Source organism: Trichosurus vulpecula, chromosome 1, assembly GCF_011100635.1.
Source record: "Trichosurus vulpecula isolate mTriVul1 chromosome 1, mTriVul1.pri, whole genome shotgun sequence".
In the NCBI taxonomy this organism is placed as follows: Eukaryota; Metazoa; Chordata; class Mammalia; order Diprotodontia; family Phalangeridae; genus Trichosurus; species Trichosurus vulpecula.
Window position 1 is genome coordinate 506,297,417 of NC_050573.1, and position 288,358 is coordinate 506,585,774.

Genomic DNA, 288,358 nt, shown 5'->3' on the forward strand with positions numbered 1-288,358 from the left:
ATAATGTATGCTTGTAATTTCTGTTTGTATTTGCTCTGAAGTTCAGAATGCTGGCTTTTCCCCTTGAACTAAGTGAATTATATTTGTATGTTTAATTAAAGTGAGATTGTTAACCCCTTAAAAATCGCTTTCCTTAGAAAAGCATATCAAAGGAGTTTTGCTAGCAGCCCTTCTGTGTGCTGATATTGATCTTTCACCCCCACGACAGCTGCTAGCAACATTGTTATTATAGGTATAAATGGACTTTTCATTAAATTCATAAGAAGCATTTATCTAAAACCTTCAGTAAGCATTATTTGTAATGGGAATAAGCCAGAAGCCTTCCCAGTAAGATGTGAAACAAGGATGCCTATTGTCACCAACATTATTCAAAATTGTATTGGAACCCTAGCAATAGCAATAAAGAAAAATAAATAGAAATCAGAATAGAGAATCAGGTAATAAAACTCTTTTTGCAGTTGATATGATGATATACTTGGAAAATCCTAAAGACTCAACTAAAAAATTAATTGAAATAATAATTTCAGCAAAGTAGCAGAATATAAAGTAAATCCACATAAACCATCAGCATTCCTCTATATCACCAACAGGATTCTACAGGAAGAGAGAGATAGTTAGAGATACCCCATTTAAATAACTCTAGACAGTATAAAACACCTAGGAGTACACTTACCAAAACAAATCCAGGAAGTATATGGAAAAAATAATTGAAACAAACAAACAACTTTGTATGCAATTAAGTCAGATTTTAATAAATTGAGAAATATTAATTGCTCATGGTAAGGCAGGGCCAGTATAATAAAAATGACACTTTTACCAAAAATTAATTTATATATTCAATGCTATCCCAATTAAATTACCAAAAAAATTTTACTGAGCTAGAAAAAATAATAACAAAATTCATTTGAAAGCATAAAAAGTCAAGAATATCAAAGGAGTTGATGGGGAAAAAATATAAAGGAAGAAGGTTTAGCAGTACCAAATCTTAAACTACATTATAAAGCAGTAACTATCAAAACTATCTGGTACTGGCTAAGAAATAGAAAGGTACATCAGTAGAATGGAGTAGACATACAATTTACATCAGCAAATGAATATAGTAACCTAGTGTTTGACAAGTGTAAAGACTTAAGTTTTAGGGACAGGAATTCATTATTTGGTAAAAATTGCTGGGAAAGCTGGAAGGCAGTGTGGCAAAAATTGGGCATAGGCCAATATCTTATAGCATTTACCAAGATAAGGTCAAAATGCATACATGACCTAGGTATAAAGGGATCTATTACCAAAAAATTTGAAAAACATGGAACATATTACCTATCTTATGGATAGGTGAACAATTTATGAACAAATAAGAGATAAAAAGCATTGTGAGATGTAAAATGGATAATTTTGGTACTAGACCGTTGCCACTGTATACACTGAAGAAAATCTCCCCTGCTGTTTTTCATTGTGATCTAAATGGTCCTTCATTTAGATGGTCATATATTCTAGAATAAATTGGGGGTCCTTATGGGAAGACTCCTATTTAAGTCCTTTAGTTAACAAAATGGATGGAGAGTTGGCCTCAGAATTATGAACCCCCAAGTTAAAGTCTTACCTCTTGTAAATATTCATTGTATAATCACGGACAAATCAATTAACCTCTCAATGTCCCAGATAATTCATTCTCTAAGACTGTGAGATGCTGCCCTGCATCAGTGGAGGGAAATTTCCAGAGAATTATCTACACTAATGAAATCTTAGGTCTCAATTTTTTAAAAAAGGTTGTAATGTCCAGTTGTTCAGCAACTGACTTTCTTTTTCATTCTGGAACTTTAGAAATTATTTGTCTTCTGCTTCTATTAAAAGAAAGTAATTTTTAAGCCAACAGTACTACCTCCTTGTTTCCTCACTAACACAATGAGCAATATACATCAATAAGAAATATTTGATTTCAGAAATGCCTCTGTAGATCAAATATTGCAAGGGTGCAAATGACAGGAAGCAATCAAACCTCGTTTTCAAGCCTGCTGGAAACTTTGCAAATATGGAAATGATAACTTATATGAGAAGAGAGGAATTTTCCTTTAGAAAGTTTCACTGCAGGGTCATTAGAATAACCAAACTGCAGCCACTCTCTCTGTTCCTATGTCCCTTTGACCTGAACAGAACAACTAAAAGTTGTTGAGCTGGTCAAGATGGTTGGAAGAAGAGGGTTAATTTGTTTCCAGATCATATGGAAAAGCATTGACACTTTTATCCTAGTACTTTCTAGCCTGGCCTCAGAAATAGCAACTCTTATGCATCACATTTCTGTGCTTTACACTCCCTCTAATGGCAATGATGTGGCACTTTCACAGCACCCAAAATACAACAACTATTTATGCTTTCGCTTAAAGCAGAAATCCTATAATCACAAAAATCATGAGGTTTTAGAGTTCCTTTGCAATCACCTTGGAAGACTGAGGAAAGTATTCAGAGATATTAAAATGTGTGTTTCAGATTGATGTGTCACTAAAGTTTTAAGACATTATTGGGTATCTATCTATCTATGTCCAGATATATATATGCATATTTAGGTAGAAAGATGATATATTTCAGATAATATAAAAGTGCTTTGTATGTGGTAAAATGTTACATAAGTTCAAGGTATTATTAACAACAGTAAATAAACACATCATAGTAATGAGGTGGGTGGAGACACTTGGAGTCAGATAAGGCCTTATGAAACTCAACTGAAATAATTTATTTAAATCCCACTTAAAACCTAAAAGGGACAGAGACTAGATTTGACTGGTAAAGGAAGCTGCCTCTGCTAATGCATCTTCTCTTCAGCTGATTATCTTGGAGAGTTGTCTTGGACATTAAGAAGTTAAGTGACTAATGTAAGGTCATACTGGATCAGAGGCAGGATTTGAATTTAAATCTTCCTGTTTTCAAGGCCGGCTTTTTACCCACCAAACCATTCTCCCTCTCGAAAACCTTAAACATAAGTGATACTTGTTACTAGAAAGAGCAGCAATAGGAAGAATATATTGCTCTACTGTAAACTGCAAAAATTCAAGAGCCTAATGTATTTTTGCTGAGCAAACCATCTTTCTATAATAATTAGTTACCCTAGCTATTATATAGGAACAAACTGGATATCTAGCATTTAGAAAAGGGTCAGGCATCTAGGACTTTCCCTCCCTCCCCATCCTAACATACACACAAAATGACCAGCTTTGAAATCACATGTAGCTAATTTAAACCCTGGTCTTACTTCATCCCATAAGTATTTGAGCATCTGTTATGTGTATAGCTTTAAGATAGAAGTTTGAAGGGGACATGAACAGACGTCTTAGGCAGGGGTATTCTAGATTTCAATGATTTGTGCTAGATAGACAGGTATCCCTGGAAATGTCTTAGGGACAGGCCCGAGTTGTCTAGGGAGAAAGCTGTGCATAAACTGTGACATGCCATAGGCATGTCGCATCTAACCATAGCAGTCAGATGGCTTCAAGGCCCCCAACTTTACCTCTCATTCATTTCTCTTGCAATCTCTCCTATTCACTTGGCCCACCAAACCAAAAGAAAACCCAGATTCTCCGTTTTGAAATGGAATTTAAACCTCCATATAATTCCTAACTTCTTATTGGACCTCACTGGATTTTCTCTCTCCCTTTTCTTTAGGATGAGAGAGGAATGGACTGTCTTTTCCTGGGTTCGTGGTAGCCTTACTGTTTCCAGAGGCTTTTACAGAGAGGTGTTTAAGACCTTCTGACAACAGAAACTGATCTCCACATACCCCACTCACTACATTCACTTTCAGCACCATCTTCTTACATGCTCCATCAGGAGATATGTTGGATGGGAGGAGCCCCAAGGACTTAGGAAAGGATCATGTTTTGTAATTTAGAGAATACTGTCCACCCTAAAGCTGGCACCTTGGCCTTCTAACTCAGAGGAATCTTGGAGTAAGAAAATGAATGATACTATATTTGTAATGGGAGCCTGGCACATGCACAGACCACCTCAAATGGTACCACTATTTGGAGCAGATAGCATTTTTCCATATGAAGGATGCTAGGAAACTGCTTCTGGAAGAATTATGCCTTGAAGAGATTGGAATATGCATGGACATTTGGTAAGTGACTCCAATCAACTAACTACACAATGAAAGGTAGTCTCTCTGATTGGCTTTGGAGGCATTTTGTCAGCTTCCTCTACTTCTTTTCTGTTCTTCATCTCATTGTGTTTAGCTGTTCTCCACTGATATGATGGCCTTCCTCTGAGGCCTTCCTCCTCAGAGACCCTATAATCCCTGGAGAAATGGGGTCTCCCTGGACTTCTTGTTCATCATCTGTCCTGGGTGAGCTCAGCCCTACATTATCCCATCCTGTCTTTGTTCTGTCCCTTCTCTTCTATTGTCATGTATTTCCCTGGATTTGACTACTAACTAACTGACAAGTACTGCCTCGGTCCTATCATTTCCAGCCTTTGCCATAGCTCCATACCAGCCACAATACACAGTCTGCCAACGAGTTCCACCTTAATCCATATCTTCCAAATCAGGCAGTTCAGTTCACATTTTGCAAAGCATTGTTTGCCATGTTGGATGCAAGGTAATCTGATCAACTCATCCACACTAAGGTATAAATGATAAATAACAGTGTTAATGCATTCCTTTTTTCCAATGTTCTTTCCATGGTTACAAAGTACAATCCCACAATGAAAATAATGAAACTGATGGCATAAGATATCAGTTAAAGGTCTGTCATTGTGATTTTGGTTAGGTGTGGTACTTTACCAACATCCCTCAAAATGCACTGCAATGGCAACTCTTAATCAGTCCTCTATTTCTTGCTCTGGCCTTTGTTCTGCTTTGTCTATTATTTGTTTTCAGTTTTCCTCATATATAGAATGTCACTGTGTAACAACAATTAGGCTAGCAGCTGCTACAGGGGTGTAAGACCCAACAAGACCAGCAACAAAAGCTGCCAGCACAGAGTCTTTGATCTGCTTTACTAAGGAAAGTAACTGTAAGGGGTTAACAATCTCACTTTAATCACACATATAAATATCATTCACTTAGTTCGGAAGGAAAAGCCAGCAACCTGAATTTCAGGGCAAATACAAGCAAATTACAAACATCCATTATAAACAAACCAACATCTGGGTTAGCAAAGCCAGGGCGGGTGGGGGGGCGGTGCAGTTGTCACAACTTGCCCAGAGTCACATGCCACTCTTCCAGTGAGTGAGAGACTCAAACAAAATGCTAACCTCTGAGTTTTTATACCCTATTCAGGCCCTGAAGGATTTACACCTAATTGGCAAAAAGGGTGTGAACCTGGGGCTTAGTGCCTAGTAAGACTTAATGAAAGGCACTTGATTACTTTAGCATTCTAAAAGAGAAAACAAAAAAAAAAAGTCCCACCTTAATTACCAATACACACTGATAAATTTGCCTGAAACTAAAGAATCTTGAAGTTTCTTGCTCTGATTAAAAAGAAAGTGATCAGAAATAGAGCTGATCCTAGGAGCCACCTTGGATACTTTTCTGTCATTTCCTTTCTCTTGCTAATGGACACATGGTATCCATAGGAGGTCTGTTGACTTCAAGATACAAAGTAGTGAGAGTTCTTTTTTTTTTTTTTTTTTTAAGGCAAGAGCATTTACGGGAGTATAAATTCTGAGGGAAGGGAAGATCTAAATGAAGCATGGACACTATAGTGCCTTAAAGTTAAGCATCACAAAACTGACCATTTTATACACAATAATCTCCTCAAAAAACGAGATGTTTATCTTGTTAAATGTTACTAATTTAATTAAGACTTTTTACAGTTGCTACATCATTCGGTAAGGGTTACAAATAAAGGTTATTTTAATTAGGACTGCATTTCAGAGAAATTGAGTCATTATTCTTTTTAAATTGTTAGGACCCCTTGCTGTTACAAGCTGTAGCAGATGGGTAATTATTAATGATGAAGTGTTGCTGAATGAAATTCCAGAGACTTTGTTTCTATTTAAAGCCTATTTATGGGATCACATATGTTGTCGTTATTATAGTTATGTTGTTCTAATGAAACGAGTTAAATAAAAAGAACCAATGATGATTATATTCAAGCATTTTCAGACTCTACATGGCACTTTTTTACTTCCCTATAATCTGGAGTTCATTGGAGCCAGCTCAGACTAAGTCCATTGTTAAGTCAGTGTGAGCATTTATACCTTAGAAATCAGTAAATGTTACAAACCAGAGCTGGATGTATTGTTTTGTGGATTGTCTAGACTTAAGAAAGCCATTGGGGGGAGGTGGGAGGGGGGTACATTAGTAATGCAGATTAAATTTAAAAGTGTGTTGTGCAGGCAGTTGTTAATCATTTACCACCATACCCCTGTCACATTCATCATGCATACTAGTTATGTACCATATCACATTGTAAAATCCATGTGGGGAGGGAGGAAGACATCTTAACTTTTTTCTGTTTTCAGTGACCAGCATGGCACTCTGCCTAGTAACTTAAAAAAAAATAGCAGACTCATTTATCCAAGCTAATAGCAAAGAGGAATCAGAGAAATTATACAGATTAGAATATATCAAACAATAAACATAGTTAATGGGTTCTTCCATGGGGAGTGAGCAATATCTCAGCTCAACCAAAAGATAGTCCCTGATCCCACTCAAGAGTCTAAAGTCTCTAGTGTGGCAATCTAGTGTGGTAACAGGGAAACAATTGAGGCTCATTTACATGTTGATTTCTTCCTGAAGTCTCTTTCTCACTCCAGGGACCTGAAGAGAGATTAGAGCCAAGACTACCATCTCTTTCAAAGCTGGGAGCCAGAAGACCTAGAATTTTTCCTCTCTCAACATCACTATTCTTATAGGCCAGGAGCATTGAGGAATCATTCTCCAACCTAGTAAATGTCTTTTTTTTAAAAATTTATTTATTTTTAGTATATGGTTTTCTGTTCCTTAAGTTTTTGAGTTTCAAATTTTCTCCCTTTCCCTCTCCTCCCCCATCCCCCCCAAGACAGCATGCAATCCGATATAGGTTCTATATATACATTCACGCCAAACATATTTTTATAATAGTCAAGTTGTAAAGAAGAATTATAACCAATGGAATGAACCATGAGAAAAAAGAAACAAAACAGAAACAAAAACAAAAGAGAGAGAGAGAGAGAGAGAGCAAACAAGTTTGCTTCAATTTGCATTCAGACTCCATAATTCTTTCTCTGGATGTGAATCACTTTTTCCATCATGAGTCTTTTGGAGTTGTCTTAGAACCTTGTATTACTGAGAAGAGTCAAGTCTATCAATGTTAGTCATCACAGATACAATGTGTCTGTAATTGTGTATAATATTCTCCTGGTTCTGCTCTCCTCACTCAGCATCAGTTCATATAAGTCTTTCCAGGTTATTATGAAGTTGTCTGCTCCTCGTTTCTTATAACACAATAGTATTCCATTACATTCATATATCACAACTTGTTCAGCCATTCCTCAATTGATGGCCATCCCCTTGATTTCTGATTCTTTGCCACCACAAAAAGAGCTGCTATAAATATTTTTGTACATGTGGGTCCTTTTCCCACCTGTATGATCTCTTTGGGATACAGCCCTAGAAGTGAATCACTGGGTCAAAGGGTATGCACATTTTTATAGCCCTTTGGGCATAGTTCCAAATTGCTCTCCAGAATGGTTGGTTCAGTTTACAACTGCACCAACAATGCATTAGTGTTCCAATTTTCCCACATATTCTCCAGCATTTATAATTTTCCTGTTTTGTCACATTAGTCAATCTGACAGGTGAGATGTGGTACCTAAGAATTGCTTTGATTTGCATTTCTCTAATTAATAGTGATTTAGAGCATTTTTTTCATTTGGCTATAGATATCTTTAAATTTTTCCTCTGAAAACTGTCTGTTCATATCCTTTGACCATTTATCAATTGGGGAATGACTTGTATTCTTATAAATTTGATTCAGTTCTCTGCATATTTTAGAAATGAGGCCTTTATCAGAGACACTGGTTGAAAAAATTGTTTCCCAATTTTCTGCTTCCTTCCTAATCTTGGTTGGCTTTTTTTGTACAAAAACTTTTCAATTTAATATAATCAAAATTATCCATTTTGCATTTTGTAACATTCTATCTCTTGTTCAGTCATAAATTCTTCCCTTCTCCATAAATCTGACAGGTAAACTATTCCTTGCTCTCCCAGATTGCTTATAGTATCAGCCTTTATTTCTAAATAGTGAACCCCTTTTGACTTCATTTTGGTATATGGGGTAAGATACTGGTCTATGCCCAGTTTCTGCCATACTATTTTCCAGTTTTCCCAGCACTTTTTGTCCAATAGTGAGTTCTTATCCCAGAAGCTGGAGTCTTTGGGTTTATCAAACAGTAGATTACTACAGTCATGGACTACTGTGTCTTGTGTACCTAATCTATTTCACTGATCCACCACCATTCTATTTCTTAGCCAGTACCAAGTAGTTTTGATGACTACCATTTTATAATACAGTTTAAGATCTAGTATGGTTAGGCTACCTTCCCTAGCATTTCTTTTCATTAATTCCCTTGATATTCTGGACTTTTTGTTCTTCCAGATGAATTTTTAAATTATTTTTTTCTAGCTCTATAAAATAATTTTTGGTAGTTTGGTTGGTATGGCACTAAATAAGTAAATTAATTTAGGTAAAATTGTCATTTGGATTATATTAGCTCAGCCTAACCACAAAGAACTGATGATTTTCCAATTATTTAGATCTGACTTTATTTGTGTGAAAAATGTTTTGTAATTGTGTTCATATAATTCCTGGGTTTGTTTTGGCAGGTAGACTCCCAAATATTTTATAATGTCTGCAGTAACTTTAAATGGAATTTCTCTTTCTGTCTCTTGCTGCTGGGTTTTGTTAATAATATATAGGAATGGTGAGGATTTTTGTGGGTTTATTTTATATCCTGCAACTTTGCTAAAGTTACTTATTATTTCAAGTAGTTTTTTACTTAATTCTCTAGGATTCTCTAAGTATATCATCAAGTCATCTGCAAAGAGTGATAACTTAGTTTCTTCTTTGCCTGTTCTAATTCCTTCAATTTCTTTTTCTTTTATTGCTAAAGCTAACATTTCTAGCACCCAATTGAATAATAGGGGTGATAATGGACATCCTTGTTTCACCCCCAATCTTATTGGAAATGCATCTAGCTTATCCCCATTATGTATAATGCTTGCTGATGGTTTAAGAAGGTGCTACGCATCATTTTAAGGAAGGTTCCATTTATTCCTATGCTCTCTAGTGTTTTTAATAGGAATGGGTGTTGTATTTTGTCAAGAGCTTAATAGCTAAAGGCAGCTAGATGGTGCAGTAGATAGAATACCAGACCTGTAGTCAAGAAGACCTGAGTTCAAACTGGACCTCAAACACTTCCTAGCTGTGTGACTCTGGGCAAGTCACTTAACTCTCTTTGCCTCAGTTTCCTCATCTGTAAAATGAACTGGAGGGGGAAGTGGCAAACCACTCCAGTATTTTTGCCAAGAAAACCAAATGAGGTCACAAAGAGTCAGATATGACTAAAACAACTAACTGACAAAATATAGCTCTCTAAAGGCTTGCAAAAATATTTTATAAATATTAGCTCATTTGCTCCTCAGAGCAACTGTGAGAGGTAGATGTTATTATTCTCTCAATTTAACAGTTAAGGAAATTGAGGTGGGGGAGGTTAAATGACTTGCCCAGGTTTCATACATCTTCCATCTGAGGCTTAATTTGAACTAAGGTCTTCCTTTTCAGATCTACTGCTCTATTCATTGCACCACCTAGATCCAGGATCATGACTCTCTATAAGCCTCTAGTATTACTCTATGTCTGAATCCATTCTTTTACTCCCTTCTCAGGTACTTAGCACACTCTAGGGAGTAGAAATAGTGCAGTTGATGCATGAGAAATAGATGAAAACATTTTAAAAGTCTCAAAGTCAGTCCACCTGCTTCTCCAAACATATGTTGCTAATTTAGTTCCATCACTGAGCTAACCAAATTCTCAGAAAAAGCTGGAAACATCATGATCTTCTAGGTTCCTGCTATTTTAGCAGGGGAGGTGACTTTAACAATAGTAACACTTTAGAAGGCAAGATGACATATATTTGTGTTAAATTTATTTACCAATATAGAGAAAGAGAACTTGATAAGTCAAGAAAGGTACAAGGATGAAGTCAAGCATTCTAATGTCAATGAAAGATGAAACTGAAGTGAGGAAATGAATAAGATAATTATGAACTATGAGAAAGAGTGACTTTTGCTCCTATAAAGTAGCAGTAAGCCAAAATCAACTAAGGACAAATTTTGAATGGTATAGTGATTTCAGAAGAATTATGCAGTGTGTACAATGTGTAAGGTACAAAAAGTTCTGAAATCTGGACACCATTGTAGTTAGAATATCTCAAGGCAAAAACTATGGCTATGCTGAAGATTGTGTCACAAAAGTTCCAAGGTGTACTTCATGGTCAGTGTGCTACAATGGATTGAAGATAAATGACAGTATTTCCTGTAACATTTTTCACTTCATAAGTTGGAGTTGGTAAGTTTTTGAAATGTTGCTAATTTAATTAAGACTGATCCCTCTATGGATAGAAGTGATCCTTCCCCTTCCCTAATTTTCTTATATATTTCTATTTCATCTGTCCTACATATTTATTCAATTTTAACTTGTATTATGGTTATTTGGCTCTATTTTTATCCATTCATTACAAATCCTCAAGGCCAGAAGCAGTGTTATTTTTCATCTTTGTACCTCTAGTGCCTAGCTTAGACAGCTGTGCTTTGGTATTTCTATATATCTATAATCCCATAGATATAGGTACTCCTTTCAATGGCAGGGCAGATCATTACTCTTTTACACCTTATCCTGTGCGATTGGTCCATGTCCTTCCATAAAACTTCCACAAATTATCTTGTCACAAAATTAAGGGAAAGTCCACCAGGGCATATATTAGGAATGATTACACAAAAGACTCATGTATGTTTTTTTTCTTTTTTACTTCTTTTGATCATAGCCTGAAAATCAGGGGAAAAAATACTATTTGATACTTCCCCTTTAAAATGATCCTCAGTGCTCTTTGAAAGCACCCAGTTCACAATACTGAAGAAGGGGGTGGGGGTTACTGTAACAATGACGGGGGGAAATCCAGAACATTTGGAAAACCAAGACATTTTCCAAAGAAAATTCCTCTTAAAAAGACCTACATAAAAATCTAATAACTCCCAGGCCTGGATGTAGATTCCTCTCTCACAAAGTTCATTTTTCTCAGCTGTTCTCTGCTGCCTGACTATTGATTGCCCTCTGCTGGTGAAAGGTTTCAATTCCTTAAGGACTTTTCTAATAAGTTGTAGATCCTTAATTTTGTGACAAGATAATTTGAAAAGGGAGCTGATGGAGATCAATGCCCTTGTACTTGTGTAAGGGATAGAGCAGAGCTATCGAGAGCAGAGGAGAGAAGCATACCAGACTCTTCTAGTTTCTTTCGGCTCTATAGTCACCTTGGGTACTTTTGGCTTCCAGATTTGAGAGAAAAGATGGAAGATACTCACCCCACTTCAGGTAGCTAAAGAAAGAGACTGGGAAGAAGATGGCATAAGAGGAGCTGGCAGTATCCATTATGTCCTTATCCCCAGCTTGCTACATTTAGACTTAGGGAAATTTTCCCCTGGGTGAGATCTAGGACTCTCCCTATCCTGTGCTGAGTTACCTCACTATTCTCTTACGTACACTTTCTCCTATTAATGTGTTGCTATCAACTTTGATAAATGGATTTCTTTGCTACTTCAAACAAACAAACAAAACCACCAAACCAACCATCCAAAAAAAAAACCCCAAACAAAACAAAAAAGAACCTCATAAAACAAACAAAAAATAGAAAAAGAAAAGGGAGCTGATATCGGCATAATGGGTGGCATATTAGGTAGCAGTTTTCCTGGATTCTTTGGGTGGCACCTACAAGCCTGAGTAGTGAGAAGCTGCTAAAATAAACTTGTGCTTTCATATTATAAAAGCTTCTGACAAAGTTTGCAGAATGTTTGAGTTGAAAAGGGACCATCTCATCTAATTACTTTTGTCTTACATTATGGATATAGAATGAACCTGTGACTTCATTTGCCTAGGAACTCACAGGTAAGCGAATGCCCTCTATCAAGATAGATTGTCACCTTCCCTGCAATTCAGAGTCTTTGAGAGGGGCGGGAAATGCATACATAACATGGTTCCTTATTCCCATATCCAAATGAACAGACTCCTGGGAAGCCATATTGTCATTAATAAGTGGACAATAACAGGGAAACATCTCAGCGCTATAGATGATGAATATAATGGTTTCCCTAAATAAACATTTCAACTGTGGAGTACACTATGGCTATTTTTAAGAAAAATCCACCTAAGAACTAGAAACTAAGGACTAATAAATTGGACTGAGGAAATTATAGTACACGAAAAGTAATAGAGTAATTGTTGTTCAGTTGTTCAGTCACATACAACTCTTGTTGAAGACTGTAGGGTCTTCTTAGCAAAGATACTGGAGTGGCTTGCCATTTTATGGATTAAGGGAAACAGAGATTAAATGACTTGGCCAGAGTTATACAGCTAGTAAGTATTTGAGGCTGGATTTGAGGTCAGGACTATAGCTAGGTGGTGCAGTGGTTATAGAATGTTGGGCCTGGAGTCAGGAAGACCTGAGCTCAAGTCCAGCCTCAGATGCTTACTAGGAACCTGGGCAAGTCATTTAACCCTGTTTGCCTCAGTTTCCTCATCTGTAAAATGAGCTGACAAAGGAAATGGCAAACCACTCCAGCATCCTTGCCAAGAGAACCCCAAATGGGGTCACAAAGAGTCAGATACAACTGAAATGATTGAACAACATCTTCCTGACTCCAGGCCTAGCACTCTATCCACTGATCTACCTAGCTGCCCCTAGCTGGAATACTATTGTACTGTGTAAAAAAAAAAAAGGTGAAAGGAAATATTTCAGAGAAATCTCAGGAAATTTGTATGAACTGATGCAGAGTAAAGTAAGCAGAATCCAGCAAACAATTCATACTAAACACCAATGTTATAAAAATGATCAGTGATCAAGCATAATTCCAAAGGATTGATGATGAAGAGTACTACCTACCTTGTAACAGAAGTAAAGGACTAGATGTTTGGATGGAAATATATATTGTGACATGGTCAATGAGGAAATTTATTTTGCTTGACTATGAATATTTGTTATGAGGGTTTCATTTTTCTTTTGTTTTTCTTCCTAGTGGTATTGGGGGAGGCTTGAGAGAGGAAGACCAACCAGAAGGCTACTGCAATGTCCAGGTATGAGGTAATAAGGACCTGTATCAGAGTGGTGGCTATGTAAATGAAGAGAAGTCTACAAAGGATGTTGAGAAGGTAGAAATGATAAAACTTAGCCATGAATTGGTTATGTGGGGTTAGTGTGAGCGAAGAGTCAAAGATGGTGCTGAGGTTGTGAGCCTGTGTCACTAGTAGGGATAGTGGTACCCTTGAGAGTAATAAGGAAGTTTGGAAGTTTTGGGGAAAAGATAATGAGTTCTGTTTTAGACATGTTGAGTTTAAGATGTATTTGGGATATCCATTTTGAGGTGTCCAGTAGGATGGTGATGTGAGGCTTGAAGTCAGGGGAGAGTTCAGGGCTTATATAAACAGTTCTGACAATTATATGCAAAGAAGTAGTCAGTCAAAAGTTAACAAGAATTTATTAAGTGCTTACTATGTGATAAGAACTATGGTAAACATTAGGGATACAAACAGAAACAAAAACACAGTGTCTGCCCTCTAGTAGCTTACATTCTAATAGGTGAAGATAATATATGAAAGGGAGCTAAAAAGCAGAGGGAGGAAGATGGAAGGAAATGGGAGTGTAATAGAGGGGCTGGGGCTATGTACCCATACTGGGGCATGGTGGTAAAGTCCTGAGAGTAGGAATCAGAACTGGGAGAGAATTAAAGGATAGCTAGCTCCTCCCTAAAATGGAGGCTATGGAAGGAACTCACCATTAGGAGAAGGGGGCTGCAGGAGTAGTGAAATGTCCAGGGTGCTATGAGAAGTTCCAGGGTAATAAGGCAGCTGGGGCATGGAGGCCGAGTCCAAACAATCATAAGCAGAGTCAGGACAGGAATGAAGAGATGATAATTGAATTCATGGAAGCTGATGAGATCACTAAGTAAGATAGTATAGATGAAATGTTCTTAAATTGAGGTACATAGGGCCCCCAATAGGGCCAAGGATAGATTTCAGGAGGTCCATGGACTTGGATGGGAAAAGCTACACTTTCGTTTTCATTAACCTCTACCAGAACTTTAGCATTTCCTTTAATTACGAATTTTTAAAAATTATTGTTTAAACGTGTCCATAGATTTCACTAGACTGCCAAAGAGTTCCAAGAATGCCTGGTATAGAGAGAGAGAAGAGAAAGAGAGTCAAAGTCAGAACCTTAGGGGGACATTCACAGTTATTGTGTGTGACCTAGATCAAGATCCAACAAAGGAGAATGAGAAGGGGCAGTCAGACAGGTAGGAGGAGAACCAGGAGAGAGCAGTATTGTTATTGTTATTGTCACCATCACCATCCTCCTCCTCCTCCTCATCATCACCCCCATTATAATCACTAGCATTTATATGTACTTTAAAGTTTGCAAAATGCTTTAGAAATATTATCTCATTTTATTCTCACAACAATCCTAGGAGATAGGTACAATCATTGTCTCCGTTTTATAGGTGAGGAAACGAAGGTTGACAGAGGTTAAGTGATTTGTCCAGGGTCACACATCTAGTAAGTATCTAAGGGCAGATACAAACTCAGATTTCCCTGACTCCAGGTGCAATAATCCATCCACTGGGTCACTTAGCTGACCCAAAGGGGGAAAAAAAAAGCTAGAGAAAAGAAGGTATCCAGGAGTAGGAGACTGACAGTGTCAAAGGCTGCAGAGAGGTCAAGAGGATCAAGAAAAGACCATTAGATATGGCTATTAGAGATCATTTGTGACTCTGGAGAGAGTAATTTCAGTTGAATGATGAGGTTGGAAGCCAGACTACAGGAGTTCAAAAGAGGGTGAGGAAAAAAAAAGAAGTGGATGCACAAGTTGTAGACATCTTTCTGTAGATGCTCAGCTATAAATAGTAGTTAGCAGGGATCGTTGATCAAGTGAGGGTTTTTTAAGGATGGGGATGACACAGGCATGTTTGTAGACAGCAGAAAGCAGCTACTACATAGGGAGTGACTGAAGACTAATGAGAGAGTGAGGATGATAGCAAGGACAATCTGCTGGAAAAGATGAGGTGGTAAGATCACTTCTGCATATTGAGGAGTTTAGCTTGACAGGGAGAAGAGATACTTCTTCATGTAAGACGAAGGAGGAGAGAGTGGCAGAGGGCGTGAGTGATGTGAGATGAGAAGGAGGACAGAAAAGGGAGTTCTTGGTGAACTGAATCAATTTGTTCAGCTGAGAAAGTAGAGAGAGGTGCTGCCATGGGAGGCTTGAGGAGGAATGAAACATTTTCTGATAGCCACTATAATAATGTGGGATAGTAACTCAATTAGGGAGGTGTAAAAGGATTGTCTTGCTGAGCTAAAGGTACAGTTGAGATTGTGAAACATAAGTGTGAAGTGGACCTCTTTGGCATGATTTTCTCCGGCTCTATTTGGCAGCGTGTGAATAGGAGAAAAGGCAGAAGATAGTGGGAGTTAGAAAAAAGGGGTAAGGGATTTGAGTGTAGAGGAGATCATGGAATTGAATTGGTTTACCAAAGGATTGTAATGATGTAGGGTAAAGAATTTAGCCAAGGCAGGGGTAATGACCTGGGAAAGAACTGATGGGTGAAGGGATTAGAGATGCAGTGAGGATGAAGAATAGAAGTAGGGGTCATAAGGCAGGGGGAACATAGAACGATAAAAGGTTATTATTGGATTAAAGAATTTCATAGTTAATGAATGTGGAAGCAGAACAATTGTAGATGATAGCAAGATGTGTGTAGCTGAAGTGGAATGGAAGTGGAGGTCATGGGAAATAAGTAAATTGAGGGTTGGAAGGCATATCAATAGGCATGTTAAAGTTCCCTGGTATGAGGACAGGACTTGGGGTAGAAGAAAAAGTCTGTTAGGCACTGAACTTATTTAGTGTCCTGGAAATCTTGATTGGGTGATAAATTTGGATTGAATGAACCTTAAGGGAGGAGAGGTTATTTGTTGATAGTGATAGAGGTAGAGTTTGGAAGTGGCAAATGAGAAGCAAAGAGCATTCTTGAAACCAGTGCAGGGAGTCGGGCATTGAGTGAAAGTGCTGCTATTGTTGTTGGTCCTTTGTTTTCTAAGAGGACCAGTGACATTACAGCATGATCTCTTCACTTGCATGTGAACTGGGTTTAAATGAGGCAGATTTGCACAAAGTTATCAGCCTCACTCTCAAATAAGTTTGGGAACCTCTGGAGAATGTGGTTTTCAGATTCAGGCTAATTTTTTTTAATGTTGTTTGTTTGTTTTTAGTTTTCAACATTCACTTCTATAACATTGGGAGTTCTATGTTTTCTCTCCTTCCCTACACTCTCCCCCACAAGACAGTGTGCAATCTGATATAGGCTATACATGTACAAACATATTAAACATATTTCCACATTAGTCATGTTGTAAAGAAGAATTAGAACCAAAGGGAAAAAAACATGAGAAAGAAGAAACAAACAAAAAAAGAGAAAGAAAATAGTATGCTTTGATCTGCACTCAGACTCCATGGTTCTTTTTTCTGGATATAGATAGCATTTTCCATCATGAGTCTTTTGGAATTGTCTTAGATCCTTCTATTTCTGAGAAAAGTTAAGTCTATCAAAGTTGGTTATTGCACAATTTTGCTGTTACTGTGCACAGTGTTCTCCTGGTTCTGCTCACTTCACTCAACATCAGTTAATGTAAGTCTTTCCAGGTTTTTCTGAAGTCCACCTGCTCATCATTTCTTATGGAACAATAGTATTCCATTATGTTCATATACCACAACTTGTTCAGCCATTCTCCAATTGATGGGCATCCCTTCAACTTCCAACTCTTGGCCACCACAAAAAAAGAGATGCTATAAATATTTTTGTACATGTGGGTCCTTTTCCCATTTTTATGATCTCTTTGGGATACAAAGGGTATGGACAGTTTTATAGCCCTTTGGGCAAAATTCCAAATTGCTCTTCAGAATGGTTGGATCAGTTCACAAGTCCACCAACAGTGAATTAGTGTTCCAATTTTCCCACATCTTCTCCAGCATTTATCATTTTCCTATTTTGTCATGTCAGCTAGTCTGATAGGTGTGATATGGTACCTCAGAATTGTTTTAATTTACATTTCTCTAATCAGTACTGATTTAGAGCATTTTTCTCATGACTATAAATAGCTTTAATTTCTTCATCTGAAAACTGCCTGTTCATATCCTTTGACCATTTATCAATTGGGGAATGACTTATATTCTTATAAATTTGACTCAGTTCTCTATATATTTTAGAAATGAGGTCTTCATAAGAGATACTGGCTGTAAAAATTGTCTCCCAGCTTTCTGCTTCCCTTCTAATCTTGGTTGCATTTGGCTTTGTGCAGACACTTCTTAATTTAATGTAATCAAAATTACCCATTTTGCACTTCATAATGTTCTCTGTCTCTTTTTTGGTCACACATTCTTCTGTTCTCCATAAATTTGACAGCTAAACTATTCATTGCTCTCCTAATTTGTCACCCTTTATGTCTAAATTATGTACCCATTTTTTACCTTATCTTGGTATACAGTGCAAAATAATCATTTTTCACAACACTTAGGAAGTAGTAAAGAAACTCATTTATTCAAATCATGGCAAAATAAAAGTCAGAAAAAGTATACATAGGAGAATATATACCAGACAATATAGAGTGAGAGAGCTCTCCCATTGGGATTGGTAACTCTGCCCAGCTGAGAGAGACCTAGATCTCACCCAAGAGGAAGTTCCCTCAAGTCTCTAATATAGCAAGCCGGGGATAGGGACATAATGGTTGGCTTCTTTCCAGTCTTATTTTACCTTCAGTAAAGTGAAGTGGGGTTGGCATCATGCATTTCTTGAAGCTGGAAGCCTGAAGCACCCAAAATCCAAAGAGACTGAAGGTCCAGAAGAAACTGAAGAGCTTTTAAGAAAAAGAGACTGGAGCTATCCTCTCTTCCACCCTCACCAATTCTACCCTGTCCCTTATGCAGGGAGTTATTGATTTCTACCAATGAGTAGAAAGTCCCATACCAAGGGGCATTGGGACATGGGTAACATTTAATCTTTTGTAAGTTAGGATTTTTTTATATACAACCAGGTATGGTGGCACACACCTCTTGTTCCTGTTATTGGGAAGGCTAAACCTGGTGGATCACTTGAGCTCAGGAGTTCTGGGCTATAGTAGGCCTAAAGCAACAATGTGGTATCCCTCCAAGCCTCCCCTTCCCCCCCCCTGCCAAAAAAGCCACGAGGCTGCCTAAAGAGGGGTCAGCTGGCTCAGGTCAGAAATGGAGAGGTTCAAAGCTTTTGTAGAAATTAGCTATGGAATTGGGATTGTGAATGGCCTCTGCAGAGATAGAGTAGGAGAGATAGGAAGACTCAGTCCAAAAAAAAAAGGTTTAAGTAAGACTCCCCTACTCCCTATCAAATAGTTTTTGAACCTAAGCTTTCTGAAAATGTTGGAAATTTAAGTGTAACTGGAAAAAAAAGCCCCAAGCAATAAGCAATGATAAAATAGCCAGTTACAGGTGATGCAAATTTAGTGGCAGAAAGGAATACTATCATTGACTAGGAATGGCAATAAGAAGCTAAGTCCACCTGGACTAAAAAAAAAAAAAAATCAAAGCCTAGAACATAAAAGATAAAAAGGACTTTTCTTCTGTAGTGAAAGGAATATACTACATCTAAAGGAAGGTGAAAGATTGGTGTAGTCACCGTATCCTGAAGGAGTTTTATCTTTACAATGCATTTCTTCTGAAAATAGAGATCAGATGAGAAGCAATGGAGATAGAAAAGAAACAAATTGGGACCACAGGTGTTGACAGAATTTTTAGAAAGTGCTCTTAGAACATCGCTCAAGATTAATCCTAATAAATTTTCTTTTTGCACTGAAGTTCAAGCCTTGATTGACTCACATTTCAATTTTTTTCTACATTTTTATAAGATTCTGAGTTCCAAATCTTTCTCCCTCCCTCCCATCCCCCCACTGCAACATGGCAAGAAATCTGATATAGGTTATACCTGTGCAATCATGTAAACATATTTCCACATTAGTCATGTTGTAAAGAAGAAACAGAACAAAAGGGGAAAATGTGCAATCACATTAAACATATTTCCACACCTAATAAACTTTTTATAGCAATAGCTACCTATCTATAGATCTACAGGTCTAACCATTTGGCAAAGGATAGAAAGAGAGTAGATTCAACTTTCCTTTCTTCTAACAGATGCTAAAATGGTTTGTTTGAATAACAGTGTGAGAAGGTTCTTACCTGAACACCTTCCTTCTTCTCAAATTTTCTTTTGTGGTCTAGCTTACTGTAATTGTCACCATCGCATAATCATCGCACCCTGTTTTCTTCAGTCCAAAAATTGGTTTATAACTTTTCATTGCATAATTGTTGCATGGTATAATTCTGTTTGTCATGTCACTTAAAAGGTAAACAGAGCAGTAATGTATTCACCAGTGGCATATACATATGCATTTATCTCTTCTGCATTGCTAGCCCCAGTGTAGAATTCTCAGTACATGTGCATTGTCAGTATTCACAAGTACTCTATGCATCCTAATCTTGCACCAAAGACATTTTAGTAATGAATGATTTTTAAGTAATATCAGCACAATTTTTTTAAAAGCCTGACATAATAGTCATACCTTGCTTTTTTGCAAAAAAAAAAAAAAAAGCCATAAAATCTGTGACGATTATGTGGTGAAATACTTCTCTCCATGTGTACTTTTTCCCAGTCCTCAGTGCTTACTCTGTCTTCTGAATTCTTATAGCATTTTCTATACATAACTCACATTTTGGATCATAGGATCTTTGTTTTGGCAGCAGGAAGATACATAAGAAATCTAGTCAACAGATTTCCAGTTAAGATAGCCATACTGTGAGAAACTTGCTCATTCTAGAAAGAACAGTACTTGTTGTAAAGCCAGGAAAGTTCTCATTTTATTTTACATTCCTAGTGAATGGGTACCTCCCAAATGGAGGACACTTGCTCAGACAAATGCAAGGCTTTTTACTCTGTTCCCAATTCAAACTCCCCACCCCTTGCTCTCCATTGGCTAGATGCAATCTCCTGAATTGCCCACTTCATGTTCTCTTGCTTGATACGTTCCCCTTCAAACAGCTTGTTAAGCATTTGTACAAGTTGCTGACCTTTTACCTGATCAGAAGCCTGATTCTGCAAGGTCACAGCTCTCATTAGAACCAGCCACCTCTGACTTATATTCTGTTATCACTCAAAACTGAGGGTAGTTTTAATCCTGTGGAAACGGAATTCCTTCTTTTGTTTCTCACAATGGTAAAGGTCACAAAGGAGACTATCCTCCAGCAAAGTTTTAAAAAGGGCATCAGATTGGTTAATATAAAAAAAAAATCTTAAGAGCAAAGAATTCAGCCCAAAACTGCCCAAAAAGAAAGCAAGAAGCCTATAGGCACTGAGAAGGAGGCCTACCCAGGAAGCCAGTGCCAGCTTTGGGTGTGGCCAGGTAAATAAGCCTGAAGTCTTCTAGTACTCTAATCAGAGACTCTTTGGGGGAACCTGAAGCCCCCAGCAATATGACTTGGGGTAATTCGTGAAGACTGAAACCTGCAGTGCTGACCAAGACACTCTAGGGTTAATGAATCCCACAGCCCTTTAAATGGGTGTGCTCTGCAGAGCTAGAAACCCACAGGCCTTGTGCTAGCTTAGAAGGAAAGTCTTGAGAGGTCAGGGTACAGGGGCTCAAGCCCAGATGGGCTTTGAACTTGGAACTTGGTGGAATAGTGCCATATAGGAACTTAGTTAAGCAGTGAACCTTATCCCTCTCCTTTCCCAGAGACAGAAGTGGTATGTGTTTGGGGGTATTATGCCCCTATGTGTTGGAGGGGGAGGAGACATTTGTATATTTGTTCTTGTTATACCTTTGAAATAAATATTCCTTTTTAAAATCTAATCTGTTTATTAAATATTTAAACGGAACTGAGATTCAGGGCATCCTTAAAATTGAAGGAACACTATCAATGGTGTCTTGAGCAAATAGAGAAACTACAAAATACCAATCTCCCTTAAGTATATCAGAGAACTCTGGGAAAGGAGTAAAATGTAACATATCTGGCCTTCCGGTAGTATGGGGAATGGGGCAGAATAATCACTGTTATATACAGATTATTAAGTGTTGATGACATTCCCTTCTCTTTCTCTACCTTCTGTTTGGTAAAAGAAGAGGTTGGGTGGGGGAGTGGTAAGGACAAAGAGAGGAAAAAAGTATATGAGCATATAATGGAGGGAAATGAACAATTAGGAATCATAACCATGAACATGAAAGGGATGAACTCACACATGAGGAGGAAGACAGTAGTGTTTGGTACAGATTTACGAATCCAAAAATTAAAAACAGGCATCTCAAGGTGAAAGTAGAAAGGAAAATTTATTACGATCCCGTGGGAAAGGGCAACTCGGACACCAAAAGGACTGGGGGTCCTCTCAGTGTCAGAGCGCACTGGACACAGAGAATTGGGGTGTTTATATAGGTCCCTAACTGCAATTTCCCCTCCCAACCTCCTTCCTCTCAGCTTGCAGAGGTAAGCTTTGAGTGTACAATCTGGATGCGATAAATCTATCCCAGGGACAATGGCAAGGAACAAACAGTATGGCTATTTTTGACAAGCAGGTGATGGACATAACCTTCCCACCATTCTTATCCCATTCTCCAATCAATCTGAAGTGATAAATATATCTTAATGACAATGACAATGACAATGAACAAATGGTTTGGTTATCTGTGACAGGCAGGAGCCAGTTGTTGGTTACCTCATCTTCACATCTGTGGCAAACTAGCCTTTCCCATCACCCTTACATCTGTGACGGATATCCCCAACACCCTTACACCTTGTCTCCCATCATTCATACCTAACTGGTCTTGCACATCTACATTGCACCTGGCTTTCCAGTTTTTCATCCATTTTTCTGCTGAGCTGAGGGTCCCTTATCCTGGAGTCAATACACAGAGGGTGAGCATCCTGTGTCCTATCCTTACTTTCAGAGGATTTTATGGTTGCTGACTTATTCACCTCAACCCTTCTTTCTTTCAGGCCTCTTGCCATTAGGTAAATATACAGGATGTGAGCATCCTGTGTCCTATTCTTAACCTCAGGGGCCTTACGGTCAGTAGCCTGGCTTATGGAAGGGAAAACATCTAAGTAGAGAAATGGCTTTACAGAAAGGAAAATATCTAAGTAGAGAAATGGGACTCACTATCCTATTTATTTCTATTTATTTAATTTGTCCTCTTTTATGAGAGGTCTTCACTCGTTCCACACAGTAGCAGAATGGATTAGAAGGTACAATCCAACGATATGTTGTTTTTGAGACACATGGATTATAAAGATCCACACAGCCTTAAAATGAGCAGCTGGAACAAAATATATTATGCTTTAGATGAACTAAAAAAAGCAGAGGCAGGAACCATGATCTCAGACAAGGCAATAGTAAAGAGAGACATAGTTAAATGAGATAAGCAAGGAAACTATATTTTGCTTAAAGGCACCATAGATAATGATAGAATATCAATATTTAATATATTTGCATCAAATGGAATAGCATCTAACCACTTAAAGGAAAACTGAACTGAATCACAGGGAGAAAACTGTCAGCAATACTATAATAGTTGAGATTTTAATATACTGTCAGACCTAGGTGAATCTAACAAAAAGATAAACATGAAAAAGTTAAGAACCAGAACACAATTTTGGAAAAGTTACATATGATGGATGTCTGAGGATTACTGAATAGGAATAGAAAGGAATTTATACATTTCTCAGATGTGACTAGAACTTTACAAAAATTGAACATGTATTTGGGCATAAAAACCCCATAAAGAAATAAAGACAGAGATATTAAAATGTCATTTACTGACCTAAATAAAATAAACTTTGTAAGCAAAAAAATAGAATCTTCAAAAAGGATTAAAACTTAAATGAATAATTTCATTGAATAAATTAATTATAAAGGATTGATAAGTCAAAGAACAAATCATTGAAACAATAGGCAATTTCATTAAAGAAAAAGAAGCATAACAACTCTTAATAATATGATAAGTAATGATTAATAGTATATAAAGCATTTTCTTTAAAAAAAATCTTGCATGGCTGGTAGTACAAATATAAGCTGAGGACATTGTCTCTCACTTTAGTGAAAAGATTGAGACAATCAGTGGGAACTCTCTTCCTTTTTTCTCTTCATCTCTAAACTCTCTGGTATCATGCCCTACTCTCTTTTCCCTCTCCCAGTTTTTAATGAGGTATGCTTCATTCCATCCTCCTCTCATTGTCTTTAGTATATTGCAACCTCAAAACCCTCTCCTTTCTCTTTTAATTTTTGACCTATGTTATCTACTCATTCCTTCACTACTGTCTCCCAACATGCCCAAGTTGTCCCTCCCTATACTTAAAAAAAAACCCCTCCCTAGGCCCTACCATCCCTTTAAGCTATCTTACCATATTATGCCTCTCTTTCAAAGCCTAACTCCTTGCAAAAGCTATCTATACTTAATGTCCATGCTTCTTCTTCTCTCATTCACGTCTCAACCATTTGAAATCCTATCACTTAACTGAAACTGCTCTCTGCAAAATTACCAAGTCTCCTAGTTGCTAAATGTTTTCTTGGTCCTTGTCTTCCTCAAACTATCTATTTGCTGCATTTGACTTTGCTGACCACATTCTTTTCCTGGATACCAACTCCTCTCTAAGTTTTTGTGACACTATTTTCTCCTGGTTCTTCTTATATATCTGATTGCTCCTTCTCCATTTCCTTTAAAGGCTTATCATACATGCCACACCTTCCAATTATGGGTATACTCTAAGGTTCTATCCTATGCTATCCTTGGGGTAGATTTCTTTTTTAAGGACCATACCTTAAACTGAAATTTCTCTGGTTCTCATTGATTGGCCAACTATAGGTCCTTAATCATTGAAAGGGCATTGCCTCAGACAAACTGAGACCTGGGAAAAACCTTAGCCTAAAAAGGCCAAGGTCTCCCACTTGCATCCAGGGCCATATCCAGTCATCCTAATTTGTATTTTGTTACTGGCCTGGAGATGGCTCTGGAGGAGTGAAGCTGGTGACCTTGCACATCCCTGCCTCACTTAAATCCAATTCACTTGCAGTCATGATCCAATGTCATGATCCTCTTTGAGAACAACCAACCAACCACCAACAACAACATCCTAGGCCCAATTACTAGGTCCCTTTTTCACTTTCTTTCTCAGTAGCCTCATCAGCTCCCATGGATTGAATCATCATCATTACGGCTCACAGATCTATATATCCATCCCCAGCCTCTCTCCTGAGCTTCAGTTCCACATCACCAAATTGAATGTTTTAGAGGCATCTCCACCTCAATATGTCCAAACAGAATTTATTATCTCCCTCCTTCCTTCCTCCCCATCCTTCCTTTCCAACTTCATTGTATCTGTTGAAGTCAAAACCATCCTTCTGGTTTCCCAGGTTTGTAATCTCAGCATTATATTTGACTTCTCATTCTCCCTCACCCAATATAGCCTATCAGTTATTAAATTTTGCCATTTCTACCTCCACAATATCTCCACATCTGACCTCTTCTTTCAACTGACATACCTACCACCTTAATTCAAACCATTACCATTTCTTGCTTAGATTATTTCAACAGACTTCTAATTGGTTTCTCTACCTCAAATTTCTTATCACTGCAGTCCATCCTACCTGCTGTCAGTGATTTTCCTTAAAAGCAGATGTGATCATATTTCCCCCCTTTCAATCAAGCCCAATGGCTCCCAATTGCCTTCAGGATAAAATGTAAATTCTTCCATTCTTAAAAGAATCAAATCTAGTCCCAACTTTTCTTTCCAGCTTTGATGAACATTATTTCCTGTCCTGTATTCTGTAATCATAACCTAATTGACACTTTTCTTGTTCTTTACATAATCCATTCCCTCTGTCTCTCTGCCTTTTTACTAGCCATTCCCCATGCATGAAATGCACTCCATCCTCACTTCTGCCCCATAGAATCACTCTTTTTTCAAGATACAACTCAAGCACAACCTTTTACATGAGGCCTTTCCAGATCTATGCAAGAGCTACTGTTTTCTCTCACAATCTATCTTGTTTGAGAGAACATTGGGCCAGGAAGAGCGAACCTTTCCTTGGATTCTTCTAGCAGTGCCCCTGGAGGGCAGGTAGACACATATGACTTGGTAAGGAGTGGTCCCCTTCCACATTATGACTCTTGCCTGGACCGTGGCTGTGGGAGCTGGGACTTCAGAAATCACGCTGTAAAGCACTTGAATATCATCTCTTATTACATCGAGGGATTGGCTTGTTTACTGGCTTGCTCAAGCACACACAGGTAATAAGTCGCACAAGCGTAATTCAAGACCAGGTGCTCTGGCTCCAAACCAGGCTCTCTCCTGTGAGGCAGGTCCAGCTCTCTGGGGCTCTCACTCTAACACAACTGGAATTAAGGTTATTTGCTGAGGCTTGTCTTATGGCTGTCTCTTCAAATCTCCTTCCTCTTGGGATAAACCTATGCCTGAAAGCTGCTAACTGAGCCATCTTGTCTCCAAGGCTGCACCACTATCAGTCTCCCCGGCAGCCAAGAACAGACAACTCAGCCTCAGTCAAGGCTGCTCGGGTTAGGTCTGAGAAGATTCCGGACTACATTTCCCAAGAGGCCTTGGGGCTGGGCAGGAGCACTTCCTCTCTTTCATTTGCTCACGCGATCCCGCTCCATTTCCTCTAAGAGTAACAGGACTCGTCTCAGACTCCTTCCGCCTTCTCTAGGTCCACGCTCCGTCCCCGCCTCCCCCTTCGCCACGCCTCCCCGGCAGCGCAAAGCTTTATACGCCTCTGTGTGGGCTTTTGTAGGTGTTTGTGGCTGTGAGCAGGACATATGGACGGGCAACTGAGATTCGACGGGCGGGTGGTGCTGGTCACCGGTGCGGGGGGAGGTGAGCAAGCGGCGGCGGCGACTGCGGCGGCGACAACTTGGCGAGGGTTCGCTCGCACGGGTGCTCCTCCTCACCCCCCCCCCACGCCCCTTCGCGAGGGGATGCGCGCGCACGCTCTCCGGCTCGGGCCCCTCTACTCGCTGCTGCAGCGGCGCTCTCACGGGACTGGGGAGGCGGGGAGGGAGAGGGGAAGTGGGTGGTCTGGGCGGTGCAGTTTAGGGTGGGGATGGGGAAGAGCCCTGGCCAGCCAGGTTCTGGAGCCGCTGAGGTTGGTGGTGGAGGTGCGGAGTGGAAAAGGCGTTGAGTGTGCAAAATGCAAAACCTTAACCCTCCTCCCATCCCCTTCACCCCCTATCCTTGGGTCATTTCCCCTCTTCCCCTTCACGTTTTTCAGGCTTTAAAATATATTCTTTCTGCTCAAGAAGCGTGTCCTTCATGCTTCTGGCTCTTAAAACAGAAAAGTGCATTGGCATTTTTGGTTTGTGGCCTTACAGAATTAGGTGAAAGTTTATCTCGTCTTCCCGCAGGCTGGTTTGAAAGGGACTTTGATCCTACCTATTTAGCGGCCTTTGCAACCCGAGGTTTAAAGGTGCAGAGAGGTCATCACCATCACCACCTTTGAGCTGGAGATATAGCATATGTTAACTTTTCAGAGGATCCAAGCTTCAGAAGCCTCAAGGATGTTGATTAGTCAATGATTCAGTTCATTTCAACAAAGATTTATGAATTGCCTACTATTTGCAGGGCCTTGTATTTGAGAATGGGGATACTGAGGCGAGTCCCCTGTCTCCTGGACCTCTTGATGTGGGCTGTATTGGAATAAGTATTATACTGAAATGCATTCTGCCTAAGCCTGGCAAGTCATCTGAAACGCCTGTTTGTGGAGGTTACCTGAGCTACACACTGAACACAATATTCTCTAAAAATGCTAAAATGATTAGATGCTATTTCTGGAGTACGAGTTCATTTTAAAAAAATAAAACTTCGCTTTTGGTTGAATTAATAAGTGGTAATTCTGAGAAGTGTTAAATTGTTTACAAGCAGGGACCAGGGGTATAAATATAGTTGAGAGCCTTAGGAGCCAAATTAATGGTATGTCCAAGATTCACTTTTTTTTTTTTTTAAGAAAGGTGGAGCAGAGAACAAGCATTCATTAAGTGCCTACTCTATTCCAGGCACTGTACTTTACAAATATCATATTTGATCCCTGTAACAACCCTGTGAAGTTTTTGTTGTTTAGGCATTTTTAAGTACTGTCTTTCTGTGACCCCATTTGAGGTTTTCTCAGCAAAGATAGTGGAGTGATTTGCCATTTCCTTCTCCACCTCATTTTACAGATGAGGAACTGAGGCAAACAGGGTTAAGTGACTTGCCCAAGGTCACACAGCTAGTAAATGTCAGGCCAGATTTGACCACAGAAAGACAAGTCTTCCTGACTTCAGGCTCGTCCTTCTTTGGTGCTTTTATTTATCCTCATTTTTATATGAGATTGTAGATTTATATCTGGAAGGGACTTAGTGGAGGTTTCAAGGTTCAGAGTTGAGGATTTCAATTTAGAGAGAGTTGCAGCTAGAAGTTTCAGAAACAGGAGGAACAAAATCTGGAAACTTGGCACAGAGGATCGAACTTTCCCCTCTTTGGCTCAGCAGTAGTAGAGAAGGCATTCAGTCAGAAGCAGAAAGATGGACTTGGATTTGGAGAGATAATCATTCTCTCCAGCTGCAGCTTCAGAGAATGTATATGTTCCTCACAGTGGATTTGTAAACCCTATCAGGGGTGGGAAACCTGTGGCCTTGAGGTTACATGTGGCCTTCTAGGTCTTTGGGTGCAGCCTTTCAACTGAGTCCACATTTTACAGAACAAATCCTTTTATTAAGGGAATTTGTTCTGGGAAGTTTGGATTCAGTCAAAGGGCTGCGCTTGACCTAGAGGGTAACATGTGGCCTTGAGGCCACAGGTTCCCCACCCCGCCCTAGTTTCAAGAAAGAAACAGACTCTGGGAACCAGCAGAGCTGCTTTGGAAGGGAGCTGGGTGAGGGCTGTACATTGAGAGGAAAGACTTGAGGAATTGAGATGTCCTTTGCCACACTTGCATCCCACATATGTACCTCAGGACCCTTGTGTTCTCAGAGCCCACTCTTCCCATCAGTTCAGTCCCCTTGTTTTACAAATGTGGATAATTAGGCCCAGACATAGTCACATATACCTCCTTGTAACTTTTATCTTCTCCCCTTTCCCCATACCTTCCTATGTCTCTGGGGAAAACTTTAAAGGATATGGAAGGAATGATAAGTACTATTTTATCTGTCTCATTCTTTCCATCTGTTTCTTGCCTGGTGCCTTCTGCCTCTGTTTTACAGCTGTCCACAGTCCTTTGGCTCTGATGATTTTTTGTGGATTTTTTTTTCTCTTAGGAGTGTTTCTACAACCCTTGTCACCTCTGGGCTCCAAGCATTCACTAAGTTCTCCCTCATTATCCAGACTAGTGCATGGAAGAAAATCCCTTCTGATTCTAGTTCAGCCTGAGCAAGCAGAAACTTTTGCGAGGAAAGTATAGGGAAACTCATATGTAGAAGTCCTGCATTTTATTTTGAAAGTGGACATGGATTCCAATCCTGGCTAGGTCTAGCAAGAAGAAGAAATTTATAGTTTTGCAAACTTGAGGTAACCAGAGCTTTGACAACGGGATTTGTGCTGGGACAAAAGGAGATATGATATGAGAGACTGTGGAGAAAGAAGTATTAGGATTTAGCAACTGGCTCAGTTGGCAGAGCGGTATATAAAAGAGAATGGTGTTAATGATTAAGGTTCATATTGATCCTGAATCTGGGTATCAGAGAAGGCTATTTGTTCATTTCGAATTTGGTTTAGGAGATGGTTATTGGCATAGTCCACACATTCAGGAATAAAATGGGAGGTGTTTAAGAGGGAGAGGATAAATTAAAAACTCTTATAATTATCTATAAGGCAGTCATTGAGTGAGTGCCTTTCAATCTGGCAAGGCAATTTTGATTGAGTACTTGCATAATACTGTACCAGCAAGGCACAGTGGGACAGGTAAAACACTGTATAAAAGATATTAAAAGATCAGTTTTCAAAAAAAAAGAGATCAATGCCCTTAGGGGAGCTTATAGTCTAATTCAGGAGTGAGGAACCTATGGCCTCGAGGCGACATGTGGTCCTCTAAGTCCTCAGATCCGACCCTTTGACTGAATCCAAATGAAAAAGTTTGGATTCAGTGAAAGGGTCCCCACACTTGAGGACCTAGAGAGCCACATGTAGCCTCGAGGCTGCAGGTTACCCACGCTTGGTCTAATTGGTAGAAACTAGAGTAAAAGGCCTATATAATTAAGGGTCACTTACAAGAGTAATTGGAATGAGGGTTCCTCGAGTTTGAGAAATTTGAAAATGAGACAATCAATTTCTTCTGCCCATTTTAATTATTTCACTTGGCAGAAAATGCCTCTACAAATGAGCAATCATATGGTAACTCTATTTTCAAACTAGGGAGGGGGAAAGGAAACCTGTGCATAAGACTTAAGTATTCAAATTTATTTTTATTAAGTTTATTAAATATTTTTAAAATAGTTATTTATTAAAAAATATCTTTTTTAGTCAGCTAGAGACAGAGTGCGAAACTGTAGCCCTCCAAATTTGAATCCAGATTGGGGGTCATGTTGTATCAGCTCCCCAGATTATGATGGTATCATTACCAATGATGGCTTCCTAGATCTCCTTTTTTGTATAGGAAAAGTTCCATATCTGACATGTGCTAGAGATGCTCTCTCCTTTTTGGGGGGATTCAGATATGGTGACTGGTGTAGCAAAGTGTCTTTGAGAACAGTAATTAGTTGAGGGGGATGAGAGCAGGGGAGTAGTGTGTTCTTTGGGTCACCCAAAATTAGCCAACAATGTGGATTTTCTAATCTATTATGCCAGGTGCTATGGGGTTATCTGGGCCCCAATGTACACTTTATATATGCACTTATTATTGGGCAAAGAGGGAGTAGGCCTTCATACCTGGTTCTAGAAGTAAAAACAGAAAGCAAGAGCCAATGAACACTTATGACATACATGTCAGTTAGGTACTAAGTGCCAGGAGAATGACCCTGGGTTATTCTCTCAAATGAGAATTGGGCCCTATAGAGGTGCTTATGTTTGTTTTTCTTGGGTTCTACATGTGAAATTCATACTCATGTTTAATTGGGGGCAGGGACATAACTTTCCCATTCACCAAGGTCCTAATTAGAGAGAAAGGATGTTTTTATGCTTGATCATAGTCCTCTGGCTCCTGTTAAACTACAGCTCTTCCATTTTTACTAGGGGAAGTGTAAGTACTTGAGTTTCCTAACATGCTCAGATAAATTTCTTAGCTTCTACTTTATTGAGTATGATGAGGATTGGGGAAGAGGAGGTGCTTAGGTTCTTACTTTTGCTGATTTCTTAAACTTTCAAGGTGGCTCAAACCTAAAATAACTCATTTGAATGGCAATTTTTATTGTTGAATAGCTTATTTTTCAACATTGTTATTCAGGTATAAGAATAATCTAAATATTATCTTTTTTCAGTATTTTCTGTATTTTGGTATGGTAATTAGGCTCCTACTAATTATTGTAAAATTTGACTTGAGTATAGTGGGAAAGGAAAATAATACTGATCATTCAATTTTTTTTTTTGTTTTTATTTTAAACTAGGATTGGGACGAGCATATGCCCTGGCTTTTGCAGAAAGAGGCGCATCAGTAGTTGGTAAGATTATGTATTTTTTTGATAATTTTGGTAGCTGTTTTTTTCCTTAACATTACAAACTCAAACCACAAAGTATTTTTCTTTATTAGTCACCTTTATATTTTTGTAGATTACTGTGTGTACTCTCACAGATTTTGTTTTATTTTTATTTTATTTTTTAATTATTTTTTTATTTTTAGTTTATAGCACTTGGTTCTACATAATTTTGAGTTCCAGATTTTCTTCCTTCCCTACCCCAATCCCTCCCCAAGACAGCTTGAAATCCCATATAACTTCCACGTATAACTTCGCATTGAATTAATTTACACACTAGTCAGTTTGTGGAGAAGAATTATGACCAATGGAGTGAATCATGAGAAAGAAGAAACAGAACCAAAAAAAAGACAAACCCAAAAACAAAAACAAAGGAGACAAAAAAAAAGGGGGGGGGGGAAAGGCAAGCATGAAGTGTGTCTCAATCTGCATTCATACTTCATAGTTTTTTCTTTGGATGTAGATAGTATTCTCCATCGTGAGTCCTTTGGAGTTGTCTTTGCACCTTGTGTTGCTGAGAAGAGCAAAGTCTATCAGGGTTAGTCATCACAGAATCCATATATCTGTGGTTGTGTATAATATTATCCTGGCTCTGCTTCGCTCACTCAGCATTATTTCGTGTAGGTTTTTCCAGGTTGTAATGAAGTCCGTATCATCCCCATTTCTTATAGCACAATAGTATTCCATTACCTTCATATACCACAGCTTGTTCAGCCATTCCCCAATTGATGGGCATCCCTTTGATTTCCAATTCTTAGCTACCACAAAAAGAGCCGCTATAAATATTTTTGTACATATGGGTCCTTTTCCCACTTGTGCGATCTCTTTGGGATACAACCCTAGAAGTGGTATTGCTGGGTCAAAGGGTATGAACATTTTTATAGCCCTTTGGGCATAGTTCCAAATTGCTCTCCAGAATGGCTGAATCATCTCAGTCAGATTTTAACACTAATCATTACTTCTGCCAGGATTGTGTTTGTTTCCTAAGGTCATAGTGCTCTTTATTTTAAGGAAACTAATTTTGCAATGTTTCTAACTACAGAATTGTTAAATCAGGGCACTAATCAGTTTTATATAATACAAAACCCTGAACATAAAGCATTTGTAGTACTTCTTTTTGTTGCCTGTAGACATAATTACCTAGACTATTAAGAGGAGGGGAATGAAGTTTAGAGAGCTTTGGGTTTGGAAAAACTGGAATCAGGCAGGTGCTACAGTATTATGAAAGTATAAAAGAACTCCTAGTATTCTAACACCATATAATCAGTACCATGAGTTTCTTTCCTTTTTCCTATTTCTTTTTTTTTTCCCCTTTGGATGAGACCTATGATTTTATTGATAAAGGGCTGGTGAGGAACTTCCTCTACTATCACCTTTTCCGCAGCTTACAATTTTTGAGAGTTTTTTTGGGGTGGGGGGCCATATGGGGTGGGGGGTGGGAACTGAGAAGTTCAGTAACTGGCCTAAGGTTAAACTGCCAGTATATATGTTAGAGGACTTAAGTTACCCAGGTATTGATTATTGCAAGGCCAACTCTACTATGAACTTTCCACTGTATTACCAATAAATTTTATTCATATTTTCTGTTTTTATATCAGTCATTTCTGAATGTACTACTCATCCTCAATAGGACATCCCTTGTAACAAAGAAAAAGTTACATAAAACCAGACAGACACAATGACTGTGTCTGATACTGTAGGTGCTATCTTATACCAAATGAGGGTAATGTACTTCATTATTTATTCTCCAGGACAAGGTTGGACATTACTGTTACTCAGAGTTCAGCCTACCTTTATTTTACATTGTACATAACTATATATAATAATTTACATTATTGTAGTCGTGTATATTGTTCTCCTGATTCTGTTCTCTTTGCTCTGCCAGTTCATACAGATCTTCCCATGTTTTTCTGAATCCTTTATATTCTGTCATTTCATATGGCACAGTAATATTCCATTACAGTCATATGAAACAGTTTGTTTAGCAATTCCTCAATTGGTGGGTACCCACTTTGTTTTTGCTTCCATGAAACGTACTTATGTAAATATTTTGTCCTTTTCTTCTGTTTTCTCTTTGGGGCCTATGTCCAGTAGTAGGATTACTGGGTGAAAGAGCATGAACAGTTTAGTTACTTTTCTCACATAATTCCAAATTGTTTTTGACTTGAACAATTCACAGCTTTACCAGTAGTGTATTACTGTGCCCTTCTTATAGCCCACAGCCCCTTCAACATTGATTATTTCTGTTTTTTATCAGGTTTGCCACCATTTCCTTATTCATTTGTTTTTTTTAACTCAGTTTATTGATGATTTTTTTTTTGCAGGATGCATTTCCTATTTTATATTCAAAGTCAATAGAAAATATATTTTACTTTGATACTTTTGAGAGTCTTCATTGACTTTTCAATGTTGAAAAGTGTACAATGATATTAATAATCAGAATTTAATTTTTTTTTTCCCAGTATTTTCTGAATTTTGGTGCTATAATTAGACACCTAATTATTATTAAACATAGCTTGAATATAGCAGATAGGAAAATTTATTTTTTTTGTAGGCTCCAACTGATTTTTGCTTTTGCTCATTTCTCATCCATTCAAGGTGTAAAGAACTCATTTGGGCATTATTTGGATGACTGAATTGCAAGGTGAGGGAAGTATTGGGCAATGCAGGGATATGTCTGCTTTGCTGAAGGAAGAGGAAGCAGTAGCCAAGGCTTGACACTCCATAAGGACCATCATCTTGTAGTTATATTTCACTTGACATCACACCTCTGCTTTTATAACAGATTGTACTTTTCTTAACAAAAGTGAAGAGCTCTGGGGCTGCCCTGGCTTCAGCATGATTCACCATCATCTTCCTGTCTTGCTACTGTGTACTCTTCCTCCCCCTCCACTTCTTGTTCTGGGCACAGTGATCAAATTACTACCATTACTTCTCAAAAGGACATCTGAATCAGTTACCCTGTGGTTCAGTTCATTCTCCCTATGACTTTTCAGACCAAAAACTCCTTTCTTTATGCGCATTGTTTTCCTCTATAGAATGTAAGATCCTCGAGGGCAGAGACTATTTTTTCTTTCACATTTGTATCCCTACCATTTAGCACAGTGCCGAACATGTAATAAACACTTAAGAAATGCTATTCATTCATTGGTTCACTCACTCATTTGTTCATTCTGTGAATGGTGCACATAGCTCTTTGAAGGCTGGGACTATTTTTGCATTTGTATCCTCAGTGCTTAGTATTGTGCTAGAACATAGTTGTTTGTTGACATAGAAACCTAGTCATTTCTTACAATGTGAGATTCTTGTCCCTTCTGTCTCATATGTTTCTACCTTTTATGCCTAAGTTGTAAGCTCTTTTCATGCAACATTATATCATATTCCTGTTTAACATTGTTAACTGAGTCTGGGAAAAATTCTTTAGGTGAAACATTTGTTGCAGCAGGTTAGTTAGTCCCATGGAACAATGTTACAAATGTAGATCTGTTCTGGGACTGCCAAAATTTCATCTATGAAAACTTAAAACTGGTCTTCAGAGATCTGGGGCAATGTCACATTTATAAGGGTACTTTGATAATTTGAAAGATGGGTGATCTCACTGTTGTGGGCATTCCTGCCAGTATTATAGATTGCCTTTTTATTTGTGGCAGTTCTTTATATCTTTCCATAAATCCTTTCCAAAAAATCTATGTAATAGGCTAGAGGTCTTTCTCTGAGTCTTTGGATATTTTTTGGATAGTAGTGAAATACTTGGATTGTTTATCTTTCACGTTTGCTATATGACTCGCCCAGGCATAATTAATAATATGCTATAGCCTACTTACAGGCATCATCTGTCTTTGGGCAATTTACAGTTACCCTTCAGGTAATTTACAGTTTAGATTCTCTTAAGATTGTGGTATTCTATGGTATTGTAATCTTGTAGCCTTACACAGAGATTGTGAATATGTAAAAATTTCACTGGATCATTGTACTTTTTGTAATGGTATGTATTGTAACCCATATACTTTTCTACCCTCTTGCTACTCTTGTTTGTGTCTCTCTGAAATCATCCCTAAGTGTCTACCCAGTGGGCTGAAAGCCCTCCTTTAGGCCTATAAACTTAACATTGACATCAATGTAGCATGTTTCTCTTATTCTTTACTCTTGATTCACTTCCTTTTCTAAGCATATATTTCATGGATAGATTTTTTGCTACTTCTGGTTGTGACAGTCATTATTGTTAATATGCAGCAGGCTATTTGTGACTTAATCTCCCCATTGCTCTTTAGGTGGCTTCCAATTCTTTTTAAAATTTATTTTTAGTTTTCAACATTCATTTCCACAAGATTTTGAGTTACAAATTTTCTCCTCATCTCTACCCTTCCCCCCACCCCAAGATGTCATGTATTCTGATTGCCTCTTTCCCCAGTCTGCCCTTCCTGTTATCACCCACTCCACCCCACCATCCTTTTTCCCCTTACTTTCTTGTAGGGCAATATAGATTTGTATACCCCATTTCCTGTATATCTTATTTCCCAGTTGCATGTAAAAACATTTTTTTTTAACATTTGTTTTTAGAACTTTGACTTCCAAATTCTCTCCCTTCTTCTCTCCCCACCCACCCTCCTTGAGAAGGCAAGCAATTCAATATAGGTTATACATGTATTGTTACACAAAACACTTCTATAATAGTCATGTTGTGAAAGACTAACTGTATTTTCCTCCATCCTATCCTGTCCCTTTTTATTCAATTTTCTCCTTTGACCCTGTCCCTTTTCAAAAGTGTTTGCTTTTGACTACCTCCTCCCCAAATCTGCCCTCCCTTCTATCATCCCCGCCTCTTATCACCTTCCCCTGTGCTTTCCTGTAGGGCAAGATACCCAATTGAGTGTGTATGTTATTCCCTCCTTAAGCCAAACCTGATGAGAGCAAGATTCACTTATTCCCTTTCCCCTAGTCCCTCTTCCCTTCCATTATAACAGCTTTTTCTTGCCACTTTTATGTGAGATAATTTACCTCATTCTATCTCTCCCTTTCTCCTTCTCCCAATATATTCTTCTGCCACCCTTTAATTTTATTTTTTTGGATATCGTCCCTTCATATTCAACTCACCCTGTGCCCTCTGTCTCTGTCTCTCTCTCTATCTCTCTATGTGTGTGTGTGTGTGTGTGTGTGTATATGTATATGTATATTCCTGTCAACTACCCTAATACTGAGAATTGTCTTATGAGTTACAAATATCATCTTTCCATGTAGGAATGTAAACAAAACTGTTCAACTTTAGTAAGTCCCTTATGGTTTCTCTTTCCTGTTTACCTTTTTATGCTTCTCTTGATTCTTGTATTTGAAAGTCAAATTTTCTATTCAACTCTGGTTTTTTCATTAAGAATGCTTGAAAGTCTTCTATTTCATTGAAAATTCCTATTTTTCCCTGAAGTATTATACTCAGTTTTGCTGGGTAGGTGATTCTTGGTTTTAATCCTAGCTCCATTGACCTCCAGAATATCATATTCCAAGCCCTTCAATCCCTTAATGTAGAAGCTGCTAGATCTTGTGTTTCCTTGATAATTTCTTGAAAGATGAAGTCTAGGCTCTTTTTTTGATCATGGCTTTCAGGTAGTCTAATAATTTTTAAATTATCTCTCTTGGATCTGTTATCCAGGTCAGAGGTTTTTCCAATGAGATATTTCACATTATCTTCCATTTTTTCATTCCTTTGGTACTGTTTGATAATTTCTTGATTTCTCATAAAGTCACTAGCTCCCACTTGCTCCATTCTAATTTTTGAGGCAATACTTTCTTCAGTGTTCTTTTGGACCTCCTTTTCCATTTGGCTAATTCTGCCTTTGAAGGCATTCTTCTCCTCGTTGGGTTTTTGGAGCTCATTTGCCATTTGGGTTAGTCTATTTTTTAAGGTGTTATTTTCTTCAGTATTTTTTTGGGTCTCCTTTATCGAGCTGTTGACTTGTTTTTCATGATTTTCTTGCATCACTCTCATTTCTCTTCCCAATTTTTCCTCTACTTCTCTTACTTGATTTTCCAAATCCTTTTTGAGCTCTTCCATGGCTTGAGACTAATTCATATTTTTCTTGGAAGCTTTTAATGTAGGCTGTTTGACTTTGTTGACTTTTTCTGGCTATACGTTTTGATCTTCTTTGTCAACCGAAGAAAGATTCTATAGTCTGAGTCCTTTTATGCTGCCTGCTCATTTTCCCAGCCAATTACTTGACTTTTGAGCTTTTTGTCAGGGTATGACTACTTCCAGAGTGGAGAGTGCTCTGTTCCAAGCTTCAGGGTTTTTGTGCTGCTGTTTTTAGAGCTACTTCTATTCAGAAGTGGTATGATACTCCTCTCCTGGCCTGTGCTTGGTCTGTGAGTGCAAGTACTCCTTTCTGCCATGTAACTACCAGGAGGACTCCCTCTCCACAGTCACAGCAAGCTCTGCCACACCAGCGTTCCTCCTCCCCAAAGGACCGCCAACTAGGACTGCGACCCAGGTCCAAGCAGGGCAAAGTGAGAGAACCCTGCCTTAGTGCTAGCAAAGAGATCCCTGCACTCCCGCTCCAATTAGCTGCCTGATTCCCCCCACTGTCTGTGGGCCTGGAGTTCTAGAAGGACCCGCTGTAGGCGCAGCCACCTCTGCTGCCTCTGGCCTGGGGCTGGACCGAGTACTTCCCTCACCCAGCTCCAGCAGTTTTCCCACTGCCCTGCTCCGTTGTCTTTGGTGTTTGTGGGTGGAGAAGTCTGGAAACTGCCACAGCACAGGGATTCATGGACCTGAGGCCTGCTGTGCTTGGTTTACTGCGGCCTCATCTCTTCAGGTGAGGCCCAAGCTGGACAGTGCTCCTTTCCCAGTACTGTGGGATAGACCCTTCTCAGTCACCATCCAGGCCCTCTTGGGCTGGAGACTTATTTCACTCTGTTATTTCGTGGCTTCTGTAGCTCTAGAATTTGTTTAGAGTCATTTTTTACAGGTGTTTGGAGGGATTTGGAGGAGAACTCAAGGGAATCCCAGTTTTCAAGGCTCCATCTTGGCTCTGCCCCCCAGGTGTCCTCCAATTTAATTTATTTATTTAAGTGTCCATTATATTGTAGGCACTAGCGATACAAATATATATATATATATATATATATATATATGTATATTTGCAGTGGGGAAGGCAGGGCAATTGGGATTAAATGACTTGCCCAAGGTCACACAAGCTAGTAAATGTGTCAAGTGTCTGAGGCCGGATTTGAACTCAGATCCTCCTGACTTCAGGGTCGGTGCTCTACTCACTGTGCCACCTAGCTGCCCCACGATACGAATATTAAAGCTGAAAAAGTACTTGCCCTCAACAAGTTTATGTTCCACGGGTTTTTTGGCAGTAGTGTTCCATGATTCACAGCCAGATTGCATCACTGAAAGAACAAAGACATTAAAAAGATGGATTTTTGTTTCAGAGAGCAAGTGGGCACCTTCTCAAAAGAAATCCAGCCCATTATCTTTCTACTTCTAAGTTCTTGGCTGAGCATGAGCAGGCACACTATCAGCAGTCTCTCCAATATCAGTGTTCAAGTCCAGTTCGACAGGCTAGCCATTAAATTAATATTATGGTTTGGACAACAGGCATTTTTGTAGGATTTTAAGGCTGAACTTTTTTGAGTGTTTGTTTTAAGATACACAGTTGCCAATTTAAAAAACACCCCTTCTTCCCCCCTCAATAGTAAACTATCAAAACAAATGAGTATTTCATAGACATGGGGGGAAAGTTTTCAGCGCAGTACAAAAATTAAATCCATTTCTTTCCACAAACCAATATATCTGGATTAACTTACCTTCCAAATAGGCAATATATATCTCCCTATTGTATGTTTCATTTGATATTGACAATCAGAGGAAGTGGTTAAATTGCTTAAGGAGCCTTATATGAAGCTAACATATACATGGTTTCCTTTTAAAGCTTGTTTTATTTTACCAAGTCAGAGAATGACTTTTTAAAAAATCTACTACTACCTACTACAAATCTAGTAGGATCTCTTTGTTTTCTGAACCTATCTGTTAAAAATGTGATCTGCTATTGACTGTCCTCTTTTTTTCATAAAGAAAATTCTAACCATAGTCTGGGCTTGATATAGATCCCCGTTCTTGTTCTCTGGGTTGACTTGTTCACCCTGTTCTGGACACATATTGGCAGGTGTGGGGTTCCCTGAGAGGGCTACTTACCATAATGAGACCACTATTTACAAATCTCTCTGTACTTTTCAGGGTCTTAGGAATAACATTGATATGGAGAGGAATATGCTCATTATACTTGCCAGTCTTACTTCTGATCTGCTACTAATGTTGAGGTGAATTGGACTGACTCAAGCCAGTCCTCTCAGAGTTTAGATCCAGTATTGGAAATGAGATGCTTGTAGGGTATTCAACAATTAACAAAGCTTTATTTAGCCATAATTTAGAAAGGGTACTCCACTTAGAAATATCAGAATGGATCTGGTCAGCAGCTTTGGGATATTCTTCAAGTCTCAAGGGCCCTGACTCCATTGTGGACAGGCCTTTTATGATTTTAGGTGAGCTAGAAACTTGAATCATTATGGCCTGAGGCCACCAGGAGGCTGTTTGGTTACTCCTAGGTGGCCTGAACCCCTTGGGCCATAAAAGTCTTAGGGAAAAAAATCCTTAACTTTTTATGAAAAGAACAAACCTTATCTATAGGGGTTTGGGGATAGACCCTGGACTATTGCAAAATGAGCTCATTTACACAAAATTAGTTGCCATGACACTATTAAATCTTGCATAAATCACCTTTACTTAGCAATAAGGCAAAAACAAGAATACTCATAGGCATAGAAAAAAGCAAGAATAGTTAAACATCACAGTTACTCAAGACAAAGGTAGGAATGATAACTAGCATTTATATAGTACTTTCAGGTTTGTAAAGGGCTTTATTTGTGTTCTCTTAATTGATTAAAACCTCATATTTCATCTGTGAACTTGGGTCAGGTTCTCCCATCAATCCACACAGTGTTTCTGGGAGAGACTGAGCACATCCTTATAGAAGCCTATCAAGGAAGCCTAAGTAAGGCAATCTATATGCTTGATATTACTCACAATTATGGACTGCAGGCCTTGATGTCCCCTTAGGAATAATTTGAATGATAAAAATCTGCTTCTTCACTGGCTGTTCTCCTTCAGGTTCAGATGACTCTCCTCGGCAAAGCCACTCCTCTTCTACTCTTGAGCCAATGAAGTAATGGCAAGGTTTTTTTTTTTCCCTTCCCAGCCATCCTCATCTGGGGTATGAGAAAAAAAAAAGCTTTAAACTATTTCAATGACATGCAGTTCCCTTAATCTGGATAGCTGACAGCCTTATCTGATAAGTGAACTGCAGAGTATCCTCTTTTGTCTAGTCTGTTCCAAGGCTTCTCTCATAGAAAAGTACAACCCTGTGGCAAAACAGATTTGGAGCCTGTCTTTGCTCCCTTGTTCCTCCTTTTTAAAGCAGAGAAAACAATTTATTTAGCTATTCTCTAATTGATTGCTGATGCCTTCTTTTTTTCTAGTTCTTTTCAACAAGGAAATATTTTGCTATGAGTATTTTGAGATGCATCTTCTTGAGTTATGCAGGGGTGTGCTCATGGATTTGTATCTAGTTCCGTGGGGAGGAAAATGTATGTTGGACACACTTTTAAGTTTAATCTGCATTATTAACATTTTCTCTCTCACTTTCTTAAGTCTAGACAATCAACAAAACAATAAATTAAGCAATTAGAAGTACTGAGCTGGAACAGACCAGATCCAGCACACCACAGAAGATGTCTTGCAGTGGTGTCTTCAAGTCAAAGGATGTGAACAGTAGAATTGTTGAGGTTTGGGGTTGAGGGGTACTCAAGACCCCAAAATACTGACATGCCAGGTCCTGCTCGAATGAATTAGACTCAAGCCTTCTCAGCCAAAGAAAAACGAAGTTTATTAAAGATTCACCATATTGGGTAGACTCTTAGGGAGCCTGAGCATTTGAGACACTAATGCCAGCAGGCCAGATTAATTTGAGCTGAGCTAGATTGAATCTGAGAATCTTCATGGAGACAAGATGGATCTTATATATAGAAGGGTCGTGGGAGGGGTCTAGGGTCATTGAGTAGTCTGGGGTGATGGGAGGAGGGGTTTTGGACTGGGGTGACTGGGGTGAGGTCAGACTCCAGGGTGGGAAATAGCTGAAGGCTACCTGGGGATGACAGACAGTAGAGGACTAGGGTAACAGACTTGGGTATAGGTATTTTGATAGGACCAAGGGTGGGAACTGGCCAGAAGGCAGTCTGGAGGTAACCAGACAATGAAAGGCTAGGCATGGCTATTTGGGCATGAAAAGCTAGATCAGGTGGGAAGATTCAGGGTGGGGTTCAAGGGGGCTCCCACAGTCTAAATCCCATCAGAATCACTTTTTTGGGTGTAACTTCAGATTGTAGCAATTTGCAACTCCACCAAGAGGTTATAAGTGCGTCAGTGTTTCTGCAGCCCTTCTGACATTGACTGTTTCTGATATGGTTTGGGGTGCTGGGAACTCTGAAATGCAAGGGGTACAGGGAGGTTCTTTCTCAAGAAAATGCCTTCTTTCCGTCAGAGTAGTAAGTTTTTATTATAACACTAGTCAGGCGGTTGAGATTCCTAATGAATGTGCCCAATTTAATGGGGATACTGTTGGTACTTTTATACAAAAAAAGACCATGAGAAAATCTGGATTCAAGGAGTGGCAAGTAGCTTGGGGTGGGCCAGGTACAGACAAGGAAAGGAGTTAAGTGGCTGGAGGGCCACTGTGAAAGCCCAGTTAAAAGGATTATTCAGTATCTAGATAGGCCAGATGCTTCGAGTGAAATGCCAGGGACTAGGAAAGTTCAGGGCAAAGACATGGTCTTTTCCTTTTAGGGGTACAGGTCTCATAACCCCATCATTTCCATCTTTTATCATCTTTTATCAACTTTGAAACCTTATGTTAGAAATAATTGTCTTACCAAGAATTTCACCTGGCCATGAGTGAATTTAGAAAAAAAAGATTTTTATTTCACTACATTTCTGACAGGTGACTTGGCCTTTAACCCCTTGTGAAAAAGGGTCACTTTGTAGGTGTAGGCACACCTTAAGACAATTACAAAATCTTTTATAACCATCCTGATTCAGATTTCCCCCCTTGCTCTCCGTTGGCTAGATGCAGCCTCCTGAACCACCCACTTCATATTGTCTTACTTGATATGTTCCCCTTCAAACAGCTCTTTAAGCATGTGTACATGCTTCTGACCTTTTTTTTTTTAAATTTAAATTTATTTATTTGACATATTTAGTTTTCAGCATTGATTTTCACAATAGTTTGAATTACAAATTTTCTCCCCATTTCTACCCTCCCCCCCCACTCCAAGATGGCGTATATTCTGGTTGCCCTCTTCCCCAGTCAGCCCTCCCCTCTATCACCCCCCTCCCCTCTCATCCCCTTTTCCCTTCCTTTCTTGTAGGGCAAGATAAATTTCTACGCCCCATTGCCTGTGTATCTTATTTTTTGATTGCATGCAAAAACTTTTTTTTTTGTTTTTGAACATCTAATTTTAAACCTTTGAGTTCCAAATTCTCTCCCCTCTTCCCTTCCCACCCACCCTCCCTAAGAAGTCGAGCAATTCAACCTAGGCCACATGTGTATCATTATGTATAACCCTTCCACAATACTCATGTTGTGAAAGACTAACTACCTTTTGCTCCTTCCCAACCCATCCCGCTTTATTGAATTTTCTCCCTTGACCCTGTCTCCTTTCCAAAGTGTTTGTTTTTGATTACCTTCACCCCCTTCTGCCCTCCCCTCCATCATCCCCCCCCTTTTATTTTTTTTTATCTTCCTCCCTCTTCTTTCCTGTGGGGTAAGATACACAACTGAGTATGTATGGTATTCCCTCCTCAGGCCAAATCTGATGAGCGCAAGGTTCACTCATTCCCCCCTCACCTGCCCTCTCCCCTCCTCCCACAAAACTGCTTCCTCTTGCCACCTTTATGTGAGATAATCCACCCCATTCTATCTCTCCCTATCTCCCTCTCTCAGTATGATGCTCTCTCATCCCTTAATTTCATTTTATTTCTTTTAGATATCTTCCCTTCATCTTCAACTCACCCTGTGTCACACATATATATACACATAGATATATACATACATACACATTCACTTATATATATACATAAACATATATATATATATATATGTATATATGCATATTCCCTTCAGCTACCCTAATACTGAGGTCTCATGAATCATCCATGACCTCTTTCCATGTAGGAATGTAAACAAAACAGTTCAACTTTAGTAAGCCCCTTGCAATTTCTGTTTCTTGATTACCTTTTCATGCTTCTCTTGATTCTTATGTTTGAAAGTCAAATTTTCTATTCAGTTCTGGTCTTTTCACTGAGAAAGCTTGAAAGTCCTCTATTTTATTGAAAATCCATATTTTGCCTTGGAGCATGATACTCAGTTTTGCTGGGTAGGTGATTCGAGGTTTTAATCCTAGCTCCATTGACCTCCGGAATATCGCATTCCAGGCCCTTCGATCTCTTAATGTAGAAGCTGCCAGATCCTGGGTTATTCTGATTGGGTTTCCACAATACTCAAATTGTTTCTTTCTGGCTGCTTGCGGGATTTTCTCCTTGATCTGGGAGCTCTGGAATTTGGCGACAATATTCCTAGGAGATTTCTTTTTGGGATCTATTTGAGGAGGCGATCGATGGATTCTTTCAATTTCTATTTTGCCCCGTGGCTCTAGAATATCAGGGCAGTTCTCCTTGATAATTTCTTGAAAGATGATATCTAGGCTCTTTTTTTTACCATGGCTTTCAGGTAGTCCAATTATTTTTAAATTATCTCTCCTAGATCTATTTTCCAGGTCAGTGGTTTTTCCAAGGAGATATTTCACATTGTCTTCCATTTTTTCATTCCTTTGGTTCTGTTTTATAATATCCTGATTTCTCATAAAGTCACTAGCTTCCACTTGCTCCAATCTAATTTTTAAAGTAGTATTTTCTTCAGTGGTCTTTTGGACCTCCTTTTCCATTTGGCTAATTCTGCCTTTCAAGGCATTCTTCTCCTCATTGGCTTTTTGGAGCTCTTTTGCCATTTGAGTTAATCTATTTTTTAAGGTGTTGTTTTCTTCAGTGTATTTTTCAGTATTTTTTTGGGTCTCCTTTAGCAAGTCATTGACTTGTTTTTCATGGTTTTCTCGCATCCTTCTCATTTCTCTTCCCAATTTTTCCTCTACTTCTCAAACTTGCTTTTCCAAATCCTTTTTGAGCTCTTCCATGGCCTGGGACCAGTTCATGTTTTTCTTGGAGGTTTCTGTTGTAGGCTCTTTGACTTTATTAATTTCTTCTGTCTGTATGTTTTGGTCTTCTTTGTCAGCAAAGAAAGAATGCAGAGTCTGAGACTGAATCTCGGTGCGTTTTTGCTGCCTGGCCATAATCCCAGCCAACTAACTTGACCTTTGAGTTTTTCAGTGGGGTATGACTGCTTGTAGACTACAGAGTTCTATGTTCCACGTTTGGGGGGGAGGTGCCAGCTCTGCCGCACCAGCACTGCTCCTTCCCCAAGGACCCCCAACCCGAACTGGGCTTAGATCTTCGGCAGGCTGTGCACCCTTGCTCTGATCCGCCACTTAATTCCTCCCACCAGGTGGGCCTGGAGCCGGAAGCAGCAGCAGCCGTAGCTGCCCCACCTCCGCTGCCCCCGGGGCTGGAAGCGGAACTGCGAACTCCTGCGAACTCCTTCCACTCCCGCAGCTTTTCCCACTAACCTTCTCCGCAGTCTTTGGTGTTTGTGGGTTGAGAAGTCTCGTAACTGCCGCAGCTCACTGAATCAGGGCGCTAGGGCATGCTCTGCCCGGTTGCTGGACTTGTTGGTCCACGCCGCTCAGGCTGGGCTCTGCTCCACTCCGTTCCCAGCTCCCAGCTCCGTGCGGGATAGACCTCACCCAGAGACCATCCAGGCTGTCCTGGGCTGTAGCCCTGCTTCCCTCTGCTGTTCTGTGGGTTCTGCCGTTCTAGAATTGGTTCAGAGCCATTTTTTATAGGTTTTTGGAGGGGCTCGGCAGGGAGCTCAGGCTGGTCCCTGCTTTCCAGCCGCCATCTTGGCTCCGCCCCCTGCTTCTGACCTTTTACCTGATCAGAAGCCTGGTTCTGCTAGGTCACAGCTCTGATGAGAACCAGTCATCTCTGACTTAGATTCTCTTATCACTCAAAGCTGGGGGTAGTTTTAATCCTGTGGAAACAAAATTCCTTCTTGATGATAGCAAGCGATATCCTCAACTAGTCTTTGAACTTTTACAAATATTGAAGTATCTGGATCCATTTTTTTCAATACAAGAAAAAAATTCATTCAAATGATGAAATGTTTCTGCCAGCTGTTTCATTGTGAACCTTTTTGATTCAGTCTTGAGTTCTGAAGCTTTCCTTTCTTCTGTAATTTTTGTAGCTAGCAGCTCAGTATGATCCTTATTTGACAGTTCTTCTCCTTGAGACTCAGTCAGCCCTTCCACATAATCCTCACCACTTAGAGCTCCAATTCTTGTACTAATTTTACAGTCTTCTTACTTCTTTGTCAGATCCATGAATCATATTGTTAATTGTTTGCTGTTCTTTTTTTTGAGAAGTTTCTGTCAATATTCTTTAACTTTTTTCTTGCAACAGAGTTGAGCTTAGAATTACTCATTTATTTTTTCAATATGACATTATTAGATTTTGTGGGAAATGTGCTCATTCTAGAAAGAACAATGCTCGTTGTAAAGCCAGGAAAGTTCTCATTTTATTTTACATTTATTTTACATTCTTTGTGAATGGGTACCTTCTGAATGGAGTGCACTTGCTCAGACAAATGCCAGGCTTTTTATTGCTGTTACCAATTCGGATTCCCCCCCCCCCCCCCCTTGCTCTCCATTGACTAGATGCAAACTCCTGAACTGCTCACTTCATGTTCTCTTAACTTGATACGTTCCCCCATAAAGAGCTTGTTAAGCATTGGTACAAGCTTCTGACCTTTTACCTGATCAGAAGCCTGGTTCTGCTAGGTCACAGCTCTGATTAGAACCAGTCACCTCTGACTTACATTCTATTATCACTCAAAACTGAGGGTAGTTCTAATCCTGTGGAAACAGAATTCTTTTATTTCTCACATTTTATTCAAGAAATTATAGTCAGAGGTGTAAAGCACGTAAAAATAAGCCTTGTAGCAAAACTAAACTTTTTAAAGTTCTGAGGAGTTTTAGCTTCTGACTACTTATCCTTGATCTGTAAAATGTTTTAAAGAGGGAGAATGGAAACCTTAGCAAATTTTGGCCATTGTTATATAGGAGGCTTCTGTGTTTTATCTCTGCTTTTACCTGGGGGGAAGGAGTTCCCTCCCGTAATTGGGAATAATTGAAATAATTGAAAAATATTTGAATATTGAATAATTGAAATAGTAAGGCACAGAATGGTATTCGCTGAAATTCCTGTATGTAAGTGAGAGAGCCTAAGTCCCTCATGTTCTCTGGCCCAGGTTTACAATCAAGGTTTTAAATTTTTCTTGAATGTCCATCAAATTAGGTTCATCTTAACTCGGCTCATTATATCATATTAATAAGTTTGACAACTTTTTCTGGAGTAATGCTGTACTTTTCTATCTCTAGTGGGTTACCCAGGATAGTACTTTCATACAGATAGGTACTCACTCTTTGTTAATGAACTGATTCTTTGGTTATTGGTTCTTTTTCTTCTGAGATTTCAGGATACATTAGTAATATAAATTTCTGGTTGTGTGATATTATTTTGGGCAATCTTTCTGCAGCTTATCTTTGTATGGCTCCTTTCACTTTTTACTAAGGGGCAACCTCGAATCTGAAACTTAAGATTAGGAGTTAGAGTCAAAGTGAACGAAAAGTAAAATTAGGAAACTATCTTTGTTTATTTCATCACAGCCTCAATGAGATTTAATCGATGATTGTAGTAGGGCAGATACAAGGAAAGATATAAATTCTGAAAGAATCTACTAGAATGAGATAACTGGTGATAGGGATAATTCTATCTACCTATTTTACCACATTCCCTCCAGCATTTGTCATTTTCCTTTTCTCTTATTTTAGCCAATCTGTTGGGTATGAGGTGGTAATTTCAGAGTTGTTCTGATTTACATTTCTCTAATTATTAGTGATTTAGAACATTTTTTCATATAATTTTTGGTAGCTTTGATTTCTTCCTCTGAAAACTACCTCTTCATATTCCTTGACCATTTATTTAGCAGTTGGGGAATGACTCTTATTCTTGTAAATTTGACTCAGTTTCCTATATATTTGAGACATGAGACCTTTATTAGAGAATATATACACCATCAGAGAAACTTGATGCAAAAATATCCTTCCAGTTTCCTGCTTTTCTTCTCATGTTAATTGTATTGGTTTTGTTTTTGCAAAAACTGTTTTAATTTTATGTAATCAAAATTATATATTTTACCTCCCGCAAACCTCTCAATTTCTTGCTTGGTCATAAACTCTTCCTTTATCCATAGATCTGACAGGCAGTTTCTTGCATGTTACCCTGATTGTGCTATGTAACCCTTTGAGTCTAAATCATGTGCTCATTTTGAGTTTATTTTGGTGTATGGTGTTTGAGGTTGCTGTCTGCCCACTTTCTTCCAGACTACTTTCCAGTCTCCTCAGTTTTTGTCAAATAGTGAGTTTTTGCCCCAGTAGCTGAGATCTTTGGGTTTATCAAATATTAGTTTACTGTGCTCATTTGCTTCCATATATTATGTACCTAATTTAGTCTGTTGATCAACCATTCTATTTCTTATCCAGTAAGCAACTTTTTTTTTGTAATGATTACATTTTCATAGTAAAGTTTGAAATCCAGGACTGCTAGTCCCTCTTCCTTTACATTTTTCGTTGATTCTCTTGATATTCTTTGTTTTTTGTTCCTCCAGATGAATTTTTAATTGAGTATGTATATATATGTGTGTGTGTGTATATATATATATATGTATATATATATATATGTATATGTATATATATATGTATGTATATTAGCTCTGTAAAGTAATTCTTTGGTAATTCAATTGGTGTGGTACTGAATAAGTAAATTAATTTAGGTAGTATTATAATTTTTTTTATATTGACTTGTCCTACCCATGGATAATTAATCTTTATTTTGTCTTTATTTGGGTAAAGAATATTTTGTAATTGTGTTCATATTTCCTTTGTACATCTTGGCATGTAAATTCCCAAGTATTTTATACTCTCTTCAGTTATTTTAAATGGAATTTCTCATTTTAGCTCTTCTTGCTGGGTTTTGTTGGTAATATATAGGAATGCTGATGATTTGTATGGCTTCTTTCTAGAATTTCTGAGCCAGGCCCACTAGCCTGAAAGAGAAGGTGTACCATGTACATGTAGATGTTAAGTCTTAGGAGCCTAGAATAACTCCTACTACTTACACACTGTTGTTCAACTGGCCACTTCCAGTTGAGCTATGCAGTTCTTCCCTCCCTCCCTCCCTTCCTTCCTTCCTTCCTTCCTTCCTTCCTTCCTTCTCTGGTGACTTTGCACATTCCTGCCTGACTTAAATCCAATTCGCTTGCAAGTTGTCATGGCATCACCTTCCTGATATCATGATCCTTTTTGAGAATGAAGGACAAACAACAACAATAGGAGACTGGGAGAATGCTTGAATGATCACAATCAGCAAATCTTTTGCAAAGATACTAAGGAAACTTTGAAGCTCTGGCCCTATTGTCAGCCTAAAAGCTACAACCCTCTCCGCATTCCCCATCCCATGCTTTCAGTGAAAATTTGGTCTCTCACCTTTCCTTATGCATTTGCTAGTTTGATATCCCTGATAGCCACTTGCTGAGCTAAGCCTAGCTTGCTGTCTGGTAAATAGATGTGTTTATATAATAAGGTGGAAGATGACTACAAGCTATTTGATTCCATTACATGTAATAGTGTCAGTGTCATCTGTAACTCAGGCCCTTAAATTCAGCCTGATCCAATTCCCTCCCTAAATCTCAAAGGATAGTTGTAGATTCTCATCCCTCCTGAACTGCCAGCTGTGCCGAAAAGAGGGGATGGGAAGTGACTAGTTCTTATATTGTGCTCTCTGGACTATGTGTTTCATAGGTAATAAACTTGCTTGTGTCATGGAAATATCAATGGATTCATCAATTGGTATTGCTGCCAGTCAATCCTATCAACAGGTAGAGAGTTAGGAGGCAAAACCCAGGTTTATTATAAAAGCTTTGCCTAGAATTCTCAAATAATTTTGGGACAGGAACAGAGATTTCTTAAAGCTTTCTAAATACATTGGAGAGATGAAGGAAAAGAAGACAATTTTTGAATTATACCTACCAGAAGGAGAAAGAAATTTACAAAGGAATTTTTAACACCCAACAGGAGAAATAAAGGTTTACTTTACAGAGATAACTGAATTAAAAAAAAATATCAGATCTAGTTTATCAATAATCATTTAAGAAGAGAAAGATTTAGGATTTATAACTACCAGGTGGTTATTAATAAATTCTTCCTTCCCCTCCTCCCCCATTTCTTATTTCCATCAAAGTAATTGGGAATCTTAGGACAATCTCAGCTGGCTATGTGACTTTCCTCACATTTACGTGGTCAAATAATAATGGATAAAAATGAATTTAAAAACTCTTGTGACCTCCTAAATTTTTTTCTTTTCTATTCCTGTCTTTTGTCTCTCACGGAGATCTGGCTCCCTCCTGTTGTCATAGCCTCCCAGGTCCGTCCCCCCCCCCCCCCCCCCCCGCCCTTTATTGATTTTTTTTTTTTAGCACTGGCCACACTTTTTCAGTGTATAACTTCTGACCTGCTCCCCCTCCTCCACTCACAGTTCCTGCAGGTTGAGAGGGGCTCTGGATATGGCTTGCTTTCTGTTAGTGAAGTTAATGGGTTGCTGGAGCAGTAGCTACAGCTCACTCAGGGGATTGCTTGATATTAGCCAGTTGGGGGCACCTAGGGTTATGGGGTGCTAGTAGAGGTGTCATTTGGTATTGCCCTTTTCTCTGACAGTCTCTATCTTGGATCCTTAGCTATGTGGGAGTTGTCTCCTACAACCTCCCCCTTTCCCCAATATCTGCATGTAGGCAATATAGATTTTGGATTGTGGATGGGGTTTGCAGTTACTTAGCAATTCAAGGCCATCTGAGGGAATTATTTTCTGAAAAGCCTGAGAAAGGGCAGAAGGGGTGCCCCGTAGGTTGGATGGGCTCCTTTCATCAGGAGTTGGTGGGTAACAGCAAGTAAAAATTTTGGCTCAGAGCCTGTCAGCTGTTTAATTTCCATGCATTAATTATGGATTCTGCTGCCCCTTCCTCCCCACCCCCCATAAAGGCAGACTAGCTAGTCAGCTCCCTTTTTATTGATATTTGGTTGGTGATGCATGAGCTATTGAATTTCTAGGTGAGTGAATTCCTTACTTTTGAATCTTTGGCTCCTTTCCTGTTCCCATAAATTTTTTCAGGGAGGGGCTTGGGCAGTCCCACTTTTTTGTCAGCAGTAGCTGTTTGGTGTTGGTGGCTGGCTGGCTGGCATTGAGGAGTTTAACTTATTGTCTGTGTTACAGCAGCTTGACAATACCCCAGCTTGCTCAAAGTTAACAGGGGGTGAAAGAGAAAAGCACAGTAGCTGCAGAAGTACATTTGAAGACGTTCTTAATTGCCTGCTTGATTCCCTCCTGTTCCTTCTTATTGGAGAGGTCATCTAGGGGTCTGGGCCAGGCAGCATTTTAAAGTCCAAGGGGACTCACTATGAGGGCTAGCAACTTTCATTCCTCAAGTGTGAGGAATCTTACACTGAAGAAAGCCACCCACAAGGCAATTCAGTGTTGACTTGGGGTATAATATAATACTTACATCGTATTTTAATTTCAAGGGATCCAGCCCCAGGATTTCCTGAATGTCAGCTGGCCTAAAAACCAATTTGGGACACCTCCTAACCTCACTTTAGGCAGGCAGCTGCAGCAGAGAGTGTACATAATAGGCATCCCTGGGCATGAGGCAACTTCAGAGTGTTTTCTTCCTGACCATCCTCATCACCACTTTTGATATAGGTTGAGCAAAGTTCAGGATCCCAAGGTACAACACAAGGAAGGTCAGAACAACCTTTGAAATATTTGGTTATCCTATATTTGTTATATCTATCATTTTCTTATCCACTTTATGGATGAATAATTATTCTGATAGCTAACCATAATTTCTTATCTCAGCCCAGAAACAAAAATATTTTCAGCATGACAATGCAAGGGTATACCTGCGACCTTTGAAAAGCAAGGGAGTAGGTTTCTAAGACTGGGGTTGTGCACAACCTTTGGGTAGTAAAATATGCCAGTAAAAAGTGGGGGCTACCGTTATCCCACAGTTCCCCATTTTGAATTCTTCTATTTTTGTCAGGCGTAACTCATTCTTGCCTCCCTTTCCCTGTCGCCACTAGTGAGTATGTCCATACCATTATACTATATTCATCTCATTCTCTGTTCCTTAGCTTCTGCTCTGTCAGCTCCCTTGAATACCTGCATCTCTCTTCTCTGCACACCCACCTCCTGATCTTTTTATAATTCAGATGTCTCTTTCCTCTGTGACGAATTTCTTGCTATTTCCTTCTCATACTTTTCTGATTCCCTTTGTACTTGTATATACCACATAATTAGCCCTTAATATTTACTGTCATCAGGTAATGTTGTATCACAGTTAGCAAGCCAGCTCTGAGTTCAGAAGGAATTCAAGTTCCGCCTCTGTGACTGTGACCCAGACCATAAATTCCTGATGTTGCCAGTCTGCGTTGGTGAAGGGAGATTCACAGTGAGAGATGAAACACTGATGAAATCACAGGTCTGGACCACTAGAAAAGAAAAAAAAGTCATTCTTTGCATGTGCTGTGTAATTTCATACTACATATTCTGTGACTGCCCTCTAGGAAACAAATCAGGCGATTATTTGACAAAATGTGTGCATGTGCCTGTGTGTGCGTGCGCATGTGTCTATCTCTGTGTCTGTGGAGAAAGAGCGAGAGCATATATTTGGCTTTTTGCATCTGATAGTACTGAAAATAAAGTAGATATTCATTAAGTGCTTGATGATTATCAAGTGTAAGTTGTGCAGCATTTACAAAACCGTAGAATTTTTTGGAATTGGCAGAGGGACCATAAAAGGCATCTGCTACGTCTCTCGCATCTTTAAAGAGGAGGAAACTGAATGCCAGAAAAGTGAAATATGACCTTCCCAAGACATCTAAGTGGCAGAATTAGTGGAAAGACTATTAGCGAATCACTTAACCTTTCCAAATCTCAATTTCCTCATATGTAAAATGGACAGAGTAATACTTAACCTTACTTGGGTTGGTTGTGAGAAAAGTGCTTTGTAAAACTTAAAGTGCAGTACACATATCAGCTCTTAATAGTGAAGCAAGAGAATGTGGTATGGTGGAAAATAAACTGGATTTTGAGTCAGATGACTTGGGTTTCAAATCCCTTCTCTGTTACTACTTCTGTGACCCCTAGGCAAGTCTCACTTTGGGCCTCAATTCCCTTCTATTTGAAATGAGAGGTTGGATTAGGTGATCTCTTAAGATTTCCAAAATCAGCAGAAACAAAGCAGAAGATCCAGAGCCTCTGACTCCTATACCTTCCTCTTTTCTTCAGTTACAAAATCTTTGTGGAGATTCTTTTTAAGAAAAAAATGAATTGCTGTACACTGAACTTTTTTAAAAAAGACAGCTGATATATACTCAATTGGGTATCTTACCCCACAGGAAAGAAGAGGGAAGAAGATTAAAAAAAGGAGGGGGATGATGGAGGGGGAGGGCAGATGGGGGTGGAGGTAATCAAAAACAAACACTTTCGAAAGGGGACAGGGTCAAGGGAGAAAATTCAATAAAGGGGAATGGGTTGGGAAGGAGCAAAATATAGTTAGTCTTTCACAACATGAGTATTGTGGAAGGGTTATACATAATGATACACATGTGGCCTATGTTGAATTGCTTGACTTCTTAGGGAGGGTGGGTGGGAAGGGAAGAGGGGAGAGAATTTGGAACTCAAAGTTTTAAAAACAGATGTTCAAAAACAAAAAAAAAAAGTTTTTGCATACACAGGCAATGGGGCATAGAAATTTATCTTGCCCTACAAGAAAGAAAGGGAAAAGGAGATGGGAGGGGAGTGGGGTGACAGAAGGGAGGGCTGACTGGGGAACAGGGCAACCAGAATATATGCCATCTTGCAGTGGGGGGGAGGGTAGAAATGGGGAGAAAATTTGTAATTCAAACTCTTGTGAAAATCAGTGCTGAAAACTAAATATGTTAAATAATTAAAAAAAAAAAGACAGCTAAGCACATATACAACCATTTAAAGATTCATTTGTATTCGGTATGTTTGTAGTAGCTGATTAGTTACTTCCTTTCTGTCCTCTTCTCTGTTCAGTTATTGCTATATTTGCATGCACATTTGTCTTCATATGCTCACAGTGTATTTGTTTATATTGATCTTCAGTTTCATAGGATCATAGAGAGCTGGAAGGGACCTCAGAGGCCATCTAGTCCTAACTAGTCATTTTATGGGGCAGCTAGGTGGTGCAGTGGATAGAGTGCTAGACTTGAGAGTTCCAACCTAGCCTCAGACACTTAGTAGCTTTGTGACCCTGGGCAAGTCGCTTAATGCTATTTGCCTCAGTTTCCTTATCTTTGCCAAGCAAACCCCAAATGGGGTCACAAAGAGTTGGACAGGACTGAAACAACCAAACGATAACTTATTTTACAGATAATTATCCACCCAGGGTCACATAGGTAGCAAGTATCTGAGGTGGGATATGCACCCAGGTCCTTTGTTGGGAGTGCCAGTGCTTATTCTACTGTCCTGTGTTGTTTTCCTTACTTTGAATTACTTTACATAGCCTTCCTGATTCCCTTTATGTTTCTCATTTTTATCATTTTTGATGGCATTTTAGGTATACTGTCATTTGTTTATTCAACATTGCAGATATAGTTTATTTGGCCATTCAACACATGTTGGATTTTTAGGTTGTTTTCAGTTCTTTGCTATTATAAGTAAGCCACTTCTATGTATGTATATTTGTGTATGTGTTTAGATGTATATAAAATATATATTTCTTTTTTATGGTGACTCTTAGGATATGTTCTTTCCTCAAAATGTGATTATTGGGTCAAGGGGTATGATTATTTTTGTGCCTCTCATATGATGGCAGATTTCCCTTGTGTGGAGAATATTAAACATGATTTTGATTGCTGTTTTCACAGTTTTAACTTGAAAATAACTCATTCTTTACTGGTTCTTAAGTTGTTGTTTTTTTTTAAAAGTCTATTTATGTGTTTAACTCTACCTATGTGCATGGCTGTTTACTTTTCCTCTCCCCCAATATTTAAATTTTCTGCTACATGTGAATGTATTTTCCTTAGGGCACCAAGACTAGAATGCAGAGTTTGGAAAAAAAGATTCTCCAATAGCACGTTTATAGTATTTCTTTATGATTTCTCAGCCATTCCTAGCTGTAATACAATAACATGGACGTAGCTGGTAAGTTGCCTTTTACGAGGCTTATCATCAGGCAAATAGGCAGTTTCATTTAGGAGTATGGTGAAGGGGAGCTACAGCTACAAGAAACCTGTTCATATTATTCAAAATAATGTGATTATACTACCCGAGTGTTTATAACAGATGTTTCTGTAACTAAGTTTCTAAGCAGCATGACTTCATTGTATTAATAATGGAGTGACTGAGTAGTAGTGTTAATTTTGTGCCCCATAATGTTGGAACTCGTTATGGACTATTCTCTTAGGATATCTTTTTAATACATACCATCAATCCCAATAAATTACTTAACTAGACATCAAAGCTTAACCAAGTCAGGTTGCATTTTATGCTATTGCCACTTGGGGGTAGTCTTACATCATGCAAAAATTGTGTAAGTCTCACTTATAAGTAACTATAGTGTTGGCTCTCAGCTGTTTGAATTTTTTCCATTCTACTGAAAAAGATCATTAAAAGAAAACAGGACCACTGTATATTTTTGAGTTTGAGATTTTCTTTTAGTTCTTTCCTGTTATTTGAGTATTTTCTATGAAACTGATCACTTAATATAGCAAATGCAAATTTAATTTTTTGATAATCTTATTGCACATGGAGCCTTCCATCCTTTATAGGGTATTCGCAGAATTTCTTGCAATGAGGTCAATAATAGGAATACATTATTATGGAGAGAAAAATCCCAGTCTGGGTTTTAAAGCTCATTTCTTTCAAGAAAAAAAGGAGACAAAAGAAGTAGTTGGCTTGATTATGCTGATTTGAAATGCCAGTAGAGAACAGTTCTGCCATCCTTGTACATAGGTGTATTAGGACAGCTAACCCTTTTGCTAGAAACTCTTAATATGGAAAATCCTAGGTACACTTTGTGGGATTTTTCCTGTTTGTCTTGACCATAACTCCCACCCAGGGAAACTGGGAAATACAGTCATGGTACAGTTGGTATACAAAGGCTGATTTTGCAAGCACACAATTTACAGTATTATAGGAGAAAGTTTTATTTTAAAAAAGGAGACCCTTGAATAAAGCGAGCATTAATTCCAAAGATGTATATAAATCCTTAAATATTAAGGCACCTTTGGTGAAGGCCCACCCTGCAAGACACATCTTTATTTAAAAAAAAGTTTTCATGTTTTTGTTTTTTATGTTACCCCCCACTCTCCTTCCTTCCCCTCCCAGAGAGCCATCCCATATACAAACATACATTACACATACATAAAAAAAGGGGGAAAATCAGCATAACTGATCAATACATCGAAAAAATCTGAAAATAAATGCAATGTACAGTTTCAAAATAAAAAAGTATTATACCTTTCTCCAGAATATTTATTTTTAAATTGTGATTTTAAGTGTTTGTTGACATATTTTTCAAAAATCACAATCATTTCTTTGGGTCAAAGGGATAGTAATTATAATAGTACCTGACTATACTATGCTCTAAGATTTGCAAAACACTTTACAAATCTTATTTAATCCTCATTGGGTAGTAGTATTTTAGGGTAGTGCTGTTATCCCCATTTTACTGATGTGGAAACTGAGGCAGACAAAAATTATGTATCTGGCCTGGAATGAGACAGGTAGTAAGTATCTGAAGCCAGATTTGAACTCATATTTTCATGACTCCAGGTTCAACGCTCTGTTGGATCACCTAGCTGCTTCTGTATGTACAATTTAATACATTTTCTCAAATAATTACAATTTTTTCCTAGAATAATTTGACTAGTTCATAGCTGTATCCGAAGTGTATATACCTGACTTTCTTTAACTCCCAAAACACTACTAAGTTTTGATTTTAGAGATAACTTGGCATTGACCTAATTGCTTAGTCATGCTTGTGAAATGTTTATTTCAGAATTTACTAGAGCAAAATTATTATTCAGATGTAATTTTGACCACTCCTTACCATTCAGTCATGTTGGCCTGTCGTACTTTATACTATTTATATTAATTCAGTTTTGTGCATTTAAGGAGATGACACTTGTATACTTAGCATACTATAAGCCTCTTGAGGGCAGAAACTTTTTCATACATCCTTGTGTTCCTTACAGTGGCTACCATAGTACTTTGCACACAGTAGACATTTAGACATATTTAATAGTTACTGATCAACAAGGCAGAACTTTTTTGAACTGAGAATTTTCATGGTGACAGGAGATTGTTTGTAAATCTAAAAATCAAGTGTAGGGATATTCTGAGAGATGAAGTAGTTGATAATTAGGCATAAAGTTGAGTTGTGAAAAAAGGGACAAGACAGCACATGTTAGGATGACTTGTAATAATAGTCCAGTTTTATTACTTTATTTTTATTCCACTCTAGTTCCCAACATAATATATAAAAATGGAAAGTATGTTCTTTTTCTAACTATTTAAGGTCAGACAAAATCAATATAACATTTTAGTAACCGGATTCCTTGCTTGGAAAAGAGAATATGTTCTGTTGAACTGTGAAGTGGTTTTCTTTTAATTTTCTTTTTTGTCAACAGAAATTCAGTTCAGTTGAACAAATTCCATTCAGTCAACATTTATCAAGCCCTGATAATGTGCAGTTGTGTCCATCTCTACCTGTGTGATCTTGAGTATTGGGGATACAAAGATAAAAAAATCGTTCTCCTTGTCCTTAAGTTAAGAGCTAATATTTATATAGCACTTACTATGTGCTGGCCGCTGTGCTAAGCACTTTACAATTATTATTTTATTTGATCCTCACAACCACCCTGGAAGGTACGTGCTATTACTATCCTTATTTCACGGTTGAAAGACTTGCCCAGGGTCAAGTTAGTAACTGTTTGAGGCTGGATTTGAACTTAGGTCTTCCTGAGTCCAGGCCTGGCACTCTATCTGTTGTGCCACCCAGCTGCTTAAAGTTTCTTAAGGAATCTGCATTCTACTGGGGGTGGGGTGGGAGAAGTACAACACATAGAGATAAGCATAATAGAAAATAGATTGTCATGGGACAAAGGAGCAATCCAGAATTTGTAGGAAAATTAGAAGGATAGAATAATTTGAGGGGTCAGAATCAGGGAAAGTGTATGGAAGTTGTGTCAGGTGAGCCTTGAAGGCAGATAAAGATGGCATAAGGTAGAGATTAGGAGAGAGGGCCTTATAGGGATGAGCCTGTGCACGTGTACAGAAGCAAGGACTTTGACTTTGGTGGGGCATGTCATAGCCCAGTTTGGTCGAAACTGAGTATTTGAAGGGGGGTGGTTTTCCTTAACTCCAGTAGAATGGAGGCAGATTGTCAAGGGCCTTACTAAGTAGTTTATATTTTATTCAAGAGGACCAGGGAATCTGCTTTATTTTGGCAGCTTTATGAAGACTAGGTTGGAGAGAAGATGAGGTTGGAGGTAGGTAGGAAGAAAAATTTGGAGGCTACTGTGATAGTCTTAGTGGGATGTAATGAAGGCTTTACCTAGGGTGGTGGTAGTATGAATGGAGAGAAGCAGAGATATGTGAGAGATGTTGTAGAGATGGCATTTAACAGGACTTAGAATGGGGGAGGGGTTAAGGGAGAAGGAAGTCTCCAAAGTTGCTTTGAGGTTTGAAGATTAGGTGACTAGATGGCTGGTGGTATGCACAGCCGAAATAAGAATTTTGAGAGGAGGGTCAGAATTAAGAGGGAAGATATTAAGTTCAGCTTTAGACTTACTGAGTTTGAAGTGCTGATAGCTGGGTAGAGATGTCTGGTAGGTATTTGGAGACTCAAGACTGAAGTTAAAGGGTCACATTCAGGCTGTGTACATATATGTAGGAGTCATCTGCATAGTGGTGATAAGTGAACTCTTGGGAGCAGATGACAGTGAAGAAAAATAGAGGAGGCCCTAGGATAGAGTCTTGAAAGAGTATTCACATTTAGGGGAGTAGAGGAGAAGTGAACAAATAAAGGGGACTTAGCAGAGACTTAAGACACCTAGGAAGGAAAACCAGGAAAGAACAGTATCATTTTAATTCAGGGAGGAGTGAATATCCAGTAGAAGGGATGGTTTTCAGCATTTTCAAATGCTGCAGAAACATCAAGAAGATTGAGAATTGAAAAAAACATTTTCAAAAACTTGGCAATTACACAGAAGTCAATTGAAAGGTTACATGGTGGGTACAAACAAACTACAATAATTCTGAGGAAAGGATGTCAGCAAGAAATTGTATGACAGTTGGGCTGGTCATGTGGAAGATGGATGGATGACAGGTGGATGGCCAAAGTGCTCCATTGGTACCCTAAAATGAGAAAAGCCTCTGGCATGTTGAGTGTACCCTTTGTAGTGAATTTTCAGAAGGACATAGATGAGAGTCACACAAATTGGGCAGGCACTTATCTGATCATGTCACTCCTTTACTGAATAAATTACTAAGGTTCACTATTGCTTGAGTACAGGAGAGAGTGAGAGGTTCCAGTGCAGAGCCTTAGGGTATACTCAGAGTTAGGAGGCCTGAAATGGATGATAAGCCAGCAAAGGAGACTGAGAAAGAATGGTTATACAGGTAGGGTGAAAACTAAGAGAGAATTATCATGAAAACCTAGAGAAGACAGAGTATATAGGAGGAGAGGGTGGTCAGCAGTATCAGATGCTGCAAAGAGGTCAGAAGGGATTAGGACTGAGAAAAGGCCGTCGGATTTGGTTAGAAGGTCGTTGGAAACTTGAGAGAGAGCAATTCCAATTGAGTAATGAGGTCAGAAGGTAGATTGCAAAGGGAAGGAGAGAAGAATTGGAAGCAGCGGGTATAGATGACTTTTTCTCGAAGTTGTCTGAGTAGGAGGGGAAAACAGGATGATAGCTTTAAGAGATGAAATAGTTTAGTGACAGATTTTTAAGGAGGCATTGGACATGATGATGAGCACCAGGGATACCATTAGAGGACATTTGGGTACGTTTGTAGGCCACGGGGAAGAAATCACTAGATGAAGAGAGATTGAAGATTGTTGTTGTTGAGTTGTGTCAATCATGTCTGACTTTCTGTGACCTTATTTGGGTTTTTCTTGGCAAAGATACTGGACTGGTTTGCCATTTCCTTCTCCAGCTCATTTTACAGATGAAGAAACTGAGGCAAACAGTTAGGTGACTTGCCCAAGATCACACAGCTAGTAAATGTCTGAGTCAAGGTTTAAATTCAGGACTTCCTGATTCTAGGGCTGGAGCTCTATCCACTATGCTACCTAGCTGCCCTCTATTGAAGATTAAAGTGGGGATAATTGATGGAATAATCTGCAGAAGAGGGGAGGGACGCAGGATTAAGGGGCATCATCCCTGTCCTGCTTCCTAACTCTGGCTGTACTCTTAAACTCTACTTTGGGCCTCCTTTTCTCTTTGTACATCTTTCTCCTGGTGATCTCATGAAATCCCATGGATTTAATTATCACCTCTTACCACTCTATATCTCAGATTTTAACATACAGCTCTAGTCTCCCTCCATCATCTTGTACCACCTTTTGGACATTTTGAATTATATCCTCTGTAGATATCTCACACTCAACATGCTTATCAAACTCAATAATCTTTCCCTCTAATTCACCTCACTTCTTAACTTTCCCATTTTTGTGTGGGCCTGGGCACTGCTATTCTAGTCACCCAGGTTCATAACCTCACAATCAGTCCTGACTTGTCTCTTTTCCTGCATAATCAATCATTGGATCTTAGATCTAGAGTTTGACCTCAGAGGTAATCTGATCTACTTTCATTTTACATATGAGGAAACTAAGGCCAAGGAAGGCTAAATGGCTTCACCCAAAGTGAAACAGGTAGTAAATGTCAGAGGAGATTTGAAGTCACCAACAGGGTAAGATTGGGATGAGAGGAGAGATTAGCCACCTCAGGGAAGATGGCCTCAGAAAGGACTTGAGGGGTGGAGGGATTGGATAAAAGATTACAAACAGATAAAAGGAGTGGATTTTTGAACATTTGTGGGTAATGGTGAGATCAAGGGCAGGACTATCTCTGCGTGTAGCTGAGGTAAAGTGGAGGTATCGGACACAGAAGTTGAGTCAGTAGGAAATTTGGGTATTTGAGGGAATAATAACATGTATGTTGTTTCCTGGGATGAACATAGAAGTTGGAGTGGAGAGGAAGACATGAGATGGATACTAAACTCACTGAGGAAGGAGGGGGAATGTTCTGAGGGTTGGTAGGTAATGGCCATCATTATCTGAATTGTGTAGTATATTTGGATAGCCTTAGTCTTAGAAGAGATCTTGTTGATTAATTCATTGATGTCTGGAGAATCTGGAAATGGCAATGTGCAGGAAGGAGTACAACTCCTCCAACCATGACTAGTGAGTTTGGAGTATGGAAGAAAGAGCAGCCTGTTTTGGGCAGGATGGCCAGGGGTCCAGTGTCTACAGTAGGGGGCCTGGTCTCAGTGAGTGTCAGAAGGTTGAGGCATCAAGGAGAAGGAAGAGGTTTAAAATGAGGGAAAGCTATTAATTGTGGAGTAGATATTCCCAAGGGTATGGTGGAAAGGCCACACAGATCTGCAGTGGGACTTTGGAGAGTGTGGGTAGGGTTGAAGGGAATGGGAATGAAGGATCAGATAAGTGGGTTGTGGAGTGTTTTTGTCAGGAATTCAGTGTCACCGAGAAGGGAAGAGTAAGAGGTTATGGGAGGATGCTAACAATTAGGGAATGAGCCCAGGCAGAGTGTCAGTGTATTGGAAGACCTGCCCTTGAGGAAAGCAGATTGGAAGATGTAAGGTTATTCCACAAATTAGGAAGAAATTTAAGAGGACTCAGAGATTTTAATTAGGCTGTTTGTATAAATCAGACATTCCCAGATTTACTTGGCCTACTGCCCCCTTTAAAAAAAAGTTACTCAGCACCTTGTTTCAACAATCCAGCTAGCAGCTTCTGTGGGGGTGTAAGATCCACTAACAACCAGCACCCAGAAAGCTGCCAACACAGGTCCTTTTGATCTGCTTTACTTAAGGAAAGCAACGTTAAGGGGTTAACAATCTTACTTTAATCCAGCATACAAATATCATTTGCTTAGTTCACAGGAAAAAACCAGCACCCTGAATTACAGACCAAATAGAATTCAACATCTGGGTGTACAGCGGGGGAGCTCATTATAATGGCTGGCCCAGAGTCACATGCCACTCCTGCTGTGGCTCAGAGCTTCAAGGGAGGATGCTACCCTCTGCACTTGTCTGTCCTGTTCAGGGCCCCCAAAGGGCCTCGACCTCACCCAGGCTGGGCATGGAAAAGTTCCCCACCCTCAATATCACATCAGATTCAAATCGGTGGCTCCCAATTGTCTCAGTGCTGAGAAATACAAAAACAACCCACTTTATCTGCCCCACTCAAACAAAGGCCAGAAACATTAAAGCTCAACAGTAAAAAGTCCCACCTTAATTACTATTACACACCTCCTTGGAAATCTACTTTCCTTAACCCTTTAATGGAGTTTTTTTTAATGAAATTTGTATCATTTAAAAAAAATAGATAATTTTTTTAAAAAATGGCTCATCTTAAATTTAATAATATATTGTAAATTTGTGATTTTTTTCCTGCATTGGAATTTTGATGATCCAAAATTGTGTCATGTAACCACATATTATCATATTGTAAACAAGTCTTTATATGCACGTATTCCTGCCAATGCGTGCTACTCTTCCTGATAATGTCCAACAGGCTCACCTGCTAACACTTAAGACCTGTTGGCAGACTTGACCACTTATTGGTTATAGCTTGCATTTTGTGTGTTTATTTGGAGAATAATGTAATCATTACAACATTAACTCTGTTATGCAATAGATGAAACATGCACAAATGGTTTTTCAAAAATTTCTCATCTCTTCTTCTTTCCTTATGCTTCCATCAGCCTCTTATTTTTATTCAGCACCGCCCCCCCCCCCAATTGCACCTGAGGCTACTACCACCCCCTGGCTTGTTCCAACAGCCCCCTTCGTGCCCTCTGGACCCGGCTCCCCCCCCCCCCCCCATGTGGTATTGCCCACTTTGGGGACCTATGGAATGAATCTCAGCACTGTTGTCATACAGGTTTAACTCCCTGGGTTTTCAGGGGGTTAAGAGAAAAGTAGAGAGGCCTATGACTGGATGGCTTCTGAAAGATGTTGAATTAGGTTTTTGTTATTTTGTGCCTTTCAGGTGGAGCCTCCTCAGTTGGCATAGTAGGAGAAGGGAGGGCCTAGATATGTGGTACTTGGAAATGATCCTAAAGGTGAAAGAAGTCCTTTGCTAATAGTATCTCACATCAAATAGAACCCTCTCTTAACAGTAAGGAAATATACTTGACCGTTAATAGGTTTACAACCAAACTCAGTTTTCCTAAGGATTTCTGATGTGGAAAATAATTTTTAAAAAAGTCTCATTTTTTATTGATAGCTTTTCTTTTATATCACCATCATTTCTGAATATATCCCTTCCTCTCTAATACCCTGAGCTATGCTTTATGACAAAAATTGAAAAAGAAAGGGGAAAGCAGTTTATAAAAGCCAATTCAAATCAGCTGTGTCTCATAGTATATATACACTGTGAGACACCTCAGTCCTTCTTTATAAAAGAGTGAAGGGTAGTGGTACATTTTTTTCTCCAGAGCTATTATTTGTAAATAGCATTGCACTGTGCCTGGCACATAGTAGGTGCTTCACAAATGCTTTTTTCCAATATTGAGGGGAATCATGATTTTCCTAAAAAAAAAAACAAATTTGAAAACACAAAGATCAGACTTCACTGAGACTTCATTTTTAAATTCACAAGTGTACTTTTTCCTAATCATTAGATAGATTTGGAATGTTTTTGTGAGACACAATTGAACAAATGTTTCTTTTTACCTTGCAGTGAATGATTTAGGAGGAGACTTCAGGGGAATGGGAAAAAGCTCCTCAGCTGCTGATAATGTTGTTGAAGAAATAAGGAAGAAAGGGGGAAAAGCTGTGGCTAACTATGGTATGTTGTTTGAAAATAATTTCTTGCATTTTTGTTTACTTTATTTGAGCTAACAGAGACATTTAAATTAAAAAGTAACTTATATTGGGCAAAACTCAAAACATCCCTTTACAGAAGAGAAATACTCTGAGTGATAAATACTTTCTAACTGGGCCCATCTAATTTGACTGTATATCTGATAGGTGGGAAAGAATTTTTCAACTACTGAAGCCTACCATATTTCCAGATCACAATTTATGGCTCTTTCAGATGTGGTCCTCAAATTTTGAGCTTATGGGAGAATAGAATAACTTCTGCTTTTGCCTTCATACAATCTGTTTCATTTGTATTAAGAAAAATTTGTGTATATATTATACTATAAGTGTGTATTGGGAAAAAATAACCACTTCACTACTGGCATAACTATTGAAATCTTTCTTTCGTCTTAGACAGAAAATTAAATTATGAGCCAAATAAAGTAGAAACTTTCTTTTTTCTTTTGCATATCATAGCAGCGACTTGTAAGAAACTCTTAAGTATCAAATTTATTTTCTAAAAGCACTTCTGACGATCTCTTCTAAAAACCAATGCTATTCACATTGACTGAGCATAAAAATCAAATTGCCTTTAAAGTTTTAGGGGACAGGAAAGAGTTCTAGAACATATTTTTTTCACTGCTTCTTGGTTAACTGTAACTGGTGTTATTCTTAATAAGTATATGTTCAAAAATACTAAATAGAAATTGTTCTGTGCTGGGAATATGGAGCATTATTTTTCAAATCATTCTTTTTCTTATATATTTTTTTCTTCTTTAGAGTTAGTCCATTTGTATTCCCATTTACTATTTGCGTTAAAAATGTACTTTCCTTGGGCATGATTTGGATTTGTCAGTCATGTAATTTGCTACACTTACATCGTATAAGATAGATAAACACTGACACACAGGAGGACTGCTAGCACAGATTCACTCTTGATCTGGTCAGACAGGAAAGACACTAAGATAGCTTCAAAGGGTTTAATAATCTTACTTTATTCTAGTCTAATCTTCTCAAAAGGGTTGCTGATAATGGGAGCACCAACTTTTACAACATTCCTTAATCTCTCTTCTTGAAAGGGCTGGTGAGAAGAGGGGACAACTACCTCTGCTTCTTGATGGGGTCAATCGAGACAAACACAGCTTGTGCATTCCCCTAAATCACCTCAAGCCTCAATGGGGGCCAGTTGAGGCAAACACAGATTCCCTACAAGCCTTGATGGAGGCCAGTCAAGCCACACACAGCATCCTAGCTTGTACGTTTAACCCTGAGGGTTCCTCATTCCCTGACCAGTGCCCACCTGCTTTATAGGGCAACAGACAAAGAAGGTATATTACCAGCAATAGCCTCACAAGCTTATATTACCTCACCATTACATCCAGTACACAGTCGTGGTGGATATTTATAATTTAAGCACAGATATTTGTATTATTTATCATTATATAATACTACGCAAATGTAGTGGAGATGTTTTGAACCGTAATTGTGAGAACTCGTATCTGATACCTGGGAACAAGAGATTCATGGCTATGGATCCTGGGAAACTGAACTCTAAGAAATAATAACAAAAATCTACTTTACACACACTAAAATCTACCTTACTTACGCATTGGAAAATATTTGTGAAGTACGCTGAAATTTGTACCTATTTTCCTTCAGATTCTGTGGAAGCTGGAGAGAAGGTTGTGAAGACAGCACTTGAAGCTTTTGGAAAAATAGGTGATGTTTCTTTTAGTTTCTAATTAAAACAGTACCTGCCATCTTTCTGATAAATTACTCTGTTTTTCCTCTGTGTTTATTTTATTTTGCACTTTGAACTTCATCCTGAAGAATTGGACTTTTTAGATATGTAAAATTATATAAAATGTTCAATTTCTGCGAATGCTTGTTAGTCTAAAATGTTATCAGCTTCACATTCTTTCATTATCCTATTAGTATTAATAAGGACAGCTTGAACTTGTTTTTACAACATTGTGGCAGTTTATTTTTACCTAAAATGAACACATAAAATATTGAAAAAGATGATGGTCTGAAAGCAGATGTAACAGTAACAAAAAGTTTTCTTTTAAATGAATGGATATAATGACAGATTCATATTAAACAAAATCTTTTCAGTAGGAGAATATGGAACTGTGTGTATTGAGATTAGGTTAGCCATATCTAGTATAGTATTATTCATAATAAATACTTAATAAAAATTGTTGAATTGAATTAGTGAAAGGATTGTTGCTGAAAATTCCAAATAGCAAATACAATCTGAAAGCTATTTGAATTTTAAAAGATTATTTTAAAAAACTTTGGAAGCACATGTTTTAAATACAAATTCCAATAGATTAATATTTTGGGCTGAAATTCCTGTTTATAATATTACTTGACAGTAGAGAAGAGATGGGTCAGAAGTTTTCTAGGTTGAAATACGGAATCAGCTTGAGATAAAAATTTTATCATGATGCAAATTTTGCCATCCTTTTCTTGCAGCATCAAGATTTGATTATGTGTCCAGGAACATAGTTACAGTCTGTTTATAATTTTAATATATTTAGAAAATTGTCAGGCTACTTATTTGGGAGCATAACATTGTTCTCTTTGGTTTAGTTTTCTAGGTGGACAGATTGAATGAGAGGCTGACAATTGTCACTCACATGTAGAATGACAAAGATAAGTGTTTAGAGTGCTGATTCAGTGGCAGTTGTTGAGAGGAAACCAATGGAATTGTAATAGGAGGTAGGGAAAAGATAGAGTCAGTAGTCATGAGAGTTTAGAATTAAGGATGAAATAACTGGCTGATAAATGTAGATATTATTTCAGCCACAGAAATCTCATTTCATTGGTCTTTTTGCCTTTTAACTTTGCTAAAAAAATTTCGAAAATAATGTGAGTTTTGAAATTGTGAGCAGATACAAATTAGTACACTTACATCTAACATTTGTGACTTTTTTTTTGACAGATATTGTTATAAACAATGCTGGGTAAGTAATTTCTTTTTTCTTCATTAAGATATAATGTAGGTTCAAGGTATTTTTCAGTTGTATGATAACTTTTCCCTTCTTCCTTTCTTGTTTCCTCAGGATCCTGCGGGATCGTTCCTTTGTTAGGATAAGTGATGAAGACTGGGGTAAGTTATTTTAGTAGATTCTGGGATATTCTTATCTACTTTACCCTTTAAAAATTATGAAATTTGATTTAAAGAAAAGCCAGTGACCTTCTTAGTTTTCCATATTCCTGTTGTACATGATAAATAAACAGGCATTTATTAGGTACTTACTATGTACAAGGTTCTGTGCTAGAAATACAAAGAAAAAAATGAAACAATCCAGTGATGAGCTTTTTTTACAAGTAATGGTGATGAAAAGCTTGAGATAGTTTTGTTTTTTTTTTAATCAGAAAGAGTTAAAGCTGTTAAATCTTGGGCCAGAAGTTAACCTAAATGGGGTTGTACCTTTCAATTTTTTTTTCTCATTCATCTTCTTTTTTTTTTTTTTCATTCATCTTCTTAATAGCAAGATTTTTTAGGTGTATGTGTACTGTACCTCTAGCTCACTTAATACTGGTTATTTTTTGTTTAGACTTGGCAGGTTTCGAAAGCTGTAGGGGTTCCAAAAATATGAGAAATGAGGGAAAGATGGAACAGTCAGAATGTGATTCTTAAGCCTAATAAGACTATTTGGAAAGCTTTCCTAAGTGATGCTACTTAATAAAGTTGAAATTCAGATATACTGATAGCTATGCAGATAGCCACCACCCTAGTTCGGGCCTTCATCACCTCTTATTGTATAGTGTATACTGTGAATACTGTAATAGCCTCCTAATTAGTTTCTCTGTTTCAGATATTTCCCTTCTCTAGCAAGCCTTCCACACAGTTGCCAAATACAAGCTACTAAAGTGATTTTCATAATTCACAAGTTATTCACTCTCCTGAAAAAATTCTTTTGGCTCCTTATCACCTCTAACATCAAATATAAATTCCTGTGTTCAGCATTTAAAGCTCCTCACAAAACTGGTTCCAGTCTTCTTTACATCCTTATTTTACACATCATTCTCCTTCCTATACTCTACAGGTCAGCCAAATTGGACTTCTTGCTATTCTTCTTACATCATGCCTTAATACTTGTAAAGCACTCCCCACTTGCCTTCACATTTTGTAATTTCTATTTTCTCTCAAGACTTAGCTTGACTTCAAGGTCATTGCGTAATTTAAAATATCAAATATTACTGTGGAAAAGTTACCGTTTTGATACTTGCACTGCCTATATGACAGTTTTGTGAGCTCCTTGAGGGTTAGAAACTAATTTTCTTTTTCTTAATATTCTCAGTACTTAGCACAGTGCCTGGTATGTGGTAAGCACTTTTAAAATACTTTTTGATTGACTGACCTACAGAAGTCCTTTCCTGAGTCTTCCAGATGCTGGTGTCTCCCTAAATTACCTTGTTTTATATACTTATGTAACCTCTGTTTTGAATGTCTCACAGAGACATTACAGTTATTGTTACTATAGTTTTAAGATCCAGATAAGAGCTCAGATGGGATGTTAAGAAAAAAACCAGGTTGTGCTGGCCATTAAAAAAAGTTGGGAAATGTCTTACCAAAGAGTCATTTGTGAAAATGGCTTAATATGAAGTATTTCTTCTAATGGAGTCAGGGCATAGGTATATGCTGTATCCATGAGGATCTGTGAACAATTTCGAGTAGAAGGAGCTAAGGAGAAACTTCTTCCTTTTGGAGCTATTTTAGCTGTGGTGTTATATAAAGAAACTTTGTAAAGAGAATTTTATGATGACTCTGTGAAGAAGAAGAAATACAGTGTAATTTAGAAAGACTTTTCCTGAGGAGCAGACAAAGGGAAAAAAGGACTGATCTTGAGAAGAAATGTTAAGATTAGTAAGAGACTTTAATTAGTGTCTGGAATGAATTGAATGCAGCAAAACTTTCCAAACAAGAGAAGAATACTCAGCTACTGTGATATTGATGTTTTGAGGGGAATCAGTCTGTGACTTTGGTAATAATTAACATTCTAAGTAGTTACATATGTTTATTATTACTTTTATTTTTTTAATAAATTGCATATATTTGGCAATTTAAATATTTAATTATTGAGAAATAAAGTAATTACTAAGTAATGAATTGGAGTGAGAGCTTGAGCAAATAAATGAAAAATATGGCAAATTTATTAATGATAAATTATAATAACACAGTTCTATGTTGCTTTGAAGCTCAGGAGGATAAAATTAAATATATAGCAATGAATCAAGTGGCTACTTGAGATTGGGTGACCCCCCAAGGGGGTGTGGACAGACCATAATCCCATTTAATCTCACTACATGAAGAGTTGTGTGCATCCCTCCTGTGTTACCACCGTGCTACACAAATATGTGTGCATGTCTCACCTCATTAAAGGCTCTGTAAAGGCAAGGACTGCTTTGTTTTTGTTTTTGTATCTCCCAGTTCCTAACAGTGCCTAACATATAATAGGCACTTAATGAATGCTTGTTTGTTATGGATTATTTGATATCCTTAGCAAAACCTTCAACTTGGCATCTTAAGTTTACTCTTCTTTTAAGTATGAGGAAGGACATGTTAAGCTGTAGCTACAACTGGGATAAAATGACCACAGTATTCCACATAATTTTTGCTCCAAGAAGTTCTGCAGAGGCAGAGGGAAAGGCGTATAGCCATAGTACCAGTACTTGGGCATGGGAGTGCTTTAACTTTCTTTCCTTATCTATCTGAAATACCATGTAGTACAAGAAAAAACCTGAGTACTACCTTAGGTCTTAATTTAAGATATATTTTCCTCTCTCTGGCTTCTCCCCTCCTTGTCCACTATTTACTGTTTTTTCTCCTCTTCCCTGTTTGACCCGTTTTCTCCTAATTTCTTCTCCTTATACTTTCCTCCTTTCCCCAATATAATAATGAAAATGTGTACTGTGGATTGAAAACAACAATTGGATAAAATGACAGAACACAAATCCTATCAAAGAGTTCTATAGTATATTTTCAATTTAATTAAATTGGACAGAAAAGGTATCATCTGCTTTGCAGTTTTTTGCTCTACAATACTATGGATATTCAGTAATTATTGCTGATGAACTTTATGGGTTAATGCTATTTGCTTTCTAAATGGAATTATTAGACATATATAAAAATTTTATATCTTAGTAAAAAGTTGCATACAGACAAGTTAAGGGCAATGCATTATTTAGGATGAATATGACAGTATGCATACATTTTAGATAAATCATCAAGAAGAGAGTGATTAAATAAATTTTTATGGTATCGCATGTAGTTTTTTAGGTTACAAGCAGAGTGCATAAAGCAATTTTGGTTTTTAGGTGCAATGAACATTCCTAAAAATAACTGTTGCTTGGGTCTTGCTTATCAAATGCCTGTCAGATTTTGACAGTTAAATACTTAATAACAATAATTACTTATTCCTGTAGATCTAGTCCATAAAGTTCATTTGCGGGGATCATTCCAAGTGACCCGAGCAGCATGGGATCACATGAAGAAACAAAAGTTTGGAAGGTATGGCTTTATTTGGTTTTCCTGCAAGCTTAATATCTTTGTGTTTGTATGCCTTCTCCTTGCTAAGTCTTGTTAAAGAATTTATTGTGCTCAGGAAGACATTTCTCACATGTATACTTTCACATATAGGGCTTAGCATACATCCTGTCCACTGAGTAAAATCGGTGTCATTGATTCATATTATATCTAGAAAGCTTTATATTTAGTTTCATCCTCTATTTTTCATTTTAATGATTTCCCCAGTGTTTTCTGATATTTCCCTTAACTCTTTTACTCTTAAAAATAATACAAATGCATAGAATTAAAGTTTCTTATACTGTACTTTATTCCATGACCAAACTGTTATCTTGTGCCTTTAGTGACCAGTTGGGCAGCAGATGAGTAGAAGTCTTTTTTCAGGTCTCAGTGGTAGTTCATCATTTGCTCTCTGTAGAATGCTTGGGAAGATTATTAATTGTCCTGATTGCATAAATGTGTGATTCTGGGCTGCTATTGGTGCTGGTAAATCATGTACTCTCTGCAAGTCATTCAAGCTAATTTAAAGTTATCCACAGATAATGCAGAAAAGTAACTCATTCAAAGGACTTTATTTATTGGGTATACTTCATTTGACTCTCAGTTTCAAAGAGTTAAAACGTTATTTGTTTTACTTGCTTTGAGTGGAATCTATATGAGGTGAAATAGATGTGAATATAGCATTGTTTTGATATCAGACATTCTGCTAGTTGAAAAGCAGGAGGCTAAATTGACTTTGATCAAAAGAGTAAACCTGATTAATTGAATCTTCTTAGACTAAAGCTTTGACCACATATGTTGTGAATATAAGTGTAACACTAGCTTCAATAACCTCTTCCACAGACCTTAGATGGAATTTTTGTGTTACTACTACTTGAAAAAATTGAGGCTGACATATGTTATTATAGTATTGTGATATGTATTGTGAAGGCTGTAAAAATAGAAAAATAGTATATTCTTTTTGGGAGGGCAATTGGGGTTAAGTGACTTGCCCAAGGTCACACAGCTAGTACATGTGTCAAGTGTCTGAGTTCGGATTTGAACTCAGGTCCTCTTGACTCCAGGGCCAGTGCTCTACTCACTGCGCCACCTAGCTGCCCCAAAATAGTATATTCTGAGTGTAAGAACAAGTATATTATAAGATTGTTAAAAATAATTGAAGAAATGCAAAGTGAAAATGAGGAGAATAAAATCAGGAGAAACTACTCATTTAGCTTTGTGAATTATCAGACCTGACTGATCATTCAAAAATTCTTAATACAATGACAGTTGGAAATAGTATCTAATTGATTTTTAATTGGTTTCTAACCCTCTGAGGAGGAGAATTTAGCTAAAAAAATTGAAAGATTTCATGCAAGAGAAGATTTGATAGTAGAAAAAGTAAAAGGACTGGTTAATTCAGAAAAGATGCTTCAAATGTAGGTAATATGTAAATTTCCCACAGCACAAAAATTTTATTGGCCCACATTAGATCCACTTTAAGACTCTTTGTAGGACAGGTTCCCTAGGGATAGGATGTCTTCTTGAGGAAGACTCTGTACACGTTTGGACTAGATATGTGACAGAATGACTAAAAGGCTGGCAGCCATCAGAGTGAGACCAAATGTATAATTTTGAACAAAGTATTGGAGGGCCTTGCATTTGAATTTGTAAGGTCTCTGAGGGCAGAAAAACTTGAAATTATTTGTCAAGAGGGCTTGCAAAAACTTCAATGACACTATGGCTTGAGCACTGAAGTGGAATTTGCTAGGTTCAGCAGTACAGAGAAGAACATCAATACAAATTTATGATGGATGGATATATTACCATTAAAATTGGTTGAAAAAGGAGTGATGTAATCTGATGGGGAAAAAAGGAACAGAACGACCCAAGTAAGTTGGGAACTGCAGGTATGGTCTGGGCTGAAGGCACAACTAACAAATGATTATCAGAGAATTAAATTTTGACTTGTGAACATAAAAATATTTAAGCAGTGTGCTGATAGTATACCAAGTAGCCCAATTTTGGAAAAAATCAATTTTAAGTAGGTCCAAATTATTTTTTATGTGTGGGCTAAAGAAGCACAGGAAGAAAGTCATCACAGTGATATTATAGATTCAAAGGAAAAGTTTGTGGAAAGATGCAACTGCAGGACAAATCTTATTTGTGAGGCCAAAAGACAAGAGAATAGAGGTAACAACTGTCTGATGCAAAATTACTACCAGCCCAATACAAGCAGAGAAGCCTAATTATTTTCTCTAACAGCTATGACCCAGATGGATATATGAGTGGTGAAGGTATCTGAAAAAATGAACACCAAATCAGTGTGCAAAAGACTGAATCAGCATTGGGAAACAAGGATGGGGCCAGGGACAGTAAAAACAATAACTATGATATCATTAGTCAGATTGCAGCAATTTGATGTAAGGATCAATGTAGAATCAGAGAGGGTCATTTTCTGTTATAAATGTGAACTATATGTATATAAGTATGTCAGATGAAATTCAGAAGAGAATTATCACTTCATTCAGAGGAAACTGGTAGCCAAAAAACCGGAACAGAGAAAGAAATAATGGTTTAAGACCTAACTTTCTTATCAAGATTTGAATCAAGAAGACAGAGTTTTGCTGAAAAATTTTAATATTCAAAGAATATTGGAGAGATTGGAATACTAGAAAATTGATAGCCAGATAGGAAAACTTCAATGTGGGATCTCATATGAAGAAAACATTGCAAAGTAAGTTGAAACAAAGGTATACTTTTATATAAATAATTTTATTATATATAAAGGGATATCTAGAGACTGAAACAAACTTAATTTTGACTTAAAAAAAGAACTGTTAAGAGCCTCAAAAAGAAACTGGTGCATTGAAATAATGGTTTAAGAATGTCAAAGCCCAGCTCGCTTCCCATTCATCCCTGAGAGCTCCTGAAAAAGGTTTTACTTTTGGTAAAGCAAGATGCTGTGCATAGAAACCTGATCATTTTGACAAGTACGAGGACCCCTTTTCAAACAATAGGGAGGGCTAAAGCTAGAAGCTTTTCTGTGTAAAACTATTCTTTTGTAGAGTTCCCTACACAAGACAAGTTAGAGAAATCAGAATTATTGATAGCCTGTATTGTCAACAAGTTCAGACGTAAAGGCAGAAAGTTTTCTATGTTGCAGAAGTAGAATCATTTGACCTTTGACTAAATTAACTTAATCATGTTGCCTGATAAACAAGAGAAGTAGTTACTCTTACAGCCAGATGTAATTCATTGTTTTGTTTTGTTGTATTTTGTATTGGAGACTAGGAGCTTTGACCTGCTTGGTTCCTGACCTAAGCTGATTTGCCTTGCTTTAGTCAACCTAGTGCCTCTCTTCCCCCTCCCCTAACCCTGAGCTCACCTTATTGATGCTAGACTTAGTGTGGACGCCTGGTCAGCTTAACTCTACTGCACCTCAGAATTTCTGAGATCAAAAGATCGCAGGGTTGTTGTGTTGTTGTGGTTGTGTGTATGTGTGTGGTTTGTCCTTCGTTCTCAGAGGACCATGGCATCAGGAAGATGTTACCATGACTTGCAAGCGAATTGTATTTGAGTGAGGGAGAGCTGAGAAGCAGGGATTACAGATATGTGTCACTATGGCCAGATCATTGTTAATTTATATATAATGTTGCTATCTGTATGTGAAGCAGTTACTTCTGAAACCTGTAACAAATATGTGTTTATGTGTCTACATTTGTATGGGTGTATTTTATTTTGTAGTAGATGGTAAATAACTACGCACATACCTACTTCCATTTTATTCACTTTCAGTGTTAAATGAAATAATATATGTGAAATGCTTTGCAAATCCTTTTAAAAAATAATATTGAAAACTTTTAATGTTTTATTTCCCCCATTACATGTAAAAACAATTTTTATCTTTCTTTTTAAAAATATTTTGAGTTCCAAATTCTATCTTTCCTTCTTTCCTCTCCACTCTCCTTGAGATGGGAAACAATCTGATACAGGTTATGCATGAGCAATCATGTAATAAAACATTTCCATTTTAGTCATTTTTGTGGAAGAAAACTTGAAACAGAAAAAAAGAAAGAAAAAATAGTATGCTTCAGTCTATATGCAGAGGCCATCAGTTCTTTCTCTGGAGGCAGATAGTATTTTTCATCATGAGTTCTTTGGGATTGTCCTGGATCATTGCATTCCTGAAAATAGCCAAGTCATTTATAGTTCATTGTATAATACTGCTCTTACTGTGTACAATGTTTTTCGAGTTCTGCTCACTTCACTCTATATCAGTTCGTATAAGTCTTTCCAGGTTTTTCTGAAATAATCCTGCTCATCCTTTGCAAATCTTAGAGTGTTATGATAATTGTTGTTACCATTATTTCAGAATTCTTAAAAAGCTTGTTACTGCTATTTTAGGTCTTTGTGTCATGATTGAAAAAGCTGGTGGCAGCATTCAAGTCAGATTTGATAGTTGAAAGAGAATAGACCTAAAGGTTTGTGATTCTAATTTTTAGAAAGACAAAATACTGTGCTGAGTGACTCTTTTTTTTTTTTTTAAGGATCATTATGACTGCATCAGCTTCTGGAATTTATGGCAATTTTGGTCAAGCAAATTATAGTGCAGCTAAACTTGGTCTTTTGGGTCTTTCAAAAACACTTGCAATTGAAGGCCGGAAATTCAACATCCACTGTAATACTATTGCACCTACTGCTGGATCCCGGATGACTGAAACTGTTATGCCACCGGGTAGGTAGCTTTTGCTGCAGAGTTCTCTAAAGTTGTGCTTTGCCTAAATGTTTCATTTTTGAACACTTCCTCTTCACCACAAGCCAAGTGATGTCTTAGATTTTATATTGCCTTTTGGCACTCAGACATTGGTTAAATAATTATATTCCTTGTTTTACACTTTTTGTAATAAAACCTCTGGAATCATGGGAATCCTTGGATGTTCTAGGAAAAAGTCATTTCATAATACTTAGCCTATTGAAATTGAAGAATCATCTAATCAGACCCACAGAAGAAAAAAAAATCTAGATTTTGAATGTATGTTTTTATTTTCAAATTTCTAAAGGATCACATGACATAGTTACTCATAACACATGTCAAAAATTGGTCTTTTAGTTCAAATTTGCATGTATATTTTTAGAAATATTAAAATCTGAAACATTCTTTATTGCCTGTGCACATATTACTGCCTTCCTTTCTCCACCATAATAACAACCTTGAACCATTCTCTGTGTCAGCAGCCAAGAGAACACAACCTACACAACACTCAAATATACCTTCATTTTCCCAAGAAAGCCTTAATAGAATAATACAGGGTGTTCCTGAAGTCTGGACACATAGGCAAAAATGCATATTTTCAAGAAGTGAAATGAATGAAATTTTCAACAACATTTTAGATTTAACTGGAATATTAACAAATAACATCTTTAATATGATTTCCATCATTTGTGATGCAAAGGTTGATGTGCTTTGCAAGATTCATGTGAACTTGATGTAATAACTCCACATTGCTGTCAATTTTAGCACATTCACTCTTTATGTGTTCAGTCAAGTGTGCTGCATGTGTGATTTTCATTGAGTACCCCTTCTCCTTTAGCATACCCCAGACAAAGAAGTCGACGGGGCTAAGGTCTGGTGAACAAGGAGACCACTCCACATGACCATGTCTTCCAGTCCAGTTAAGGAAATTGTCCTTCAGCCAATCTCTTACCACCATGGTAAAATGAGCAGGGGCACCATCCTGTTGGAACCACTCAGGAAGTCCTTCACCTAGCCTTAACTAGTCTCTCAACATGGCAAGATAAGTCTCACCAGTTATATGATCATCGAAACAAAATGGCCCCGACACATGAGCTTTCCACAGACCACACCATACCATGATTTTTTGTGCTCCTTGATGTTTGGAATGGTCCACCCAATGTGGACTACGTATCGAACATTCTGTCTGTTAACCTCACCATTCACATAAAACAAAGCTTCATTGCTGAACAACACAGAGACTTCAGTGAAATGGTAAATGAGATGTTAATGAGATTTCCTATGTGTCCAGATTTTAGGGATACCCTGTAGAAATGTAAGTCTCATTACATAATGTCCTATAGACATGGCCTTCTGTTTTTCAGTTTGTGGACTGTTAGGCACATAATTATTTATAGTGCTGTCCTACTTTTTTAAAAATGGCATATCCCTACAGTGAGCAAATTGCTTTAGAGAAGTAAATTTTTTTATTTATATCCAGTGGAGGGATTCTCATCTTTTAACATAGAAGGTAAAGAAATGGCTGGATTTTGTTTATTGTTGTATCAAGAGCATTAATAATAATTTGCCTTTAAAGAACTCAAAGGTCTTAGTAAACTTGGCCTTATAAATCTTTTAAACCAGGGACCATTAACCGTTTTTGGGTCATGGAAATTTTTGGAAATCTAGTGATACCTACAAACCCCTTCTCAGAATAATGTTTTTATATTCATAACATAAAATGCACAGGAGTATAAAGAAAATCAATCATATTGAAATATAGTCATCTGTCTATCTGTCTATCTATCTAGCCAAATTCACAGACCTTAGGTTAAGAACTCTTCTAAATATACATCTGAGGTAGATAGTGATAGTCCATTTTTTTGGATTGGGAAGTGAGATTGTGGTTTGCCAAGTAGTGTGCAGGAACCAAGTTGAAGACCCAATTCTAGAGGGAGATATGTCACCATCCTAACTATAAGTACATAGCTTCTCAATACTAACATTTTATTGGTATTGTTATATGTCAGTGAGACTTGAAATAGGACTGCTTCTGGAGAACAACAGTATTACACAAGGGGCAGTGGAGAGGCACTTTATGTTTGTGAACAGGATGTTACCAGCTAGCAAGAAGAATAGATATAAAGGACTTCATCAAGGAATTATGTAATAGGAAAAGAAGATAGTCTGATCACGTAATAAGAGTGAGATATGACAAGTGGATAGCCGCAGCGCTCCATTGCTACTCTCCTAATATTGGGAGAAAGCAAGGAAGGTTTCCAACATATTGAGTGAACTTCCTTTGATGGTCTTTTGGTTTCAAGAAAATGGATAAGAGTTGCACAGGATGGGCAGATGTGGATGAGTTATAATCTGTATTACCAATTCAGTAAGATCACAGATCTGTTTGAGTGTAGGAATTTTGATATAAAACTATTTTCTGTCAAATAATTTTCTAGTTTGTCCATAAAGTAATAGCCTTACTTATCACCTGGAATACTTGCAGTAGTCCAGTAAACTATTAGGTCTTCCTGTTTCCACTTTTTCTCCTATTAAATCTCTCTTCCACACAGCTACTAACTAGATATTGTGAAAGCACAGGTCTGCCTATGTTACTTTCCTGCTCAGGAAGCCTCAGTGGGTTTCTGTACAAGCTCCACAATTTGGCATCTAAAGTTCTTCAGAATTCTGGCTGTAGTCAGTCTTTGTAGACATGGCTCACATCACACTGGCTCAAAGTCTATTTTCTATTCACACCAGTCTCCTTGTTGTTCCGGTACTTAACATTCCATTTCTCACCTCCTACCTTTGCACAGGTCCATCTTCATCACTCAAATGCTCTTTCTCCTCATCTGTACCTTTGAGGGGCTCTTGCTCATCTCAAGGGTTAGATCTACACAGGGTCTTTCCTGTTCCCCACAGTTGTTAGAATTGCCCCAAAATACTTTATATTTACTCCGTGTGTACTTTGTACTTATATATTTCTATACATGTTTTATCCTCCCAGGAAAATGTAAAGCTCTGGAGGGGCTTTATTATTATTTTTATTATGTACTTTATACAGTTTATACCCAGTTCTCAACATAAAGCCTCACAGTCATTTAATAAATGCTTGGTGAATTGAATTGAAAAAAAATGTAGAGGAAATAATTTCCAATTTAGCATTTTATGGGTACAAGTCAAATGTGGATCTTGGAGGTTTATATATTTGTCACAGTTAAAAGCTGGAAACTTAGAAAACAAAGAAAAATAGAGAGGTACAAAGACAGATACGGAGAGAGAGAGAGATTGAGAGAGAGGGAGAGACATAAGAAAGATCTGGCAACTGATTGGATTATGGGGATTAGTGAGTGTGCTGAGCTCTTTTGGAGTACTGAAATAATGAGGCAGATCATAAATTTTGCTTTATAATGCTAAGGTTTCTTTAAACTAGGATATATAAAGAAATGATATTCAACTTAGGAAGAAGTTCTCACTGAGAAGCATCTTTGCAGGTCTCTGTCCTATAGAAATGCATGCATCCATGATGAAGTGGTTTGGAGTAATCTGGGAAACTGCTGGCAGCTTCTCATATGTTTACATTAATTGTCCCAACTCAAGCCTGACTAGAATTATAGTCTTATTAGGGCAAGTTGCATAGTTTCATAATGTGGGTCATTCTGGTGAGCTTCCTGGAGCTCTTAATTAGAACAAATTTATTGCCAAGAGGACGGTTAGATCTAGCAGATGCTTGTTAAAGTAACTTTGTACCTGCTTTCTCTGCAGAAAGGAAAGAGTTGAGGATAACTTTAATATTGTGATTAGAGTGGGTGATTAGAGGACTGGTGATACTCTTGACAGAAATAAATCAGTTTGGAAGTAGAGAGATATTAGGCAGGAAGATCATGAATTTTGTTTTGGATATGCTGAGTTTGAGTTTACTATGGGATATCCCATTGTAGATGGCCAGTTGGTAGTTAGCAATGTGGGATTGGAGCTCAGGAGAGAGAGAGAGAGAGAGAAAGAGAGAGAGAGGCTATTTAAATGTGGGAGTCATTTTGTGAAATGTTATTCTGTAAATATAGAAATTCATTTTTAGGTGTACTATATGCCCTAGAGCAGTTCACTAAAAACACTAAAATCTTGGTCCATTTTTGGATTGAGAAAATGTAGAATAAAACTGTCATGAACATTTTATAAAAATTATAGTTACAAGAATTATATATTATAAGAATTCAACTAATTCTTTAAGACAAATATTCTTATTATGAATTAATGATGAATGAAAGAAAATACTGATATACCTAGTTTATGTACTTAACAAAATGCCTGAGTAGTACAACTGTGAATTGCTTTTGATAATTTATAATATGTTAAAAGCAGCACCTTCTAACAAGACACAGTGTTTAATGAGTTTAGACAGCTATTTTGGTACTTTTGGAGCTGTGGGTAATCCCTTAACAAAAAGCCATCCCATTTCCACACTTTTAAATTCTTATACTTTAAGTAGAAGAGGTTCTGTGCTGTCCAGTGCACTAAAGACCTTCTTTTAATCCAGTATACTGGGCACAAATGTATCACTTGGATCAAAGGATACAAAATTTAGACCTAGAAGGCACCTTAAAGGTATGGCAGATGAAAGATGAAATGACTGAGGAAACAAAGGTACGAGCTTCCTAGCCTATGCATTTATTATTTATTTATTTTTAAGATTTTTTTTTATTAGATTTTTTATTTTTAGTTTACAACACTTAGTTTTACATGTTCTTGAGTTTCAAATTTTCTTCCCTTTCCTCCCCTCCCCCCCAAGACAGCAGGCAGTCCGATACAGATTCTACATAAACCTTCACATTAAACTTATTTACACAATAATCAAGTTGCAAAGAAGAGTTATGACCAATGGAATGAATCATAAGAGAGAAGAAACAAAACAAAACAAAAAAAAAGAGGAACAAAAAAAGAGAGCAAACAATTTGCTTCAATCTGCCTTCAGACTCCACAGTTCTTTCTGTGGATGTAGCTAACTTTTTCCATCATGAGTCCTTTGGGGCTGTCTTTGAGCCTTGTGTTGCTGAGGAGAGCCAGGTCTATCAAAGCTATGGTTGTATATAATGTTTTCCTGGTTCTGCTCCTCTCACTTAGCATCAGATCATGTAGGTCTTTCCAGGTTATGAAGTCAGTATCTTCCCCATTTCTTATAGCACAATAGTATTCCATTACATTTATATACCACAACTTGTTCAGCCATTCCCCAGTTGATGGGCATCCCCTTGATTTCTAATTCTTATGCCACCACAAAAAGAACAGCTATAAATATTTTTGTACATACAGGTCCCTTTCCCATTTGTGTGATCTCTTTGGAATATGGTCCTAGGAGTGGTATTGCTTGGTCCAAGGGTATGCACATTTTTATAGCCCTTTGGGCATAGTTCCAAATTGTTCTCCAAAATGGCTGGATCTGTTCACAACTCCACCAACAATGTATTAATGTTCCAATTTTCCCACATCCTCTCCAGCATTTATCATTTTCCTGTTTTGTTATGTTAGCCAGTCTGACAGGAGATACTAAGCATATGAATTTATTAAGCAATACATGCCAGTTACCCAACAAATTAGGACTAGCTCTCCTCAGGTTTGCACTGGACCCCAAATATAGGAAGAGACAGACTTTTATACATTAAAAACATTAGAGAGCAATTAACTAAAATAAAACAAAATTAACCAGGATAGAAAATGGGGTAATCTGGTTTCTAATTGGAGGAAAGATTAGGGACTTTCCAAGTTGGGAGGGGGAGAGTGAACAGCTGCAATTCCCTGAAATCAGAAAAAGAGGTTTCCTACCCCAACCAAGTATCTGTATTCAATCAGAGGAACATGGAAACAACACCTGATTGGCCAGTAAGGGGTCAGTTTTCAGATAAGAGATATGGGTTGTTTGAGATGTATGATTGTGAGAAAACTTTCTGTATCAATCTTCAGATTTAACTGGGTTTCTGGTCAGTGTAACCTAGCTCCATCCTTAAGGGTCTCTGAGCAGTAGGTACATGTGGTCTAGTTTCCCAGACACTTTCAGCAAGGTTCAAACAATGGAATAAAGTTTTCTCACAATTTCCACAATTGAATAAAGTTTCCTCACAAGACAGAAATTGGACTAGACCCATAATTCAATAGAAAGGTAATTGAACTAGCTCCATAATTGAGTCACAAGATGGAGTCAGTGTGGTTTACTCAGATCTCACCACTACTTGCTGTTCTAAGCTCTTCCATTCCCTCAAAAGCTGTCAAATCTCAATCTCCTCATTTTGTAGAAAACCAAGACTGAGAGATGCAACATTAATTCATTTTGAGTCCTAAACATCTGAATTAAAAAGGAACTTTTGGAACACAGGCTGTTGTTAAGTTAGGGACTAAGCCTTATTTTAGGAAGAACTTTACTTTGAAAATTAATGCTTGATCATTTCATTATGCTATTTTAACTAGGTCAATTTCACTCAGTCTGAAAAAGTGATGTGGAAGTAGATCTTACCTTCCCACAGATTATTAAGAATTGAGTCCATCGCACAGTTATAGTGGCATGCTGACACATCAGAATGTATAAGCCCCTGATTCCTGTCAATTTTACTCTTACCTCTAAAACATGGGAAGGATAAAACAGATGAGTTAATGGCTGTGGCTGTGAGAGGTAGTTTGACAGAGTTGAAAGGGCACTGCAGTTTCAATCAGTGGACTTGAGTTCAAGTTTCAGCTTTGCTACTTGTCAGAGTGTGACCTTGGGAAAGTCACTGAACTTCTCTCACCTGCAGTTTCCTCTCTTGAAAAATGGAGTTAATATCTGCCCTGCTTCCATCTGCAGAGCAGTTATGAAGAAATAAGATAATATATGTAAAAATCACTTTATAAACTGTAAGGTACTATACAAATATATGGTGTTAGTATTGGGGGAATAAAATGTTATACAATAAAATCTTATACATGGTTGTTTTATTTTTTTAATAAACTCTGTATTTTACATATTCAGAGCTGGTGGATGCTTTGAAGCCTGATTATGTGGCTCCCCTTGTCCTCTGGCTATGTCATGAGAGCTGTGAAGAGAATGGAAGCTTATTTGAGGTACTGTGCCTCTCTTTTTGTTCCCGTTTGGCCATTGACATCCAAGGGCAATGATAACTTGCAGTTCATTCATTTAAAAAACAATTTATTAAGCATATATGACAGATACTTTACTAGGTTCTAAGAGTACAAAGACAGAAAGCAAAAACAGTCTCTTCCCTCACAGACTTTATATACTTAATGTTCTTTTGGTTCTCACACATAAAATTTGCAGTAGTTATTTTCTACTTAGTTACTGATTATCTCATTTACCTGATAAGGGCAAGGGGCAGAGCTGGCAGAAAATAAGAGTAGAGATAATCTTTGTTCAAGCATTTGCTTCTTCTCTCTTCTTTTTCTCCTCCCATATGAATATGCCATCAGGAACAGGGGACAAAAAGATGCAAGAACTAAGATTCTTGGTGTCATTGGTAGTAAGGGGCTGTTCTTAATTTAAGATTAAAAACCTCCTATTTGGGCAAGAGGAGAGCTTGAAAGCGTGCTTCTGTCATAATTTTAGAATACAGGAGCGAAGGTAAGGTTTTCTTAAACTCTCAACCAGCCTCTTCCATCATCAGCCTCAGGGAAAGCTTTTGTCTGTTAAGCTTTTATGTTGCTTAACCTTTTGCAGAAGTTTAAAAAAAATCATCATTATTGCTGATGACCATTTTGCTGTTTGTTAAAGAAAAAGTCTTCTTGTTTCATGGCTAATACTTGCAGCAGTGTCTATTACTACTATACTTAATGTCTGCAAAAAACCAAAATTTTAATGTTGCGTGATCCCATGGAATGTGGATTTTCTGCATATATTTTATAAGCCAAAGACCAACTATTGGCTAATATCCTGTAGTAACAATCTTGCTAGCAGCTGCTGTGGGGATGTGAGATCCACCAACGACCAGCACCCAGAAAGCTTCCAACAGGTTCTTTTGATCTGCTTTACTAAGGAAAGTAGCATTAAGGGGTTAACAATCTTATTTCAAACCAACACACAAATATCATTCACTTAGTTTAGGGGAAAAAGCCAGCAGACAGACCTTGTCTGATTCAAATCACAAAACCTAGTTACCAGAGAAGAACCAACATCTGAGTTGTAAAGCTGGGGTGGGGGTGGGGGGCAGTTGCAGCTTACCCAGAGTCTCAACACTCCTTCCATGATTGTGCCCCCAAAAGTCAAAGGCCAAGCTGTCCTCACTTATATCCTGTTTAGATCCCTGAGGGCTGTGACCTCACCTTGGCTGGGTGTGGGATAGTTCCCCATCCCTAGTATCACATCATATACAAATGACTCCCAGTTGTTTCTGTGCTGAGAAATAACCAAGACAAAAAGATCCCACTTTATCTGCCCTATTCAAATAAAGGCCAGAATCATTAAAGGCACTTAAGAGAAGAACAGCAAAAAGTCCCACCTTAATTACTATTACATATCCTAAGTGAGGAAAAATAGCATTGATCAAATTATTGAGATAATGTTTGTTAACCTTGTATTCCCAAAGTGAATTCATACTTGATTATAGCCCTTGCTAAGCAAAACACTTTTACAAGTATGTTTGAATTTTCGAAATATTTCATATCAAAAGAGGCTGGACTATTATATTAGTCACAAAGTAGATTGTGCCCCTAAAAAGAGAGCTCTTTGAATGGGAAAACAAACAAACCGTGTTTGCAATGAAAAATAATTACACAAAATTATCATATAAAGTCAATAAATTAATCTGTATGGAACTAACCTTTTTTTTCCTTTTCCTAAAAATTAAATGAGTAAAATTCTGCTATTCACAAATATAGAGGATAATAAATTGAAAAAAAATTGATGCCTTTTAATTTTTTTTACATTACCAAAGTTTCCCCCAGTTTTTATCCCTTTCTCTTTTCCAGAGAACCATCTCATATAACAAATAATATTTTTTTAAGGAAAAAGAAGAGAAAAAATGAGTAAAATTGCTCAGCCCATTGAAAAAGTCTGAAAATGTATACCACATCTGTGGACCTCTCACTTCTGCAAAGGAGTGGATTGGCAGTATCTTCTCATATCTCTTTTTAGGAGCTGTACTTTTTATTATAATTTATTTGTTTATTATTTTATTATAATTTTGCAAACATTTGCTTTTAATTGTTTTGTAATAGTTGTTGTTTCCATTTCCATTGTAGTCATTGTGTATGTATACTGTTTTCTTGGATCTGCATCAGTTCACTGATACTATTTTTGCTTCTCTGTATTTGTTATTTATTATATTTGTCATTTCTTACAGCACAGTAATGTGCTGCTACATTCATTATAATTCATAGTTTGTTTAGTCATTCACCAGGGTAATAGAAAATTAAAGGGAGCCTCAGAAATGGGAAAATTTTGAGTGGAAAATATACTCGGAAATTGTAATTTTGTGGCTTAAGAAGAGAACATAGCTAGGGTTTCTTTCACTTGTTTTCTTTTTCTTACTATACCCCTAGTGCAGCGTTTTTCTCACTTGCAAAGTTTAGAACCTCTACTTCTTCCTGAGAACCTCTTTCCTTGGCCTTTTTTTTTTTTTTTGACATTAACGTCTATGAAGTTGCCTTTAGCTGAGAGTTATAATGCCTGGATCATCTCTCTGTAGGTAAGAGGTGGAGACTTAAGATATGGAACTGCGTGGGATGGAAAATCAAATAATGGGAGAGGCATCTTTAGGCAAAGCAAAGTGAATTTATTTTACAAACCTTGCATGATTTGGGCATTGCCTCCACTAGGACGAACTAGTGAAGGGTGGCAAGGTACAAAAGAAGTACATCAATAGATATACCCTTAACGCAAAGATTCCCATCCATCTCTATCCCTTCTCCCCATTGGCTGGGAGGTGGGCTTACAATCTAGGTGCAAAAATACAGAGCCAATCCATACATATTTTCCTTATTTGGCTACTAATGTGGTGATGATATGGCTAGGGTAAAGAAAAGGAATGAGGAAGGAGAGGGGGACCTTCCTGGAGCAGGGAACAAACAGCTTACAGGTAGTCCATTATCTCCCTATTTGGTAAAATTCTTGTGCTAGCACAGAGAGAGGGGGAAGGGAGGGGCACCTACAGCTTCAGGCCCTGACTTTCCAGAAGTTAGGTAAGTCACTACAAGGTTAAATTCCAAGCCTCTCCTACTCCCTCAGACATCCCCCATTCCAGAAATATGAGAAGAGAGTAGCCCCTATATTCTTACCCTGTGAAGTCTTCACAAATTATATCATTTTCACTCAGAACAAAGCTTTTTTCTTTGGGAGAAATTCCTGGGAATTTCCTCCAGTCAGTCATCCTTTCCAGTCTTAGTGTTTTGCAAGGGTGAGAGGCAGAGCTGGTTGGCTTTGCATTGATATCCTTGTGTCTCGGTGACTTGGGAAGGGGTATAGTCAGCTGTGAGTTGGAGGGATCAGGAGGAATGTCCAGCATAGGTTCTTTCAGCCATGTATGGAGAAGCTGTTGCTTGCTAATCCATCTGCTGCAGGGAGACTAGCAAGGTTGGTTATAAAATTTCAAAGTTGGAAGCAATTGAAGAGGCCATCTATTTCATTCTGTACCTGATCAAAAATTACAACATGGTCATCTAATTGACCTTTGAAGATCTCTCATGAAGGGGGCAGGGGAACCCATTACCTTGTGAGACAGCTCATTCATTCTTGCTCTGATTGTTAGGAATTCTTTCCCTACATGAAGCCTAAATCTCTCCCTTTGCAACTTCTGTCTATTGCTTCTAATTCTCCCATTGGTCTCCCATGCCTAATTCACATGACAGTCCTTCAGATATAACTATTATGTCTCCTCTAAGTCTTCCTCCAGGCTAAACATTCTCAGTACCCTATAACACATGGTACCTAGTCCTCTCATCATCCTGGACACTCTCCTTTGAATGCCTTCCAGGTCAGGACATAGCAGGATTATCACTTCCCTCACTTGGAGTGCTATGCCTTTCAGTGAAGTCTAGAATAGCATTTGATTTTTTGAATGCTTTGCTTCACAGTTGATTCGTAATGAGATTGCAGTTCAATAAAACTTTCAGATCTTTCCCCACAATAATTGTCTATCCAGACTTGCCCCTTATTTTACTTGCGGAGTTAATCTTTTTTTCCCAGGTATGAAACTGTATTAATCTCTATACATTTTGTTTTGTTCGATTTGACTTACAGTTCAACACCTATTGACATCTTTACAAATTATGACTGTCATCAGATATTTTAGCTGCCTGTCCCACTTTTGTGCCATTCTCACATTTGAGAAGCAAATTTTCTGCCTTTATCTTTGAAGAAAGGACTCAGCTATTGAACCAGGAAGATAGAGAAGTAAAAGAACAGACTTCAGAGCTGTGTCAAAGAGGAGGAGGGGTTGAATCTCTTTTTCCATCACTCTTCTCCCTTTCTCTTTGTTCCTCTCATCCTCCACTGTCACTTATCAGGCAGATTTGGTTGTCCAAAGAGAGTTTTCTCTATTGTTGCCTTCTGCTGAGGAGCCGAAAAGATGCTCCATACTTTGCTTTCTCCTGCCATCTGTTGTTGATACTTTGAATAGGAGAGAAGAGAAGAGGAGACAGAGGTAACTATCTGCACTACCACCAGTTACTGTTTTTTTGTATGGTGGAAAAGAATCCTTTCCAAGGAGCTAAGTTTGAGAGGATTTTGAAAAACTTGGGATAAGGGTTAGTTTCTTTTCCTAAGAGAAAGTGGCATTATGTCAACTGTAGGCATCTCCCAAACATGAAGTTAGAAGTGATGGATACTGCAATTGTTATCTAGGAGAAAGCCTAGATGAGCAGAGGAATGGTTTGGAAATGTACTATCAGAGAAATAGCCCAGCAGATCCCCTCATCTAGCTGACAGCCCTTCAGATTTATGAAGACAACTATCATATTCCCTATAAGTCTTCTCCACTGAGGTGTCAGCCCAGCACAACATGGATCAGCTCAGCTTAACAGTCAAAACATACATTCACAGAGAAAATAATCTTGCTCATCAAGGAACTTTTTTATGGACAGTTCCTGAGAAAGAAAGGATATCAGAGTCTACAATTCTAGAGTTGTGAGTTGCTCTGACCACATATATTCCTTCCATAATTACCACTCTGGTGCTTTAAGAGTGTGCCTGTTGTCTCTGTGGACACTATATATATTAATGGGAAATTGTGATTCAAGTTTTTGAAGTACCTCAAAGCTAAGTCTTGAGGTACTTAATAAATGCTTGCTTTGTTGATTTATTTTCTCTCTGCTTTTTAACTTGGTAACTTCATTAGCTTCCACAGATTCAATTATTAGCTCTATGCAATTGACTCTCAGGTCTATATATCCAACTCTAGTCTCTCTTGAGCTATAGATACATTTTGCCAGCTGCCTGTCAGACATTTTGAAATGTAGCCTTCTCAATATTAACATGTCCAAAACAACTCATTATTTTTCCCTTCTGAAACTTTCATATTTCTCTTAAGGGACCCACCATCTTTTTGGGAACCCAAGTTTACAACTGTTAGGGTCTTGACCACCAAGTTGCCCTATCTCAGTCTGCGATGATGAGGTGGGAGCCAAGATGGATATAACTCCGATTTATTGGAAGCCATTATCCATATTTATAGGTTTTTGCACTACATAAGCAGAAGCAGGTGTTCAAGGGGATGAAAGCATGGAAAAAAAGGGATGCACTTCAGGATTGTATTGTTGCACTTAGATTAGATGTAAGTAGCGATATCTGGTGGGAAGAATCTGGATTATTGTAAACTATGTTGCCTACAAGCATATGGGAAAAACTAGGGCTGTGGTAAGGTAGTTTCCATAGGAGTATGGGAACAGAAGGGGAGTGCTGTTCTACAGTAACAGGGAAGGCTGGGAACAGGAGGGGAGTGCTGTTTTCTACAGTATCTGAAGAGGCATGGGAAGGCTCGGGCAGGATATAAACTGGTATCAATACTGTATGAGCTATGTGAGGCACGGGGCAGGATGCCCTTGTAAAGTATCCAAGAAATTCCCATTAATTAAAGCATGTTTGTGTTAGGCACTAGTTCAAGAGCATTAGGTAGTGGCCAGCTGTGTTCCTCCTTCTGGGCTTGTGAGTCCTTGATGAATGGACTCTGCCTGCATGAGAAAGGATGGCTATCAGAGCAGGAGGGGGGTGCTGCTAGGTGGGCTGCTAGGAATGGAAGTCTTTCCTCCGGGCACCTACCGTTCCAACTCCTACTAAGCCTATCTGGTATTACCCAGGAAACAGGCCAAGAGCTAGGGTCCGAGCAGCCCCGGGGTCGGCACTAACTCCCTACATACTACCTTGGTGTTATACTCCTTACTTTTATCCCACATATTTATTCAGTTGCCAAATCTTATTATTTCTACTTAATGTCTCTTCTGTGGATTCCCTTCATTCTACTCTGACAACCACCACCCTAATTCAGGTCCATATCACCTCTTTCCATGACTATTGAAATAGCCTTCTAAATGGATTCTATGACTCTTAAGCTCTTCCTAGTCCATTCTGTCCTCCACAGTGCTGCTAAAATGATTTTCCTAAGTTGTAGGTCTAACTGACCTTGTTATTTCTTAATAAACCTTAGTGCCTTGTTGTTATCTCCAGGATCAAATTTAAACTCTTCTGTTTGGCTTTTAAAGCTCTTTACAACTTGGCCGCATCCTCCTTTTTGAGCCTTCTTACACATCACTCTTCCCTTTGCACTCTGAAGCCCATCAAAACCAATAACATTCCATCTTCTGTTTTCTGTACTTTTGCACCAGCTGTCTTCCATGCCTGGAACGTACTTCCTTCTCAGCTGTGCCACTAGAATTCCTTGTTCCCTTCAACATTCAGCTTTAGTACTATCTCCAGCATGAAGCCTTTCCTCATCCTCTCCCCCCATCCCCACCTCTAGGTCCTTGTGCATCCCATCCAAGGTTGCCTTATATCTCCTTAGTATCTGTTTCATGCACACCTATATATGCGCATATTGTTTATTGTTTTGTTAGGATAGGATTGGGATAGGGACTATTTAATTTTTGTCTCTTATTTTCTCAGCTACTAGCACAGCTATAAGGCCTGGCACCTAGTAAACATTTAGTAAATGCTTATGTTTTTTTTAAAAAATAGTGCTATATTGAGGCTATGTGCCATTAAGAGAAGTTTGAAGTCCAAAATTATGGTGTTGACTGTTGACATTCCTTTTGTATTCTGCCTTGTAGTGCTGTATTCAGTTTTGGGTGGCGTATTTTAGGGAAAACTTTGATAAGGGAGAGAATATCTAAAAGAGGACCACTGGAATGGTGAAGGGCATTTAGCCTAGAGAAGACTTATGGAGGAAATATGGTAGCTACCTTTAGGTATTTGAAAAGTTGTTTTATAGAATAGGTATTAGACTTTTTTCTGTCTCTAGTTTACAACTAGGAGCACTTTGTAAATGCTTGCAGAAGCTGAGTTGGAAGGGACTTTGGAGGCTGTCTAATCCATTCAACACCTGAACAAGAACCCCCTCTATATCACCCTTAACTGGCCATCTGACCATAGCTCGAAGACCTCTTAAAAGCAGGAACCCGTTCCCTGCAGTCACTTTTGTATAGTTGTTAAGAAGTTTTCATTACATAAAGCCTAAATTAGCCTTTTTTGCATCTTCCAGACTTGATGTAAAAAGAATTTCCCTAATCGGTCGTTCAACCAGCAAGTGTTTATTAAGTGCCTACTGTGTTCAAGGCACTTTGGGAGATACAAAGATAAAATTGAAGTAGTCCCTGACTTCAGGGAGCTTATATTCTAACCAAGGAAAAAACCACACACACAAGTATATACAGTACCTTGAAGAGGAGAGCACTAGAAGATTTTGGAAAATGCTAATAATTAGAGCTTTCCAAAAGGAATGGTCTTGAGGGTACTGGTAGTGTTGGTTAGATCACTGCTTCTTGGGAATGTCATCGAAGCCTTTCCTGATGCTTCCTTTCCTTTCACTCTCACCTTCCCTCTCTCCCTTGCAAATGTTTGTATCTGCCTTCCGAGGACACTGGGAAAAACCTTGTATTGATTTTCTATATGAATTTTCTTTTTTTCTTTTGGTGTGGGGAAGTAGTTGAGGTTGAGTGGCTTGCCCAGAGTCATGCAGCTAGTGAGTGTCTGAGGCCTGATTTGAACCCAAGTCCTCCCGACTCCAGGGCTGGTGCTCTATCCATTGCATCACCTAGTTGCCACTGTATATGAATTTGTGTACTTATCTTTGCATTTGTCTCCTTTAGTAGAATGTAGGCTCATTGAGGAGAAGAAGTGCTTCATTTTTATTTTTGTATCCCCAGCACTGTGCCTGGCACATAGTAGGCACTCACTAAATATGTTGGTAGCTCGGTGATGTAGTAGTTTTCGTTAGTTCCATACTTGGAGCCAAGAAGACCTTAGTTTGACTCCTGCTTCTGATGCTTATTAAGTGTGTGACCTGGGCAAGTCACTTAACCTCTTTGTGCTCATTTTCTTCATCTGTGAAGATATTAGTAGCATTTACCACATTGGATTGTTGTGAGGTTCAAATATGAAAATATTTGGCATTTGTCAAACTTTAAAATGCTATATAAATGTTAATTATTATTATTTTTGATTGATCAGTTATGTTTGTATTGGAGTGGATTATGAAATTGGTGATTTTTATGGCCCTTGGGGTGAATTTTACTCAGATTTCTTTCTTTTTTTAAAGAGTCCGAAGCAAGATATTTTGCCTACTTTCATTCAGATCGTATCTTGTGAGGGTATAAGAAATCTCAGTTCTGGTTATTAGAACCATTGCAATTTGCATCTGTTTGGTTTTCATCATTATTGATGAAGCATCAGATGCACATATTAAAGCAAAGATCAGTGTGCTTCAAAACCAGGCAAAGAACAGCTCACAGTGTAATGAACAATGGACTCTGCTGCTTCCTGACTGTTATTGTACTTTCTTTTAGAAAGCATTTCCACATATAGTAGCGTCATCTGTTTACCCCCAGATGACTTTTCCCTCTCTAAAATATCATCTTTGCTTAGATAGAAAATATTGATAGATTTTCAGCACAGAAAGAAGTGGCTTCAGACTAATTTAAGATCAGGATTTTCTATGTAAGTATTCTCTGGGGTTCTTTCTGTCCTCAGTTACTAAATTCAGTTCTCCATCTTTTTTTTTCCAGATATTTTACGTTGTGATAATAAATAGTAACAATATATAACAATACATAATTAATCCTGTAATAAATTCTGGGCTTTATATGGTGTTCTCCATTTGTTTGGTGTATATGCTCACAATATAGAATTGTCATAAAATTGTGAGACTGGATTTTACTGCACTAAGTCATTCATCCCTGTCTCTAGGCAGAAGCCAATTCTAGGAAGATAATTGTTTAGACTTCATTTTAAAATTTCCAGGGAAGATTTTAAGTCAGCTAATGATGATTTTTTTCTTTCTCTCTTTCCAGGTTGGAGCAGGCTGGATTGGGAAATGTAAGTGCCTCTTAGTTGTTGGTTTGTGTGATTGTTTGCAGCATTTTAAACCTAAATGTGACCCCACTTATGGCATGATGGAAAGTTTGTTAGGAGCTTTTGAGGGCTAGCTCTAATTTATACCTTCCTTCCTTATGCAGCTTTAACCATTTCTATGCCTATGTGAACATAGCTTTTTAGAACACTTAAATGTCACTTATTGTTCCCCAGTTCCATGACATATTTAGAGTTTCTCTCTTTCTTCATCTTCCTCTTAGTCCATATGGAGATCTCTCTGTCCTTTGTACCCTGATTAGATCATCATTCTTTTGAACCGTGATCAGCTTAATGGTCTCTATCTCTATCTCTTCTGGGTAAACTTTCCTCCCTTGATACTTAGGAACAGGATTGGAAGGATGTGGTAGCTAGTTTGGCTGTGGCAAAGAGCAGCATTACTTTGGACTGGAATCTTGAGTGAGGTAAGGGAATACACTGTTAGTCTACCTTTTCCCTAGAGTTTCATATGATCTTGAAGCATGAAAAAACGTCGAAAGGATAGGACATGGACTGTGAAGCATTGGTTGATAACCTTCAAAGATTGAGTTAAGCTGTTTGGTACAAGCTTAAATCTGTTTTGCCTTGAGTTTCCCAATTCCAGGACAGATTTAACAAATTACTCTGCTCTAGAAAAGTTCCATTTCTGTCTCACTTTTGATTTGTGTTATTGGCATTAAAATTAATTTTCTAATTTGATATACTTCAGAGGTAAAAAGCACAAATGGATATTTGTTTCCTTCAAGGGTCAGTTATTTTCAACACAGGGGACTCATATCCCAACTCTTGAAATTATTTCATGTGTCTCTAACACCTGAATCCTAAGTGACTACAGTACTTGTGGCCATTTCTGAAAACATTGATTTTAGTAGGGAGAGCCAAGCATGACACTAAGAAGTTTGGCATTTTTAGCAATTAGGAATCCTTAGAAATGGGTATTTCTGTTAGTCTCACACTATAGAGATCTTCAGCCTAGTGACCCTCAAGGTTGAACTACGAGTAATAGTCAGCATTCTTCATGGTTATTTTTTCTTCTGGATATTTTTCAGCAGAAGAAGCAAGTTGCATTCTTGTTTCACAGAATTTTTTATTAACATTGGTGACCTTGTGAATTAGCATCTTTTTGATAACTAAGCCTTGTTGGAAAAAGAAAGGGAAGGATAAGAAGGAGCCCATGTAGACCAATATAATAGAAATGTTCTTATTTAAATGAATAAAAAAAAAGATGTCCTCTTGGGTTTCCTCGACAGGTGAGATGATAAAGATTTTTTTGTATTTTTTGCATTTTACAAATAAAGAAATTAAGCTTTTAAGAAAGGCATGTACTTTAATTCTTTTTCAATATTAGGAAAAATCTTTTATATTTGTCCTTTTAAGATGAAGAACTCTTAAGAAGGTAAGTTGCTTTTTTTTGGGTGCCTGTTTTAAACTTTGTGATTTGATGTCTTTCCTTTTATTCACTAGTACGTTGGGAGCGAACTCTTGGTGCCATTGTCAGGCAGAAAAATCAGCCAATGACACCGGAGGCTGTGAAGGCTAATTGGGAGAAGATCTGTGACTTTGACAATGCTAGCAGGCCTCAGACTGTCCAAGGTAAAGTGAATCACTATTTCATCCATAAAACTGAGGCCGGGGAACTGAAGAAGAGACAAGAGTTGTCCTTAGTTGAGATATAAGCCTCTATTTTAATTTTAATGATTTATGAATTCTATAAGAGCCTGTTTTCTACTTCAATAAATGTTAAAACCATTGAACTTTCCTCTCCAGGTCCTTAACATGAATCTCTTTTAGTCGATAGTAAAAGATTTTTGTAAAGTATATTGTCCAGCTATGAATGTCAGAGTCTAGGACAGATTTGCTATGTGATTTTCCTTAGGCTCCTCTACTAAAGCATTTTGGCTGTGATTTAAGGATTATTAGTTCAGACATGGTTTTTAGATGTAGCAGTTACTTTGTAAGCTCTTACAACTCTACAGGCATGCTATTAATTTAAACTTTTATTGCCGTGATCTCTACTACACAAGAAGAACTGACTCAAGAAAGGATAGTTTATGTTACTTATATCGCTCCTGTTTTTAGTTTTCCAGTTTTGTTCATAAATTCCTCCTTTGGGTGATTGAAAGTATTGAGCTTTAACACTTCATTTGCATTTAATTGTTAGATTTTTAGAATTAAATAGTAGCATATAATAATAACTAAATATTAATATATAGCTCTTCACTTTCCTGAGTGTTATGTTATTTGAGCCCTACAGCAACCTTGTGAGGTAGATCCTGCAGGTATTATTATACATATGAATATTACTGATGAGCAAACTGAAGCTCAGAGAGATGTTAAATGATTTTCCCACGGTTAGAGAGCAAGTGTCAGAGATGAGATACTAACTTGTGTGTTTCCTACCCCAAGTCCATCACTCTTTCCACTACAGCATTCTTTTTGAGGGTATTTGCCAGCTTTTCCTCTTAAGTGATTTAAGGGCAGGAACTGTGTCTTGTTCCCCTTCATATATCTCTCAGTGCTTATCATAGTGCTTTGCATGCTCTAGGAATTTGATGGATGTTTGTGGAGTGATAGAACTGCAGTGGCACCATCAAATTCCCAGTCACTCAGGTTCAAAATCTTACAGTCATCTTGGAATCTTCCTTCCCCTTCTCCTGTATCTGCATAATTGCTACAGTCTCCTTGTTTATGCTTTCAAAACTTCTCTCTCATCCATCCCTTCATTTCATTTCCTCTTCTACTAATCTAGGTCAAGCCGTTGTCATTTAACAGAGTGATTAATTATCCTTTAACTGATCTCCTTGCTGCTAGTTTCTCTGTACTACAGTCCACCCTGTACCTTGACATCAGATTTGTCTTCAGGATAAAATCTGGATTCTTCAGGATGTTTTCCAAAGTTCTGAACAACATGGCTTATTCCGTCTGAGTGCAAACCCACTACTCCAGCTTGACCAGTATCTATCTTACACTATTTTTATTCTTATCTTTGTTGTCATGTTCATGCTGTTTTGCTCTTTCCTATGGAGCCCTCCCCTCATTTTTTTACCTTTCCAAATGTTTTTTTTTTTGAGGTTCAGATCAGTTTCACCTTTTCTCGATGGAAGTCTTACCTGCATATTCTAGATATCATCAGCCTCTCTCTTCTCAGAATCTTAGGACCTCTGCTGTCTGGGACCAAGCATAAAGAATTGCTTTTTCCACTGGATAGCCCTCCAAATACTTAATTATAGGTTCCATAACTTCCTTTCGGTCTTTTTTTCTTTAGGCCAAGTTACATCCTCTCCTCTTTCAGGTGATCTTCATTAGGCTTTTAACTCATTTAACATGCATTAATTACGTACTATATGCAAAGCATTGTGCTAGGCATTGGGGATATAAAAATAAGAATCAAACAGTCCTTTTCCTCAAGAAGATACTTATATTCTGGTCAACGGAATCAAAGCCTTTCTCTCTCCCCTGGTTGTCTTCTCCTGGATGTTTTCCAGCTCATAATAGCTAATAATAATAATTTACATTAATATAGTGCTTTAAGATTTGCAAAATATTTCACTTTATATCATTTGAACATCACAGTAACCCTGTGAAGTGTTATTATTCCCTTCATTTTACAGGTGAGGAAAATTGTGATTATTTATCTTAACTTTTATTTCTAGGTGTTAAGTCCTTTTTTTGTATATTTCTTAATAAGTCAATATTCATTTATTAAGCACTTAACCGTGTGCCAGGCACTGTGCTAAGCACTGAGGATAAAAAGAAAGGTCAGGAAATCTGTCCTTGCCCCCAGGGCATTCACATTTTTTTTTTTTGGAGGGGGGAAGGCAGGGCAATTGGGATTAAATGACCTGCCCAAGGTCACACAGCTAGTAAGTGTGTCAAGTGTCTGAGGCTGTATTTGAACTCAGGTCCTTCTGACTCCAGGGCCGGTACTCTACTTACTGTGCCATTCATTCCTTCCGCTAAATTACTTCAATATCAGATAGTTAATATAGAAACTCCATGTTTTCCCCTCCATTTGTTCATTTTTATCTATTTTTCCATTGCCTGCAAAGAACTTCATAGATCTCAGATGAATACTTTACATGTCTTTCCAGCTCCCTTTTCATTTGAAAAAAGAAACAAAAAAACCTTAGTAACTGAGTGGAGATTTGATAATACAGCTAGGTCGTGATTAATGAGAGCTTCCATAACGTGAAATTAGATTTAGTACGAAGTATAGAATGATGCCAGGTTGCGTTTAATGTGAGCCAAAATTCAAATAATGTGACGTGTAAGCTAGTCAAGAGTTGTAACATGCTGCTTTGTTGTCTTTCTGCACTTACCTATCACTGAGTGTGGACATTGATGTGCTGCTGCATATGCTGTTACCAACAGTTGTTGTTTGTTTTGTTTTTAAAGAGCCCCTAACAAAATGGATAAAAGTAAGAATATTTCAGATGGAAATACTGCAGGCACAGAATATAAGAGGCTTGTTCTTACATTAGGACAAAAATTTGATGTAATTGAATGGTATGAATATGATTATAGTAACTCTAAAATAAGGTGAACTGTTGGATTGGCTAGATCTGTGCAACAAAACATACAACATTCTGGCAAAATAAAAGTTTGTGGTTTGTAAACAGAATAAGGAATAGAAGTGTTACAGTGATAGAAATGGACCATCTTTTAGCTATATGGATTGAAAGCTGCAGTCAAAGACACATTCCTCTTAGTAGAGCAGTGGTTCAGGCTGAAGCTTCGAATTCATTTAAGGCAGTCAGAGAAAATAAAACCGAAGTGAATAGTGAAGAAAATTGTACTGTAAGCATCAGTTCGATTGCTTCAAAAAATCAAGTTTAGTTGCATAATGTTAAAATTACCAGAGAGGGAGCCAGTGCAGATGTGAGGTCATGGCCGCTAAATAGCCTAATATTTTGAAGAAAGTAATAGAAAAAGATGGATATGCTGATTAAGAAATTTTTAATGTGGATGAAATAGGGTTGTTATGGACAAAGACACCTTCTGGAATTTATATTTCTAAGAAAGAATATACTCAACCTAAATTTAAAGTGTCAAAGGATCACCTAATACTTTTTTTTGGAGGTAATCCAGAAGGAGATTTTAAATTAAAACCAATGCTTATCTATTGGTCTCAAATTCCTTATGCTCTGAGAGGCTACAACCATTGATTACTTCCAGTTCTTTGGCAGTCAGATAAGACAGCATAGGTGCCTGAAGCTGTTTCTTGAAGACTGGTTTGTTTTTTTCAATTTTTTTTTGCCCAACTGTTGAAAAATATTGCAAGGACAATAATATTGTGTTTAAAGCATTACTGATTTTAGATAATGCCCCAGGTCATCCAACTATACTTGGTTCATTGTATAAGAATATGAGCATGAAGATTCACCAATGTGTAGATAAAGCTCTCTACACTTACTAGCATATATATGAAGATTTTAAGAAGAGAAGACAGTTCAGTCAGTGCTGCTAAAATATTTTAAATGACTTTAAAAATATTTTTTTCTCCTATCAGTTGTAGGCTTTGATATTTTATTAGGTATGATATTTGGTCATTTAAAAATTTTGTCTTCCATAACTATTTTATCAATTTGTAATAAACTTGAATCAAATATTGTATGATCAGAACATGTGGTTTTAAGTTCTGACTCTAACATTTCTCTCTCATCTCTCTGACCCTCAATTTCCTCTTCTGTAAAATGTGGGTAATAACTCAACTTTGTAAACCCGAAAGTGATATGATTATCTGTTGTCTAGGTGGCACAATGAATAGAGTGCTGGACCTGGAATCAGGAAATCTTGATTTCAAATCTGGCCTGAGACATTTGCTAGCTATGTGACCCTAGGCACATCACTTAACCTGTCTGCCTCAGTTTTCTCATCTGTAAAATGGAGATAATAGAGCCTACCTCTCAGTGTTGTTGTGAAGATGAAATGAGATGATACTTGTAAAAGCACTTTGTAAAACCTTAAAATTCGATGTAAATGCTCATAGCTGTTTTATAAGAATATTTCCTCTCAACCCTTAGCTTTCTGATGATAGCAGCCATGTGTTTTAGTTGCTTTTTTTCATCTGGCATCTAACATACTGCTATATACAGGGACTCAAATACTTTTTGAACTATTTTTGGACATTTTTGCAGAACATAAATACAATTGGTGGCCCTCTTTTTAGCATAATCCATACTTTGATAATCCAGATTTTCAATAGTATATGAGAGATGGACTTTTCGAGGGAAAAGCTTTAATCAGTCATTTTTCTGCAGAATTTTCTCTATTTCACCCTTCTTTCATTAATAACTGCATGTTTGTTAGAAGAACATAAATGTCTGAAAAGTTTTTCTCCTATTTCTAAACATAATTTCTCAATCTTATTGAATTTTCCTTGAAAACTACTTTTTTGCCTTTTCTTATTGAAATGTTAAAATGATTATGACACATTACATATGTGGCATTACAGATTCATTCTGTATTTTGATATAGGAGATGAAGATAGCCTATAATTAGTAGTAATCTATCAGAGTTAAGAAATGGTATGAGGGAAAGCATAAAGAAATGCATTAGTGGGTTTCTTTTGATGTGAAAATTCTCCTTTAGTCCCGTAAAGCATTGAATTGTTATACAAAGGAAATTACTGCATGTACATTTCAAATGAAAAGCTACCTTCTATATCAGCAGTTCATACTCTCCCAGAAGATTTCATTAAAAATTATTAGCAACATTAATTTAAGTAATTTATGCTGTGATAAGCAATTATATGCTAAACTATTATGTATAATTATTGAAAATACCAATTAGTTGAGGCATTTGCCATTTTAAATAATGTAAATGATTAGAGTTGAGAAATGATTAATAGTTATATATTAATTTGAGGATTTTTTAATGACCAGACTGTTCTTAGGATTTAAATTTTTTTTGCCAAACATTATTTGAGATATTGCCCAAGATGTTTTGTGGTTTTTAAAATTTGATATCCCAAGTAAACTGTTACTTCTGTATGGTTAATTTGACAGTGAATATACCTTTATTGGAGCAACTTGTTCCACTTCTTACTAAAAAAAGAAGTAGAAGTCATTAGTCTTTGGTATTTTATTTTTCTCAAATATATCCATTCTCATGCTTCATGAGAACAGGGACTGTTTTATGTTTCCCAGCATTTAGCATGGTACACTCCACATATTTGGCACTTAATATTTGTTGAGTGGAATCAAACGAAGTAATTCTTTTTTTTAAAATTATTGATATAGTTTCCTTTTACATTGCTAGAATTTCTCTCCATATCTCCGCCTTCTCCCAGAGAGCCATCTTATATAACAAATAAGTTTTCAAATTAAAAAAGAACAGGAAGAGAAGAAAAAAATCTAATCAATGTATTGAAAACAGTTGTGAAAACATGGACTATTTCACAACCATACACTTCCTGCCTCTGCAAAGAGTGGGGAAGGGCGTCTTCTCATCTGCCTTGTTTGGGCTGTGCTTTGAACTTATATGATAAGTATACTTGGTCTGAGTGAACTGACCTATTCTGCTTTATTCTTTGGAATAGGTAACTCAGCAAGGCAGCGACATGTGTGGTAATGTCTGTTAGTTAGGTTGAGCATTGTAGAAGCACAATACACAAAATCAGGACAGGCCAATGCACCTAATCCCCACAATTTGATTTTATGACTTTATTAGAAAGATGCTAGAATGCTCAGATAGGACAGAATGCCAAATTCTAATATCCCTTTTCATTTTTCATTTACTTCTGTTAATCACTGTACTTCGTAAGGGATGTTTCAAGGACTCATAAAGCTCTTTTGAGCTTACACAATCATGTTCACTTGTGGATAAGGCATATTGTCAAAAACAAAAAATATGGAATCAGAATCTCCAAAATTAAAAGGATTCAAATAAGGATGAAAAATAAATATTAGTTCTTCTGGTTCATTTTGAAAAAGGAAAGTACAATCCATTACAAAACAATTATATAATAAAAATAATTCTATTTAACAAATATTTATTAAACATCTACTATGGGCAAGTATTGGGCTCGTGTGTGTGTGTGCTGTATACACACATACAAAATATAAACAATTTCTCCCCTCAAAGAATTTAAGTTCTATTGGTTTGAGGTGGGGACTATGATGGGATCAATGCAGAGATTCAGACAAAATTACCTTGGCATATTTAAGGAGGGAGAACTTTCAGTTGGGGAGGGGAGTGATATGAGGTTCAGGGAAGGCTACATGAATGAGGTATCAGCTGAGCTTTACTTTAAAGGAGATAAGAATTCTGAAAGGCAGAGGTGAGGAAATAGTATATTCTAGACAAGTTTTTCAGTTGTGTCTGACTCTTCATTACCCCAGTTGGGGTTATCTTGGTTTTTTGGCAAAGACACTAGAGTGGTTTGCCATTTCCTTCTCCTGTTTATTTTGCAGATGAGGACACTGAGGCAAGACTCATCTTCCTGACTTCAGACTCGGTGGTCTGTCCACTAGATATGCATCACCTAGTTGCCCATTCTAGAAATTGGGGTTGGCCTTTGTGAATTAAGGTGTTCCCAATTAGTAAACAAGCGAATAACCAGTTTGGTGGCAATGTGTACAAAAAGATTGTACAAGGAAACATATTTTTACTCTAATTTCTAATATCTTCCACAGATATAATTATGTCCTAGGGGGCACCTTTCTAATATCTAAAAATTTATAATAAAGATAAGAACTTGTCATCCAAGTGAAGACCCATATCATTAGGTATAATGTGGCAAAAGTTTGTACCTCAGATTTTGCTAAATGGTTAGAGGACTGGATTATTAGAAATGGATGCAACAGCAAGTACCAGAAGGATTTTATGCCAGCGGATGGCTATGGTGAACACAATTTTCTGTTGTAGTACATCATTGTGAGACAGATAAGGAATATATGTAGAGAGACCTATTTGAATGTGAGAAAAAGGATTTGGAAGCTCTATGCCACTTAATATCATTTGGTTGGCACCAAAATAAGCCAGTTTATGTGACAAGGACTGTATTTACATTTAAAGACTGTATCTGGGGGGTGGGTGGAGCCAAGATGGTGGCTGGAAAGCTCTCCCCCACAACCCTTCAAACACCTATAAAAATGGCTCTGAACAAATTCTAGAACTGCAGAACCCACAGAATAGCAGAGGGAAGCAGGACCCCAGCCCAGGACAGCCTGGATGGTTGCTGGGCAAGGTCTATGGCACGGGCTGGGAGTGGAGTGGAGCAGAGCCCAGTGTGGGCCATGCCCGGACCAACTAGACCGGGAGCTGGGCGGAACAAGCCGTAGTGCCCTGAATCAGTGAGCTGTGGCAGTTACCAGACTTTTCAACCCACAAACACCAAAGACAACAGAGAAGGTTAGTGGGAAAAACTGTGGGGACAGAGTGAAAGGAGTTCGTGGTGGGCCACCGCCCCGACGGGCAGCGGAGGTGATGCAGCTCTGAGGCTGCTTACAGAGCTACAGCTGCAGTTGCTTCTGGCCCCAGGCTCACTTGGTGGGAGGAATTAAGTGGCAGATCAGAGCAAGAGTGCAGAGCTGTTTAGGTCTGAGTCAGGGTCCGGGTTGACAGTTCTTGGGGGAGGAGGAGCGCTGGTGTGGCAGAGCTTGCTGTGTAGAAATAGCTCTGAAAACAACAGCACAGCCCCTCAAGCTTGGGACAAAGTACTAACTACTCTACAAGCAGTCATATCCCAACAAAAAGCTCAAGGGTCAAGAAGTTGGCTGGGAACATGAACAGGCAATGAAAATGGACTCAGATTCAGACTCAGACTTTGGAATCTTTTTTTGGTGACAAATAAGACCAAAACATACAGCCAGAAGAAGTCAACAAAGTCAAAGAGCCTACATCAAAAGCCTCCAAGAAAAACATGAACTGGTCTCAGGCCATGGAAGAGCTCAAAAAGGATTTGGAAAAGCAAGAAAGAGAAGTAGAAGAAAAATTGGGAAGAGAAATGAGCGATGAAAGAAAACCATGAAAAACAAGTCAATGACTTGCTAAAGAGGACCCCCCCAAAATACTGAAGAAAGTAACACCTTAAAAAATAGACTTAACTTGAATGGCAAAAGAACTCCAAAAAGCCAATGAGGAGAAGAATGCCCTGAAAGGCAGAATTAGCCAAATGGAAAAGGAGGTCCAAAAGATCACTGAAGAAAATACTACCTTAAAAATTAGATTGGAGCAAGTGGAAGCCAGTGACTTGATGAGAAATCAAGATATTATAAAACAGAACCAAAGGAATAAAAAAATGGAAGACAATGTAAAATATCTCATTGGAAAAACCACTGACCTGGAAAATAGATCCAGGAGAGATAATTTAAAAATTATTCGACTACCTGAAAGCCATGATCAAAAGAAGAACCTAGATATCATCTTTCAAGAAATTATCAAGGAGAACTGCCCTGATATTCTAGAGCTGGAGGGTAAAATAGAAATTGAAAGAATCCACCAATCGCCTCCTGAAAAAGATCCCTAAAAGAAAACTCCTAGAAATATTGTCACCAAATTCCAGAGCTCCCAAATCAAGGAGAAAATACTGCAAGCAACCAGAAAGAAATAATTTGAGGATTGTGGAAATACAATCAGGATAACACAAGATCTAGCAGCTTCTACATTAAGTGATTGAAAGGCTTGGAATAGGATATTCCGGAGATCAATGGAGCTAGGATTAAAAACCAAGAATCACCTACCCAGAAAAACTGAGTATCATGCTCCAAGGAAAAATATGGATTTTCAATAAAATAGAGGATTTTCAAGCTTTCTCAGTGAAAAGACCAGAGCTGAATAGAAAATTTGACTTTCAAACACGAGAATCAAGAGAAACATGAAAAGGCAAACAAGAAAGAGAAATCATAAGGGACTTACTAAAGTTGAACTGTTTTGTTTACATTCCTACATGGAAAGATGATGTGTGTAATTCAGGAGACCTCAGTATTAGGGTAGCTGAAGGAAATATACATACATACATACATATATATATATATATACATACACATATATATATATATATATGTATGTATGTATGTATATAGACAGAGGGCACAGGGTGAGTTGAATATAAAGGGATAATATCTTAAAAAATGAGATCAAATTAAGCGATTAGAGAGGAATATATTGAGAGAGGGAGAAAGGGAGAGAGATTGGGGTAAATTATCTCACATAAAAGTGGCAAGAAAAAGCAGTTCTGTAGGAAGGGAAGAGGGGGCAGGGGAGGGGGAATGAGTGAATCTTGTTCTCGTCGGATTTGACCTGAAGAGGGAATAATATACACACTCAATTGGGTATCTTACCCCACAGGAAAGAAGGAGGAAGGAGATGAAAAAGGGGGGACAATAGAAGGGAGGGCAGTTAGGGGGAGGAGGTAATCAAAAGCAAACACTTTTGAAAAGGGACAGGGTCAAGGGAGAAAATTGAATAAAGGAGGATAGGTTAGGAAGGAGCAAAATATAGTTAGTCTCTCGCAACGTCAGTATTATGGAAGGTTTTTGCATAATGATTCACATGTGGCCTATGTTGAATTGCTTGCCTTCTTAGAGGGGGGTGGGTGGGGAGGGAAGAGGGGAGAGAATTTGGAACTCAAAGTTTAAAAGCAGATGTTCAAAAAAAAAGTTTTTGCATGCAACTAGGAAATAAGATATACAGCCAATGGGGCATAGAAATCTATCTTGCTGTACAAGAAAGCAAGGGAAAAGGGGATGGGGAGGAGTGGAGTGACAGAAGGAAGGGCTGATTGGGGAACGGGGCAGTCCGAATATATGCCATCTTGGAGTGGGGGGGAGGGTAGAAATGGGGAGAAAATTTGTAATTCAAACTCTTGTGGAAATCAATGCTGAAAACTAAAAGTATTAAATAAATAAATAATAATTAAAAAAAAAAGACTGTATCTGAGCAATGTTTTCTATTCAGGGTAACGATGGCTTTACCTCAAATATTGATGTGTCTGTGGGAGTACGATGAAGTTGCCCCTAAGTCCATTTAAAAAAAAATCTTAACCTTGAAATTTACATAGTGTAGGCTCTAGGGCTCCTTCAACCAAACTCCTGCTTACACTGGCAGTCCGATTCCAGAGGCGAGCTTCTACTTTTCTCCTCAGTTTTTAGGAGACCCTTAGGGCTTAGGGAGTAGTTTTTCTAGCTCATGAACCCCCGTGAGTGTGTTTCTCCCCCCAGTGATTATTAGTCATATTTAACTAGCTAGCCAGGCATTTACTAAGGTCATAGAAAAATGGTTGGTATAGACGATTTCCCCTCAGATTCTAAGACACATAGAAAGTCCTTATTTGATTTAAAGTCCAAAATCAAGGTATTACACTAATGATAGAGTGATTAATAAGAGTGGTGGACCTTGAGCATTTGGTTCATGGGGTTAGGTTACTAACCTCAACAGACATGGTAAATTCTCCTACCATTTCCTCAGTGACATAGTTAGACATAGAATTAGGCACACCCTAACAGTCAAAAGACTTTGCCGAATACTTGAATGGCTCTATATAATTGGGAGTTAGGGAATGAGGGTGCAGTTTTATCCAGTGTGTATGGTTGTGACTTTCTGTTGGCTGGCCACTTAAATAAAGATTAACTGGAAGGCAACCAACAGAATTTTAGTCACTGTTTAATGACTCCTTAAGGGACTGAAGTCTTCTAAAGCAGATTCTCACATCAGTTTTACAACCATAATGGGACAAGGCATATTCTTAAATTTTTTTTTATTCTCCCCTGGTTACACATAAAGAAAGTTTTCAACATTAAAATTTTTTTTTGAGTTTCAAATTTTTTCTCTTTCTCACTTCCCTTCTCTTTAAGACAGTTAGCATTTTGATATAGATTATACATGTTCAATCATGTAAAACATATTACTATATTAGTCATGTTGTGAAAGAAGACACAGACCCAAATGAAAAAGAAGCATGAAAAAATATGGAAAGTGAAAAATAGTATGTTTTGATCTGCATCTAGACTACCTCAGTTCTTTCTCTGGAAGTGGATAGCATTTTTTTTCATCATTTGTCCTTTGCAGTTGTCTTGGATCATATTGCCATTACTGTGTACAGTGTTCTCCTCATTCTGTTCACCTCACTTTGCATCAGTTCATGGATGTCTTTCCAGCTTTTTTCTGCAATCCACTTGTTCATTATTTCTTATAGCACAGTAATAATCCATTGCCATTGCAATCACTTACCAATTGATGGGCATCTCCTCAATTTCCAGTTCTTTACCCTCATAAAAAGAGCTGATATAAATATTTTTGTATAAATAGTTTTCCTCCCCCCATTTTGTAATCTCTTTGTGATACAGACCTAGTAGTGGTATTGCAGGATCAAAGAGTATGCACAATTCTATAGCCCTTTGGGCAGAGTTCCAAATTGCTCTCTCGAATGGTTGGATCAGTTTGCAACTCCATCAATAGTGCATTAGTATCCAAATTTTTCTATATCCCCTCCAACATTTATCATTTCCAGACAAGGCATATTCAGTTATCTCCATTGCTTTGGCCTCAAACCTAAAAAAAATTTTAGATACAAATCAGAATCCTCTCTCCTGTTTGCTGACTAGCATTTTATGCACAGAGCAAGTTTGGACTATATGTACCTTTAAATGGTGCAAAGAGATCTGGCTCAGGAAACAAGCACAGCTATTGGTGTAGGGCAAAAATTGAAATGTTTCCTTACGTCTTATGCCATGATAACCTGAGTGGTACTGTGACCTAAAGGCCTGATGCTATTTTAATTCAGCTGTTAAAAGCAGAGTGCCGGAGACCAATAAAATTCTGATGAACTTAATATTAATAGTTCTAGGTCTTTGGAGACACTTTGGCCAGACCTTGTGATTTTAGATTGCAAGAATATGGTAGCTGCCAGTGTGACTGAATCTTTCAAGGATCTGCATTCAGCATCACGTCCAGAGCTGACAAAAGATCAAAGTACCAAATAGTGTCCCAGCATCAGGCATGAGAGGAGTACAATGTACGATGGTGCTCACTGATTGTGGTGGCTTTTGGAGGCAGGATCCTGGCAACGAACCTGTGTTGTCTTTTTAAAATTTAATCCAAAATACTGCCATCTTATGAGAAAACTCATGGTGTTATCAGAAGAAGCAGTCATGTAGAGCAGAGGTATCAAACGTGTGTCCCTATAATACTCCCACCTGTGGCCCAAACCAGATTGACTGTAATTGTGAAATGTATTTAACAAAATAAATAAAAATACTATAAAACATAGGTAATATTAATATGTGATTCTTCAAGTCAATATGTGGCCCCCAGGAATCCTTATGTATGGTTTAGTGCAGTGATGTCAAACTCAAATAGAAAGGGGGAAGGTGCCACTAAACCATACATAAAGATCTCTGCAGGTATGTGTTAATTTAGAAAACCTTACATTAACATTATCTACATTTTATTATATTTTTATTTATTTTGTTAAATGTTTCTCAATTACATTTTAATCTGGTTTGGGCCTTATTGCAGCCTATGTGCCACATGTTTGACACCTTTGGTTTAGTGGCCTGGTTTTTATTTGAATTTGACACCGTTGATATAGAATATATCCAGTGGGTGAGAAAATATAAGGAGTGTGTGTGTGTGTGTGTGTGTGTGAATTTTTTAAAACTATTAATTGTAGGGTGCTTATTTTTAATCAAGAATTAACAGAGAACTGATCGCCTTTCCTAGAAAGATTTTGGTACTTTTTATTGCTCTTATTTTCTGTATTTAGTTATTTTTATGTATTTATTGTAGATGCATTCTTTAAATAGATGCTTACATTTTGCACTTAAAGGTAACCAATTTCTTGGCATTTGCCCTGTACTATTTGCCATGAGCTTAAGTATGTATCCAGATTTGTTGTGACATTCGAAATATTTTGTGTCAGACCAAACATTAATTGGATAAAGTAAAATTATGTATTGATGACTTTAAATTACAGACTTTGTATCTGTATGTGAACTACAAAGTTTGTATTTTTATCCTGGAGGCAATAGATGAGCCCCTGAAGGTTTTTGAGCAGAGGCCCTGATTATTTTGGGAGCTGCATGAAGGATGGATTAGAAAAGGGGGAAAGTAGAAACAAGGGCTAGTTCCTTTGCTTCACTCCCAAGAGTGGGAGGTGATGTTCACCCAACAGATGAAAGGTGTTGTGGTATAATTTGTAGAATGCTCAGCTTTTAGATTTAGGAACACTTGGATTTAAATTCTCCCTCAGACACTTATATACAAATATGAACTATTTTTATTTTTATCATTAAGATACCATGGCCAAGAAATGTGAACTTAGCTTCTGGTTGGGCTTGGTCTTGAGGGTGAGAAGCCTGGTGTCTGAGTGTTCTTGTTTTTCTTGGTGAAGCAATGCAGAGTAGGCAGAGTACAGCCTCTAGGTTCTGTTGAGGAGGCCTCCAAGTACAGTTTCTCTGAGAAATTGGGATTTTACTGAGGCATTCTATATTTTGAAGGAGAATAGTGCAGTGGGTGCTGGTGTAGGGACTTAGATATCAGCCAGGACTCCTTCCTACCTGGATGCTTAATGATTAAGGGCTAAAGCATTACTGAGACAGTGATGATAGGTATAGGGTAGGGTAGGTTTCTCTCCTATATGTGGCAGCCTTTGACCACCTTTCTGCTACCTACCTTGCTGAAAGGATTGAAACAGTGGTATTTTCCTCACATGGCTCTGTTAGGGCAGAATATTTTTTTTGTACTTGGCAATAGATTCCAGAACAAGGGGCCCTTCAAATCTAGTCCCTGAGAATGGCCCAGGTCTAGAATTCCTCCCAATCTAGCAATAGACTGTGGTCAGTAGTGTAAGAAACAGCCGAGAGGTCAAGGGATGATGAGTACTATGAAATGAACATTAAGATAATTATAAGGATATAGTGGTAGTAATGAGATTGAGCTCATATGATCTGTGAGACTGAGATACTTCCCATGGAGCTTCATGTACTCTGGCCTCTTCTGGCAGGAGATATGCTCTGACTCGTTGGTAAAGGATATTATAATTATATATGATTATAAACTTTTGGTTGTTTCTGTTTTACTGTGAATTGTATTGAAGGTGAGTAGAGACTAGACAGGAAAAACCATTCACTAGAAGAGCTATACTAAAGCTCTTCTAGGTTCTGCCTGGGAATTTTCTCTCCCTTTCCTTCCTAGAAAATACAATCAATTAATTCACTGACAACAGTTTACTACTATACATTCTACATGTTAAGCCCTAGGTCAGGCCTGCACAACCTGTTTGCAAAGATTATTTCCAACTCTAGTCGGAGCCCTCTCAGCTGGTTAGAGTGTATGTGGTAGGAGAGGAGCTTTACCAATAAAGAGAAGTCATGTGGTAAGAGAAGACTTTTACTGAGCAGGGGAAACCACTTCTTGCTTCTATTCACAAAATACTTCCATCAATATTATTTGTAAAGAGAGAAATGTAGGCAATTTGTCATTGATTTATGTGACTGTATAATAGGTATGTAAAATGACACCAAATTATTTGTGGTTGTAATTGACTAAATTTAAGCCTCTTCAAATTTGAGCTGCAAGCTCTGTGAACCATTTTCTTAGTGTCAGGCATTTATTATAGGTTTTTCTTTGACTCAAGAAATATTTTTAGAGATGTTAAATGTTGTCCTTAATTTCTGTTTATTTTAGAGTCAACTGCAGGTATGATTGAAGTCCTGAATAAAATAGACTCTCAGGAAGACATTTCCATGAGTCATACAAGTCATGCTGTATCAGAGACCACTTCAAGATTTGTAAGTAGAGGGAATAATGCTAAAGCAACTGTCTTCTCTGGTGCCTTTTTTTTTTTTGGTAGATATTGTCAACTTTCATTTATCTGTAATAGTTGAAAGAAGCTAGGTGCCTGAATAGTTTAAACAAGAGTCATTTACCTTTGACTTTGATATGTTAGAATGTGGAAACAGGTGACATTGACCAAATTCACAATGAGCTCTTATACATAAGAGGCTGTCTAACTTAATTCTTCTTTATCTTTTTTCCTTTTATCTTCTCCTTGCTTCTCTCTCTAAGATGCAAATGAATGATGTATCTTTGGCTGTTGTGCCTCAAATAATATTTTCTTCTCCCTTCTTTATTGCTTATCTCATCTCCTCTAATATGGGGCTCAGTGGTTAACTGGTAGTTTTCAGGGCCTTAGGCTCTACCCCAGTCCTGGCTGATGAAAGTAATTCCTTGGGGATGATCCAGTGCAGAGCTATTCCTACAGTATAGTGAATAAGGTCCATTGTGTGGGCCCTGATACTTCTTCCAAAGAGGCAAAGGCACAGTGTGTGTGATTTGCTCTGGAGTCTGTAACCCACCTGCTTACCTTCCCTCCTTCCCCCACCTCTGCCCCCACAAGGTAATTTGGCCATATGTGTTGAAATGTTTAGATTTGGCCAAGTTCAGTTTTTAATGCACACAATTTCAAACATTTCCTTATCAGGAAATGAATTATTTTTAAAATTGACTGTGAACTAGTATAAGAAAAAAATGACTATATCTTAATGAGAGAAATACTCAATGTTAGTCAAATTCTAAGTAAGATAATCAGAAACAAAGGATGACACTTTTACTTTTTGCCTTTGGCACAATTAAATAAATGTTTGCACAGTACCTATTAAGAATCCTGTATAATCATTGTATTAGATGTTAACTTCTCAACTTGGAATATTAGAAATGTTTTACTTTCTTTTAAAAACTATTCATTTGTCCTATTTCTATTTTTAGAAGGCATCTTCATATATTATTTTGGAAAACTTTCAGTGTTATATATTCTGAAGATTTATAGCATGACCACTAACTTCTCACTCTGTCACCATTTCCAAAGAAATGCAGCTATCAGCTGGTGTATATTCTATACTTTTCTCTTGTCATTTTTATATTTTGCTCTTGTTTTTATGGCCTCATTACCAAAAAGTCAGACATTCAGGGATTTTTAGGATACTGTGATATTTTGTAATCAGGGACAAACATGTTAAATTAAAAACATTATTATTTAAGCCACATAAGATGGGAAGTTTTCAAAATTTATTTTATATTAGATTGTACATGATTGAAAAGCAAAAAAAATCAACCCAAGGTTGACCGCTAATAGAAAATGAGTCAGAAGTAACATCTGTGTGACATTCATATACTAAAAGTTAAGCTTAGAATTATCAACACTAAAGATGATTGCAGTCTAGTCAATCATGTTACATAGACATTATTCAGACATATAACTAAACTTAATCTTGCTTTAATAAACATTGTTATGTTAATTCTAAATAAAGCTAGTTCCATAGCTGGTCTTAGCACTGTATTTCTGGACTGCTGTGATAGAGGCTAGAGAGAGCAATAATCATCAAAGCTAGGGGGAAAAAGAGGTGAAAATCAGATGAATCTTGAGCTTGATCTTTTTATGACCAGGAACAAAGAAGCCCTCCTCTTTCCTCCACCAAAAAAAGGCATCTGTCCATATAAACAGCACTTTCTTCCCTTCCTTTCCATCTTTCTCTCGCAAACATATATACACACACACTCACACAGGCATGTGCATGCGCATGTACATGTACCCCATAGCAAAAGAACCCATTGTAAATAACAAGTCAAATGTGATAAAGCTATGATAACACCCCTTCAAATGAATTAAGATGGGATTCCATCTTGTGATTTTTTTTTCCAAAGGAAAATTTGAGTTCTTATAAGGTAAAATAATGACTATTAAGTAAAATAATAAAAAACCCAAATTTTATTCACAGAATAGAGTAATTGGCTATAAGCTGCCGCAGCAGACCTTTTCTTATACCGAACTTGAAGCTATTATGTATGCCCTTGGAGTGGGTGCATCAATTAAGAATCCAGAAAACTTAAAATTTCTTTATGAGGGAAGCTCAGATTTCTCCTGCTTACCTACCTTTGGCGTCATCGCAGCTCAGAAATCTATGATGGGAGGAGGACTCTCAGACGTTCCAGGACTTAATGTAAACTTTGCAAAGGTATGTATTTTGAGAAACATTTATTGGCTTTTTTCCTTTGTGGGTGAGAACAATACCTTTTTTATTTCCATGTACATTTTGTTTTTGCAAAGTACCTTGTAGTATTTCAGACATAAAGACTTGGCAAGTCTTTTTATTTTAATTCAGAATAGGGATAGTTATTGGACCTGTGATTTCTTTAGGATGTTCCCAGTGAGGATATTCTTTACCAGTGCAGGTCAGTAACTTCTTTGAAGTTTTAGAGTGGCCAAGAACACTAAGAGGCTAAGGGTTATTGAGCCAGGAAGTGTCAGAGTTGGGAACTGAACCAGAGTGACCCTGTTCTAGGCCAGCTCCAGCCATCCTACCAGGCTGCCTCTACACTGCTTTAATGGTATTTTCCAGAGTAAGATATATAAGTGATCATTTAGAAAATGAATACTGTTTTAATAAGAAAAATATATGAGGATATCTTGAACAGCTTTTAAAAAATGAGGCTCAGACAGGTTGAATGACTAGGAAATGAGACAACCAGTTTTCAAACCCAGGTTCGATTCCCAGTCCAGAAATCTCCCAGTACACCATGGGACCTTTGGGAAGCATTTTTAATGTCACTTTTAAAGTAGCTGGTGTCATAAATGCATCAGCATTTTTTTCATGTGTATCTCTTTTATTGTTATTATTCAGGACCCAGCTTAACTTGGTAAGAGTCAGATTTGTAGAAATGAAGTATTTTAATTTATCGTTCATAAAGTTATAGTGTTAATAGATTTAGATCTGGAAGGGACTTTAGAGACCATCTAGTCTGATCCTCTCTTTTTAAAGATGAGGCCCTAAGACCCATAGAGGTTAAATGACTTGTCCAGTGTCATACAAGTACTAAGTGGCAGAGCCAGGATGAGAACCTATGTTTTCTCACTCTAAATCTGGTGTTCTTTCCACTGGGTCAAATTGTTTTGTTTCATATGTTTAAATGCTTTTAACTTGGGACAAAGTAATCTCAGAGCCCAATTTTCTAACTCAAAGGAAATCGCAACTCTTTTGTGGCTCTCATGTGGCAACAACTCATGTGGCTAGTAATTTAAGATTGACATAATGAAGCTTTAATTTATCCCAAACTAAAGCTTAAATTTAGAAACTGCCTCCAGGAAGAACAGACTGACAGCAAATGACTGGAAACAACAAGCTGTTTATACAATCTTAGAAAACCTCATTGGTGACTAGACCTTAAACCAGATGTTCTCAACATGTGGTCTCTAAACTTTAAAAAAAAATGATCATTGTATTTCAATGTGTATTGATTTCCTTTATAATCCTATGGATTTTATTTTATGCATATAAAAACAATGTGAAAAGGGCTCCATGGGCTTCACCAGACTACTAGAGGGTAGTGAATGACACAAAAAAAGTTAAGAACTTCTGCCCTAAACCACTGAGTCTATCTTTAACCACTTTCAATCCATCCATTAATCAATCGATATTTATTAAGCACCTACTATGTGCTTATGCTACGTGCTAAGCATTATGCTAAGTGCTAGGGATACAAAAAGAGGCAAAAGATAGTTCCTGCCCTTAAGGATCATACAGTCTACCAGGGGGAGACAGCATGCAGACACATGCGTATGAAGCAAGCTATATACCCGAAGAATAAGAAATAATTAACAAAGGAAAAGCACTAGATTTAAGAGGGTTTGAGGAAGGCATCCTGTAGGAGTAAATTCATCAGCAGTTAACCATCCTTGTCATTTTTCATTTTTATCAATTTGTTTGGAAACTTTGGAGTTGTTTTTGCATTTCCTTGGAGTGTGTGTGAAATAAAAACTTGTTAAGAAAGTTGTCTTTATCCCAACACAGTTGCTTCATGGTGAGCAGTACTTGGAGTTGTATAAACCACTTCCTAGAACAGGTGAGTTCTTGATGCTTTATGTTTCATAATCAAAATTTAAATACTCATTGACTCTATGATTAGTGTTTTATGCCTTATTGGCTATCATGATAAATAGATGAATTTTATGTTTTATATAATGTGGGGTGTGTGTGTGTGTGTGTGTGTGTGTGTGTGTGTGTGTGTGTGTGGAGTTAAAACTAAATGATTGTATGCCTTGAGGAGTAATTCCTTTGGTTGTAAATAGTAATTCTGTTCCAGTAACTAAGTCACATGATTACACTCTTAGAGGTCATCTAAATTTCTTTTCCCCTACCTCCTTCCTACCCATACCTCCTTATAGATGAAGGTCAGATACGTGAAATGACTGGCTTATGGTTGCACTGACAATAAAGGATAGAGACAGGCTTCACACTCTGGGCCTTTGACACCAAATTCATGGTATTCTAAAAGCAAAAAAGGGCAAAATTTCTTTTAATGCATTTTCCTTTTTCCTATTAGAAAATACCATTTTTTTCACTTCAGTGACAGTTTACTAGTTCAATAAAATCACACTTCAGACTAAAGAAGGGTTAGGGAGGGGATGGAAGAACAAGGTCTTAGGGCTTTCCTTAAGCTACCAGATGCATCATCAGGCTTTGTGTTTTTAAACCCCAGCTAGTTCTTGCCTAGGCCTAGGTCACTTCAGCCCTTAGTCATCATAACCCCCTTGGCTACCATATTGTGTATGCTGTAGCATCAGCATACATAAATATACTACCTTCTTATTTTGTCTGCAGGTCTTTTCCCCTCTTCTCATTTTTTTTGTCTTCAGTAGGCTGTGAGCTATGGTGGAAACTGGATTTAACTCCCACTGCCAGTGCTTCCTACATAAGACACATTGGGAACGTCACTTAATTTTTCTCAGCTTAAGTTTTTGTCTGTAAAATGAGAGGTTGGACTAGGTGCTCTGTAGCCCTTTCAGTTCTCAATCAATTATTCCCTCTCTTCCCAATTCCTTCCTTCATAAAACATTTATTATAAGACAGTATACTAGGCTCTGTCGGGAGATAGAGAAATGTTGAAAGACATATCAAATGAAGAACAATATTAATTACCAAGTGTGGTAGATCTGTGCTCTAATTCTACTGAGTGATGACAAATAAATGATTAGTTCAGCAAACATTTTTTAAAGTTGTTGATTTTTTAAGAACTTCTGCATGAGTGTGGGGAAAAGCGAATGGGTAGGAAGGGAAGGGAATAAGCATTTATATAGTGCTTGCTATGTGCCAGCACTGTGCTAAGTGCTTTACAGATAATTATCTTGGCAACCTTGTGAGGTAGGTGCTAATATTTTTACAGTTGAGGAAACTGAGGCAAGCAGGTCAAGTGGCTTTGTCAGGGTCATACAACTAATAAGTGTGTGAGGCTGAATTTGGACACCAGTTTTTCTGACTTTTGTCTAGTGTTCTATCCACAGTGCTACCAGCTGCCCCTGAATCTATATTTCCCAATATAGATTCCCACGGAAAGAAGCCACTCCTTAAAACAAGGAAAAAAATAGGCAAGCAAAACTACCTAATGCATAATTAAGGCCAACATCATATGCAGTGTTCTATACCCATATTACCCCACCTATGCAAAAGATGATGGAAGCACATCAGTTTATATGTATCTGAATCCATCCGTTTCATTTTCTCATAGCGCAGTAATATTCCATTACATTCCTATGCCATAGGAACGGAAATGGATTCAAAAGGCACGGATTAGAATTAGAAGACAGATTCAGAGGATACCCACTTGGGGAAAAAAATTTAAAATATTATAAATGCAGGAGAGAAAAAAAGAGCCTACAGAAAGAACCTATATAAAAAAAGCAAAAATACTGTGTAGCAAACACAGGGGAAAAGGGTAGGGTGTGTGGGGTGGGGTCTGAAATGTCTGTGATGCTGTTCTATTTCATTCGGCAGTGGGTTTAAGTGTTTGGCCAATGACTTGTGCTATTTTATAAAGAAAAAATATCCAAGCGACCCCTTTACTAGTGAGACTTTGAGTATAGCATGCCTGTGTGAGATTCTGTTTGAATAAATCCTTGTGGATATATTTTAAAAAAAATGTTTAGCCATTTCTTAGTTGATAAATATCCACTTTGTTTCCAGTTTCTTGCTAAAACAAAGAGTGCTACGTATGAATATTTTTATACATATGCATCCTTTCCTTCTTTCTTTGACTTCTTTACAGTATAAACTTGGTGGTATCACTGGATAGTGGAGCATACACAGAGTATACACGTTTTAGTGACTTTTGGGGCATAGTTCTAGACTGTTTTCCAGAATGGTTGGGCCACTTTACAGCTTCATGAGAAGTTTTTTATCATGTATGTTATTCTATAGCCCTTCCAATGATTGTCGTTTTTTGGTCATCTTTAATAATTTGATGGATGTGAGGTAGAACTTCAGAGCTGTTTTAATTTGTACTTCTCATGTGATTAGTGATTTGGTGCATTTTTTTTTCATATGTTTGTTGCATATGACTTAGATTTTGACTTAGATTTTTTTTCTTTTGAGATCTCTCTGTTCATGTCTTCTGATCTGTTGAGCAGTAGTTTTTGTTCTTATATGTTTCCTTCAGTTTCTTTCAGTCTTAGATATCAGATCTTTATTAATTTGCTACAGAGATTTTCTTTCCAGTTAACTATTGATTTTATTTGTGCAGATACTTTGCAGTTTTGTGTAATCAAAATTGTATACGTATTTCCTGTGATCTTCTCTGTTTGTTTATTCAAGAAATCTTCCTCTATTGAGAGTTGTAAAAGGTATCTTCTCTGACCCCCTAATTTGTTTATGATATGCCTTTTTGACCTTTTATTGCTAAGGCACATATATTTGGAGTTTATTGTTGTAAATGGTGTAAGATGTTAATCTAAATCTAATTTTTTTCCAGACTGTTTTCCAGCAGTTTTTGTTTAATAGTGAGTCTTGTAGTAGTTGAATGCCCTTAGACTTATTGAATGCTATGCTACATTTGCTTCTGATCTTGTATATATCTGTCTAATCTGATCCACTAAAGCAATATCAAATAGAATTGATGATTACTGGTGTGTAATATAGTTTGAGATCTGGTACTGGTATGTCTCCTTCTGTCCTACTTTTTTTTAATTATTTCCTTTGAGATTTTTAACTCTCTTCTGATGAATTTGCTTTTCTGGCTCTCTAAAGTAACCCTTTGTAGTTTGACCAGTATGGCACTGAATCTGTAAATTCGTTCTGCTCTTAAATGATGCCCAAGACATGGAGAGGAAAGATTAAATTTAAAACACATTTTTCAAGATCTTGGAAAGATGGTAGAGTAAATGTATCTTAAAGGCAACTCTCTTTCTACCATATCAAAATTACGCAGATAAAGAGCCCCCAAATTCAGGAAATGAATGACAGGAATGAATGACAAGAAGAAGACAATATGTATGTATATAATTATATGTAAAATAAATACAAAATAAATATGAATTAGTTTGGAAAGACCATCTTCTTGCCATGTTTTCTGTATTCTATCTCTTTCCTGGAGTTCTGTGCTACTGCTTGTTGAGGGTTCATCATATTTAGGAGCCCTCAGACTTACCATGATGTATTCTAGCCATCCTCCTGCCATGACTTAGATTACTCACTCCAATCTCCTCCCTCTCACTATCTTCCCCTTATTCTGGAAGTAGAAATCAAATCATATTGTTGTTGCAGGAGAGGATGTACCTCTCAATTGTCCTGTCACTCCATTCACCATCACCGTGACTTATTAAAATACTCTGGCCATCACTGCCTTATTTGTGTTGACTTCTTTTGTTGGAATATAAGTTCCTTGAGGGCTAGGGCTATCTCACTTTATGTATTTGTACAACCAGAGTGTAGCATAGTGACTAATACGTGCTTAGTGCATAATAAATGTTTTTTTCATTCACTCAGGGAGGGGAAGTGAACTAGCAGTTGGGGAGATCAGGGAAGGCTTTCCTCAAGGGTTATTGTAGAAAAACATAACAATACTAATTCATCAGCCATTGCTTCTAAGAGCCCCTTTCCAATACCTTGTGCTCTGATTTAGGCAGCTCTGTAATCCTCATAGGTGTTGTAATTTTAGACAACAGCTTTGAGAGTTCACCTGTTTTTTTAGAATCTCTGGGGAGAACAGGTCTTCTCTGTTTAACTTTTAAAGCCCTATGCAACCTATTCCTAATGTACCTTCCCAGTCTCATTGGACGTGACTCCTTCTCAAACTCTAATTCTGCCAACCCAACCTTCTCTTTGTTCTTTACTCATGAAACTCCATCTTCCATCTCCTTGCTTTTACACTGGCTACCCCCATGCTTATATCTCATAGTCTCTCTCTCTTCCTTTTAGATGTAACTCAGGTACGATTTCCTGAATGGCTTTCCTGATCCCTGCAACTGCTAGTCGTCTCCCTCCCAAACTACTTTGTATTTAGTTACTTTGTGTGTGCATGTTTGTTATCATTACATTTATGCTGTATTTATTTTAATGTGCACTTATCTTCTCTATTCGAATGTAAGCACATTAGAAGTAGGGATTGTTTCATTCTTTTTACCTGCGTTTCTAGTGCTTGGGATAGTGATTGGTACATATTAGGTGTTTAATAAATAGTTGTTGATTTAGCATATGTAAAGCCCTTTGCAAAGCACTACGTAAATGCTAAAAGTATAGCTATATACTTTGCAACAAAAAAAAAATGGAGTGATAGTCTGCTGAGAAAAATGAAGTTATTATAGTAAATTTTTTAAGATCTCCTAAAATGACATTGGAACAACTCTAAGAAATATAAGAATAGTTTGGAACATAAAGAATTATGTGAATGTTTCAAAGTAATAAGTAAATAAATTAGAACACTTAAGGAAGAAATTACATGTCACTCAATTCTCTTTTATCTTTTGTAAGTGGCTATATTCTTTGTTTGGTTAAAAGTTACCTCCCTAGCCATAGTTGTTTAAAGCTACCTGAGCTGATTTTCTTCTAAGTTTTTTAGGCTGTGATCTTTAGTATTCAGGTCATATATCCATTTTCAGTTTATTGTGGTATGTGAAGTAAGACATTGTTCCATATTTAACTCTGCTGGACTCTTTTCCACTTTTCTCAGCAGTTCTTGTCAAAGAGAGTGTTCTCTTCTAGAAACCAGTATGGCTTTGATGCCCAAACCTGAGAGAGAGAAAGCACAGAAAGAATTTTAGAACAATTTGACTACTGAATATGATACAAAAATTTTAATTAAGGTCCTTGTAAAGTGAGTACAACACTATATCCAGAAAGTAATCTACTGTATCCGGTTATGAATTCATATCAGAGATACAAATATGGTTCAGCATTAGGCTATAATTAATCATTAACAACAAAGATAAATATTTGTTGATTATTTTAACAGATACATAAAATGTCTTTCACAAAGTTTATCACTCATTTATGTAAAAAACCCTAAAAAGCATCAGCATAAAAATGAATATATAAGGTGCCCCCAAATCTTAGTGCAGTTTTAAGCAATTAGACCTTAAGCAAGGGTGCCCCTTCTCCCTGTCCTTTTGTTACCATTATTTGACATCCTTCTAGTAACATAACTTGAAATAAGACAAGAGAAAAAAATTTAAGGTATTAAAAACTGGCAAAGAGTAGGCCAAAATTACTCTTATTTGTAGATATTACTTGAAAAACTTGAGACAGTCATGGTAGATGCTGAGATGATTGATAGCTTCAGCAAGAGAACAAAATACGAGATAAATCCACAGAAATCATCAATTTTTCTGTATAGTACTATAGGATAACCAGGAGAAACTACAATAAGAAAAATTTCAGTTAACTACAAAGTGTTTAGGAAATTATCTACCATGTAAAATTTATAAAAATATATAAAACACTGTCTTTAGAGAGAATAATTGGAAAGAAGGTCATTGCTTGTGAGTAGGCCATGCCAGTATAATAACAATGGCAGTGGTACTTAAATTTACAAATTTAGGCTATACCGATCAAATCAAAGGAAGATATGAATGAACTAGATAAAACAAAAGCATTCAATTTCAAAGGGAAATAATGTGAAAAGGAATGAATGTAGTATTACAAAATTACAAACGATGTTACAAGGCAATAGGCAAGAAAAATATTTGATACTCTTTGAAAAACAGAAAAATTAAACATTGGAACTGACTAGATAAACAAGAAATAGAAGCAATTAAAAAAATACCAAACTGATATCTGATAAACGTAAATTATCGGGTGAAAGATTCTTTTTGACCAGAACTACTGGCAAAAGAGGAAAGCAGTTTGGCAGATATTGGTTTTAGACCAACACCTCACACCACAATAAGTTCAAACCGAATATGCAACCTAAATATCAAAGATTGCTAACAAGATAAAATCCCTTTCACAACTATGGCTAGGGAACCATTTGTAACTAAAAGAATGATTGAAGAGATCTTCAAGCTTCAGTGCTAGCAATAACAAGTAGCTACAGAAACTACAATTTTAAAATATGTGTCTCCTACTGATCAAGAAGTTGTGTCAGTGTTGGGTCTTCTTTGTCATTTCTGATTCACTAAATAACACAAAGTGAAAGGAAGTAAAATGATCTCTTTTAAGTGAAACATTAGAATATAGCACACAGTCCATGGAACCTATTTATCCTGAAGTCGTACCAGCAGTACCAGATTTAAGTGGGATTTTGAAAGAGAGAGAGAGAGAGAGAGAGAGGTGAGTGAAAATAGAGTCAACAAGTGCCTGAAAGGGGAAGAGAGAGATATACAGAGTGTTAGCTAGTTGATGTGAGAGAGACATGAGAGTATTTGTAGGCAGCACAGAAGGAACTACTAAATGGGAAGAGAGTGAAGATTTAGAGTAGGGGCAATCTGCTGGAGACGACAAGAAAGGATGGGAATAAGGTTACTTGAAAATGGGATGGTTTGGCAGTTGTAAAGGACTGTCATCAACTGTTAAAAAGCATGGCCCCCCCCCCCCCAAATCAGTCAGAGGCATATGTTAAGTCATGTAATCTGAATTGACCACTTGCCATGAAGTTGAGGTGTTAGACTCTGCAAGTTGGAAGACTTAGCAGGACCATGCAAATCAGGGTCCTCCTTGCCTGAAATCCATTCGTCTCTGAGTTAATATGTCTCTATCAAAACACCTAAAGTCTGTATCTGGGGAGCAGTGACTTTTTTCTGTTTTTTTCTGTTAAATCAGTAACCCTTGGTAGGGGTTGTCCTTTACTTTTCTATATTTGTATTCTTAATCAGTTCTTTCTTTGTTTCTTTGGTGAAATTTGCCACCATAGATTCATTTTTTTCTATTTTGCTGCTTATTTCTGTTGTGCAGGTCATAAAATCTGCTTTTACACTTCTTATTTCTCCTTTAAACCAGCTAGGAATATTCTCATGTGGTTTCATGCTCTTTTGGAAATCTACAGGGTCGTCTGCCTCACCATGTATTGATTTATTTTCATTTATCTTGTAACATTTATTCGTAGATGTCTGTACTCATTCAGTTGACTTAGAGGCCATATTCCCTTCAGTTAATATCTTCCCTGTAGATTTATTTGCTTATGCTTAAGATCTTTACCTGAGTTTTTTTCCTTCTGAGAGTTTTGGTAATTTCAGTCTTTCCCCCATATTTTATGAATCACTGGCTTTCTGACTTAACCCTTTTTGATGATAGTTAGTTAGCCTGTGGGCTAGATTTTAAATCCATTTTAGCTTCCATCTGTGTTGGGCAATTTACCTTTTGTGGATAGAGAATTGGTACTAGCTGACATTCTGTCCTGTTTCCTTCTGTCCCTCAGTTCTCTTGATGAGCTCCATTGCAGGGCAAAAAACTGCCTCACTGCAGTCCTAGGTTCTGCTTTTTGGTTTTCTGTGGTCTGGGGAGGGAGGTGAGGTGAGGTGAGGTGAAAAAGTCAGGGTTGAGTTCTGATGCAAGCCATGGGTCAACTTATGCTTCCCTCCCAGAGGGCTGGTGAGGAAAGAGAGCTGAGTGAGCACATTAGAGGTTAGGGATTGGTCTTTGCTGTTGGTTCATCAGGTTTTTATCTTGTTAGGGTTCTTGCTGTCTTAGACCATGGAGACAGCTGAAATTGTTGTATCTATTGCACATAATTCCAATTTTGGAGAGGTTTGAGAGATTCGAAGATTGGAAAAAATGTCTAGTCATCCACCTTGTTGGTTATATGTGACCCAATATAACTGTAGCAACAATTTTGCTAGCAGCTATTGTGGTTGTGTAAAACCAACAACAGCCAGCACACAGAAGGCTACTAACACAGGTTCTTTTGATCAGCTTTGCTAAGGAAAGTAACCTTAAGGGGTTAACAATCTCACTTTAATCACATATACATATATAGCTCAGTTCAGGAGGAAAAGCCAGCAACCTAAACTTCAGAGCAAATAAAAACAAATTACAAACATACACAATATAAACAGATCAAATCACAATTCATAGTTACCAAAGAACCAATGGGTCTGGGTTAACAAAGCCAGGGGGCAGTTAACAGTGGCTTGCTCCAGAGTCCCATGCCACTCTTCCAGTGACTGAGAGCCCCCAACCAAACATCTGGGTTTCTTCAAAGCCAGAGGGCTCCTTAACAATGGCTGCCCAGTCTCCACATCAACACTCCTCCATGTGAGAGCCCCAGACAAAATGCCAACCTCTTAGTTTTTATACACTGTTCAGGCTGGAAGAATTCATACCTAATCAGCAAAAGGGTGTGAGCCTGGGACTTTATACCTAATTAGCAAAAGGGTGTGTGCCTGACCTTTGTACCTAGGAAGACTTAATCAAAGACAATTAATTTAGCATTCTAAAACAGTAAAAAAGTCCCACCTTAATTACCAATACAATAACTCAGGGTAGAGAGTGTATTTCTCTGTTTCTTAATTTGAGTAGGAAGGGGGAATATTAAATATATTAGTTTAACACATTTAATACTCAATTGGCCAGATAAGGATAGGGAATTACCTCTGATAAAAATTGTCTCTGAATTAGATTAATTCAACTCTTGTTAAGTCCACAAGTGCCAACTGTGTGCCACGCTCTGTGCTAAGCACTAAGAATACAAAGATAGACAAAAGACAAACTTCACTCTCGAGAAGCTAAGAATCTGATTGAGAAAACAGCATGCAAACAAGTATGTACAAACAAAGGAAATATGTATCTTGTGTTTATATGTACATATCCCCTCTGATTATCTCCAATTTATCTTACATATACATATGCATGTGTGTATACACATATTTTCATATATGTATGTATATGTATATGTATATGTACATAAAACAAATTGGAGCTAATAGAAGGCACCAGCATTGAGGAGGATTGGGAAAGGCTTCTTGTAGCTGGTGAGATTTTATCTGAAACTTGAAGGAAGGTATAGATGGGGGGGGGGGGGGAAGAGAGAGAGAGACAGAGAGAGAGAGATAGTTTCAGACATGGGAAAAATGAAAAGACAGAATGTCTTGTGTGAGGAACAGCAAAGAGGCCAGTATCACTTGATCAAAGAGTGTTTGCAGGGAAGTAATATATGAGAAGACTGGAAAGGTAGAAAGGGGCCAATTTATAAAGGGTTTTAAAAGACAAACAGAAGTTTTTTATATTTGATTCAAAAGGTAATAGAGTGCCCCTGGAGTTCAGTGAATTATGAGCATTATGTGAATCTGTGCTTTAGGAAAATCAATTTGATTGCTGAAGGAAGGATGGATTGGAAGGGAGGGAGACTTGAGGCAAGGAGACCAATCAGAAAGCTATCACAATTGTCCAGGCATGAGGTGATGGGGACCTGGATCAGAGTAGTGACAGTGAAAAGACCCTGGAAGGTACATTTATGAGAGGTGTTGGGGAAGTAGAATGAACAGAATTTGGCAGCTGATTGGTATATGGGAGGTTAGAGAGAGGGAGGAGTCACGAGAAAAAAGGAAGAAACCATTAATTTTGAGAAGTAAGTAATCTTAGCTGAAAAATTGAAAAGGGTAACCATTGAGATTTGGATTTAGCCAGAAGATCATTAGAAAAATAGCAATTTCCTTATTTATAAGAACACATGGCTCTTTTAATTTAGTAATGCAGGTAGTAGCATTAATGCTAAAATTTTAATGAGTCTAAAGTGAAAGTTATTAGTCAGTTGTCTTAATCAAGTTTATGTAATTAACAGTGGAAGTCATTAATTTTATCATACTGTACAGTAACTTAAGACATTTGAATAGCTGCATAATCATTTGTGTTACTTTTCATTACAGGACAGTTAACCAGTGAATCTGTTATTGTTGATATTTTGGATAAAGGATCAGGATTAGTGATACTTCTGGATGGTAAGTCATTTTACAGTCTTAAAAGCAAATGCTATTATAGTGGACAGATTTACTTCACTTTTTTTTCTTTTGATACTAAAAATACTATCACTCCTATATATACTGTAAGAGTTGTGCTGCAGGTATCTATATCTAGAACCAGGTTTTGTGGATGATAAGCAATTTTAACTATTTCACAGTCTGTGAAAAAGTCAACTCCAGGTTGTTGAGATGAACAAGAATTTCTCCTTGAAAAAATGTGTGAGTTATAAAAGAAGGACTGTACCTTTTTGCCAGGTTAGAGGGCAGGTAGATGGTGCTGTGGATAGAACACTAGGTCTGGAATCAGGAAGACTTATGTTTGTGAGTTTGAATCTGGCCTCAGATACCAGCTGTGTGACTCTGGGCAAGTCATTTAACCCTCTTTGTAGTTCCTCAACTGCAAAATGAGCTGGAGAAGGAAATGACAAATAGTCCAGCACTTTTGCCAAGAAAGCCCCAAATGTGGTGATGACTGAACACAACTGAAATGACTGAATAACAACAGGTTAGATAAAACTTGATGTGATGTAATTAGAGAATACTTAACGGTGTCTATATAATTAAATGTATCAGATGCCTAATATGGGTAGAGGCAAAAGCAGTGAATGTTTTAAGATTATTATAAAGATTTCCGGTGCCAAGATCAGAGTGAGGAAGGAACCCTCTGAAACCCTCCCAAATTTCCCTCTGGACAACTAGAAAACTACCTCAGAATTGATCCAGGAGCAGAGAAACAGCTAATCAGCTTGGCAGGAAAGGTCAGTCTCACTGGGGTGGGAGGAGAGGCAGGTTCAAGAGCAGCTGCAGCAGCCAGCCTCACAGTAGGGGACCTGCAGCAAGGCGCCAAGCCTGGAGCAATCCACCAGCGAGGCTCTACCTTCCTGCAAACCAGCAGCCCCCTAGGCAAGTGAGTAGCCTGAGCAGTGCAGCAAGGCCTCACTTCAGCGACTACACCCCACAGTACAAGCCACCAGTGAGACCCCATTGCTGACCAGTAGCGATTCCCCACCCCCAGGTTAACTGAGAGATTGTCACTTACCTAGTGTTACCCAGACATTATGTTTCAAGACTTGGGTCTTCCGGATCTAAGGCTAGTCTGTTACACTCTCCATGCTTCCTTGAGAAAGGATAAATAACATAATTCAATTTGTACTTTTCAACTTTTTCGGTCTTTTTGACTAGATGCAGGCCTTTGAAATGTGAGGAATTACAGGTGCAGCTGATTAGAACACAAAATCGGAGAGATTATGTAGAGTCAATTATTTTTGTGCTGTGGTGTGCAAGTCTTTTTACTTCATTAATAGCACTTTATTTTCCCCGCAGTAAGATGGGGGTAGGAATACAGACTTACTACATAGAGGGACAGCAGCCAGGAATTGGAGAAAGCTTTTCTCTTTATGTTATTAATTCATCATTACCAGATCGTTAAAACTTGTTACTAGAACTTGGAAATCTCTTATGACAGAGCTCTTTAAAGATGAATTTTACTTGTTGAAAATTTTTTACAGCATCAGAGGATAATGGGATTTAGACCTGGAGTGAACTTTAGAGATCATCTAGTCCTCATTTTCCAAATGAGGAAGCCAAGGCTTAGATTGCTGAAGTGACTTGACCATGAATAAATATGTAGAAAGTAGCAGAGTCAGGAGATGTTGCTGATATCTTAGTTAGGTAGTACATCCTTGACTAGTAGCTTATTTTGCTTTTACTTTTTTTTTATAGTTTATTCCTACAGTGGGAAAGAGCTTATATGCTTTAATCAGTTCTCTGTCTTCATTGTTGGCTCTGGAGGGTTTGGTGGAAAGAAGACATCAAATAAAGCCAAGGTAAGCTTTAAGTTTTTTTGGTGAAAACCATGTATAACCCAGGTAAATGTTCATGTTAAAATCATCAGCTTGAGAAATTATTTTTCCAACCACCATCTTTTCTCTTTTCCCTTCACTTTACTAAAGCCTCGTTAAATTGAGACTCCATCGATCTGGAATTTGTTTAGTGAGGGCTGGGCTGATGTTTATTTTTCAGATTACCTGTTTAAAAAAGTTGTTGAGTAAGTTATAGTGTAGTCATTATTGCCATGGAAAAGTTTAAAGTATGTAAGAGAGAATTGTCTGTTTTCAAGCACTTCAGTAGCATCCATCACAAAGATAAAACCACAGAATCTCAGTGTTGGAAGGAACCAAAGAGGCCATCTCATCCAGCTAATACCTGAAAATGAATCTTCCTGGACACCATTACCACTAGAAGTGGTCATCCAACCTGTGCTGGAAGCCCTCCTGGGAGGAACACACTGTCTCCTGAGTTGTCCATATGTCTAAGAGTTAGGAAGTTTTGCGTTATGTCAAACCTGAGTCTAACCTTTTCGTTAACTTTGACTCGTTCCTAGTTTTGCCCTCTGGGGCTAGGCAGAACAAAGGCTTTCACATAACAGCGCTTCAGATATTCAGAGCCAAGTATCTTGATCTCCTTAAGCCCCCTCCAGGTTAGCCATCCTAGTTCTTTCTTTGTATGGCATACTCCTCCAGTCTTTCTTAATCCTGTTTGACCTTTTCTGGATGTTAGGGCCTTTCTAAAATGTGCCATTAACATAGTATTCCAAACATAGTCCCATCAAGGCATACTATCAGTCAATCAGCAGGTATGTATCAAGCATCTACTATATGCCAGACACTATGCTAGTTGCTGGGGATACAAATATAGTGAGTAACAGCCCCTCCTTGAAAAGAACCTGCATTCCAACAAGGAGACAACAGGTACACTTATGCTTAGTAAAGCTAAAGAGAGTAAACACAAATCTATACAAAGTAGGTTGAGAGGGAGGGCACTAGTAGTTGGATGTGTCTGGAGAGGCTTTACATAGAACTGTATTGTAAAGGAAAAGAGGAATTCTGTGAGGCAGAAGTGAGGAGAATACTTCCAGGCTATGGGATAACCAGTACAGAGATGGGAATTGCAGTGTTATGTGTGAGGAACAGAGAGAAGTCCATCTTGGCTAATATAGTGGAACGATCACTTTCTTTGTTTAGGAAACTATTCATTCCTCTCTTAATATAGCTTTAGGGTTTTTTGAATATGTAATATATATTGTGATATATATGATATGATATATAATATAATATAAGCATTAGGTTTTTTGACTATTATGTCATACTGTTGACTTATATTGAGCTTATAATCCATTTAGAGTTCCATCAATATAGAAACCTGAGATATAATTGACAGATTATTTTAAATCTGCACAATTCATTATCCCTATTAGATTATAATTGTCATGATTCCAGGATTTGTGTTTTATTCTTATCTGTATTCTCTATTGTGCCTGACTTAGAAGAACTCACATGGTAGATGTTTCACGTTAAAAAATAATTCCGCCAAGATGCATCCGTTAAGACCCTTAACTGAGTTCTAGTTTACAGAAGCAAGCTAACTTCTTTGTCTTTCAAAATATTCTATAATTAGGTCCAGATCAGTGTGAATAATGAATTTAGTGAAGTGGTTGCATATATTCAGATTCACACTATTAAAAGAATTATGCAAAATATGGTAATAGTTCCAGCTCTATGGGAATATGTAGTATGAATCTGAATAATGCGGTCACTTCGTGGAATTAATTATTCCTACTAATCAGGACTTTGCTGCAGTGTGGTACAGAGCCCTCATTATTTGTTGAGTTAATATTCTGTAATTCAGAGTAGTATGCATCATTTTTGGACTGAATCAATGACATTTTATAGGAATAAAGTTTTTATTGTAATGAAGAAAACATTGCTTGAAGTAGTGTTTGTCAAAGAAATATTTGGGGGCACAGTTTTTGTTTCAGTGAAGTGATAATTCATAGTCCTCTTTGTAATTTCATCTCATAAAAATCACCTTGTTGGATTGACTGTCACTGTGCTAAGAACTGTTGTGTCACAAACAGGAAGTATTACTGCATATTGTTTATTTGTTTCTAATTAGCTACAAAGATTCTTTCCTTTTAGGTGGGCCACTTCTGACTGAGTAAGGGATCTTGTTTTGACCCTACACTTTGATATAATTCAATAGATGCTTCTCACCGATGACTTTCTTTTCTTTTCTTTCTTTTTTTTTTTTTAAACTGTGATTGTACCAATGTCAAGGGGCTTTATTGGTTAAAAGTTACAGTAAGCAAAGAGGCTTGCCCCCCTGGGTCATTTCCTATTCCATTGTTATCTGGGCCCAAACATTGGTTTCTCTTCCAGGCTGTGTGCTTCCCGTCTGTGCTAAAGCCTGAGTTCTTCTCTAGGTGTGATGACTTTCTTTGTACTCAGATGAAATGGGTGATGGCATTTCAAAATTGTGGTTAAACCCTTGTTAAGGGTTGCATCAAGTGGTGGTGTGCTAATTAGTGAAATCACTATATAAAAGAGCTACTGCCCTGCCTTGGATGGTCCCTAGCTCAACTACCTTTGGGGCTTTCTGGCCAGAGTTTCTTTTTTAGAAAACAAGAGTCCTAGGAAAATATAACAAAAAAGGATTTAACAACTTACTTGAAAAAAGGCATGGCTTTTCTGCAGTTAATGTAAGCATAAATCTGTGGAAGTATCAGATCATGGTCACAGAATATAGTTTTATTTGAGAAATAGATTGGTTTTTTGTTATTAAAAATGAGATTGAGACAAACATTTGTTTCTTTTGAAGTTTTATGTTAGAGAAGGTCCTTCCTTGCTTATTCTTCTTAGCCTTTCCTTAGGTACATTCTGTTTAACCTGATGGCTGTGTGCTTTGTACTCAGGTAACTTAGAATTAATTTCTGTAACAACAATGCTACTTGCTGCTATTGTGGCTGTGTAAGGTCAATAACATCAGCACACAAGAGGGCTACTAGCACAGGTTCTTTGATCTGCTTTTCTAAGGAAAGCAACTTAAAGGGGTTAACAGTCTTACTTTAATTAAATATAGATATACCATTCACCTAGTTCAAGGGGAAATGCTAGCACCCTGAGTTTCAGAGAGAGAGTACAAGCAGAAATTATATAAACAGAGCAAATAACACAAACCAGTCTATCCATAGCAATACATACATAGTTACCAGAGAGAGAGAAGGAACAACATCTGGATTTTTCAAAGGGGGGGGGGTGGGCTCTTAATGGCTACCCAGAGTGTCATCTGGCCAAACCACTAGACCACTCTTCCAATCAGTGAAAACCACCAAAACAAAACGCCAACCTCAGATCATATATAAGCTTCTCAGGGCCCTGGGGCTTAGTAACTACTTAGCAAAAGGGTGTGGGGCCTGGGGATTTTTTATTTCTTAAGCAGGTCATCAAAGACTCTTTGATTCAATCAAAGACTCAAAGGAACTTGATTACCTCAGTCCTGAGGAGCATTCTAGAACAAAAGACAACAAAAAGTCCCACTTTACTTGCCATTACATTTGAAAGGCAAGACTCATCAAAGGTACTTGACTGCCTTAGTGCTGCGAAGAACTCCTAAAGAAAAAACAAAGACAGAAAGTCCCATTCTGCTTGCCATCACACTCTACCCCTTCCAGGATCCTGGGCCTTATAATCTAAATGGCCATGGATCCTGGAACAAGTAGAGGTACTATACTTTGCAATCCCATCACATAATATCTTATTAGTAAGGTGGCCATATAGTCTTAAGTAGAACATATCATTCAGTATATCTTATAGCATTTCTCAGAATACTGATACAGCATATATCATTGTTCAATAAACCTAAACCATAGCATTCTTAGCAACATCCTTAAGCTAAACATATCATTCAGTAGCATTTCCTAAAATACTTGTTTACAATAAAAACACCATCTACCCCTAGATCACAGCAAGTTACAATCTCCTCAGTCAATACAGAGTGTCCAAGTAAAGTCCTTCTTGGCACTGTCAGGTACAGGCATGCTTTAATGAGCAAAGTCCCAAAATAAACAAAAACATCCAAATAAAGCTGTCTTGGGGATGTGTTCTTCTAGTCCACACTGTTCCAGCCCCCACTTTCAAGTCCTGAGGGGCAGCTGGGCAACAAAGCCAACAGGGTGGGGTCCTTGGGGGTCCATGGTACTTCCCCCCACCCATCATAGACAACTCCACCCATCCCCAGGGTCCCAAACCATCCCGGGGGAAGGCAGCAAAAAAGTACACTCATCACCTTGTTGCAAAGCTTTTATCTTGTCCGGGGCTGAATTCTGACCTCTGGGGTTCCTAGTCCTCCAGCAGGAGGCGGGCTGCTCCTGACTTCTGCCTGAATCACAATGCAGTAACCTTCTACTTTTGCTCTCACTTCACCAATGGCTCGGGCTCCGTGGCTCCATGTACAATATGATCTCAGGACATTCACCTCTCCGGCACAGTCAGGAGCAGGCTAATCCACTCAAGCCCTGGCTCTGGCCATCCACACCTCCCCCAAGCCTCTGCTTGTTTTCTTCCCACAGCCACTGCTCTGGCCTGTTTCCTCTGGAGTGCTAGTGGGGTAGGGAGAGGGAAAGAGAGGTTATGTCCCAGGGGCCCTGCTCTGGGCACCTAGGAAACCACTCCCGTCACTGTTACTTGCCTGTTTTCCCTCAGGCTGCTGCTGCTCCTGGGGCTCCATAGAACCATAGCCACCAAAACTTGGAAACAACGAACAAGTATCCCAGGCCCCATGCTTTCCTTTTAATCTGCAGATCCTACCGACTGCGATTTTGTAATAACAGTTTTGCTAGCAGCTGCTGTGGAAGTGAAAGACCAACAACAAGAGCACACAGGAGGGCTGCTAGCACAGGTTCTTTGATCTGCTTTTCTAAGGAAAGCAATTTTAAGGGGTTAACAATGTTACTTTAATTAAACGTACATATACCATTCACTTAGTTCAGGGGAAAAATCAGCACCCTGAACTTCAGAGAAAACACAAACAGAAATTACAAACAGAGACAATATAAACAGATCAAGGGGCAGCTAAGTGAGGCAGGGCACAGTGGGTAGAGCACCAGCCTTGGAGTCAGGAGGACACTTGACACACTTAATAGCTGTGTGACCTTGGGCAAATCACTTAATCCCAATTGCCCTGCCTTCCCCCCTCCAAAAAAAAAATAGGAAAAAAATATAAACAGATCAACAGACAGGTTTCTGTCTGATCATAGCATACATAGTTACCAGAGAGAGAAGCACCAACATTTGGGTTTTTCAGAGCGGGGGTGGGGAGGGGGTGGGGGGGGGGGTGGGGAGGGGCGAGGGGAGCTCCTTGATGGCTACTCAGAGTCTCCACACCAACACTCTTCCAATGAGTGTGCCCCAAAACAAAACATCAACCTCAGATCATATATACACTTCTCAGGGCCCTGGGGCCTGAGGCTTTCTTGTTTCTTAAGCTGGTCATCAAAGACTCTTGATTCAATCAAAGACTCAAACAAAGGCAAGACTCATCAAAGGCACTTGATTACCTCAGTGCTGACAAGCATTCCAGTACAAAAGACAACACAAAGCCCTACTTTGCTTGCCATTACATTTGAAAGGCAAGACTCAAAGGTACTTGACTGCCTTAGTGCTGAGAAGCACTCCAGAACAAAAGACAACAAAAAAGTCCCACCCTGCTTGTCATTACAGTTTCTCATGCTGGCTTCTCTATCTCTGTTGGAAATAGTAATAGTATAGAAGTAGGTTATAGTTTATTATTCAAGCATAATCTGTCTTTTTGATAAATAAGCTCAAAAGGAACAAAATTATGGTAAAACCCTCATATTTCTATAGCACTTTTAAGTTTACAAAGTACTTTTCTCACAACCAGGTGAGGTGGATAATGTAAGTAATATTCCCACTTTTCAGATGAAAAAAACTGAAGAACAAAGAAATTAAATGACTTTCCAAAAGTAGTAACCTAGTAAGTGGTCTTTCACCTTCCATCTGAGGATTCTCTGTTATGTTAATGAGCCTGTTTAACTGGGAACACCTCCTTTTACTATTCTGCTGTACCCTGTAAATCTGTTAGGGTTCCAAGACTCATTCAATGTTTGGCCTTGGTTTTAGCATCAAAGCTTAATCCAGAAAATAACTATATTGATTTACTCTGGAGAAAGAAGTGGAGATAATAAGAATACAGATTCCAGGAGAACTCTTAGCTCAATAATGTAAATGCCACTGTGGTATAAGGTGAACAACCATCCATGTGGGCTGTGAGTCATTAGGGTGAGAGAAATTAATTTTAATGCTGTACCATTGGATTATTAATATAATTTGTAATATTCTTGTCTCTGTTCAAAAGAGACACCTCTCCCTGGTTAAAGAATATCATATAAGCATTCCAGCTTTCCTCAAGGCATCTGAGTTGGATGCCATCCAATTAGGAACTTGATTTCTGTTTGCAGGATAGGATCCAGTTTGAGCTTGGTTCTTCCCCGAGGGAAAGAGCTCCTGTCTTTGCTCCCCTTCATTAGAGTTCAGGGTGACTTAGCTCATGAAGAAGAAGCCAAAGTAGAGAGGACTTGATTGGGGTGGCCAGATTGCTGAAGGGTGCTCATACCTCATGACCAGCCCACATTCTTAGCTAACCTCCCTCCCTTTACAATGAAGTGGTTGAGATGGCTGTAAGCTTCTAGCCTACCTCCTCAGTAAGTGTCCACCAATCAGGCTTGAGTTTCAGTTGTCAGGAGAGTTCTCTGTGAGAAGGAACACATGTGATTTAAGGTGTTTCAGAGTCTCCTTTGGCAAGGGAGAATCAAGAGAAATCATTGAGGGCCACAAGAACAGTCATTGACCATTGAATTTATTGATTATTGTCTGGCCTAGTTAATAAATTGATTTTTATTACCCATATTACCCATACCCATGTCTCTTGGAATTTTTACTCACCACAAGGGGAATTTTTAAATTAGATACAAATCTATCAGCAATGAGTTCTAGATAATAAAAACATGACCTTTAATAATAACCATCCTAAACATAAGTCATGGAAGTATTTCTGTAAAGATGGTATTGGATTACTTCTGCAAGGTCTGCTTATATTTAAGATAGCACACGAAGGAGAGGAAGATGGATGAAGAGAGCTAGAGGAAAAAGCCAGGTCTCTGATACTTGGCTTAGCTCCAGTAAGAGTAGAAATAGGTCAGCAAGCAAGGGTGGGAGAGAGGACCCCAGAGTTCCTGAGCCACCAGAGGGAAAGGGAAGAAAAATAGAAACAGCTCTTAGGATCCCTTTCTAGCTGCAAGGCAAGAGAGCAATGGTGGGAAAAGAACCACTAGACTCTTTTTCTCTTGACAGCACCCAGGCAAGAGAGAGTGGAAATGAGAGTGGCGCCAGTCTGCTGCTCCCTTCACAGGGAGGGATAAGCCAAGAGAGAGTGACAGTAAGAAATTCTGATCTTGGGCCCAAAGTCTAGAAGCTCTGCCTAAATTTCTGGTTATACTAGGTCCCATCCTCAGTCATGTCCCCTCTCAGCTCTGTCTTTCTCAGAGTGAATACAAAACAGTGTCCATCCAGGTTGAAAGCTGTGCAGGCAGCTTGGAAGGGAATCAGTCAGTCAGTCATCAAGTATGTCTCAGGAACTGTGCTGGTACCTGAGATATAAAGGTAGCAAATGAAGGGGCTGATATTGTAATGAAGGAGCCAGAAAGGACACATATGTAAGTACCTACAAAATAAATATATATATATATAAAACAAATACAAATAAACGTGAAGTAGTTATGTATAAAGTATTTTGAGAAGAAAGGCATTAATAATTTGGGAATCTGGAAGGCTTCATGTGGAAGGTGGTGCTTGAGCTGCCTTGAAGGGAGACAGGGAGTCTATGAGATTGGGTTAAGTAGGGTGGTTGATTTAAAGCTGTAGAGATGTGAAATGGGAGTGTTGGGTGTGGGGAACAGAAAATGACAATTCGACTAGATTAGAGAGTGTCAGAAGTGGAGTAATGTCCAATGAGGCTGAAAAGATATGGGTGAGGCCAGGTTGTGAAAAGCTTCTAGACTGAGGAATTTTTAGCTTCAAAAGCTAAACAGAGGCAATAGGAGTTTATTGAGTTAAGGGAGTGATGTGGTTAAACTATACTTAAGGAAAATCACTTTTGTGGCAGTATGTAGGATAGACTAGAGTAGGGAGAGACTTTAGACAGGAAGATCAATTAAGAAGTCACTGCAGTAATCTAGGCAAGAGGTGATGAGGGCCTGACTAAGGGGGTAGCTCTGCAAGAGGATTAGCTGAGAGATGTGAAGGTAGAATGGAAAGATTTGGCAATTGTGGGGTGAGGAAGAGAGAGAATTCAAGAATAATACCGAGGTTATCAAACCTGGGAGACTGGAAGAATGGTGGTGCCTTTGACAGAAGTAGGAAAGTTTGGAAGAGGTGAGAGTTTTTGGGACAAGATCGTTAGTTCTGCTTTAGACAGGCTGAGTTCAAGATGTTTCTAGGACATCTAGTTTGAAATAATTCCTTTTAGGTAGAGATTGGTCTCTCCTGTCAGGTCCTTATTGTTAAGAGAGTTCTACCCTTTGTCAATGGTAGGAAACTGCCCCCTCATACTCTGGCCCATCAGGGGATGTTAATGAATATCCTGTTCTGGAAGAAGCTGAGTGGGGACAGGGAAGGGAGTCCATTCTACTGCCCTTATATCCATTTAAACAGCCAGAAGGCATCACCTGTTTTATGTTATTGCAAAGGATTGTGGAGCTGGAGATCCTGCCTAATGATTGTTGGGAAATCTGCTCCCTCCTCAGGGAATTAGTTCCATTTTTTGACAATTTTAACAATCTCTAATTATTGGGAAGTTCTTTATACCCAATTAGAATGCTAATGTTGGGTAACAGCTTCAGGACAAATAAAAATATAGATAGGCTAGAATGGATGTCAGACTAGTCAGGTCTGTTTGTTAAACTGGTCAGTCTTAGCAGTAAATATATCATGGATGTAGTAAAATATATCATGGAATCTAATTCTCAGTTATTTTGATTATATTTGCTGTTTTAGAAAGGTTTTTTCCCACCTGCTTTGCCTCTGATGGAAATTCCTTGTGTTTGTTGAGTTACTAGACTTCTTCCTTTGCCCAGTGCACTTCTTAGTTTGACCTCTTTTCTTTCATCAGTAGGATGAAGTAAAGTAGGGCATACATTGACTTTGACTTTTCTTACTTAACTCCTACTCAGAAGCAAAAGATGTTATTGTGTGTCCAGAGGCATCTGTGTGGACCCAGCTCTTCTGTAAGCAGCAGGTTAGGGGCAAGTGTTGGATTTGGGGTCAGAGTGCCTGGGTTCAAATCTTAACTGTGCCACTTCCTATCTGCGTGACTTTGACAAAGATACTTAACTTCCCTGGGCCTCAGTTTCCCCATTTGTAAAATGAGGAGAATATATTTGGTGACCTCTAAGCTTCCTTATAATTTTAAACCTATGATCCTTTGGTTTCAAGACCTCTGTTTTCCCCCTCCATATTGCCATGGTATATTTTGAACTTGTAAAGGGCCACAGGGGGGCAAATGAGCAGAAATGTATCATTTGCCGGATTAACAAATACTGAGCCCTGGAAAAAGGCAGAGACAAAGAGGTTTGTCTGTACACTGGGAGACCGAAATGAGCAAAATTAACAGTTTGAGGCCAGGTGAAGATCAGGAAAAGCTAGATACTGAATAGAAGAAGGAAAAGGTTCTGAGTCTGAGGGGAAATTTCTTACACTTTTTCATGCTCAGTGAGCTAACTTCCCTTAGATTTTTAGGGCTGGCTCTCTACTTTGTCTCCCCCTCCCAACTCTCCTGGGGAGCTAGACATGTGGACAATTCCTACTTACCTCCACTCCTCTTGAATTGAAAGCTGTGTGCCAAATAGTGGAAAACACTTTAGCTAATGAAGCACAATACTTCTAGCTAGTGTCTACCTCAGACAATATTAAGCCATTATATATGCATAAATGCATATCTCTTGTGACTTGCGGTTTCTTTGATATAGAGAGCTCTTAGTGAAGAAACTTCCTCTTCCCCTTCCAGTCAGAACCTGCTCTGCAATTTATAGTCTCAGAGTGGTGCCTGAAGGCACTGGGGTTAAATAACTTGCTCAGTCACACAGCTACTAAGCATCTGAGGTGGGATTAAAACTCAGACCTCCTGATTTCCAGCCCAGTACGCTATGCTGTTCTGCTGTCTTATATTGTTGTGAGGAATATGTCTTTACGTTGTTAAGTGATAGCAGATGTGAGTTATTATTGTTTAAAATTTTTTGTGCCTATTTTGTCTTTTTTATGGTTTCATCAGTGAAGGGAGTTTATGATGTTAAAATTCTTATCATAGAAATAGATTTTTGTTCTGCAGTTTACAGTGGTAGAGAATTGTCAGAGGCACTGTGAGAGGTTAAGTGATTTATCTAAACTAGGATCCATCAGAATTGGGATTTGAACCCAGGTTTTCCTGACTCCAAAGCCAGTTCTTTATCCATTATACTATGTCGCCTCTATATTTTTTGACATACTAAGTATTTAAGAATTTATAATATTTTTTTTTTCAGGAAACTGTGCCACCACCAAAGAGACCACCTGATGCTGTGCTCGCAGATACCACCTCACTCAATCAGGTGAGATTTCATTTTGAGGATATGAAAATTTATATGGTTTGTCTTAATAGAAGCTTCTTGCTGAGTTTTTCACTTTTTTCCTTTCTCTAACATCTCTCATGCTGTACTCTTTAGTGGACCTTTTCCACATTTCTTCAATTATAATTTCAAATGAGAAAGCCAGTAGCCATTAGCCTGGCTGCCTGCTCTAGCCAACATACTAATTTTTCTCTTTGCCTTTTTCCTGTCACACCTTTTGATAGACCTGCTCCTTCCATTTCTTCACTACTCTGTTAGTCCTTGACACTCTGCAGTTTTATTTTTGCCCCCATTGCTTTATCAAAACTGCTTTTTGAAAGATCACCAGTGATGTCCTTTTTCTTTGATCCAGTGTCCTTTGCTCTGTCCTTATTTTCCTAGATGAGGACTTCTTCAGCCTTTAGTGTCTTGGACCCCTTTGGCAGTCTAGGGCAGTCTTGGGGAGCCTAGGGACCCCTTTGCAAAATAATATTTTTAAATGCATAAAATAAAATACATAGGATTACAAAGGAAACACATTATATTGAAATACATTTATGACTTTTAAGTTTACAGATCCCTGGCTAAGAACCCTTTTTTTAAAGTTATGTACTGAAAGTAATACTGTTGTTGATCACCCTCTTCTTGCATTTCTCTCCCTTGCTGGCTCACTTACTTCTTCCTGCCACCTAATTGTGGGAGTTCCCCAAGACTCCCTTGATGCTTACTCTTTTTATGAATTTTTTTATCCTGAGGGATTAATTATTTTAGTGGGGCTTCAGCCATCAGTTCTCTGGTGATAATGCTTACTTTGTGTTTCCAGTCTTATTCTCTCACCTGAGCTCTAGGCCCTTGTTCCCAACTTTCTATTAATTATTTTCATGCAACATGCCTAAATCTAAGCTTATCATCTTTTTTTTTCCTAACAGGAAGTTGCCCCATTTAGTTTTTGGGTCTCTGTTAATGGTATTATCACCATTTTTCCACTCTCTTAGCTTAATTTATCTTTGTTTCTTTTCTCTGTTTCTAGGTAGTGACGTAGTCCTCTTGATTTTTCTCTCAAAACATCTCTTTTTAAAAATTGCACATAAGCTCACCATTTATATGATAATCCTCTTTTGTTTTTCTTTGTATATTGAAATGTTCATGTTTGTGTTCGTAATAAAAAAGGAAATTAAAAAAAATTAATTTACTTTATCACTAATGGGAAAAACAACAGGATATCCTTTCATTCTGTCCCTTCCTCGTTAGTCCAAGTGACATGTTATCCTCACAGTATCATGACTTTTCTCTGTGATCTTCTATTCTGCATCCTCCTTTTTCTACCTCTTAAAGCCAACAAATCAAGCAAGGATTCATTAAGCCAGCATCATTTTTAGACATTCTTAGGTACTGTATCACTCTTCTCTTCCAAAAACCTTCACTCATTCCTTATTTGCATTGTCTGAACTTCTCTGTCTGGTTTTTCCCTTAATTGCCATTATTTTTTCAGCGTGAACAATTTGTGGCAATTAGGACAGTTGCTTCACTATTCTTTGAACATGTTATGTTTATTCCTTACTCTATACCTTTCTCTTTCCCCAAGTTTGCATAAGCTGGAATGCCTATTCTTTGCCTCCTTCCCTATTCAAATTCTGCCCATCTGCCAAGTCCTGGCTCAAGCCCCATCTCCTTGTGAAGCCTGCATCCATTTATCTCATTTGTTCCTTGCAACAACTTGCAACATAGGTGCTGTTATTACCACAGTGGCCTTTTGAGGTGGTGAAAGCGTTATAATCCCTATTTTACAGATGAGGAAACTGAAGCTTAGAGAGAATAAGCAACCTGTCCACCGACACAAAACTAATCATTGTCAGCATTAGGAAGGAAACAAGCATTTATGTAAGGTCTGCTATGTGCCAGACACTGTGTTAAATGCTTTACAAATATTACCTCATTTGATCCTTTCTAGGAAGTAGGTGCTACTATCATCCCCATTTTACAGATGATGACAATTAGGCAGATAGCTTAAATGACTTTCCCAGGGTCACACAGCTAGTCAGTGTCTGAGGCCAAATTTAAACCTAGTTCTTCCTAACTTTAGTCCCAACACTGTACCATTTAGCTGCCTCAGATATTAATGAATACTTATTAATTAATGTGAAAGAAATAAAGATAATAAAAATATCCACATAGTTGTATGTAAAACTATAAACTTATAAAATTATAAGTTATGACTTATAAGTGACCTGAAAATATGAATGATAAATTTTGTTGGTGGAATATATCAGCTTATAGGTTGTCTATAGCACAGTAATTAGAATGCTGGATTTGGAGTTAGGAAGACTTGAATTTCATTCCTGCTTTTGATATTTGCTAGCTGTGTGACCACTCAACTTCTCTCAGTCTCCATTTCCTCATCTAAAGAGCAATAATAAATCTAAAGAGCATTTAAAAAGAGAGACAATAGCATCTATCTCACAGAGTTGTTGTGAAAATTGTAAAACTGTTGGTGAACATGAAAACACTATATAAATGTTAGTTATTAATATTGTTGTTATTATGATTTATTATTAAATTAAAATCCATCCAATTGTCAAGAAACCAAGGAATTTAAAAATTAGGATACTAAAAAGTAGGATACCTTGCATCTTTTCTGCAAACATTTTTCAGGATGTGGTTCCCACCGTAGCAGTGTATGTAGTTATCTTCTGGATGGAATGTAAGCTCATTGAGAATAGGGATTATAATTTAATAGTTTGTGCTTCCCAGTGCCTAGCTCAGTGCCTGCTGCAAAGGAGACCCATAATGATAAATAATTATCAACTGATTAATTAAACTGTCTTACTGAGTAAACAGTGTTGTCTCCACAAACACATAATTGTCCCTTCAAGATGAGGCTTTTGACAGAATTTTTAAAGTTCTGAAAACATCAAAAGTTTTATTTGAATAAACAATGAATCACTGTTTCACAAATATCAGAAATTTTTATTGTTGTAGATCTCTCTCTCTCTTTTTTCTACTAGAGCCATGATTTTATTGGTATAGGAAACTCCTCATCAGTAAGCAGCCTCTAGAGGCAGATTGGTACTTGCTTGAGACTTACAGTGTCAGAGAGTTGCCAGGGCAGGCCCTGAGATGTTAAATAACTTACCTTGTATGTGTATGAGGTGGGAATAGAACTGAGATCTTCCTCAGCTCTCTTTCTACTCTGTCAGGGCCGCCTCTCAGAGGTCTCTACATCTGCTAGATAGTCTTTTCCTTCCAGGTGTCAGTTGTTTCAGAACAATAAATTTAAATAAATTTGGCCGAAGTTTTCAATATGGAGTCATTATTTACCGCCTGTGAGCTTGTTCTCATACTGTTGTTCATAGTACTCTCCATGATCTCAGGTTCTTCTTAGAGACCATTTAGTCTAGCCTTGTCATTTTATAGATCAGGAAGCTGAGGCCCTGGAAAGTTAAGTAAGACTTGTCAGGTGTCACAAAGCAAATAGTAGATAATAGTAAATAGTAAATAACAGAGTTGGGGTTCAAACCCAGTTTTTCTGATTCAAAATCTAATCCTCTTTGTTATATATCATATACCATTCCCTTGTCACTTTTCAGATGAGTAAGAGTTACCAGACCCTCCAGGAAATTAACCTTAGACCCCAAAATGGTCCCTAGTAAAATTGTGAAATCAACCAAGTTCAGTGTTCTCTTTGCTCTTTTGATACTAGTCTTATATCTTTTTTCTTAAATTCCCCTCCAACCCCCCTTATATTTAGGCACCTAGTGCTTCATGTTGCCTAGAACTTTCCACTGCAGAGATCTTGCATTCCATCTCCATCTCCATGTCTGTCGTCTGTTCCACTCTGTTAAGACCTTGTCCTGCTCTGCTCTTTGTGAATCCAGTAAACTAATATTCTACAAACCATTAATGACTGACAAATGCTTAATGTAATACCCTTCCCAAGTCAGATATTTGCATTTTAATAGGGACCTTGTAGGAGCAATATAGTAACTCAAAGAAATGGCTCCAGTCTTAATTTCAGGCATGATGGCAGAATTGTAGAGGAAATATTTTCAGATAGAAGGTTCTTTCCCCATCCTTTAAAACACATCACAAGGTTTGGGACTTTGGGCTCTAGTTACTCATTTTCCTGTAATGTTTTTTCCTGTACATTGATGAAATTACAGCTATGAACAACAAGTTAGCAATAGGTAGATCTGTCCTTCTTGAAATAAACTTTTTATTCCTGTGTATTTTTTGGTTTGATTCTACACGTGACTGTGCTTTGGGGTGTTTAAAGGTGGTATAGTAATTGCATCCCCAAATAAAGATAAATATAAGTTTCTAGAGTTGAAATACATTTGTCCTAAATGTTAACTTCTGAATTTTATTTTTGTAAAGTGTAAAGCTTACATAAGCTTTATATAAGTATGCAAGCATGACCTTTATGTAAAGAGGCAAAGAGTGAGCAATTAGGCAACACTGATAATCTGTTTAATTGTTTGAACCAGAGCTCTTGCTTAATTACTAAGAATCTTAAAGCAGTAAAAATCATATGTAGGAGAAAAAAGAGGTAAAATGCAGATGTTGCTTGTCTCTATCTTGAGGGATAAAAAAAATAGATATTTCACCTGCCTGGAAACACGTAAATTTATTCCTACTTCAAAGTAACAAGATACTCCATTTCTTGACTCTGGTCATTCTCTCTGGCTGCCCCCCATGCCTGGGACTCAAGGTAGGAGGAGACTTCTTTTGCTCTGACAACTGACCTCCTTGACTTCCTTTAAGTCCCAATTAAAATCCCGCCTTCTACAGGAAGCCGGCTCCTCAACCCCTCTTAATCCCAGTATCTTTCCTCTGTTATTATTTCCTATTTATCCTATATGTCTCTTGCTTTGTATAGATTTACTTGCCATGATGTCTCTCCCATTAAATTGTAGGCTTCTGGAGGGCAGGGGGACTATCTTTTGTCTCTTTTTGTATTCTTAGCGCTTAGTACACAAGAGGTACTTAATAAATATTTATTGATTTTTTGAGAAGACAGGAACAGTCTTGGAAGCTACATATAATTTGACAGTGCTATGAATGATTGTTTCTAAATTGAGGCAATGCAATGCTGCTATTAGCAAATTTGTAAATGCTAAAAATCTACCAAAGCCACAAAGGAAGATTTTGCAAGGAAAGAAGTAGATACATTTTGAGAGTCTTGAAGATTCTTCTTTAATGCATCCAGATGATTTATCATGCAGAGAACACAACTCTTAACTGCTTCTGAGATTATGTAGTGAGTGAGTACCTAATAATAGCAAATGACTGTGGAAGTTCATTACATTTTGTGGTGCCACTTCTGAGATGTGTAAATTTTCCATTTTCAGGATTTAGCCCTGTTGATAGTTAAAAATACAATTTTCTGAGCCAAGAGGAATAAGGATGATAACAGATCTCATAATTTTTTCCTCCTGCACTGTATAATAAAACAGGAGAAGAAGAAAGACAACTCTACATTATTCCACTAACCATTTCTTAAGCTTTCTGATCCAATTCCTCTTGTCATCCCTCATTATGACTTAGGAGTTTCTTTAGGTACATGCATTTATTCTTTTTGTTCAAAAGCCCCATGGATCTGTTTTTAACGATTAATTTTATTAGAGTGCTAAATAGAAGAAATATTTTCCAACCAATTTTAATTTACCTTTACATTTAGAAAGTATTTGGGAAACCTCAATAGAAATGTATCCTTTATAATGAAATAGATATATACGCTATTATGTAGGTAGAAATGGACTGAATGGTTTCCAGGTTTATAATTTCACACATTCTATGCAAAGTGAATTTTTCTCAAAAAACTACTTCCTTTCTCAATTGGATAGAATATATTTGTTAGAATTTGTTTGGCATGTTTCCTCTCATAGGCATCTGAGTGACAGAACTTAAAAGGGACTTCAGGTTCCAAATCCTATGTACCAGCATTTGATGATGGAACCTCACAAGTATTATTTACAGTGTGTCCAGCATTGTGTTAGCATGGGGAAGGGGGAAACATAAAAGAAGTAGAAAAGATAGTTACTGTCCTGGAAGAGTTAACAATTTTATGGGGAGATTGATTCTCTTTTTGGTAAGAAGGAACTGGTTTGCTTTTTATCTTTTAAGTTTTCTGTTTTATTGTCATGAACTTGACAAGACATCAACAAACAACCTTTCAGTATACAAAGAACAGAAAAAAGGACAGTGTATGAAATCGAATCTCTACTTTTGTACATCTTGGTTTAAAACAATAGATTTCAAGTTTAACATTGTTGTTTCAGCATTGTCTTACTTGTCTGTATCCCTTTCTGAATAGCTTTATGCTGTCTTCTGTGTATTTTCATTGTTCATTGATGCTTCCTTTTCTTGCTTTTTTAAATCACTGTCCTACCGTCCAACTCCCCCTTCAAAAAAATAAAAATGAAAACAATCTTTTTATTGTAATAGATAAGTATGATCAAGCAAAACAAATATACAAATTGATAATATCAGAAAATATGTCATTCTCTACTTTTAGTCTATCAACTCTCTTCCAAGAGGTGGGGAACATTTCTTCATAATCAGTCATGATTGTTATTGCAATGATCAAAGTTTTTCAGGCTTTCAATATTATTTTCCTTTGTAGTCATCATATAAATTATTCTCCTGGTTCAGCTTACTTCACTGTATGTTAATATAAGCCTTGCTAGGTTTCTCTGAATCTGTCCCTTTAGTCACATCTTATGGTGCAATAATATTCTATTACATATATAGCACAATCTGAGTAGCCTTTCCCCAGTTAATGGACACCCACTTGTTTTCAGTTCTTTGATTCACTGAAGTGTGCTGCTACAAATATTTGTGTGTGTGTGTGTGTGTGTGTACACACACACATATATATATATATCCTTTCCATCTTTCTTTGGTTTCTTTGGGGTGTATATTTGGTTTCTTCTAGGGTATACACAGTTGAGTGACTTCTGGAATTTGGTTCCAAATTTCTATCCACAGAGGTTACATCAATTTATAGCTCCACTAATGGTTCATTAGTGTGCCTGATCACTCAGAGCCTCCTCAGCAATTGTAATTTTCCTTTTTTTTGTTATTTTTGCCAATCTCATGCAAGTGAGGTGGAAATTCAGAGTTCTTTTAATTTACATTTCTCTTATTAATGATTTGGTATATTTTTTTCATGTAGTTGTTGATAGCCTGCATTTCTTTGTTGTGGAATAACTCTTGTTCTTACATATTTATAAGATTTTTCATTTTGTTCCTCCCTTTTCTCCTCTCAGAGAGCCATCCATTTTAACCAATAATTTAAAAAATAGACAAAAAAAAGAAGAGGAAAACAAAATCAGAAAAACTGATTAACCAAAAAAAATGACATATGTAATATTCCACACCCGTGTACTCCCCAGTTCTGCAGAAGAGTAAGGAGTGGAATCTTCTTATATCTCTTCTTTGGGTCCAAACTTGTTCTTTATAATTTTGCAACATTCGTTTTTTATTATCTTTTGGTTACTGTTCTTTCCATTTACATTGTTTTCATTGTGTACTTTTTTTCCTTGGCTCTGCTTACTTTACTTTACATCAGATCATGTAAATCTTTGCACGTTCTTCTGGAACATCCTACATTGTTTCTTATAGCATACTACTATGCTATGTACTACAATTTGGTTAGCCATTTCCCAGTAGATGGACATCTATTTTCTTTCTAGTTCTTTGGTACCACAGAAAGTACTACTACAGATATTTTGATGTATATGAAGCCTTTCTTTTTCTCAATGACCTCCTTGGAGTGTATGTATAGGAGTGGAATCTCTGGGTCAAAGAGTATAGAAATTTTAGCCACTTTATTTGAATAATTCCATAATTTTTTAGAATGAGTGTACAATTCATAGCTAAACCAACAGTGCATTAGTATTCCTGTCTTTCCACAATCTCTCTAACATGGGCTATTCCCATCTTTTGCCACCTTTGTCAGTTTGTTAGGTATGAGGTAAAACCTTAAGATTGTTTTAATTTGCATTTCTTTTATTAGTGGTTTAGAGTCTCTTTTTATATGATTGTTAATAGTTTGCAGTTCTATTTCATGCTTGGTTAAGAATAGCTCTCCTATCTGTCGATGTGAAAGGTGTATGATCTGCTTCTTTTCTCAGTTTTTTATGTTGTGACCTTTAGTATTCATACCATATATCCATTTTGAATTTATTATAGAAGTTCAATTATTTCATTTCTTCTGTTTTCTTCTGTGTTTTAACTTTATTCTAATATTCCTTATGCTCTTATGAAGTGATTGAGTTGTTTCTTCTGTCCTTCTTTTAAGGAGTTCACCACTTGGCTAAGGTTTTTTAACTTCTGTTTTAATCTACTATCATTTGAATTTTTTTCCTCTTGAACTCTAATTTTTCATATAATTCTTTTTTTAAATGTCTTTATTTCTACCAGCTACTCTTGTAATCCTTGTGGCCAATCCATTTTTTTCTCTGAAGCACTGCCTGTAGTTGTTTTGGGGTACTCTTTCTGGTTTGCCTGTTAGGCTTTTCTTACCCCAAACTATTTCTTCATTGTCTTTGTTTTTTTTTTTCTTTTTACTTATATTTTCATCTGCAGTTCTTTATGGGGATTTTGTGCTTGGGTCTGATCCTTGTGGTACTCTTGGAGAGGTTGGATAAGTATTGCTTTGTTTTCTCGCATTTTTAGTCTGAATACTTATGGTATCTAGATGGGATAGCTGCTATTAGGCCCCACCTTCTTCTTCAATCCCTGACTTCTATTTCAACCTCCTGATGGTTCACTGCTTGTTCGGTATCTCCTTCAACTATCATGATCCTCAATTAGCAGTTTGTTACATGGTCCTGACAGACTCCAATGTAATCTGTTAGATTATACTCCTGTTCTCAAACCTCTAGTACAGCACCACATCTCTATCCCTCAGAGTGGGTTGTGTTGGCCCTTCCCCTGTTCTCAGGGGAATGCACAGCCATGTCTTCTCCCTGTACAGTGACCAATGAACATATGATTCTTTCTTGGTCTTCTATTCTAACAGACTTGACCCAAGATCTGTTTCCACTTCTCTCATTATTGGAGCATCTGCTGGCTTACCACTGCCCTATACAGAACATGGTTGGCACCTCTGCTGAGTACTTCTGGCTGTCATTTTGTGTAGTTCTGCATTTGATAATTGCTGAAGTTTACATGAGAGAATTGGGCTTACCTATAGCCCAGAACTTCATTATGTTAGCCTAAAGTTAGAGTTTCTTTTTTAGACATTTTCCCCTCAAGCTGGTTCCTCTTTGTTCTGCCTAAATATCGGAGACAGATTAGACTAATAACTTTACCTTGGACTATTTTCACACCCATTGACCTTCTCTTCTTGTCCTTGGGACTTTCTCTGCTACTTTTTTTCTATCTACTCTTTTCCAAATTAACTTACTTCCTTCTTTACTTATTCTCTCCTTCAAAACTTCCAGAGTGCTAAAAATAATACTTTCAGTAGTATTATAGGATTTAGAGAAGGAAGTAACCAAATATACCTAACTTCTTAAAGGAGCTATGCCCTTTTCCTTATATGAAATTTTAAACATAGTTGAACAAAACAAACCAATATAATTATTTAAAGAAAGGCACACAGTGATTTCCTCACATATAAAATGTCATATTGAAGTGCATTTTTTCTCTGTCTGTGTTGGAAATATGAGTGAGGAAGTATTTGGCCTTTTCCCCATTGAACTTTCTGAATGCAGAAGTGGAAAAAAAAGGAGCAGAAAATATGATTTGTACTTTCTGAAATCTAGAAGAATCACTGAGTTGATGAAGGTGAAATATTCATTGTCGTTATTCATTGGAGGGGGAAAAAATGTGATGGTTGATTTCAGTCTAATACAACCAATCTAATGAATTGTTTTCTCAATTTTTTAAAAAAAATCTCTGATAACTTAAAGAAACTGTCATTGTATAGAAGTAGTTATAAAAATGATGCTAATGTGGTAATTTAAGAAAATATATTTACTTTTATGTGTATAAAGCTTGTACAATGAAATAATAATAATACCAGTGCAAACACTGTGGCAGTTAATTTTCTCAGACATGAAATCGAAATGTGATTGTGGCAAGAGCAGTGGTTTCGACATTAGAGAAATTAGGCTTAAATCCAAGCTTTGTTACTAATTGTGTGATCTTAAACAAAGTCCCTTCATTTTTCTGAGTAGACACATTTTTCCTCATCTATAAGATGAAGGAATTTGACTAGATATTTAAAGTCACTTTCTTGTCCAAGTCCAAGAAATTTATCCTTATTTTATACCTTTCAAATTATAAAAATAAAATAAAATGCTTTTCAAAATAGGGCCATTGAGATGCAATGGGATAGACAGGAATAGTGAAGGAAATTATTTTTAAAATTCCATTTTGGATTTTTTCAGAAAATTAATTACTACTTTATAAATTACTTAATATTAAAATTTGGCAGGTAATATTTTTATATTGTTCTTTAAGAAAGTAGGTAATACATGTGAGGCATTCAGTACTTTCAAAGTATTAAAAATTGTTGGCCTCTACCCTCCTTCCTGTCAGTACCCCCTGCCCTCTGTTGTTTATTCACTAAAAGAACACAGGCATCTGGTTCTGGAATACATACTGGATTCTCCCTTAAAACTTAGATTTCCACACATTTCAAATGAAATAATTCAAAAGGGAAGTATAGAAAAATTTTAGAGGGTCACTCTGATTTTATTAGTAATTTTCTTGGGGGTTTATTCTACATCCTTAGTGAGTAAGATAACACTTCTTTTCATGACAGAGGAAGCAATTTTAGACTATCCTAAACTCATTTTATAGTATGCAGTAGTTAGCATTATGTATTGGTTCTCAAATCCATAATTCTCCTATAGGTCTTTGTGATCCTACAAACTCCATGTTAAACCATTGCTCGAAAGAAAAAGTTGGAAGAATCTCCATTCTATTAAGAAAAAGGGAACAAGAAAACCTTTATTTTGTTCTGTCCTGAAGCACCAAAATTCTAATAGTGGTAGATGAGGGTACAAGAACTCAGAAATGTAGAACTCTGGATATGGAGTAGAAAGAGGGGAAAGTGGGCTAGACTAAGAAGGCATCTAATACACTTTTTAGAATTCCACAGTTCTGGTCTTCACATGCCTCTAGAAAACATCTTAGTTTTGGATTTTGGTTATATCTATAGAATTCTGGATAAATAGTTTATTTTCTGTCACATAATATGAATTGAGTAGAATCAGCTTTGATTCTCCTCTTCATCACTTCCCCTTTCCCATCCAATCTCCAGCCTTTCCCAGTTCCTGGTTACTGTTCTGTCTTTTTTTGCCCCTTATCATCTAATGCATGTACTGTTGCTGTATCAGACAGCTAGGTGACACAGTAGATGAAGTGCCAGGCCTGGAGTCAGGAAGACTTATCTTCCTGAGTTCCAGTCTGGCTTCATACACTTACTAGCTGTGTGACCTTGATGAAGTCACTTAACACCGTTTGCCTCAGTTTCCTCATCTATAAAATGAGCTGGAGAAGGAAATGGCAAACCACGCTAGAATCTTTGCTAAGAAAACCCCAAATGGGGTCATGAAGAATCAGACATGACTGAAAGATGACAGAACAACAGCAACTGCAGTAACCTTCTAGCTTCTTTCTTTACTGAGGGTCTCTCCCTACTCCATTCAGTCACCTCATTCCCAAATAATCTTCTTAAAATAGTGCTTTGCATATCACCTTGCACAGAGTAGATGGTTAAGAATTTTTAAAAATGAATTGATCATTCCACTTCCTTGATTAAACATCTTGAATGGTATTAAAAAGAATAGTCCAGACTCCTACATTAAGGCCTCTGCAATTGATCTCAACTCTTTATTTTAAACAAATCCTTTACTCTGGCCTAATTATCTTTCCTACTACTCCCCTGCCCCCCCCCCAAAAAGAAGCTTATGTTTTTCCTGTCTTTATTCTTTCAGACATGATGGCCCACCACCTGAATTCCTTCCCTATTATCTAAATCTTCCTCAGTTTTCTTGACCCAGCTCAAGCCCTGATTCCTAAGTAGAGCCCTCCTTGACTATTCCAGCTTGAAGTGATCTTTTAATATCTGATTTTTCCCACAGCCCATTGGCCTTTTATCATTATTCCTTGGGAAGAGGACTAGGACCAATCTTATACTTCCTTTATATCTCCTATAACACCCAAATCAGTGCTTTATATGTAGTATATATGTTCATTATATTTGAAAGGCCTGAAAAGGAAAAAAAAATTATCGTGAGTAGTAATGGTACTAACTTATAGAAATCACCCTAGTCAAATAGCCTGTTAAAATGAGAAAAAACCCTAAAGAACCAAAAGATGTTTTGTTTTAAGTCTTAGAGAAGTTCAATTACTGTACCTCCACTTAACAGGAAAGAGAAGTCAATAATAGATGTGACCATGAGAGCTAGAAATGCTGAATTAGCTATTTTATTTCAATGCTTCACCTCCTCTCCTGCCCCCCAAAAAACTGGTAGCTATGGAAAGTCCATAATTAATGAGGAGGAAGGTAAATTTTGAGACAGAACTAAGAAATAACAAATTAATGTGCAGGTAAAGTGCTTAAATTACCTGTTTCCCATGAATTTCAGTTTTTAAAACTAAAATTCTTGTACTCTTAGTTATGACCAGTTTTTGACTAACTAAAGAGCAATTTTAAATCAAAAGAATGTACTCACCTTGCTTTTCCCTCATAAAAACCCTAGCTTTCTTCAAAGATCCAGCCAAAGGCCATTTCTTACAATAAGGAGGCCTCTTCTGATTCTCTTCCTTCACCTTCCAATCCGAGCTGCTAGTGCACTTCTCCAGGGAATTACTCTGCATATATATTGTATTTATTTTTCTAAGTGCATGTTGTTTCCCCAATATAAAGTGAGATCCCTAGGGGCAGGGACTGCCCCTTGTTTTTGCCCTGGTATCTCAGCACCTAGCAGATGATAGACATTACCGCTCATTGAAAAGTGTTTGTAGTCAGGAAGATCTGAGTTCAAATCTTACCTCCTGCATATACTAGTTGTATGACCCTGGGCAAGTCTCTAACCTCTCAGCCTCAGTTTCCTCTTTTGTAAAATGAGGGATTTGGACTCGATGGCCTCTAAGGGCCTCTATGAGTAATAGACTTGTCTCATCATATTGTCCAGCTGATGTTCTTTTCCAGCCCTAATCTATTTATTCTTCTTGACCCTAACATGCTGGAGTAAGTACTTTTTGGAATGTGAAAAGAGAACTAAATGCAGCTTACATTTATATAAAGGCATATGCTTTACATATATTATCTCATTTATTTCTTATGACAACCCTATGAGGTAGTTAATACAAGTGTTATTCCTTTTTACAGCTAAGGAAACTGAGGTTCAGAGAGGGCATCTAATTTACCCAGGGTCATATGATTACTAGGTGGCAGAGATAGGATTTCAGTTCAAGGGCTGTAAGTCCAATTTTTTTTCATTGTAGGTAAACAGAAAGCAGTCTTAATAACAACAAATAATTAGAAAGGATTGTAAATAAGGGATGGTAAACTCTTAGGTTTTCAGTTTCCTTATTTTGCAGGACCAATTAGCACATAATGTCTCCTAGAATAAGAAAATCAGTGTTTATAAAGAGCATCTTACTATTTATCTCTGCAAATTTTTATTGAAGGATTAATTTACAGTATTGAATTAAACAAGTTAGTATGTCTTTTTCAAATCACCACAAACATTTAAAAAGGGGCAAATTGATGAATATGTTGAAAGCGAAGTCATGTACCTAGACCAGATGTAGTTTTTGCTGCTTTTCCCTGGCTTTTAAAAACCTATTTCTTTGGTTCAGTCAAACTCAGTGGTGCTATAATAAACATTTAATTTATATTTAATTTGCATATTGCAAATTTTAGCCTAGAAACTTTAATTTTAGGATTATAATATATTTCTTAAAATATTTACCTGTATTTTCTGCTCTTTTTTGGTCTTATTTGCCTGAAGTGCCTATTTCTTTTAAGAAAATATAAACTACTAGCTCATTTTTATATTTCTTTTTCCACAGGCTGTCTTATATCGGCTCAGTGGAGATTCGAATCCTTTACACATTGATCCTAGCTTTGCTAGTCTTGGAGGTAAGTTTCTGTTTAATTTTAATTATTAAAAAAAAAACTAATTCAGAAAAAAATGGCATATAAAATTTTAAAAGTTACTTATGATTGAAAGTTTGAGTCATGTTTTGAAGATAAGCCTCTTTGCTCTATATTTATACAAAGGATATGGAAAACATTTTTTGTTAAGTGAAAAATGATAGTAGAGGTTTTTCAAGTGAAGGCCTTGCAGAAGAAATAGATAACATGTCATTTGGGACATATATTTTACTCCATTATTCACAGGCAATGCCCTTACATATAGAAAATGCTAATAAATATTTGTTCAGTTTGATTTTACAAGGCTTTGATATACAAGGCTTTATGAGAAATTCTAGAGATAGAAATGTAGTATCTAGGCAGTCTGGTCTGGATCCCTACTCAAAACCTTTCCATCTTAATAGGGCTTTCCATGGCTTACAATCTGGTGGCCTATACAGTCTTTGAATACTTGGGATCGCCTCTATGCGATCTGTGCTAATGTATCACAGTTGTATTTCAGCAGAGGACCAAGACCCTAATCCTCTATTTTTCATTTGCTCTGTATCTAATCACCTGCAGAAATAGACAAGCCTTCAAGAAAATAGGCGTAATAATCATTTCTGAATATTTCTGCTTGAGTCTGATTTGTGTGTTTATCTGCTACATGCTACAGGGTTGAAGCAATTTGTTTAATCATGCATTTTAGTAACAATTTTTCACCTGACTAGTTATGGGAAGGCTCTCTGTAAAACAAGCATTCTTAATGAGAACTGTTTCCTGTTTCAGTTCCATTTCACCTTTAGCCTCAAGTTGAATGCTCTGTTGACTAGTATTTTTATTCCACTGATATCCTTATGCTGTCAAGAGAAACCTAGGAATACCCTTAGCATATGGAGTGGACCCCCAAAGACAAGAATAGCACAGATTCAACAGGCATGCATGTATTGCAGTCAGCATCATTGGAGAGGATATTCACATCAGCAAGATCATGGATCCATTGGAGTTTTGGACTGCTCTGGAAATACTCCTCACATCCTTTTTCTATGGAAATTTTACCCCTTTCTTGAAAAGTCTAGCTCACAAAGATAAGTTTAGGTTTTAAAAGATTTTTTTAAACAACAAAGAAAGCAAAACAGAAACAAAATTTAGGGAACAGTATGTCTGAAACATAGATTGTGTGCTTATGCTTAAAACTGATGAGTGTCTATTTTAAAATGAGCTTTCTTTTTTTCACAGGCTTTGACAAACCCATACTACATGGCCTTTGTTCGTTTGGATTTTCAGCGAGGCACGTTTTACAGCAATTTGGAAACAACGATGCGTCTAGATTCAGAGCAATTAAGGTACCTCTTTGGCAGTCCCCTTTAAGTTCCTTGTTTTATGTAATTATTTGAATGTTATTTCATTTGATCATCATTTTTAGAGTAGAAAAGGAGTTAGTTACTTCACTCCAAAAAACGCAGTCATTGTACTATAGCTTACACATTTCTGATTTTAGACTTGACAATCATTATTGACAATTATTTTCATACTTGATAAAGTTCTGTATGTAAGGTATCAGTTGACAATGATTTTGTCTACAAAGTTAAGAATTCAGTAATAATTTCTCAAATAAGTTGACTTGATTTTGTGGAAGTAATGAAATGACATTAAAGAAGAGGCATTACCATCTGCTTTGCTATACCCTAAGTGCCATGAGACCTTTCTATCTGATTCATAGCTGAAACTTTCTGTATGTGTTGTATCCCACTTTAGAATGTGAGCTCCTTGAGAGCAGGTATTGTTTTACTTTTCTCTTTGTGTCCCCAGTGCTTAACACAGTGCTCTGTGCGTGGAAAGGACTTAATAAATGCTTTATTCGTCGATTCTTTATTAGGAGTAATGAAAATTTATATTTTAAAGAGACACTTGAAAGAGGTGTTTTTTTTTTCCAGGCCCGTTTTGCAAAACCAGTATATCCAGGACAAACTCTATTAACAGAAATGTGGAAGGAAGGAAATAGAATTCACTTTCAGACCAAGGTAAGCACAAGGGTATTGCAGTAATTCCTTCTACAGTGGAGGTTAGTGGTATGGTACTACCATGATCTGGAAAATCCACGTAAAATTTTTTGGTCCTCCTTTTGTATGAGAGAAGAAGTCTGAATTTGTAAATTGTAAAATTTGGGTTGATATTAGTATAATACTAATGCGTGTATTTTACGCCTTTGTGAGTTTCTAAACCTTTTCTATGTTATCTGCTGCCCTTCACGTGTCATCTGTGACTTCTGCAAAACTCCCCCCAAATTCCTATTTAATTTCTTATGCTCACCCACAATATATCAAAAGCCTGATGGGGAAAGTCATACTGTAGAAGGGATAACCGTATATTAGTAGATTTAATAAAAACTGAACATAATAATTTTTCAAAAATTTTAATTTCAGCAGTTTGACCTGATAGTCATTACATTTAGTGTTGTTATTCTGTTGTAAGAGTCATTTAGCTAATACAATGGTTTTTTTTTGAGTGCCAAAATTAAGTAGTACATATAGTATTAATCATTTGAAGATGATTATTTCGCATAAATAAAATTTTTGTTATTAAGTTTTTAAGGTGATAAAGAATATATGATTATGTTCCACAACCTTAATTATCTAGTCTTTGACTTAATTTAGTCATCTTGGGCCAGCACACATAATATCTGAATAATTCTGTGAGCTATTTTAACCTTTACTTTTGGCTTAACCAGTCAACAAAGCCTTGTTATTACTTGCTATCTCCTAATATTTAACTATATATATGGCTTTGATGAAACAACAACAACAAAAAGTCATCACGATTTTTTTTGGTTATACTTTGTTGCCTTTATGCAAAATACTTTTCCTTCTCCCTGGAATGCCTTATCTTCTTCCCAAATTCATACACTTCCTGTCTTTGGAGTTCAGCTCCTACCAACCTCTCTCATGGTGGAAGAGGTCAAAGTTCTGTGATACTCAGCAGTGGGATAGAGCCCATGAGTGACTGATGCACTTACAGACTGAACAAGATAAGGATACCTATTATTAAAAAAATAAAACACACACACTCTCTCTCTCACTCTCTCTCTCCCCCCCTCCCCCCTCTCTCCCTCCCCACTCCTCCTCTCTCTTTCTCTCTCTCTCTCTCTCCATACATATATGTATGTTTGTTGTCATATATGAATATACATAAGTCTGTTCATGTGCATATATAAGGTTTCTCATAAACAAAAATATGCATAGTAATATTCAAAACTCATATGTATGTGTATTATACACACAAATATAAGTACATACACATATATATCACTCTGTGTGTGTGTGTGTGTGTGTGTGTATGTGACTGTGTGATTTCTCTAAGTAGACAAGAATTGTCCTGGTTAGTTATTATATTGGCAGCATGCCATGCTTTAGCCTAACATCTTTATACTTTTTTTGCTCTATCCTAGACTTTTTTATTTCACATATGTATCGCCTCTCAGAGAAAAAGGAATTTTCCCCATGGGATTTTCCCTGTTTATACTTTGAGTATCAGCCTTGGGGATGCTAGAATTCAACTTCACCTTGGGGGAGAAGAGAGCAGTAATCCCTATATGATCCTGAGAATGGAATGTGGAATGGAAAATACATTCTCTCATCCTAAAATTCCTCGTCATCTTTGGAAAACACATGCTCTTACTAGCCACCCACCTAAACAAACAGACAGACAAAAACAACAACAAAAAGAATGTGTCCTTTCTTGTTGTCTTATGGAAAATGCTTAATTTTCCTAGGTTGAACTGAGAGTCCAGGGCTAAACCAAAGAAGAATTATATTACTAAATACTCCAGGGAAGAAAATAAGCCAAATTATTAAAAAGCTTCTACTGTTCCAGTAGAGCTTAAGACCATCCCTTTCCTTTCAAATGGAGAAATTTAAAAATACCAGGTGGGAATAGAAGGGAGTTGGCATATACTGCCCTCTGTAGCTCAGAAATAGGGACACCTGGCATAGGAGCTGCCACAAACTTTGGCCGTGAAAAAAAAAATATGCTTCCTGCTATGAAGGCTTCCTAGGAGAAATTTCTTTGGAAAAATAGTGTATTACTAATAGGAAAATGAAAAAGATTTTCCTATCCTATTGAAGGTAGGCTTCATTCTACTTGCTATGCAACAGACCCAGGGGTGCAGAATCTGTGGCCTCAAGGCCGCAGGTTCCCCATCCCTGTACCACACTGTCTTTACATTGACTCTTGGGAAACATTTGGAGTGAGTGTCAGTATTCAGATACAAGTTGTTTGTTCTGATGTCAGAAAAGTAATTTACTAAGTGTTTTTTTTTTCATATTTTGTTCACATGTTTGTTACTATAGAATGTGAAGTAAAACTGGCAAAATATTAAATATTTAACGAATCCATTTTTTTCAACTGCTGAAAAAAGAGCATTTTTTGATTCTAACATTGGCTCTTTATATATACTTTGATGTTTAGGAACTTAGCCAGGAAGCTGGTTGTATTCCTATAATTTACAAATATGTTATAACCAACAGCTAAAATGAGTTTGCTGATTTCTTGTCAGAATTAACAGCATGGATAGTTTCTGGTAAAGTGAATGTTATTTTACAAAAGAATATTCATTCTATAAATATATAGTAATTTAACACAAGACATTTGTATACATTTAGGGATTTAATTTGCATAATGTATATACCATATTTGAAGCAGGAAATAGAGTAGATTTTTAAAAAATAATATTAAGGTCTTTATACCCAAATTATTATTATTTACAACCTCTTCCCTGCATTTTTGAAACATTTCAATTGTGATAAGGGCCTTATGTTGCAAATTTTAATGTCCATTAGATCCTTTAGCTTTCATGATTATTTACTGTTTTAGAACAGTTTACAGAAATTTCTTTTTTCCTTTTTCACTCTGATTTTTTTTCCTATTTAAGATGAAAAGAGAGATTTGCTTTATATGATTTGGTGGTGGCATATAAAAAATTGCATGTGATCAGAGTGAGTTTGTATCTCCTCCTTTTGTCCCATATCAGGTCCAAGAAACTGGAGACATTGTCCTTTCAAATGCATATGTGGATCTTGTACCAACATCTGATGATCTCTCAGCTAAGGTATCTTCTAAGGTATGATAACAGAAATATTAAAATCATTACCTGACTCTTTAATTGGTGAATTTCAAATGAATTACAAACATTGAGAAGACTGATTAAGTTAATAAGTATGGGAAGATATATTGAGTGCATTAGTACTTGTTATTGCCATTATATTATCATCTACTAGAATTTTAAAAATTTGGATTTGACCTAAATTAAAAATCAAGAAAAATCAGTGATGAAATAATGGCAGCCAATATAAGTTGACTGAGATTGGGAAAGAAACTGATTAATGGTTTAAGGGTTTAATTCCATTATATATTAGTTATTTTGGAGAAGTTGGAAAATGACTAGATGTATAAGAGAAAATTGTGATTTTTCTGTTATTAGAACAGTAAATGCAACTACTTGAATCTCTTGCTCTATGGAGAGACTTTCAGGTTAAGTATTTTATAGAAAAGTACAGTTGGAGGATAGAAACTTTTTAAACAGTGCATGGTGTGATGAAATTCTCTTGTTTTTAAGGTAAACTGGTCATAGAAAAGGTCAGAATATTTTCCCTCTATGTACCTAGCACACTGAATGCTAATTTTTGATTCTTTATTCTTCTTGCTGTTCTCCTTGTGAAGTCCTACCCGCTCCTATATACCTGTCCAAATACTACTCATTTGTTAAAGCCAGTCTTTTTCACAAAGCCTTCTCACATTACTCTCATGTTGAGCTAGCCTTTCTCTGAACTCTTATCACATTTGTTGTGTGGGCCACTCAGTTTGGTGCTTAATTGTATGCTATCTTATACTCACTAATTGCTTTATGTGTGCATATCTTGACTGATTTAGAATGTAACGTTTTTGAGGGAATGTATATTGTCTTATGCTTCTTTTGTATACCGTCAGATCAGACCTGGTTATAGTATGGATGGTAGCGTAGTCTTGGGCATATGTCATATAGACCATAAATGATTACTGATTTATTGATAATTTCGGAAAGTATGCTTGGTGTATATGGCTGTAATGTAGCACTTTTTTAGATATTTTTTACAGCGTACCGTGCATTCTACAGTCATTTTCCTTTTGAATCCTTTTCATAGAACTTTTCATGCTAAATTCCCTGTATCATTTGCTAGGATGGAGCACTTCAGAGCACCCTTGTTTTTGAGGAAATAGGTCGTCGCATCAAAGATGTTGGAAAGGAACTGGTGAAGAAGGTGAATGCTGTATTTGAATGGAACATCACTAAACATGGAAAAACTGCAGCACAATGGAGTAAGTCAGTGATTTTTTAATGTCCTAATGCAATTTTGCATAGTGGAGATGTGTCATATTTAAATTATACTTCTTTGAAAATGAGTTGTTTCACATGAACTCCGACATTAGATCTGTATTAATGCACACAAATTCATAGAATGGATGAGAAAGATATCTGACTTCAGTGTAAATATGTAGTTATAGAAGTAGCTGTCCAGATTTCAACTGTAACACAAAGTCAGCTTTTTGGTTGTGTATATATGTGTTATGTGAATCCCTGAAGTTAGTACTCTCAGAATATGTTCTCTCATATGCCATTTTTAAAGCCAAGTTTCTTGTTATCTTAAAGACAATCATGTCAGATCAAATGAATTAAATGAATAATATTATCTTATAAATTATAATGTCTTACACATTATACAATAATAGTTAATATAATATGTTGTAATATAACATACAATTATATCACACAAAATATTACATATTATATATTAATAACATCAATATAATATCATATGTTGAAAATTACATAGGATAATATGTAATTAAATGTAACAATGAAGCCTCTTATGTAATATTAACTTGAAATTCATGTATCATTTTCATGCCAAAGTATTAGTTATTTGAAAAAGAGGGCCTTAGATATAGATTATCTTACTTTTGAGTGTAAAGTTACAGCAATTTTACTCCCTTTATGCAAAGTATCTGTTTGTATATTTTTGAAGCTCATGTTAACATGAAAAATAAGGAAGATACTTGATGCTTGGAATATGCAAAAGCATATGCAAATTATATAAGCCAGAAAACTGTATTTGATAGAAGACAATGCTAACAAGTTGACTGGACTTTTAAGATAAACTAAATTACTACTACATGAGGGTGACCTCATTACTTGTAACATGGAACTGATGCCTCATATGAGGGAACATGTTTGGTGATACAACCAAAATCCCTAAGGCTCACTGCAATTTTTCTTTTGTTGGTCATAGCTCTGTTGAAACATAGTATTTTTTATTCAGTTATTTGTAACCTAAGTTTATTTTAGCATTTAATTTTTATGTAATTCTTAAGACAAAGAAAGATTGCTAGACTAAAAGTCGGGAGAGACCTGGGTTTGAAAACTGCTTCTGATGCTCACAGTATGACCATGATCAAGATTGCACAACTTTTTGGTTTTTTGCATTAGTTTAAAGGAATAGGTATTGGCAAAGAGGAGGCAAAATTATCCCAATTTGCAGATGACATAATGGCTTTCTTAGTAAACCAGAAACTAACTAATCAAACAGCAAACATTGATTAAGCACCTACTCTATGTGAGTCACTGAGGAAATAAATACAAAGAATGAAACAGTCCCTACTACCAGGGAGCTTATGTTCTAATGGGGGAGATAGAATACCTTAAAAATAAAATAGTAGAACACACATAAAATATCTAGAAAAAACAAATTACCATTTCTGTATAGCAGTAACAAAACTCAGGGAAAAAATAATAGGAAATCTCATATAAAATGTCCACAAAATACACAAATATCTGGGAGTAAAATCTACAAATATGCTTTCAATACATATATACAATTATAAAATAATTCTTAATGAAATAAAGGATGCATTAAATAATTGGAGGCTATTGGTCATGCCTTGGATATGGCAATGTAATAAAACTGACAATACTACCTGAAATAATTCAAAGTACCAAGAGGTATGAATGGAGGATATGTTATTGAGCTAGACAAAATAATAGCAGAATTCGATATAAGAGGTCTGAAATCTCAAAGGAAATTATGAAAAAAAAGAGTGAAAGGGGAATACCATTTCTAGAGCTCAGAGTTGCAAAGAGATGCTAGACTTAAATAAAAAGATAACATGACTAAAAAGTAAAATTGGAGGAAATAGTATGAATGTATAATATGAATGGATATGAGGCAGCTATAGGTGGTCTAGTGGATAGAGTACAGGGCCTGGAGTCAGGAAGATCTGAGTTCAAATCTGTCCTCAGACACTTACTAGCAGTTTGACCAGGTCACTTAACTGCTGTTGGCTTCAGTTTCCTCATCTATAAAATGGAGATAATAATAAAACCAACAATATGCCCAGTGACAACAACAATGTAAATGGAAAACGCAGTAAAATGAAACTGTACAGTGGAGAAGAGTGGAGATATTTGCATGAGTTGACCAACTTTTTTTATGGGTCATAAATCTCTTTAATAATTTCATTTGTGGCTTCTTTTTGTGTTCCTTTCATCTAATGTACTATAGCCTATTTATGTCCTGCTTCATATCACCATTGCTTCGTAGGCAACCACTATTTTTCTTATTCAGAGATTGTGGCACTTTATTTGTAGCTGTATAGCATCTCTGAAAGAATCTTGGTTAAAATGATGGGTTTAGTTTTATTTTAGGGTCATTGAAAGAGAGGTACAATTTCCCAAAGGCAATCCAGCTTGTCCAGTTCATTGTCCATCTGCTTTACTAAAGCTATTTTGTAGAGGCCCAGCAAGAGATGCTCATTATTTAATCTTATCTCATAATCTAGACAGGCATTTTTTATTCATTTGGGTTTTTTCTTATGTATGGTTAAGCTGAACTCTGCGTGATTATGAATCTCATTTAGTAGGCCTTGCACTGTTATTGGTCATGATGTAATCAGCACAATATTTCAACTGTTCTTTGATCTTCCTAGTGTCTCCAACAGAGCTTTAAAAGACCCCTTTTTCCTTGGCATTATTTATCATCTACGGCATTCTGAGCTTTAATGCTTTTGAAATTTGTTCTTGTATTCAAACTCAAGTTACCTGCCCTTGCTTCCATGTTCTCCATATTTCTTTTAAGAAAAAGTCAGTGCCTTTTGGTTTTGCATAATGAGTTTCCAAATATATCCCTCCGCCCTCCTCCCTACCTACTCTTCTTTAATAACAGAAATCTATCAAAACTAACTCACACCTCACCATCCTCTGGCAATGTATGCAGTATTGCATACCCATGGTCTCTAAAGAAGGGTAGGAGATGAATTTTTTTGTTTTCTTCATTATCATTTCTACTTCCTTATTCAACACATTGGAACTATGGCTTATTGCTGTCCTGGATATTAATTTCCTCACTGGAGAAAAAGATTACATAATGTGTGATAACGAATCTTATTTTCTATTCAGTATAAATCTTGCTATTAAGATTTAGTTGGGGGGTAGCTAGGTAGTGCAGTGAGTAGAGCACTGGCCCTGGAGTCAGGAGGACCTGAGTTCAAATCCGGCCTCAGACACTTGACACATCTACTAGCCGTGTGACCTTGGGCAAGTCACTTAACCCCAATTGCCTGCTAAAAAGCAAAAAAAAAAAAGATTTAGTTGGGTGCCAATAAATTTAAAACACAACACATATTTAATAAGTACTCAATGTGGGCAAGACATTGTTTTAGACTTAGGGAAGATAAAAAATTTTGGGTGAGTATGGTCTTTGCCCTCACAGAATTTACAGCAAACTACTGCCTGCAAGCCAAATCCTTGCTGCCCTACACTTTTAAATATTTATTATTTTTTAAAATGTAAGGACTTAGTTTATTGTGATACTTAGCTCATGACCCTTACAAAAAACAAGTGGTGGGCTAGGCTGTCCGCAGGTCTAAGCTATACGTATAGTTAGTATATTTTGTAATATTTCTTCCTCCCAATTTCTATACGTGACTTGCAATTGCTCTATTTAATTTCACAGGGTACATTCTGTATGTTCCTGTCTTAGAGATGTGCAGATAGCCTGTATGGTTTCATTTGCATTCTTTACTACGGCTCAATGATTCTTTTATCTGAAAACTCCCAGGGAGGAGGAACTCTCCTGGAGTTCCTCTCCTAGGTAGCCCACTGAAGAGGCTTTAGTTCAGTTGGTTGTTTAACAGGTCATGTCACTGAACATAAGTTTTGAATCTTTGAATCTTTTTTTTTTTTGAGGGGAGAAGGCAGGGCAATTGGGGTTAAGTGACTTGCCCAAGGTCATACAGCTAGTACATGTGTCAAGTGTCTGAGGCCGGATTTGAACTCAGGTTCTCCTGACTCCAGGGCTGGTGCTCTACTCACTGCACCACCTAGCTGCCCCTGAATATAAGTTTTAAGTGGAGTGAAACATACTTTTTTATTTAGCTTGTTTTACCTGATGAGTACGCTGCAAGTCATCACAGCTCTGTGTGTATGTGGTTTTTCCCCCTTACTTCAATAAGTAAATTTCCCAGTGATATGTTTTCTGATGTATCATCTAAACATCATCTAAGACAACATTAGAATGTGAGACCAGAAGAAATCTTCATCCAAAAACCATATTAAATTAGATTGTAACTCTTTAGATATGTAGAGTAGGTTTTTAAATTACATTTAAAAAACCAGGGCAACATCCTATTTTGATTGAATTATTCTTCCTTCTTTTCTTTCAGAGGTGTTAGAGAAGCTTAATTTTGTTCAATCTTTTGGTTACTACCCTGTGTAGAAGAAAGGGAGCAAAGGAAAATATTTGACAGCTTTTTGTGTGCCTCAGTTTACCTTTATTTCTCATGGAACATGACCAAGATGAGCACTCTAAGCTTTGTTAAACAAGATAAGCTTTTACAGAATCCAAGCTTGAGGCAACTGAAGTGTTCTCAACTACTATGGACCATGCTACAAGTATCTTGTCTTCACAGTGTTCTGAGACTAGATGCATCCACAGAGAGCAAGACTCTACATGTTCTTGGAGCATGTTTCTCTAACCACAGATATCTTGTCCTAAGAGTGTTATATAATTGTACTGACTTTTTTTTTTCTCTCTCATTCCCTGCCCCCAATTTCCTACCCCCCAGACACTCTCAGGATCCTCCAGGATTGGTCAGGCAAGGGGAGGAGGGTAAAAGAGGGGAGGTGTGGGGTGGGGAAGGGAAAGGGAAAGAAGGGGGTGATAGGTAGTCAGACCCCGAGCTACCCACGTACCCCTCTCCTGATTTCAGAGAGGGAGGATGCTATTTTAGAGGCAGGGAGGATACTACTTGATATATATTTTTTAATAATAAAAGCTAACTTTATATAGCTCTTTAAGGATTATAAAACACTTTATGTATTTGATCATCTCATTTAGTGCTCACAAGTACCTGGCAAAGCAGGTGTTATTATTATTCCCAATTTAGAAATAAGGAAATTGAGGCTGAGAAAAGTTAAAAAAAAATAACAAAGGAAGGTAACGTGCTTTTATCAAGAGCCTAGTATTCCAGGCATTGTGCTGAGCGCTATATAAACATTATTTCATTTGATCCTTACAACAGTCTGTTATGGTAATTAGGGTGGGACTATTTTTTTTTAACTATTTTCTCCTTTGGAATGCTGTACCTTCGATGAGTTTTGTTTTTCAAATGTAATGGCAAGCAAAGTGGACTTTCTGTTGTCTTTGTTTTGGAGCGCTTCTCAGCACTAAGGAATCTTTGATTGAATCAGGAGTCTTTGATGACCTGCTTATGTCAAGGGAAGGCCTAGTTCTACCCTCTGACCCTGAGCAAGTGTTCAAGTCACAAGAAGGCCTAAGTCATGTGGGTTTGAATCACATGGTTGTGATGCCATTTGATCCTGAAGAAGTATATATAAACTCAGAGTTTAGCATTTTGCCTTTGGGGGCACACACATTTGAAAGAGTGTTGGTGAGGAGACTCTGGGTAGCTATTGAAGCAGTGTCGTCCCTGCCCCTCCCCCACCCCCACTTTGAAAATCCAGATGTTGGTGCTTCTCTGTTAACTATGTATTGTGATTTTGTTAGACAGAAATGTTGATCTGTTTATATTGTCTCTGTTTGTAATTCCTGTTTGTATTTGCTCTGAAGTTCAGGGTGCTGACTTTTTCCCCTGAACTAAGTGAATGATATACAGGGTATCCATAAAGTCTGGACACACAGGAAATCTCATTAACAGTTTCACAGAAGACTCTGTTGTTCAGTGACTTCTTTTTCTGGGGTGTGCTAAAGGAGAAGGTGTACTCAATGAAAATCACAGCTGCAACACACTTGATTGAATGCATAAAGAGTGAATGTTCTGCAGGGTGGAGCCAAGATGGTGGCTAGAAAGCAGGGACTTGCTTAAGCTGCCCCCTAAATCCCTCCAAACACCTGTAAAAAATGGCTCTGAACAAATTTTAGAGCTGTGGAACCCACGAAATAGCAGAGGGAAACAGGTATCCAGCCCAGGAGAGCCTAGATGGTCACTGGGAAGGGTCTGTTGTGTGGTGCTGAGAGTGGAGGGCTGCCCTGCCTGCACCGTGCTGGGACAGACCAGACCCAGAGTGAGGCAGCCAGAACAGGCCTTGGGGCCATGAAACAGTGAGCTGTGGCAGTTACCAGACTTCTCAACCCAAAAAAGCCAAAGAGCAGGTTAGGGGGAAACTGCAGGATCGAGTTCAGAGTGGTCTGGCTGTCAACTCGGGGGGGGGGGGGAGGGTGCAGTGGTAGCCACAACAGCAGGAAGCTCCTGAGGCTGCCTCCAGAGTGCCAGCGTCAGCAGCTTCCTGAGTCCCTGGCTCACACGGTGGGAGGAATCTAGCAGCAGATCAGAGCGGGAGTACAAGGAACACTTTGTGCCCACAAAGACAGATTCTCTTGCTGTGCCCTGCTTGGATCTGTATTGCGGTCCTGGTTGGTGGTTCTTGGGGGAGGAGGAGCACTGTGGTGACAGAGCCTGGGGTGACGGTGGAATAGAAGTAGTTCAGAAAACAGCAGTGCTTGGACCCTAAAGCTTGGGACAAAGTACTCTCTACTCTACAAGCAGTCATATCCTGACAAAAAGCTCAAGGGTCAAGTATTTGGCTGGGAACATGAACAGGCAGTGAAAAGGAAATCAGACTCAAACTCAAACTCATACTGTAGATTCCTTTTTTGGTGACAAAGAAGATCAAATCATACAACCAGAAGAAGTCAACAAAATCAAAGAGCCTACAACAAAAGCCTCCAAGAAAGATATGAATTGGACTCAGGCCATGGAAGAGCTCAAAAAGGATTTGCAAAAGCAAATAAGAGAAGTAGAGGAAAAATTGGGAAGAGAAATGAGAATGATGCAAGAAAACCATGAAAAACAAGTCAATGACTTGCTAAAGGAGACCCCAAAAAATATTGAAGAAAATAACACCTTAAAGAATAGACTAACCCAAATGTCAAAAGAGCTCCAAAAGGCCAATGAGGAGAAGAATGCCCTGAAAGGCAGAATTAACCAAATGGAAAAGGAGGTTCAAAGGACCATGGAAGAAAATACTACCTTAAAAATGAGATTGGAGCAAGAGGAAGCTAGTGACTTTATGAGAAACCAAGATATTATAAAACAGAACCAAAGGAATGAAAAAATGAAAGATGGTGTGAAATATCTTATTGGAAAAACCACTGACCTGGAGAATAGATCCAGGAGAGATAATTTTAAAATTATTGGAGTACCTGAAAGCCATGATCAAAAGAAGAGCCTAGATATCATCTTTCAAGAAATTATCAAGGAGAACTGCCCTGATATTCTAGAACCAGAGGGTAAAATAGAAATTGAAAGAATCCACCCATCGCCTCCTGAAAAAGATCCCCAAAAGAAAACTCCTAGGAATATTGTCACCAAGTTCCAGAACTCCCAGATCAAGGAGAAAATATTGCAAGCAGCCAGAAAGAAATAATTTGAGGATTATGGAAACACAATCACGATAACACAAGATCTAGCAGCTTCTACATTAAGGGACCAAAGGGCTTGGAATATGATATTCTGGAGGGCAAAGGAGCTAGGATTAAAACCAAGAATCACCTACCAAGCAAGACTGAGTATCATCCTCCAAGGCAAAATAGAGGACTTCCAAGCTTTCTCAATGAAAAGACCAGAGCTGAAGAGAAAATTTGACTTTCAAATACAAGAACCAAGAGAAGCATGAAAAGGTAAAAAAGAAAGAGAATTCATAAGGGACTTACTAAAGTTGAACTGTTATGTTTACATTCCTACATGGAAAGATGATGTGTGTAATTCATGAGACCTTTCTCAGTTTTAGGGGAGTTGAAGAGAATATAGAGAGAGGGCACAGGATAAGTTGAATATGGAGGGATGATATCTAAAAAAATGAAATAAATTTGAAGAGTGAGAGAGGAATATATTGAGAGGGGGAGAAAGGGAGAGAGAGAATGGGGTAAATTATCTCACATAAAAGTGGCAAGAAAAAGCAGTTCTGTAGGAAGGTAAGAGGGGGCAGGTGAGGGGCAATGAGTGAATCTTACTCTCATTGGATTTGACTTGAGGAGGGAATAACATACACACTCAAATGGGTATCTTACTCCACAGGAAAGTAAGGGGAAGGGGATAAAAAAAGGGGGGGATGATAGAAGGGAGGGCAGATAGGGGAGGAGGTAATCAAAAGCATATACCTTTGAAAAGGGACAGGGTCAAGGGAGAAAATTGAATAAAGGGGGACAGGATAGGATGGAAGGAAATATAGTTAGCCTTTCACAACATGAACATTGTGGATGTGTTTTACATATTGATACATGTGTGATCTATGTTGAATATCTTGCATTCCCAGGGAGGGTGGGTGAAAAGGGAAGGGGGAGAGAATTTGGAACTCAAAGTTCTAAAAGCAGATGCTTAAAAAAATAAAAAAAAGGGTTTTTTTTTGCATGCAGCTGGGAAACAAGATATATAGGGAATGGGGCATAGAAATCTATCCTGCCCTACAAGAAAGTAAGGGGAAAGTGGATGGGGTAGGGGGAGCGGGGTGAAAGAGGATAGGGCTGACTGGGGAACGAGGCAATCAGAATATATGCCATCTTGGAGTGGGGGGGAGGGTAGAAATGGGGAGAAAATGTGTAACTCAAAATCTTGTGGAAATCAATGTTGAAAGCTAAAATATTAAATATTTAAAAAAACTCACAATAACATAAACACACAGAAAAAAAAGAGTGAATGTGCTAAAATTGACAACAATATGGAGTTATTGCATTGAGTTCAAGTGAATCTTGCAAAGCACATCAACCTTTGCATCACAAGCAATGGAAATCATATTGAAGATGTTATTTGTTAATATTCCATTTAAATAAAATGTTGTTGAAAATATGCATTTTTGCCTATGTGTCCAGACTTTAGGAACACCCTGTATGTATAATTAAAGTGAGATTGTAAACCCCTTAGAGTTGCTTTCCTTAGAAAAGCAGATCAAAGAATCTGTGCTAGCAGCCCTTCTGTGTGCTCGTCTTGTTGGTCTTACACCTCCACAGCAGCTGCTAGTCCCATTGTTGTTACGCAATCCTGGGAAGGAGGTGGTACCTCTACTTTTACAGTTGAGGAAGTTGAGGAACACAGAAGTTAAGGGCCTTGCTCACGGTCACACAGCTACCAAGTGATGATTTGAGCTTAGATCTTCCTGACTCCAGGCTTTTATTCTTTTCACTGTACTACCTTGCTTCCTAAATGACTTACCCAGGGTCATACAATAAGTATGTGAGGTAGTATTTTAATTTAGATTTTCCTGGTTCCAAGTCCAGGACTATCTATTACACCATCCAGATGCCTTAGCAAAAGCATATCCTATGATGCCATATTTTTTTGAGAGCAACCAGTGAAAACATATGACAGTTTGCATCTTATATGCACTTTTTCAGGGTCTCTGGTTTTGATAAATGGAACTTTGAAATTGCATTGAGCAATTGCTGCATAAACAAAGGGCCTGAAAAGAACCACTCCTAATTAAGGTTTTTTGTGCTATGTAAAAAAAATATTTTAGCCATGCGCTTGGGCTTCTAAAATTGGTATGTTGGATTGAATATATTCCTTTTTCTGAATACCTGAGCAGGAAGAGTAGGTATATGAATGTGCAATATTTAAAAGAAAATTACAATTTACTGCTTTTATGCTACGAAGAGACTGGTACTGTCCCTATTCACATTCCAAAACAGTGGTCCCAGTACTGTTTTACTCCCTGAGTGAAGTTAGAATGTAATAACCATCAACTGAGAATTAGGCCCTAGAGCTATAAAGTTGGGTTTTTTTTTATTACTACAGAGATATTATGTTTTTTCTCAATTCTGCATAGTAAAATCACCATAGTCCCTGGGGTATTTTGTCATTGCTCTAAGTTTGGCTCCCAAACAACTTATAATCTGTAGCTGGATTGGTTTTAGCGTGTATTAAAATGACTTTCGCCTTTTTTTTTTTTTTTTTGGCCTCTACATTCTGTTCAGAATACTTAGCCTCTCAGATCCCCATTTACCAAAATGACATTTTGGACCATTCTGTTTTTGACTATAGCTACCCATTATAATATAGCTTTATCACTAAAATCTATAATAAAGAAATCTTTATTTTAACGTGTAATAGTACTGTGAAATTAAGCGAGGACCCACTTTTTTAAAGTTAATTGGTTTAAGTTCCATTGGCAGTGACTTATTTTGTTGCTTTCCTTTTAATTGGAAATTTTGCTTTCCTTCCAAATACTTAGAATCATTTCCAGTAGAACAGCATTCTATTGAAATCTATTTTGTTTTCATATTATAAAGGGGAAAGACAGATAAATTGACTTCTTTTTTACCTGTTTTCTTTCTCTAGCTATTGACCTAAAAAATGGCTCTGGAGAATTATACCAAGGCCCTGCAAGGGGTTCTGCTGACACAGTCTTCACTCTTTCAGATGAAGACTTCATGGAGGTTGTTCTGGGCAAGCTTAACCCCCAAAAGGTAATGAATCCATCGGGTTGATTTGTTCACCATCACTTTTTCTAGCTATTATATCAGATTTTTAGATTAGATTAGAATTTCAAAATTAGTTTTTGGATTCTCATTTACAATTTAAATTAAGAAGAAAAGCATTCTTGTTCTGGATCAAAAGTATTAATAAACTTGAGCCATATATAACAGCTTAAGCTTAAGTCTAAATTTATGGTTAAAACTCAGATGTCACCTGTATATCCCCAGTAAATAAAAGACAATAAAAAAAAAACTATGACTAGGTTAAAACGTGTATAGGTACATATTGCTATGTATCAAGGGCCAAAATTTACCGTATAACAACATAAACATTTACTCTTGATAGCAATGACTACATTTATCTTCTATAGTTAAATATTTATTAGTAAACAGATATGATACAAATGTATATTGATTATTAATATTTTTAACAGAAATATTTTCTTTGGGGTAGCAATGCTCTTAAAGAATGGGCATGGCAAGAAAGTAACTTTAATTTTATAAAACATCTTTTTCCCAGGCAGTTTGGAAATGTTTTTGGTGCTGTTTTTGATTTAAATTTACAGGCATCTCCAGACTTGAGTAATTTGCAGAAAAGTTGGAGTAAAGAATTTTTCTAGAGGCATTAAGTCACTATTTCAAAAGATCAATCAAGTAAAATATAAAAAGCATTTGTTAAGCACCTACTATGTGCCAGGCACTATGCTAGGTTCTGGGAATACAAAGAGGTAATGAAGCCACCTCTGTTCTCAAAGGTTATTTGTAATCTCAAAGGTTATTGTAAGTATTTCCATGGCTAACAGAAAATACTCAGAATTTATCCTTTGGAAACAGTTCATTCCTTATATTTCTAGGACAGAGAATAAACTCCAGAAGATTTCCCTCTGCCACCACTTATTTGCTGAGACCAATGGCCTAGAAGGACCTTAAATTTTGCTTTTGAGATATTGTAGTTGGTGCTGGTATTGGGACTAGTAATGTGCCAATCCTTTTTCATTTTATATTGGTAGGATAATGAAATTTAGAACTTGATGAGACCTTAGAAATCACCTCTAATCTGTATATTATTTTCTTAGTAGTATAAAAACCATAATGAATAACTGCTACCATTTTACTGATGAAGGAATTGGAAACTAGAGTAGTGACCAGACACTTTATACAAGGTCTCAGTGCAACAGGACCTGGAGTTAGTAAGTATATGGGTTTGGATCTTGCCTCCTGGTTGTATAGCATAAGAACATGACAACCTTTCTAAACTTCCTCATCTGGAACATGAATCTAATAGTATGTACACTACAGGATCATTGTGAGAATAAAATGATATAGGAAAGCTGCTTTATGTTATTAGAGGAAGGAGCAGGGTTCTCAACACCACTACCCTGTAGGCTGCTATTTTAGCACACTTTTCTGTGGTACTTAGGAAGTTATGAAAATGAATTAATAACTTCAGTTAATCAGTAATGTACTTTTGTCATTGCTATCAGGTTTTTAAATACCGCTTAATTCAGTTCAATACTCTCACCATTTACAAAAGAATATTATAGGTAACAAACTAGAAATGACTTTAGACAATAAATGTTTTATCTTGCCTTATTTATGGAGGTATCTAGCTTTTAGGATGACTGTGAGGACTGTTGTGACATGATTTTCAACACTACACTGAGAATGCAGAAAATAATCACACAAATTTGGCTTAAAAAGCAGGGTGTAGGTGGGGCATCCCTTTATATTTTGTTTTGCTTTGTATTTTCTGTGTGCATGTGTCCATGAATTTAATAGATGGCTTGGAAACATTTGTATTCATTCATTGATGAGAAAAAAAAATCACTGCAAGATAGTTTCTCTTTTGTCTCAGAAACTAGTTCAACTGTTTTTCAGTTTAAATCATAAGCCTTTTAAAGTGACATGGATAAAATTGACATGCTCTTCTTTCCTCCTTTTCTTTCTGTATTTCAGGCCTTCTTTAGCGGCAAACTTCGGGTCAAAGGCAACATCATGCTGAGCCAGAAGCTAGAGATGATTCTTAAAGATTATGCCAAGCTTTGAAGGGTCCATCAGTGAGAAAAACTGAGATTTCTTTCCACCAAAGCCTTTGTGATTATATGGCAGAAGTCTTCAAAACTAAGTTGGTGGGAAGACATTTAACAGTTTCATAACAGATAGGACTTTACTCAAGTTTTAATTTTCTACTGATTTGTCATTTGATTGTTAACAGTTTCTGGAAATGGATTTGAAGGTGCATTGCATAAATTGAATGCTTCTCTTCTTAGGTCTGCATTTCTTCATAACATTAACTTTTCACCTTAATAGGGTCTCTCTATGGCTTAAAATAATGTTTATATTGAAAGAAAAATTAAATCATTTAAGAAAACCTTTTTGCACATTGTTTCTGCATTGTTATTTTCTATTCCCTGGTTACAGGGCATTTCATTTTCATTTGAAACTCAGTCCTTATATACTTGCATAATCCATAACAAAACTGGTCTCAAGGTAGAATAAATAATGAGGTACTTTGGTGAGACCTGCTCTGTCCGTGAATTTCCTCCATAATCACTGGAAATTCTTTATTTTGTCAAACTAACTGAAATTACACTGTTTATCTTAGATAGAGCCTTTTTGTTGTTGTTTAATCCTCTTTAAAGTGCAGATTCTATTGTTCTCTTAGGAAATATTTTTTTCTGCTTAGGCCTTGGGTCCTAAGGTGCTAAGTAAACTGTGTATCAATAATAAATTAAGACTCATGCATATTCTTTAGTCATGGATACCCATGATAGGGATAGGCTAAATGCACTAAGGCCTTTTTGGTTGGGGGTAAAGGAGTTGGGAGGGAGAGTCTTACCTGAATCAGTATCAAGGAAGGAGGGTCATTCTTTGGATTTGGTGGACTACTTATTTCCAGTGGGAAATAGTGGCTTGAATGTATCCCTCCTAAAGCAGGGTCTTGGAAACCTACACCTCTTTGTACTTGCTGAATATTTTTTAAAATATACGTTTGCTTAGTGTTTGTTTATATTTAGTAAAATGTGGGGTTTTTGTTTGTTTTTGCCACTTTGATTCAATCCCTCCAGATCAAGAACTTGCATTTGCAATCACTTGAGGAGAATGAAATATACTGTGGCTTACGAAGCGGAGGGATAGTAGCATTGAAGTAAAAATGGATGAGTTGCTTCTATTACTGGGGTGGCCTGTCATCAATCCTTAACATTTGGTGTCATAGGAATTGTGGCCCGTGTGTGTATGATGACTTCCACCTGTGGGATGGGTTAGAAGCCTTGCCAGACCCGTGCTCTCAAGGCAGGGAGAAAGGTGATAAAAAAAAACACCCACCTATTCCTTGACTATTGTATTGAAAGCCTGCCACTGAATTAACAAAAGTAAAATTTAATTATGCTCATCTAGTTTCCACTGAAGAAAGAAGGGGCAATTAATGAATGTTGTGAAGGCCCATTCCCTCTATCACTTCTGAATGGGCAATAGGATTGTTACCCTAATTTAACCTGGAAAAAGGCTGTAGAATGGAATAAAGATAATTTTCTCCATGTTGGCTCCCTCTTGTTATTGTTGTCCCTATCCCAGACCTAGCCTTACGAAAGATTGGGACCTATAGAGTATATCTAATTATTAGCCCAAATTGTAAATTGGAAGTGATTAAGAAGTATTCTGGGAAGAAAATAAACTAACTGTAGGCTAAATAATGCCATAGGATAAGGCTTCAGAAACTTGACCAGTTCTTTTGGGGCACTAGTCACTGATTTGTTTAATGAGACCAAATTCCATAAATTTCAGGAAATAGCAGAGGGGCAAATTATCCAAAGGCCTCCTGTTTATGTAATCAAGATGGGAGACCTATATCTCTGTTCCAGTGGTTAGGCATGACTCAGGCAGGCTTGACCCTCTACAGGTAAGTTTCCAGCCTGTCCTGTATTTGTTTGGAAGAAGGAATAGGGAAGATATTCCTTATCTGAAGGAGTGAGAATTTCTCAATTTTGTTTTATAGTATGAACCAGCTACTATCACCGCATGACCAACCTGCTTAGAGGAGGGTGTCCATTCAAAAAGGAGGAAAAACAGGAGGCTCAAGGAATATTAAAACATGGACTTGATAAGGAGTTGAAAGACCAATCCTTTAGCACCCTGGTTAAGAAATAGTAGAAGAAAGAAGAGGTGGTGGGACCTTTGGACCTGGTTTCTTTTCCACTACCACTAACTCCACTGTACTCTCACCTGATTGAATCTAAATGTTTTCAGGAGTGAGACTAAACTTGTTTGATTCTTTCCATTGCATGAAAAAAGGACCAGAGACTCTATGTCCAGGTGAATGTATTGGGTAGAAAGACAGATCTGTGAGCTGTAGGAAGTCAGGTGACTTATTCCTGGGAACTCTATTCAGATTAGTCATGAAAACCCTGTGGAGATGGGATGTTTGGGAGAAGTCACCACTGGGAGAAAAGACTACTCTTCAGATGAAGATGAGAGGATGATAGTTTGTTCCCCATCATAGTGATATGTCAACATGAAGCAATAATGGAGATGAAATTGTTGGGTTGGATGGGGGGGAGGTGATCTCAGTTCAGGCTGCTGTTTTCATCTGCCTTGCCCATTTCATTTGGGGGAATAAAGGCCCTCAGTCTGCCCAAATTATCCCAAATTACTAACATCAAGTACTGATATAAAGCTAGGGTTATTGCTGAGCAACTTTCACAGTAGACATACTCTCCAGCAGGGTGGCTTTAACCAGGGCCCAGTAGCATCAGCACCTTCCATGAAATGGTCACTGACTTCCCCCTGCCATTGTCATTTCTGGCCACCTCAATCAATCAGTAAACATTTATTAAGTGCCTACTATTTTCCAGACACTGTGATAAACTCTGGAGATATACAAAGAGTCAAATGACAGTCCTTGCCTACAATGAAGTCACATCTAATGGGGGAGATAGTATGCAAGCAAATATATACAAAGCAAGCTACATATAAGATGAATAAGAAACAGTTAACAGAAGGAAAGCACTAGAATTAAGAGAGGTTGGCAAAGGCTTCCAGCAAAAACAATGTAGTTGGGACTTAATGGAAACCAGGGAAGCTAGTAAGTGGAGATGAAGTGAAGAACATTCCAGGGATGGGAACAGCCAGAGAAAGTACTCAGAGCCAAGAGATGGAGTGTCTTGTTTATGGAACAGCCAGTAGTCGGTGTCACTGGATCAAGGAGTACATATCAGGGGAGAAGATTACAAAGGTAGGAGGGAGCCGGGTTATGAAGGGCTTTGAATGCTAAACAGAATTCTGTATTTGATCCTGCCAGCAACAGGGAGACTACTGGAGTTTATCAAGCAGTGGTGTGATGAGTGGTATGATGATTGGACCTTCGCGTTAGGCAAACCACTTTAGTGGCTGAATGGAGGATGGATTGAGTTGGGGAGAGATCAAAGGCAGGCAGACCCACCAGCAGGCTATTGCAATAGTCTAAGAATTAGGTGATGAAGGCCTCCACTAGAGTGCTGGCAGTATCAGAGAAGAGAAGGGGGCAAATACGAGTGATGCTACAAAGGTGAACTCGACAGGCTTTGTCAGCAACTTGTATATGGGGGGAGGAAGGGGTGAGAGATCCAGGATGTGATCTGGGTTGTGATCCTGAGAGACTGGGAGGATGGTGTTGCCCTCTACAATAAAAGGAAAGAAAGGAGGGAGGGAGGGAGGACTTAGGGGGAAAGATAATGAATTGTCCCTTACACATGTTTAGTTTAAGATGTCTACCTAACATTCAGTTTGAGATGTCTGAAAGGCATCTAGAGATTCCAGATTGGAGGTCATTAGAATCTGGGCCTGGATAGGTAGATCTGACAACCATAAGTATAGAGATGATAAATCCATGGGAGCTGATGAGATCACTAAGTGCAGTAGTGTAGAGGGAGAAGAAAAGAGGGCCTAGGACTAAACCCTGAGGGACACCTACAGTTAGAGGGTGTGCTCCAGATGAGGATCCAGCAAAAGAGACTGAGGAATAATTAGAGAGGAAGAAGATCCAGGAGAGAGTGATGTCCTGAAAGCCTAGAAAGAAGAGAGTATCAAAGAGGAGAGGGTATTCAGTAGGGTCAAAAGCTGTCAGCGCTTCTTAGACTGTAGTTCGCGACCCCATATGGGGTCCCACAGTTAAACAAGTGCTGAAAGGGTCATGAGTGGAAAAAGTTTAAGAAACCCTGACTAGATCACTGGTAACTTTGAAGAGAGTAGTTTTGGCAGAATGATAAGGTCAGAAGTTGGATTGTAAGGAATTGAGAGAATAGAGTGGGGAAAAAAGAAAGTAGAGGCGCCTGTATGCCTCCTTGGAAAGATCTGGACACTGAACCATCTTGTTGTTTGAGTTCAGAATTACTCTGTCCCTTGTTGGCTTCTCTGTGACAACTCTTTTGCCATGCTCCACAAAAGTTAACTGTTTAGTCCTTACAGGAAGGGGGACCTGAATAGTCTTCTCTCAGTTTGACTTGTTACAAACCTCACCGAATGGTCAAGAACCTGGAGAATCAATGGTTGGGCCACCAAGGGAGTCCCTTTGTTGGGACAAGTTCAGTGGTAAAACTTTGCTAATGTAGTCAATTGTTTGTTTTGGTGGGCTATGTTGGCACCCGTTAATGACCAAATATTCAGTCAAATAGGATGATGACACTGTGGATAGATCCCCTCCTTTTCGACATCTGTTGTGGGAACAACATTTGTTAGAGACCCCAGTGCACAGGCTAAGCTAGTTTTTCACCTCTAAAAGCAAAGAAGTTGTGATACAGAGGGTTGAGGTTTGAGATGTTTACATAGATTCTTGGTGTCCTAGACTTAGTTAGACATGGCAGATATCCCACAGTGATGTGAGTCACCACACCTTTGACTAGGCATGCTTCTGTGTAGAGGAAAGGTTGGGGGAGGCATTACATTTACCTGAACCTAAAGGTGTACCTTACTGAGTTTCCTTTCTGTGTTATGGCTAAGTAAATCTCCTATTGTTAACTGTTAGAGGATGAGGCATGTTTCATTTCATTCCAATCTCAAACCTAAACTCTCAGACCTGCCCATGTCAGGAAAGGCCTACAACATTTTGGTACAGAAAGCAAGACTGGATCAAAATGTCACAGTGGCTCAGATGGTGGTTGATGTGAGAGAAGAGCAATGCATATATGGACAATCAAAATGATCCATTTTTATATTTTATATTGCTCTTTATCTCTTGTTTGGTCATAAAGTGATATTCTCAAAGCACCTGTCACACCTTAGCTCAGTAAACATCAATAGCTCCCTATTACCTCTAGGATCAAATATAAATTCCTCTAGAATTTAAGGCTTTTTGAAGCCTAGTTCCAGCCTATATTTCCACCCTTATGCTGTACTTCTCTTTATGCTCTATTGTCCAGCCAAACTGGCTTTTTTGCTGTTTTTCACATGTAACATTCCACCTGCCATCTGCACAAATTATCCCCCATTCCTTTTCACATTTGCCTCTTAGAATTCCTAATTTCCTTCAAAGTTCAGCCCCAGTATCACCTTTGCATGGGACCTTTTCTGACACTGCCAGCGACTAGTGCCTCCCCTTTTCAGTACCTTGTACTTTGTATATATTTCTATAGTACACATCTTCCTCAGTAGAGTGAAAGCAAACTCCCTGAGAACCAGGCCTGTTTCACAATAGCTTTTGGCATGGTGCTTGGAGCTTAGTAAATGCTTAAAAAATGTTTCTTGATTGATTTATTGGTTGAGTATGAATCTGCTCATTCATTCATTCTTCAACAAACATTTTTAAACAATGCCCTGTGTAGGAAGCACTTGGGGGATGTGAAAATTTTAGATAGAATAGTTCCTGCACCCGTATAGTTTAGTAAGGGTATAGGATACAAACATGGGTAACTATTAATTCACAACATTACATTATGAGTGCCTTAGAGTAGCAAAAACAAAGTGCTTTGTAAAGTTAGTTGCACTTATGAAAAGAGATTTTAATGAGGGATTTAACAAAGGGAATTTAACATAATTTTAACAAAGGGAAAGCATAGAATGGTGATGGGGAAGGAGAATTTGGGGTCATATGGAACTGTTGAGGGTCACAGACCTGGGTGGTATAATAATGATGATGATAACCCACATTTATTGTTAGTATTTTAAGGTGTAAAAAGAGCTTTCTTCAAAGCATCCCTCTGAGTAAATAGGTACTACAATTATAACTCCCAGTTTACTGGAAAGGAAACTACGAGAGGCTCAGAAATGTTACGTAACTTGCTCAAGATCACACAGCTACTTAGTGCCAGAACTGGGATTTGAACTCAGATCTTCAGACTCATCAACCAGTGCTCTTTTGCTATGCCTTGCTTCATTAAAGGCAGGCTTTTGACATAAAAGTGTGGCACAAAGCACTGGGAGCCCAAGAATATGTCTAAAGGTTATGCAAGATTGTCCAAGAGATTGGTGATGCTTCTAGAATGGGAGAATAATAACTGTAGCTAGTATTTATATAGGGTGTTAAGATTTGCAAAGTTCTTTACATATATTCATCCTGATCACAACAGGCCTATGAGGCAGGGGCTATAATTATCCCCGTATCATTGATGAGAACAAAGATCCATTAAATATTTAGTAAGAATAACTTATTGTTATATCAGTTAAATTAAAAGTCACTGTTTTCTTTCAGCAATGCCCTTTATGACAGTACTTACTGCTGTTCATGCAGAGATTTAGACAGCTTTTTGTCTTTTTCAGAAAATAGACTGTTAAATTGAAGTCCATCATAGACTATTCAGAATGATGGATGAAAAACTAGGAACTTAGAACTCAGACTCATGATGTTGTATATCAGTTAATTTCAGTTGGATTTTCAGCTATAGGGATTATTTGGAAGCATGTTTTTTTCTCAAATTATTTCTAGAACAATCAGGAGGAAACAAGATGGCCCAAGTGATATGGTTGGCAGGGATAGGTAGCGCAGGACATAGAGAGCTGGGCCTAGAGTCAGGAAGACTCGTCTTCCTGAGTTCAAATCTGACCTCAGACATTTACCAGCTGTGTGACCCTGGGCAAGTCACTTTACCCTGTTTGCCTCAGTTTCCTCATCTGTCAAATAAACTGGAGAAGGAAATGGCAAACTACTCCAGTATCTTTGCCAAGAAAACCCCAGATGGGGTCGTGAAGAGTTGGATGTGACTGAAAAGTAACTGAACAACTAAAGAAATATGGTTAGGGAAGAAATTTGTTATATACTACATAGTTACCCACAATTTGTATTTGGTGACAACTCTTTCTGAAGCAGTTTTAGATTTTTGGTAGACTGATGAAATTAAAAAGTAAAAGTATGTTAAAGCATGCAGACTAAAATAAGATTCTTGATTTCAAACATATGAGATCTGTTTGCTGTTGAAGAGGAACTGATTTGAGTAACAGAGTCCAGATTTTGATTCCTTCTGAATCAATTGATAGATTAATAGCTACATGAGAAAACTCCTCTCTACATGAAGGGCATAGTTATGTAATATTGAAAATCCTTTAAAGTTGAAAAGCATTCTCTGAATAGTAAGTACACTATCTCAGCCCAAAGCAGATGTCTAAATTAAGGTATGGACAAAATAATCTATACCGAAATCCAGAAAAAGGCAAAATAAAAAACATGAGATTTTAACAAAGGAAAAAAAGACCTCTTATATTGCTGTTATGAGTGCACAAACTGTATAGCAGAATTCAAAATATACTTTGTTATCTATAGCTCACTAACTTAGCAGTCTAAACTATTTGGAACACATCCAAGAAATCAAGAAGGAAGTCAAAAACACCTCTGAACATTCAAAGCAGACACCATAGAGTCCTAGCACTCATGCTAGCATACTTTACCCTGAGAACCACCCTCTAGGCCCATTCTGACACTTAATCCACGCACAATTAAAAAACCAAACAAACCAGGGATATCTGATTTTCCAGATTAAAAGCAAGAAAGTAGAAGGTGTAGGGGTACGAAAAGCAAGTAAGCTGATAGTGAAGGAGGAAACTCGACATTTATAAAAAGCAAACACCGTCTAGAGCAATTTAATATAGAAATAACCACTCTCCACATCAGTACTGAGACATCACTTGATTAAAACTTTGTGGTCATTGATATTCTGATGAGTGTTGAAGCTGAGTCATCAATAAAAGTCTCAATATACCCTGATATTTTAGGGAAATAAAGTTTTCATGCCAAAAAGGTTCACTTACATATACTTAGCATTCTCCAGCCATATCAATTGGTGAGGTGTTAATTGACCTCCTCCTTGTTGTCTTAGCCCGACTTAACATTTGCTATACAGTGTGATGAAAAGAGCATTGCATTTAAAGACCTAGGCTTGAATCCAAGCTCTTGCTAGTTACTCCATGTGTGATCTTAAACAATTTAACTAACTTCTCTAAGCCTCAGTTTCCTAATCTGTGGGATTAGGATTTTGTACTAAATCATCTCCAAGGTCCCTTATAATTCTTATGATTTTATCATGGAGGTACCTTCTCCCTCATCTGCATCAATGACCCTCATGCCAATTCATAACCACAAGATATTAGAGCTAGAAGGAACCTCAAAAGTCATGAAGAAGCTGAGATCTGAAACAAGTTAAATGATTGTTCCAAATTCACACAGGTGAATTTCTTGAGTTGCTGTGGCCAAAAAAATTCACTTGGTGATCAATCCCGATGAGCTTGTATGCCCTTAGTAAGGCTGATCTAGAGACGAAAGATATAGGGCCTGTTACCTGGCCTGTACTTGAGACTCCCAGCTCAATAGAACCTGTTAGAATTCACAATTTTGTGAGCACCGCTTCTAGGAGCCCGGAGTCACCTTTATGCCATGAGTTATTGGCATACAACTTTATCAGAGGATACTTGGATATCTGTGTACTTATCTATTTCAGCACTCGTTATCCAGCCTAGCCACCACAAGTTCGTAGGCTGTCTCCATCAGGGTCTGGAGGGGAGATGGTGGTCAAGGTGCTGGTGGTGGTTTGACTTGCCTGACACATCTTCCCTCTTGCCTCTTCTCCAGGCTGCCTTTGCTTATTGATCAGTTGTGCAATGAAGGTGAATGGGGTCAGAAGAATGCTATTATTTTCTTTCATCACTGGCAGTGTTTTTACTCCAAATGATTTTATTTCTAGTATAACCCAAAATTGAAGATGAAATATAGAGTCTTGGTAATGTCCGTATTCTTGCCCCAAAGTCACCTGTTGTCTTTTGGAATTCATATGTTGAAATCATTTATTATGGAAAGTGAAAACGGACCCCTAGGCTTACACCCTGACAGTGGTATTCTGTGCACATGATCAGAGGTATCAAACTCTTGGCCAGATACTACCAGTGCTGTCTAAACCAGATTAAAATGTAATTGGGAGATGTTTCACAAAATAAATGAAAATCTAATACAATATAAGGTTCATTTTTTGTTTTCTAAGTTAATTTGCAGGCCACAGGGACTTATTTCTATTTGAGTGTGACACCACTACATTAGATCCATAGATTTAAAACCAGAAGGGATGTTAAAGGTCATCTGGTCTAGCATACTCCTTTCTTATTTTATAGAGAAGAGAAATGAGATCCAGAGAGATTCAATGACTGCCCCACATCACAGTCAGTAAGTGGCAAAATCAGGATTTGAACTCAGGTTTTTTGGGCTTTAAACTCAGCTCTTTTTCAACTGTCTCATTTTCCTTCCTTATGTAAGTGCGTAATCTGTGTTTTCCCCCTTTTCCATTTCAAATCTAAAATCCTTTGCATTTTTGTTGCCAAAACTGCATTATGCTTGGGAAAGTGTGGACAAAGACACAAATCTACTCTTAGGTTCAATTATGCTTATAACTGCTATGTAAAAAAGAATGTCTAAAACACTAAAATATGGTGTATTTACTTCAATTTATATGCAAAGAGCCATCTTTAAGGTTTTTGGTATTTCTTAGGAGTTAAATTGCTCCTCTTATTATAACCATATTTTCTAAGTATTTGATGTCAAAGTCTATTTTATCACTTAGGTTTTTTTAAATGTAGGTTTCAAGTTCTGGAGGAAAAAAAAATCTAGTTAAAATACTTGTTTTGATTTTCTAAATTCCATGTTGATTAGTTTAATCATTTACTCCAATAATGCAGTACAAAGCATTGGCTTTTAATGGAATTAAATATGCATATATATATTTTTATCAACAGGGAAACCATCCTCTAAACTTGATTATTCGGAGGGACTGAAGGGGTGGGGAGTAGGGTTTCCTGGACATCTGGGACATAAAAAGCCCAGTCTATAGTGGTTGTGACTTGTTCAGGGTCATATAGCTAGCAAATGTCTGAGGACAAGATTTGAACTAAAATGTTCCTGATTTTATTTCTAACATTCTATCCAGGAGACCACCTAGATACCTTCTCCAGCTGCTAGGCCATCCATGGCCCAGAATTGGGGTTACAGGCTCACAGGCTGTAGAATAGGGAGATTTGAATAAATGACATCAAGTCACTGCAGACATGATCATATTATCTAGCTGGTGACTATACTGATATGCAATGCCCAAGGGGTGACACGCTTCATCCTCATCACTTGCCAGTGTTTGATGGCACAGGGCACTTATTATATTTGAAGGAAGATGGCACACCAGTGTAATGTACAGAGACTATATTTTTTATGAAGGGGTGGAGAGAGCATGTGGGAGACATGCTGAGAAACTTCCTCCAGATATGAAGAACCCCACAGTTCCTGAGCAGATGAGACAGAGATGCTAAGCTACACAGATACCTAGAGAGAAGCCTGTTCTTCCTTATAGCTCTTAAAGGGAACCATGTAGGCTCCAGACCAAGACTAAAAACAGCAGCAAAACTACAAGGAGGAAGAGAAAAATCAGCAGGCCAATCAATGCATCATGGCTGAAAGAAGGAGGTAAAAAGTTTTGGGGGTGGCAAGACACAGAAAGATTTTGTGGAGGATGTGATATTGATGTTGTCATGGTTTCTGTAGATGAGGTCACAAACCAGCGAGATTGTGGGTGAGATGTTTTCCAAAATTAAACTTGTTATATCAGATTTCACCTTCCACAGCACCCATCTCAGAAGATATGCCCTGATCCCAGCATACCACCACCACCTTCTGCTCTTACCTCACTTCCCACTCCCTTATCCCCCCCACTTCACATATTTAGCCTTATTCTCATTTGGTAAAATGAATATTTCAGAACATTTCTTAATTCCATCACCTTTCTTCCAGTATTACTATTCAAGTGTCAAGCCAAAAAAAAAAAAAGAAAGAAAATGCTAAATGGCTCTCAAAGCTTGAAAAATGCCAACAGAGGCTCTCTCTGATTGTTCTTGAATTGGGACACTGATTATTCCAATATAATCTAGCCATCCTGGGTAATCCCTCAATATTCCCTAATCTCTATATGGGGTAATTTTCTAAAGTTCCATTAACAACATTTACATCAAGGTGAGGTGGACTGGCATTCAGGGAAGACTAGTACCTCTGGTGTGAGGACTGCCGAGCACTTTTCAGGGCTGCTTTCCACTTTTGGTGTCCATCTTCCACCCAACTGTCACCTATGGCACCAAGAAATTGTAGTATGCACAGTGGCTACATCCTGGTAAACCATTTTGGTAGACAGGCTAAAACAGGTTTAGGGTAACTAATCGGACTCAAAGTCCTATGGTGATGGGCAGGTGATGAAACAGCAGATGTGGATTCACTGGGAGCTGTAGTATAGAGATGGCCTAGGCCGTAGGGCCATCTTCTTACTGCATTGAAGCAACAATAAGATTCAGCAGCCCCCAGGGTGCCTGAGCAGCCTTTTTTAAAGACCACACTGTTCACCTCCTGGAGCAAGAAAGAAGCTAGAAGAGGTGTCTTCAAAATTGTCTGTTTCACCTAACTCTGGCTTGCTTACACCAGCAGGTGGGGATCCTACCCTGCAGTTGAAATACAAAAAATTGTACAAAAACTTAAAGATGATGCCACTCATTGGCACATGGAATGTGTGCAAACTTATGGACAACATGAAATTGAATAGACCTGAAAGATGAACAGCTCTTGTTGAGAGAGAATTCATAAGCATTGAAACCAAATATCAGCCATTAGTGAAACAAGGCTGGCAAATGAAGGCTAGCTCACTGAAGTCAAAACCGGGCACATATTTTTCTGGAGAGGCACTGATGGGGACTACATGAAGCTGGCATAGTTTTTGCAATCAAAACTATGCTATTCAACAAGCTTGTATGCTGACCAAAAGAAGGCAATTGATAATGCAATTGCCACTTGCAGGACATCACCATGCCACCATTCTCCCACCATGATGAACCCTGATGAGGTCAAAGAAAAAATTTATGAAGACCTGGAAACTATTATCATCAATGTGCAGAAAGAGGATGAGCTTGTAATTCGAAGTGACTTTAATTCCAGAGTAGGCACAGACTACCAGATACGTCAGGGAGTCATGGAACTGGAAATAGGAACAGCAATGGTCACTTACTACTGAAGATTTGTGCATTTCAAGACCTTCTCATTATCAACACTGTGGTCCATTTACCTAAATGAAATAAAACTTTATGGAAGCACCCTTGCGGTAAACATTGGCATTTAATAGACTATGCCATGGTAAGGAGAATAGACAGACAGGATGTGAGAATGACAAAGGTGATGTGTTGTGCAGAGTGCTGGACAAATCAAAAGACATCTTCTCCAAGCTAAACATTTACACATTCAATAGAAGCAGCTGCCCCAAGGCAAGATGACTACCAGAAGACTTAATGTCAATAGAATAGAGCACATCTTCCAGCTTGAACAGTTTGTTGCTAACTTGGAGGAAAAGCTATACTAACACATGGTTGGCAACAGTGGAGAAGAAAAGGAGTGGCCAGCTTTCAGAGATTTGGTGTACAGCATTTATTCATGCGGGCCAGAACACTCGCAAACATCAAGTTTGAAATCAAGATGAAAATGATGGGGAAATTCAAAACTGCTAAATGAAAAATGAAAAGTCCATAGGGCTTACCAGGAGAATAGTTCATCTGTCTCTAAGAAGACAGCATTTAACTCCATCAAAAGTAAAGTGCAAGTGAAGCTTAGAGAGATGCAGGATGCTTACCTCAGTAGGAAGTCAGATGAAATTCAGTTTTATACTGACAGTAACAATCCAAAGTGCTTTTATGATGTCCCAAAGGCTATTTATGGGCCAAAGACATATGTATATATATGGTGCATCTCAACTACTCAGTGCTGATGGAGCTACGTTGATTAGACTGACATAATCCTGGAGAGATGGGCTGAATATTTCCATACTATTCTCAGCAGACTATGCTGAAGACATTGACCTCAGGTGGAAGTCAATCCCTCTTTGGCAGAACTTCCAAATGAAGAAGGCTCCTCTTGTGTGGCTGTAACAAAAGTGCTGCTAGTAGCTGCTGTGAAGGTGTAAGGCTAATAACACCAGCACACAGGAGGGCTGCTAGCACAGGTTCTTTGATCTGCTTTTCTAAGGAAGGCAACTTTAAGGGATTTACAATCTCACTTTAATTAAACATACATATATCATTCACTTAGTTCAGGGGAAAAAGTCAGCACCCTGAACTTCAGAGAAAGCACAAACAGAAATTACAAGCAGAAATTATATAAACAGAGCAAATAACACAAATCAGCAGACAGGGCTTCTGTCTGTCCATAGCAATACATACATAGTTACCAGAGAGAGAAGCACCAACATCTGGGTTTTCAAGGCTGGGGTGCTGCTTAATGGCTACCCAGAGTCTCATCTGGCCAAATCACACAAACATTCTTCCAATGAGTGAGCCCCAAAGCAAAATGCTAACCTCAGAGTCCATATATACTTCTTCAGGGTCAGAGGGCATCACAAACATGTGACTCAAACTCATTTGACTTAGGCTTTCTTGTGACTTAAGCAGGTCATCGAAGACTCTTGATTCAATCAAAGACAAGGCTCAATCAAAGGCACTTGATTGCCTTAGTGCTGAGAAGAACTCCAAAAGAAAAAACAGCAGAAAGTCCCACTTTGCTTGCCATTACAGTGGCAAAGAACCTAAGGCTGATTCTATTCCAGCAGAAATTTACAAGGCAGGGGATCCACTGCTCATACAAAAGCTGACAGAAATCTTCCAGGTTATATAGCAAGGGGCAGCTATCCCTTAGTAGTTCAAGGGTGTCCCCATTATCCATCTCTATAAAGGAAGAGAGAAATGCCAGGAGCAGAACAGAGGTCTGCACACAGTGTTCATTGATCTGACCAAGGCCTTTGATATTGTCAGTTGTGAGGGCTGGTGGAAGATCATGGCAAAATTTGGTTGTCTGAAGAAGTTCATCAGTATTGTATATCAGTTTCATGACAGCATTCTTGCATGAGTTCTGGATGATAGATGATGCTTTTGCGCTTTCTCAGTCACCAATGGAATGAAACAGGGCTCTGTGTTGCTCTCATGCTTTTTACCATGATATTTTCAGTGATATCTGATGCTTTCAATGAAGACAAAAATCGAGTCAGTCAGCTAATGTACTGTTATTAAATTATTTAACTTGAAAAGGCTACAAGCCAAGACTAAAGTGGAGGGAAATTTGGTGTGCGTCTTTTTGTTTGCAGATGATTGTGCTCTCTGTGTAGCTTCTGAGGCTGAGATGCAACAAAGTATGTATTGATTCTCTGTCACTTGTGCTAATTTTGGCCCTGACAATTAACACCAAGAAAACAGAAACTCTCCACGAACTATCACCACACTATCAATACTTGGAACTATTAATTACTGAAGATGGAAAAATTTTGAATGCTGTGGATAAGTTCACTTACATTGGTAGTATACATTTCCAGGAATGTACACACAGATGATAAGGTTGACACATTCATTGCTAGAACTAGCTAAGTGTTTGGGAGGCTCCAAAAGACAATGTGGGAGAAAAGAGGTGTTAGGCTGCCTACCAAACTAAAGGTCCACAGAACCATTGTGCTGATCTCATTGTATTGTTGAAGCCTGGACAGCAGTACCATGCTGGGAAATTGAATCACCTCCATTTGAATTGTCTTAGGAAGATTCTGAAGATCACCTGGCAGGATAAGGTGCCAGACACTGAGGTCCTTTCTCGAGCTGAACCATCAAGTATTCAAGCTCTACTTCAGAAAGTACAACTTCAATGGGCTGGCCATGTTGTTAGAATACCAAATGAATGTTTGCCTAAAAGACTATTTTACAGAGAATCACATAGATGTCAGAAGAAGTGATACAAGGATGCTCTCAAAGTCTCCTGAAAGAACTTTAGAATCGATTGTGAGACGTGGCAATCAATTGCTCCAGACCACCCAGTATGGTGTGCCCACATCGAAGAAGGCATTGTGCTTTATGAACAAAGCAAATGTTGTAATAATGTAAAGTACTTTGAAACCCTTAAAGGAGGATAAAGAGAAGGAGGAGAAATAGAAGGAGAAGAAGAAAGAGGAGGATGAGGAGGAGGAAAAGAAGGGGAATAATAATATAAACTTAATCACCCTTGGTCTCTGAATACAAGAGGTCAGACTCTAGATGGTTTTTATTCCTTTTAGGTCTCCAAAGTTGTAGCAGCAGGAAGGGAAAGATAGCCTTTGCATCTAGCCTCTCTCTGTGTCCAGGCACATGTCTCCCTCAGGTGGATCTGATAAATTTCACTATATCCCAACAGTTTATCCAAATTCATTTTTCTCTTCCTTGATATTTTGATCTGGAACCTACATTGTGGACATGTTCCCTGGTGTCAACTGTGAGCCAGATCTAGTGTACTTAACCCACATTTTTGCTATGCATGAGATTTTAGAGAAGAGACAGAAAATGGGAACAGTAAGGATAAGCAAGAGGGAGTATGTGTGTGAAAGATGATATGGTTTCACCATCGAAAAATCAGTATGTTCCATTGGAAATACTGCTGTAATGGCCATGGCGCTACTCGACCAGAAATATGTCCCTATTTATGCAGTTGAGAGATATAGACCTGGGAACTCCTAATGTAGAGGTGATTGGTACCAGTTACTCTGAAATCCTGAAAGAGAGCAATAAGCAGGTTTGCTAATAACCATATGATCCTTTGTGTCATGTGAGCCACACTACATCAGTAAGTGGAGTCATTTCCATTTGTGCTCAACAAATTGAATTTACCTAGATTCCAAATGGAATTTGCCAATTTCAAATTAGATGATTCTTATTGAAATTTATAGTTAGAGGTTTAAAATCTGAACAATAGCTTAAAACAACTTTTAAAAAAAACTCCATTTAGACTGTAAGTTAATCATTTGGCAAGAAGTATTTGTTTTTTTTTTAATTAAGTATATGCTTGAATCATGAAACAGAGCTTATTATTTTGGTTTTGGAATCATAGAGTTTTAACTAGATAGCAGGGTCTTATTGTGTTTTTCAAGATGTTGCAAACATATAAAACAAGCTGACAGATGTGTGGAAAAAAATGTCAATTTATATGAAATGATTCACGCATATAACAACTAAAATGCCACTTAGAGGTTCAACGTCCTTTGAAATGAAAAGGCCTTCATAGAAATTTTTAGATGAAAAAATTATACAGACAATGTAATGAAGTGTATGTATTTAATATGTACATCAGTTAGAAGATTACTGAAGTTAGGATTGGAAGGGACCTGACAGGTGGGGACATCATATCCCAGAAATGTGGCATCCAATTGCATAGTTCCCAAGGCAGCTAATTACATGATTGTTTGTCCCTATTTGTTAGACTCTTCTTTCAGATTATAATGAGCTGAAATCTTCTTCCTTGTCACTTCTACCTATTTGTCCTGGTTTCACTTTTCTAGAGTCACACAAAACAACACTAATCCCTATTCCACATGACAATGCATCAAATATTTGTAGACCTTTAGCCCTTACTCTCTTTCGTCTTCTTTTTTCCAGGCTAATACACCTAATTCCTTTACCTACTCCTCATATGACATGATTTCTAGGCTCTTCACCATTCTGATTTCCCACTTCTGGAAGTACTAGAATTTGTCAATGATCCTCTTAAAATAAAGCTCCTTAGAAATAAATAAAATATGTGAAATATGGCTTGACAAAACAAAAACACCATGCATCAATTACTTCTGCTGTCTGGAAGCCATACTCTATCAATGCAGCCTAAGATTGCTTCTTCATGATTTTAGGGTGACCTGGATTTTTTTACAGATATGCCACTTTGGCGTCCTTAATTTGAAGACAGATTCAGAATGGTCAAGTCGTGTACTTACCCCTTAGTCACCCTATGTTTGATGTCCATAGTAAGGCAAAGAGCAGGTATTATTCCCATACATTATAATAATTAGATTTTGAATGTAATGTTCTCACAGTATAACTCTGAGAGAAAAGGAACCCATATAGGTATTCTTGGTACTGGACTCAGTTTCAGTCTAATAATATTGTTTATTAATCTGAACTTCCTTATTATCTACCAGATGTGTCATAGGAAAATTATGGTACAGTCCATGAAATCTTTCTGTCCCCCTTGATTGGTGGATACCCTAGTAACCCACGGGGGAATCCCCAGACCATCCTTTAAAAGTTATAACTAAGAAAGATGTTTACCCAATTTCTGTCCTAAATGATGTGAACCATCCCTTGCATGTCTTAAAACAGAGAATTCTGAGGTCCTCAATGCTATGATCTATGTGGCTTAAATACTAGTGTATCCTTTTCCCACTATCTCCATTAAATGATGTATCAATTGTGTACCTCAATTATAATCTGAAAGAAGATTCTAACAAATAGACTGTGTATTCCTAGTAGTTCCATTACCCAAACTCTGAAAGGAGCTAATCAGATGGAATGATAGTCTAGTAAATAGAGTTTAAGAGAAAGAAATCTGGAAGAAAAAACTGTGGAGGAAAGGATCAAGTAAGTTTTTATTTTGAATTGGGAAACTAATGGGCCATGGTATATGATAGTATGGTAGCTAATTAAGCTTTTATTTGTTGTTCCCTGCTTTCTGGAAGATATACTCATGGATAGGGAGAGGCTGAGAAGGGTGATAGACATGAAGGGTTGTGATGTAGGATAGTTGCTATATAAACAATGAAGAAAATAGAAAAAGAAAAGGAAGAACAGAATGAGATAATATGAATACAGCATTAAAATGAAATCAGGATGGTGAATATTGCTCCATTAAAGGGATCTAGCGGTTTGCAATAGGTGGGTGGAGTTGACCAAGGGCCTGAGCCTGAATTACACTGCTGGGTGAACTTGCAGCCTTAGCAGGTTCAGGCCTAAACTGACAAGAAGTGGGCCCTGGATTCATAGAACTGAATTGGGAAACTGTGACTCTCCCAACCCCTCCCCCCCACCCAAAGATACATTATGCTTGGGAGGATTTGATGACCTGTTTGAATGAGGCCTGATTTATAACATGTCTAGCAGAGAGGCTGAAAGTACCTGTTGGATGAGACTACAGGGGCTGGAGACTTGCATCAATCCCTGACTTTTATGTGTTGTTTTCCTAGGTTGCGGTGCAAGGGAAGCCTGCCCTCTAATCGGACACTGGGGTTCCCATTCTCTGAGATAATGTTATTTTTGGTTCTAGTATATGATTTGTCCAAAGAGGGGAAGAATTAAAAGTTCTCAGTGTACAAATATGAATCAAGAATGAACCAAGTCAGTTATTTACACACACAAAAAAAATGGAATTCAAATCACAAAAGAATCACAGTATGTATTATAGAATAAGAATAGAATTCTGTAACATATCACTGTTAGAGGTTAATATTGAAGTTTTATTGGGATATAAAACAGATTTTTGACATGTTGCTGATAAGATATTTCACGTTTTACCTTCATGGAACACAATTTGACCGAATACCAAGCTTGATTTTTCCAGTGTTTTCTCTCTGATGGAAAAATCTTTCTTTGCCACCATTCTGTTTCTATTGCTGCTGCAACCATGACTGATTTGGTAGCCGCTGCCTCTGGCACTGGTCAGTCTGCTCTCAATGATTTTTAAGCCCACTCCCTGCTTTGCTACTTGTGTATAGAAGGAGGAGAAGATGCCAGAAGCTACTACCACTCTCAGACTTCCTGATATTTTAAGTTCACAACACTGCCTATTAAAGAAATAGAAACACAGAAAGAAAGTCAAGGCAGGCAGGGGTCTCACTAGAAAAAGCTCAGCTAGTTGAGTCCATACTCAATATGGTAAGTGATGGCCAAGAAGGACCATCCCTCACCGTCCCTGTATCAGTGATAAAGGTGGGACTTTCTTTTACTGTTTTCTCTTTTAGCACTTATTTAATCAAGAGCCCTTAAAGAGTCTGGCCTTTGTTTCTTTGATTAGATCTGGAGTCTGATGACTTGCTTGCCTCGAGGGAAAGCCTAGTTTAAAGTGGGTTTGAGTCACATGTTGTGGCACCCTTTGACCCAGAACAGGATATATAAACTCAGAGGTTGGCATTTTTCCATGGGGCTCTCACTCACTGGGAGAGTGGTGTGTAACTCTGGGCAAGCTGTTGTAACTGCCCCCTGGCTTTGCTAACCCAGATGTTGGTTTGTATTTGGTCTGTTTATAATATATGTTTGTAATTTGTTTGTATTTCCTCTGAAGTTCAGGTTGCTGGTTTTTCCTCCTGAACTAAGTTATATATATATATATATATATGTGTGTGTGTGTGTGTGTGTGTGTGTGTGTGTGTGTGTGTGTATATATGTATATATACATATATACACACACATATATGTATATATATGTATATATGTGTATATATATATATATATGTATATATGTATGTTTGATTAAAGTGAAATCGTTAACCGCTTAAAGTTACTTTCCTTAGAAAAGCAGATGAAAGAACCTGTGCTAGCGGCTCTTGTTGCTGGTCTTGTTAGGTCTTACACCCCTATAGCTGCTGCTAGCCCACATTATTGTTACAATCCCTTGTTGCTATAATATCTTATCATGGATAGGGCTGCATTCAAGAGAGCAAGGAAGGTATGTGTGCACCCATTTTCATGTCCACTGAGTTCATACTCATCAACCCATCACAAATGGCTGGAAGGAAGCAAGCAGAAAATATCTCCATATGTTCAAGTTTGCATTCGGTCCCCCAGAAGCAGGCAGAGAATGTCTGTGTATGCTCCAAATCATAAGAAAAAGGCAGGGCCCATTACACTTGCCTTTGAGGAACTCAATCTCCCAGTGCAATCATTCATAACTGAGATGATAGGAATTGTACGCAGAATGAATTATAAAGACTAAAACTAAGAGTCCTTAACCTTTTTTTTTTTCCTTATTTGTATCACGGACCTCTTTTGAATTCTGGTGAAACCCTTGGGCCTTTTCTCAGAATGTTTTCAAATGCATCAAATAAAATACATAAGATTACAAGAAATCCAATTAATTGAAAAAATGATGAGACTTTTTCCCATTCAAATTCATAGACAAACTAAAGTCTAAACATGGATCCCCTGAGGAGGCAAGAACACCCGAGTTTATAACAGTAAGGCAAAATTCATGACCTAGGAGAGGGCCATGGACATGCCCGAGTGGTTTGGAATTGCAAAGTATAAGGAATTCTCCAGGTAGAAGGCAGAGGAAGTATAACATTTATTTAGACTTAGAGGATCAGATTTAAGGACCAATGCCCCCAATTGGTATTGTAGCAATAATATTCCAAAAGTGTTAAGCCCACCTCACTATAATAACAAGGAAGTTATAACAAAATATTATAGCAAGGAACCAAGCCATACTTATAACTTCCTCTGCTAGGGCCTTCCTATAAAAGATCACTCATGAATCCTAACTCTCCGCTCTCCGAGCTCAGCACTCTCTCCTGCAGCTCTGCTGACTCTTAGTTCCTTGATCTCCTCAACTCTCTCTCTTGTTCAGCACTCTCCCCTCTGCACTTTCAATGCTGGCTCTCTGCTTCTGAATCCTGCTACTCTCCCCTCCCCTGCTCCCAGTTCAGTTCTCAGTCCTACTGCTCCCAGTTCTTCACTCTCTTTTTAATCAGTCCTAGCCATCATCTGATTGACTAGAACTCAGCTCACATACCATTGGCTCTGGTTTTAGCAACTCCCCTTAGGGCCCTGAGGGCTTCACACCCACATGGGTTTAGCACCTAGTAAATAGGGGCTTGAGGCCTACTTACAAACAAAGATACAGGCCTTCCCACCTAGGCCCACCAGAGGCCTATTGAATGGGTGGGGAAGATCTTTGATCAGATTAATACTACAGAGTTAAATGATATTAGCAAAAACATAGGGAAAACACCAAAGCATAGACTTTGAGATTTTATGATCAAGAGTAGGGTAGGGAGAGAGAATGACCTTTGAAAGATTGGGACTAACTAGGAGGGTACCACAGGATTAGCAAAAGGCAAATATCCTGATTTTCAAAAATAGGATGAGAATGGAGTCTGCAGAATATAGACCATTGACTTGATTTCAATTCCTGGCAAACACCTAGGATGTGTTATTAAAGGCATGTTTACAAAGATTACCAACAACCAGGAAAGCTTCATCAAGAATAGCCCATGAAGATTAATCTCATTCCTTTCCTTTGAAGATTTTTTAGACAGCTAGATCAAGGGAATGCTATACATATAGTTGGTCTGGATTTTAGCAAAATATTTGAGAAAATTTCTCATAATATTTTGTATTTAACATGGTAAAATATGTACTGGACAATGATATAGTTAAGTGAATTGAGAATGGATTGAATGGTTGGATTCAAAGGATAGTAATTAATGGTAATGTCAAATGGTAACTTAAGTTGAATGCTCCAGAGATCTCTGTTCGTATTGATATCATTCAATTTATAAAATTAATAACTTGGATAAAGGCATAGATGTCATGATCATCAAGCTTGTAGATGAAACAAAGAAGGCAAAAAAAGTATTTTTAGCATGTTGCATGACAGAAAAATTATCAAGAAAAGATCTTGACAGGCTAGAACATTGCATTAAATCTAATAATGTGAAATTTAATAGGGATGCAAAGAGATAAAAGAAATAAGAAAAGGACCTATATGTTTAAAAATATTTAAAGCGTCTTTTTTTCTGGTAGTCTCAAACTAGAAACTAAAGAGAGCACCCATCTATTGGGGATTGACTAAACAAGTTATAGTATGTGAATATAACGGAATATTATACGCTATAAGAAACGATGGAATGGATTTCAGAAGAAATGGAGAAGACCTTTATGAATTGACAGAGAGTAAAGTGAGCAGAAGTAGAACAATTTATAATGCAATAATAGAGAGAAAAACAACTTTGAAAGACTATTTAGAATTCTAATGAATGCATTCTAAACCACAAGTCCAGAGGACTGAAGATGAAACACATGAGCCATCTCCTGCCAGAATGAGGCATATATTTTTGAACATGGCCAACGTGGAAGTTTGTTTTGTGTGACTATTCATACTTATTATCAGGGTTTTGTTTTTTATTTCTTTTTTTTTTTTTGAAAAACTTCATTGGGGGAGGCAGTGGGAAAAAGAGAAAATAAATGCTTGTAAAAATAAATAAAAGTTCATTGTATCAGCAGTCTGAGTGAGAGGGAAGCCAAAAAAACTATCACAGTTTTAGTTTACTTTTAAGAAGTTTCTTGTGTCCAAGACAGTTTCATTTCTGAACATCTTCAAAATAACTTTGCTGTCTTGGATCACTTGTCAAGCTTTCTTTAAACTTTGTCTTTTTGTTCCATTGCTTTATGCTGTTTTATAAGATAATAATGCTCAAAATCTTCTGCTGTCCTTCCCTATGAGAACATCCCTATGAATGTGCCCACAATGGTGGAGCACACCTGTAATCCCAGTTATTGGGGATGCCAAGGCTAGTGTATCTCTTGAGCTCAGGAGTTCTGGGATGCACTGGGTTATGACAATCAGTATCTGCACTAAGTTCAGTATCCATGTGGTAACTCCTTGGGCCTTGACTGGAGGTGGGGGAAAAGAGGGGAAACATCATTTTGCCTAAGGAGGGATGAATTAGCACAAATTGGAAAAGGAGCAGGTCAAAACTACTGAGCAAATCAATAGTGGAATTGATAGTGGAATTGGGCCCATTGCCCAATAGTGAGATCCAGTCTTTAAAATAAAAAGTTTATATTCTATACTGGGGCTGGATTTGGCTACCATATCTCTTTACTTGGTAAAGAGATCAAATGTTTGTTGAACTTGTTGAAGGATTCTCTCCAAGTTTGTTGAACAAGGTGGCTTTTAGGCTTTCTTGATCTTCTTGTCATGATAATGGATTTGCATAATCAATTTACATTGATTAACTTCTGTATAAAATGTTATAATCAGTGCTAATGTCCTTCTCTCTGTCCATTTTGTTGTGGTTTAGTCTCTGCCCATCCAGGGATGGCAAAACTGTTGAGATTTCATATGTTATGATAGAACTGTCTTAAAGAATTCAGAGTCAGACCACCTCCAATCCAATATAGGCATTTATTGAGATCAACGCCTCTCATGAAGTGGACTAAGTTCCAAGAGGAACAAACAACTTCAGAGAAAGCAAGATAGATTTTTATAGGACAATGATGCAATTACATAACAGAAATTATGAAAATTTAAAAGGCAGAAGGGGTTTATTAAGGGATTAGATAATAGGAGAGGGGTTCCAGCCACAGTGGAACTGTGTATGCAATTACCCACAATGCATACAGGAAAGCCCATTTGGGGGGTATGTATATATGATAATGATATTATAATAAGCTTCTCTTTATCATAAGTTCACTCTAGGTCAGTTCTTTACTATTACTGAGCAGTTACTATCATATAGTGGGCCCCTTCTATGGTTTGGTGGTCAAGCATCCTGTTCTGCATCCTGGTGGTGCTGTCTTCTGATTGTCTAGCTATTGTGGTCCCATCTTGTGAAGATGGATGATGTGGTTGAGGTTAAGTACATGGACACACCTGCTTCTGTGGGAATGGGTCTGAGGGCAGTGGCTAGCTAGAGGCAATGTCTGGGATCCCATCACATGGACACGCCTGCTGTTTCTGTGAGAACTATGAGTTCATGGACACACCTGTTGTTCTAGTGAGCAGTGAGGCATGTATGAAGAAGTTAGGATATTGAGTGTGTGTGTGTGTGTGTGTGTGTGTGTGTGTGTGTGTGTGTGGTGAGTGGCTAGGTAGGGGCAGTGGGCCTGCTATTCAGTGGGGCCTATAAGGAAGTTAGAACTCTGGGGCTGGGGGCAGCTTTATTAGGATACTATCACATTTTCTGCTTTCATGTCCTTAACTTGGTATAGTAAGTCATGCTGGAATTTTATTTTTACACTATCTTTTTTCTATTTTTTTCTTCTAGTTTTACAGAAATTTACTCTAAGTCTGTAAAACTGGAAGGACAGTGTGACAAAGAATGGAAAAAGGACTATTAAGATTTTTATAACATACTTTTTTCTGGCATCAAGGAGAGGAGAGGCATCACATTTTGCCTCTAACATCATAGTACTAATGTTGTTCTCAAAGAAGTAACATTAAAGAAACAAGAAAATGAGAAAAATAGCTGGTGCAGAACAAATATTTTTGTAACATTTGGGGTACTCCTACCTTTCACAAGCAGGACTCTCAGAAAAATTACTTCTGGCTCAAGGAAAGGAAGATGTGTAATCAGAGTAAATGCTTGGGAAGGCTCACACATAGGACGTGTGTGGATGGGGCACAAATGAGATAGTATCTCCTGGTGATATTAATCAATACACCAGCATTCGTTGTCTATTTGTGCCAGGCATTGTTCTAGATTTTAAGGATACAGATTAAAAAAAAGAAACAATCATTACTCCTAAGTAGTGTACATTCTATAAGGATTATTATTTATTATCATGCTGCTCTCCAATGGTCTCATTTAGTGTGTAGTCTCTGCTGCGTGCCAGTGTCTGCCAAGCAGAATCTCTTTCAGCCAGTGCTCCTCTTGTCTCATGGTCGCTGCTAGGTATTGCTCTCCTGGCAGGCATGTGCTTATGGAAATTTTTTTTGCTTCCAGTTTGTCTTTAACTGGAGTCCTCTAGTGAGGTGTTACTTCCTCGTAAGAAAATCTGTCATCACTCTTTTAGGTAAGAGCATAAAAGAGACACTTAATGCTTCGACCCTTTTAGTGAGGGACCCAGAAAGACATTAGACAAAGGAAAACCCCTTTGCTACTTTTTTTCTCATAAAGAGAAGAATATGTCAGTTCCCAGATTATTAGTTGTGCATATAGCCTTTCTCTCCAAAATAAATCGACTCCAGGGACCAAGCTCTTCCAGAACACCATCTAGCTGTCTAAATGGAACTTGAAGGCATCTAATCAAGTCTTTGAATCTATCTTTTTTTTTGTCAGAAGCACTGTAGCTAATTCAATCTCACGTCTGATTTAGGTTTGTACTAATCCTCTTTATCTTGCACTAATTGTGAAATGATTGTCAATTCTACACCTTCAAAATAATTTTAGACTCTCAACCAACTTCCATAGGCTATTTCTGATTTCCTTATCATTCCCACCCCTACATGTTAGCTATATGTGGTGAAGAAAACAAAACTTCCATGCTTTGAGCTACCCTCTATATTCAAAGAGGTCTGTGCTGGAGCCCACAGAATTTTGAGGGTATTGAGAGATTGAATATCAAGTTATCTAAGGGAAGGAAAGACACCAAAGGCATGGAAGTTGGGGGAGTGGAAATCAGGTTATTACAAGAAAAGGGGGGGACTTAGAGAACATTACCTTTACAGATTCATATGCTTACATCCCCTCTTTTATGAGAAGAATCTAGATGTGAATTGAGGGTTCAATAAATGACAGGATTAGATAGACACAGGAGTTTTTGCAAGAGACAATCTACAAAAGACTACACCTTCACACTATCACAGAATTCTGTGAAAGAGGTAGAGAGTAGTGATCCCACTGTACTTGCGTGAATTTCCACCTTAAGACACTCCTATGACATGTTTTCTATGCATATGTCAGAACTTTGAAATATATAACAATGTGAATGTTTATTTGACAACTCTGATTACTAATATCAAGTGTGGTATTAAGCAGAACACCCTAAAAGTGTTCATGGTTATTATGATTAGATTCAGTACATAATACAAGTTGAAGAGGGATTCCCTCTAGGTCATAAAATATTCCAGATGCTCTGGTTTATATGTGGCATTGAAGTGATAGTAGCAAGGTTCAGAACACTGGTGAGTCTCCTAAATAAATACAATTACTCAAGGTAGTTTGTCTTAACTATCAACATGGGAAAAATCAAGTAGATGAGTGTCTACTACTGATACTTAGTTTGAGGAACAATCTCTAGAACTCATCCATTAAAAACATACTTCGTTCAAACACTGTAATTATATAATGAATTGGCTCCAGAATTGAGTATTATAAAAGAGAAAAAAAATAAAATGTGGCATTCCCAAAGCAAAAGATGAGGGTTTCTAATAAAGAATAAAAAATTATGTATCATCCTACAGGAGAAAAATGGATCTTTTACTGAATAGAAGACATTCAAGTTCCCTTGAAGAAAAAATTTCTGAATAGAAATTTGCAGTACAAACACAGGAGTCAAGAGAACCCTAGAATGGTACATACATTTGAGCTATTGAAAGGGACTAAATGATGATGAAGCACTAATATTTTCATTCAACTCAAGTGTCCCTTCAGAATCCTAATGTCTTTTAGGGTCACAAAAGGAGTTCATAAGACAAACGCAAGGCTCAAATGTGGCTCTGTTAAATGCTAATTCTTTTCTAGTACTGTGTTAATAACCTACGATACAGAAAAGCAGAAACAGTCCCTGCCATACAGGAGCTCACATTCTAATGGGGGAGTCAATATATAATTAGCTAGGTATACACACATGTATGTATATACGTGTGTATGTAGATAGGTATATATAACTATATATGTATATACATACATATGTGTATATGTATCATATATACAGATTAGCTGGAAGGTAATTTCACAGAGGAAGACACAAGTGGCTAGAAGAACTGGGAAAGGTATCCTGTAGAAGGGGGGATTTGAATTGAGTCTTGAGGTAAGCCAGAGAAACTGATAGGAAAAGGAGAGGAGGGAGAGCTTTTCAAGCAAGGGGGATAGTCAGTGCAGGAGGGTAGCGGAATACATTATAAATTAGAATCCATCAATATGCTGTTTAAGCGAAACAGACTTGAACTATGAAGATTCACATAGAACTAAAATGATGAGCTGGGGTAGAATTCATTAAGATACAACCCAAATATTAAAAACAAGCAAGACTAGAAAATATGATATCAGATAAGACAACAGTAAGAATAGATAAGATCAGTCAGTCAACAAACATTTATTAAGCACTTATTACGTGCGGGGCACTGTGCAGAGCAATGGGGATACAAAGAAAAGCAAAAACAGTCCCTGCTCTCAAGGAGCTCACATTCTAACAAGAGAAACAGCATGCAAACAACTATGAACAAACAAGATATATAAAGGTATTCTTAGAAAGAAACATTAGCATTAAGGGGGACTAGGAAAGACTTGCAGAAGGTGGGATTTTAGCCAAGACTTGAAGGAACCCAGGGAAGTCAGAAGACAGAGACAAGGAAAGAGAGTATTCCAAACATGGAGGACAGTTTGCAAAATCCTACACTTAGAAAACTACAAGACAACATTTTAAAGAAGTAACAAAAACTACAAGACTACATTTTAAAGAAGTAACAAAGGAGGGGAAAGTATTTACATGTCACAAAGATAACCAAAGGTTCAGAAACAGAGAATCTTTTCACAGATAGTTAGCTAAGTCATTTTTGGAAGTTCAAAATCCCCTTTGACTTCTTATCTGGGGAATGTCAAGTCTTCCCTTACAACTATCATTCCATAAGTCCGGTTTTATACAAGTGAGCTTAATATTAACAGGAAACAGGCTTCAATTAGCCAAATATCCCAGTAGGAATGGCATAATAAAATTAAAGGAAAATGAAAAATTACAGTTGTGAGAGTGGGTGATTGAGGGGATGGTGATGCCTTAATCAGTAATAGGGAAGTTAGCAAGAAGGGAAGATTTTGGGGGAAGATGAGTACAGCTTTAGATATGTTGAGTTTTAAATGTCTATGGGACATCTGGTCCTAGAAGTCTAATAGACAGTTGGAGATGTGTGACTGGAGGTTAGGAGAGAGGTTAGGGTTGGATAAATAGATAGCTGATGAGATCACGCTATCATTTAATCCCTTACATTCTTTTACAAAAATTAAGCATCTACTAAGGCACAAAAACTTTATAATCAGATGCAGAAAAGATAAACATCCTTTACTGATTGTGATTAAATAAAATTATAACCAAATAAAGGCCATTGAAGACCAGATTAAATGTTGACACTAAATAATGTAATACTAACAAATTTGTGAGTAGAAGAATGTCAATGAAATAATACATAATTAAGACAACATGCCAAAATGCTTATGATACAGTCAAAGAATGAATCAATGAAACAATAGATAATTAAGACAACATATCTAAGTGTTTAGGATGCAGCCAAAGCAGGCCTTAGGAGAAAATTTACATCTCTAAACACTTTTAGCAACAAAAGAATGGACAAATCAATGAACTGGATGTCAAGCTCAAAGAATTAGAAAATTAACAAATCTCAAACTCCAACCCAAAACAAAGATAGAAATTCTGAAAAGCCAAGAATGCTTAAACAAAATGAAAAAAAATTGAATTGACAAATTAAACTAGGAGCTATTTTATATAAAAAACTAATAAAATATTCTCTCAGGTAATCTATTTTTTTTAAATTAACAAATTGCCAAGACAAAAATCTTGAAAAGGAGAATTCACAAGAAATGAAGAGGAAACAAAGGTAATTATTAACTTTTTTGCTTAATTCAATGTCTAAAGCTGATGAAAATAGAAATACATGAATATTTACAGAAATATAAAATGCACAGATTAATAAAACAAGACAGAGAAAATGAATAACTCAGTATCAGAAAAGAAATAAAAAAATTCCCTAAAGAAATACCCAAAGTAAAAAAATCCAGGACCAGATAGATATGGAAATGAAGTCTATTAAGCACTCAAAAATAATGCTAATATTACATAAATTGTTTCCTTCTAACATAAGGGCAAATATGTTTCTCATACCTAAGTTGGGAAGGAAAAAGAGAACTAAAACTATAACTCAACAAACCAAATGAATGTAAGTGCAAAAATATTTAATAAAATGTTAGTGAAGAAGTTACAAGAACATATTCAAAAGATCAGACATTATGACCAAGCTGGAATTATACTAGAAATGCAATGTTGGCCCAACATCAGAAAAACAATAGATACTAAGAGAGAGTCAATGTGGGGCAATGGTGTAGCTGACCTCAGAACCAGGAAGAACTGGATTTGAGCACTGCCTCTGAGAATCACTATGTCACACTGTGTGTATTGCTCAGTCATTTAGTGCTCTAGACAGAAGTCTAGGAATAGAAATTGAATGGAAGGTGCCCATCTGCATTCAAAGAGAGAATTTCCTTATCTGAGAATTCCATTTTGCAATAATATTACAGGTCTAGTCCTTATCCATATTAATATAATAAAGCATATTAATAATATAAATAACAAAAATCACATAATTATGTCAATTAATGCAATAAAAGCTTTTGACAAAATACATTTCAGTATATTGAAAAACATTTAGAATTATATGATTGGACCATTCCTTAACGGTGAGTAGTATCTATCTAAAACCAAGGGTATCCATGATGGAGAAGTGCTAGGGACCTTTTTAACAAGAATAAAGTGAGAAAATATATCATTACCATTGTTATTGGATATGATGATAATAATAATAGCTAACACTTGTTTAGTACCTACTACGTTCTAGGCACTGCAATAAATGTTTTATAATTAATTCTAGAAATGTTAGCTATAGCAATAAGGCAAAGAAAAAAAATTAAAGAGATAAGTATAGGCAAAGAGGAAACAAAATATCATCAGAAGTGTTTCCTACTAATTTAAAAAACAAACACACAAACCAAGAAGAGTTGATTAATTTAGGTACATAAGACCCAGAAACAATCCAGTGAATATAGGGCCATAATGCTGAGAAAGGCTATAAACAATTTTCAAAGGAAGAAAAGCTTATCAACAACATGTGAAAAGGTCCATATCACTAAAAATAAGAGAAATGCAAAATAAAACATGTCTGAGGTTCTACCTCATACCCATAAAATTGGTAAGATGATAGAAAAGGAAGATGACAATTGTTTGAGGATTTGAGATAGGATAGGCACCTGGGCTTACTCTTGGTGGAGCTTTAAAGTGGTCCAAACCAATATGGAGAGCACTTTGGAACTATAGTCAGAAAGGCAGTAAACTAAATAATTGACCTAATCGTATCACTAAAGGCTTGCATCTCAAAATGATCAAAGAAAGGGGTAAAGGACTCTTATATACAAAAATATTTATGGCAGAATTTATTTTAGCAGCAAAGAACTAGAAAAATGAACACCCATCATTTGGGGAATGGATGGAAAAATTATGATATGTGCATGTAATGGATATTATTGAGCTGTAATGACTATCTTTTTTCATGACTTACAGCACTGCTGGCAAAACGCCAAAAGACAGACCTTTGTTTTAGGGGGAAATTTAGAGTCATTAATGGGACTTTGCAATTTTTAAAAAATTTTTCTTCTTTTTTATTATGAACTTAATAAAGATAAACAAACATAGCATTTCAATGTACAAAGAAAAACAAAAATGTCATTGTATATGAAACCATGAGCTTCTGTTACACAGTTTGTATTTTCTACTACATATAGATTGTTGTTGAGTTTTTTTCTTCCATAATTCAAATTTAATATGGTAGTTCCAACATTGCCCTGAAGATTCAGAGGCATCTGGGAAGACTTGTGTGAACTGATGTTGATGAAGTGAGTCCAACCAGGAGAACACTTTGTTTAATTACTACAATACTATGAAGAAAAACCATAGTGAAAAATTTAAGAAGGTATGATCGAGATGACCATTGGTGACTCTAGCAGACTGATGAGGAACCATGTTTCCTGCCTCTTTTCACTGGCATGATGAACTAACCGTGCAGAATAAACAGAATTTTCAGACACATCAATGCCTGAATTTGTTTTGTGTGATTATGTTGTTTTGCAAGCAAGGGGGTTTTCTCTTTTTGGTGGGGAGGGCATGAAGGAGTTGGGAGTTTAGTGACAGTGATAATAAAAAGAAGAATGTTAATGAATTGTTTTAAAAAAATAGGAAGAAGAAAGCAGAAGAAAGTTCAGAAGGGGACAGAGACAAATAGGGCAACGTTGGAACTACCATATTAAATTTGAATCATATTAAAAAAAAACAAGCTGCATATGGTGGAAAAATAAACTGTACACAGCCATTTTCACATGTGATCCTATTTTTTCCTTTATATATTCAGATGCCTGTTGATGAAAAAGAAAATAAAATATTACAAACTCCTCTTAATGACCCTAAACTTCTCCCAGAGTCCTCCCAGAAAAAAGACTTGCCTTTTTAATTGCCGTCTTTTTTTTCCAGTGATACTATTAACCCTTTTAATTATGGGACACTAGAGTTTCAAAGAGAAGCAGCTAGGTTATAGAGTCCTAGGCCTGGAGTTAGGATGAGCTCAGTTCAAATCTAGCCTCAGATACTTACTACCTGTGTGACCTTGATCAAGTCACTTAACCTCTGTTTACCTTAATCCACTAGAGAAAGAAATGGCAAACCACTCTAGCACCTTTGCCAATAATGCCCCATGGGCAGCATTGGAGTGCCAAGTTCCATGGGGTCCTGAAGAGTTGGCTATGACTGATTGACTGAACAACAACAACAAAAAAAAATCATTTCAAAAGAAATGAAATTTAAAAGGATCCAAAGGATGGTGGAGAGATGCATGGTGATTTCAAATTTGAAAACACTGTAAGCAAGTATTACAAAGGGGAAGTGGTACAAAGGATGTCATCAAAGAAATGTATGACTGGGGAAAAAAAAGATAAGCCAGTCACCTGAAAAGAATGAGAGATACCTGGAGGAGCATCTATGAATTAGACAGATGCGACTCTTCTGACATTAGGAGCACTCTTTTATAGGACAGGGATTTAGGTTTATTCTTGGTATCAGCCGGGAAAATTAGAAATTGTGGGCTAAAATTGCAAAGTTCTTTAGGGTTATCTGCCTTTTCTCCACTTGCAATTGTATTTGCAATTTGTAATTGCACTTGAGACCACTTGCAATTGTATAGTGAGAAATATCATTGACTTGAATGAAAAGCCTGAGAGACAGTTTCTGGGTAATTAATAATTAATTTGTTAATTATGCTAGCAAATAATAAATTGAGGTCAGTTGGTTTCTCCAGTAACCAAAGACCCTGCATGGAGGTTGCTGAATATTTAAATACCCTTGGAAAAGGGGCTGTTCATCAGGGTGAAAAATCAGTTCTGATTGGTTAACTATTAATGAGAGAATAAGTATTATAATGATAGGCAGGCTTTTCTGGTTGGTTGTTGTCCTTCATTTTTGAAGAGGGCCAAAATTACATCACTAGGGTAGAGTCAAGTTACATTGTGCCTAACACTAATCAGACCAACACGAGCTCGGAATGCTCTAACACAGGTCGGTCACAAATAGGCCATATCTGTGGTCTATATTTGGGGTGGATTCTTTAAATTTGTGCACCTTGAGTTTCTTTTGAACTACTTCAATTCTGCTTTGCTCATAGAGCACAGCACCTTCTCTGATGAGGGCACACCATGCTGGGTGGTCCTGTGCCAGTGTCTCCAATGTCATGCAATCAATTTCAAAGTTCTTAAAAGAGACCTTGAGAGTGCCCTTGTATTGCTTTTTCTAACCACCATGTGAGCACTTGTACTGTGTGAGTTTTCTATAGAAAAGTCTTTTTGACAAGTGTACATTTGGCATTTGGCCACCCATGGGAGTTGTGCTCTGCAGTAGAGTTTGAATGTTTGGCAGTATAGTTTGAGATAGGACCTTAGTGTTTGGTATCTTATCTTGCCAGGTCATCCTAAAATGGCTGGGCTTTTCTAATGGGGGGGCAAGGAAAGGTGGGAGGAGAAAACTTTGATCATGTCATCCCTCTTGGATCATTCCACCTCCAGCAATCTATACAAAAAAATTTATTCTCCACCTAGTACTATTTGAACAACAGTGGGGTTACGTTAAGAATTTTACCTAGTTAAGATGGTCTAGGTAGGGTGAATTTTTGGTCCAGGTCAGAAATGCACTTAAGAGACTGGGCTTTGAGTGAGAAAGCATAAACAAAGATCTTTGGATTCTGTATGTAAAATTGATTATTAATATAATAAGGAAATAATAATTTTTCTCATCATGTTACTCTTATTTTTTTTAAATCATTGGTCCACTTTAAGACTTAGAAGAAGATCTCTATACCAGAAAAAATTTTAAGTTCAGTGACTCCTCCAGGCCCTATCTCAGATCCATTATGAGCTAGATGCTCTCATAGAGTCTGCATCTATGAGTTACTTTTCTATTCTGTGAATTTTCTGAGATCTGTTTTCATAAAGTCTACATCCAGAGAACTATAGAATAACACTATCACTTTATCAAAAAGTTCTTGTCATTTCTATATTGTTGTTTCAACAATCTGGCTAGCAGCTTCTGTGGGGGTATAAGATACACCGGGGAAAGCACCCAGAAAGCTGCCCACAGCACAGGTTCTTTTGATCTGCTTAATTAAGGAAAGCAAGGTGAAGCGGTTGACAAGCTTACTTTTAATTCAGCATTCAAATATCATTCAGTTAGTTCAGGGGAAAAAACCAGAACCCTAAACTTCAAAACAAAATGCAAACAAATTACAAACATCAACAGACTTTGTCTGATTCAAATCCCAACACATAGTTACCAGAGTTCAACAAAGTCTCAGCATCTGGGTTTACAAGCTGGAGGGCTCCTTAGCTACAGCTGCCCAGAGTCTCCTCATCAACACCATCTCCAGAGCCCCGCACAAATGGCTCTGTCCTCCCTTCTTATAGGGCTTCAGACATCATCAAACATCATCTGAATCACCAGAGCTCAGGCTCTGGTGATTGGTTCTTGAGTTGGCCCCTCCCCTTAGGACCCTGGGAGGTTCATATCCACATGGATTATGTTAATACCTAATGGGGTTTGGGCCTGGGGCTTAGCACTTAGTAAGACTCAATGAAATACACTGAATTACTCAAAGAAAGCAAAGGCCATTTTGCTTATCAACACAATTGTTAACCTGCTCTTTAATAGTTACAATTAAATCCAGAGTCCTCATCACTTCTGGGTGATGAAATTGTCAGCAAATAACATTAAGAATTTATCAGATGCTTCACTATGAGCAGAATTTTCCTTTTAGCAAATGTTAGATCAAGCCCGCTGCTGCTAAAGCTTTCTTTGGTGCCAATTTTTGATCCATTTTAGGAAGCCCTCTATATGATTGGGTAGTGGGATCATACCCAATGATTATCAAGCTAAGCTGGTTGGGTACACTATGCATACCTTTAGATATCTATATGACATAGTCACAGGCCATGAGCTCAAAATTTTAACATAGGAAGCTAATCATAATTTTTCATGTATAATACTGACAATAACAACAGAAATAATAAAAACTGAGACTAAATGGAATTCTGACCAGAATTTGTCAATAGAGGATTGGATTTGTTCAAAATAAAAAGTAGTACTCTGTGCAGATTAGTAATGGCACAGAAATTTGTGAAATTGAAGTGGAAGAAATGTTAAAAAGTATTTGGGTTAGGTGAGGCCTAAGGAACAGGGGTGATATTGCAGGAATATGTGACAACGTATATTACTGGAATGATATAAGATGCATGTGTTTGTTGATTTATAATCCCACGAATTCTCAGAAAACAGGATTCAGGGTCGCTCAAAATAAGGTGTGGACACAAGAGGCCTCAGAAAACATTTTCAAGTAATGGAAAATGAAGCTAATATAACTAGGGGTCAGTTTGGCAATGCTAATATCTGGGCTATTTGCAAAAAAAAAAAATTGGTGCTCTAATTTTGTCTGATCTGTTTCATACAATCATTCTGTTAGTTCAGAACCTGATCATCTGGAAAATTCTTAGAAGTTAGTGGAACGAGAAATGTCCTGGAGACTGTTTCCTTACTACACCAAATTATACAAGTAAAGAGACTTCAGATGTAGGAAGCTCAACAGTGACGGAAGAAAAAAAGTGGAAGAATCTGTTACAATATAATTCTTACAAAAAAAAAGGACTGAAGACCAACTTATCAGCTCATTACTCCTGGCACTTCCACCCCCAGATCCTCAGTAGCCCTGGGACCCTTGGGAGTATTTCAGTTTCAGGAACTGACTTTTGGGGTTAATCTTGCAGCAGGGTGTGTACTTGGGAGCAGGGTGGAGGATAGACGGAGTAGATAATGCTTCCAGGATCTCCTGAGGTCCATTAATCCAACAAGCCTCAAAGCACAAATATAATAAAAGGGGGTCATTCTGTGGAACCCAGGAAAGAAGGAAGTGGAGAAAATGTAGGACCAAAAGTGCAGCATTAGGTAGAACTATTTAATACAGCAGAGAAGGAAACAAGCAACCAGTAAACTCATCAACCCAAGAGACCTAAGTGCAAAGGCTTCTGGGAGTACCACTTTCAGCAGAGTCCTAGAATTGTGGTCTCCAAAGTGATGCTCCACTGCAATCCCCAACCCAGGATAACTAATCCTGGGACTTGTCTCTAACAACCACACCTATCTTTTTCTCATCTTCTCTTCCACCACATTCTCCGTAGTTGTGCAAACTCTCAATTTTCCTCCTTCTAGGGTGAGAAGATCAGCCCTTTAGGACCTCAGTGCACTTAGCACTTAACTTTGTTGGGGTACCCATAGCAGCAGCTGTGCTGGGTATTACCAGAAAAATCACAGCTCTCTCTCCCCAAGATATACAACTCCTGTCTCTCATATTACTGTAAGGCAGCAGCAGATGTCTCTTGGAGAATATATTCTTTACTCTGGTGTAATAATCAGAGAGAAATATTCCTCCCCCCCACCCCCCTGTCCTTTAGTTTGGGATAGTATGGACAGGAACGGAGAGGTTACAATGTGCACCTCTGATTTTATTATACTATTTTTCCTCTCAAACCTGCCCCTTATATCAATTTCCCTATTTTTTTAATTCCCTATTTTATTGAGGGCATCCCTATTCTTCCAGTTACCATTGCCTGCAACCTTGGTGTCATTCTCAATGATTCACTTTTACCCACCCCATATATTTTACCATCATCAAATCTCGTTATTTCTATCTTTACCATATCCCTTTTATCCACTCATACAGCCATCACTCTATGCTCTCCTAATCTCTTGCCACTACTATTACAATGGTCTTTTAACTGGGCTTGCTGCTTGAAGTTTCTCCCCTTCCTAGACCTGACAGAATGATTTTCCTCGAGAACTGATCTCATCATGTCCCTCCCTACTTAATAAACTACAGTGTCTCCTCATTGACTCCAGGATAAAATATAAACCCTGTCATTTAAGCTCTTCACAACCTGGCATCAATCTTCCTTTCCAATCTTATTATACATTAATCTCCTTCCTCCACTCTGTCGTTCACCTTGGTCTTGTTATTCCTCAGATTCATACAAATACAGAAGCTTATATTCAGTTGGGAGAGATGTACATAACTAAGTATATAGAATAGATATGATTTGATCCATAGCTCTATCGATTGTTCTTAGTTCTTTAAAATTTTCAGTGAATGTTTTGATTGCTCTTCTGAAATACTCTGCAAGTTCTTGGAGTTGCTGCACTGTTGTTTAAGTCGATCTTGTTGAATTTGTTGTAATATAACATTCTCTTGGAGGGTGGGGCCAGGGGTTGGAGATCTGTTTTCTGAGAAAGGGACATATATCTCCACCCTAATTCCCATCAGGTGTGAGGTAGTGATTGGATCCCTGGGAAGGCACAGTCAGGAAAGGGTGGAAAGTGAAGTATTGTCAAATGGAGAATTATATATAGCATTAAACAGGGATAATTAATGAGGGGAAAGACAAAGAACAATATGGTGATCCTAGATTAGGGTTGCAGACAGGGTGTGCTAGAGATAGCTAAGATTGGCTCCTGGAAACTGACTGCTAGATTTTCAGTGTGAGCATTTTTACACCTCAGAAATTGACAAATACTGCAAATCAGTGATTTGTTGTTTTGTTGATTGTCTAAAGTTAATAAGGTGATAGAGAAAATGTTAATAATGCAGATTAAACTTAAAAGTGAGACAATAGTACATCTTTTTTTCCCTGGAGAGTCAGTTGTTAAACCATTCATGCCACATAGAGCACTTGCCACTGCATCCTGCTGACTTCATAGGAAATTATTTCTTGGAATAGATAGTAGTGTATCTTAAAGGAGCAAAAAATAACAAAGGGAGTGAAATGAAAACAATAATTCTTGGAAAGTTGAATTAAAAATGTATGTGACTTTTTATTTTAAAGAATGGATTTGGATGTTGTGTGTGTGTGTGTGTGTGCGTGTGTGTGTGTGTGTGTGTGTGTGTGAAGGATGGATAGGCTATCACACTCCTAACCTGTTCCCATACTCTATGGTCTAGTCAAACTGACTTTCTTCATATTCTTCATACCTAATATTCCACCTCTTTTTTTCTTTGTCTTTGTACAGGCTTTCCCTTTCTTGGAATGAACTCTTTGCTTCTGTCTCTTAGAATTCCTTATATCTTTGAGCTCTCAGTTCAAGCACCACTCACATGAAGTCTTTCCTTATCTCTCCCCTCAAATTATCTTGTGTTTACTTTGTATATATTTTATACAAATTTATATTACTTACGAACTTATTAGTACACATAATCCTGGCTGGACCCAAGGGACTGAGATGATCTACTTCTCCTTCTAAAAGGGCCTCAATCTTTGGAACCACACATGCAGACTGGGTTCAATTCTAGGGAAACCTGGACCCTAAAGAGAAGGGTCAGGTGCTTTGGTATATAAAGAACTCTCTGGTTCTTTATATACCAAAGTTGGAGCCACAGGGAGCACTTAAAACTTAGCTTTGGTTCATGTCAGGAGTATTGTCCCAAAAGTTGAATGCTTAATGTACTATGTAAATCAGATATGGGATTGTCATTTCCTCCACACAAAAGAAATGATAAAGATTCAAACATAAACTATAACTTATGACTACTATTATATTCCTTTTCGAGGTTGACACTTGAAACACCAAAACTTGCAACACTTTTTAGGACTTCTGAACAGGCATTTCACATTCTCCTTGGCTCTGTATTGTTTCACTCAAGGTCCATATCTTCTGGCAAGCCAGGCCAGGGGTTGGACTCTTCCTCTAGTAAAGCACTAGAGAAAAATGTGGAAATAATTTAATATGGCACAAAATTTCTCTTTCAGAGTAAATTATTTTTTCTTGTTTCTCCAAAATCACTTCAAGACCATTTCCCTATCCACCAGAGGATGGAAAGAAATCTTAACAAGTATCAAAAGATGTATATCCCTAAGTAATAAATTAATATAAATTCTTCATTTATAGACTATAATAAAATTAAAATAGTGATGTCTAAAGGAAATGTGAACAAAGGATACAGACCTAAATGATATCCCTAGAAGTTGAGTTAAAGAAAAGTCATACAATAGTAATGTAACAACATAATAAAACTTATAAGAGAACTCAAGCAATCCTTAGAGGAAAATTTGTGTTTCTGAAAATCTTTACTGGAAAAAATTGGAAAAGATCAATGAGCTGAACATGTAATTAAAAAGACTGGAAAATAAACTAGCAACATAAAACAAGTACAGAAGAAGAAATCTTGAAATTTAAAGGAATAATTGAGAAACTTGAAAATAACAATAGAACTGAAAAAAAAACAAAGCTTTTTTTTGAAAGACTAATAAAATTGGTAAATTACTAGCTAATCCGATCAAGAAAAATAGACAATTGAATCACCAAAATTTAAAAAAAATGATTAATGTGAATTCACAGTGGAGGAAATGAAAAGAATTATTTAAAATGCTATATCTAATTATGGGCTAAGAATTTATAGGATTTATACAATTTACACAAAATATATTCAAACTAATAAAAATGAGAACTAGAAATCCTAAACAACTGAATCTAAAAAAAAAATTGAGGAAGCCATAAATTAATTGCCAAAAGCAAGGGGAACCCCCAAGGACTATGGATTTACAAATTTATTCTATCAAACATGTAGAGATCAATTGATATCTATGTAATTTTAAAAAATCTCAAAAATAGAGACAGAAGTCTCTATTAAATGAATATATGAAATGTTAGAAGGGAGTGGTGGGAATCAGGGGAACCCCTGACCAAAGTTCCCCCAATTAAACTGATGAGATTGACTTTGGGACGTTGTTTGGAGGTTACTGACTTAGACACAGAGATCTCTTGATGACTGGCTAACTAAGGTTCAGTTCCTCTTCCTCCTCCCTTGACTGCTGTTCTCAATCTCTGTCAGCCCTTTAAGTACTTGGTCTTCAACTTTTCCTTTGTGCCTTCTTCTAGAGTGCATAATCAGTCAACAAGCACCTTTACGGTTCGTATGTACTGGGCACCATGCTAAATGCAGGGGATACAAAGAAAGTTAAAAAATAGGTCCCTGTCCGTAAGGAACTCAAAGTCTCCTAGAGCTTATATTCTAATGGTAATGAAAGGAGGCACTTGACAGTAGGAATGTGCTAGCATGTGGCCAGAGAAAGTAAGTATGTGTATGTGTGTGTGTGTGTGCTTGCTACTTCATATTCTCTAGGCAGTGTGATACTGCAACCTACCCTTCTGGTAGAAAAGGGCTATTTCCTGGGCAGTAAACACTTTGAGAATTGACTCATGGGATAACCCCAAGTTTAAGTGTTTGTGAGCTTGAGAGTTTGAGCATCAAACCTTCTAGAGAGCAAAGCTTTCCTGTTGCAACATGCTTCTTAGTAAAAGAAGAGAAAGTCAAGGAAAGAGCAGCAAAATTCCTGTATAGTATCCATCTTGGAGAGCAAAGCCAGCCAGTTAGAGTAAGTACAATGAGAAGGGGTTTTCTTGGCCAACGAGCTCCAAGCACGGAGGTGATACTACTAGTCTCAAGGAGTTGTAGAGGACTCTGGATTTCCATAGTGAGGGACTCACTAGACTTACAGGCTTTTCCTGGACAGCAAGTTGAAGTTCTCTTTCCTTTCTTTTTTGGGGTGGTGGTGGTGATGTGTGGAACGAATGAATTATTGAGTGTCTTATGTTTTTTTTAATGGACTCCTCTGAGTCCTTAGCATCCTGTGTATTTTCTGTGAGGGTGCAATAAAAGCTGTATAATATCCAACATCCAGATTACACATTGAATGCTTGTGTAAGATTTGAGGACCCTATATCCCACAGTTTTTGGATTCCCTAGACATGACTTGTATCTAACTTTTATTTTGGTTAAGTTATTGGATTAAATCTGATAGGGGACAAATAGATAAAGGAAAATAAAATGAACCTTTAAGGGCAAGTCCCACAAATGGAATCTAGTCTGAGTGAGCTTAGAGATGCTGTGCATAGGTTAAAGACATAATTTTGGTCCTGATACTTAGACCAATGAGAGGCAAAACAGAAAAGAAAGTCTATAGATCAATCTCCATAGTGAATATTAATGCAAAAATTTGAAGTAAAATCCTCACAAGGAGAATAAACCAATATATCTATAACCAGGAACTCAGACAGATTTCCTTGCAGGCAGGGAAAAAGTCAGAAAAATGATTAAATTCTGGTTGCATTGCAGCTTCCTGCACTGGAAGGGATAGAAAGATCACAAGACAGGAATGACCCTACAATGGAATGAATAAAGAGCATTCAGGGGCTTATTGTTTTTTTAGAGAAATGGAGGAGGAAGACTCTGGTGGAGAAGGAGCAAGCAAATGACCCAGAGATGAAAATAGGGTGTTGAGATGGCAGCCCATAGAGCCAGTCAGTATTCACCAATTAAAATTCCTGCTGAGAGGTGTGACTGAACTGTTGTTTCTCTCTGAGAGACTGGCAAAAATCAATGAAATATTTCAATACCTCTTTCTACCTCTGCCTCTGTCTCTACCTATAGAAGCGAGGCATTTATTTCTAAAATTTATTTATAGCTCCTGATTTAGTGTATAACTTGGAAAGCATCTTACCATTGACATAAAATTATGTTTTATCATAACTTCTTTGTGGTGGATAGATATTTCCATATTAATTGCATGCATGGTAGGGAGGGAAGTGCAGTGGAAGATGCCAGTGAAACTTGCTATATACAGAACTAGAAAAGGTCAGAGGTTTATTAGTAGTAATACGGAACATTTTTTTCCCATATGGTTGTTGATAACTTGTCTTTCTTCTCTTTGAGAACTGTTAAAACTCCTTGAAGATATTTCAAGTGGGTAGTTGCTTTCAGTTCTATATATTTGCATCAATTCTTCATCTAATTAGTTGCCAAATATTACCATTTCTATTTTCAAGACTTCTCTTGTATTTGACTCCTCTCCACTCACACAGCTACCATCTTAGTTCAGGCCTTCATCACTTCTCACTTAGGTTATTTCAACAACATCCTAATTGGTCTCTGTCCCCACTCTAGTCCACCTTAAGTTTTGTTGCCAAAGTAATTTTCCTTGAGTTCAGATCTTACCATGTGGCTCCCTAGTTCAACCAACTCCGCTGACTTCCCACTGCCTCTATGATAAAATATAAGTTTTTATATTTAGCTTTTAAAGCTCTATGCAACTTGGCTTCAACCTATTTTTCCAGCGTCTTCGGATATTACTACCCTTCTTTCACTCTGTAATGTAGCCAAACTAACCTTGTCTTTGTTCACCACACAGAAAACTCCATAACCCATCTCTGTACTTTTAGACTGGTGTGCACTCTATCTTCAGTTCCATTTTGTAGAGTCGTTCTCTTCCTTTGAGATGCAGTTCAAATACCACCTTTCACATGAAGTCTTTTCTGATACCCACAACTTTTTGTGTTCTTCCTCATAAACTACCTTGTATTTAAGTACTTTGTATATATTTACTTATTCAGTATGTGTTATTTTGTTGTTCAGGTGTTTCAGCTGTGTCGGACTTTTTGTGACTCCATTTTGTGGTTTTCTTGGCAAAGATACTGGAGTGATTTGCCATTTCCTTCTCCAGTTTATTTTACAGATAAGGAACTGAGGCAAACAGAATTAAATGACCTATCAGGGTCACATGGTTAGTAAGCATCTGAGGCCAGATTTGAACTCAGCAAGATGAGGCTTCTTGACTTCAGGTCCAGCACTTTGCTACCTAGCTGCCCCTGCATACATAGAATATATGTTTTGTATGTATTTCATTGTCACTCATTAGAATATGAGCTCTTTACAAGTGTTTCATTCTTTGTATTTGTATCCCTAGTGCTGAGAGCTAGCCCAATGACTAGCACATAGAAAACACTTAGCAAATGCTTGTTGACTAATTAAAAATAGTGGGAGGTAGATAACCAGAGATGTGTCTTCTCATCATTGGGGTATACAAATAAAATAAAAATGATACTACAGAAATTCATTTATATATTTGTGCCATATCAGTCAAATTACAGAGGAGATACTTTATAGAACCAGACAAAATAATAAATAAATGTGGAAAATCAAAAGGAAAAAATCTCAGGGAAATAATGTGAAAAATTGTGAATGGAGAGGGCATAGCATTATCTGGATTCAAACTATTGTAAGACACACGTAAAAGTCATGAAAACTATTTGGTACTCATAAAGAAAGTCAGAACATGAGATTAATAGAACTTTCTTGATAAATAAGAAAAAGCAACCATTCAAGTCCAGTGTTTGATAAACCTGACAACATGAATGACTAGAAGTTGGACTCTTAATTTTTTTAATGAGAACTATTGGCTAAAGTAGAAATCAATTTGGCAGAAATTGACCAACATCTCATTCCATATATTACATTAACTCAAAATAGAAAAGATGACAACCAATAGGAATATTCAATGTTGGAGGGCATGAGGGGAGACGACCACATTGTTGCACTGTTAGTAGAACTTCGATGTGGTCCAGATGGGCCACATTTTGTATATCAGTTTGGAATTATAAAAGAAAAGTAACTAAAGCATCCATACACAGTGACCAAGTTTGTCAACATCTGGGCATATACTGCAAAAAAGTCAAGAAAAGAAACAAATGTCCAATGTATTGAAAACAAAGAACTGGAAACATACTTGGTGCCCGTCAGCTGGAGAGTAATTTTATGTGGACAGTGAATAAGGCACTGGAGGGTTGTGACTGAGGCAGATCAACTAGTTTTCAAATGTCTACTTTCTTTGTTCTCTTTTGGGTATAGGCCAAGCAGTGCTCTAATTGGCTCAAAGAACATGTGCTATGTAGTAATTGTATAATTATATTTTGCTTTCCAAAATGTTTGTATCCATTCAAAAGTCCATCAATAGCGCACATCTGTTTTTCAACAACCCCTCCAACACCATTTTTGTCATTTTTGCCAATCTTTGCCAACCCATAGGATGTGAAGTAGACCCTCAGAATTGCCTTGATTTTTATTTCTCTAATTATTAGTGATTTGGAGTATTTCTTCTTCTTCTTCTTCTTCTTCTTCTTCTTCTTCTTCTTCTTCTTCTATATGGCCATCAGTATCCTTGGTTTTTTTTCCCCCTGGAGAACTGCCTGTTCACTTCCTTATATCATTTGTCAATTGGGGAATGGATTTTATTCTTACAAATTTCAATCTATTTTTTTATGTATCTTTGAAATGAAACCTCCATTAGAAAAACTCTCTGCAAAGATTCTTTTCCCTCATTTAGCTGTTTTGCTTTTAATGTTAGCTGTATAGGATTTGTTTGTGCAAAATAATGTTATATAACTGAAATTGCACATTTTTTTCTTCTGTATTTTTCTCAGTCCTTCTGTTATGAACTTTTCTTTTAGCCACAAATTTGATACATATTCTCCCCCATCCCCATGTTTCTTTAATTTATTTATGATGTGACCTTGATTCCATTTGGGTCATATTTTATTTAAAGCTTATCTTGATATAAGTTGTGAATATTGGTCCAATATTTATAAAAGATATAGTCAGAATGTGGAGCTAAGATAGCAGAGTATGGCAGGAATGCTCCTGAATTCTCCCAAATTCATCTCTAAACAACTATAAAATAACACCTCAAAATGAATTTTGGAGTGGCAGAACCAACAAAAGGATGGGGTACAACAATTTTCTAGCCCAAGATAACTTAGAAGATTGTAGGAAAGGTCTGTCTCACTTGGGTGAAAGGGGAGTGTAGTCCAATGCAGGCAGCGTTCAGGCAAGCCAGCAGCCAGCTGTGCCCTTGCAAGCCATGTGTGAGGCCCTATGCCCCTGTGGAGGTCAGCAGTGAGGCTCCATGGCCCTGATGCAGTAGACCAGTGGTGAGGCCTCAATTCCCCATTATAGCAGGCCAGCTGTGAGGCTTGTGGCTCTAGCACAGCAGACCAGAAGCCAGGCCCCATGGTCCTGGTACAGCAGGACAGTGACAAGGTCCTGTGGCCCTAGACCAGCAGAGCATCTGCAAGACCATGGGTCCCAATCTTAGAAGTTTGGGACAGCAGAGACCAACTTTGAAACTTCATGAAATAGTATGAAAAATGAATGAAAAACAACAAAAAGAACTTGACCATAGAAAGTTACTTATAGTGACAGAAAAGATCAAAATACAAATTCAGAAGAGGACAACAATGTCAAAACACCTACATGTGAAGCCTCACAGACAAATGTGAATTGATCTCAGGTGCAAAAAAAAACCCTCTTGAAAGAGCTTAAAAAGGATTTAAAAAGTCAAATAAGAGAGGCATAAGAAAAATTGGGAAAAGAAATGGGAGTGAAACAAGACAATCATTAAAAAAGAGTAAACAGCTTAGTAAAGGAAACAAAAAAAATGGAAAAAGATGTACACATGTTCACTGAAGAAAACAACTCCTTAAAAGTAGAATTGGCCAAATGGAAAAGGAGGTGCAAAAGCTCGCTTAAGAAAATAATTCCTTAAAAATTAGAATTGGGCAAGTGAAAGCTGGCTCCATGAGACATCAAGAGATAATCAAATAAAATCAAAATAATGAAAAAAATAGGAAAAAATGTGAAATGTCATTGGGAAAACAACTGATCTGGAAAATAGATTGATGAGAGAAAATTTAAGAATTATTGGAGTACCTGAAAGTCATGATCAAGAAAAAAATCCAGACATCACATTTCAAGAAGTTATCAAGGAAAACTTCCTTGATATCCTAGAACCAGGAAATAAAATAGAAATAAAAAGAATCCACTGATCATCTTCTGAAAGAGATCCTAAAATGAAAACTACCAGGAGTATTATAGCCAAATTCCAGAGGTCCCAGGTCAAGGAGAAAACACTACAAGCAGTCAGAAAGAAACAATTCATATATTGAGGAGCCACAGTTATGATTACACTGGATTTAGCAGCTTTAACTTTAAAGGATTAGAAGACTTCAAGTATGATATTCTGGAGACCAAAGGAACTAGGATTACAACCAAGATCACCTAACCAGCAAAACTGAGTATAATCCTTTTGAGGGCAAAAAAATGGATATTCAATGAAATAAAGGACTTTCAAGCATTTCTGTTGAAAAAAAAAAACAGAGCTGAACAGAAAATGTGATTTTCATATATAAGACTCAAATGAAGCATAAAAAGATAAACAGGAAACAGAAAGCTTAAGAGATTCAATAAGGTTCAACTGTTTATATCCCTACATGAGAAGATGATACTGGTAACTCTTAAGAACTTTGTTGCTATTAGGAGAGTTAAAAGGAATATACCTAGAGAGAGGGTGTGGATATAAGTTGACTTTGAAGGGAAGATATACTCCCCCCCACCCCCCCCAAAAAAATTAAGGGGTGAGAAAGAGGATTGCACTGGGAGAAGAAGGAAAGGAGAGGCAAAATGGGGTAAATTATCTTACATGAAGAGATGGGAAAGACCTATTACAGTGGAGGGGAAGATTGGGGGAGTGGTGGGCATCACTTGGAATTGACTCAGAGAGAGAATAACATACACACTCAGTTGGATATAAAAATCTATCTCGCCCTATAGGAAAGTGGGAGGGAAGGATGATAAAAGAAGGTGAGAGGGACTGATAGAAGTGAAGGCAGATTGGAGGAAGCAATGGTCAGAAGCAAAGCAGACTTTTGAGGAGGGACAAGGTAAAAGAAGAGAAGGAGAGGGAGAAGGAGAGGGAGAGGGAGAGAGAGAGAGAGAGAGAGAGAGAGAGAGAGAGAGAGAGAGAGAGAGAGAGAGAGAGAGAGAGAGAGAGACACGGGGGGGGAGGCAAAGAGAGAGAGAGAGAATTATAAACAGGGGAAAAATAGGATGGAGGGAAATACATAGTTAGTAATCATAACTGTGAATGTGAATGAGGTGATCTCACCCATATAACAGAAGTGGATAGCAGAGCGGATTAAAAATCAGAATCCTACAATATGCTGTTTACAAGAAACACATTTGAAGGAGAGAGACACATATACAGTAAAGGTAAGTGGCTGGAGCAGAACCTGTTATGCTTCAGTTGAAGTGAAAAAAAAAAGCAGAGGTAGCAATCCTGATCTCAGACAAAATAAAATAAAAAAATAGATCTAATTAAAAGAGATAAAGGAGGAAACTATATCTTGGTACCATACACAATGAAGTAATATCAATACAAACATATGCACCAATTTTTTAAAGGAGAAATTAAATGAATTACTAGAGGAAATAGACAGTAAAACTGTATGAATGGAAGACCTTAACTTTTTCCTCTCAGAACTAGATAAATCTAACCACAAAATAAACAGAAAAGAAGTTAAGGAGGTGCATAGAATTTTAGAAAAGTTAGATATGATATACTGCAGAAAACTGAATGGGAAGAGAAAGGACTATATCTTTATCTCAGAAGTATATGGCATGTACACAAAATTGACCATATGTTAGGACATAAAACCTCACAGTCAAACGTAGAAAGGCATGAATCTTAAATACATTCTTTTCAGATCATAATACAATAAAAATTACATTCAATAAAGGGCTATGGAAAGAGAGATTACGAATTAATTGGAACTAAATGATCTAATCCTAAAATGAGTGGATCAAACAACAAATCATAGAAACAACCAATAATTTCCTTAAAGGGAATAATAGCAGGGAGACAACATACTAAAATTTATGGGATGCAACTAAAGCAATACTTTGGGGAAATTTGTATTTCTAAATGCTTACATCAATAAAATAGATATAGAACAGAACAATGAATCAGGAATGCAACTAAAAAACTATAAAAATAACAAAAAAATCTCCAATTAAATACCAAATTGGAAATTTGAAAATGAAAGGAGAGATGAATAAAATTGAAAATAAGAAAACCACTGAATTAATAAATAAAACTAGGATCTGGTTTTATGAAGAAACTAATAAAATAGATAAATCATTGGTTCATTTGATTTAAAAAAGAAAGAAAACCAATATTTATTTAAAAATATTATGTATCTTCTTTTTCTATTTTGACCCTGCCTCATTTGGTTAGTGATCCATATTTATGCCATAAGAGAGATTTTGTAGGATCAATTCTTTTGTTATTTTTATAAATCATTTTATATTTTTGAATTCAATTGCTCTTTGAATATTTCATAGAATTCACTTGTAAGTCCAAGTCATCCTGAATTCTTTTCTATTTGAAAGTTCATGTATAGTTTGTTCAATTTCTTCCTCTGTTATTGGATTGTTTAAATTCTTTATTTCTTATTCTTATTCTGGTAATTTGGATATTTTATATGTTTGCAAATATTCATTTATACAATTTAAGTTGTTACTTTTATTGACATTGTTGGGTGAAATATTTTCTAATAATATCCTTTATTTCTTCATCATTTGTTGTGAACTCTCATTTTTAACACTGATCTTTTGGTTTTCTTCTTTCTAATTAAATTCATTTCTAATTAAATTAGCCAATAGTTTATATATTTTATTTTTAGTAGCTCTGAGTTTTATTTGTCAATTGATTAATCATTAATTAATTAAATTATTTATTAATTAATCTTACTGTCAACTTTATTAATTTTTGTCTTGATTTTCAGGATTGAAGTTTGCGTTTAATGTGTTTTTAAAAAATTGTTGGTTTTCTAGATTTTTTAGTTTGCATTTGCATTCCCAATTTGTTGATCTATTCTTTCTCTTTCTGTTGATGAAGGAGCTTAGGGATGTTAACCATTCTTTTCCGCCCCACCATGGATCCCCCACTTTTGTCTGCATTCCCAAAATTTTGTTATGTTATCTTATACTTAGTGAACTTATCTCTCATTTCTACTATTTGTTCTTTGACCCACCATTTCTTTAGTATTAAGTTATTTTGTTTCTTGTTTTTTAAAAACCTTTTCCCGCAGTGGCTATTTAACATAATTTTTATTGCATTGTGATCAGCAAATGATGTGTATAATATTTTTGCTTTTCTGAATCTGTAAGATGTCAATATCCAATGACAGTATCAATTTTTTGTAAAAATGCCATTAAAGTTGAGAAATTGGCATAAAACTTTTTATTTCCATTCAATAATTGCCAGAGGCCTATCATATCTAATTTTTCTAAAATTCTATTCAAATCTCTAATTTCTTTCTTGTTTACTTTTTGGTTAGATATACCTAGGGATAAAAGAGATACATTGAGGTCCTACACAGTTAAAGTTTTACTATTTCTTTTGGTAATTCATTACGTTTTAAAGTGTTTAGATGCTATGTCGTTTGGTGTATAGATGTCAAGTATTAAAATTATTTCATCGTCTATATTACCTTACAGCACAATGCAGTTTCTCTGCTCATCTCTTTTAACTAAATCAATTTTTGCTGTTTCCTTGTCTGAAATTATAATTGTTATTCTTGCTTTTGTGTGTGTGTGTTCAGCTGAGGAATAATAGGTTTTGCTCTAACTTCTTATTTAACTCTTTGTGAGTCTTTATGTTTCAAGAGTATTTCTTGTAAACAATACATTTTTGGATTTCACTTACCAATCCATTCGACTATCCTTTGTGATTTTATGGGCGAGTTGATCTCACTTAGATTCACAGTTATGATAGTTAATTGTGTATTTCCCTCCATTATAGTCTTTCATAGTTTTTTCTTCTCTGAATCTCTCATTTCCTCTTTATCATAGGTTCTTTCCTTTCTGTTTTCTTTTTAGCTTCCTCCTCACTATCCCTTCTCCATGATGAGGGTTTGTTTTACCTATCAAATCCTCACTGAACCTACCTTCCTTCTTATACCCACTTTCTGTTATTTCATTGAAGATCCAATTTTTTTCCATGAAGGAAAATTGGACTCAACTTTGCTGTGGAAGTTATTCTTGGTTGTAGACTTTTCTTGTTTGCCTTTTGGAATATATCATTCCATATTCTCCACTTCTTTGTAGTGATAGTTACCAAATCTTGTTCAATCCTCACATTGGCTCCCTGGAATTCTTTCTTTCTGGTTGCTTGCAGTATTTTTTCTTTCACTTGGAAGCTCTGGATTAGACAATGGCATTCAACTTAATGAGCTGAAGGCCTTTCTCTAAACCTAATAACAATTTATGTATATCAGCATAACACTTGGATTATTTATCTGTTAATTATCACTATAGTGAAAGTTAAAACCCACTGTATGGCAGAGATTAGGAAGCCCTGAAAGTAATGAGGTTGCAGACAATAATTTAGCAAAACTCATTTTAGAGATGAGTTGACTGGGGCACAATGATTGATTTACCTAAGACTACACAAAGACTTGCTGTTAGTAATGGTGATAGAACCCACATCTTCTGTTAGCGTACTAATTTATGTTTATCTCAGTGAGGAGGGGCTGGACGGGCTAAAGTAAAATGCTAATATTGTAAGTCATTTCAGGCAACACTGGTACTTTAGTGATTCATATGAAACATCAAGCTTTCATATTAAAAAAAAAACATCCTTCAGAGCCTGGAAAGAGCACATTCCCTGTAACAGGGCTGGAGTCCTGTCATGATGCATTTTCCTTCTAGCCAAAACCATGTTTCATATGGGTCAGATTTAATTGAATAATTTAATACCTTACATTTGCATAGCACTTTACAGAAAACATATGGGAGTACTTAGAATTAGAATGCTCATATATATTATCTTATTTGATCCTCACTTCTCTTTACAAAAACAGAATTGAAAGGATCCTTTGAAAGGTAAACAAGGTAGGAATTATTATGTCTCTTTTTTTAGATGGAAAAACATAATCGAGTTGACTTACCCTGGGTCTAATAGTTCAGGTACCCAGTTTCCTCCATTGTAGCATATTACTTCTTAAAGATTAAATTTGTGAAAGTTCATCTTTTGTTAATTTCTATAATCCTACTATTGAAATCTTCTACATAATTTGCTTTTGGAAATTATTATGGTACTTTGAGCAGGATGGTAACAAATTTTATTCACATAAGCTATATTATCAATAAGAACTTAAAAGAGCATTTAAATACTTGTGATAATATTAAATTTGGAACATACATAAATTCTGAACAGTTAAAAACAAAGCATTTTTATGAAGAGAAGACTTTCAAAATGATCTGGATGACTCATGTGTATAGTTAATTTTTTGGAGGGCATTGTTTTTTTAAATAAATTTTTTGTAAACAAGGAAAAATTAACTAGCTAGCTTTTATATAGTGCAGTGCTCTATGGTTGGCAAAGTGCTTCACAAAACTTATCATTTATTTCTCACAATAACCTTGGGAGGTAGGTGCTGTTATTATTCCTATTCCAATTTTACAGATGAGGAAACTGAGTCAGTCAGAGGTTTTGGTGACTTGACTAATGTCACACAGCTAATATATGTCTAAGGCTGGATTTAAATTCAGGTCTGTCCTGACTCCAGATCCAGCACTTTAATCCACTGTCCCAATTGGCAGTCTCCAAATCTAATGTAGTCAATATGTATTCTTTTAATATAAAAAACTTTAAAAATAGACTAGTGGTGGCTTATCAGAGAAAAAAAAACAATAGTAAGCTAAACAGTGAATTTACAGAATGTGTCATCTTAAATTGATGTTTAAGATAATACTTTTGCTGCCTTAGAACTATAAATATAGATGTTGTCATTGGTGGGAATTAGTATATGATTCTAATTTAAGTTGTGAGCAGATGATCTGAACAGCAAAATATAAATCTGGTAAGATGTATCTAATAGCTATAACAAAGAATATTAGCAATTTTTCTATCATATATTATTTAATCCTCACCACACATGCATTCTCTGACAAGTTAAAATACAAAAGTCTAATTCCTCAATGGCAGAAATTCCAATGATCTCAATGTTCATCTTCCTCATAGACGCACAATCCTTTCCCCTCTCCTCATGTCTTAGGGCTGGACTTGCTTTCCATACATGAAGAAGAAATCATGTTTGACTGCTCCTTTTCTCTTATTTGAGAAGTGTTCAAGAAGTGTAGACAATAGGAACTGGACCCTTGAAGTAGGGATTGGTTTATCTGGGAAGTCACACTCTTTATGTTAAGGAGATAGGAAGAAAGGAATCTCAATAATAATGGGCCCTGGATTTTCAGCATCAGAGAATTTGCCCTGAAAGGCTGCGGGAAGAAAAGGGAGAGCAGGGACTACAAATAGACGTGTACAGACAGGAAAGGTTATATGAGTGTGGGAGGAATAACATTAGATCTATGGGGAAGAGACTGGCTAGCTGGATAGTCCGGTGGTCTGGCAGAGCTGACCCCAGGTTCTGGGGTTGTGACTGCGAAAAACCAGTGTTTTGGGCGTGGGTGGGTGTGGTATGTGATCTTTTACATCTAGCACTTTCTTTGGACAGGTCTCAGCAGTCACAGTCCAGTCAGCCTCTAATTTGTGTTCCATGGGAGAACCAGGGCAAGACCTGTGTAATTTTTTTCCTTAGGACACCAGCAGGGGGAGCCCAAATTCTCTCAAACACCCAGCTTCCCTAGGACTAAATAGATTCAGATCATGCATTTGGGTTCAGAGCAAAGGTTTCTCTTATGGGAGGAAAGAAAGAGGTGAGGGCCCCAGACCGGATCCAGCACTGATTGTCAGACTTGTATGAACTGATATAAAAGAAAAGGAGCAGAACCGGGAGGATAATTTCTGGGATGACTACAATAACAATACAATGCCCACTTTTGAAGACTGAAGAGGAAACATGCCTCCCATGATATGTAGAGATGCATACGTTTTCAGAGATGGCTGAAGTTTTGATTTGTTTTTCTTTCTTGCACTTATTTGTTAAGGCAGGGGAGGGAAGTTAGAAAGTAAAAAAGAAAAGAGAATCAATAGAACATTTAAAAATATACAGAAAACAAATAGGTTCAGAAAAGAACACAGTCACCAATTCTGTTACTACGTTGTTAAATTTAATATGTACTTAGAAAAAAGAAACTTCGTAACAGGAAATCAGGTTTACATACAATCTTCTTTTTTTGTGCTTTGTATATTGAAGTATTTGGTTTGTTAATGATTTAAAATTTTTGTTTTTATTAAGAACTTAACAGAAATAAGCAAGATTCAGCTGTAAGATGACATATCTACAGAGTCATAACTTGGAATTTTTTGCCCTGGAGGCAGCCACCATATGCTGCTCACTAGCTTATTCAAACTTAAATAGGGACTGAGACCATGGTGCTGCTGAGAAGGCTGTTTTAAAGGCGGGACCTGAGAAATCTGAGAGTGGGGTGCCTCTGGCTATATAAACATAAGCACTCCTAACATCTGTTTTACATGTTCATATACTATAATCTTGGATTTTGTAACAATTCAATTTTTCTCTCTGGCTGTATTTCAGACTTGTCATTCAGCTATAGTTGTACAAGTGAGAAAGCTTTGCTAATGAATCATACTGTGTATTTAAGCTTGTGCTTTCAAATCTGTCTTAATCATCATAAATTAATTACAACTCTTAATATGCTTCAATGCCTGTCTTAGAAAGACTTATTGTTGACAGACAGGAAAGCTTTTTTTTTTAAATGTACCCCTATACTTCAGCTGTACCCATTTATGATAATGGCCTTAGACATTTAGTTACATACCACATAGGCCCATGAGGTTTCATACTACAACAAAATGATGGCTGAGAGCCAATTTTTCTCTTTGCCAGACGCTCCAGGCCTGTGTAACCACGAGTGAATTGAGATATATGTTGAGGGGAATATGGGTACGAAAACACATTGACTTTTCTCTGGCTCATATGTATTAACATTACTGATGAGATATTTTTGCTCCCTTGTCTTGGTTTTCTATTTAACTCTTTTCTTTGGTAGAAGTTCATTTTGTCAAGGGATCAAAGAACTCTTACTTTTCACTGAGTCTGGTGATCTCACATGTAATAATTATAAACTGCCAATGAAAGTCAGGCCCTTAAAATGGGACTTGAGTGCTCAGTTGAGATTACTGGGTGGGGGTGGGTGGGTGGAGGGAGGGAATAAGTATTAATATAGTGCCTCCTGTCTTCTCCATCAGTGAGTTAGGGGGATGTCTATCTCAAGCATGTGAAGACTTCCCCCAATGGAAAGGAGAGATGAGAACAATTTGCTCCAGTGGTCGTGAAGGCAGCTGAAACAAGCATTGTGGAGTGCTTAAAGCTTGGCCAGATGCGAAAGATGCCAAGGTCATCCACTGTATCCTGGACCATCACCAGTTGTCTTGACTTTTGTCTTGCCACCAGACTTTGATGACTCAGGAAGAGAGAGTGAGATGGATGGTTTTGTGCAACTCTGCCCCACTTAAATCCAATTCATGGGCAAGTCAAGACATTACCTCATGATGTTGGTCATCTTTGAAAACGATGGACAAACAATGACGACAACAACTGCTTTCCCAATGACTCTGAGAGGAAGGTACTATAATTATCTCCATTTTACAGTTGAGGTAAGTGAGGCAAATAGGGGTTAAGTGACTTGCCCAGGGTCATACAGCTAGTAAGTGTCTGAGGTTGATCTGAACTCAGATCTTCCTGACTCTGGATCTGTTGCTCTATCTCCTGTGCCATCTAGATCCTAGAATATTACTGTCGGGCATGGGCAGTGATGGGACAGAAATAGGTAAGATAGGTAGTCAGGCTAAGCAGGAGAGGGCAGGATGATACTGAAGGTCTAGGTAGGCAAAGGGCTCAAGTCCAGGGAGGTGAGCAGGAGGTATGAGAATAGGAAGGCTCCATAAGACCAGGAAAGTTCTGTAGTCTAGAAAATGGGATTCTGCAAGAGCAGACAGTATAGTAAGCAGGTTTGCACTCTCTTTCAACCCCAGAACAGAGTTTGCTTGTCCCTAATTTAATTCAATAAGCATTTATCTAATACTTACTATGTGAAAGGCACAATTCTTAGTGCTGGGAACACAAAAATAGACATGACATAACATTTGCTCTGAAGCTTTATAGGTGAATGAGGGGAAAGACGTGCACAAATAATTGTGGTACAAGGGAGAGTGACATAAAGGCAAAGCAGAGGCCCAGGCAAAGGGGTGGGGGAAATGAAGGAGGGTGAAATCACTACCCTGCTTTCTCTTGCCTGCTATGTGGACCACAGTGTTAACAGGAGGCTGAAAGCAGCCAGGGGATTAAAGATCAACCCTGCCCATGGTTAAGACAGGGCCAGAGGGATTATAATCACTGGGCAGTTCTACAAATGACAGCATATTGCTAATGTAGCCCACCTTTTTTTTTCCTAACCCTTTACTTCAAACAGGGAAAATGAAAATAGGTTTACATTCAACTGCTTTCTCAGAACAGCTCTTTTATTTTTAATCTGCAGTCTATGGGAAAGGCACCGTAAAGCACTGCTGAGACTTTGCTTAGCTAACCAATTATCCTGTGTTATACAGACTTCTTGATATTTAAAATCCCATAGCTATTCTGAAGATCCAAAGCCAGCAGTCATCCAAATCCAGTTTATTCACTCTTAAGAGGAGCTTCAAAGGCCCATTCCTGCATCATCAAGACCATGAAGAGGCAGAAAAGATAACTTGAATCTATGGGGTATGCAGCTGATAGAATAGTAACGTATGTTGGTGTGGGATGGTAGAAGCAAGTAAAAAAATAAACAGAAAAACCCCTTAAAACTCTGTGTAAAAATCCAGAAGGATTATTCTCTTCTTTTTAAATTCAAATATCCCCATAAAGAATGAGAGGATCTAGGCTAAATATTAAGTAATAGTGACTATCAGTATTATAATTTATTATTTTTAATTTGCATCATAAAAATATTTTGTTATCCATGTCTATAATGTAAGTCTCTAAAAATAACAATTTACTAAATGGAATAAATCAGAAAGTTCTAGGTTTTCAATTTAATTAAATTCAACTTTAAACCCTCAAACTCTTGATTGATGAATAATTCCGTTTAGATTGAAGAAAATAAATTGTGTGTGTGTGTGTGTGTGTGTGTGTGTGTGTGTGTGTGTGCATGTGCATATAACTGCATGTGTAACAGGAGTGATAGAGCTGAGTCTGCACTCAGACAATTTTGGTGGGCCCCATACTTGGGCTACTTTTGATAACAAGTGGCACCTTGTTAAAGGATGTGTATAACCAGCAGGTTCTGGCTGACTCATTTATCCAAACAATAGGTATGGGGACCTGTGCCAAAGACGACTGGCCATTTAGACAAGAGGAGTCACTCACTAAGTAGTCTTAAAAGGAAATCAACTTCTCTTGCTCTCTTCCCCTCCTTTGGGTTTGGGATTTGGACAGCTCATCCTTAGACTTCTTGGGAGAGAAGTAGATTTTCCTTAGTTTTCCTTTCCCCTTCCCTAGCAACTGCTAAGGTGGCAACCAGTACATGGGACAATAAGCATTTATTAAGCACTTACTATGTGCCAGGCACTATGGTAAGGGCTGTACAGATCCTCACAAGAACCCAGAGAGGTAGATGCTGAGCACTGAACATATGGTAGCCACTACATTTTCTTGCTTGAGACTGGATATGAAGTCCCTAGCTGCCTTCTCTATTTTTTAAATCCTTACACAGGTGACAGAACAGCAATTCTGAAACGAATATTTCTAGTCTTGTTAGCTACTTTGTCAGTTTAAGAGGTCTGAAGCTGTGGAGAGGTCCGGACACTGGTTCTTTAGAGGGAGGTGATTCCTTCAGTTTACCCTTCTCAGAGGAGTTGACAGTCATAAGAATTTATTGAACTCTATGTGCCGGGTACTGTGCTAAACTCTGCTGAACTGTGCTAAATTTCTCAGGTACAGTGCCAAACTTCCACCCTCAGGGTGCTCATCAGGGGAGACAGCATAGGTATATACAAGATCCCTATGGAGTAAATGGAAAATAACTTTAGAGGGGAAGGAAAGCTCAAGCAGCTATGGGGACTGGAAAAGGCCTTTGGGATTTGAGTCTTGAAGGTAGCTAGATTGCTAAGATAGGATGGAGGGTTGTGTGGGTGGGACAGCAACTAGGCCAGTATGGCTGGATCACAGAATGAGGAGAGGGGAATACTTTAAGAAGACTAGAAGGGTAGGAGAAATGAGGTGCTGTTTATTTCTTTTTTATGTGTTTAAAGTATATGTTGATTTAATTGATTTGGAGGGATTTGACAAATTACATAATTTCTCTGCCTCTTCATCTGCCACAAATATTGGTGTAAAAACTGCATTTAGCTTCAGTCTTTTGCAAGTATTCATTACAAGTTCTGTTACACAAGATGACCAACAATCCTTTGAAATGTTTCTTGTGGCTGTTGAATGGACAATGAATCCAACTTATTTACTTGTTATTCTTAGAAGAAACTTCCTTTTTGTTCACTAGTTTAATTGATAGCAACAAAGTGAAGATTACTATGACTTGGGTCATCCATTTAGCATGTCAGTGTGGTCAGTGGATGATAATCTCACATTTGAAGTAGCAACAGTTGTTGGGAGATGGTGTGTTTCTTAGACTCTTCCTCCCCTTTTACCCACACTGCCACTGTCACTGCAGAACTGAGAGGCTTTAATGGGCTGCCACGGGCAAATAATGTAATAGCCACCTTCTGGTGATGAGCTTCTGTACACTCAGTTTGGCTGGTCCTTCAACTGGAGACAGTCTCTCCCTAAGATGGCACCTATCCTTTCCAAGCGCTGTTCGTTTCTACGAGATGTGTGGCACCAACGAACAGATTTCTCTTTTATCTGAGTCTATGCTATTGTTCTAGGCTGGACCTGACTCAAGCCAATCCCCTGGTGTTTTAATTTCTATATTGGAATGAAAAAGGATATTCACTGGTAATTTAATAGTTAAGAGAAGGAGATTTATTTAGACTTAACAGAGGAAGGATATTCAACAAGGATTCTTAAGGATATTTTTTCAAGGACATTATGAATTGATTCAGCTAAAGCCTAACTTCCCTTACTTTGAATTGCCCATGGGATTCCACAGCCAAACATCAGAGAACCTTGGAGCTCCCCATGGCTGTTTTGTAATTAGGTAGCCAGTACCTGATGTCAACAATCTTTTATCCTCCAAGCCAATTAAGTCTCAAGGATGCTTTCAGTTTTGTTTAAGGATAAACTAGCCTACTCTTCTTGGGGGTAGAAAGTTAGGATATAGTTCCCACAACAACTTTTTTAATAGCAACTCATTCAAGGTCCATTTGTTCTGATGTGCTAGGGCTACGTGGCTCATTCCTCAGGTGGTGGTCATAGTATTACTCTTTTGGATATGTAATTAAGTAGCAGAATACTAAAAGCCTTCTCAGTGCATGGCTATATAGAAGAGACAGGCATATCAATCAACTGGATGAAGAATGCATATTACCAGCTTATGACATACTGTTAAATGTGCAGCCCATTTAATTAATCTATCAAGCTAACTCTCCATATGTTATGTAGATGTTTGCAGATGAATAATGAACTAGGTGAGGAAATGAATAGGAGCAGAATAGGATGGATTACATTTAGAAAGTTATATATTTTTCAATGATCATAAAGTCTCCCTGAACATAAAACGCCAACATTCTCCCAGGAATGCTCTGTCACTATGAATCATAGAATTCTGTGATCTCTAAAGAATCAAAATTTTAGGGCAAAGAAAAGATGTCTAGTGGACATTGGTAGGCTCCAATATGTTATCAGTAATGACTAGGGTATGAGAAGATTTGCCTATATGTAATAGAATGTGTTTGGATTTGGAGTCAGGAGGAAACTAGGTTTGAATCTTACCTCTGACACATACTGGTTGTATGATACCCAGGCAAGTATCTGAGCCCTAGTTTCCTCCTCTATGAAATGAGGATATTAATACCTATAGGACCTATTAAGCAAGAGTTGTTGTGAATCAGTTCAAGTGAAATAATGCATGCAAAATGTGTTGTAAACCTTAAAGCATTTATGTTTGGTTTCACTGTTATAAGCAACATGAAAAATATACCATCAAGGATGTGTGATATCTCCAAAGTTGGGGGACTTGTTATGGCACAAGAGAGATGGAAAATTGTCAGAAAGCCTTAATGTTACATTGATATTTACTATGATCTATGACCTTACCAACATAGGTAATCTCTTGAACATTGTAGATGTCAACCACCCATGGCTTCTCATTATTGTCCATGCTTCCCATAGATCCTCCACAAGGGTCCACTTGATGTTGCATGGTTACTAATGGAGTGTATGGGCTGTCCAGTGATAATCCCCCACTCTTGCTAGATGACCAGCTGCCTCTTGATGATGTCCTTTCTGTTGCTTCTTCTGCATTATTCTTCATTGGCAATATCTTGCAGACTATTCATGCCCACCATACGCCTTCCCAGTGCTTTTTGGGTGACATGGCTTTAATTCTTTGTAATAAAATATAAAGGTGCAGAGATAAAATTTTTCAATGTGTTGGACTGATCCTTTAAAGAAGATTTATGGAGGAACAGAGAGATAATATGCACAGGATGAAAATGCTTTGATGAGTTGTAATCTACATTGGCAGAACAAATACTCATGCTGATGAAATCACAGATTTGTGGAGTATTAGAGGCACCATCTGGGAAGTACTATCAGGAGAAACATCTTCACTCTGACATTCTAATTAGTCAGTCAATCACCAAGTGTTTATTAAACATTTACTGTGTGCCAGATGCTGTGTTAGGCACTGGGGTTACAAAGAAAGGCCCTAACAGTCAGTTCTGTGTATCTGCTGAGTAGCACAGTCCCCCTACTTATAGAAGATTCTTAATAAATGTTTGTTTCTACTGTTATATCCATAGATGTGTGCTCTACTGAAGTCCTACACCAATGTCTCATAGGAATATGCAAATGACTCTTGTTTTTTGAAAATTGTGCCAGGGAAGTGCAATCTCTGGAAGGTTCTACCAGTGGAAAGACTTTAGTTATGGGATAAATTAAGGACCATGTACTACCATCTGATCATTGGTCTGACTCTATTGGGACAGATTTGTGACCAGATGATTGGCTACCAGATGACTTTTTTTTTTTCTTATTGCCATAGTATATTGAAATTGTATCTTGTTCCGGTTCCCCTGACCACTTCTTCCCCCTTCCCTCTCTAGTTCATATAGTAACTCTATAAATAGCCAGTTTAAGGTAACAGTAATAGGAAGTAAGAATGTAAAAGAGATCATAGAAGTCACTTACAAACTGTCTCATAAATTAAGGGATCCTTGAAGCCATTTGCAGCTGCCTGAGGCCACATCCTGAGACAATATGCTAAATTAGGGGAAGACAGGCCACACCATAACAGCCCCTTGGTCTTGCTAATTCCTCTTGGCTCATAAGGGGCAGAAAAGCTCCAGACATGGCCTGTAAAATCAGCAAGCCATTATGTAAATGAGGGATCCCTACAGTAGTTAGTATTGATAACTGAGATAATGTTATGTTATTGAACTAAGCCTAAGGCGGCATAGATTAGACTTCTTTGTCCCCCATCCCTCCCAAACTTATAAAAAATAGGAACTAAACTTCTGCCTCTCAAGCATTCTTCCACCTACTATGGACCAAGTGACTCTATGTTCCTTTCTCCTCACACTACCTGCTTCCCTCCACCACCCCATCCCCTGTCCCAGAGTCATCTGCCTATGAACTCTCTGTTCCTTGTTAAAGTGTGATTGAAGCATTAATCCCCACTTGCTGCCATTGTGGTCTTTTCTTGTGAATATTAAAAACAAAACAAAACAAAACTGGGCATGTTTGTCCTGACCAAATGGGTGCCCTTTGCAACTCCTTTCCTTTAGCTCATAAAATTGAAGGAGTAGGGGCAGGCCTGAGACTGTCTGATATAGATTTTAAAAATCACATAGGTACATATATATGTACATATACATACATATCACATACATATGAGAACAAATTGAATTCAAAGATCTGTATTGACCTTATTCTAAAGACAATTATTTTCAGATCAGCATGGGTAATAATGTATCAGTTTTATTAAATGGAATCAAAGAATTATTTAATAGCAGAGTCTCAAGATACAAGCATAAAAGCATTCTATATTACCATTTAAAATTTTAAAAATTGATATTGACAGATTTTCCTTTATATCTTTTTATCTATCTAATCTATCCATCTATCTATATACCCATCTGCCTATCTCCTTTCTCTATCCAGAAAATTGCCCCTTGTAAGAAAGAATAAAAAATGAACGCTAAAAAAGTGGCTTAGTAACACACATAGTACATACCTCCTCACACTCTCCTCACTCTTCATACTCCATGCCCAACATACACTAACATACACATGCTTATACACAGATAGGTAGTATATGGTGTAGTGGATAGAGGACTGGTCTTGGAGTCAAGAAGACCTGAGTCCAGGTCCACCCTCTAACACATACTGACTGGTTGTAAAACTCTAGGCAGGTCATTTAATCTCTTGTAAGTGGTAAGATAACTATCTAAGATTATATGTTGTAGAAAAGGTGTCAAGTGTCTATTTGCATCAACAGAGGGAGGGAGGTCTTCTCCAGGAGTTTCCTACACATGAAATCATAGCCTATATATATTCATGGACAGAGAGAGAGAGAGCGAGAGCGAGAGCGAGAGAGAGAAACTGAACTTGTGTTTTTACATAAGTATGTATATCCTTCCAACATTTTAAAAACGTCTTTAGATGAATACACATACATATGAGAGAGAGAAAGAGAGAGAGAGAGAGAGAGAGAGAGAGAGAGAGAGAGACTAGAGTTGTGTTTTTACATATGTATGTATATCCTTCCCACATTTTAAAAACATCTTTAGACAAATACACAAGTAATAAGAACAATTCTTTACATTTTTGTGATGTCCCAATCGCTTCTCAAACCTTCTCAATCTTTCCTTCTGTTTTAACCTCTCAACTGGAATTTCTCTCTTCAGGATGAACATTGATTATTTTTGCTGGGTGTGTGCATGGGGGGAGGATATGCTAATATAATGAGCACATTCAACTGAGTGAGCTGTTAGTTGATCCACAGAGCCAGCAACCAACTAGATGTGCTTATCCAACTCCCTCCAATTCCTTTGTTGGTGCTGCTGTAGAAGCTCTGTAATTTCTGTTCTCCTTCAGAGGCAGCAGCTCTGCTTTGAAGCCCAGTGTAGGCACTAAGGGAAAAGAGGGAGGATGTGGTAGCTGCTTTGCAGCTTGTTCACCTGCTATGGCTACCAGGCTCATTTGTTCTAGGAAGATCTGGTTGTGAGGCTTGTTCTATTTCTCTCTCAAAATAACCATCATCTCTCTTAATTCTTGAACATTTAAGCAGAAAACTTGCTCTGGCAGTGATAAATTTGAATTTTATAGGGCTAAACTCCAGTACTTCATGTAATAGGGGCTTATTTTGAGCCTGTCTAGCTTGCCTAACATAGAGACATCCTGCTTCTCTGCATTCTCCTACCATCTGGGTGGGAGTAGCCTCATTCTATCAGCTGTATTACTGGAACAGGCTTTGTCTTGAAAACTGCCAGAATGGGACAGTCTTGCTCTTTTTCCTGCATGCCCTTTCCTGCTGTGTCCGGGGGGGTGAAGATCGCACACAGTTCACCTACAATGTGGGCACCGTGAACCGAACCAGAAAGAGGAGCTATTTCTCCTGCTTCTCTCTTTATAGGTGGCCATCTGGCTTGAGTTGTTTCTGTTTCTATTATGTTTTTTTTTATCCTCAGTTTCAGGTGCAGGTGGTAATCCCCACTGGACCCTGGAGTTTGAGCTCTGATGAGCTTGGAGCCAGTATTCCAGGTGGGATATCACAGCCAGCCAGTCTGGCAGGGAAGACCAGAAAAGCCAAGGTGCTGAGGACTCAAGCCCAATGATAGTTTTGGATTTGGAACTGGGACTGTGTTATATAGGAGCAGAGCTAAGCTATGAACCTAATTCTCCTTCCTTCCCCAGAAATTGAATTGGTGTGAAGGGGGTGAGGGGAAGGCTCATTTAGAAATGTATCTGGAGTAGGTTTGTATATTTGTTATTATACTTTAAAGTAAATATTTCTTTGTAAAAGTTAATCTGATTGTTGAGTGGCTAAATGGAACTTGGGTACAGGGGACACCACTCCTGTACTTGCAAGAACACTATCAATGGGGACTGGAGCTATTGGCAGAGAGAGCCTAGATCCCCTAACCCTCGTTAAAAGCATTGGTGAACCCTGGAGGAAGAGTGAAATGAAATGCACTTCAGGGAGAGCTGAACATTTAAATGTACTTCCCTCCTGGGTTTTAGTTCTTCCTTAGTTCCCAGACAGAATATTGTGAAAATATTTAATTAGAATAACATAGCTTACTGAAATAAGCAGTTTTAAAAGTGTCCATACTCAGGGTGAGAAGGAGGCGGGGACAGGAGCAACATGGCTGACTTCTCCTCCAGCCAGTTTTCCTTTAGGGAATGGGCAAAAGTGAGTGGGGTGTGTAACAGATGAGAGGGTCTTTGTCCATCAGGAAAACTCAGGAGGGGAAAATGAGTACAAGACAGCCTGATAACAGCTTTAGTTTTCTCATAAAATGAATGGGCTTGTCCTAGATGGTCTCTGAGGATCCTTCCAGTTCTAAATCTCAAATCCTGTGAATAGCTTGGTTCTTGTACCTTGGACGGTTTCTTAATAGGTCTAGGATTCTGACTCAGGTTCCTTGGTGCCTTTCTCTGGAGTTGTGTAGCAGCAATGTCTGATGGTGACTCACACTCAAATGGCAAAGTCTGAGTTTTCAGAAGGTTGACGTTAGGTGGGATGTTCTGGGCCACTTTCTACTGTCCAGGTCAAAGTCTTTGTCTCACCCGGTTTGCCTTTTTGTCTCTTGTGCACTTGGTATTTTTCAAATCCTGGTCCCTTCAAGGTCAAGATAAAATAAAAAAAATGCACTCTGGCTGTTTTACCCTCTGATAAAGCCTGAATCCCCTAGGAGTTGAGGGAGTCATGAAAAAGGTATTGTCTGTCTAAGCCAGTTTTGTTCCTGTCTTTCCTTGTTTTACTTTCAAGCCCTTTCTGAAGACCAAAAAAGTTAGCAACACCAGTTTAATGCAAATTTACATATTAATCTGTAGAGATTCTAAAACAAATTAAACTAACAAATCTGTATTGACCTTATTCTAAAATCAACTCCCTTCAGAACAACATGAATAATAATGTATCAGCTTTATTTTAAATTTTTAAACAGAATCAAAGACTCATTTAATAACAGTCTCTTAGGATACAAGCATGAAAGCATAAGACATTACTATTTAAAACTTCTTTTAAAATTGTTATTGCTAGTTTTTCCTTTATGTCACGTTAAGTTCTCTATACGTTTCTCCCCTTATTCCATCCAGAGAACCATTCTCGTAACAAAGAATAATGTGTAAAAGAGAAACAATATAGCTCAGCAGAACCAATAAACAGAAAAGTATTTGACAGTGTATGCAACATCACACAATCGTTTTAGCTCTATCATAATCATTCATAATACCTCTGCAAAGGAAGGAGGCAGGTATATTTTATCAACTCTACTCCAGAGTCAGGCTTCTTGGTCATTATAATTACAGTGTTCAGTTTTCTTTCTTTTTTGCTCTTTCCATTTGTAAGGAAAGGGTTCTATTGACTATCCCATCCCACTAACAGTAATTATCTTTGTTGTGTAAGAACACTTATTAATTGAATAAATCAATCACAATTGAGTCGGAACAGCCTATACACCTCCTTGAATCAATCAGAGCCATTGAGTGAGAAACTTAGCAATGCCTTGGAAAATTTCATAAGAAGAAGGAGCCAGATAGAACCAGAGAAAAATTCCTGAGGATCTGGAAGTGGAGAGGAAACTGAACCAAGGACTGGCAGCCCAGAGCCAACCAGTGAAGGGAGAAAGAGAAGGTAAAACAGCTGTGGTATAGAAAGGAAATATTGAGGGGGGCCAGTGCTTCTACAGGCATCTCAGAGCAGAAAACCCAGGCTCATTCCACCTGTATACTTGCCTACTAAATGGATAATTTAGCTGTTATTATTTATATCAATTTAAATATTATATGCATTTATAATAGAAATAATATTCATGATACATTAATAAGATTTATTATTGAAGTGTATTAATATTAATATAAACACCAATAATTATAAATATAATTAACACAATATATTAAACATTTACATTAATGTAATATAAACATACTAATAACATATGATATTATTTACCTGTTTATTGATTATTATTAGCTAGCTATTAATAAGAGCTAGCATTCATATAGTACTTTAAGGATTGCAAAGTGCTGTACGTATGTTACCTCATCTGATCGTCCCAACAACCCTGTGAGAGCCATGTTATTATTATTTCCATTTCACAGATGACTTGCCCAGAACATACAGGTAGAGAGAATCTGAGGCAGAACCTGAACTCATGTCTTCCTGACTACAAGTTTAGTTATCTACTGCACTAGCTAGCTGCCCTGTTATAATAATTAATTTGAGTCTCTGAGAACCAAGCTAAAAAAAAATTCACCAAACTGGTAAACTCTAGAACAGAGTTCATTCACCCATTTCCCAAGTCTGATGTCTCTATGGCAACACTTTCTAGGCAACAGTTCTGGAGCCAATGACTACAAATGAAAAATATTTTCATTATTTTGAATCAGCCCCAGCTTGTTTCTTTAATCTCATTGGAGGGTTTAGTAATAACTCTTAAAGGATAACCATTTTGTTCAGTCTTTTTGATCATGTCCAACTCTTCATGACCCCATTTAGGGTTTTCTTGGAAGCTGGAGTGGTTTGGTATTTCTGTCTCCAGCTTATTTTACAGATTGAAGAAACTGAGGCAAATAGGGTTAAATGACTTGCCCAGGTCACACAACTATTAATTTTCTTAGGCCAAATTTGAACTCAGATCTTCCTGATTTCAGGCCTGGTAATCTATCCACTATGCTATTTTAATGCCTAAAGGATTACCATGGGGTTCATGAAATTTAATATAGATTTTTTCACATATAATGACATATCTTCATTCCTGAATGCTTTACATATACTGTACACTGATGAGTGTGACCATCTTTCTCTTTTTCCAAAATAATAGGTGATATTATCACAAACTAAACATTTAAGAATAAATACCCCCATTTTCAATCTCTAGCCAGAGTCAAACTGAAATTCAGCTATTTTCTTGAACATATTTCACCAGGGGAGAAGCCTGGCAGCGGGCTAGGGTTGTTCACCTCAGAGTCTTCTTGTGTACCTCCACAGGAGCCTCATTTGTCTCCAGGTCTGAGAGGTCTCACCTTGTTGGACCTCGTGCTCTCCTACTCTCCTGGATGATATCCTTGAGACCCATTCTATCAGTGGTGTGCATGTAAATGTTAAAATGTACTGACAATATACTTTTCCATTTAGGAGCTGGTTCTGACTGACTCCAGTACAGTCCTGCATTCAGCCCTCTGAGAAAAGAAGTGGTATCAGCCAGAGCTTATTTCCCCCCCTCCCACCAAATCCCATTTATTTCCCAAGCTTCCTTATTGCCATTGATGGTATAACCATCCTTCTAGTCCCCTAGGTTTGTGATCATGGACTCTTTTTTCTCCCTTAGGTTCTAAATCCAATCAATCAAGTCATTTTGTTCTTAGTTCCACAACATCTCTTATATCTAGCTCCTTCTTGCCAATAAATCTCTACCTTAGTTCAGGTCCTCAATATCCCTTCCTTGGCATCCACGACTCCAGTCTCTCCCTTCTCCCATTTCTTTCAAACACTTAGCACACATAGTAAGAGTGATGTGAATGCTTATTCTCTTCCTCTTCCATATCTTTCATACTGCTACCAGAATGATGTCTACAGAGAGATGATTGTGTCAAAAGTCTTCAATAATTCCTCAGGATAAAATGCGAATGCCTAAAATTGATATTTAAAGCCCTCCATAATTTGGCTTCCAACTGCGTTTCTATTCTATTAAATAATATTGCCTTTTCTGAATTTCCTGACTTTTCACTGTTACAGTATGCCATCTGTCATTTCTGTGCTTTTGGACAATTGATCTCCCATGTCTGGAATGCACTCACTCCCTTCTTACCTCTACCTTGTAGAATCCCTTAGCTTACATAAAAGTACAGCTCAAATGCCACCTCCTATACAAGGTATTTCCTAATCTCCTCAGTTGTTAGTGCTCTTTCTTTCTTGAAATCATTTAATAGTTATGTGACTAATATATATTTAGTAGAATGTAAGATCTCTGAAGGGGAAGACTGTTCTGTCTTTGCCTTTGTAACTCCAAGGCCCAAAACAAGATAGGTGCCTAATAAATGTCTAATTAAATTGTTGAACCAACACTTAATTAGTTCTTACACTGAGCACCACATTAGGGATTTCCTATTTCTAACTCAAAAGCACAATTATCCAGAATGGCAGAGGCTGCACGACCAAAGGAGATTCCTTAGTATGCACGTAATTGATTCTCAAGCTCTTTGTCCTGTGAGCTAGATCAGGATGAATAAAAAAGAATTCTTCAATTTTAGAACAGCTGAATTCCAAGTGAAAAATCAAGACCTTTGAAAGTTATACTTTAAAAATGAAGAGGACTGCCCATAAGATAGCACTGTAATTTAAAGATTCATTATAGCATGAAGTCAGATGCTCAAGCTACTCTGCTGTGTCCTAATTATTAAAGAAAGCATTCCTTAATAGATATCCTTTTTCACCCACTGGCTATGCATATCTGATTTAGAGGGGCTGACCTTAAATGACAAATACTAGAATCTAGTGCAAGGAATAGAGTGGGTATAATGCTGGGCATACATGGGGAAATGTTAAATGCCACTGAGGGAAAAGAATGATTTTTAAATGTCCAATATGTGACTCTCTCCCCTTCTTTCCATAAAGATTATCTAAATACATTAGGGTATAGACTTCTGCTATAATACACATTATCTTTTTCTGTTTTACAAGAAAATTTTGAGAACTTTTAAAATTCTTATGCTTTTTGCATATCCAATGACTCTGAAAATATGACAACATGTCTTCTGTGGACACGTTGGGACATAATGGAATTTTTTCATGTTAATTTTTTTCCCAACAATTAAAGTCTCAGGGTAGTTAGGTGGCCCAGTGGATAGAGTTCTGGCTCTCAAGTTAGGAGCACCTGAGTTCAAATCTGCCCTTAAATATTTACTAGATCTGTGACCCTGGGGAAGTCACTTAATCCAAATTGCCTCCAACCCCCCCCCCCAAAAAAAAACAATTGAAATCTTGAGGTGAAAGCTCATTTTGAAATCCTCATGGGAAATGTATAATTGGAAGTAAACTGGGATTTAGTAATAATCTGAGATTTAGTCAGAATACAGGAATAGCTCAAGACCATATTTTTAATTGCTATTAATATTTGCAGGATACAATTCCCTTCTAGGAAGCAGAGCTACAGCCATACATATTTCAAATAATATATTGAAATAGTCTCTCATACCAAAGGTGGAGAACCTGCAGCCTCAATGCCACATGTAGCCTTCTAGGTCCTCAAATGTGGACCTTTGACTGAATCTAAACTTCATAGAACAAATCCCCTTAATAAAAGGATTTGTTCTGTAAAACTTGGACTCAGTCAAAAGGCTGCACCTGAGGACCTTGAAGACTACATGTGGCCTTGAGGCTGCAAGTTCCCCACCCCTGTCCCTTGCAACCTTCAATATGACTTGCTCCTAAGAAAGAAAACCAGCAACATAGTTGGATAGGGGCACTGCAGATGAATAAAACTTTGGAAAACATAACTTAAAAGGAAAAATTAAGGTAGGCTTATGGAGGCATGGGGCCTAGTGGTAGATACATCTCTGTTTTCACCCCCTTGTCTTGGGTGGGGGGCAGGGCTTTTCTCTTTTTGCACAACCGGCTTAATTAACTGGTATCCTCCATTGGAATTACCCCTTTTGTTCCCCCATTCTCCTAAATTGCTTAATACTCACCTTACTATACTCTGGAGGAAGTTGGGAGAGCGGGAAGAAGGAAGGCTGCTATATGAGTTATCATTTACACTAGTGTCCTATTCATTGATTGAACATAGATGGTACAGCTTATATAATAGATATTATAGACTTGTTTTTGTCCTTAGCTAAAGGACAAAACTTTTCTTTTTTTTTTTGGTCCTTAGCTAAAGGCAAGTACAACTTCCCCATGTCAGGATGGAGTGACATTGGCCATACTTGGCCCTGTCCCTCCTGAGAGTAGATTCTAAAAACTATATGCTTACCTCCTTGATTCTCCCTAATCCCTCTTGTAGTTGGGCCATGTCAATCCACCCCCTGACTCTTTTGATGTACAGAGGAAAGGTTTTAGGAGTGACAGTAATATACAGGAATGCACTCCTAGTTAGAAAACAGAATCATAAATGGAGTGGGATTTAGCAGGACTGAGCAGGTACCTGGTACCATATGGTTGCACCACCAGAGTCTTAACTGATTCTGTATCAGATTACGGCAAACTCAGGAAAGAAATCTAGCCCAACCCCAAGAACTTTAATTTTGAGAGCTCTTGGGGGATTGGTTTGGATTTAGTACTGCTTCAGTACTTTGGGTTCTTCCCAGGAAGATCTCAGAAATCTGTGTCAATCCCAAAGCCTTAGGACCAACCCAGATCCTAACTTGGACACAACCCTTGGGTTTACTGAGAACGTGAAGAAAAGTGTTGGTGGAATAGCTGTTTGGCTCACTATATTCTTACCACTGTTGGTCTGTGAATGACCAACAGTGAGTAGCTAAGTTGCTAAGCATCATCTCTACCAAGTATAGGACCAGAGAACAAAACTTATTTTTTAGCAAGAGGGATGAATGTTAGCTTTATAGAAAGGAATAGTTAAATTCTATAATGGGCTTTATGGGAGAAACTGCAGAGTCTCCTTTCAGAGGTAACAATGTGGATAGAGCATTAGACCTAGAGTCAGGAAAACCTGTTTTCAAATCTGCCCTCAGACACTTATTAGCTGAGTGACCCTAAACAAGTCACTTAACTTCTATCTGCCTCAGTTTCTTTATCTGTAAAATGGGGATAAGTTGTGAGGATCTAATGAGATAATATTTGTAAAGTACTCTGCAAGCCTTAAAGTACCAGTGCTAGTTATTATTATTCAAATATTTTTTGAATTCCCACATCCTCCAGAAATATTCCCCCGTTAACCTAGAAGACATAGCTAAGTCTCCTTGGTTTTACTTTGTCTTAATACTCAGACCCCACAGTTCTTCTTATACTCTAGAGGCAGCTGGGTGGCGCAATGGATAGAGTGCTGGGCCTTCAGTTGGGAAAACCTAAGTTCAAATGAAGTTCAAATCCAGACTCAGACACTTCAGTTAGGAAAACCTAAGTTCAAATCAAGTTCAAATCCAGCCTCAGACACTTCTTAGTGGTGTGAGTCTGGGGCAAATCACTTAAATTCTACCTGCCTCAATTTCTTCAGCTGTGTAATCGGACCATAATAGTCCCTACCTCACAAGGTTGTTGTAAGGATTAAAAGAGATGATATTTATAAAGTGCTTCGCATGGTGCCTGACACCGTAGTAGTATTTAATAAATGCTTTTCTCTTCTTTCTTTAATGCAATATTTTGTTTTTCCTCAATTACATGTTAAAATATTTTTCTAAACATTTAAAAAAATTTTGAGTTCCAAATTCCATCCTTCCCTCCTCCCACCACGACAACAATTTGATATAGTTTATGCATGTGAAATCATGTAAAACCTTTCCATATTAGTCTTTTTGTACAAGAAGACTCAAACAAAAAATAATGAAAGAAAGAAAGTGAAAAATAGTGCTGCAGTCTGTATTCAGATAATATCAGTTCTTTCTCTGGAACTTTCTCTGGAGTATGCTTCATCATTAGTCCTTTGGGATTGTCTTGGATCATTGTATTGCTAAGAATAGCAAAGCCATTCACAGTTCTTCATTGTCCAATATTGCTGTTACTGTTACAATGGTTATCCTGGTTCTGTTTGCTTCACTTTGCATCAGTTCATGTAAATTTTTCCAGGTTTTTCTAAAATCATCCCACTTGTCATTTCTTATAGCACAATAATATTCCCTTACAATCATATACCACAGCTTGTTTAGCTATTCCCCAAATGATGGGAATCTCCTGAATTTCCAATTCTTAGCCACGACAGAAAGAGCTATTATAAATATTTTTTTTGGTACAAGTAGGACCTCTCCCCTTTTTTTGGATTTCTTTGTGATACAGACCTAGTAGTGGTATTGCTGTGTTGAAGGGTACACATAGTTTTATAGCCCTTTGGGCATAGTTCCAAATTGCTGTCCAGAATGGTTGGATCAATTAACAACTCTACCAATGGTGCATTAGTGTCCCAGTTTTCCCATGCTTTTCTCTTCTTATACTTAGTATCACTACTTAATTTTCCTCTCATGTTTGCTTAATTGTCTACATGTCTTTTCATGCCTATGATTATAACCATCCTGTTCCATTAAAAAAAAGCAATCTCAAACTACACTTAAGTAAATGATTTTCTGATGACAATCTTCCTCTTTTTACCCCTTTCCCCTTCATTTCCTTCCAATCTGTGTTATTTCCTATATGACTACAGTTTCAAAGCCCATTGGTATGGGACTGTGTCCTTATTTAAGTAGATCAATGTCTAGGGCCTGAGTGATGGGCAAGGCACAGCTGAACTCCAGCACTGAGACCTATCATCAACTCTGCAATATTGGCCTACAGAAATTTTCGAGAGATTTACAGTGTCCATTTCAGTACTGTTTTTGTTTTTGTATCTGAGTGCTTGTTTATTTCTTTCCCTTTGAGATTGATTTCCTAGAAGTCCCAGTACTTTTGATGGGATGATTTTCTTCAGTGTGATATAGGTGCAGGCTATGTGTGTACTTGGTAGGCATCCCATTTAACACTTGAGGTACTCCAGTAGGATCAATAGTCCACAACAGCTCATATATTTAAAGGTAAACCTTTAGAAAGATAGGATGTCACATTATTAAACATCAAAGGAATGCAATATATCATTTCCCCCAGCAGATGGTACTCTACTAAAAGCAACTATCAAATGGTCTTGTGTAGTGTGTGTTTCTAGTGTATGCACAAGAGGTCCTCTCTAATAGAATACGTGAGAATGCCATCTTCCCAACCCACATGGCTCCAAATGTCTAGGCAAGGGAGAAATCTTTCTGACTGAATTCTGAATTCTAGCTTAGGAGGTGATATAAAATAGCCTTTGATTTCTGTGGTTGTGTCCCTAACCTGTCTTCTGAGACATGACCTACCTCAGTCTCTATATATTTATGTTACTAGACTCGATGAGGCCATGCCTGAGAAGAGCTAAGCTACTAGACCTTGCCCTAGGGCTGTCCATTTTCATCTTTACCCCTACTATATGAGGGAAGCTCAACTAATGCAAGTTGGCACCTTCTTTACAACTTATAGTCTAAAAGAACTACTCAGAACATTTGGAGGTTTAAGTGATAGTCGGTATGTGTTAGAGGTGGGATTGTATTAGAAGTGAGATTTATTTGAACCCAGGTCTTCTTGGATTCAAGATTTGGTCTCTAGCCACTTCACCATGCTGTCTCTCCTTTATCTTTGAACTGTAGTCAAATTAGTACTACTTTTATCCCTAGACAGGGTATATTATTAATGGTTTGTACCAGTTACCAATTTTGTGACTTCTTAGACCAAAACTCCTTTTCCCTGCCACCACTCCCCTACATGTATAGTCTTCCCTATTACAATGTAAGCCCTTTAGGGGCCGGGAATGTCTTGCCTTCATATTTGTATCCCTGGTGCTTAGCACAGTGCTTGGCATATACATCTATCCATCCATCCATCCATCCATCCATCCATCCATCCATCCAAACATCCATCTATCCATCCATCCATCCGTCCATTCAACCATTTCTTTATTTATTCATATATTCATTGCAAAGGCTTCATTCCAGAGGTCACATAATTTCCTTTAGACACATAGTTTATTAATATGGAGAAAAAGCCAAATACTTGAATATTCTTCTGAACCTGAAAGTCATAGAAAAGAAAAATGAAGGAAGGCGGTAATAGTTCTGCTGTCCAGGGCCCAACCCCGAGGCCTAAACTAGAATAGTGAAAGCAAGAGAGAAACTGCAGGAGTACCAGGAAGTGGGTTGGTCTGGCCTTCTTACCAGTTACTGTGGCTTTGGGAAACTATTTATTTCTCTTCTAGACTTGCTTCTCCATCCATCCATCTATCCATCCATCAATCAATCAATATTTATTAAGCACCTACTTTGTTCTAGGAACTGTTTTAAGCTCTAGGTATATAAAAAGAGGCAAAAGACAGCTCCTGTCCCCAAGGAGTTTACAATCTAATGGGAGACAACATGAAACAAATATATGCAAAACAAGCTACATATATAAGAAAAATTAATGGAGGGACAACACTGGAATTAAGAGGGGTTGGGGAAGGCTTTGTGCAGAAGATGGAATTTAGGTTCGAACTTAAAGGAAGCCAAGGAGCTCAACAGTCTTAGCAATGGAGGGAGAGTATTCCAGGCATGGGGGCCAGCCAGAAACAACATCCAGAGTTGAGGGATGGAGTGTCTGGTTTGTGGAACAGCTATGAGGCCAGTGCCACTGGATTTAAGAGTAATTGTCAGGAGTTAATGTGTAAGAAGATGCTGGTCTCCATGCTGGTTCTATCTGGTTGCTTTTCAAGCTTGGGACTCTGGCTCCTGGTCTGCCTTCTGCCCAATGGGTATTAGGTGCACAAGCTTCCCTGGTTTCTACTTCTGTATTGGAAATCTCCAAGGATCCGTCTTAGCTCTTACCAGCACTTAGCACAGTGCCTGGCACTTATTAGACTCTTAAAACTGTTTATTGATTAATTGATTACACTGCTTTGCTCACTGTAGATTTCAGGGGCAACAAGGAATAACTGCTGCCATCACAGACCTTCTGGGAGTTCTTCCTCTGTCTCTGTTCTCTGTGCTTGAATGGAATGACTGATAGGAAGTGCCTCTCGAATGGAAAGAAAAGGGAAGGGGAAGGGCAGACCTATACTTTCCAAGCATAGAATTTTTCCACCCCCTTCTTTCTTGCTTATCAGCTTCTTTCCTTTGGTGAAATAGGAAAAACATAGTGATTTTCGTCAGTGCTCTGTTATTCCTCCTTATACCCACACTACCGTCACCTTAGTCCCTGGGGCAATATAGTAATTTGAGGGAGATAAGAGGGCATATCATATGTACTGGTTATAGGGGATTTAAAGTAGCAGTGCATGATTGAAGGAATAGACTTAACTAAAAGGCTGCCAGTACTGACCTGAAATGTAAATTTTTCTCTTTGAGTTCTTATGTTAGACTAGCTTGGAAAACTTCTAATTCTTTTTAACTTGGGCAATTGGAAGAGATTAATGAACAATGACTTCATAATTCTCCCAACTATAGGTGGTCACTAATTATCTGTATTCTACAGGGAGAGCTATCAGAGCAAGAAGGGAAGAAAGGAGAAAATAATCTACAAAGCTTTCTTTTCAATTGTTATTCAGGCAGATACAACAAAATTAAAATGTGAGCAAAGGGTGTGACCAAGGGCAAACCTGGGCAATTTACATAGTAAAAGATGAGGCTTTTGGTTAGGACTTTAATTATGTCTCTTTGATATATGGGAACATCCTTATTAATTACTTGAGTATAGGAATAATTGGGGATAATTCGATTAGGTTAATCCCTCCCAAAAGAGCCTTTAGACCAAATCCAATAGTATAGCTCAGTGAGCTAAGACGGTTTCTTACATTTTTAAAATATAATTTTATTGTATTTTAAAAATAAAAAAAAAAATTCTTAGCTTGTGGGCAGCAAAAAAAAAAAAAAAAAAAAAAGCCAGTTTTGACCATCAGGCTGTAGTTTTCTGAACTCTGAACTCCTGTGAAATCTGTCCCAACAAAAGACAAACCAAATATAGCCCAAGTCCCAAAGCCCATAGTCATGGAACTCTCTTCTCATTGGTGGAGATCAATGCCTCATACCTTTGTGAGAGGTGGGGCAGAGTTGGCAAAAGCAGGAGAGAGGATGGCTCTGCCCCCCTACAGACTTTATTCAAGGCTTTTCAGTCACTTTGGGCTCTCCAGTCACTTTGGGCTCTCTAGTCACTTTGGGTGCTTCTGATTTATAACTTTGAGAGAGAAGGTGATTGATGCCAACCTCACTTCAGGTTGCTGAAGAGAAGAAGCTAACATGAGAGGAACTGATAGTCTCATTATGTTCCTATGCCCAGCTTGTTACACCAGAGACTTTTGAGAATGTCCCTTGGGTGAAATCTGTGATTCTCTCTCTCTCTCTCTCTCTTCCTGTCCCTGTCTCTGTTTCTTCCTTGAGCTGAGTCATTTCACTCCCAATAGGAGAACTCCTTTATTCTGCATTGTCTAGTATATATTCTCCTATGTGTACTTTCTCTGATTTCTGTTTTGCATATGACTTGGATAAATGTTTTTCTCTACTTGTATGTGTGTTCATTGTGGAACTGGTATTTGGTGGGAAGGGAGCCCGGGACCTTCCTTCCCCATTAATAAACAGTGATCAGAGTTTTAGTGTAAACCTGAAAACTATGTTCCCTAGACTAACAATATTTGAGGGAGCAGATAGATAATAATTCTACCCATGTACCCTCTTCTCTTTGAGGAGAGCAAGAGTGGCCAAGCTTTTGGCCCCAAACACCTGCTTCCTTTTCCAAAAGGAATTATAGTCTCCTTTGCAGAAGGTTAGGGTGAGAAGAGGCTAGAAATTTATATTCTGTCTCCCTTCAAGCCACACAAGGACATCTTCATGATACATGTGGGAGACATCCTCACTACACTAATAATAAAAAAGATACAGAGACCTAGCCACTGACCTGAGAGTAGAGTGACTCTTGTGGGGTAATGTCTACCTATTAGAATGTTCCTCCACCTATCTCTCCAGCCCTAGCTCCAGCAATGAATAGCAGATCCTCTCAGCTTGAGACCATAGCAGTAGTTGGGGTCATCATGGTGGAGGATTTGTGGTTTCTGGATCCTGAGTTTCTGGACTCATCTGTCGAGGGGCTGTAGCAAAGTTTCTTGCCTAGGAGGTAGCAGAAATCAGGGCAGTTGTGGAGTGGTGACAATCCTTGAATCTAAGTGTAATGAGGTAGTGACCCTCTTTTATTTTGAACTTGCATGAGGCTGGGAGTGCATGGTGAATGTAAGGGAGGACTGGCCAGTTATCTCAGTCCTTGTGAGCATATGCAGAGTGCTTGGCTGGAACAATCCCCATCTGGACTCTGGAGAAAGCATAGATATTCTGCAACTGGTTGTGGTCTGCTTCCCATTCTATAATGAGGAACCTCTTTTATTGACTATGTAGATGAACAGGGGTGGTTGTGGTGGGGGGAGAGCCTACCTCAGTGGTAGCTGAGCCAAGGGTTCATCCAGCAGAAGTGTTGCATTTGGACCTGAACTTGGTGGGGCCAAGTGCTATTTAGGAACTATATTAAATCTGAGCTCATTTTCCCTAGAAACCAAAGTGATATAGTGAAGAGTTCCCTTAGGTATTGGGAGAAATTGTTTATACTTCTGTTCTTACTATATTTTTGAAGTAAATATCCATTTGTAAAAGAATTTATGTTAATTAGTTAAAGGAACTGGGGCATTAGTAACTGGTAGCTAGCAATGGTGATGGTGGTGTGGGGGAGAACACACTGGAATGTGCTGTTAGCATTAAGAAAAAGAGACTCCAACACCTCACGGTTATCTCTAGAATCCTGAAGGGATATGTGGCTAGCTTTGTTCTGGGAGAGTGAGGCAACAGTCCCTGCCATGTCAGCATACTGAAAAAGTGTCCACAGTTCCAGGTCCCAGAAGGGGGAATGCCCATGGAGAGAAACAGAGATCCTTATATAGCATGAGAATTCCATAGATAAGAGAAGCAAACAAAGCATTCTAGAGCTAGAGAAGCATTAAGGCACTAATGTGGGGGAGCAAATTTATCTGAAACTACAACTATGAGTTATTTAAAATGTGTAGGTCGAGTGACAAGTGGGCTGCCACTCCAGTGGTACTGAGTGCCAAATTCCTTAAGGAGCTGAAGGTGTGGCCCTTACCACAAGGTACAGGGCTGACTCTAGGAGCCCCACTTTAATTTTTCTTCCAGGGAGAGTTCAAATCTTTAGATAGTATTATGAAACTAAGGGACTATGTGAAGGGTAGTAAGTGGGGAAGGGAAGTAGGATTCACCAAAGAGGAGAGAATTGTATTGATAATTTATAGGTTCCTGTGAGTCCTTTGTACTGTTTTATATTTTCCATAAGGTAAAATAAAGACTACACTGTATTTGAAATATATTGCAGGCTGAGCATTTGCCTTTGCAGAAACCTTAACACAAACTATATTCTGAGGTCCCTGGGGGAAACCTAGGGGTGGGCACAAGTCAAAGATAGAATTTTGTGCAAAATCTCCCAGATTGAACTCAGGCTGTGCAAATCCAGAACTGGGCTTTCTGGGTCATAGGTTATTCTTGTTTATTTCTCAGCTATATCTATGATTTAGTTACTATTTCCAGTAAAGTGGATTTGCCGTGGAAGTTGTCTGATACCCATTGGCCTCTGTCTTTTCCACATACTGCCTCTCTTTCAGATAACTTGTCATTTGCTCTCCCCTGGGCCCTATGTTGGGTTTGTTACTCTGCGATGCCTTTAGAGCTTTTGGTATTTTGATAAATTCTACTTTACTTTTCTCCCTGAATGAGAGGACTAAGGTTTGACGTTATGAGCAAGAGCTTCCTTAAATAGCTGTGACAAGATGGTCAGAGTTCACTGGAATTGGTAATAGGTGAATAGGTGTCATTCTTGCTGTTCCAGAAAGTTAACCTTCTAGCCATTAGAATGTTAAATGTAAGTAAGTAATACTGTTAGGTTGTTTTAAAGAAAAATGAAACACTTTACTTAACTTTTCCCCAAATGCAACCTTTTCAATTTACTCAGACCAGTTCCATAATGTGTTTCTTGACCTATTTTATCCTTTGTAGAAATAGGGCAGGGGAGTGAATGCTATGTGGTTTAAAAATGCTTTCCTCACAACAACCCTGTTGATGTAAGTAATGCTAGCTTTATCCTCTCCATTTTTATAGATTTGGAATGAGGTTTGAAGAAATTAAATGACTTGAAAAGGTAATAGAGTTAGCAGTTTATAGAGCAAGTACTTGAACCCAGCCTGTCCTCAGTCATCTACATTATGTTCACTGCCTTTGTTATAAGATAAGTTGGATGGAAAACGTGTTTCAGAACAAGCATGTACTTTACCTGGCTTCCATCAAGTTCCAGCTAAAATCCCACCTTCTTCCGGAAGTCTTTCTTGGTCCCACTTAATCCTATATACCTTTATAAACCTCCTATAAACCTTTATAAAAGGTTTGCCTGGTTTCTCTCCAATTAGACTGTGAGTTCCTTGAGAGTAAGTGTTTAGCACAATGTCTGGCATACAGTAGGTGTTTAATAAATGCTTGTTGCTTTGACATGTTTTTCCTTCAAAACCAACATCATTTCCTCATATCCTCTTTGTACTGAATGAAAACACTTACATGAAATTGAGCAGACCCAGGAAAGTCTGTCCATCTAGCAACGCTCACCATAAAAGTCATTTTCTAACTGCTGTCCATCATGAAAGGAGTAATTATTCCACATTATGCAATAAGACATTCATGAAATTATAATGATTAATTATTGTATTATGTGAAAACACTATTCAACTTGAAGAAAGAATTGCATCTTCTTTTGGGTCATGTATTATATGGTAATCAGGTCATTGTTTGATGGTGGGAGAGAGCTGAACTGTAATATTTTCTTTTATTCTGCCATCTTTATCCTCTGGCTGATAGTGATTCATTATTGTGATTATTGTGAATTGTCCTAGAAAAGCTGGATCATCAATATAAGGAAAATGAAAGTAATTACCAAAAGATTTTCAGGAAAGAGGGAAAGAACCTATAGTTACAAAAATATAGAACTTTTTATAGCAGCAAGAAACTGGAAGCTAAAAGGATGCCCCTAAGTGAATTATAGTTTACAAATGTAATGGACTATTATTGTGCCATAAGAAATGGCAGAAGTGATAGTGTCAGAGAAATTGGGGAAGACTTATATGAAATGATATAGAATGAAGTCAGTAGAACCAGAATAACTTGTGCTATAAAAACATTATAAAGAAAAATGTTGAAAGACTTCAGAACTCTGATCAAAGTAATAATGAACCACCATTTCAGAAGAATGATGATGAAGTATGCTACCCAAATCTTGACAGAGAGGTAATGAACTCAAAATATAGAATGAGATATACATTTTTGGACAAGATCAATGTGGGAATTTATTTTGCTTGACTGTGTATATATGTACACATGTACATATATATGTATGTATGTACATACATACATAGCCATAAACACACACAAGGTCTTTGTTGTTCATTGTTTCTTCCTTCCTCCCTTCTTCCTTCCTTCCTTCCTTCCTTCCTTCCTTCCTTCCTTCCTTCCTTCCTTCCTTCTTTCCTTCCTCCCTTCCTTTCTTCCTGTAACACCAACACTGCTAGCAGCTGCTGTGGAAGTGTAAGGCCAATAACACCAGCACACAGGAGGGCTGCTAGCACAGGTTCTTTGATCTGCTTTTCTAAGGAAAACAACTTTAAGGGGTTTACAATCTCACTTTAATTAAACATACATATATCATTCACTTAGTTCAGGGGAAAAAGTCAGCACCCTGAACTTCAGAGAAAACACAAACAGAAATTACAAGCAGAAATTATATAAACGGAGCAAATAACACAAATCAGCAGACAGGGCTTCTAGCCATCTGTCCGTAGCAATACATACATAGATACCAGAGAGAGAAGCATCAACATCTGGGTTTTCAAAGCTGGAGGGCTCCTTAACAGCTACCCAGATTCTTGTCTGTTCAAATCACACAAACACTCTTCCAATGAGTGAGCCCCCAAAGCAAAATGCTAACCTCAGAGTATATGTACTGTTTTCAATCACTGACTCTTGATTCAATCAAAGACTCTTGATTCAAACAAAGGCAAGACTCAGTCAAAGGCACTTGATTGCCTTAGTGCTGAGCACTCCAAAAGAAAAAACAGCAAAAAGTCTTACTTTGTTTGCAATTACTTCCTTCCTTTCTTTTTTTTTTTCCAATTGGGGGAAAATCTAGAAAAGAAAAAGTGCTAGGGATAAGTTTGGAAAAGAAAAGAAACAAAAGAGAGTTACTGAGGCCCTTTTTGAAAGTGTACAGAAGAGTAACCAGGTCAAAGTTCCCCTGTAGTTGGGGAAGATGGCAGGAATGCAGCTATAGCTTCTCATTGACTGTCTTCAGTCCTTTTGGTCAATTTGTTCACATTGAGTATGCCTTGACAGCAGTAGCTAGAGGAGCCTCTTCCGTTGGAATTAAGGCCATCAATGATATGATGTTGACCAAAAACCAGAAAACCATTCTATATGATGAAAGGAATATCTACAAGGTAAGGCCAATCAACAAGCACATGGTCCTGATCTAGAGCGGCATGGGCCCCAGACCCCAACTACCTGGTGTACCATGATCACATCCCTATGCTTCAGCTGGTGCAGAGTCACTTCAGTGATGCACAAGTACCTACAGTCAGTAGTCATGCATCTGTTTGGAGTATCACTGCTCATTTGTAGTTGGAATGAGGGGTGACCTTATTTGTTTCAATCTGATCCATTTGGAGCTTACTTTGATTAGAAAGCTGCAGCAATGGAAAAGTATTATGTAACAGAGAAAACTTTCCTTGAGAAAAAATTCAATGAAGACCTAGAGCTAGAAGATGCTATTCATATAGCCATGCTAACATTAAAGGAAAGTTTTGAAGGGCAAATAACATAGAAGTTGGTATCTGCAATGAATCAGGTTTTAGGATTAAGAATTCCAACTGAAATTAAAGATTATATGGCTGCCATAGCAAAATATTCTAATGACTGAATAGCTTGACATTTCAGATGATTTACCAATTTGAAATGTTAAAAAATGTTTTAGTTGTTATGCTTTTTTTGCATACTTATCTCTATGTAGTTGAATGTCTGAAAGTTTTGAAAAATGACAGGTGTAAATCCTAATAAATTCCTAAATCCAGCTTCTAGGAAAAAAAGGCAATACACAGAAGAGAACAGAAGGAAGGCCAGAAGGGATCACAGACAAGCAATATAGCTTTGAAAGTTACATTTCCTTTTTATCATATACTTTAAAAGAAATGCAAGTTCTACATAATAGAGATTTTGTTTCATGTATAATCCTCTTCTGTTCCACTGTGTACATGGAAATAATCACTCTGGTGTTCGTTAAGTTCAAAATAAAAAGAAATAATTTTTTTAAAAGAAGAAAATGAAAGTAAACTGTGATCGTTTAGCAGCTAGAGATAGAACTCTTAGTTTTATGGATTGTACCCTGAAGGTAAGAAAGCTTCAAGCTTATCCTATTTTTACCCTCTGAAGCTTGATTTTTTAAATAGAAGAGTTGGAGGATGGGCAGGATTTTTACCACCAAGGAACTTGGGAGGTTCCAGGCAAAGTTTAAAAAGTAATCTAGTAAGTCAATGGAAGCCAAGTCAGGAACTCAAGGAGAGCCTAAATGTCTTGCTCAGTGTCAAACAGTTAGTAAATATCTGAGGTTAGATTTGATCTTGGGTCCTCTTGATTCTTGATCTAATCTCTCCAGTTGTAGCAACAATGTGGCTAGCAGCTACTGTAGCTGTGTGAGACCAAGAACAATCAGTATCACAGAAGGACTGCTAACACAGGTTCTTTGATCTGCGTTTCTAAGTGTTAAACCTGAAAGTTGATTGAAGGAAACAACACGATAGGTGATAGAAAAAAATTCATATTGCTTATTTATTTATTCATTCCCTTTAAATTTAGAGGATACATGTATGCATGGAGTCAGACATGAAGTCTGACTGCCTGAACAAAGGAACGAGAAAACTTATATACATATTTTTAGCAGACCCAGAAGTCTGTGTTACCTCACTTTTATGATCCCCATGTATGTTTAACTACAAGACAAAGATTTTCCTTAATAGAATAGGTTTGTAAGGACAAGAGTGTTGACAAAGGTCAGTTAAAGTATATACCCGTAGAATATTAAGCGAGGTAGTCTGTCTCGGGATTAGGGTCTCATCCCTTAATGGTTAACAGGGGAAAGAATATTCTTAGGTCAGCTGGATCTGGCCTTGTTGACAGAGAAAAGATATTCTCTGAGCAAACTTTAAAGAACAAAGAAATCCAGGTTCAGGCTCTTTTTAAATTACAAAAATGTTATAAAACGGTATAAAATGTTCCACATAAGGAAAGCAACTTTAAGGGGTTAACAATCTCAGTTTAATCAAACATGTGTATATCATTCACTTACTTCAGGGGAAAAAGATCAGCCCCCTGACCTTCTGGGCAAATACAAACAGAAATTACAAACATCAACAGACCTTGTCTGATTCAAATCACAATTCGTAGTTACCAGAGAAGCACCAGCATCTATCCATCTGTGTTGGGGGAGGGTTTCCAACGGCTTGGCCAGAGTCTCCTCACCCACATTCTTTCAATGAGTGTACCCCCAAAACAAAATGCCAATCTCAGATCTTATATACCCATCTCAGGGCCCTGGGGCACTTGATTACCTCAGTGCTGAGAAGCACTCAAACAAAGAACAGTGAAAAATACCATTTAGGGTGTGGGAAAGTTGGTTAATCCCTAGTACCGCAGTATATATGATTTCCAATCAACGACTCCCCATTATCTTAGTGCTGAGAAACATTCAAGACAAAAAAGATCCCACTTTACCTGCCTCACTTAAAGAAAGGTCAGAATCATTAAAGGCACTTAAGAGAAGAACAGCAAAAAGCTCCTCCCTGATTATCATTACACCACTGGACTACATAGTTGTTTAAGTGATGAATGATAGGAAAGCTTCTGGGAAAACTATTATTGTAAACCATCTGTTAAGTAAGAAAACTGAATTGTTATGAAATTACCCTTCAGTGTCTCCTACAAAATGTTTCTATTTACAAAAACCTATCTGTATCACAGGATTCTAAAGTAATATAGCAGGAATCATTTATATAATGAAAGCAAAGAAGCTCATTATTATCTTGGAACAAGTATTTCATTACTATGGACCCAGTGACCTCCCTAAAATGTTGGACAAAAAATTTAGTCCACATGTTTGGCATATTAGGTTACTTTGCATTGGTGGGGCATGCTGTGATTTAGGCTATAAATGAATGTTATAAAGAAGATGGTTTTTAGCCCAAGGAATATATTTTTGACTTGATTTTTTCTTTATAGTCTTCTAAAGTTTACTTTTATTTCTTAGTAATCAGAGTATACATTATAGAGTTTGTTTACTGTATTTCTTATTCAAAATAAATAGATTATGCAGGAATTTTTTATGATATATAAAACACATTAGGTAACTATTGGTTTCTGTAGTTGTAGTCAAGTACTTATCTTGACATGAGTTTAGATACAGAAGGCATATCTGCAAATTTATTTCTTAGTAGTAAGTAAACTAGCTACAGTAACTTATTGAGTACAAATAGATGTTTTTTTCGCAGCTGGTGATATCGTCAAACATCAGATTGTGGCTTTATAGAAAAAAGTCTTCCATTGGAAGTGTTTTACCTTGTTATGTGAAAACTTATTTATCAAATGAAATTTTGAGATTCATGTTTATAGGGAAGAAAATCATGAGAATCAAACTAATAGAAAAAAACTATTTAAATCTACATAGGCTTAAATATAAAGAAGAAGCTGTTTTGCCTGTATAATGTGATGCAGTTGTAGTCAATGACTATAGCAATCTACTTACTCTTTGGTAAACCCAAAGAATCCAGCTTCTGGGCTAAGAATTCACTATTTCACAAAAACTCCTAGGAAAATTGGGAAATGGTATGGCCGAAACTGGGCATAGACCAGTATCTTATACCATATACCAACATAAAGTCAAAATGGGTTCGTGATTTAGGAATAAAAGCTGATACTGTAAGCAATTTGGGAGAGCAAGGAATGGTTTACCTGTCAGATTTATGGGAAAGGGAAGAATTCATGACCCAACAAGAGATAGAGAGCATTATAAAATGCAAAATAGACAATTTTGATTATGTTAAATTGAAAAGTTTTTGTATAAACAAAGCCAATGCAACAAAGATTAGGAAGGAAGCAGAAAATTGGGAGAAAATCTTTACAACCAGTGTCTCTGATGAAGGCCTCATCTCTAAAATATACAAGGAACTGAGCCAAATTTATAGGAATACAAGTAATTCCCTGTGAGAAACGTGGTTTTGGAGATCACTGGACTTCCCCAAATTGTGAGAACACACGACTTTGGGGATCATTGGACTTCCTAGGCAGGGCCAAAGTCCTGAGGAAGAACCCTGTGATAATCCCTAGGGAAGGCTGTACAGACCGTAGAACTCCCAGAGGAAGACCAAGTAGTAGCCCCCCCCCCTTAATCTGTGGGGATCACAGGGCCTCCTAGGAGTCAGACCCTAAGGAGGACCCAAGTGATTGCCCCTTAGGACGGTGGTAAGATCACAAGGCTCCTGAGACAGGGCTGGAAGTCCTAAGTGATGTCCACTTAAGAAGACTGTGCAGACCACAGGGTTCCCCAAGGGAATCCAGAGTGGTAACCCTCTTAACACCGCAGTGGGGATCACAGGACACCCCAAGACAAGATCCCGGAGTAAGCCCGGCAAGCTTCTGCTGCCTATTGCTTCTCTTCACTTGATCTTAGGAAGATCCATGTGATTTGCCCATTCTCACCCAAAGAACTCAAGACCAGAGTGGGCAGAGGAAGGTATTTTGTTACACTCCTCGAGAGAGCGGGTGTAGTTCTCACGGGAACACTCACAGTCATATAGCTGCAGGAGCAGGGGTAACCATTCCCTCCACTCCTGCTAGAGTTATGGTTAGTTTACAATCTTTATTTTTTACATAGTTTTCCTAGGTTATACAGTTTATATAGGCAGGATAATAAGGATACAGAAGCAAAAGTGAAGTTAATTACATTTTCCTCCTCTTAGTTTAGGATTAAACTACATTCTTTTACTTCCCCTACTTTCCCTCTTTAACATATGCAAATTATGCAAATCAGTAGGCCTGGATTCTTGACCAAGACCAGACCCTAGATAAGCTTGAACTGGTTCAAGTGGGTTTGGCCTCTCTAATTCCCCACACTGCCTTCTCCAAAAGCATGCACATGCACAAGCCTCTGACCTCTCACCTGACTGACCTTGAGGCCTGGTCTCTGCTAAAGCTGGGGTGGGGGAGGGCGGGGAAGCACACTTTTAGTTCTATGGAAACAAAACTCCTCCTCCCATTTCTTACATTCCCCAACTGAGAAATGGTCAAAGGATATTTATAGGCAGTTTTCAGAGGAAGAAATTAAAGATATCTACAGGCACACGAAAAAATGCTCTGAATCACTATTGATTAGAGAAATGCAAATCAAAATAACTCTTAGGTACCACATGTCTCCTGTCAGATTGGCTAACATGACAAAACAGGAAAATTATAAATTCTGGAGAGGATGTGAGAAAATTGGAACACTGTTACATTGTTGGTGGAATTGTGAACTGATCCAGCCATTCTGGAGAGCAACTTGGAACTATGCCCTGTGGAACACTTTATACCATTTTATATCATTTTTGTAATTTCAATAAGACTCAGAGCCTGAACTGATCAACCAGAAGAAAAGCCTGATCCTAACAGTCTCTTTGTTCTCTGAGTAAGCTCAGAGATGTCTCTATCTTATGTCAACAAACCCAGATGGAGCATTCCTTTCCTCTGTCCATGGCCATTAAGGGTGAAAACCTTGACCCCAGACACTATCTTGAATTATGTGACTTTTCCTTACCTTAATATTTTATGGGCATATACTATATTATGGAACGTTAATGGCAAATTAAACACAGAGATCCTGGGTTGTAATTTCAATTGACACCTTGACAACTATCTGATTTGTTGTATTTACAATCTATTCCATTAAGGAAAATCCTTTTCTTATATCATAATTAACATACATGGGGGTCATAAAAGTGATGTAATGCAGGATGCTGTGTTGGGACTAAAAAAAATGTATTTAAGCTGACTCATTTCTTTGTTCGGAGAGTCAGACTTAGTCTGGCCCCCATGCATGCATGTATCCACTAAGTTTAAAGGGAATGAATGAATAAATAAATAAGCAATATGAATTTTTCTATCACCTAGTCTGTTGTCTCCTTCAACCAGCTTTCAGGTTTAACAGCCCAAAGGGCTATAAAAATGTTCATACCCTTTGGCCCAGCAATACCACTTCTAGGGCTGTATCTCAAAGAGATCACACAAGTGGGAAAGGAACCCATATGTACAAAAATATTTATAGCAGCTCTTTTTGTGGTAGCAAAGAATTAGAAATCAAGGGGATGCCCATGAATTGGGGAATGGCTAAACAAGTTGTGGTATATGAATGTAATAAAATACTATTGTGCTATAAGAAATGAGGAACATACGGAATTCATAATAACCTGGAAAGACCTACATGATCTAATGCTGAGTGAGGGGAGCAGAACCAGGAGACCATTGTACACAACCACAGACGTATTGCTTCTGTGATGACTAACTTTGATAGACTTGGCTCTTTTCAGCAATACACGATTCAAAGATAGCTCCAAAGGATTCATGATGGAAAGAATATCTATATCCAGAAAAAGAATTGCAGAGTCTGAATGCAGATTGAGGCAAACTATTTGCTCTCTCTTTTTCTTTTTCTTTTCTTTTTTGGTTTCGTTTCCTCTTTCTCATGATTCGTTCCATTGGTTATAATTCTTCTTTACACATTGACTATTGTGTAAATAAGTTTAATGCGAAATTATATGTAGAACATATATCAGATTCCATGCGGTCTTGGGGGGAAGGGGGAGGGGAGGAAAGGGTAGAAAATTTGGAACTCAAAAAGTTGTGGAACTGTCATAAACTAAAAATAAAAAAAATTAATAAAAAGAGGAAAAAATGATGTGATGCAGTTTATTTTACATAACCACCTCATATAATTTGAATTCTGTTGAACCTAGGCATCTGTTATAAATATACTCACGTTGTCTAGGAATAAACAATACTCGTTGGGAAGCCAGGAATGTTTTAATTATATTTAACATTTATTCATTCTGAATAAACGGGTATGACCCCTGAACAGAATAAAGGGAGTACAAGGACTCAGACAGATGCCAGTCCTTTTATCGATTCCCCATTTGAATCTCCCACCAGGCTCTTCATTGGCCAGATGCAACCCCCTGACTGCTTACATCATGTCCTCCTCAAATGGTTCGTTTAAGCATACATACAAGCCTCTAACCTTTCCCTGGACCAGAAGCCTGGTCTCTGCTAGATCATAGCTCTGATTAGAACTGTTTCTAATCAGTCACCTGACTTATAGTCTGCTAAAGCTGGGGGAAGGAGGGGGAAGAGGGATACTTTCAATTCTGTGGAAACAAAACTGCTTCCATCATTTCTCACAGCATTCTACATGTACCCAAGTAATCAACAGATACTATCCTTTGTGGCAATCTTAATTGTCCCTAGTTCTGAAAAACAGATCTCATAGCCTTGCATTGATATTAACGTAACTCTAAGCCTCTTAACTATCCTTATAATGACTATTTTTATGGAAAAAAGTCACATTACTTTTGTTGTGTTCATAATAAAAATGGGGAAGCTCCTCCTTAGAAACCTGAAAAAGGGCAGAGATTTGGTATTATTCTCCCCAAACTCATCAAAGGGAGGGATATCCTGGCCAGTAAATTAATGCTGAAGGGATGGTGGTAGGCATTGGGCAAGTCTCAGTATTGACCCTGGCACCAGGCCATGCTGTATGCAATAGAACAATGAGTTCTTAGTATAGATGAGCTTGATCCATGATGATGGTAAAAGTGTCATCATTTGTGCTATGACCCTGATATTCCTGCTTCTACATCTGCTCACAGACATTACTTTGTATAGGGAGATTTATTGCAAACATCTTCCAATACCATCCACCACATATCTGAGACTGAGTTCTTTCTAAAGAGGAAGCCAAGACTAAGATGTCTAATCTTTGTTATCTATATTCAGTCACCCTGGTACTGTTCTCTTTCAGGAGACCATCACAGAGCTCACTTTGTTCCATCTCTCTTTATGTTTTTCTTTTGCCTGGACTAGGTTTCTTTTCATTGATACCATGTAAAGCTTCAAATATCTGTGAGAGAAATGATTATTGATAACCAATGATTTGGGAGGATTCTGTTTTCCCCCTTTTTCTTTTATCATCTCTCTCTGAAGGTTGAGGCAACCTCCTCTATCCAGACCCCACCCAGGTGGGGCAGCCATTGTATTCTGCTCAGGTTTGGTTGGGAATAAATTCTTTGAATAGAGTGTCCCAAGGGGCAGGTAGGTGATACAGTGGGTAGAGCATTGGCCCTGGAGTTAGGAGGAGAAGTCAAGGAGTCATGAAGAATCAGACACAGCTGAAAACCAACTATACAACATGTTGTATTGCATTTTTATTTATTTTGTTAAATATTGCATCCAATTGCATTTTAATTTGGTTCTTGCACTGGGGCATTCTGGGTGCTACTTTTCTGCTTTAGAAGACCTATAAGATCTTATCACTGAAGTATTGTAGCAGTAGAAATCTACTAAGGCCCAGCTAGTTTCTTCTGAGTTTGTGTCTACCTGAATTAGCACCATAGTCTTGCTGGATATTCTTTTCATGCTATCACTAAGAAAACCTTGTGTTAACTATTTGATGGTATATGAATGTCTCATTTCATTCCAATCCCAAACTTGAATCGCTGGATTAACTGGAGTCAGGCCTCACCTACAAAAGCTCCCTACTATCTCTAGAATGGGCACTTAATTGACACAGTAGATAGAGTGCTGGCCTTGCAGTCTGGAGGACCTGAGTTCAAAGCTGGCCTCAGATACTTACTAGCTGTGTGATTCTCATCAATTCACTTACCCTTGTTTGCCTTAGTTTCCTCATCTGTAAAATGAGCCGGCAAACCATTTTGCCAAGAAAACCCCCAAAGGAGTCATGAAGAGTTGTACACAAGCGAAATCACTCAACAAAAACAACACCTCTAGAATAAAATGCAAACTCCTCAGCTTGACATTTAAAGCCTTCTACTACTTGGCTCTCATGTACATTTTCAGTCTTATTTCACATTATACCCCATTCCTATACCTTTTCCACTGAAACCGATTTGCTAGCTGTTACCTGTTTATGATACTCCTTCTTTCCCCCATGTGCCCCTGTATGTGTGGCCTCTCACATCTATAATTCATTCCCTCTTCATTTCTACCCAGTAGAATTGCATAACTCGGTTGCTACAGCCTGCATGAGATTTTTCCTGATCCCCCAGTTAACACTTGTTCCCTCTTGAAATCACTTTGTACTGTTTTGTCTGTACTTTATATTTACTTACTCGTGTAGCTAGAATGCCCTTCTCCATCATTAGATTATAAATTCCTTGAAGAGGGAGACTTGTTTTTGCCTTTGTACACTTAGGGCCTGGCACAATACTTTGCACACAATTAATAGTTAATAATGTTTGTTGAGTTTAAAGGAGTTTTGTTTGAGAAGATATGTTTATCGAAGTGTCCCTCTGTTTTCCCCTCATGGTAAACAGTGACTATTTGTTACCACCATATTAGTGGTATACTCATAGGATTTCAGAGCTAGAAGAAAGCTCAGAAACAATTTCCTCCAATCCCTTCACTTTATAGGAAACAAGGAAGTCGAGGTGCAGAGAAGAGATGTGACTTTTCTAAGGCTACACAGCAAGTTAACGGTTAGGAGTGGATAGCCATAAGCCCAATCCTTTTTTTTTTGGCTATACCTATTCTCCTCGAGTTATTACTGCTTCTATTTTATCCAGGTTCAGTTTTGTTGCTGCTTATTTGGAAACTTAGAGCTTTTTCACTTACTCTGAAGTTGCATTTCATACTTTAGTGTTGTAGCAAATCTGTCTATACCTCATCCAGTCTTGTTCCTGTGAAGTAAGATCAGTGCTATAGCACTGTAGCAATTTTTTAAGAGGAAAAAAATATAATTTTAAGCATAACATATAATTTTCATGTTCCTTGCAAGTCAAAATGTGCAGAGGTCCTCTGAGGCTCTGACATTTTTTTTTTTTTGCCATTGTGTAGTTTCCAAGCCCCTGCTGCTTTGGGCTTTACCAGCCCAGACTTTAAAATGACCTTTTCTTCTTCTTCAATTAAACTTGTTATTCTACAAAATGGTCAAACCTCTGGAGATTATAGTGGGAGTTAATTATTCACAGTATGAGGCTACCTTGAATCTCTATCTTATGTTCATAATGGATATTTAAAAATTAATTTTCTTCTTGCTTGCAAAAAATTACACATAAAATATAACAAGCATTTATTAATCACCTATTGTATATACAGGACAGTTTAAGACATTGAAGGAGTTATAATGTTCAGACTAGACATGATCTCTGCCCTCCTGGAAGTTGTAGTGTAATGTGGGGATGACGTTGCTGTTGTTCATCCTTCATTTTCAAAGAGGACCAAAAATGACATCAGGGAGTGATGTCTTGACTTGAGCGTGAATTGGATTAAATTGAGGCAGCTGCACAAAGTGGTAAGCTTCACTCCTTCTTCCAGAGTCATCAAAGTCCAGTAGCAGGACAAAAGCCAAGATAACTGGTGATTGCCTGGGATGAACTTGGTGTTTTTGATGTCTGACCAAACTCTAAACTCTACTCAGTACCTGCTTCTGCTATCTTCATGCCTATTGGAACAAACTGTTCTCATCCTCTCATTCTGCTAGAGGAAGTCTTCACATGTGGGGTAGATATCCCCCTAACTCACCAATGGGTCTGAAGCCTATTGGTTACCCTCAATCTGGTTTAGCCTGTTAGGCAAGATGATTTTACTGGAGTGTGACCTTTGTGCATGCCATAGCTTCTTGGAGCCACCAGTGAGAATTGGGTGACGGGCTGCTCATTCACCTTGGGGACAGTATATTACCACAGATGTGACATGATAAATACATTAGAAGGGTGCAAGACAAAGTGCTACATAAGTTTTGAGGGGAAGGGTTGTTACCAAAGGTTGATTGAGAAAGGCTTCTTGGAGATGGTTGCATTATGAGTTGAGGTTAAAGACCACATAAGAATTCATCAGGCAAATTGTGAATGAAAGGTTTTCCAGGCTTCAGAACTGGAGTCAAGAAGGTACCATACATGTTTGGAAGAAATGGAATGTTATTGTTCAGTTGTTTCAGTTGTGTCAAAGTCTTCATTACCCCATTTGGAATTTTCTTGGTAAAGACACTAGAGTGGTTTGCTACTTCCTTCTCCAGCTTATTTTACAGATGAGGAAACTAAGGCAAACAAGGTTAAGTGACTTGCCCAGGGTCACACAGCTAGTAAGTATCTGAGGCTGGATGTGAACTCAAGTCTTCCTGACTCCAGGCCCAGTACTCTATTCACTGTGCCACCTAGCTATAGAGTAGTCCAGTTTATTGGATTGTGAAGCACATGGTACAGAATACCATTAGATTTGGCTGGAAAGATAGAGTGGCACCACATTATTAAGAGCCTTAAATGAATAAATGATTGAATGAAGTCAGTAGGCAATATGGAACCATTAAATATTTTTTAAGCAGAAGAGGGATATAATTAAATCATAGGATCGTTGATTTAGAGTCTTGGTGTTCCATAAACAAGACCTCTATCTCTTTGCTCTGGGCATTTTCTCTGCCTGTCCTTCATGTCTAGAATGTTCTCTCTTGACTGCTTTGCTAACTGACCTCCCACTCCTCTCACTTCTCTTCTTCCTTCTCCTCTTTTCCCTCTGTCCATGTGGGGAGTCATACCCGTACATGTGGGTGCTCTGTCCAAAGGAATATAAATTTTGATGCTTATACTTCACAAGGCATCTTGAGGTTAGGGGGCTAGATTTTCTTCTTCTGTATTTATTCTATCAATTTTTTTTGAAAAAACTTTTTTGAAAAAAACTTTTTTGTCTCATGTAGCTTTTATTTATGATTTTAAAAATATAGTTCTGGAAAACCAGGCTTTGATAAAAGTCACTAGGATTCAAATGGAACTACTTGACTATGCCTTTAAACCCAAATCACTCTGGCTTTCTACTCCTCCATTTTGCAGAGACCCTAGACATGAGAAAAGGCTAAAATTTAACTAATTTCCCTTAGGGCTTTGGGAGTATGGAAAAATGAGTTTGACTTTTTGTTTGAGGTCAGGCTCTCTCCATGACTGAACCCAGTCTGTATACTATGGCCTTCATGAAGTAGGAGAGGGCAGAGTAACTCCCCTTTTAAAGTTCCACTGAATGTACCTTTTTTCCTGGCTTAGTAGACAATGCTACCTGATGCAGTTTGGAGTAAACAGGGCTCTATCAGAGAGGAGGGAGAACAGAGTAATAGAAGGATAAGTAAGACTTACATAGAAATTATTGCTAAGAGAAAAGGGAGAGAGGTGGCTGGCCCATTTCAAGATGTCTCAAGATGTGCCTTGAGGCTTAATGCACAGATATCATAAAGGGGTTTGCCTCTATCTTACGCCTGGAGTCTTCACACCTTTGGGGTGTGAAGTCTATATGCATTATTGGAAAGTAAAGACATTCTGCATGGTCTATGGGAAATTAAATCCAATTAAGTTCAACAAACATTTAAGACTTACTGTGTGCTAGGATCTGGGGATAGAAACAAAAATCAATCTCCCTTCCCTCAGGGTGCTTACTTTCAACTTCTTGTTGCTGTTCAGTTGTGTCTGACTCTTTGTGACCTCATGGACCATACTACTGTCCATGGGGTTTTCTTGGCAAAGATACTGTAGTGGTTTGTCATTTCCTTCTCTAGTGGATTAAGGCAAACAGAGGTTAAGTGACTTTCCTGGGATCACACAGCTAGTAAAGGTCTGAGGCAGAATTTGAACTTAGGACTTCCTGATTCCAGGCCCAGTGCTCTATCCACTGGGCCACCTAGCTGGTTACTTTTACTAGGTATATATAATATGTACACACAGAAATAAATCCAACACTATTTAAGGAGGGAGATAGCACTGATAATCAGGGGGATCAGGAAAGGGTAACCATAGGAACTGAGCTGAGCCTTGAAAGAAGATATGAATTCTAGGAAGAAATCAGAGAGGAGGACAGAGCACATTCCAGGCCTAGGGGAAAAGCTGTGTAAAGAGACCAGGATGGCACTTCCTACTCCCATGACTAAGCTGAGTTAATAAAGATTCCTCATTTTATTTTTAAATGCTTCAAGCTTTCTCTGTATTACTATGTGACCTCAATCTTCTACGAGACAGGAACATAGATTTTGGTGATAACAGGAGCCATTTGTAAGGAGTAGCAATTGATATACATATTATAATAAATATTATTAAATATGTAAGTATAATAAATATTATTTAAAATAATTATAATGGAAAAAATAAGAATAATTATTTTTCATGCAGCATGGCCCAGTGGAAAGAACACTGGATTAAAAAACAGAAGGTACTTCCTAGTCGCGTGACTTCAGACATATTATTAAATCTCTCTGAACTTCAGTTTCCCCATCTGTAAAATGCACCTAACAATCCCCATCTGAACTCCATTATAAGGCTGTTGTGAGGAAAGTGTTTTACAAACATGAACATGCTTTATATGTGTGAGATATTATTGTTCTGTGAACCGTAATACTGAGCAGAAGAGTGACCATGTTCATACCATATGTTTTTCTGTTCTGTTCCAGCTCCAGTGACAGCATATTTCCAAAAAACAAATAACGCACAGTAATGGTTGCCAGATTGGATTAAGCACTTTAACTGGGCTTTCATTCTATTCCTTTTCTACTTCATGTTACATTTCACTGGTCAGCAGGGACTTAGATGAATGGGAGCCCATTATTCCAGTGAAACCTTCCTCGACAGGACTCAGTCCATTCCTTACACTCTGTCTAATTATGAACACAAAGTTTTATTGCTTTAATGACTACCAGCAGTTTGGGGATTATGTAATGAAACTTTAACATATGTGTGGTGTCCTTGTCGGCACCATTACAGGAACATTTGTACTAACTAAGGTTACCATTGCTTCTTAGTCATGTAATAAAGTATCTAAAAGGGACATTTGTTTTAAACGAAGGTCACGAAGATTCAGTAAAAGTTAGTGCCATCTCAATAATGGTTTTAAAACACACTGGCAATTTTGCTTGAGTTAATCATTTGTATAAAATATATTCTTGTGTCTGAATAAGCTTCATCAGAACTTTTAGACGTCATTGTCTTGAAGTCTTTACACTAGTGGGGAGGGATTGTTTGGCATGTTCCAGAGGGAGCCACCAAGATGGGAGGAGTCAAGGTGACTTGAAAATCAGCTCCTTAGGAATGGAAAGGAGACCATTAGTTCCATTGCTGTTCCATTTAATGAGCTAGCCAAACTTATTTTTCTCTAAGTCCATAATAGTTGAACCAATTTTTTTTCATTCGTACATCTGACATAATTGCTAGGTTTGTATTTATAGAGTTCAAGGATAAAAGGTGACCCTGTAATTCTTGTTTATTAGTGATAGCCATTGATCAGCTATTCATGCAATAAGATATGCATTTCCTTTCAAATAGGTTTAAAAGTTCCTACCTAAATTTTTTTTCTGAAAAGTTAAACATATGTACAATACAATCTGACTTAAACATATGTACAGTACAATCTGATTTTGGTGCTCTTCAAACTTATTTTCAATATGTAATAGAGAGCATTTAGTTTCCCCTGCTAGCTAGTTGATGTTAATTATTGAAAGTAAGGAGCAGCTAACAGTTAGCTAGGTATTAATATGCCAAAGAAGTGCAAAGACATGTTTATGTCCTATCATCCCTTTATGAAAAATGAAGGAGTTCTCTGATTGAATTGGAAAGGCAGATGGCTATTGGCTGTGAAAAAAAAAATTAGCTGTGCTTCTGAAGAACTTTATAAAATGGAATCTGTCAAGTCCTGGAATTAGTCCAATAGTTTGAAATTCTGGGGCAGTTGAGACAGCGAGCAGTTTTGTGCACATTTACCACAAGAAAGTGAGAAGGCGTGGTAAAGGTGATTTTCCTTTCTCCCTCTCTGCCCCTCTCCCTCCATGAGCCATGGTATCTAAGAGCAGACCTAAATGCCAATTTGGGGATACCAAATTGAGCAGGAGGAAGTCTGAGAGTTGAACAGTTGTAGGCAGAGAACAGAGATACAGAAAAAGTCGAATTCAAGGAAGGAAGCAGCTTCCACAAGGATGATCTCTGGTAGCAGAGAAGAGAGCTGGTTATGGATGCAAGAGAGGATGTGATAGTCCTGGCAGCTGAGTCAAGCTGAGAAGAGGAGCAGACTTAGGGAGCCCAGCCGAGTGACCCACTCAACAGAGAAGCTGCCCTCAGGGAGGGCGCTCTGAGAAGAGGGGGAACTCTACCAGAAGAGAATTGCCTTGGGAATATGTGTTCTCTACCTTTATAGCTTACTATTACCATACTCCATTTGGGTCTGCTCCTCCCATTGACACCATGTGTAATTAGTAGGAGAGTGCATCCCAGTTTGATGAGGAGAATGTTTATTACTGTTATTCTTATTATACTATATTAGTGTTTATTAGCTGAGCATTGAAAATGACCTCATTACTGGGGGGCAGGGGGTCATGAGCTATAATTTTAGGCATATAGTACTACTGTGCATTTTTTAATCTTAGAGTAGTTCCCACTAGCTATCCATTCCATATCTCAGTGAAAGTGCAAGTGAGGAATGTTACAAATATGTCAGTGATAAGCTTCTTTGTCCATAGAATTTGTGAGTAGTAAAACACTGGTAATGTAATTTCTGACAGTATTTCCTACAATTAACTACATTATCACAAACCCCTTCCTTCAAGATAGTTCATTTCTAGAGAAAGGAAACAGTTTTTGCCTCAATTATGGTTTTGAACTCAATTTGGCCCTTGATAACAATCATGGTTATTGATTGCTGCACGTTTGTCATGTTATGTTACTGCTCTGTTAGTGAGAGGCCAGTGATAAAAGGGAAAATATAGCAGAGATTCTTATGGGTCTGCTATTGGTACTCTGGGATCACGTGATAATCCTTTGTTTGCTCACACATCCTGTCCCGTGAATTCTTCGAAAGCTGTCTTATTTTTTCAGGCATGTTCTTTACCATAACTGGTTCATAACATATCTGCATGGGATTGTTGCTTAAAGGGTAACAGTGGTAGCCATATGAATTGGCATAATACAGTGAATCCCAGTGGGTGTGTTGCTCCTGGCATGGGGGAGTTGCCTCTGCCTCATTGGACTGCTTTCATATAATGGGGAGTCTGGTGTGTTGTCCATCGTTACCAGGGTAGGGCCTTGTTAGGCACTGGGCAATGCATGGATCCCCCGAGGCACAAAGTAGTCTAAAAGACGACAGTATTGGTGCCATCTGCTGCGTGTGAAGTACTAAGTGGGGAACTGACAGTGGGGGGGGGGCGGTGAAGGGACTTTCTTGTACTCTTTATACTTTAGTTAAAGTTTTGTGGTAATCTCACAAAAAAGAACAGGGAGGGTTTGGGGATGGCAATTGGTTCATCTTCATACCATCTTCTGGTCTGTTGTCTACAGAACAACAATAATAACAATAGCTAGTGTCTGTGTAGTGCTTTGTGGTTTGCAAAGTGCTTTCAAATATTATTTTATCCTCTCAACAACCTGAGAAGTAGGTGCTATCATTATTTTTATTTTACAGGTGGGAAAACTGAGGCAAACAGAGGTTTAAAAATCTTGCCCATGGTTATACAGTTAGTGTCTGAGGCAAAACTTGCACTCAGGTCTTCCCGACTCATGACTTCATCCACTGTGTCACCTAGCTAATTAGAAGGAATAGAAGTTATTATTAATTCAGTTCATGTGGTTGTCATGACAAGGACTAGAATTCCTAGAACATATCCCATAGTCCAGTTCAGCCCCAATGGGCTTAGCGTGCTACTGATGGTCACGATGGAGTGCTATCATCACCCCTCGTCCCCCAAAATGTACTTCAAATACTGTTCAGTACAGCTGACAGTGATACTGTTGGTGGCCAGGATTAGTGGGCATTGAATAATGGCCATGTATTTCAAGGAAAATTTCTGGCAGGTGAACTGGGATAATCTGAGTACTGGGCTGCTTGCAGAATGGCTTTTCAGGATCTCTTCCACATGTCATTTGGAAGAGGATCTCATGTGTATGTTCAGTGCTCAGTCACCAGGGAGGGGACTGAGTTGACCTTAGGGTTTCAAACAATAGATAGCCTCTCCTTAGGTTCCACAGCCATAGCCAGGGTAATGCAGTTCTATTGGTGCTTGGGAGTGACGTACATACCTTTGAAGCTGAGCTTACCCTCAGAAGCAGATATCCCAGCCCTGCACTTGGCCGATGCTCCCTTGCTTATACAGTTTTGATATGAAACCATCTGGCACTGAGGAGGAGCTTATCTGCCACCCACTGTTGAAGCTGGTTAGCTTGCTCTACATGGTGGGTATTCAAGGCCACAGCTGCTGCTTATTCTCAGGAGTAAAAGACCAGTTTTTAAAGAACTGTTCCAGGTTTGAACCATGGCTTTCTAAGGAGTCCTTGGGAGACTTAAATTTGCCATCAACAGTGGTGTATATAGGCATCTCCTCCTCAATGAATTTCTTCCACTTGAGGTTCTTGTTTCGAAGATCTCAGTAGTTATCATGATGATGCTATTATAAGTGAAAGCCAATTTTACAATGAAATGGTCAGCATAGCAGATGAACTTCCTGCCTTTGACTTTCCAGAAAAGAGTGAAGATTAGATTATTTTATTCCTCCAATTTGCATAAGATGTCTTCATCTTTTGGAAACCCAAGAGCATTTTTGTTTGCCATCAGTTACTTAGCAGTAATCTCAGGTTCTTTCCAGAGAGTTGTGATCCATACTTGTATTTTTCATACACAATACAATGACTTTCTTTTTGTATTGTCAAGTAAGAGGTGTCAAAAGGTTTCCACAACCCAAAAGATTCATGACACAGTCAACAAGTATTTATTACAAATTTGCTATGTTCCATGCACTGTCTTAAGCAATGGGAATTCAAATATAAGCAAAAAGAAAGATAGCCCTTAAGGAGTTAACATTCTAATGAGGGAAGACAACCCATAAAAGGTAACTAAAAAGGCAGGGAGGGGAAGAAGAAGGTACTGTGTGGGGCCTTGGTGAAGAAAGAAGTCTAAAGAGTCAGGAGCAAAGCCAAGAGAGGAATAAAGGAGTGAAGGTGGCTGACTGGCCTGGTTAATTTTCTTAAAATGAAGTTTCCAGGAGACATTGATCATCCAGAGGAAGGGGCCATAGGGTGATCTTCCAGGGTAGGAAGGCTGCTACTGGTGGAGAAAGAGGTTCAGAGACTTAAGAGCCAAGCCCACAGGGGAAATGAAGAAGAAAACATGACTGGCATGGGCATTTTCCTTATGGAAGATATTCAGCACAGAGTCCAAATGGAAGAGGAATTATGAACATTGTCATTTCATAGTTGTTAGGTCTTCCAGATGATTCTATTAGTGAATGACAATCCACAAGTCCCTGTTATTGCTATTTATAGGCCTGTTTCTCTGCTGATCTCTGTTGGTCTTGTAGTCTCCCCTGACAGGCTTATTTCTTCAATGACAACTAAATTGGGCCTGAGAACCCCTTGGGTATTGGATTTGATGAAGAGCACTCAGGAAGATAGCAGTCTACTATCACTTTTTAAAATACTGTTCCTGGGGAAGAGACATATAAGGGTACATTAAGCCAAAAGATGACTGGTTTCCTGATATCTCCCTATTCTTCACTGAGGTGTCCTGGAAATTTCTGGTGACAACAGCTTATGCAGGGGTGAGAAGCTCATTAGGTTGGAGAAGTCCTTATCTTTGGCTAACAACTGCTTTTATTTCCCTTGCAGTTCCAGGTGTCATGGAAACCCAGGGCCTCTGTGGCAGCTGACCAGGTATGGTCATTCAAATGAGTGTTTATGTCTCCTGGACTTGCTCCCTATTACCTTTATAGTCTTGGTTTCTTGCTTCCATATAATTAATTTCTATTGTGCCACCACCTTTAAGGCCCATTCTTATTCTGATTCTGTGAAATAACTAGGCTTGCTACAGCAGCTCAGACAACTCAGCTACAGTCTGCTGTGATACAGTGGCCAAAATTTGTCCCTTCTTAGGGCATGTTGCTCTTTAGTCATAGCCATAAGACCTGGCTAATAAAAGCCAGGCAGAATTCTCCCAGGCTAAGATTAAATGGTATCTCATTTTGACCCTCTGTATCTGAGCTTCCTGTTACAGATAGCTATGGAATTAAGTGATCAGATAACCTGACATACTTCCGATGTCTTCTCTGGATATTGTGCCAGTTCAGACTATCTTTCACTGCCTCTTGGCTCTGTAGGTGTCCTGTGTTCACTAAATGTTTCCATATTTGAAGTATTGGGCAAGAAAAAGTCTACTTCTGCTCCAGCCTGGCTGTCAACATCTTCAAAGCACTTGGCCTGAAGGCCCACGTCTGAGCTTATGGGTGGCTCAGGCCAACTGCCATGAGAGCCAGGATCTGTGGGCTTCCTGCATTCCCTCAGAATCTTCACATCTTGAATATTAGGCAAGAAAGAAGCTGCTGATGAGTTCAGGCTTTCTGCCTAGTCTGAACAGAGGTCTCCCTGAGGCCAAGAGAGATTCAGTTGATTTTTCTTGCCCTGTGGCAACTTCAGACATCCTGCTTCTTTCTCAGGTGAATTATCATGTGACCTTTTATCTAGTTCTGACCATCTGCCCTAGAAAGGGAAAAAGAGAAATCCCATTAACAAAAAGTATGAATCCTTAAAACTTGAAATTATTCTTTACAGCCCACCTAAGACTCAGAAGAGCTGGAAACAGAGATGTTCTAAATCTCCAAGTCTGCATCAGAACTGATCAGTCAAGGGGGGTACATGGCAGGGGTGTGGTAGCTCCGAGGTTGATTTCCCAGCCTTCTTCTTTTGCTCTATAAATCCAACATGTATGCTAGTTTTCTTCACTTCCCAAGAGGTTTCAGGGCAGTGAATAGTCTGGAAGGAAGGAATTATCTGATACCACCGCTCCAGGATCTATGCTATAGGACATTTGAATATTTTAGTTGGCTGATGGGGTGAAGGAGGGAGAATGGGATGTGGTACATCACCTAATTTATCCTCATGGATGACTTTGAATTTGTCCCTACAGAGATAGGGACTTGTTTTTATGGACTTGTCTAAACTCTGAGAAACTATCACAGAACCAGGGGCTCATTTCTCCTACAGTGAGAGAAATGCATTTGTTAAAAATGAGCTCACTTTATACATATGATTGTATACATGCAAAAGAACATGTGAGCCAGAGGAAAGGCAAGGTACATATGTAGGGAACATATTTGTTCAGTACATGTGAGCTTTCAACAAACAGTTCAAAACTCTGATACTCCAGAGCTGCTGATGTCCCCATCCACTTGAGATGTCTTCTGGGGAGCTGGTTTCTCCACTAAGCTTGACTGTTCTTTTTTCCTCTTCTCTGCTAGATACCTCTGAGGCTATTTTGGCTCTTTGCTACTGTCTGATGGTCTTTAGCTAATATGTTGCCCCAGGAGGAGAATTTGCTCACTACTTAGCTGCACAATGCCAAGGACCATCTTCAATTTTTTTGGGGGGAAACAAAACCCCTAATCAGGCATTTATAGCAAGGTAGCTGGAGGAGCCCTTAAGACATTTTAAAATCAGCTTTTGAACTCATTTCTTCTTGCTATTTCTGAGATAACTCAGTTTAAACTCTTCTCTGAGGTATGGTCTTAGATTTCTTTGTTTTCATGCATTAAGAAGAACTCTACCTAGCAAAGCTGCAAAGGTACTTTCTGGAGCTGTGGTGGAGGGGTTCACTTGAATTTCATTGTAACCCTAATTTCCGTGTAAATCAATGTGAGAATGAAAAGGGTTCAGGCAGGTCTGGTGAAACTGTCTAATAAGGAAGAGAAAAGAAAGGGAAAGAAGAGAAGAAAGGAAGAAAGGAAGGAAAGAAGGAAAGAAGGAAGGAAGGAAGGAGGGAAGGAGGAAAACCAAGCTAGAGGTAGAGAAACCATACAGACCCAGAAGATAGAAATAATGTATTATTTTATTTGTTTTGTTTGTAGCACAATGGCATTGCACATTTGATTGTGTCTTTTTAAGTGCTAAGAGTTTAATGTAAGATTTTACTATTTAATTTCAATGTTTATTGATTATTTTGGTCAGTGGTTATTAAGTTTATAATAGTTTTGAAATAAGCTTACTCTACAAAGCTGGAAAAACAGAGAAGGCAACTTGATAAAATGACAATATATGTATATAATTGCAAGATTATAAGTACATGTAGTTACAGAGACTTTGGGCATTATTATAGTATCTTTAAGAGAGGGAGAACAGAATCTTGTGGATTGACAATTAGCTGTCATTTGGGGGGGGTAGTCTGTGTGAGACACTAAGAGAGGAATAAGTCTTGAAGAGACATGGGAGAGTTAACTTTCAGGAAGAAAGAGTTTGTGAGGAAACTGTTATCTTTGAGAGAATATGAAGATGCTTTTTTTAAAAAGAAACCTAAGTTTAACTCTTAATCTGTGGAGAAAATATCTTGAGAATTCCTGAGAGATTTTAACTACTATTTTGAGATTACTGAAATATTGGATAGAGATTTCACTTTTTTGCAAGAACCAGAAGTTGCAATTTGTTGGTAAGAGGTTGCTGAAGTATCTTTGTCTTTGTGTTATTTAACTTTTTATAAATTATACAGGCATTAGTACAGACAATATAAACTTTGTATATGTCTATGAGACTGCAAGGAGAGAAAGTTTATAAGAAAAAATGTTTTTCGAGTTCTTGCAAATTGGAATAGGGACTCAGTGCTAATGAATTAATGAGAGATATCACATTTTAGATTTGTGAGAAATATCAGATCATGCCACTTGATTGCTTTTGAATCCAGTGAGATTAAGAATTAATGTCACTAGCAGTCTAAGGGGTTGGGGTCTGGCATGTGTGCCCTTGAGAGTACCTGAGAGATATTGCATCACATCTACACACACCCACACAGATCTAAGAGATTGACACAGGTAAGCTAGCATAAATCCTATTACATATGTGATCATCTATGGTATTAATACATGTCTATGGCAGAAGCCTGGGGCTATTTGTGAAAAGAGATGAAATGAAGATGGGCTTTAAGAACTTTACACCCTAGCTTTTGCTTAGTGGTTACATAAAATATTATGGAAAATTATTTGAAAAATATTCAATATTTCTTGTGTCTTTTCTTGCAGATAATATAGAGAATCAGTTATTGGACTGAGCTTCCTTTAAGGGGGAAAGGAGGACTCAGAGAAAGGTTTAAAAGCCTTAAAAGCCTGGTTCTCTTTCCATCATTCTGTCAGCATCATTTAACCCTTTTTTTCAACTTTATTTTTTCCCACCCATCAGCATTCTTTCTTTAATATTCCCAGGAAAGAAATTTGTCTTCATAATTCTTGAATGGATAAATGAATAAATAAAGCATCCATTAAGCATTTTTTATGGGCAAAACACAGTGCTAAGTACTGGGGATACAAACAGAGAAGCAACACAGTCCCTGCTTCCTTTCAAGGGACTCCCATTCTAATGCAGGAGACAACGTGTATGGAAGGTTTCAGGTGCAAGTCAAATGACAAAGTCTCATATTTCTTAGGGCTTCTTAGTGGCAAAGAGGATGTTAACACTTTTTTCTTTCATGTCATTTCCACTCTCAAAATCATATGAGTTTCTGATGTTGGACTATTTGATGATGTGAAAGACTTTGGTGGCAAGAACTTTCTTTTCCAGGTCTTCAGTAGCTGTGGCAATGGCACCTGCAGGAGCAGCTGAAGGATGTAAAACTCTCTTTTACTAGTCCCTGAGAAAATGAATAAAACATGTTCTGTAAATTGTCAGTTGGAAGCTTCAGATATTAGAATGTCAAGCTGGAAGAGATAATCTAGTTCAACTGACTCATTCTCTACATGATGAAACTGAGGCCCAGAGGGGTAAAGGTTTCACTTATTATTGTTGTTGTTATGAATTTATTATCTCAACTGTTAGTCCAATGATCTGTGAAATATTTTTGGGAAATGCCGGGAACAATTATGTAATTCTTCATTTTCTGTCAGAGAGCTACATAATCTATGGGGTTGCAACCCACAGTTTAAGGAGTGCTGAAGGGCTCATGAGTGAGAAAAGTTTAAGAAACCCTGGTCTATGTGAGAAAGCACTACATTGACATAACATAACATAATGTCAAAAATATGAGCAAATATTTTTCAGAAGAAGTGAAAATTGTCAACAACCATGTAAAATATTACAAATCACAAGTAGGAAATGGGAACTAAAACAACTCGAGGCTGACATATTGGCAAAAGATGATAAAAGTGGAAATAACCAATGATGGAGGGAATTGGAGAAGCAAGGCACATCACCACACAATGTCAGTGGGAAGTAGGGGCAGAAACTTAAGAGTGTGCTGCTAGTGAGGTACATGCATAGGCAACATGTATGGCCAAGGTAACTCATCCCACCAGTACTGTTGGGCCTTGATGTCTTTTCTATCGTGTTTTCCTCATACTGCTTCCTCTTGATTGCAGTGTCTCTGCTGAGTAGGTTACTCCACTGGACTCTTGTGACCTACTCCTCCTTTTAGTTCAACTCTACTATTAAGGTTAGTTCTCTCTTAAAGCCATAGTTCAACTCTCTTTGGCAAGAGATTATACTCACTGAAAGTGCTTCCTGTCCCCAATTTTTGTTATCTGTGTTTCTTTATTCCCTGCTGGATCTTGCTGGTGTCCACAGAGTCTCGTGCTGGTGATCCCTGTTGTCTGTCTGCTTTCTGGAAGATTAGCTCTGCCTAAAGACACCATGACCAATTAGGAGAGGAGAGGAGGAGAGAAAATTCTTTCCCCACCATACTCTTTCACAAAATTTCTTCTTACCTCTAATGCTTTCTTGGGCTGATTAGCTCAGCATTTAAGAAGTCAAAAGGTATATGGCTAATTTATAGCCAGCTAATGACCCTGATTATATTAGAGAGAATTCCTTTATAAAAGAATAATTGTCTTGGAATTTTCTGTTAATATAAATACTTTGTTACCTCTGCTATCTGCTGCTAACTTTCTGTGAATACATCAACTAATCCATAAGGAAAAACCAATTCTCCTTCATTACAGTTAGAGAGGATATGGGAAGCTGGGCACATTAATATGCTATTGGTGGAGCTATCAATTTGTCCAATTGTTTAGAAAAACAATTGGGAACTATGTGAGAAAAATCCCTCCTGGAACATATATCCTAAGGAGGTAAGTGATAGAAAGGTCCTATTCATAGCAGCCCTCATTGTGTAAGCAAAAACAAAGGACTCAACCTCTATTGGGGAACTGTTGAACAACATGTATAATATGAATGCGGAAGCTTATTCTTGTGTCATAAGAAATAAATGAATAGGAATAATTCATCGATTCAAAGATTTGTGTGATTTGGTTCAGGGTGAAGAAAACAAAATCAAGAACACAACATTCACAATGAACATAATAATGTAAAGGAAAGTGCTGCAACACTACAAAACAGATCAATGCAGTGACCATTTTTGATTCCAGAAGAGCGGGCATGAAAAATGCCTTTCTTCTCTAAGTGGAGAGGTAATGGACTACTGGTGCAGGATGAAACATATGGGGTTAGATGGGTTCAATATGTAGGTTTGTTTTGCATTTTTTGTATGTGTTGGGGCAGGATTTTTAATGAAGACTGGTATTGGGAAATGAAAGCATTGTCAAAAAAAATCAATAAACCATAAAAAACTCACTGAATTAAAGCAGGATAAAAGCTGCCAGGAAAACAGGAGATATTTTTTCCTTGCTTCTCTTTGTCTCTGCATTCCCCGTAGTTATATCAGAACGATGAACCAGAGTGGTAATATGTATTAATATTTTCTAGTTCCTTTGTAGCATTGCAGAGACAGATCCTAACAGTGAGGGCAGGTCTCCAGGTACTAACTGCAAAATCTCCCAGAAAATGTATTTCAAAGTGCCTACAGATGACCAGACAGTTTTAAAATGGAGATTCGGACAAGAAGGTGAAGTTGAGCTGGTGAAGCTAGAGAAGTACAGGAGACAGAGGACTGTGTAGGCAAGAGGGAGACACCTGTTCTTTTCCCAGAAGCAACAGCTAGAAGTAGAGAAGAGAGATGGAAAAGAAGCAGCTAACAGGGAACAACAACAGCAGGGCAGTGTGATGGTACTGAGTATGCCCAAGTAGCCAAAGGCTTCATCCTCTGAGGGGCAGAGTGGATGGCATTGACTAAATGGGGAGGCAAACTCAATCTTTAACAAAATGTTCTCAGACAAAAAAGTCTAAGTGGTTGATGGAATATTTTTTCTCCCATTTCCCCTCTCCTCATCCATTATTTCAGAAGGATATTTAAGCCCAATGTTTAATATTTTCCCTTTAAGCTGTTTTCTATGACTTCAATAATATTGTTATGTCTGTTTCCTCTAGATAAATGATGGAATGGATTCCAATTATTCTCTTTGTTTCTGTACTTGTTTTTTTTTCATTCCCAGTATGTAGGCGATGAATATTTTTCCTTCACAGTATGTAACTGACTAAGGAGTATTCTTTCCAGTTTGGTAGTTAAGTGCTGCCTGGGAGCAAGAATAGGATGATATTTTTTTTCTATTTGTATTAGTAACTTCATAATTCTCCCTCAAAAACAGAATCTCTAATTGGAACCACAGGTTATTCTTTTTACCCCTCTGAATGTTTCTTTCATTTGTACTATGTTGTACTTGCGGCTGTGGCCTACCAACAGGACACAGTTAAGTCTCCTCTTTGGCTTGGACCCAGGAGAAGGCAAGTTGGGAAATCAGAGGAGAAAGTGGTGGTTAGGATGGAAGATACTGCCCTGAGCCAGCCCTATAGGATTGACATAGGTGTGCTCAGGTAGAATTTTTACTTAATTTAATTTTTCCTTGGAAAAGAGAGTGAGGACAACCCAAACAATTGAGCGCAATGGCTATAGCTCCTGGTTACATATCCTATATTTTTGAAAATCAGAGTCGCTTATGGGGTAACCATACAATTCTATATAATATTTAATACTTACTAACCATGTGATCTTGGACAAATCACTTAACCTCCCTGGGCCTTGGTTTCCTTGTTTGTAAAATAAGAGAGTTGGACTTGTGTGCATTTGTTAAACGTTACTTTTTTTTTAAAAAGTGTTCTATTTTTTCTTCTGCTTCTTACATCATCACCATTATCCCAAGTATTTCATCCCTTGACCCTTCCCAGAAAGCCATCCAATTTAACAAATAATATTTTTTAGAGAGGGAAAAAATGAGCACAACTGATCGATATGTAGAAAATGTCTGAAGACATGTTTGATGTGTAATGCCTTTGGACAAAGGGATGTTAGGGGGTGTCCTCTCATGTCTCTTCATTTGAGTCCTGCTTGATCTTTGTAATTTTGTTACATTTACTTTAGATTTTTTTTGGTGTGTCATTGTTCTTCGCATTTTCATTGCTGTAGTTATTACTTTGCTTAATTCAGTCTGCATTAGTTCATATAGATCTTTTCATGCATCTCTGAATTCATCACACACATCATTTCTTACATTTCCATTATGTTCATGAACCACAATTTGTTTGGCCATTCATGAATTGATGGACATCTACTTTGTTTCCAATACTTCGCTGCCATAAATGTGCTGCTAAAAATATTTTGAAGTATGTAGGGATTTTTTTTTTTATTGATAGCTTCCTTGGAATATAAGCACAGTAATGGAGTCTCAGGTTCAAAGAGTATGGGCATTTTAGTGCTTTATTTACATAAGGCCAACTTGCTTTCCAAAATGGTCGTAACATTTCACAACTCTATGCACAATATATTAATATATCATCCTACAACCCCTAAATATTACTAAATATTACTTTTTGGCTCTGTGGGTAGGAGCATGGTCTTAAGGAAGTCAGAGCTACTAATTCAATCACCATTAGGAGCCAGTTAGTTTCACAATTTGTCCCATGTCCCTGTATTCTTATCCCTGACCAACCACTGTGTAGTAGTGGACCAGAAACCATGCCAAGACAATCAGTTTAACGAAAAGCTTGGAATAGAGGAGATTTAAAGGGGATATTAAACTTGTCTTCAGATCTTTGAAGAACTATCTTGTAGAAGAGGAATTAGACTTTTTATGTTTAGCCCTGAGGTCAAAGAGTAGTAGGTTGAAATTAGAAACACAGGTATCAATTCAATATAAGGGGAAAAAGTCTGAATGATTAGAGCAGTTAAAAAAGTGAAGTGGTTACAATTTAGGAATTTTATGGAGAGGATTTCTGTTCAGCTGTAGGACTCCATGAACCTCTGTGGTACTTCCAACATTGAGGTTCTCTGCTTCCTGAAATGTCTTTAGTGCATTTCACCTTAGAGGTGCACTGAGAGAGTGTAGATGGCTCAGCAGTAGCCTATAAAGAGTAGAATGAATGAAAAAGCATTTATTAAGCCCTTAGTATGTATTAAGCATTGTATTAAGTGCTGGGGATACAAATAGAAAAAAATGAGAAAGTTCTTGTTTTTAAGGAACTCATACTGTAGTTGGGAGAGACAACAAATAAGAGAAAGTTTAGCTGCAGGGTAAATGGAAAGGCCCAGAAGTCCTACATGTGTGGTGGTGGAGTTGATGGCAAGTGTCAGAGGTCCTTAGGTTACATAATTAGGTTGGATGACCCTTCTGGGGGACTGCAACACAGATTTAAGACCTGGAGGACTTAAGGATTCATTGGCAGAGCAGGTGATAAGGCCTAATGGTCTACCATCTCATGCGAAGGAATGGAATTGTTGACTCCCATCTCATCCAAGCCCTGTAAATTGTCAAACATACCGGGGGGAGTGAGAAAAAATGGGGAAGAGAGGATCCGTAATGGTGGTGGTTTTTCTCAGCATCGTGAATAGATTTTTGTAAGAGGATGGTAGGCAGGCAGTAGGATAGGAGAATGGTCAAAGAGCAAAAATGAGGAGGAATAGATACCTCCCCCCCACATTGGAAGAGGAAAAGAAACTCCAAATACTTGCCTTATTTGTGTAGATTTATAGAATCACCTCCATATATGAAGTCCAGCTGAATATTACAATCACAGGATGATAGGATCGATAGCTAGACGTGAACTTAGAGGTCATCTAGTCCAACCCCTTCAGTTTATATACGAAGAAAACAAGGTCCAGAAAAGTGAACATCAAGAATTACATTTCCATGGGACTAGCTGTGTCTTAAAGGAATAGAGGATAAAATACCACAACAAATCAAACATTATTTGAAGATCATGGTATAGTATTTTGTATTTGACAGAGCTGATGTCTGTTTTTTCTTGTCATAGGGCTATTTTCATATATTCCTTAGACTTTTGCTCGTTTGGTCAATTAATTTTTTTAAATCTTTATCTTCAGAAGTGACATCTGTTTTCAAAAAGGCAAAAATCTATGTTAGGTTGTCTTTTTCCTTGCCAATGTAGTCTCTGAAGCATCATCCCTAACCCAGGCTTAAATGATAAACACTCTCCTGCCCCCCGCGTGGGGCAAACAAAATGCTTTTTTCACTTCCAGGTCTGAGATAATGAAAACAGAACATGGTGATTAGTGAATCTCCTGGGATGAAGCAGGTTTTTTTTTTTAATCAAGCCATTCACATTCAAATAAATAAACAGGCAAGTAAACCAACAAACTAAGAACAACAAAAAACAATTCATAATTTTTCTAAAGCAGAGACTCCTGCATTTGTAGCTGTACAGCCAAAATAACTCAGCTCTCTGCTTTTCTTTGTTCCCACTTGATTGAAGAAAAAAAGTGAAAACCCCTGGCAAAACACAGATAAGTCAGAAGGACTGCCTGTAATTTTTGCAAAGTTGGTTCCTGTTCCTCTTGGGATAACTAGGTGACCTAGCGAAAGCTACTGGGAGTAGCTGCTGGTAGAACATTTGTCACTGGCTTTTCCAGCAATTTCTGAAGAAAAGCCTTCCCTACTCTACCACAGCCCTCTCAGTAAGCTCTCTTTTCCTTCTATTTTGTCTAAGCAAAGGGCTTTTAAAAAATAAATGTCATTTTCCCAAAGCATTCCTGTTTCCCTCCTCCTACTTCCTGTCTCACACCTCCCCAACTGAAAAAGAAAGGAAGAAATGCAGAACCTTTCCGTTACATAGGCAGCTAAGTGGAACAGTACACATAGTGCTAGGTATGGTATCAAGAAGACCTGAGTTCAAATCCAGCCTCAGATACTTCCTAGCTATGTGACCCATGGCAAAGTCATTTAACCTCTGCCTCGGTTTCCTCAACTGTAAAATGGGAATTTAATATATATATATATATATGTATATATATATATATATTCTGAAAGCTGTATTTCAATATAGTTGGTTTCCTTTGTGATCCTATGTACCTTAATTTGTGGATTTTGAAATGTTATTCTGGGAAAAAATCCATAGGCTTCTCTGAGTGCCAAAGGAGTTCATGACAGCAGAAAAAAAGGTGAGAGTGTAAGAGAATGTGTGGTATGAGAAATGCATTGCCTATATTTAGCACAAGTCTATGAGAAGAGAAATAGTGTTGGGCTAATCCAACTTCCTGCTAGGTAGAAAAAGTTCACCATTTTTTGAGGCAAATAAGTAAAGTAATTACTTATCATTTTTACTAACAGGAATATTAGTATCACTCGCAGTTTCCTCTTGTTTGTCTGAACTAGTAGAAAGGAAAATGCTAACAAAACTAACAAAGTCGTAAAAAAAATTAATACTATTGCAGTAGATTTCTTATTCCTATCAATGGACAATGTTCTGTAAAGTTAGAGATGGGACCTGCTGCATGCTGGGACTGAAAGCCTTTTGGTGAAGGGAAAGATTGATTTGAGAAGTTTCTGCTTATGTAGAAGGTGAAAATATTGGATTGTTTCTGCAGTACCTGCATTGATTGCTAGTGATCTGGAGCTCTGAGGTGAGGGGCCAGAGGCTGGGGGGGGGGTGACATCCATATGGGAAGAAGGAGTTGGTATGAGGATCAAGCAGAGTTTGAAGATTGAGCTAAGAGACATATATGGTGTTGGGAGTTGAGCTGAAGTACTGACATTAAACAGACGATCTGAATTCTCTTCACAATTTGCAGAACCTAACATCTTGCAGGAGAATGTGTATTTATGCTTGGTCAACTGAAGCTGACCCTGCCTTTTAGCTTTCCCTTCTTCCTGAAGCATTACTCTCCAAAAGAAGACAGAAAAAAAAACTAATCACAAGGGAGATGGAGAGATGGGGAGCACTGGAGAGGGAGGTAGTAATGCAGATATTTTTCTTTGCACCTTTTGTTGTTTGCTCTCACCTTATCTTGTACCAGTCAGCAACAGTGAACTTGCCAAGTAGCTAACACAATCAGCCTGACTGACATGGTAATGAGGTATTTTTACTTCCCCTGTGTGTGGGATAGAGTGCTTAAACAAAATTTGTGGAGGAGATAATTTAAACTTTTGCTAAGAACCCTAGCACTTGTAATTTTTTCCTCGTCCTTTCCCAGGAAAAGATGGAACACTGGCAACCTGACCTGGGTTGGGGATCAGGGGTTAGGAGGGGGTGACACTAGCCCATAGGAAGCTTTTGAACTGCTCTGCAATACTAGAAGGTGATGGAGGGTTGGATGCTGACCAGAAGCAGCAATGGTGTCAGTGATGTCTTCAGTTTAGCACTGGAGGAGGAAGAGAGGGAAGACAACTGTGGTGATCAGAAAGAGAGAGAATACATCCTTATGGCAGAGGCTGAGCCTTGTGACTAAGATTCCAATCGTGAAGAATACTTCTGTGAGAAAGGTGGCTAACCTCTTTCTAAGAAAGTGAGGAGGGTTTCTCTCTTTTCAACTTTTTCTCCCCCTGACTAATCACTAACTGGCATCCACTTATGATTTGTTTCCCTCTTGTGCTTAAAGCTGCCAATTTTTATTTGCTTTCTCTTCACATATAATCGATAGCTGATCATGAATGTTTGCCCATTGACTAGAGTACGGAGGAGGTTAATGGGAGGCACCAATGGCTAGCTAAAATTGACATAGGAATAAAAAACAAATCAGTTGGGTAAGTTCTGTTCTAGTGAGCAGATCTTGGGTCTGGGGAATCAGAGCTTTTATTATTTTAAAATGAATAATTCTATGACCTTTATAATGGGCAAAAATTTTTTTGCCCCCTGAACCATTATTTGTAGCTGGAGCGGGTCCCTTTCAAGTACAGGTGTCTGGGGCTAAGGAATTTCTAACCCCAGTCTTAAGAGAGATAGGAAGAGCAGAAAGTGTGGGTAGTGACCAAAAGGGAAGGATACCCCAATCCAAAGCTTGTTAGTGGAGATAGGACTGGTATGGGAGGACTCAGTCCTGCCCCTTTTGACAGAAGAAAAGGGAAGTAGTGAGTACAATTCAGACAACCAACCTTGACCTTGACAGCAATACCTGCTGGTTACTAAAACATAGAAAAGTGAAGAGGATAAAGGAATTTGAAGGAAAGACAAGTCCATGGAAGAAGCAAGGTTGATGAGAGAGGTGGTCATGGAACTTTAGCCCATAAGGAAGGAGCACTCTTTTGAATAACTAATTGTAGGTTTGAATTTAACTTTCACCATGGCCATACTCTGAAGGGGCAAGCCTAGCTAGAATTCAAACAGTTTTTTAAAAGAGCTTGTAGTGGCATTAGAAATTACCTAGCCCAAGTTCCTGATTTTATGGATGGGAAAATAGAAATTCAGTAAGACCCAATGACTCTCTCAAAACATGATTCCTAGTTTTTCATCTTAGAGATCAATGCCTCAAAAGTAACTTTCTTGGCATTGAAGTAAGAAATGACTGCTTAGGGGACTGGAGTTATTGCCAGTGGCCTACTCTTCCTACCTGGAAGGCCTGAGGCCTTTAGCACATGATGACATTGATTCTTTTGTCTCTGTTGTGTCAATTCTCCCTGCCTCCGCTGCCCCCATTTTTAGGTAATGAGCATCAGAGGTGGAATGGACCTGATTGACCTGATTCTCAAAAAGTCAGAAGAACCACCAGAAGTCCAGTAGTCAAGCCCAGTGAGAAGCCAGCCCTGAAGAGAGACCTACTTGACCTGGCTCAGGAATGGATCAACCCAGCAGCTGAGATGTTATGTCCTGAAAGGAAGGAAGCTTTCCCTCAATTTGAAGTAGACGTGGTGGTGGAGAGGATTTGTAGTCCCCCCCTTAGGGTTGAGTCCACTCTCCTAAGGGACTAAGGAACTGTGTAGAGGGGATACAGTGCCTTCCACTTCAGAGATGGCTATTTGGGAATTTGTCATCAGAGTAAATGTTTGTTCAATGGCACTGATCCTATCTAGTTTGGATCTGAATCATTGATACTTGTAGGTAAAAGTTTCAATTCTGGAATGTACTAGGCATGGATATATAGTTGATGCCAAAGAAAATATAGAAGTAATTGAAGAAAAGCTGTAATGTATAATTTGCATATTGGAATATATCAGGATGTTTATTTTCAGTTAACCTGACTCTCCTACTATCCTTTTTACTGTATTCAGATTCACATGTTGTCTTTTATCAGCAGCATCTTCTTTTTTCCATAAACTGCAGAATATCTAATGAGATAAAAGATTTGCCTAATGAGATGTGGATTAGCAAGATATTTTGAATACCTGCTAGTAAATAAATATTATCTGACATTCACTTAATTTTTTATCATTAAATTTTATTTCATATTCTCCTATTTCATTTGATAGTCCAATTGCCTCAACTTAGAAGCGGTACTGTGGCAGCTAACTTGTTTAGTTTTGATACTGATAAGAAACACTTGTGACCTTCAAGATTATCTTTAGCCTATTAAGCTCTATCAGTAAAAATTGGCCTTAGCACATATGTACCCTTCTAACACCATTCCTTTTCCTCATCTCCCTCCTTTATCAGTATCAGTTTAGAGCAGAAATGTCAAACATGCAACCCATGGGCCACATGTGGCCCACAATACACTTTGCTGTGGCAGAATCAGATTAAAGTATGATTGGGAAATATTTAACTAAATAAAAATACAATAAAATATAGATAATATTAACATGTAGTTTTCTAAGGCAACATATGGCCTATAGAGATCCTTACGTTCACTTTAGTGGCTTCTGTTTTAATTTGAGTTTTGCTGGCTTAGAGCACCATTTCTTTATCAGGGAAATGGAACTTTAAAATGAAACCAGTGGTAAAAACTTCAAAAGCTCAGTGTCGATCTTGTGGGAATCCTAGAATATCAGGAAGAAAAACCACATCTTCTTCTATACTAGTGTAACTTAGAGTCTCCAGTTGTAGCATAATTTAGGATATTGGGGGGATAATAATGCTAAAAGTAACAACAATAATAATCATATAACCTCACAGGTGAGATCTGAAAGAGAACTGGGTTTTGTGCTAATAACCTTTAATGTTCTGAGGACAATACCGACAATGGCAACCATCCCCAACAGCCCCAAAGTCCCTAAATTCCCCAGTCCTCATCCTTAGTGAGACTTCCTGTATGGGTTTCTATTTGCCTCAGAGCTTTCTTTAGTCTATGGAATTTGGCCTAGGTTCACATGTCTCTCTCCTATTAGGGACCCACAATAGTTTTCCCCCAAATATCCCTACTAAAGGGTTACTTTCCTAAACCCTTCCCTGTGCCTCAACTGACTCTGAAAAGGAATAGTGTCTTTGTTTCGTAAAGGGCAAAACAAAAAGTTCCCCCTTCCAGCCTCTATCTGTTGTCATCATTAGTTATATAAGCAAAATATCTGATTTTTCCATTCATGTAAAGGGAGAATAGAGTAAAAAATAATGACAATGAGGTTAAGTAAGTGAAAAAACATATTGTTTATAAGGAAACAGTTATTTTGCTTTGTAACAAAATTAACTTCTTTATTAAAAATTTGGAGAGTTGGAGGCAGAGCCAAGATGGTGGAGAAAAGGTAGAGACTCACCTGAGCTCTCCCAAATTCCCCTCTGAACAACTTTAAAATACTGCCTCAAAATGAATTCTGGAGTGGCAGAACTCATAAAAGTATGTACAGTCCAAGACAACTTAAAAGGTTGGCAGGAAAGGTCTGTTGCACTGTGGGGAGAGTGGAGTATAGACCAGCACAAGCCATCAGCAGGCTGTGGCAGCAACTGATCAGGAGCAGCAGCTTCCAGAGCTCTTAGCCTACAAACAGTAGCAGGATTTGACCACTGTCCATAAGGAGATTACAGGGGTCTCTTTGGTGGCACTGGGTGCAGGACTCTGTTGCATTACCCATATGTGGATCCTAGTCACAATCTCAGCATGAGGAGGAGCATTAGCATGCCAGAGCTTATGACTACAGGGAAGTAGGGACCCTGGTCATAGTTCCAGGTCAGAAAAGAATACCTGTGGCTGCTCACAGACCAGAGCACAGACCAGGAGAGGAGTAAACACATATTGGAAAAACGGAAAACTTAAAGGTCTCCAGAATTAGCTCTGAAAAGAGTTATATAAAAAACCTGAGGTTTGGGATAGTGCCTCTTCCACCCTGGGAACCGAGCCCAAGTATAAAATAAAGTAAGAAGTTAAGAAATAGGCTGGAAAAATGAGTAAATGCCAAAAAAGAACCTGACTATAGAAAGTTACTTTGGTGATCAGGAAGATCAGGAAGATCAAAACAAAAATTCAGAAGAAGACAACAAAGTCAAAACTGCTACATCCAAAGTTTCAAAGAAAAAGTGTGAATTTGTCTCAGGTCCAAAAAAGAATTCCTACGAGAGCTCAAAAATGATTTAAAAACTCAAATAAAGGAAGTAGAGGAAAAATTAGAAAAAGAGAGTGACGCAAGAAAATTATGAAAAAAGTCAACAACTTGGTAGAGGAGGCACAAAAAAGAAAATAATATTTTCAAAAACAGAATAGGCCAAATGGTAAAAGAGGGACAAAAATCCAATGAAGAAAACTCTTTAAAAAGCAGAACTGGCCACATGGAAAAAGATGTACAAAAATTTAATGAAAAAAAGAATTCCTTAAAAAATAGAATTAGCCAAATGGAAAAGGAGGTATAAAAGCTCACTGAAAAAAAAATAATTTCTTAAGAATTAGAATTGAGCAAATAGCAGCTGATGAGTCCATGAGATATTAAGAAACAATAAAACAAAATTGAAATAATGAAAAACAGAAGAAAATGTGTAATATTTCAATGGAAGAACAACTGACCTGGAAAAATAGATCGAGGAGAGATAATTTAAGATTTATTAGACTATCTGAAAGCCATGATCAAAAAAGAGACTAAGACATCATCTTTCAAGAAATTATCAAGGAAAACTGCACTGATATTCTAGAAACAGAGGGTAAGATAAAAATTAAAAGACACCATTGATCACTACCTGAAAGAGATACCCAAATGAAAACTCTCAGGAATATTATAGGCTAAGTCCAGAGCTCCTAGAGCAAGGAGAAATTATTGTAACCAGCCAGAGAGAAACAATTCAAATATCATGGAGCCACAGTCAGGATAACACAAGATTCATCAGCTTGTATATTAAAGGATCAGACAGCTTGGAATATGATAATCTGGAAGCCAAAGGAGCTAGGATTACAACCAAGAATCACCTACCTAGCAAAACCAAGTATAATTCTTCAGGGAAAAGTGGATATTTGGTAAAATAGAGGACTTTCAAGCATTCCTGATGAAAGGACCAGAATTGAACAGAGAATCTGATTTTCAAATACAAGCCTCAAGAGAAGCATAAAAAGGTAAATAAGAAAGATAAATCATAAGGGATTCAATAAGATTAAACTATTTGCATGCCTACATGGGAAGATGATACTTTTAACTCTTAAGAACTTTGTTATTATTAGGACAGTTAGAGGGAGTGTACATAGAGGGCACTAGTGTGAATTGATTATAATAGGATGATATCTAAAAAAAGTAAAATTAAGGAGTGAGAAAGAGGAATGTACTGGGGAAGGTGGAAGGGAAAGGTAGAATGGAGTAAATCATTTCACATAAAAGAACTGTGAAAGAGATTTTACAGTGGAGAAGATGAGGGAGGTGAAGGGGAGAGTGCTTGACCCTTACTCTCATTGGAATTGGCTCAAAGAGAGAAGAACATACACACTCAGTTGAGTATAGAAAATCTACCCTAGAGGAAAGTAGGAGGAGAAGAGGATCAGAGAATGGGGGTGGGTTGATAAAAGAGAAGGCAGATTAGGGGAGGTGGTAGTGAGAAACAAAACACTTTTGAGGATGGACAGGGTGAAAGGAGAGAAAGAGTAGGATAAACAAGAGGAAAATAGGATGGAGGGAAATACATGGTAAGTATAACTGTGAAAAAAATTTTACAGCAAGTTCTTTTAATAAAGATCTCATTTCTCAAATTTATAGAGAACTGAGTCAAATTTATAAGAATATAATTCATTCACAAATTGACAAATGATCAAAGGATATGGACAATTTTCAGATGAAGTAATCAAAGCTTTCTGTAGTCAGATGAAAAAATGATCTAACTCACTATTGATTAGAGAAATGCAAATTAAAAATGCAAATTTCAACTCTGAGGTACTACCTATCTGATTTGCTAATATAACAGAAAAGGAAAATGACAAATGTTGGAGGAGACATGGGAAAACTGAGACATTAAGGCACATTGGTGGAGTTGTGAACTGATTTAACCATTCTTGAGAGTAATGTGGAACTACACCCAAAGGGCTATAAAACCATGCATGCCCTTTGACCCAGCAATACCACTACCAGGTCTGTATCCCAAAGAGATAAAAAACAAAAAGGAAAAGACCTATAGGTACAAAAATATTTATAGCGGCTCTTTTTGTGGTGGTGAAGAATTGGAGATTGAGGGACTGTTCATCAACTGAGGAATGGCTGAACAAGTTGCTGTATATGGTTGTGATGGAATACTATTGTGCTACGAGAAATGATGATTTCAGAAAAACCTGGACTGACATGAAGTGATGCAAAGTGAAATGAGCAGAACGAGGGCATTGTACACAATAACAGCAATATTATATGATGGTCAACTATGAATGGCTTAGACATCTTCAACAATACAATGATCCAAAACAATTCTGAGGATTTAAGATAAAAGATGCTCTGCCCCTTCAGAGAAAGAAATGATGGAGATTGAATGCAGATTGAAATGCACTTTTGTCTTTCTTTTTTTGTGCATGTGTTTTCTATCACATCATGACTAATATGGAAATACGTTTTGCATGCCTGCACATTTATAACCTATATCAAATTGTTTGCCTTATCAGGGAGGGGCAGGGGAAAGGGAGAGAATTTGGAATTCAAAATTTTAAAAACTGTTAAAATTGTCTTTACATGCAATTGGGAAAAATAAAATATTAAATATCTCAAAAAAAGAAATTTGGAGAGTTGATAAGGGGCTGCTCCCCTCCTTCAGCCCCCATCTGGTTTGAAGTACGTAGTGGAGGGGAATGTATGTGAAGCTCACCAGCTTACTTTATAATCTGTGCTGCTCACAGTTCTTGCTCTTTAATGTATGAATGAGCACCCTGCTATAATGCTGGGTTGGGGAACAGGTATCCCATGCTGCTCTAATTCTCCAATCCAGCCCGAAACTTCCATGTGTCTCCCCAAATGGAAGCTTTTCCTTTTTCTCCTTCCTATATCACGATAAGTGCTCATCACAAACTGATGAATTCTGGGAGTATGCCCCATTACTTCCTGAGTTCCATATCTCTACAGTCCTGCTTGTGGACTGGCAGCCTAGGAGGCGAGGAGTTTCACTATTTTTTAGCCTTATCTTAAATACAGACTGGGTGTTTATTTGTATTTGTTTGTAATGGTAAAATGGAGAAGGAGTGTGGTTATTTTCCCAGTGTGACACATAATTAAGTTTGACATGAGATGTTCATGTTTATAAATCTGCACGAAGCATTAGAATCAGAGCAATATGTATCACTCAGTAGCATGATTTATGTGGGAATCTTGCCTAGAAAGCATCTTTGGTCTGGGCATTATTTGTACATTTGTAATAATGACCATTGGAGAGGTGGTAGTGGGAGCAGTGATATAGTGGAGAGGTAGCAATCACCTTTGGAATCTTCATGAGTAGGACATAGGTATATGGAATTCTACAGGATGCAAGGTATTTCATGGCCAAGCTAAAAGTTTACAAATTGATTTAAAGTTTTTATTTTGCTACTATTATTCAGCATGGAATAGTAACCTGGAGTTAAAAATACCTGGGTGCAAATTGTGCTCCTGATGCTATGTGATCATGAACAAGACATATAATTTCTCTGAACCTCAAGCTACTCACAAAGAATAAAAGTTATATATAGGTGCAACCTAAGCTGGTAGAGGGAGTTCACACAGATGAAATCATAAGTCCTTGATGCAATCCCTAAACACACACACACACACACACACACACACACACACACACACACACAAATGTGTATCTATATCTATACCACCTATGTCTATATCTGAAACTCTTCCTAGATATATATCTATATCTATTCATCTACACCAGCAACAACCTCAAAACAAAATCGTACTTTGAAGTAATCATACAAACATACATTTATGTATGTATATATTTATATTTATATCAACAACCCCAAAACAAAACCAAAGACATACAACAAAACAAAACTAAGAAACCAAAACCCTTTTTGCTACATATCAACAATAAAGATAATGCAGATACTTAATAAAGATTGCTTTGATGAGCTTAGCTTTCCCACTTTCCCAGTTTCCTGCCGAAAAACCTGTCTACCTTGGTAGCAACAGTAACCTGCACGGGGGTCTATTAGATCCAAATTTCTATACCCCCCCCCCCCAGCTGGTTTAGGTTAGGTTTGTCAGGTCACCAAAAGCAGGCCTTAGCACATTTAGTCAGTCAGTAATTCAGGTAGATATCTATCACCTAATTTGGAGCTTGAATGCCCTACATGTCTCTAAAGAACAATACCTTACTATGATCCAACCTATATCCTTGTTCTGGGTTTCTGTCATATAATCATTATTGGGTACCGTTGGCCTAGTTAGCTCCTTAGGGCCCAAGGCTTGGGAAAAATGTTTGAATTTTTGACTGGACTTGGCACTTGCTTTTTGACTTGTGTTCATCTTAGTCGGTTTACCTTACTATACTGCTTATAGAAATATGTCATCTTTCAAGTAGAGATGGCCCAAAGCAAAATTACAGTCATGGGATCCAGAGTTGGAAGAAATGTTAGATACCATTTAGTCTAATCTCTCACTTTGAAAATGAGGAAAATGAAGCCTGGATGGTTTGAATGACTTGTTGAAGGTCCCACAAATCAGTCAGTTAGTAAACAAGCATTTATTAAGCTCCTGCTATGTGCCAGGTACTGTGCTAAGTGTTGGTGATGCAAAGAAAGGCAAAATATAGCTCCTCCCCTTGAGAAACTCACAGTCTAAGGTAAGTAACAGAGCAGAGATTCAAATCCAGGTCCTTGGAGGCCACATTCAGCATTGTTCTATAGTCGGGAAGGTTTGTCTACCCTCTGGCCTTGTCTTTTCATGGTCCATCTTCTCCCCTCACCCTCATGTTGAGTATCAGTTTTTATTCTGTGTCTCAAAAGACTTTCCTCTTAGCTTTCAATTAGTCCTTCCTATGTTACTGTTATTTATATTTTAATATTTATTTTAATATTTTAATTTTAATATTTTATTTATATTTAATAAAGGCCTCTTGAAAGGCAGAAAAGCTAGGCATTGAAAGAAGAACTTTTGGGTGGAAGGGCTTTCCTCAAATCAGACTAGGTAAGTATCTTCTTACTTGTCAATTGAGCATTCTTTCCTGCCCCTCTTATTGGTATATTTTAGATTTTTTTTTAAATTTCAGGACAAAAAGACTTGGAGAACACTGTCTTTTGGTACTTTGGAAATGTTCAATGGCAGAGTCTAGCAGAGAGGCTAGAGGTGCAACTGGATTGAGGCCCCAGAGTTGGCAAACCTGTACTAGTCTCTGGCCTTTACCGGCCACTGACACTCAGGGCTAGAGAATGCCTGAATTCTTAGTCAGGGACATAGGCTTTTCACTGTGATATTTATTGGATCATCTTCCCTACCCCAGCTACTCTGAAGAAAATGCTAATTTTGGCTCTCATCTAGTCTTTCTCGGAAAAGTAGGGAAGTAAAAGAGGTAGCTAAAGCACAAAATGAATGGGATCTAGGATAGGTCATTTGTTCCTACACAGAAAGCAATGCTGAGCATGTAAGAGAATCACAGTGTGCATTAATACATTGCTAGAAGTACAGCCAGCTGGGAGAATACTATTTAGGCCTTTTTAGGACATAATTTTCCAAGACTGCTAATTAGCCATACTATATTTCACCTCTATTGGCACTATCTAATCAAATAGCTGATTTTGATCTTTCCAATGTCTTCTCTCTGATATTGACACTTAGATTAGATCTAGACTCCTCTTAATGCTGCTTAGATACTCTCTTTACCCTAATTTTTGACGCGTGCTAGGGAAAGGGAAAATGCCAGCTGCCAACATCACTGCAGACCTCTGGCTTCTTACAAGGTTGATGCTAAAGAAAGAAAACATTCAAGAGAGGTAAAGATAGCCAGAGGCCTTGGGACAAGCCTAGTTAGTTGAGGCTTCACTTTACAACAGGAGCAGTGGCTCCAGCTGCCATGTTGGGAATAGAGGAGGGTTGTCATTCAAAGCTTTTTGATGAAATCATGCCTTTACCTCCCTGGGGGGTGACATCCAAAGGGGCAGTCAGCTGGAAACTACCCCCCTCTTCTACCGGATATGGCCCCTGGCATGATGAATTCTTCTGATCAGAAGTCAAACAGGAAACTCAGCGGATGAATGGCACATGGCCAGAAGCCAACACCCCTGTGTTTCCCCACATAATCTACCAGAGTCAGGCAGAGAATATCTAGGATAACAGGGTGCTGGCCAGAGAGGGTTCAGTCTCTGAGCATGTGTGGTACATTTGG

General features: G+C 37.8%; 1 protein-coding gene and 1 pseudogene across 1 annotated transcript; both read left to right on the forward strand.

The window, feature by feature from the left end:
- The first annotated feature begins 25,976 nt into the window (after positions 1 to 25,976).
- HSD17B4 (hydroxysteroid 17-beta dehydrogenase 4) lies at positions 25,977 to 169,534 on the forward strand. Its single transcript, XM_036740782.1, has 24 exons — positions 25,977 to 26,190; positions 30,885 to 30,938; positions 63,317 to 63,424; positions 65,098 to 65,157; positions 66,386 to 66,407; positions 66,507 to 66,553; positions 69,877 to 69,961; positions 74,506 to 74,693; positions 81,688 to 81,779; positions 91,164 to 91,188; positions 92,686 to 92,814; positions 107,851 to 107,954; positions 109,941 to 110,177; positions 112,011 to 112,062; positions 122,288 to 122,359; positions 124,103 to 124,206; positions 134,811 to 134,876; positions 148,914 to 148,983; positions 150,217 to 150,323; positions 150,915 to 151,001; positions 154,007 to 154,096; positions 155,193 to 155,331; positions 165,859 to 165,986; positions 167,952 to 169,534. The coding sequence occupies exons 1-24, from the start codon at positions 26,133 to 26,135 to the stop codon at positions 168,039 to 168,041; spliced, it is 2,214 nt and encodes a 737-aa protein (XP_036596677.1). The 5' UTR covers positions 25,977 to 26,132; the 3' UTR covers positions 168,042 to 169,534.
- A 71,281-nt stretch (positions 169,535 to 240,815) lies between these two features.
- Positions 240,816 to 248,259, forward strand: LOC118840770 (annotated as a pseudogene).
- The last annotated feature ends 40,099 nt before the right edge of the window (positions 248,260 to 288,358 follow it).

Bases quoted from the DNA above. Each gene is read 5' to 3' on its own strand.
- HSD17B4 (XM_036740782.1), top strand. From the start codon at position 26,133: ATGGACGGGCAACTGAGATTCGACGGGCGGGTGGTGCTGGTCACCGGT. The intron at 65,158-66,385 runs GTGATGTTTCTT...TTTTTTTGACAG, and splicing joins TGAAGCTTTTGGAAAAATAG to ATATTGTTATAAACAATGCT. The intron at 110,178-112,010 runs GTATGTATTTTG...ATCCCAACACAG, and splicing joins TTAATGTAAACTTTGCAAAG to TTGCTTCATGGTGAGCAGTA.